This window comes from Rhinoderma darwinii, chromosome 4 (assembly GCF_050947455.1).
Source record: "Rhinoderma darwinii isolate aRhiDar2 chromosome 4, aRhiDar2.hap1, whole genome shotgun sequence".
Classification (NCBI taxonomy): domain Eukaryota; kingdom Metazoa; phylum Chordata; class Amphibia; order Anura; family Rhinodermatidae; genus Rhinoderma; species Rhinoderma darwinii.
The window spans coordinates 33,363,064-33,651,421 of record NC_134690.1 but is presented as its reverse complement, the minus strand read 5'-3'; the positions used below and the strand labels follow the sequence as shown (position 1 = coordinate 33,651,421).

Sequence of the window (288,358 nt, the reverse complement as noted above, 5' to 3'; positions counted from 1 at the left end):
TAGAGATGGTCCGTTAACCACATCCCCAATCCTGGGCACATATTGTGGACGTCTTGACAACATACAGGTGGCGTCTACTGGCAATATAGTACTTCTACAGTTCCACAGTGGGAATCTTATTGAATATAATGGGTTTTATGCAAAGTATAAGTTTGGTAAGTGAGATCAGATATTTGTTGAACCACGTTGAGCAGTTTTCAAATTATTTTACCAGCCACTGTCATATTTCAGACCTTACTGACCACACAAGTATAGCTGTATGGGTATTGTCCTTTCCTTGTACACCAAGGTTGAGGCCATAAAATGTCAATGACGTAAATGGGTTGCCTAATAAAGACAAATCCTGGTCATATACCCTATGAGGACCTCATGGAGTGGGGTCCCCCACTTGGGACTCTTTATGAGCCAGAACAGAACACAGATACAAAATGGAAAAGGGGAACACACTTTACCTGATCAGATACAAATAGATCATGCTTTATCCCACAGTGATATTCATTTGTGGAAAACCTAGATAAATTAATCTTTGACGTGCATATCTCCCTAAGTGATAAAAGTAACCTGTAATTACAAATAGGACAAAAAGTGAAATAGTCAGACATTTTTGAGGCTATGGACAACCGTTTTAGGTTATTGAACTATTTACAAGTCTAAAAACCTTCACTGCTCCCCCCATGTTTGTAAATCGTGTGTATATTAGTATACAAAGATAGGGTACACACCTATTCCTAGGTAGAAATACCTGGGAACAACAGTTCATACCCACCCTGGGAACCAGAAATACCAATGAATTGTGTTAGGGTGTCTACTCTTTTGAACGGACGCCATAGCTCTACACTACAACAAATTTTGTCATTTTGGTTACTGACTGTATAGTTTTATTAAAGGAGATGCCTGGTTCCCCCACAGATCCCAGCTGATTCCCGGGGGGTCCAAACAGCAGGACATCCTATGATCAGCTTATTAATTGTGGACCCTTCTAGCAAAAAGAAATTGTCCAACATGGACAACGCCTTTAAAAATCCATTCTGTGACAATATTGGTTGTTCACTACCAAAGTCGCCGACCTGCCTGCATGGTTCCTAATTATTCTAAAACAATTCATGCTAAAGAATTACTTCAACTGTATTTCACAGGGGACCTGAACTCTGAATACATTCCATTGGCAAACGCATGCATCTCACTTATATGTATATTTTATAGTGATGTGTGTATATATATATATATATATATATATATATATATATACACTTCCGTTCAAAAGTTTGGGGTCACCCATGAAAAGTCACACTTATATTTATCAAATGAGTTGCAAAATGACTAGAAAATATAGTCAAGACATTGACAAGGTTAGAAATAATGATTTATATTTGAAATAATAATTTTCTCCTTCAAACTTTGCTTTCGTCAAAGAATGCTCCATTTGCAGCAATTACAGCATTGCAGACCCTTGGCATTCTAGCTGTTAATTTGCTGAGGTAATCGGCAGAGAAATTTCACCCCATGCTTCCAGAAGCCTCTCCCACAAGTTGGATTGGCTTGATGGGCACTTCTTGCGTACCATACGGTCAAGCTGCTCCCACAACAGCTCTATGGGGTTGAGATCTGGTGACTGCGCTGGCCACTCCATTACAGATAGAATACCAGCTGCCTGCTTCTTCCCTAAATAGTTCTTGCATAATTTGGAGGTGTGCTTTGGGTCATTGTCCTGTTGTAGGATGAAAATGGCTCCAATCAAGCGCTGTCCACAGGGTATGGCATGGCGCTGCAAAATGGAGTGATAGCCTTCCTTATTCAAAATCCCTTTTACCTTGTACAAATCTCCCACTTTACCAGCACCAAAGCAACCCCAAACCATCACATTACCTCCACCATGCTTGACAGATGGTGTCAGGCACTCTTCCAGCATCTTTTCAGTTGTTCTGCGTCACACAAATGTTCTTCTATGTGATCCAAACACCTCAAACTTCGATTCGTCTGTCCATAACACTTTTTTCCAATCTTCCTCTGTCCAATGTCTGTGTGCTTTTGCCCATATTAATCTTTTCCTTTTATTAGCCAGTCTCAGATATGGCTTTTTCTTTGCCACTCTGCCCTGAAGGCCAGCATCCCGGAGCCGCCTCTTCACTGTAGACGTTAACACTGGCGTTTTGCGGGTACTATTTAATGAAGCTGCCAGTTGAGGACCTGTGAGGCGTCTATTTCTCAAACTAGAGACTCTAATGTACTTGTCTTGTTGCTCAGTTGTGCAGCGGGGCCTCCCACTTCTCTTTCTGCTCTGGTTAGAGCCTGTTTGTGCTGTCCTCTGAAGGGAGTAGTACACACCGTTGTAGGAAATCTTCAGTTTCTTGGAAATTTCTCGCATGGAATAGCCTTCATTTCTAAGAACAAGAATAGACTATCGAGTTTCACATGAAAGCTGTCTTTTTCTAGCCATTTTGAGAGTTTAATCGAACCCACAAATGTAATGCTCCAGATTCTCAACTAGCTCAAAGGAAGGTCAGTTTTATAGCTCCTCTAAACAGCAAAACTGTTTACAGCGGTGCTAACATAATTGCACAAGGGTTTTCAAGTGTTTTCTAATCATCCATTAGCCTTCTAACACAGTTAGCAAACACAATGTACCATTACAACACTGGAGTGATGGTTGCTGGAAATGGGCCTCTATACACCTATGTAGATATTGCATTAAAAACCAGACGTTTGCAGCTAGAATAGTCATTTAGCACATTAACAATGTATAGAGTGTATTTTTGATTAATTTAATGTTATCTTCATTGAACAAAACTGTGCTTTTTTTTCAAAAATAAGGAAATATCTAAGTGACCCTAAACTTTTGAACGGTAATTGTATATATATATATATATATATATATATATATATACATATACACACATATTAAGAACCTTGTAGAAAAAGTGTCATTGTACATGACAAATATTTGCAGAATACTGTCTGATTGCGTTACATCTCACCCATCATAGGTTTCTGTATTTTTTGGGCTACGATAAAGCTGAGCATTTCTTTCCTCTCTTGCAGTGCCAATCAGCTAATGTGCAGGATGGCAACAGGACCGTACGATCCTTAGAAGAAAACCAAGATTGGGATATACGAAAAGGAATGTTCATGTTTAACCTTTTTGTTTTTTCTTTATAGACAGTGGTAATAAATTCTTAATATAATAATGTAATGATCTTAGTTTACAATGTATGTAACATTCATATTGTATGTGGTGTTTACATGAATAAAGGGGGTCAAAAAGTTTATAAAACGTGCTTTTTTTGATAACACTGCAGTTCCAGATTGTGCTGTAGTTGGTAAGGACACTCTCAACGGGTCACCTGTAGATGGCATTGAGCACATCATCATGTACATAATTTAAAGGGAACCTGTCACCAGCATTTCACCTATTGAGCATTTCCACCCCTCTCTGGCCGCTCCTATCAAAAGTTCATTGCCGTTATCCCCTCTCCTAAACTCCTCCGGTGTCCCTTTGTGTGCACACCCCAGATGAGGACATCAATGCAGAAGCAAGGATTTTGTGTTCTGGGGAAGGCGAGGAGCTGTCAATCAAAAGTAAGGAGGAGCGGTGAACTCGTAAAGACTTGAGGAATGAAGATATGACTCTTTTCAAACGAAGATTTGACTCTTTTCTGCTCATTAGCATACGGTGTGGGAACACTAAAAAACTGACTACTAAAGCTACAGAGCCGACTAAGACGACAATTATAAGTTATATAGAAATTATTTTTCACCCACTACCACCTGGTATTGCTGGTTTAATAGGTGAAATGCTGGTGACAGGTTCCCTTTAACGCTTTGATATTTTTCATTATTCAAAAAAAAACAACATCATTTGTGATACCACTTACTTAAAGGGTCAGTCTCAGGGCAACAGTCTCTGTCCATATGCAGGGCCGTATTTGGAGTTTGTGCTGCCCTAGGCACTTTTAGGGCTGACGCCCCCGATAATGCAGCTTTTCCGCTGTCTTTACACTAAGTGTGGACATACCCTAAAATAAATGCTCAGTGCTACCTCACTTACATTCTCTCCCCTGCCCCCCACATGAACACTGGGGCTTATTTCCCCTATTAGTAACCCCTTTAGGACCCAGCCTGTTTTGGCCTTGTGGCACAGCTGAATTTTTCAAATAACGTGTCACTTTATGTGGTAATAACTTGGGAATGCTTTTACCTATCAAAGCGATTCTGAGACTGTTTTCTCATGACATATTGTACTTTATGTTAGTGGAAAAATTTGGTTGATAAATTCAATATTTATTAGTGAAAAACACCAAAATTTAGAGAAAATTTTCAAAAATGTGCATTTTTCTAAATGTAAATGCATCTGCTTGTAAAACAGAGAGTAATACCACACAAAATATTTACTAGTTAACATTTCCCATTTGTCTACTTTATGTTTGCATCGTTTTTTGAACGTCCTTTTATTTTTCAAGGACGTTACAAGGCTTAGAACTTTAGCAGCAATTGCTCACATTTTCAAGAAAATTTCAAAAGGCTATTTGTACAGGTACCAGTTTAGATCTGAAGTGGTTTTGAGGGCCTCATATATTAGAATCCCCCAATAAATCACCCCATTTTAAAAACTGCACCCCTCAAAGTATTCAAAACAGCATTCAGAAAGGTTCTTAAACTTTTAGGCGCTTCACAATAAATAAAGCAAAGTAGAGGGGAAATGTACAAATTTCATTTTTTTTTTTTGCCAAAATTCATTTGTAATACATCAATATTTATTGCCCAGATTCTGCAGTTTTTAGAAATATCCCACATGTGGCCCTAGTGCGATAATGGACCGAAACACCGGCCTCACAAGCATAAGAGCATCTACAGGATTTTGCAGCCTGCTTTTTTTTACATTATATTATTTTTATTAGATTATATTTTAGGCACCATGTCAGGTTTGAAGAGGTCTTGTGGTGCCAAACCAGTGGAAACTCCCCAAAAGTGACCACATTTTGGAAACTAGACTCCTCAAGGAAATTATCTAGTGGTATAGTTAGCATTTTGACCCCACAGGTATTTTTCTATAATTATTGGAGTTAATCTGTGAAAATGAAAATCTTTACAAGGAATAAAGAAGAAAATGCACCCCAACATTTGTAAAGCATCTTCTCCCGGAAATACCACATATGTGGTTATAAACTGATGTTTGGACCCACCGCTGGGCTCATTTGGATTTTGGAGCGCAGATTTTGCTGGATTGGTTTTCAGTGCCATGTCGAGTTTGCAATGCCCTGGGGGGACCCCCCAAAATTGACCCCATTTGGGAAACTACACCCTTCAAGGAATTTTTCTAGGGGTATAGTTTGCATTTTGACCCCACAGGTTTTTTGCAGAATTTAGTAGAATTAGGCCGTGAAAATGAATATCAACATTTTTATCCCCTAAAATGTTGAATTTTTTCATTTTCACAAGGGATAAAGGAGAAAAAGCCGCCCAAAATTTGTAACGCAATCTCTCCCCCGAGTATGACAATACCCCACATTTGGTAATAATTGTTTTTTTTGTTAGAAATTAATTAACCTTTGCAGGACTGATCCTTTTTTGCTTTTCCATTTTAGTTTTTCACTCCCCTCATTCCAAACGCCATAACTTTTTTATTTTTCCATCAATAGAGCGGTATGTGGGCTTATTTTTTTCCGGAGGAGTTGTAGTTTCTATTGACACAATTTAAAGTACTATATAATGTACTGGGAAACCGAAAATAAAGTTGGTAGCAGGGTGAAATTGGAAAAAACTGAGATTCCTCCATTGTTTTTTGGGTTTTGTTTTTACCGCTTTCACCGTGCGGTAAAAACGACAACTTAACTTTATTCTGCAGGTCAATACGATTACGGTGATACCAAATGTGTATAGTTTTTTTTAATATTTTACTACTTTTACAAAGAAAAAACTATTTGTTAAAAAAAATAAAATTGTTTTGTATCAACACATTCTGAGAGCCATAACTTTTTTATGTTTTGGTCGATTGAGCGGTGTGAGGGCTTATTTTTGGCTGTAGTTTTTATTGGTATCATTGTTTGGTACATACAACTTTTTGATCACTTTTTATTACATTTTATTTAGAGCTTTGGTGACCAAAAAACAGTGATTTTGGCGTTTTAAATTCTTAAATTCTTTATTTCTTACGGTGCTCGTTATGCGCTATAAATGACAGTTTTACTTTATTCTGCGGGTCGGCACGATTACGGCGATACCATATGTATATCGTTTTTTTATGTTTTGCAGCGTTTGCACAATAAAGTCACTTGTTTATAAAATAATTTATTTTCTGTGTCACCATATTCTAAGAGCCGTAACTTTTTTTATTTTTCAGTCAAAAAAGCTGTGGGAGGTCTTGTTTTTTGCAAGACGGGATGTAGTTTTTATTGGTAATATTTTGGAGTACATGCGACTAATTGCTCACTTTTTATTCTATATTTTGAGAGGGGTGGTGACCAAAAAAATACTGATTCTAACATTGTTTTTAATTTATTTTTTCAGTGTTCACCGCGCGGGAAAAATAACATTATAGTTTGGGTCATTACGAACGCGGTGATACCAAATATGTGTACTGTGTTTTAACGGTTTCATTTTTTTCCTATAATAAAAGACTTTTTTTACCCTTTTGTAAAACATTTTTATTAACTTTTTTTACTTTTTTTTTTTTGTACATTTTTTATTTGTTTACATTTTTGAGACATAATAAGGAGGGAAGAGGGATAAGGGTACAGAAAGGAATGGATGGGGATCAGGGGTAACATAATAAGCAAATACAAAGAAATAAAATAACATTTAACGGTTGTCTCTGCTGTATTATAATCAAAATCAGAAAGCTACATATATACTCTCCACATAAGTTTACATGTACTTCAAGTTATGCATATTTGGTTAACCCCTTCCCTCTTTAGCCACTTTTGACCTTCGTGACCGAGCCTCATTTTTCAAATCTGACATGTGTCACTTTATGTGGCAATAACTCCGGAATGCTTTCACCTATCCAAGCGATTCTGAGATTGTTTTCTCGTGACACATTGGACTTTAAGTTACTGGCAAAATTTGCTCGATATGTTCAGTATTTAATTGTGAAAAACACCAAAATTTAGCGAAAAATTTCAAAAATTAGCATTTTTCTCAATTTAAATGTATCTGCTTGTAAGACAGGCAGTTATACCACACAAAATTGTTGCTAATTAACATCCCCCATATGTCTACTTTAGATTGGCATCATTTTTTGAACATCCTTTTATTTTTCTATGACGTTACAAGACTTAGAACTTTAGCAGCAATTTCTCACATTTTCAAGAAAATTTCAAAAGGCCATTTTTACAGGGGCCAGTTCAGTTGTGAAGTGGGTTTGAGGGCCTTATATATTAGAAACCCCAAAAAAGTCACCCCATTTTAAAAACTTCACCCCTCATTCAAAACAGCATTTAGAAAATGTCTTAACCCTTTACACATGTCACAGGAATTAAAGCAAAGTAGAGGTGAAATTTACAAATTTCATATTTTTTTGCAGAAATACATTTTTAGTACAATTTTTTTTATAACACAGAAGGTTTTACCAGAGAAATGCAACTCAATATTTGTTGCCCAGTTTCTGCAGTTTTAGGAAATATCCCACATGTGGTCGTAGCGTGCTACTGGACTGAAGCACCGGCATCCGAAGCAAAGGAACACCTAGTGGATTTTGGGGCCTTATTTTTGTTAGAATAAATTTTAGGCACCATGTCAGGTTTGAAGGGCTCTTGCGGTGCCAAAACAGTCAAAATCCCCCAAAAGTGACCCCATCTGGGAAACTAGACACCTCAAGGAAATTATCTAGGGGTACAGTGAGCATTTTGACCGAACAGGTTTTTTACAGAAATTATTGGAAGTAGGCCGTGAAAATTAAAATCAACATTTCTTCAAAGAAAATGTAGGTTTAGCGATTTTTTTTCTCATTTCCACAAGGACTAAAGGAGAAAAAGCACCGTAAAATTTGTAAAGCAATTTCTCCCGAGTAAAACAATACCCCACATGTGGTAATAAACGGTTGTTTGGAGACACGGCAGGGCTGAGAAGGGAAAGAGCGCCATTTGGCTTTTGGAGCTCAAGTTTAGCAGGAATGGTTTGCGGAGGCCATGTCACATTTACGAAGTCCCTGAGGGGACAAAACAGTGGAAACCCCCCACAAGTGACCCCATTTTGGAGACTACACCCATTGAGGAAATTATCTAGGGGTATAGTGAGCGATTTGACCCCACAGGTTTTTTGCAGAAATTATTGGAAGTAGGCCCTGAAAATAAAAATCAACATTTTTTCAAAGAAAATGTAGGTTTAGCTTATTTTTACTCATTTCCACAAGGACTGATTGAGAAAAAGCACCACAAAATTTGTAAAGCAATTTCTCCCGAGTAAAACAATGCCCCACATGTGGTAATAAACGGATGTTTGGAGACACGGCTTGGCTTAGAAGGGAAAGAGCGCTATTTGGCTTTTGGAGATCACATTGAGCAGGAATGGTCTGCGGCGGCCATGTCACATTTGCAAAGCCCCTGAGGGGAAAAAACAATGAAAACGCCCAAAAAGTGACACCATTTAGGAAACTACACCTCTTGAGGAATTCATCTAGGGGCGTAGTGAGCATTTTGACACCCACAGATCTTTCATAGAATTTATTAGAATTGGGCAGTGAAAATAAAAACAATGCTTTTTCTTCAATAAGACGTAGCTTTAGCGCAAATTTTTTCATTTTCGCAACAAATAAAGGAAAAAAAGAACCCAACATTTGTAAAGCAATTTCTACCGAGTACGGCAATACCCCATATGTGGTCATAAACTGCTGTTTGGGCACACGGCAGGGCTCAGAAGGGAAGGACCACCATTTGGAGTGCAGATGTTGCTGGATTGGTTTCTGGGCGCCTGTGGGCCCAAAACAGTGGATACCCCCCAGAAGTGACCCAATTTTGGAAACTAAACCCCTCAATGCATTTACCTAGGGGTGTAGTGAGCATGTTAACCCTGCAGGTGTTTTGTAGAAATTAGTGTGAACTCGATGTTGCAGAGTGAAAATGGGATTTTTTCCACAGATATGTGGACAATATGTGGTGCCCGGCTTGTGCCACCATAACAAGACAGCTCTCTAATTATTATGCTGGGTTTCCTGGTTTTAGAAACACCCTACATGTGGCCCTAATCTCTTGCCTGGACAGTCGACCAGGCTCAGGAGTGAAAGGGTACCATGTAAAATTGAGGCCTAATTTGGCGATTTACAAAGTATTGGTTCACAACTGCAGAGGCTCAGATGTGAAATAATAAAAATAAACCCCTGGGAAGTGACCCCATTATGGAAACTGCACCCCTCAAGGCATTTATTAAGGGGTGTAGTGAGCATTTTCACCCCACAGGTCTTTTCCATAAATGAATGCGCTGTGGATGGTGCAAATTAAAAATTTATATTTTTCCCTAGATATGCCATTCAGTGGCAAATATGTCGTGCCCAGCTTATGCCACTGGAGACACACACCCCAAAAATTGCTAAAAGGGTTCTCCCGGGTATGACGGTGCCATATATGTGGAAGGAAACTGCTGTTTGGGCACGCTGTAGGGTTCAGATGGGAGGAAATGCCATTTGGCTTTTGGAGCGTAGATTTTGCTTGGTAGTAGTTTTGTTTGGAGTCTTACTCGTGTTTCCGTTTATAATGTAGGGCATATGTAAGCCGGGCGGAGTATATAAGGGGCATAGTCAGGTGGTATAATAATGGGGTAAAAAAAAACAATAAAATAATCCATAGATGTGTATTACGCTGTGAAGCAATCCTTTCTGCACAGGCCGGTGTCGCACTGATATATGGCGTCCTTTATTATCCCCCTTTTGATCCACACTCCGCGCCTTTGTAGTTTGGGGAATTTTGCTAGGAAGTGTTGTCCTGGTATAATACGGGCACCGTCGCTTCCAGCGGATATGTTTGGGCCCTCCCTTTCCTGGTTCCCTAATTTTAGGTCCTTGATAAATCGCCTCTTCAAACAGAAGAAATGTTCCCCTCGGGCACAACTGCATATTTTTTTATTTCCTGACTTATTGGAGCCATAACTAATTTTATTTTTCATAGACGTAGTGGTATGAGGGATGGTTTGTTGCGGGACGAGCTGTAGTTATTATTGGTACCATTTTGGGGTACATGCAACTTTTTGATCACCTTTTATCCTATTTTTTGGGATGCCAGGTAAACAAAAAAACGCAATTCTGGCACAGCTTTTTTCGTTGTTTTTTTATACAGCGTTCACCATGCGTTATAAATTACATGTTAACTTTATTCTGTGGGTCAGTACGATTCTGGCGATACCTAATTTATAGCACTTTTTTATGTTTTACAACTTTTTGCACAATAAAATTACTTTTGTAAAAAGAATGTATTTTTTCTGTCGCCAAGTTGTGAGAACCATAACTTTTTAATTTTTTTGTCGACGGAGGTGTATGAGGGCTTGTTTTTTGCGGGACGAGCTATAGTTTTTATAGGTACCATTTTTGGATACGTGCGACTTTTTAATCACTTTTTATTCTAACATTTGTAGGGCAAAGTGACTAAAAAACAGAAACTCTGGTAACGTTTTTTACGTTTTTTTTTACGCTGTTCACCGCGTGCAATAAATAATATAATATTTTGATACCTCAGGTCGTTACGGTCGCGGCGATACCAAATACATATGTTTTATTATTATTTTTCAATAATAAAGGACTTGATAAGAGTAAAAGGGGGATTGTGTTTTATTTGATTACTTGAAACTTTTATGGTTTTCAAACTTTTATTATTTGCACTTTTTTTTATACTTTTTTTACACTTTTTCTCAAGTCCCACTAGGGGACTTGAAGGTCCAACGGTCAGATTTTTTTTTTTCTAATACATTGCACTACCTATGTAGTGCAATATATTAGATCTGTCAGTCATTCACTGACAGCAAGCCGATTAGGCTTCGCCTCCCGGCGGGGCCTAAATCGGCTTCCGTAATAGCAGAGCAGGAGACCATTGTGTCTCCTGTTGCCATAACAGCAGTCGCCAGTCCTGATTGCCTGTCAGGGCTGGCGATCTGCTAGTAACCGCTACGATGCAGCAATCGCTTTCGATTGCTGCATCGAAGGGGTTAATGGCAGGGATCGGAGCTAGATCCGGTTCCTGCCGTTACAGGTGGATGTCAGCTGTACAGTACAGCTGACTTCCACCGCTGATGACGCCGGATCAGCTCCTGACCCGGCGCCATCTTGCCGGCAGCTACGGAAGCCGATCAGGCTCCGCCGGGCGGATCTTGACCGGCTTCGGTGCTAGGCAGACCGGGAGGCCAGTATTAGGCCTCCGGTTGCCATTGCAGCCACCGGAACCCCGGCAATTTCATTACTGGGGTTCCGATGAGCTGCAAACACCTTAAGTGCAGCGATCGCGTTTGAGCGCTGCACTTAAGGGGTTAATGGCGGGGATCGAAGCTAATTTCGGTCCCCGCCGTAAGATACAGCTGAGATCCGGTGATGATTGCACCGGCTCAGCTTCTGAGCCGGTCCAAAACATTCGGCGTACATGTACGTATGCTTTCCATGACGTACATATACGGCAAATGTCGGGAAGGGGTTAATGTTACCAATTTAGTTTTGGTTTGAAAGTTTGTAATGTGATCTAACCCATCATGTTAGACAAAGCATCTGTGTTCTGAGTATCTATCCATCTATTCCAAGTCCTGTAATATTTATCTAGATTTTGTTCAATTGACCATTTAGTTTTTTCGAATGACTGTACCGAACAGACCTCGGCAATCCATTTCGAGGTGGATGGCGTATCTATCTCCTTCCAGTGTCTAGCAATTATAAGTTTCGCTGCATTTAGAAGGTGGGGAATTAAGGAATTGTGGTTTATGATCCGGTATGACATGTCCAGATTTAGGATTACTAATTCTAATGTCAAAGTGATATTGAGATCTTCAACAGTATTTATGGTTGTTTCTATTTTCTCCCAGAATGGCTTGATTAGATCACAGTTAAACCAGATGTGTGACAGATTCCCTGTTTCTTTTTTTTTACTTTTTACACTTTCTTTTTTGACCTGCAGCTCTGATTGCTGCTAGAATACATTACACTACGTAGGTAGTGTAATGTATTCCAACTGTCAGTGTGACGTCACAGTCTCTCTGACAGTAAGTCTACGAGGACCAGCCAGTGGTTCCCGATGCACATTGTCATAGACACTGTCACCGACAGTGTGCATCGGGAACGACACAGTGACCTCCTGTCACTCTGATTGGAAGCATATCAGGAGGCTGGTCCTGATAGGCTTCCGTACATGGCAGACACAGAGGCCATTGTTTGGCCTCCGGTCACCATGCTAGCCATCGGCAAACCTCCTGATTTCATTGTGAGGTCTGCCAATTTTGCTAGAAACCCCTAAAATGCGGCGATTGCAATAGATCGCCGCATTTAAGGGGTTAATTGCCGAAATCAGCGGAAATGAGCCGCTGATCGGCAACAGTGGAGTGTCAGCTGTCGGGGACAATTGGCCTCCCAGTTCCCGATGCACTTGTCAGAACTCAGGAGCGGGGCAGTGGCTGTATCAGACAGCTGCAGCCCCGCTCTCATACATTCATGTGTTACAATGCTAAGCTATGCGGCCACACAGCTTAGTATCGAAATACATGAAATAACGGTATCGAACCGTTTGGGGGTCCACGGTATCGAAACAGTATCGAAGTTTCGATGCATCATGCATCCCTATCCAGGACATGTATACTCTTTGTGTATATAGCTCTAAGGCCACTTTCACACCCAGTATTTTGCATTATAAGCCAAAATCAGGAGTTGGTCCAAAACACAGAAGACGTGCAAATATTTCCATTATACTTTTGCTATTCATGTTCCGCTTCTGGTTTTGGCTTATAAATAGTAAAGCAAAATACTGACCAAAATCATGCAGTGTGAAAGTGACCTGTCAATCAATCTGCTGAACTCATTCCCTTTATTTCTAGAACATAATATCAACAGTTTCAGAAACATCAGATTAAATAGTGAGTATATAAGACCCTCCACGAACAGGGATATTCTCTAGTCCAGGACATGTATTCTGTATGTGCTATCAATCTGTTTAACTCATTCCTTCCCTTTTTCCAAGACATTAACCCTTTCAAGACCGAGCTCATTTTGACCTTCATGACCAGCCCCATTTTCTCAAATCTGACATGTGTCTCTTTATGTGATAATAACTCCGGAATGCTTTTGCCTATCCAAGCGATTCTGAGATTGTTTTCTCGTGACATATTGTACTTTATGTTAGTGGAAAAATTTGGTCAATAAATTCATTGCTTATTTGTGAAAAACACCAAAATTTAGAGAAAATTTGCAAAAATTATGATTTTTCTCATTTTAAATGTATCTGCTTGTAAAACAGATAGTAATACCACACAAAATAGTTACTATTTTATATATTCCATATGTCTACTTTATATTTGCATAGTTTTTTGAACATTATTTTATTTTTCTAGGACGTTACAAAGTTTAGAACTTTAGCAGCAATTTCTCACATTTTCAAGAAAATTTCAAAAGGCCATTTTTACAGGGACCAGTTCAGTTCTGAAGTGGCTTTGAGGGCCTTATGTACTAGATAGACCCCATAAATCACCCCATATTAAAAACTGCACCCCTCAAAGTATTCAAAATAGCATTCAGAAAGTTTCTTAACCCATTAGGCGCTTCACAGGAATTAAAGCAAAGTAGAGGTGAAATTTACAAATTTTATTTTTTTTGCTGAAATTCATTTGTAATAAAAAAAATCTGCAACACAGAAGGTTTTACCCGAGAAATGCAACTCAATATTTATTTCCCAGATTCTGCAGTTTTTAGAAATATCCCACATGTGGCTCTAGCGTGATAATGGATGGAAATACCGGCCTCCGAAGCAAAGGAGCACCTAGTGGATTTTGGGGCCTCCTTTTTTTAGAATATATTTTAGGCACCATGTCAGGTTTGAAGAGGTCTTGTGGTGCCAAAACAGTGGAAATCCCCCAAAAGTGAGACGGTTTTGGAAACTACACACCTCAAGGAATTTATCTAGGGGTATAGTTAGCATCTTGACCCCACAGGTATTTTGCTATATTTATTGGAGTTTGTCTGTGAAAGTGAAAATCTACTTTTTTTCTGAAAAAATATAAAAAAAAATAATATTTGCAAGGAATCAAGTTTAAAAAGCACCCCAGAACTTGTAAAGCTACTTCTCCCGATTACTCCAATACCCCATATGTGGTACTAAACTGCTGTTTGGACCCACGGCAGAGCTTAGAAGGGAAGGAGCGCCATTTGGATTTTGAAGCGCAGATTTTGCTGGATTGGTTTTCAGTTCCATGTCGCGTTTGCAACGCCCTGGAGTAAGCAAAACCGTGGAATCCCCCCAAAACTGACCCCATTTTGAAGACTACACCCCTCAAGGAATTGTTCTAGGGGTATAGTTAGCATTTTGACCCCACAGTTTTTTTGCTGAATTTAGTGGAATTAGGCCGTGAAAATGAAAATCTACTTTTTTCTGAAAAAACATAGAAATGTTTAATTTTTACAATGAATAAAGGAGAAAAATTACCCCAAAATTTGTAAACCAATTTGTCCTGATTACAGCAATACGCCATATGTGGTAATAAACTGCTGTTTGGACCCACGGCAGGACTCAGGAGGGAAGGAACAATATTTGGCTTTTGGAGCTCAAATTTAGCTGGAATGGTTTTCGGGTGTCATGTCGCATATGCAAAGCCCCTGAGGTACCAAAACAGTGGAAACCTCCCAAAAGTCCCTTTAGGGGACTGGAACGAGCGATCATTAGGTTGCTGGTACAATACACTGCAATACTAATGTATTGCAGTATAATGTCATTTTACAGGCTCCTGTTTCAGCGCGATCGCTGTTCCTGTCCGTTAGTCCCGGGTTTCAGCTGTAATACACAGCGGACACCTGCAGAATATGGAGCGTGCACAGCGCATGAGCCCGCTCCATAAATAACCCCTCGCACCACGACATGCTATTAAGTCGTGGTGCGCCAAGGCGTTAATGCGCAGCAGATGGTGCAAAGTGAAAATTAACATTTTCCACTGATATGCCATTTTAATGCACAATATATTGTGCCCAGTTTGTGCCACTGAAGACAAATACCTCATACAATGTTGAGCGGGTTCTCCCGGATATAAAATGTCATATATGTGGACGTAAGCTGGTGTTTGGGCACGCTGTGGGGCTCAGAAGGGAGGGAACGCCATTTGTCTTTTGGAGCGCAGATTTTGCTTGGTAACTGTTCTGTTTGGGGTTTTGCTGGTATTTCAGTTATGATGTGGGGGTATATGTAATCTGTGCGGAGTACATCAGGGCATAATAAGAGGGTATAATAATGGGGTACATAAATAATAATTCGCAGATATGTGGCCGGTGTCGCACTGATAAATGGCGCCCGATCTTATCCGCTTTTGGAACACTCTGCACATTTTGCATCGCCATATTCTGAGAGCCAGAACTTTTTTATTTTTTCTCCAACGGAGCTGTGCGATTACTTATTTGTTGCGGGACAATCTGTAGTTTTCATTGGTACCATTTTAGGGTACATGCGATTTTTTTTAATCACTTTTTATTAGATTTTTTTGGAAGCAAAGTGACAAAGAAACATAAATTCTGACAATGTTTTTTGTATTTTTTGACATTATAACATCATTAGTGAGTATTCGAGACCCTCCCCAGACAGGGGCATCCTCAGGTCCAGGACATGTATTTGTATGTATTTTACATGTCTTTGCATATATATTTATCTATAAGTACCGTAAATCAATCTGTTTAAAGCGGTTGTCTGGGAATGGGGCGGTTTTCCATACTGATGACCCATCCACCGGATAGATCATCAGTATATCGGACCCCGCACCGATCAGCTGTTCCGTCTGCCTCCGGGCACCAGATTTTATGCAGTAAATGGTGACGGAAGCAGATGGCTCCGGTCACAGTATAGCGGCCGTGCTGCAGTACTGCAACCCTGTTCCTATTCACTTGAATAGGAGCAGAACTGCTGTCTTGAAGAATGGCCGCTATACTGTGACCGGAGCCATCTGCTTCCGGCACGGACATCCGGTGCCCAAAGTCAGCCGGAGCAGCTAATTGGTGCGGGGGTCCGGGTGTCGAACCTCAACCAATTATATACAGATGACCTATCCTGCATACATAATCAGTATGAAAAACCGCCCTGTGCCCGGACAACCGCTTTAACTTATCTCTTCCCTTTTTTTTTTATAGACACTAACATCAATAATTTTCATGAGACATTGGCAGCATAACATCTTAACATCATTAGTGACTATAAAAGACCCACCCCAGACAGGGGAATTCTCCAGTCCAGGACATGTATTCTGTCTTTGCATATACTGTATATCTATAAGTCAACCAATCTGTATAACTAATTCCTAACATTTTTTACTAGACATTAACATCAATAATTTTCATTAGACTTGGGCAGCATAACATCAGGACATCAGAAGTGAGTATACGAGACCCCCCGCCCCAGACAGGGACTGTCTCCAGTCCAGGACATGTATTCCGTCTTTGTATTATGTATATAGCTATAACTAAATTAATCCGTTTAAAGGGGTTGTATAGGCACAGGGCGTTTTTTTTTTTATACTGATAACATATCCACAGGATAGATCATCAGTATATGATTGGTGGGGGTGCAAAACCAAGACCCTGCACCGATCAACTATTCCAGATTCCTCTGGGCTCTAGATGTTATGCAGTGGCAGGTGTCGGAAGCAGATGGCTCCGTAAATTGTATAGCGGCCATGCTGCAGTACTGCTCCTATTCATTTGAATAGGAGAAGATCTGCAGTACTGCAGCATGGCTGCTATTGTTGACTGGAGCCATCAGTACACAGATAAGCAGCAACAAGTTGTAGCATAAAGCAGAGACATGGTCAGGGATGAATTACATTTCGGTACACAAATAAGCTGCTACAGTTTGTAGAGAAAGGAACTAGACTACAGGCAGGAACATCAATGGTCTGACACTCAGGAAGGGCAAGGGACAGGTTTATATAGTAAGCCAAAAGAGTGAGACCTAAAAGGCATTAAAGGAAAGGAATCCAGAGGCAAAAGTCAATAAGACCGACACAACAGATTCAGCAGTGGAGCTGTCCAACATCCCCTATAGCTCAAAGAGAAGAGCTACTGCCTCGGACACAGGAGTTTTTGGGTTTGAATCCTGATATAGTCTATAGCTATAAGGCCACTTTTACACAGTATCTTTCTTATTATTTTGTATTAGTATTTATAATCCTAAACCAGGAGTAGGTTCAAAACTTGAAAGAGGTGCAAATCTTTCCATTTTACTTTTTCTATTTATTCTGTTTCTACTTTTAGCTTTAAAAAAAAACTGAAGCAAAATACTGACCGAAATACTGCTGTGTGAAACTGACAAATGACCTGTCAATTAATCTGCTTAACTCTGTCCCTTCTTTCTAGACAATAACATCAAGTGTAATGGGAAGAAAAACATCGGAATAAAGGGTGAGTATAGGAGACCCCCACCAGACCAGGCCATTCTTGTCCAGGACTTATATTCTGTATGTGTATTATGTGTATAGTTTGTATAAACCACATGTGTATATACCGTAGCTACAGTCAAACAATTTCCTTAACCCATTCCTTTCCTTTTTTTATAGACAATAACATCAACAATTTCTATCAGCTATGTGCAGCAAAATATTAGAAAAACATCAGAACATCAGTAGTCAGTATACGAGACTCTCCCCAGTCAGGGACATTTCCCAGTCCAGGACATGTATTCTGTTTGTATTTTATGTCCTATAAGGATATAAGGCCACATTCACACAGCAGTTTTTATATATTATTTTGTATCAGTATTTATAAGCAAAAACCAGGAGTTGGTCCAAAACATGAAGTTACAAATCTTTCCATTCTACTTTTTATATTTATGTTTTGCTTCTGGTATTGGCTTATAAATACTGGTGGAAAATAATGACCAAAATACTGCCACGTGAAAGTGACCTGTCAATCAATCTGCTTAATTTATTGCCCTTTTTCTAGATAATAACATCTACAGTTTCAGATATGGGCAGTAAAGAATCAGAATGAACAGTAAGTATCTGAGACCCTCCCCAGTCCGGGACAGTTATTCTGGATGTGTATTATGTATATAACTACAGTCAATGTGTTTAAGTCATTCCTTCCTCTTTTTTCTAGACATTGCCATCGATAATTTTCATCAGATATGGACACCAGAACATCAATACATCAGTGAGTATGTGTCAACCGTGTGACTGGCATCCTTTCAGAAGTATCTGTGTGCAATATTAATACTAAGCAGCCACCCCCTCGTAAATAGTAGGTGTGTGTGGATGTTCTTCTGGTTATAACGTATGTGTTCTTCTACAGGTCACCATGAAGAACCATCATCACATTTTAATACGCGCAATTTGACATCTTATAAAAAGGAAAAACGCAGAATATAACTTTTTTATCAACAAACATTGAAAAGTCAACGAAGACTTACTGGATCCTCGAAAGGGAAAGAAAGGATTTTATTTGAGGCGGCATATAGGACATCAAACACAAAGCCATGAGACAACATGTAGAGCCCGAACATCAATCATCATCAGCGGCAATACCTTTCCTAAATTTGGCACCTGGATTTAGTTAATTCATTATTATTATTGCGGAAATTAAAAAAAAATATTTTAAAAACTCTGTTCTTCTGTTTTCTCTTTCACCTTTCACTTCATGTGTTTTCTGCTTGATGGGTAAATATACAGAGTTATGAGGCTGAGGAGAGGGGAGAGTCCGGGAAAGTCATGGAGGAGTTCTGATGATGACCATAATGGTTGTCACTCGGCTTTATAACCATTCTCTATGGAGGAAATTAATTCCCATCAATGTAAATATCTTTTTTAATATATTCCCCTTTCCTAAGTATCGGTTCACTTGTCGGAATTGTCACGTTGGGTGCGTGGACCCACTAGGCCGTACCGCCTTAACGGTATGGCAGCTGGCCAACAGGACACAGGTCAAAGTCTATAGTTTGTATAGGTGTACCTATGGTAGCTTCAGACAGTAGGAAGATAGGCTCGGATGGGACTTAGGCAGCAGGCAGACACCAGGCGTGGTGTAGCAGGACAGGCATAGTACTCAGCGCAGCATGACTCCAACTCAATACGGAGCTTGAAGCAGGATAACTCGGGATACAGGTAGCAGGAACGGGAACACTTGGAACTGGAAGATACTTAGGAGACCATTTGCAGAGACCAACTAGGGTAACGACAAAAACGCTCAGGCAATGCAGGAAGGGGCAGAGCCCTTCTTATAGTTTAGTGTGCTCATGGGCTAATTTGGTCTTTAATTCAGGCACCCTACGGGACACAGCAGAGTGAAGCGGAAGTGAGCGCTGGGATCTCCTGAGGAGGAGACGGGGACCAGCACTCACTGATCCATGGCTGCGGCCATCAGGAGGTAAGCAAACCTGGCGTCCTGCGGGGTCATGACAGGAATCAAGGCAAAATTATCTTGTGTATTTATCGCTGGAGATTTTCTAATCTGGAGATCTGTGTTGGACTTTCCCCTGCGGTTACCTGATGATCATGTCCGGTCAGCACAGAGGTGCAACAGGAACGCTGGGGAGCACACTAGACGCGAGGGCTGGAGTGGAATCTCTAAGTATATTACACAGCCTGGTATTTTTTCTAGTTTGAGCCCAAATGCAGAATTTTTTAAATTATGCAAAACCCTTTAAGGAGTCATTCTCTCTTACATTCACCCCACATCACATTCTTCCCAGGGATTGTGTTCATTTATATGTATTATAGTCGGATTATATTTTATTAAATCATGAATTGTAAATTTGTATAACATTTCTACTCAAAAGTTTTTTTATTTTATTTTGTACTTTATAGATTGTGATTGTGTATTTTTTGTATAGGCAATTGTAGGTGTCAGAGGTGTACGTAGGAAGCCCACTAGTGCTTTCATAAATACTCCCAGCCACAGTCATTGCCTCAATACCATTGCCAGCTATATTAATACCTACAAAATTCCAGGCAGGAGGAAAAGCTAGCTACTTCCTGCCACATTAATGTCACCATTGAACTACGCTTCATATTATTAGATGTTTTTCAACTTATTTAAAAGCCTTGTAAAACATCAACACCATAACAGAGAGTGAAGGCTCGGGATCATCTGACTCATTCTTGGTGGAGAAAATATTTTGCAGGTAACAGAGATTTACCTGTAAAAACCATTTGGACAACACAGAATATGGGACATGTTTACCTAATACCCCACTGACAGGTTTACTGGGATATGTGGGAGAGATCCCTGCTGATGTTATGTGGTAGCTAGCCATTGCTAAAATACTCTATCACACCTGTAAAGTTATTGCTAGGCATTGGCTGCAACTCGTTTCGCCATTGATGGAGGAATTGGTGGATGCTCTGGGCTCTGTGTTGTGACTGTTGGGACCCTGTCCTATCTGAGGATGGGTATACTATCCATGTCCTAAAAACACCGGGGGTGGGGGGGGTTGGTGCAATATTAAATTTTCCAGGTTTAGCATCTGTGGTCCTGCCAGCTCTTGGCTACTTCTCCTTTAAGCTTAGATAATACTTGTATTTTTTGTGTGCGCTGATTCCCCTATGACACTGAACTGTGTGGTGTCCTTTTTCGACTGTATTAAAAAAATCTATATTCTTTGTCAGCTGGATCAGAACATTAGACAATGATAAAAAGGAATGTTCCAGTTTCATCAAATATCCGTAGAATAAAAAACATACTTTCTGTATCAACTTCATATTTTTTTACATTTCTGCTTGCCGTCATTCAATAGAAACGTTCATTGCTTACCGCTACTGCAATTAAAATCAAACATTGAAGGTTCATATTCAATGATGGCAAGCAGAGGTCTTGAAAACTGTGAGGAATTGATACAGAAATTGGGAAATCATTGCTCAACCTACTAAAAACCGCAACACGCAGCTTGTCCTAACAGCCTCAATATCTGGAGAGAGAGCTTAAAAGGAGAAGTTACAGAACATGCCCCCTATTGGTGGCTCTCTATTCGCGGTGGACGGCCGTATCCGGTTACAAATCATCATCCATGAGTCCATGACTTCAGTATTCTGGTCTAAATAAGATCACTATGAAAAACGACTGCCGGCTTCCGCTTATCTCCAAGGTATTTGCCAGTATCAAGGGGCCTCTATCTTTACTAAGATGGATTAATGAGCTTATAACTTGATCTAAATCAAGGAATGAGATGAGTAGTACGCGGTATTTACCACTCGGGACGGGCATTATGAGGATGTTGTCATGTCTTTGGGCGATGCACTGCCCTCGCCAGATTTCAGCAGTCTGAAAACAACCTCTTCCGGGATGATTTTTAGCAATTTGTTCTGGTCTAACTGGATGACATTCTCATCTATTCTCATATATACTACGGGGATCAGCATATATACTATGAAGAGCAGCATATAATACTATGGAAAGCAGCATATATACCATGGGAGCAGCATATATACTATGAAGAGCAGCATATAAACTACGGAAAGCAGCATATATACCATGGGAGCAGCATATATACTATGAAGAGCAGCATATATACTATGGGAGCAGCATATATACTATGAAGAGCAGCATATATACTATGGGGGGCAGCATATATACTATGAAGAGCAGCATATAATACTATGGAAAGCAGCATATATACCATGGGAGCAGCATATATACTATGAAGAGCAGCATATATACTATGAGGAGATGTATATATACTATGAAGAGCAGCATATATACTATGGGAGCAGCATATAATACTATGAAGAGCAGTATATATACTATGAAGAGCAGCATATATACTATGGGAGCAGCATATATACTATGAAGAGCAGTATATATACTATGAAGAGCAGCATATATACTATGGGAGCAGCATATATACTATGAAGAGCAGCATATAAACTACGGAAAGCAGTATATATACTATGAAGAGCAGTATATACAGTATACTATGAAGAGCAGCATATATACTATGGGGGGCAGCATATATACTATGAAGAGCTGCATATAATACTATAGAAAGCAGCATATATACCGTGGGAGCAGCATATAAACTACAGGAAGCAGTATATACACTATGAAGAGCAGCATATATACTATGAAGAGCAGCATATATACTATGAAGAGCAACATATATACTATAGAAAGCATCATATATACTAGGAAGCTCAGAATATATAATATGGGAAGCAGAATATACACTATGGGGAGCAGTATATAGACTATGCTGCGCAGCATATATACTATAGGAAGCAGCATATAGACTATGGAAAGCAGCATATAGACTATGGGCAGCCACATATATACTATGGGAAGCCGCACATAGACTATGGGCAGCCACATATATACTATGGGAAGCCGCATACATACTATGGGAAGCCGCATACATACTATGGGAAGCAACATATAATACTATGGAGAGCAGCATGTATACTATGGAGAGCAGCATGTATACTATGAAGAGCAGCATATAATACTATGGAGAGCAGCATATATACTATGAAGAGCAGCATATATACTAAAGGAAGCAGCATATAGACTATGAAGAGCACCATATATATACTATAGGAAGCAGCATATAGACTATGGGAAGCAGCATATATACTATGGGAAGCAGCATCTATACTATGGGAAGCAGCATCTATACTTTGGGAAGCAGCATAAAATACTATGGAGAGCAGCATATATACTATGAAGAGCAGCATATATACTAAAGGAAGCAGCATATAGACTATGAAGAGCACCATATATATACTATAGGAAGCAGCATATATACTATAGGAAGCAGCATATAGACTATGGGAAGCAGCATATATACTATGGGAAGCAGCATCTATACTATGGGAAGCAGCATCTATACTATGGGAAGCAGCATAAAATACTATGGAGAGCAGCATATATACTATGAAGAGCAGCATATAATTATAACGGTTCTCACCGGTTTGGTTGTGGATCCTCTGTGTCGTCTGGGAGAGGGTGCTTGGAACCAAGGGCAACGCTTGGCACAGCGGGTTTAGAGGCGGTCAGATGGTGAGGCCAGAAGTCAGGACAGACAGCAGACGTCGTAACGGGTATGGATAGCAATGGGTCAAGGCAGGCGGCAGGCAAGGATAGTCAAGTTCAGGCAGAGGTTACAATGGGAAATCTAGACAAAGGCAGAAGGGATGGAAACAGAGAACCAGGTTACAGGGAAGCTCACGGCAAACTTGGTTTAACAAGCATGGATTAGAGGAAGGAGGATCCTTAAACAGGAAGTCTTTGAATTAAGGCGCGCGCTGGCCCTTTAAGAAAGACCGAGTCAGTGCGCGCGTCCTCTAGTGGCTGCAGCCGCACATCGAGGGTGACGGCCGCGGAGGGAGGTAAGGGATGCACTTACCTGACGCTGCCCAGGGCCAGCAGAGCGTCCGGATCTGGTAAGTGGAGCTCGGGATGAGCACGAGGGAATGGAGGGCGCAGGAACCGGAGCAGAGGCCGTGGGGAAGTTGGGGAACGGCGCGGCAGCCGTTACAATAATACTATGGAGAGCAGAATATAATAATATAGAGAGCAGCATATATACTATGAAGAGCAGCATATAATACTAAGGAAAGCAGCAAATACACCATAGGGCAGCAGCATACAAACTACGGAAAACAGCATTTATAGTAATACTATAGGGAGAAACATAGATACTATGTGAAGCAGCATATACACTACCAAATTATTATGCAAATGTTACTTTTCGCTGATTTTCCTAAATAGTCGATGCAAATGACAGTCAGTATAATCTTCAAGCCATCAACCTTTGGAGTATAATGCAAATTTTATTGAACAAATCTCCTAATGATAACAGATTTTTTTTTAGAAGTAAAAAACTCAAAATTTCAAATTATTATGCACAACAGAGATCAAAACATTTTAAAGGTTGTAAAGAGAACTAAAATAGTAATTTGTTGAATTTGCAGCATCAGGAGGTCATATTTACAGAAATCAAAAGCTCTTTCAATCAAAAAAAACTTAACAGGCCAAGTTACATGTTAACATAGGACCCCTATTTTGATATCACCTTCACAATTCTTGCATCCATTAAATTTGTGAGTATTTGGACAGTTTCTGCTTGAATATCTTGCAGGATGTCAGAATAACATCCCAGAGCTTCTGTTTTGATGTGAATTGCCTCCCACCCTCATAGATATTTTGCTTGAGGATGCTCCAAAGGTTCCCAATAGGGTTGAGGTCAGGGAAACATGGGGACCACACCATGAGTTTCTCTCCTTTTATGCACATAGCAGCCAATGACACAGAGGTATTCTTTGCAGCATGAGATGGTGCATTGTCATGCATGAAGATAATTTAGCTACGGAAGGCACGGTTCTTCTTTTTGTACCACGGAAGAAAGTGGTCAGTCATAAACTCTACTGTACTTTGCAGAGGTCATTTTCACACCGTCAGGGACCCTAAAAGGGCCTACCAGCACTCTCCCCATGATTCCAGCCCAAAACATGACTCCGCCACCTCCTTGCTGACATCGCAGCCTTATTGGGACATGGTGGCCATTCACCAACCATCCACTACTCTATCCATCTGGACCATCCAGGGTTGCACGGCACTCATCAGTAAAAAATACGGTTTGAAAATTAGTCTTCATGTATTTCTGAGCCCACTGCAACCGTTTCTGCTTGTGAGCATTGTTTAGGGGTTACATAGTTACATAGTTACATAGTTAGTACGGCTGAAAAAAGACACATGTCCATCAAGTTCAACCAAGGGAAGGGAAAAGGGAAGGAAAAATTTCTACCCATAGGAGCTAATATTTTTTTGTTCTAGGAAATTATCTAACCCTTTTTTAAAGCCACCTACTGTCCCTGCTGTGACCAGCTCCTGCGGTAGGCTATTCCATACATTCACCGTTCTTACTGTAAAGAAGCTTTGTCGCCTCTGCAGCTTGAACCTTTTTTTCTCCAGACGGAGGGAGTGCCCCCTTGTTTTTTGAGCGGGTTTTACAAGGAACAGGATATCACCATATTTTTTGTATGTGCCATTAATATATTTATATAAGTTAATCATGTCCCCCCTTAGTCGTCTTTTTTCAAGGCTAAATAGGTTTAATTCTTTCAATCTTTCCTCATAACTTAAATTCTCCATGCCCCTTATTAGCTTCGTTGCTCTTCTTTGTATTTTTTCCAACTCCAGGGCATCCTTTCTATGAACTGGAGCCCAGAACTGAACTGCATATTCTAGATGAGGCCTCACTAATGCTTTGTAAAGTGGTAATATTACATCCCTGTCCCGCGAGTCCATGCCTCTTTTAATACACGACAATATCCTGCTGGCCTTTGAAGCAGCTGATTGACACTGCATGCTGTTATTGAGTTTATGATTTACAAGTACACCCAGATCCTTCTCAACAAGTGAATCCGCCAGTGTAGCGCCCCCTAGGACATATGATGCATGCAGGTTGTTGGTACCCAGATGCATAACTTTACATTTATCTACATTAAACTTCATTTGCCAAGTGGACGCCCAAACACTTAGTTTGTTTAAATCTGCCTGTAATTCATGAACATCTTCCATAGTCTGAACTATATTGCATAGCTTGGTGTCATCTGCAAAAATAGAAATAGTGCTATTAATCCCATCCTCTATATCATTAATAAATAAGTTGAATAATAGTGGTCCCAGCACTGAACCCTGGGGTACACCACTTATAACCGGTGACCATTCAGAGAAGGAATCATTGACCACAACTCTCTGGATACGGTCCTTGAGCCAATTCTCAATCCAATTACAAACTATATTTTCTAAACCTATAGTCCTTAATTTACCCATTAGGCGTCTATGGGGGACAGTGTCAAATGCCTTTGCAAAGTCCAAAAACACTAAATCCACAGCGACCCCTCTGTCTAGACTTCTGCTCACCTCTTCATAAAAACAGATCAGGTTAGTTTGACAACTTCTGTCCTTAGTAAAACCGTGCTGGCTGTCACTTATAATGCTATTTATTGTCACATAATCCTGTATATAGTCCCTCAATAGCCCCTCAAACATTTTCCCCACGATGGATGTTAAGCTTACTGGTCTATAATTACCCGGGGAAGACCTAGAGCCCTTTTTGAAAATAGGCACCACATTTGCCCTGCGCCAGTCCCTTGGCACTATACCAGTCACTAGAGATTCTCTGAATATTATGAAAAGGGGGACAGAAATAACTGAACTAAGCTCTTTAAGAATTCTAGGGTGTAACCCATCTGGTCCCGGAGCCTTGTGCACATTTATTTTATTTAATTTAGCTTGGACCATCTCTACATTCATCCAATTCAGTATATCAACTGATATATTAACAGCACTGGCACCGGCTACATCAGCTGCTCTTTCTTCTGTTGTATATACAGAGCTAAAGAACCCATTTAGTAACTCTGCCTTCTCTTGATCCCCTGTGATCAACTCCCCATTACCATTATCTAGGGGTCCTACATGTTCAGACCTGGGCTTTTTTGCATTTATATGCTTGAAGAATTTTTGGGGATTTGTTTTACTATCCTTGGCCACCTGCCTTTCATTTTGTATTTTTGCTAATTTTATTACATTTTTACAGATTTTATTAAGCTCTTTATATTTTACAAAGGCTACAGCTGTACCCTCAGATTTGTATTTTTTAAATGCCCTTTTTTTGTCATGTATTGCCCCTTTCACAGAAGGTGTAAGCCATGTGGGGTTTAATTTGAGTCGTTTATACTTATTACCTGTAGGAATAAATTTTGCACTATAATAACTCAAAGTAGATTTGAAAATCTCCCATTTATCATTTGTTCCATTATTTGACATTAGTTCTACCCAGTCCATATCCTGAATTGCAGCCCTCATCCTGGGGAAATTGGCTTTCTTAAAATTAAATGTTTTTGCCCTCCCAGCCTGCGTTTGTTTTTTACAGTATAGGTAAAATGTAACTATATTGTGATCACTGTTACCGAGGTTTTCACAAACATTGACATTCCCAACAAGATCTGCATTATTAGAAATGACCAGATCCAACAGAGCTTCACCTCTAGTCGGGTCTTCCACAAACTGGCCCATAAAATTTTCCTGCAACAGGTTGAGGAAATGTCTCCCCTTTGCAGTTGAAGCCGAACCATGACACCAATTAATATCCCGGAAATTAAAATCTCCCATTATCACTACAGTACCCGCCTGTGCAGCCCGCTCCATCTGTTTATATAGCTGAACTTCCATCTCCTCAGTTATATTGGGGGGTCTATAGATTACACCAAAAGTAATTTTTTCAGTGTTTACCTCCCTTTCTAGTTCCACCCACAAGGTTTCAACCTCCTCACAGTCTTCACCGACTATTGTCTCTTTCACACTCGCCTTCATATCACTTCTCACATACAGACATACACCACCACCTTTCCTATTTGTCCTGTCTTTACGAAAAAGTGTAAAACCCTGTAGATTTACAGCCCAGTCATGTGAAGAGTCCAGCCATGTTTCAGCAACACCAACTATATCTATATTTTCTTCCAGTATCAAGGCCTCCAGCTCCCCCATTTTGCTTGCTAGACTTCTGGCATTTGTGAACATACACTTTAACTTGCCTGTCAGTTTTTCACTTTTATTATCAGAAATGTGATTTGACATTAATCGGTCCTTTTTATTTACACTGATGTTTTGTAACGAAAGGATCTCCTTATCTTGTTGTCTAGTCCTCTCCCCACATTCTGTTTCTCCCCCCACCAATATAGTCTGACCCCTCTCTAACCTGGCTACCCCTTTTTTTTCTACATTGACCTCCCTCCTCAGCCCTAGTTTAAATACTCCGCCACCCCAGCTAGAATTCTCTCCCCCAGCACAGTGGACCCCCTTCCATTTAGGTGCAAATCATCTGCAGAATACAGTTTGTACCCCAATGAAAAGTCAGCCCAGTGCTCTAGGAACCCAAATCCTTCTCCTCTACACCAAGACTTCAGCCATGCATTTAACTCCCTAAGCTCCCGCTGTCTTTCCTGTGATGCGCATGGCACAGGCAGTATTCCTGAGAATACAACCTTGGAGGTCCTTCCCTTCAGCTTGTAGCCTAGTTCTTTAAAATTATTCTTAAGGCTCCTCCACCTACCATTTATTCTGTCGTTGGTACCGACATGGACCACGACAGCTGGATCATCACCAGCCCCTGACAGCAATTTGTCCACCCGTTCCACCACATGCCGAACCCTGGCACCAGGGAGACAGCAAACCATTCGGTTGAGGTGGTCTTGGCGACAAATAATTCTATCCGTCTTCCTGATTATAGAATCCCCTACGACTATCAATTGTCTTGGCTTACCTGCATTACCATCCCGCCGACTACTAGCTGGGCTGTTCTCCCGGCTGTTAGGGAGATCAGTATCCACTAGGGCTGCCATTTCTGAGACTGACACCCTCGCATCATCACCCAACTTGGCAATTTTGCCTGGAATGTCAGAAACCGGATCGGCCTTCCTTGTCTTTGACCCCTTTCTACTGCCCCTAACTACATTAACCCAGCTACTTACCTGATCCTGCTCACCCATGTCTTCACCCTCCAGTTGTAACCCACTAACTGCATGCTCTGTGAGCAGCAAGCTCCGTTCAAAATTGTCTATCCTCCTCAGTGTTGCATTCTGCTCCTCCAGATTTCTAATACGAGCTTCCAGGTGAACAATATGCTCACATCTGCCACAGAGATATTCACCCTGGAACTCCGGCTCCAGTCGTGCATACATATGGCAAACTGTGCACTGAAGAAAACCTTCAATCTTGCTGTCCATTATCCCAGTTACAAAAAACAGCGAACAGGTGTTAAGCAAAAAGATAAAGAAGTAGAAGAGCACTTACTTGGGCTTTAACTCCTCTTTTGAACTCCGGTTTTTGGAACTCCACTTAATATACAAACCACTTGGCCGAATAATATCTTTATGCACACTTGCAAACCTCTGGAGGATCCTACACCTTGAGGTTCACGGGACTCCAGAGGCACCAGCGGCTTCAAATACATGTTTGCTGCTTTGCAATGGCATTTTAGAAGCTGCTCTCCTAATCCTATTAATTTGTCTGGCAGAAACTTTCCTCAGTATGCCTTTATCTGAACGAACCCGTCTGTGATCTGAATCAGCCACAAATCTTTTCACAGTACAATGATCACGCTTAAGTTTTCTTGAAATATCCAATGTTTTCATACCTTGTACAAGGTATTGCACTATTTCACGCTTTTCGGCAGCAGAGAGATCCTTTTTCTTTCCCATATTGCTGGAAACCAGTGGCCTGCTTAATAATGTGGAACGTCCTTCTTAAAGAGGCTCTGTCACCAGATTTTGCAACCCCTATCTGCTATTGCAGCAGATAGGCACTGCAATGTAGATTACAGTAACGTTTTTATTTTTTAAAAACGAGCATTTTTGGCCAAGTTATGACCATTTTTGTATTTATGCAAATGAGGCTTGCAAAAGTACAACTGGGCGTGTTGAAAAGTAAAAGTACAACTGGGCGTGTATTATGTGCGTACATCGGGCCGTTTTTACTTCTTTTACTAGCTGGGCGTTCTGACGAGAAGTATCATCCACTTCTCTTCAGAACGCCCAGCTTCTGGCAGATCACGCTCCAGGTCCTGCATCGTGTCAGACGAACGAGGACACATCGGCACCAGAGGCTACAGTTGATTCTGCAGCAGCATCGGCGTTTGCAGGTAAGTAGCTACATCGAATTACCTGCAAACGCCGATGCTGCTGCAGAATCATCTGTAGCCTCTGGTGCCGATGTGTCCTCGCTCGTCTGACACGATGCAGGACCTGTGAGTGACGTCACAGCGTGATCTGCCAGAAGCCGGGCGTTCTGAAGAGAAGTGGATGATACTTCTCGTCAGAACGCCCAGCTAGTAAAAGAAGTAAACACGCCCCGATGTACGCACATAATACACACCCAGTTGTACTTTTACTTTTCAACACGCCCAGTTGGACTTTTGCAAGCCTCATTTGCATAAATACAAAAATGGTCATAACTTGGCCAAAAATGCTCGTTTTTTAAAAATAAAAACGTTACTGTAATCTACATAGCAGCGCCGATCTGCTGCAATAGCAGATAGGGGTTGCAAAATCTGGTGACAGAGCCTCTTTAAGTAGTTTTCCTTTGATTTGGCACACCTGGCAAACTAATTATCACAGATGTCTGAGATTGATTACAATGATTCAAAGAGCCCTAAGACACAATACCATCCATGAGTTTAATTGAAAAACGAATAATTAAATGTTTATGACACTTAAGTCCAATGTAAATAATAATTTGGAACACGGTGTATACTATAGGAAGCAGCATATAGACTATGGGAAGCAGCATATAGACTATGGGCAGCCACATATATACTATGGGAAGCCGCATATATACTATGGGAAGCCGCATATATATATATATATATATATACACTATGGGAAGCAGCATATAATACTATGGGGAGCAGCATATATACTATGAAGAGCAGCATATATACTATGGAGTGCAGCATATATACTATGGAGAGCAGCATATATACTATGAAGAGCAGCATATAATACTATGGAGAGCAGCATATAATACTATGGAGAGCAGCATATAATACTATGGAGAGCAGCATATAATACTATGGAGAGCAGCATATAATACTACGGAGAGCAGCATGTATACTATGAAGAGCAGCATATAATACTATGGAGAGTGTCAAGGCGCGTGGTGTGGATCCACTGGGCCGTACCGCGTAGCGGGATAGCAGCTGGCCAAACAGGTACAATACAAAGTCTATAGTCCAGAAAGGGTACCTGAGGCAATGTAGACAGTAGCGGTGATACAGGCTGAAGATAAGGCTCCGCAGTAGACGGACACCCAGCGGGGTGTGACATGGTAGATGCAGCGGAAGACACAATTCGACTTCAACTATAGACAGCACAGAGACACGGTAGCATGGGATACAGGGTACAGGCAGCAGGAACGGGTAACACTGGGAACTGGAAGACACTAAAAGACCATTTGCAAGACGAACTTTAGATAGACAACAACGTTCAGGCAATGATCAAAATGGCAGAGCCCTTTTTATAGTCCAGCAGCATTCTGGGCTGATTGCAGATTTCCTGCAATTGTGCGCGCAAAGGCCCTTTAAGGCCGTGTACGCGCGTCTGCGCGTGCCCTGCAGGAGACAGTCTCTAAACCAGGAAGTGAGGTACTATGCACACCAATATGGAATTATTTATCCAAGTAAATAATTTATTTATTTGTAGCCAGTGACAGTGCGTGCGATGTTTCGGTCAAAACCTTGACCTTCCTCAGGCACTTTAGTGAATGCTGGTCCTGCGTGGCTGGCGCTGTAAGATTGGCGGGTAACCGCTGTGTGAGGCGCCTCACACAGCGGTTACCCACCAATCTTACAGCGCCAGCCACGCAGGACCAGCATTGACTAAAGTGCCTGAGGAAGGTCAAGGTTTTGACCGAAACGTCGCACGCACTGTCACTGGCTACGAATAAATAAATTATTTACTTGGATAAATAATTCCATATTGGTGTGCATAGTACTTCGTTTCTCAACTGGATTGGGTTGGGCCCCTACTCATGCACCCACACCATTACCTAGTGCTATCCGAACCTTGTAACTGAACCAGGAAGTGAGTGCCGGCGTCTCTCAGGAGGGAGATGCCGCCGAGAACTCACACGTCCATGGCCGCGGCCGTCAGAGGGTAAGTCAGAACGACGGGCCGCGGCCATAGACGTTACAGTATCCCCCCTCTTACGCCCCCTCTTCTTGGGACCAGAGCGGGAGAGAAACTTCTTCACGAGGAAAGGGGCATCGATGTTCTGCTCTGGCACCCAACACCTCTCTTCTGGACCAAATCCCCTCCAATCCACCATATAAAACGTCCTTCTTCCCACTTTCTTGGTGGCCAGGATATCCCTTACTTGAAAGTCCCTGACGAGCCTCCAGGAGCCACTGCGGAACTAGGAGTCCTGTAGAAGCGGTTCAGGACCACGGGCTTCAGCAGGGAGACATGGAAGGAGTTAGGGACCTTGAGGGTAGGAGGCAGCCGAAGCTTGTAAGACACAGGGTTAATTTGTAGCAGAATCTCGAAGGGTCCGAGGAACCTGGGAGCAAATTTGCAAGACGGCACCCTCAGCCGGATATTCCTGGAAGATCCACAGCCAGCAGCATAGAAGATCGGGTCTGTTGCCATATCTGCAGAAAGTCTCTGACGGTAGAGTCAGCTGCAGGCACCTGGGACATAGTAGAGTCAGGAAGAGGTATTCGAGGATGTTGGCCGTAGAAGATGAAGAATGGACTGGAGGTGGTGGACTCACTAGTATGGTTAGTATAGGAGCAGCTGCACCCAGTCATCATGCCGCCTGGAGACAAAGTGCCGCAGATAGTTCTCCATAATCTGGTTAACCCTCTCGACTTGACCATTGGACTGGGGATGGTAGGCCGAGGAGAAGTCCAACTTTACACCGAGGAGACCGCAGAGTGCTCTCCAGAACTTCGAGGTGAACTGGACCCCTCGATCCAAGACAATATGCATAGGAAAGCCGTGCAGACGGAAGATGTGTTGAACGAAGAGATCGGCCAGTAGAGCATCAGAAGGCAGGCCAGTCAGGGGAACAAAATTAGCCATTTTGGAAAATCGATCCAACACCACCCAGACCACACTGCATCCAGCAGAGAGAGGCAGATCTTTGACAAGGTCAATTGCAATATGTTGCCAGACGGCATCGGGCACAGGCAGTGGTTGGAGTAGACCAGCTGGTCTGGAGTGGGCAACTTTATTTGCTGCGCATATCGTACAGGAGGAGACAAAGTCCATGACATCTTTGGGCAGCGTGGGCCACCAGAACTGATGGGCAATTAGGTCTCGGGTCTTACAGGCACCCGCGTGACCAGCCAGCTTGGAACTGTGACCCCAGCGAAGGATTCTTCCTCTGTCTGCCAGACGTACAAAAGTCCTACCCGTAGGAATATCTATAAATTGCAGAGGGTTAATAGAGAAGATGCAGGAAGGATCAATAATATTCTGTGGGGACTCCACAGTGTCCTCTGTCTCAAACGACCTAGACAAGGCATCGGCCCTCACATTCTTGTCGGCAGATCAGTAGTGGAGTTCCATCCGGAACCGAGCAAAGAACAGCGAACACTTGGCTTGACTAGGATTCAGCCGTTGAGCTGTCTGAAGATAGGTCAGGTTCTTGTGGTCCATGAAGACCAGGATAGGATGAGCTGCGCCTTCTAGTAGGTGTCACCACACCTGCAGGGCCAGCTTGATGGCCAGTAACTCCCGATCCCCAATCGAGTAGTTGCGCTCTGCGGGAGAAAACAGCTTAGAATAGAAGCCAAATACCACAGTTTCGCCTTTCGAACCTCTCTGGAACAAAAGTGCACCAGCACCAACAGAGGAAGCGTCCACCTCTAACGTAAACTGTAGGGATACATCAGGGTGATGAAGAATAGAGACTGGCGTGAAGGCCTGTTTTAAGGTTTTGAATGTGGTTTCTGCTTCCGGAGTCCAAACCTTGGCATTCATGCCCTTTTTGGTGAGGGTAGAGATGGGAGCTGTCAGTGAAGAGAAGTTGGGAATGAACAGCCGGTAGAAGTTGGCGAATTCCAGGAAGTGTTGTATGGCCCTAAAGCCTTGGGGGCGTAGCCATTCCAGGACAGACTTTACCTTCTCAGGCTCCATTTTGAGGCCCTTGTCGGAGATGATATAGCCCAGGAAGGGTAGAGACTTTTTTTCAAACACGACTTCTCCAGCTTGGCATAAAGATGATTCTCCCTTAATCGAAGCAATAACTGGCGGACATGTCTCTGATGAGTTACAGGATCTGGGGGAAAAATCAAAATGTCATCGAGATACACCACAACACAGACAGAGGAGATCACGAAAAATGTAATTGACAAATTCTTGAAACACCGCGGGGGCGTTAATCAGGCCGACGGGCATGACCAGGTATTTGTAGTGCCCATCACGTGTATTAAATGCAGTCTTCCACTCGTCACCCTGACGAATCCAGATTAGATTGTAGGCCCCCAGCAGGTCCAGTTTAGAAAAAAAAAATGCCCCCCATATGCGATCAAACAGTTCATAAATCAAAGGCAGTGGGTATCTATCTGTTCTTCACCATGATTTGGTTGAGACCCCGGTAGTCAATGCAGGGTCGGAGGGATCCATCTTTTTTCTTGACAAAGAAAAACCCGGCTCCGGCCAGGGATGAGGATTTACGTATGAAGCCCATCTCCAGATTTTCCTTTATGTAGGCCGACATAGACTGGGTTTCAGGTAAGGAGAGAGGGTATACTCTACCGCGAGGAAGAGAAGAATCAGGAATCAAGTCGATAGGACAATCATATGCCCGATGTGGTGGCAACGTCTCTGCTTCCTTCTTGTTGAAGACATCTGAGAACAGGGAGTAGCAAGGAGGCAAACCTGCCAATGACTGATGCGGAGGAGACTGAGGTGGATCGAAATGCCCCAGACAGCGGTTGAGGCACTTGGGACCCCACTGAAGAACTTCTCCGGAGTTCCAATCCAGGACAGGGGCGTGTAGACAGAGCCAAGGCAAACCCAGCAACACGGGGTTGACGGCCTTGGGCAGGACAAACAGGGAGATGAGCTCAGAGTGAAGAGCTCCCACTTGAAGCCTCAACAGCTTGGTCACAGACAAAATTGGGTCAGGCAGCAGAAGTCCATCTACCGAGGCAACGATCAACAGCCTTTCCAGCAGAACAGTGGGCAAGTGAAGAAGATCCACAAGGTCTTGGCAGATGAAATTGGCTGCAGAGCCAGAGATCAGGTAGGCAGAGACCGGGTGGGGCTTCTCGCCAGTGACGATGGTCACAGGCATGAACAGTTTGGAGGAGAGTTCTCTATTAAATGCTGTATCGCCCAGGGTTGTCTCTCCAACCAATCCTAGGCGTTGGGGGTTTTTTGGCTTCTGAGGACACAGACGCACGACATGGCCAGCAAGGCCGCAATAAAGTCCAGAAGTGTGCTGTTTTTCCTGAACTGACAGTTTAAGCCTATCCAACTGCATCGAAACCTCGGGTGGAGCAGTAGAAGAAGGCAAGAGGGGTTGCTGGAAGTTGGGCGCCAGTCTAGGAGGCCGTCTCTCTTGTCGAACTTCTTGAGATCTCTCTCTGAGCCTTATGTCCACTCGAGTAGCAAGTAGAATCAGGTCGTCCAAGATAGATGGTAGATCCCGAACAGCAAGTTCGTCCTTGATCTTGGGCAAAAGGCTATGCCAGAAGGAAGCTACCAACACCTCATTGTTCCAGGACAGTTCTCCTGCCAGGGTCCGGAACTGGATGGTGTATTCGCCCACAGAGGCGTCCTCCTGGCGAAGGTTCAGCATAGCAGTGGCTGCCAACGAGACTCGTCTAGGCTCCTCGAACACCGTACGGAATAACCGCACGAACCCCTCAAAGTCTCGGGTCCCGGGTCCCTGTCGTTCCCAGATTGGGTTCGCCCATGCCAGGGCTTTGCCGGAAAGTAATGAAATAATGAAGGCGATCCTGGCTCTGTCCAAAGGAAATGCTGGTTAATAAATCCCATGCACTTACTTGCGTCTCCATGAAAACGAGGTGGCAACGGCAGCAAGAACCGAGGATCAGAACCGGAGCTGCCAGGAGGTGTACCAGAAGGATCAATTGGAGGAGATTGTACAGGAGCAGAGGAGGAAGCAGCTAGCGCCCCTAGCTGTTGTGCCATGGAGTCTACTGCCACAAGAAGTTGATCCTGCAGCTCTGCCTGCATGGCTTGTGAGGGTGACAGGCCCTTGAATTGACCAGCGGGGTCCATGGCCTGAGCGTACTGTCACGGCGCGGGGTGTGGTCCCACTGGGCCGTACCGCGTAGCGGCATAGCAGCTGGCCAAACAGGTACAATACAAAGTCTATAGTTCAGAAAGAGTACCTGAGGCAATGTAGACAGTAGCGGTAATTCAGGCTGAAGATAAGGCTCCGGCAGTAGACGGACACCCGGCAGGGTGTGACACAGTAGATGCAGCGGAAGACACAACTCGACTTCAACTCTAGACGGCACAGAGGCACGGGATACAGGGTACAGGCAGCAGGAACGGGTAACACTGGGAACTGGAAGACACTAGGAGACCATTTGCAAGACAAACTTTAGGTATACAACAACGCTCAGGCAATGATCAAAAGGGCAGAGCCCTTTTTATAGTCCAGCAGCATTCTGGGCTGATTGCAGATTTCGCTTTAAGGCCGTGCACGCGTGGTCAAGCGCGCCCTGCGGGAGACAGTCTCTGAACCAGGAAGTGAGTGCCAGCGTCTCTCAGGAGGGTGATGCCGCTGAGAACTCACATGTCCATGGCTCACGCCGTCAGAGGGTAAGTCAGAACAACGGGCCGCGGCCATAGACGTTACAGAGAGCAGCATATAATAGCTGCATATATACTATGAAGAGCAGCATATAATACTAAGGAAAGCAGCAAATACACCATAGGGAAACAAAATATAAACTACGGAAAACAGCATTTACAGTAATACTATAGGGTGAAACGTATATACTATGTGAAGCAGCATATACACTATGGGGAGCAGCAATTAAAGTATGTGCAGCAGCATATGATAATATGGGGAGCACCATATATATACTATGGGAAGCAGCATATATACACCGTGTTCCAAATTATTATGCACATTGGATTTAAGTGTCATAGACATTTAATTATTCGTTTTTCAATTAAACTCATGGATGGTAGTGTGTCTTAGAGCTCTTTGGATCATTGTAATCAATCTCAGACACCTGTAATAATTAGTTTGCCAGGTGTGCCCAATCAAAGGAAAACTACTTAAGAAGGACGTTCCACATTATTAAGCAGGCCACAGGTTTAAAGCAATATGGGAAAGAAAAAGGATCTCTCTGCTGCCGAAAAGCGTGAAATAGTGCAATACATTGGACAAGGTATGAAAAAATTGGATATTTCAAGAAAACGTAAGCGTGATCATCGTACTGTGAAAAGATTTGTGGCTGATTCAGAGCACAGACGGGTTCGTTCAGATAAAGGCATAATGAGGAAGGTTTCTGCCAGACAAATTAATAGGATTAGGAGAGCAGCTGCTAAAATGCCATTGCAAAGCAGCAAACAGGTATTTGAAGCCGCTGGTGCCTCTTGAGTCCCGCGAACCTCAAGGTGTAGGATCCTCCAGAGGTTTGCATAAAGCTATTATTCGGCCACCCCTAAACAATGCTCACAAGCAGAAACGGTTGCAGTGGGCTCAGAAATACATGAAGACTAATTTTTAACCCCTTAATGACCAGCCTATTTTAGACCTTAATGACCAAGCTATTTTCTAAGTTTTTCCATCGTCGCATTCCAAGAGCTATAACTTTTTTATTTTTGTGTCGACATAGCTGTATAAGGTCTTGTTTTTTGCGGGACAAGTTGTATTTTTTAATAACACCATTTTGAGGTACATATTATTTGTTGATTAACTTTTATTAACTTTCTTTGGGGGGGGGGTAGAAAAAATCTGAAATTTTGCCACTCCTTTTTGCATCCTAAATCTACGCCGTTTACCGTGTGGTATAAATAACACAAGAAGTTTATTCAGCGGGTTGTTACGATTGCAACAATACCAAATGTGTATAGATTTTGTATGTTTTACTTTTTTTACACAGTAAAAAGGCTTTTTTTTCAAAATTATTTGTTTTTGTGTCTCCATATTTGAAGAGCCGTAACGTTTTTCGCCGATGCAGTTGTATGAGGGCTTTTTTTTGCGGGAAGACTTGTAGTTTTCATTGGTACCATTTTGGAGTAGATGCGACTTTTTGATCACTTTTTAATCACAGAAAACAGCAATTTTTCTGTCGTTTTTTTATTTAATTTTTTACGGCGTTCACAGTGCGGGTTAAGTAATGTAATAGCTTTATAGTCGGGGCCGTTACGGACGCGCCGATACCAAATATGTGTAACTTTTTTACTTTATTTTGTTTTTTTAATAGTAAAGGGGAAAAAGTGTGCTTTTCATTTTTTTTCACATTTTTTTTTTAATTAACTTTATTAAACTTTTTTTTTTTACTTTCTTACTAGTCCCACTAGGGGACTTCACTATGCGATCCTCCGATCGCTATTATAATACACTGCAATACTTTTGTATTGCAGTGTATTACTGTCTGTCTGGCAGGCATTCATTACAGGCAGACCTGGGGGCCTTTCTTAAGGCCCCCGGCTGCCATGGGAGACACAGACACTCGGCGATCTTATCTGACAGCTGGGAGCAGGGAGATTTGACAGCTCCCTGCTCTGTTTACTTATTCCGATGCCGCGACGTAAAAAGTCTATGGCATCGGAATAAGGCCCGTTAGTGACCGACGTAAAAAGACTATGGGCCTGTCACTAACGGGTTAAACCGTGTTGTTTACTGATGAGTGCCGTGCAACCCTGGATGGTCCAGATGGATGGAGTAGTGGGTGGTTGGTGAATGGCCACCATGTCCCAACAAGGCTGCGACGTCAGCAAGGAGGTGGCGGAGTGATGTTTTGGGCTGGAATCATGGGGAGAGAGCTGGTAGGCCCCTTTAGGGTCAGTCACGGTGTGAAAATTACCTCTGCAAAGTACGCAGAGTTTATGACTGACCACTTTCTTCCGTGGTACAAAAAGAAGAACCGTGCCTTCCGTAGCAAAATTATCTTCATGCATGACAATGCACCATCTCATGCTGCAAAGAATACCTCTGTGTCATTGGCTGCTATGGGCAAAAAAGGCGAGAAACTCATGGTGTGGCCCCCATGTTCCCCTGACCTCAACCGTATTGAGAACATTTGGAGCATCCTTAAGCAAAATATCTATGAGGGTGGGAGGCAGTTCACATCAAAACAGAAGCCCTGGGAGGTTATTCTGACATCCTGCAAGATATTCAAGCAGAAACTATCCAAATACTCACAAATTCAATGAATGCAAGAATTGTGAAGGTGATATCAATCCTATGTTAACATGTAACTTGGCTTGTTAAGTTTTTTTTGATTGAAAGAGCTTTTGATTTCTGTAAATATGACCTCCTGATGCTGCAAATTCAACAAATTACCATTTTAGTACTCTTTACAACCTTTAAAATGTTTTGATCTCTGTTGTGCATAATAATTTGAAACAGTGCATTTTGAGTTTTTTATTTCTAAAAAAAAAAATCTGTTATCATTAGGAGATTTGTTCAATAAAATTTGCATTATAATCCAACGGTTGATGGCTTGAAGATTATACTGACTGTCATTTGCATCGACTATTTAGGAAAATCAGCGAAAAATAAAATTTGCATAATAATTTGGAACGCGGTGTAGTGCCACACACAGCCCCCCTCTTGTAGATAGCGCCACACAGCCCACCTCTTGTAGATAGCGACACACACAACCCCACTTATAGATAGCGCCACACACAGCCCCCCCTTGTAGATAGTGTCACACACAGCCTCCCCTTGCAGATAGCACCACACACAGCCCCCCTTGTAGATATTGCACACAGCCCTCCCTTGTAGACAAAGCCACATAGCCTCCCTGCAGATTGTGCCACACAGCCCCCTTGTAGATGATGCCACACAGACTTCCCTTGTAGATGGTGCCACACAGAACCCTTGTAGATGATGCCACACAGCCCTCCCTTGTACATGGTGCCACACAGCCCCCTTGTAGGATGATGCCACATTGCCTTCCCTTGTACATGGTGCCATGTAGCCTCCCTGCAGATGGTGCCACACAGGTCCCTTGTAGATGATTGCACACAGCTCTCCCTTGTAGATGGTGCCACACAGCCCCCTTGTAGATGATACCACACAGCCCTCCCTTGTAGATGGTGCCACGTAGCCTCCCTGCAGATGGTGCCACACAGGCCACCTTGTAGATGATTGTACACAGCCCTCCCTTGTAGATGGTGCCACACAGCTTACCTAGCCTTGTTCCGGCTCCATGCGAATTCCGGACCCTTGCGTAGGCCGGCGTAATCCAGTGACGTCATCACACCAGCCTGCGCTGGGACTCTATCAGGGCCTATCAGCGGTGATCAGATGTTTTGATATTGCTGCTCTGCGGTGGCCCCCTTTGCCTGCATCCTAGTTGCGCCAATGGCACATGTTCCGCCTGCCCCCCTAGCTACGCCCCTGACTATGGGGAGCAGCATATACACTATGAGAAGCAGCATATATACTATGGGAAGCAACATATACACTATGGGAAGCAACATATACACTATGGGAAGCCGCATGTATACTATGGGAAGTAGCATATATACTATGGGTTGCAGTATATGTTGTGGAACCACTAATTGAGCGATTTCCAGATTGATAGTTTATGGAATTGCTAGGTGAGCGATTACCCAAAGGCTGCTGGAAACTGTCTGGAACAAGCCTGCAAGTAAATCCGCAACCGCAAATCCGTCACAACTCTCATCAGCAGAATCTAAGGCTACTCTATGGTTTTTGCCAGTGCCCACCGCAAGGCAGGATATTTTTTTCTGCATAGAAGCCAGGTTGCTTTAACAGATGTCTGTGTTGGATAAGAGGTGCAATGCAGGCAATTCTAGAACAGGTAACAAGACAGCCCGAGGGTAAACAGAAAGTCCAAATCACAAAGCTAGGGGATGTCAGGAATAGAAGAGGTCAGAACCAGCCTAGATCAGAAAGAAAGCAAAGGTTAATCCAGAGACAAGCCGAGGTCCAGTTCCAGGAAGTCAAAAGCCAAAAGGTACAGGGGATAGTCAGTAGCCCGATCAAACACAGGAAAAACAGGAAATTCACAAGCAAAGAAAAAGCGGAGGAAGCCAGGTATAAATACTCCACGCTTAGACCTGACAGGAAGAAAGACAGAGAAGTGGGATAGGCTCAGGAAGTTAAAACAGAACCGCCCAGAAGCTAGACTAGTAGTCATGGCGATCATAAAGGAAAAGACGTTTCCTAACAGTTTACATACTATGGGAAGCAGAAAATATACCATTAGAAGCAGCATATATACTATAGGAAGAAGCAAATATACTATGGGGGTAGCATACATTTTAAGAAAGTAGCATATGATACTATGTGAAGCAAAATATAAACTATGGGAAGCAGCATATATATTGTGGGGAGTAGCATATATACTATGGGAAGGAGCATATATACTATGGGAAGCAGCATATATAGCATGGGAAGGAGAATATATACTATGGGAAGCAGCATATATAGTATGTGGAGAAGCATATAAACTTTAGTAAGCAGCATATATACTTTGGGAAGCAGCATATATACTATGGGAAGCAGCATATATACTACGTTAAACAGCATATATTCTGTGGGGAGTATCATATATACTATGGGAAGCAGCATATATACCATGGGAAGCAGCATATATACTATAGGAAGCAGCATATATACTATGGGAATCAGCATACTATGGGTAGCAAAATATAAACTGTAGGAAGCAGCATATATACCATGTGAAGCAGCATATAGACTGTGGGCAGTAGAATCTATGCTATGGGACGCAACATATATACTATTGGAAGCAGCATAAATACTATGGGAAGCAGCATATATAAGATAGTGCCACATAGCCCCTGTAGATAGTGCCACAAACACCCCCTTGTAGATAGCCCCAAACAGGGCTGTTTGTAGATAGCGCTACACAGCCCCCCTTTAGATAGTGCCACACACCCCCTGTAGATAGTGCCACACATCCCCTGTAGATATTGCCACCACCCTGGAGATAGCACCAGCCCACTTGTAGATAGGGCAACACAGCCCGCTGTAGAAAGCGCCACACAGCCCCCTGTAGGTAGTGCCTCACACAACCCCTTGTAGATAGCGCCAAACAGCCCCCACTGTAGATAGCGTCATACAGCGCCCCTGTAGATAGTGCCACACACCTGTAAATAGCACCACCCCTTTGTAGATAGCACCACACAGCCCCCTGTAGAAATGGCCACACAGACCCCTTTAGAAATCGCCACAGAGCCCCCCTGTAGAAATCACCACACAGCCCCCTTGTAGAAATCGACACACAGCCCCCCTGTAGTTAGTTCCACACTTACCTACTTTTGAAAGTAGGTGAATGACGGCTAATAACTCCTAGCGTAGGGACTCCTCTGTATTTGAAGGAGTCCTTCACTAGGCTTTTTTTTAGTGGTGCACACGCCCGAGATGCGGCGATGCTCTGGCATATCTCGGTTTGATCCTGCGCCCCTTACAAACATCAGTAATCTATGGCCTAATTTACACGAGCGTGTACCATTTTGTGCACGTAAAAAAAAAGCAACGTTTTGCGCGCATTGCAATTCTGTGTGACATCCGTGTATGGTGTGCATCAACGTTTTTTACGCGCATATGTCATCCATACGTCACATGTTTTTTACGTCAGCAAAAAAAACTGAAGGTGTTTTATTTTTTCCTCATCATTTCTTTAGCATCTGGTGCGTGAAAAACACCAAAAAAACGCACAAGAATAGGACATGCAGTGAGTTTCACGCAGCGGACACACGCTGCATGAATCACTGAATGTCTGAATGCCCCCATTGAATTGCATAAGTCCGTGTGACGTCCGTTGTTTTAACGCGCGTAACACGGATGTGAAATACGCTCATGTGAATAAGGCCTAAGCATTGACAGCTCTAAGCTGTCATTGGTTAGTTTATATCAGGTGGTGTACAGTTACCTCAGTTCATTGGCCTACTTTTAAAAGTAGGCCAATGACTTGGGGATAAACTGGGACACATGATGTAAACTAACTAATGACAGCTTAGAGCTGTCACTGCTTCGTTAACTGTAACGAACCCAGGAAAGGTAAGAATAATAATTGTTTTGCTTTTTTGTGTGTCACTAATGGGGTTTTTTGTGTTTGTATTTTTTTACAGGTTCGGTAGTTGGACTACGTCGGATTCCAGGACTACTTTTTTTTTTTTTTTAAATATCCTTTTTATTGTCAGTTTTCACATTTTCTTACAAACATTTCACGTAAGAGTTACATCATGAGTGCACAGCACTCAACTGTCATGGGATTAACTTTTAAATTAAATTCAACATAACATATAAACACACCAACATAGAAAATATGGCATAATTGTCGATCTTCAGATGGACCAAACAAACATGACTCCCCCAACTCCAACACCACCTAGATCATCAATGAGTTTCCACTCATCCTTTCTCCCCCAGCTGGTTCACAGTTGCATCCTCCCTAAAACGCCTGCCAAGAGCTGTGTGCAGTACCACTTTGTGTACTGGAAAGGCCTAACAATTTCCGCTATTTTGGCTGTTGTACATTGCGTTTCTATAAATACTTGCCACTTATCAAATAGCTTCTTGGTTCCCGTTTCCTTCCGCCTTTCCACCTCCACCCTCTCAAGAACCAATAACTATTTCAGCCGTGACACAATCATTTCTAACCCCGGCGTGTCTGCCTCTAACCAGTGACTCAGGAGGCATCTCAAAGCTACCAGTAAAATCGTGTGCACCAACACGGGAGGTGATCTCACTCCTCGAGCACCCTCTTCCTCTGGCGGCCCATATAAATTTAGTGAATGAAGCCATCAATTTCGAGACATCCACATGCTTCAATAAGAGAGGTAGCGTTTGAAAGGGGTATAGCAATCTAGGAAAACTAACCATCTTGATCAGATGACATCTTCCCAAGAGGGACAACGGCAATTGGCCCCATCTAGTGAGTTCCGCTTGTATTTTTTTTAATTAACGGGGGATAATTTAAGCCATACAGAGTATCTGGTACCCTCCCTATTTTGATACCCAGATAGGTAATGCAGTGTTCCACCGGTGATATCCCGCAACCCAAGGATTGCCAAAAGGTCTTTGGCAGTGGCCTGCCCAACTCCAGCAGTTCGCTCTTAGCTATATTGACTTTGTATCCCGAGCATTGCCCAAATTCCTGCAAAAATTGAAAAACCTTCCCTAAATGCTCCTGAGGGTTTGACATAAAAAGTATGACATCATCAGCGAACAGGGCTAATTTCACTGCACAAGATCCCACTTGAATGCCTCTGAACATGTCAGATTCCTCCAAGAATCTGGCCATAGGTTCCAGTGCTAGATTGAATAGCAGGGGCGACAAGGGGCAACCCTGTCGTGTTCCTTTATGTAATTGGAAGGGATCTGATAGGAACCCCGAGGAGTGAACACGTGCTTGCGGGCTATTGTAGACTCGCTTCAGGAAGACCCGGAAATCTCCCTGAATGTTCATTTTGTCTAGCACCATCCCCAGCCATTCCCATTGTATGTTATCAAAGGCTTTCTCTGCGTCTAGCGCTAAAAGTGCCGGCCTGGTACCTGGCTGGGGATCGTGCCTGACTGTTTCTAGCACCGTCAATACCTTGCGTAAATTTGTCACTGCAGCCCTGCCCTTTACAAAGCCTACCTGAGATTTTCCCACCAGTATGGGTAGATACATAGCCAGTCGATTGGCCAAAATTTTTGTGAGGAATTTCTGATCTTGATCTATCAGCGAGATGGGGCGGTACGACCCCGGGTCAAGAGGATTCTTCCCCTTCTTGGGTAACACCTTTATATGCACTACCTTGGCCTCTGCTGGTAAAGCTCCCGTTCCTAGTAAAGTATTATAATATGCCACCAAGGTAGGGCTGATTTCTTCTCTCAGAGATTTGAAAAACTCCCCTGTGAATCCATCCGGACCCGGGGCCTTCCCGTTAGATGTTTTAATGGCGCTCCAAACTTCCTCTAGTGTAATCTCCGCGCTCAAATTACCATTCTGCTCCTGGGTAAGCCCTGGCAACTTCACCTTCTCCAAAAATTCCCTCCCTTTTTGGAGATCTATGGGTGTTACTGAGTAAAGGGCTTGGTAATATTTACTTAATATGGTATTGATTTTTTTTGGGTCCGAGGTAGGAGTTCCGTTTGATTCTTTAAGTGTTGAAATATGTGCCGGTGCATACCTCCCCTTTGCTAACCGCGCTAATAATTTGCCCGCCTTATTGCCGAAACGCATTAAATCAGCATCAAATTGGGACCGGTAAATACTCTCTCTTTTGTCTAACCATTGATCAAACTGTCGCTTGGCTTCCTTCCATTCCTCCCCCAATAGCATTGATGGCGAATGTAGGAATGCTGTGTACGCACGCCGTAATCTGCCGCTCGCTGCCTTGTATCCTTCGGTCATCCTACGTTTAAGATTAGACATATACTGCATGATTTTCCCTCTTATTACCGCCTTGGCTGTACGCCAATACAATGACGGTTCCGAGCGATGCGCTACATTATCCCCATCGAATTCCATCCACCACCCCTTAAGCTTCTGTGTAAAGCCCTCATCCTTTGCCAGAAAGGCGGGAAACCTCCAGATAAAATCCGTTCCTCTAGCTACTGTGTCAGCCAATGTAATGGTAACCGGAGCATGGTCCGAAATAACTAGACCTTCAATTGCCGCTTCACGTAAACGTCGCGCCATTGCGTCACTAACTAACAAATAATCAATACGCGACCATGACTGATGAACATGAGAGAAATGTGTATATTCCCGCGCATCTGGGTGTAAACTCCTCCACGCATCTATTAGGGCCGTGTGTCTTAAAAAGTCGGGCAAGATCCTATCTCTATTTCTCTGCGAACTAGTCCCTGCGCTCCTATCCTCCTTTGAAGACCTTACAGTGTTAAGGTCTCCCCCTAAAATCAAAAACCTAGTGCGATCCTGCTGGAGTTGGGTTTCCAAGTGACCAAAAAAAACTGTGTTAACCGTATTTGGGCCATACACATTATAAATACTGATGGTTTCCCCTTCATGCTCCATCACTAGATGGATCCAACGGCCCTCGTCATCCCGCTCCTGGGACACCAGCGTAAACGCAAAGTTTTTATGTACCAGAATTATAACTCCCGCCTTACCCTCCCTTGCCGACGAGCCAAAAACCTGACCCACCCAGAACTTTTGCAAATACTTAAACTCCGGCTCGGTAAGGTGAGTTTCCTGCAATAGGGCCACATCAGGATGCAATCGTTTCATGTGCCTTAAAAGTTTGGTCCTTTTCTGTGGGGATCTCAGCCCTTTAACGTTCCAAGAAACTATTCTCATGTTATTGGACCGTGTTTAAGATGAGCTAAAGTGCCTAAAAGTCGTGTGGAGTCCAGGGAGTCAGATCCGTCTTTTCCCAAGAGCCATGTACAAACATTAACATTAACATCATAACCAAACCCTGGCTTGTAAGCCAGAACCAACAAGGCCAACCATCCCTTACCTAACAAAATCATAAAATCACCTGCGGCAAGGGTTAGCAGTCCCTTAATACCCACTGGTGTATGTGACTTCACTTTTTTCTGTTATGCCAGAACGCGCCCCTCCCTCCCCCTCCCCCCCAGCCTGCCTATATGGCTCCTTCCATGAGGAAGTAACACCTGCCCTTGCCCCCTCAGTACCTCTTTGTCGCCTGCGCACCCTTATGTACATTCCCTTATCATTACTTTAACAGCCTAGAGTCCGTTAGGATTGCATCCTCACATTTCCCTATGAACCTTGCTTCGCTTTAAGGTTTCCCTACCTCCGTGTCCCCTATCTCCTACCACAATTTCCCTCAGTCTGCCATTGTAACAGATAACACTAATCCCTTGCGTGGGGGAGGCATTGTATCACTCCCGGTCAATCCCGCCCACCAGGGACAATCTCAGATCCTGATCTAACTCCCTCACAAATATCTTGCAGTGAAAAAGCAGGGAAATATCAGAATGCATATACTTCAACCTTGATAACATTGTAACATTGTAACAATAGGTCAACTATTGACCGGTACATAGTGCTGTATAAGACCGCAAAATATCCCCCTCAATAACTTTCAGATTATCTGTAAACTTATCTGTAGCTGGTCGGAATCTGCAATTGGCCTACAGCGTCCACAAAATCATCATCACAACAGCTTAAATAAAATGCGCCAAAAAGGACTTCGTCCGTCAATCAGGAGACGTGGATCGGGTGCGGTCCCGTGTTCGCCTCTGCGGCTTCGGAGAGTCCCCTCTATTTCCGGCTCGACCCCCCCGGGATCTTCCAGGTGTGGGCATTAAGGCTTCTGCCCAGGTACGCTCCATATTTAGCCGGTTCCTTTTGTCTTTCTTGACTTGCGCTGCGGACTATGTACTGGACTGTGACGCTCCTCTTGCTGTGATCTGTTCCCACAAAGCTCCGCAAGTGCGTCCTCCGCTTCCTGTGGAGTGGTGAAAACCTTATTCCGCCCGTTCTCTTGAAACACCCGCAGGATGGCTGGGTACTGCAGGCTAAAGCGTATTCTCGCTTGGAACAGCGCGGTGCAGATCTTGCTGAAAGCCCGCCTTCGTTTTGCAACCTCCGCCGAGAAATCCTCAAATAGTAGCACTTTCATGCCCATTATTTCCAAAGGACGCGATCTGCTGCGGAAAGCTTTCATGAGTGCCACCTTGTCATTGTAATCCAACAGTTTGAAGATCACTTGTCTGGGACGATGTGAATTGTGGTCAGCTGTTGCTGGGAGTTTTCTGGGGTCCGGCCCCACTCTATGCGCCCTCTCCACCCGGCATGGACGAGGGAGACCTAAGGCTTCCGGCAATGTCCTCTCACACACTCGTTGCAAATCAGCAGATATCACCGCTTCTTTCAGCCCCACCAGTCGCAGGTTGCTCCTCCTGGAGCGGTTTTCCAGATCCTCCACCTTGTCCCCCAACTGCGCAGTAACAGACAGCACCCCTCTGAGTTTGGATTGCAGGCATTCATTTTCATCCTCCAGCAGCGTCATACGCTGTTCTAACTCATCAGCTCTGATAGTGACTTGTGCCAGCTCCGCATGCACGCGGTTTAGAGAATCTTGCACCGTTTTTTCCAGCGCCTTTTGCAGGTCTGGCGCTATCTGTTTGGCTACTTCACGGGCCAGGGTTACATAGTCAATGGCTACTGGAAGAGCGGACAGTACATGCTCTGCCGGGCTTGAAAGCTGGGACTGATGGTGCTGCAGCTCATCTTCCTGTGTGTATAGCAGGGTCGCAGTGGCGGGAAGCGCCGCCATCTTACCTCCCTTTACCACGGCCGCGGCTGATTCCTCCATGGCTGGCCTCTGCGCGCTTCTGAGGAGGTACCTGTCCATACAGGCACCACCGATGATGTTGCCGTGTGCAGGGCTGGTGACTTCCCCGCTGATTATCGTCGCCGTAGCGACTATTGCGAGCTTACAGGCTGGACGGGAGCGGGAGCTCAGTCACTCGCGTCCTGCATCCCCAGCGCCGGCACCGGAAGTCGTCTCCAGGACTACTTTGATGTTGGCTTCTTTATTTTCAATAAAATGGTTAACGAGGATTGTGTAGTTTTTCTGTATTTCAATAAAATATTTTTTCAATGTCTTTGCCACTGGCTGATTGACAACGTCCATTACTAAGTCGGGGCTTAGTGTTAGCCGATGCAGAGGCTAACACGAACCCCCTATTATTACCCCGGTATCCACTGCCACCAAGGGTATCGGGAAGAGCCGTGTACGATCCAGTACCCGACCATCTGTAGTGATGGACGGGCACTGGGGCGGTCGCAGGCTGGTATTAGGCAAGGAGAGGACACAAACTCTGGCCCTTTCCACCCTGATAATGCTATCCTGCTGCTGTGTTGTATCTGTCTGGTTAAAAAAAATGTGGGGTACACCCCACATATTTTCTAAAAAAAATAATAATAATAATTGGAAAAAACTATGCGGGGTCCCCCCATTAACCATTTTATTGAGAATAAAACAAACGTCGTCATCGAAGTAGTCCTCGAATACAAAGTAGTCCTTCAACTGAACCTGTAAAAAAACACAAACCAGCACCAAAAAATACATTAGTAACACATAAAAATAAAAACAATTATTATACTTACATTTCCTGGGTCCAGCGCTGCTGGCCGCAACGTCAGCAAGCTGAGCCCTATATTTAATCCTATCATGTGTGATATTGTCTGCTGAGCCGCCGGATCTAATCCTATCATGTGTGATACTGTCTGCTGAGCCACTGTATCTAATCCTATCATGTGTGACAGAAGCTAGGTTCTCCAGCACCCGGGGCAAAGATTCAGTTTGGCGCCCCCCCCCCATCCTCTTTCCCGACACCTCTTTCTCCCTTGCCATGTTTGTTTTCTCTACCAATCAATGACTTGTCATTTCTTTTCCACATTTTTTTTTAATGTAACTCGAGAATAAAAGAATTTGTACATTTTACAAGCAATATAGTTCTATAAACAACACCAGAACCAAGCTCATTACATATATACAGCACCAGAACAAAGCTCATTACATATATACAGCATCAGAACAAAGCTCAGTACATAAATACAACTCCAATAGCAAGCTCTGCACATATATACAATACCAGAAAAAAGCTCAGTACATAAACACAGCACCAGAACCAAGCTCAGTACATATATACAGCACCAGAACAAAGCTCATTACATATGTACAGCACAAGAACACAACTCATTACATATATACAGTACCAGAACAAAGCTCATTACATATACACAGCACGAGAAACAAGCTCAGTACATAAATACAGCATCAGAACCAAGCTCAGTACATAAACACAGCACCATAACAAAGCTCATTACATATATACAGCACCAGAATACAACTCATTACATATATACAGTACCAGAATAAAGCTCATTACATATACACAGCACGAGAAACAAGCTCAGTACATAAATACAGCATCAGAACCAAGCTCAGTACATAAATTCAACTCCAGTACCAAGCTCTGTACATATATGCAATACCAGAACAAAGCTCAGTACATAAACAGCACCAGAACAAAGCTCAATACATATATACAGCACCAGAACCCAGCTCGTTACATATATACAGTACCAGAACCAAACTCAGTATATAAATACAGCTCCAGAACCAAGATCATTACATATATACAGCAACAGAACAAAGCTCAGTACATAAATACAGCTCCAGAACCAAGAATGTACATCGACAATAAAATAATTGTACATTTTACAAGCAATGTAGTTCTACAAACACCAGAACCAAGCTCATTACATATATACAGCACCATTTCAAAGCTCATTACATATATATATAGCACCAGAACCAAGCTCAGTACATAAATACAGCATCAGAACCAAACTCAGTACAAACTGAAGTAATTTAGAGGCAAACAAATAGATGTGCAGGGCACAAAATAATCCCAATTTCCCAGCTGCTATAAAATTGTTGCATTCATTAAAATATAACTTTTATTGTTTAATTTAGAATCAGGATGCAGCAGAGAAAATAGATAGTTATACAATATTGAATTGAATTTAAAAAAAAATCAGAGTCGGTTAGTCTGACATTTGAGATCTGGTGTGTGTTAAGATCTCATGAGTAAAGTGTGGCAGGCATGGTCGGCAGCTGCAGACTGCTTGAAAAGCCTCTAGTGTCACACGGTGGTAAAGTTCAATGGTTAAACCGGCAATGATTATTAAAAAGGCGCTAGCCCCCCCCCCCCCGACATGTTTCACTGCTTCAGCAGCGTCCTCAGGGGATAATTTCAGGGCTATTACTCGCGCGTGCGATTTCCTCTTCCTAATATAGTGGGGGGACACACCTACTGCGGTGTGTCGTCCCCAGTGAGCGGCCAATAGAAATTGTAGAGAGGGTCGAGCCTTCACTGTGTTTGACTGACATGAGGACCGGCCTATACGGTGAGATGGCCGTTGTCCAATCAGATGTCGTTCTTGGCACATGCGTATCATAATCAAGTTGAGTGATAGAGTTTGGAGATTTCAGAGGACCGCTGTCATCGTCGAAAGACGTGACGGGAGCTGAGAGATGCGCTGTGTGTACAGGCGCATTGTGTATTACCAGCTGCGTCTTAATTTTACTCAATAATGGTAGGAGTATTTATTTGAAAATAGCCAGTTGCAAAATATGTGTATCCATATAAAGATGATAATGTGAATGTGGCCATTGTTAGGATCGAATATCAGTTTTGGCGCATGCGTGCCGTAGTCAGATCAGGTAATAGAATTAAGAAGTTTGGGAGGACCGCTGTCATCATCAAGAAACGCTGCAATTAGGTAAAGCGTAGTGTGTACGAACATACTATGAATTGTCAGCTATGTATAGGTTTACCTACGTGTAGTATAACTACCTTATTACGTCTGGATTTTCCTACATATTGTAGGGCTACTTTATTTAATTATAGAAATGTGTGCATAGATTTGGAGACGATGATGTTGGTTGGAGATACCGAGAATAGTATCCCAAACGTGATGACATCTATAAGAGGAAGGGAAAGATGATGTTAGTTTCAAATTATACAGGAACAGTAGATTATAAACCTAATGTTAGGTCTGCTTAGGAAGGTGTGCTGATGTATATATGTGTTAATATGTTTTTTAGAAAATTGTATCACATGATAGTAGGATAGTAAGTAGTAATTAGTGATCAACAGTACCAGTGACTGTGATGGTATTGGATGGATGAATGAATAGTTGGGGGAAACTTATTAATAGATTAGTAGGGAGAACTATAAAAAGAACTATAAAAAGGCAGCAAATGTGAAACCTTCGTTTAGACCAGGGGTCTCAAGCACGCGGCCCGCGGGCCGCATGCGGCCCCTGGGGCTGTCATCTGCGGCCCGTGGGACACAGAGCCGCTTGTATCGGCTCTGCTCCGAGACTCTGGAATTCCCTGACATCGCTGTCCACATATGAACAGCGATGTCTGGGGCTTCCCCAGAGCCGGAGTCCCGAGCAGAGCGCTGGTGTCGGCTCTGCTCCGGCACTCTGTGGAATTCCCTGACATCGCTGCCCATATATGGACAGTGTGTCAGGGTCTTGCCCAGAGCAGAGCAGAGCGAAGGTGTCGGCTCTGCTCCTGGACTCTGTGGCATTGCCTGACATCGCTGTCCACATATGAACAGCGATGTCTGGGGCTTCCCCAGAGCCGGAGTCCCGAGCAGAGCGCTGGTGTCGGCTCTGCTCCGGCACTCTGTGGAATTCCCTGACATCGCTGCCCATATATGGACAGTGTGTCAGGGTCTTGCCCAGAGCGGAGCAGAGCGAAGGTGTCGGCTCTGCTCCTGGACTCTGTGGCATTGCCTGACATCGCTGTCCACATATGAACAGCGATGTCTGGGGCTTCCCCAGAGCCGGAGTCCCGAGCAGAGCGCTGGTGTCGGCTCTGCTCCGGCACTCTGTGGAATTCCCTGACATCGCTGCCCATATATGGACAGTGTGTCAGGGTCTTGCCCAGAGCGGAGCAGAGCGAAGGTGTCGGCTCTGCTCCTGGACTCTGTGGAATTCCCTGACATCGCTGTCCACATATGAACAGCGATGTCTGGGGCTTCCCCAGAGCCGGAGTCCCGAGCAGAGCGCTTGTGTCGGCTCTGCTCCGGGACTCTGTGGAATTCCCTGACATCGCTGCCCATATATGGATAGTGAGTCAGGGTCTTCCCCAGAGCGGAGTCCCGGGCAGAGCGCTATTATCGGCTCTGCTCCGGGACTCTGGGGAAGCCTCTGACATCGCTGTTCATACATCGACAATGATGTCAGGGGCTTCCCCAGAGCAGGAGTCCCAGTGATGTCAGGAGCACAGCTGGAGTCCCAGGAAGAGCCTACTAGCGCTCTGCCTGGGACTCCAGCTCTGGGCAAGCCCCTGACATCACTGGGTCAGCCTCTACAGAGGGCACTGGGGCAGCCTCTACAGAGGGCACTTTGGCAGCCTCTACAGAGGGCACTGTGGCAGCCTCTACAGAGGGCACTGTGGCAGCCTCTACAGAGGGCACTGTGGCGTTATCTACAAGTGGGTGTGTGACAGTATCTGAAGAGGACACTGGCATTATCTAGGGGTGTGTTGCATTATCTACAGAGGGCACTGTGGCCTTATCTACAGAGGGCACTGTGGCCTTATCTACAGAGGTCACTGTGGCCTTATCTACAGAGGGCACTGTGGCCTTATCTACAGAGGGCACTGTGGCCTTATCTACAGAGGGCACTGTGGCCTTATCTACAGAGGGCACTGTGGCCTTATCTACAGAGGGCACTGTGGCCTTATCTAGGGGTGTGTTGCATTATCCACAGAGGGCACTGCTGCACTATCTAAAAAGGGTCTGCCCAATCTTGACATGTGTGCTAACTGAGCCGCCGTACTGCATTTAGCGACACTTAAACTGGAAAGCTGGGTTGTTGAAATAAGCACGTGGAGAAATATCTAAAATTTTAAACCTAGCGCTAGGTGGCGGAAGCCAGATCTTACGAGGAATAGATGTTGTGGTGTAATGACTGTGCGTGAGATGTTCCCGAAGGTTCTTGCCGCGTCGATATGTGATACGGGGACTATCAGAAATGACCTCAGCTAGGTCAGGGTCTGCTTGTAAAATGGACCAATGTTTCCGCAGTATATTAGATATGAGGAGAGCAGGTGTCAAAATTTCCAATGCATCTGATAGTAGAAGGGTGTTTGTCTTTGTTTGTAACTAGATGTTTGTTTCCATATAGGAGTTTGTCTCTCGAGACTGCCCTAGCTCTGGCATATGCCCTATGTAAGGTCTTTTTGGGGTATCCTCGAGCCGTAAATTTTTTAAAGAGGGTATCGCATTCTTGTTGGAAAGTTTGTTCGTCAGAGCAATTTCTCCTGGCTCTAAGGTATTATCCTATTGGTATCCCTTTTTTGAGGGCTGGTGGGTGAAAGCTCCCCCAGTGAAGGAAGCTATTTGTGGCTGTTTCCTTGCGGTAAATGTTAGTGTGGACACTCCCACCAGAGTCCAAAGAGATCTGAAGGTCAAGGAAATTGATTTGATTGGTGTGTATTTGGTGAGTGAAATGCATCCCAATGGTGTTATTATTGAGGATATCCATGAAATTAAGAAAAAGTGTCTTGTCACCATCCCAAAAAACTAGTATATCATCTATATACCTGCCCCAAAACAAAATGTGACTAGTGAAAAAAAGTAGGTTCTCATTAAAAATTAATGTGTCTTCCCACCACCCCAAAAATAAGTTGGCGTATGTGGGTGCACAAACTGTGCCCATAGCTGTGCCTTTGAGTTGGTGGTAAAATTTACCATCAAAAAGAAAATAGTTGTGCGTGAGAAGAAATTGAAGAAGAGAAATTGTGAAATTGTTGTGTGCATGAAACTGTGTACCTTTTGTGTTCAGAAAGTGCTGAACTGCTTTTAAGCCAAGCTTGTGTTTAATATTAGTGTAGAGGGACTCTACATCTATGGTGGCTATTAGTGTAGTAATGGAAACATTGATCTCTTGGATTCTGGTGAGGGTATCTTTAGTATCCTTGAGGAACGATGGTAAAGTTCTGACGAATGGGGACAAAATCTCATCGACATATATGCTTATTCCTTGAGTGAGATTGTCATTGCCCGATACAATGGGACGGGCCTGGTGTTCTTGTGGATCTTGGGTACTGCATAGAAGGTGTAAAGGATCTGCCAGGCACAGCTTCGGGGTTAACTCCCATAATTAATCAGTCAGCACCTGAATCTAAATCCCTGAGACTGACTCCAGCTTCCACCACTCAGGCTGGCAGGCTTAGGAGTGGGAGAGCCTATCGCAACCTGGCCAGACTCAGCTAGCTCCCGCCCTCGGTCTATTTAAGCCTGCCCTTCCTGTCCCTCGGTGCTTGTGATTCTTTTCGTGTGGTTTCCTGGCCCAGCTACAGCTCCTTCTATTTTGATCCTGCTCCATACAGACCCTGGCTTACTGACTACTTTTCTGCTCTTCGTTTGGTACCTCGAACACTCCTGGCTTGACTCGGCTCGTTCACCACTCTGGTTGCTCACGGTGTTGCCGTGGGCAACTGCCCCTTTCCCTTGCTTGTATTCCCTTGTATGTTTGTCGTGTTTGTCGTGCACTTACTGAGCGCAGGGACCGCCGCCCAGTTGTACCCCGTCGCCTAGGGCGGGTCGTTGCAAGTAGGCAGGGACAGAGTGGCGGGTAGACTAGGGCTCACTTGTCCGTTTCCCTACCCCCCGTCATTACATAATCACAAGCCCATACCTAGTCTACCCTGGTCCCTGACACCACTATGGACCCCCGTGAGACCCTGGCTCAGCAAATGCAGGGTCTCTCCCTACAGGTCCAGGCCCTGGCTCAGAGGGTCAACCAGCCTGATGCTACCTTGGTAGTTCCCCTCACCTCACCTCTTGAACCCCACCTCAAGTTGCCCGACCGGTTCTCAGGGGATCGGAGGGCTTTTCTCTCCTTTCGGGAGAGTTGTAGGCTTTACTTTCGTTTAAAGCCCCATTCCTCAGGTTCTGAGAGCCAGCGGGTGGGTATAATTATGTCCCGGCTCCAGGAAGGGCCCCAAGAGTGGGCCTTCTCCTTGGCTCCTGACGCCCCTGAACTTTCCTCCGTAGATTGTTTCTTTTCTGCTCTCGGACTTATTTATGACGAGACTGACAGGACTGCCTTTGCCGAGAGTCAGCTGGTGACCTTACGTCAGGGTAAGAGACCTGTTGAGGAGTATTGTTCTGACTTTAGGAAGTGGTGCGTAGCTTCTCGGTGGAATTACCCTGCCTTAAGGTGCCAGTTTAGGTTGGGTCTGTCGAATGCCCTGAAAGACCTGCTAGTTAGCTATCCCTCTTCTGACTCCCTAGACCAGGTTATGGCTTTAGCGGTACGACTTGACCGTCGTTTTAGGGAACGACAACGTGAAAGTTTATGTGTGTTCTCCTCCGACTCCCCCATGATGCCTCCCGAAGTTCCGTTGCTTCGTTCCTCCCCAAAAGACTCAGCGATACCTATGCAACTCGGGGCCTCCGTGTCCCCCCAACAACGTAGAGAATTCCGCAGGAAGAATGGTCTCTGCTTCTACTGTGGGGATGACAAGCATCAAGTGAACAACTGTCCTAAGCGTAAGAATGCAGCCAGAGAACTTCTGCGCCTAAGTGATCATCGGGGAGGTCACTTGGGCGCACAGGTATTTCCCATAAATAGGAAACGTACTAAGATCTTGCTTCCCTTTCAGGTCTCTTTTGGTGGTAGGTCTGCTACCGGCAGTGCCTTCGTGGATTCAGTGTCCTCTACTAATATCATGTCTGTGGAATTTGCTATGTCTCTTGCTATGCCTCTGATTGATTTGCCTAAACCTGTCCCGGTAGTGGGTATCGACTCCACTCCTCTTGCTAATGGTTATTTTACACAGCATACCCCTGTTTTTGAACTCCTTGTTGGCTCCATGCATTTGGAGCAGTGCTCTGTACTGTTGATGCAGGGATTATCGTACGATTTGGTTCTAGGCCTTCCCTGGTTGCAGTTGCATAATCCCACGTTTGACTGGAATACTGGGGAGCTAACCAAATGGGGTAATGAATGTTTTACGTCATGTTTTCCTGTTAATTCTATTTCTCCCCCTGAGGAGGCGAACACGCTACCCGAGTTTGTTCAGGACTTCGCTGATGTTTTCTCTAAGGAGGCCTCCGAAGTGTTACCTCCTCATAGAGAATACGATTGCACTATCGAATTGGTACCAGGAGCTAAGCTTCCTAAGGGTAGGATATTTAATCTTTCTTGTCCCGAACGTGAAGCCATGAGAGAGTATATCCAGGAATGCCTGGCCAAGGGTTACATTCGTCCCTCTACTTCTCCGGTAGGTGCTGGCTTCTTCTTCGTAGGGAAGAAGGATGGTGGTCTTAGGCCATGCATTGACTACCGTAGCCTGAATAAGGTCACGGTAAGGAACCAGTATCCCCTTCCTTTGATTCCTGATCTCTTCAATCAGGTTCAGGGGGCCCAATGGTTCTCTAAGTTGGATCTACGGGGGGCGTATAACCTTATCCGCATCAAAGAGGGGGATGAGTGGAAGACTGCGTTTAACACGCCCGAAGGCCATTTCGAATACCTCGTCATGCCCTTTGGGTTGTGTAATGCCCCTGCGGTCCTCCAGAATTTCATAAATGAGATTTTGAGAAATTACCTGGGGATATTTCTTGTAGTGTACCTTGATGACATACTGCTGTTTTCCAAGGACTGGTCCTCCCACATTGAGCATGTCAGGAAGGTGCTCCAGGTCCTTTGGGAAAACAAACTGTTTGCCAAAACCGAAAAATGTGTGTTTGGGGTACAGGAAATAAAATTTTTGGGTCAAATCCTCACTCCTCATGAATTCCGCATGGACCCCGCCAAGGTTCAGGCTGTGGCGGAATGGGTCCAACCTGCCTCCCTGAAGGCGTTACAGTGTTTTTTGGGGTTCGCTAATTATTACAGGAGATTTATTGCTAACTTCTCGGTCATCGCTAAGCCTCTTACGGGCCTCACTCGCAAAGGAGCTGATCTACTCCACTGGCCTCCTGAGGCTGTCCAGGCTTTTGAGGTCCTTAAGAGGTGCTTTATCTCGGCCCCGGTGCTGGTTCAGCCCAACCAAATGGAGCCATTTATCGTGGAAGTTGACGCATCTGAGGTGGGAGTGGGGGCTGTCTTGTCCCAGGGTACCAGGTCCCTCACCCATCTCCGCCCCTGTGCCTACTTCTCCAGGAAGTTTTCGCCAACTGAGAGTAACTATGATATTGGCAACCGCGAACTCTTAGCCATTAAATGGGCATTTGAAGAGTGGCGCCACTTTCTGGAGGGGGCTAGGCACCAGGTAACGGTCCTTACCGACCACAAGAATCTGGTTTTCCTAGAATCTGCCCGGAGGCTAAACCCGAGACAAGCTCGATGGGCGTTATTTTTTACCAGATTCAATTTTTTGGTTACCTATAGGGCTGGGTCTAAAAATATTAAGGCTGATGCACTGTCGCGTAGCTTCATGGCCAGCCCTCCTTCGGAGGAAGATCCTGCTTGTATTTTGCCTCCAGGTATAATCATTTCCTCGATCGATTCTGATTTAGTCTCTGAAATTGCTGCTGATCAAGGTTCAACTCCCGGGAACCTTCCTGAGAACAAGCTGTTTGTTCCCCTGCAATTCCGGCTAAGGGTACTTAGGGAATATCATGACTCCGCACTATCTGGTCATCCAGGCATCCTGGGTACCAAACACCTCATTACTAGAAACTATTGGTGGCCTGGGTTGCCTAAAGACGTTAAGGCCTACGTCGCCGCTTGTGAGGTTTGTGCTAGGTCCAAGACTCCCAGGTCCCGACCAGCGAGCTTACTGCGTTTGTTGCCCATTCCCCAGAGACCTTGAACACATATCTCCATGGATTTTATCACCGATTTGCCTCCATCCCAAGGCAAGTCGGTGGTGTGGGTGGTAGTAGACTGCTTCAGTAAGATGTGCCACTTTGTGCCCCTCAAGAAACTACCCAACGCCAAGACGTTGGCTACCTTGTTTGTCAAACACATCCTGCGTCTCCATGGGGTCCCTGTCAATATTGTTTCGGACAGAGGGGTACAATTTGTTTCATTGTTTTGGAGAGCCTTCTGTATGAAGTTGGAGATTGATCTGTCCTTCTCCTCTGCCTTCCATCCTGAAACCAATGGCCAAACTGAGAGGACTAATCAATCTCTAGAACAATATTTAAGGTGTTTTGTCTCTGACTGTCAATATGATTGGGTCTCATTCATTCCCCTCGCCGAATTTTCCCTTAATAACCGGGTCAGTAACTCGTCAGGGGTCTCCCCCTTTTTCTGTAATTTTGGGTTTAATCCACGGTTCTCCTCCGTTTCACCCGGTAGTTCCAACAATCCCGAGGTAGAGGTCGTTCATCGGGAACTGTGCACAGTCTGGGCCCAGGTTCAGAAGAACCTAGAGGCGTCCCAGAGCGTACAAAAAACTCAGGCTGATAGAAAACGTTCTGCTAACCCCTTGTTTATGGTCGGGGATCTGGTGTGGTTGTTGTCTAGGAACTTGTGTCTCAAGTTTCCGTCCAAGAAGTTTGCTCCCCGGTTTATTGGGCCGTATAAGGTCATTGAGGTCCTCAATCCTGTCTCCTTCCGGCTGGAGTTACCCCCGTCTTTTCGTATACACGACGTGTTTCATGCCTCCCTCCTTAAACGCTGCTCCCCGTCCTTGGCTCCCTCGAGGAGACCTCCTGTTCCCGTCCTCACCCCTGAGGGGGTGGAATTCGAGGTGGCCAAGATTGTGGACAGCAAGATGGTCCAAGGCTCCCTCCAGTACCTGGTCCATTGGAGAGGATACGGGCCCGAGGAGAGGACTTGGGTACCCGCCCGGGATATTCACGCTGGGGTATTGGTCAGGAGGTTCCACCTGCGTTTCCCCAGTAAGCCAGGTCCACTTAGAAAGGGTCCGGTGGCCCCTCATAAAAGGGGGGGGTACTGTAAAGGATCTGCCAGGCACAGCTTCGGGGTTAACTCCCATAATTAATCAGTCAGCACCTGAATCTACATCCCTGAGACTGACTCCAGCTTCCACCACTCAGGCTGGCAGGCTTAGGAGTGGGAGAGCCTATCGCAACCTGGCCAGACTCAGCTAGCTCCCGCCCTCGGTCTATTTAAGCCTGCCCTTCCTGTCCCTCGGTGCTTGTGATTCTTTTCGTGTGGCTTCCTGGCCCAGCTACAGCTCCTTCTATTTTGATCCTGCTCCATACAGACCCTGGCTTACTGACTACTCTTCTGCTCTTCGTTTGGTACCTCGCACACTCCTGGCTTGACTCGGCTCGTTCACCACTCTGGTTGCTCACGGTGTTGCCGTGGGCAACTGCCCCTTTCCCTTGCTTGTATTCCCTTGTATGTTTGTCGTGTTTGTCGTGCACTTACTGAGCGCAGGGACCGCCGCCCAGTATTACCCCGTCGCCTAGGGCGGGTCGTTGCAAGTAGGCAGGGACAGAGTGGCGGGTAGACTAGGGCTCACTTGTCCGTTTCCCTACCCCCCGTCATTACAGAAGGTGGATAAGGTAGGTTTGGCATTAAACATAAATTTATATTCATCCTGAGTGATTAGTTCTTTAGATTTGGCCTCGTTGAGAAGGAGGTCAAGTTCTAAAAGAAAGGACTCCGTGGGGTTCTTCTCTAGAATGGTATAGGTTGTTGTGTCGTCCAGTAACCTATAAACCATGGACGTGTAGTCATCTCTGTTTAGGATGACAATATTGCCACCTTTGTCAGATGATTTCAGTACGATCTCGTTATTTTTGCAGAGTGCTTCTAAGGCGATCTGTTCCATTGGACTCAAGTTGTTCCTAATTCCATACTTTTGTGTTTTAAGTTTTTTGAGTTCCGCACTAACCAGTTTGATGAAAATATCGATATGTGCAAACTGCGTGAAGGAGGGAGTCATGTGTGATTTAGTTCGTAGTGATGAGAAGGGGCCTGTGGCTGTGTTAACTCTATATTCATTTTCATTTGCTAGATCCTCTAAAGTTCGGTGTGGTCAAGCTGGTGAGTGTTGGTATTGATCTTGAAGTATTTGTGCAGAGCTAATTTTCTTGCAAAGAGATGGATGTCTTTGGTCCAGGTGAACTCATCAAATGCAAAAGTGGGGGTATAGGATAGACCCTTGCATAGGAGTGTTTTCTGATGTGAGCTCAGCTGGACGGACGACAGATTGCAAATTTGCATATTGTCAGAGGTTTGATTGCCTACTTTGGTTATTTTGTCTGGTTCCAGGGTGTTTGGTGTATTCCTAAAAAAGGAAACGCATTTGGAGGGCCTGTTAGGAAAGAGCCTGTATTCGCTGTAGTAGTAGTAGTGTTTTTCCCTGTGACATCTGCATTGATCCCCATCTGGGATGGAGTTGTTGGTATATTTAGTGTTGATGGCATATTTGTCGTCTTGGATGAGGATGAAGAACGTGTGAAGGAAGACACTGAGAAGGGCATGGAGGTGATCGTTTGTTGTCCACTGTAACCAGAGCATGTTGTATTGGTTTTGTTTGTAATGGTGTATGTTCTCTTAGAGGGGTTATATTTATTCATTTTAATTTTACGTTTGGCTCCTAGTCTATTGTCAGCAGAAGGCGGTTTGGGTTCGTCAGTACCAGAGACGTCTGATTCAGAGATATCTTCAGGTCTATAGGTACGATTCTGGAGAGGAGGATTGCGAATACGGTAGGTGTATGCCTGGCCGGTATCGAAATCTCTACGGTCCCTTTATATACTTGCGGTGTTTTCTTTCTTTGATTTCTTTTTGTAAATGTTCTATGTTTTTTTGTAATCTAATTTCGCAATCCGCAAAGTCTGGCTCGGTATTGAATTTGTATATCACTGATTTATTTTTCTAACTGTGCACTTATCTTGCCGAAGTCTCTTTTTTCGAAATCAAGCAGGTAATGTAGCATACGTAAAGAGCTTTCAGTTAATAGCTGTTCCCAACCCTGAGTGAACGTGTTGTCGTTGCGATATGCGTTGGGAATTATGTTTATACGTAGCCCTCTGTAGATAATCTTCTGCTGAATATACTAGTATATCATATATCATATGAAGCTTTACAACTCCGCCTGTGTCCTCTGAGTGAGGTTAGAGGTGGACTGGGACACGGGAGGAAGCTTTAGGCCGTGCTCACGTGTTTAGGATTTGAGGCATGGATTCCACTCCCGTATTCTGACGTTTATCAGAGATGTATGTTAGGCCTCGTTCACATCTGATTTGGGTTCTCAGGGGCCTCCGTCGCAGATCCAGCAAAGATTACCGGAAACAATAGCGCATTCTACGCTTTTTATAATCACGGGTACCCCAATGGAAAACCGAAGGAACCTGTTAAAGTAAATGGGTTCTGGTGGCCGCCGGCGGTGTCCCTTGTGCAACGGAACCGTTGCTTCCGTTATTTCCTTGCTGTTCCTCTTGTGAAGCAGAACTACGGAACACACTGACGCAGGTGTGAATGTAGCCTAAATTCCGTGTTCTATTCACACTCACAGGAAAATATTCACACTGAATAATGAAGGAATAATGCTGCAGATTTTAAAATCTATTGCCACAGGGTCTGTGCTGAAGATGGAATAGCTCCAATGATTACAATGGGGTAATCTGCGTGCGGATCTGCTTCCTGGTAGAAATCCGAGTTGTGGATTTCTGCCATTGGTTTTCCAAAAAAAATAAATAAATAAATAAATAAATATCCATATACATATCTGTGCAGTGTGAGGCTGGGTTCACACAACCTATTTTCAGGCGTAAACGAGGCACATTATGCCTCCTTTTACGCCTGAAAATAGGGCTACAATATGTCGGAATTTCACTGTCTAGTTTGATAGAAATCTAATTGTGCTCCCACAATATGAGTAAATTATATAGTTCACTGAAGTAACAATAAAGTAAAAAATACCTTTTAATTAGTAACTAGTTAAAAACAGGGGTAACACACCACTGTGACATAAGCCCCACCGTGATTGTTAAAAAACGTATTAAACAAAAAACACTGAGTCATTGTGATACATCTAACTCGGTGTTTATAACAATATTATGTCTGGAAACAGCATATATCCAGGGCACATCAGTAGTACAATCCCAAAATAAAGCACAGGCGTCCGAATAGATCGGGTCTCCTAGTGCTGGGTGTAACACGATATGACTATCCCCAATGCAAACATTCCATAAACAGTACAACGACCCTACGCGTTTCAGGTACTCATCCTCAGGGGTCCGTATAATGGTAACTCTGGCCTTCACACCAGCGATAGAATCCTTTAACAGCAGATATTCTGCTGTGCGTCACGGCAAAGATGCACGTATTGATGTCAACGGCATACTTCATTGCAGGCGCTACGTTACTATAAACGCTAAACTCCACCCCTCGTATTCTAGCGGCAAACATGAACTGACCAATCCCCACACCCTCACGATTAGTGACACCTGCCCATGTGACCCCCCGCCGTCAGCTGACAACCAGGGGTCATCATCGGCCGCATCAAGCCGCACGCGCAGGCGCAGTAGAAGTCAGGGACAATTCGCCCAGACTGCCAAAATAGGAGAAGGTAAGCGCTACACGATAATGGATTGTAAGTAAATCTCGCGGGACAGTTAAACACCGCAAGTAGGCTACCTCACAAAGCAACTAAAAATGTAATTAAACACATGTAGGGTGGAAGGAAATACGATCCCTCATAACATGGGGGACCGAGAGACGATCGCCGTTAAAAAACGGCAGACCAATAGGGCCATCTCAAACCTACATGTGTTAGGCAAAAAATGAACTCACCCACCCCCTGGGCAACCCAAGGGAAATAGGTCGTCCATACGGAGTGTTAAATAAAACATGTATAATTAGTCTGCTCATTTAAACCTGCTGGATGTGTGCATTCCAGTCTGTGGATCCATTGTGCTTCTTTGCGTAAAATCAGGTTATCCCAATCACCTCCTCTTTTTTTTTTTTTTTTTTTTTTTTTTTACAATATGTCGGCAAACATCTGCCCATTCATTTGAATGGGTTTGCCGACGTATTGTGCAGACGACCTGTACATGACAGCTGTCAAACGACGACGCGTAAATGGACTGCAGGGCACTTCTTTGCCACATAATTTGATCTGTTCTTCATTGAACTCAATGAAGAACAGCTCAAGATATACGAGCGTCACAGACGGCTCGCAAAATGCGAGGAGGAGCATTTACGTGTGAAACGAAGCAGCTGTTAACAGTCTGTCTTTCACACGTAAATGCCTCTCATCGTGTGAACATACCCTGAACGTGGTCTTATACTGGTCATACACATTACATAGCTGTCAGCCAAATTTTTGTGTGACCAAAATCAATTCCTCCGACCCCCCCCCCACCATACACATGCATTCTGTGTTCGCCAAGCGTGCATGTATTCTGAGTGCAGAGAGGGGAATGTTCCACTGCCAGACACCTCTGATGCCGCTTATCCACCCTGAGAACAAAAGGATCGGGCATGTTGAAAACCAACGGCAGATGTGGAGGAAGAGCCGGGAGGTCTCCATACGTTGTTATGGGGACTGTGAAGGATGGTACATGGGGTTTAGACGCAGCAGAAGTTTGACAGGTTAAGCTATATCATTGATCAGACAGACATTGGGAATGTGACGATGGCGGAAGGAATAAATTGATGACTGCAAATAAGTCATGAAGATATAATACGTGATGCGAGGTTATATAATCGCCATTCACATACACTTCTGACTTTTAGTTACTTGTGTCAGCGCTGTCTTATATTGTCACTGGCGAGGTGCAGTAGTGTGAAAGTTCCGGCAACCTCCATGACTACTGCAGGGAGGGCGCTGGTCGTTTTTAGGCGATCCTATGGGAGAATAATCTTCGGTCCTGACGTCGTATCCATAGGGGCTGTCTCACTGGATATATAGCTTGTTTCTATGCATGGCGCAACTTTAGTGACTTCCAAACACGTCTGATGCCGCTTATCTCCGAAAAAACAATGTCGTTTTGAAATTCAGCCTGTTTCCCCAAAAGGTGGTAGTGGGGGACAGTTGGACTCTCTCCTCATAGACCAGATATTGTTTGCTGATCCTGTCAGTCCGCGGGATCCAAGTCATGTAGAGTTTTGTCTGCTGTTTGTAATGTACATTTATTAAAAAAAAAAAAAAAAGTGTCTGTTTCTCTGGGACTGTAACATTGATGGCTTATCCTCTGCATAGGCCTTTAATGTTTGATCAGTCGGGATCTGACCTTTGGGGTCGCTGCCAATCCACAATATACCATCAATGAAGTCCCGGAGAACCCCTTTAATCAAAGGTGAAGCATAGAAAGGGGCACTGGCGTAGCTATAGGGGTCGCAGCGGTCGCAATTGCGACCGGGCCCCGAAGCCAGGGGGGCCCACGGTCCCCCGCACCACATCAATAAAAAGTTTCTATAGTAACTCGGGCCGCGGGCCCCTGTTACTATAGTAACATACTTTACTTACCTTCCTGGTTCCGGATCGCAGCGGAGGTCCTGACGTCAGGCGCTGTGCGCAGCGCATGACGTCACAGCGCTATGCCGCCGCGCACAGCATCGAGACTACAGAACTCCCGCCGCGGCCGAAGAGGAAGGTAAGGTTAGCCCTGACTGGCGGGGTCCGACTCCCGGGACCCGCCAATCAGCTGTTTTGAAGGGGCCGCAGCACTCGTACGAGAGCTGCTCCCCTTCATTCCTGTCACTTCATTCCGGTCACACTGTGAATCGGTGTCGGCGATTCACAGTATGGGCGAGTAGTGAAATGAAGGGGAAGCAGCTCTCGTACGAGTGCTGCGGCCCCTTCAAAACAGCTGATTTGCGGGTCCCGGGCGACACATCAGCTATTGATGGCCTATCCTGTGGATAGGCCATCAATGTTTAGGGACTGCACAACCCCTAAGCCTACGATGTATCAGGCTTAGGGGGCCCATGAGACAGGATCACAGATTGTGTGATCCTGTCTGCTGGGCCCTGTATCTAAGCCAATCACATGGTAGGCTTAGATACATGGCCCATGCGTGATCCTGTCTGCTGGGCCCTGTATCTAAGCCTACCACACTGTAGGTTTAGATACAGGGCCCCAGCACACAGTAATCTTATACTGTATAAGATTACTGTCTGCTGGACCCTGTATCTAAGCCTACCTTGTGGTAGGCTTAGATACAGGGTCCCACAGACAGCATCACACATGGGCCCTGTAGCTAAGCCTTAGGGTATGTGCACAGACACTAATTACGTCCGTAATTGACGGACGTATTTCGGCCGCAAGTACCGGACCGAACACAGTGCAGGGAGCCGGACTCCTAGCATTATAGTTATGTACGATGCTAGGAGTCCCTGGCTCGCTGCAGGACAACTGTCACGTACTGAAAACATGTTTTCAGTACGGGACAGTTGTCCGGCAGCGAGGCAGGGACTCCTAGCGTCGTACATAAGTATAATGCTAGGAGCCCGGCTCCCTGCACTGTGTTTGGTCCAGTACTTGCGGCCGAAATACGTCCGTCAATTACGGACGTAATTAGTGTGTGTGCACATACCCTAACACACGTGTTACTAATCATTTTTTGTGTGTTTTCTTACAGGTTCGGTCGTTGGACTACGGCGGATTCCAGGACTACTTCGATGACAGCTTTTTTTTTTATTAATAAAATGGTTAATGAGGGTTGTGTGAGTTTTTTTTTTTATTTCAATAAAATATTTTTTCTATGTCTTTGTGTTTTTTTTTTAAACTATATTACTACCGCCTTAGTAATGGCCGCCGGCTGATTGACAGCATCCATTGCTAAGGCGGGGCTTAGTGTTAGCGGATGCAGAGGCTAACACTAACCCCCTTTATTACCCCGGTACCCACCGCCACCAGGGGTGCTGGGAAGAGCCGGGTACGATCCAGTACCTGACCATCTGTAGTGATGGTCGGCCACTGGGGTGGCCGCAGGCTGGTATTATCAGGAGGGGAAAGGCCAAAAACAGTGGCCCTTCCCATCCTGGTAATGCTGCCTGCTGCTGCTTTATTGTATCTGGCTGGTTATGAAAATGGGGGGGACCCCACGTCATTTAAAAATAAAAAAATAATTGGAAAGAACGATGTCGGGTCCCCCCCAATTTTCATAACCAGCCAGATACAACACAGCAGCAGCAGGCAGCATTACCAGGGTGGTAGGTGCCACTGTTTTTGGCCTTCCCCAGCCTAATACTACCAGCCTGCGGCCACCCCGGTGCCTGCCCCTCACTACAGATGGTCGGGTACTGGTTTGTACCCGGCTCTTCCCAGTACCCCTGGTGGCGGTGGGTACCGGGGTAATAATGGGGGTTAGTGTAGCCTCTGCATCGGCTAACATTAAGCCTCGCCTTAGTAATGGAGGTTGTCAATCAGCCAGCGGCCATTACTAAGGCGGTGATAATAAAGTTTAAAAAGATACAAGCACATAGAAAAAACACAACCCTCATTAACCATTTTATTGAGAATAAAAAAAACGCCGTCATTGAAGTCCTCGAATCCGAAGTCCAACAACCGAACCTGTAAAAAAAACACAAACACAAAAATAATCAGTAACACATAAAGAAGCAAAATTATTATTCTTACCTATCCTGGGTCCAGCGCTGGAGCCGCAATGTCAGCGAGCGGGGCCCTGTATCTAATCCTATCATGTGTGATACAGTCTGCTGAGCTGTGTATCTAATCCAATGATGTATGATACTGTCTGCTGGGCCCTATATCTAATCCGATCATGTGTGATACTGTCTGCTGAGCCACTGTATCTAATCCTATCATGTGTGATACTGTCTGCTGAGCTGTGTATCTAATCCTATCATGTGTGATACTCTCTGCTGAGCCCTGTATCTAATCCTATCATGCGTGATACTGTCTGCTGAGCCACTGTATCTAATCCTATCATGTGTGGTACTGTCTGCTGAGCCACTGTATCTAATCCTATCATGTGTGATACTGTCTGCTGAGCCACTGTATCTAATCCTATCATGTGTGGTACTGTCTGCTGAGCCACTGTATCTAATCCTATCATGTGTGGTACTGTCTGCTGAGCAACTGTATCTAATCCTATCATGTGTGATACTGTCTGCTGGGCCACTGTATCTAATCCTATCATGTGTGATACTGTCTGCTGAGCTGTGTATCTAATCCTATCATGTGTGATACTGCCTTCTGAGCCACTGTATCTAATCCTATCATGTGTGATACTGTCTGCTCAGCCACTGTATCTAATCCTATCCATAGTTTATAGGGTCGTAGTGCTATAGATATTCTATGCTGTCTCATATACACACTTTTTTGGGGGGCGGACACATATGTATTGGGGCTATTTCCCGGACATTTTAAGCCCTGAGGGTATGTTCACACGGCAGCGTCCGTTACGGCTGAAATTACTGTGCTGTCTTCAGGAGAAAACAGCACCGTAATTTCAGCCGTAATGGCATGTGCAGGCGTCTTTTGCTGCGTCCATTACGGAAGTAACTGAAGCTGGTTTTCCATGGAGTCCATGGAAAACGGCTCCATTTACGTCTGAAGAAGTGACAGGCACTTTTTTACGCGCCACCTTTTGACAGCGACGCGTAAAAAAAAATGACCGTCGGCACAGAACATCGTAAGACCCATTCAAATGAATGGGCAGATGTTTGCCGACGCTTTTGAGCCGCATTTTCGGACGTAATTCAATGCTAAAACGCCCGAATTACGTCCGTAAATAGTGTGTGTGAACCCAGCCTTAGTGACGCCCCGGCTGCTAGTGCTGCATTGTTGGGTCACTTAGGAGACCCAGCGATGCAGCTGAAAGCGGACCGTCGGCCATGAGAAGTTTGCGGGGGGGGGGGGGGCCCAGTAAGAATTTTTGCATCGGGGCCCATGAGCCTCTAGCTACGCCCCTGGAAAGGGGGAATGTGCCCACAGGCAGGACTGACCTGGAGCATATTGTATCTCATTCTGTACAACTGCCAGGCCCGCTGCCGTGAGTATTACCTGCAGTTTATATACCAGGCTGGCAATCTGTATAATTATGGGTACATTCAGGCAGTGTTATCTAGGACAGTGTACATGCCATATGCCCGGTTCTCCAGTCTTTGTATATATAGATGTCACTGGATCCTCATGTAATCTTAGTGACTCATGTCCTGTAATTCCGCATTTTCTTGCCGTCTGTCACTTGTATATAATTGTCATGTCGTTTACACAGCCATCGGGTAGCTCTAACTTTCCCAGTACCTGCATATATATATATATTTATTTTTTTAAATAAAATTGTGTATTGGTGTGATTGGTGCAACTTTGTAATTATGTTTTATTTCCAATTATTTTTACTTTGAGATACAGCTGCTTTGTATTCTGTATACAGAGCAGCTGTATAGTGCACGGAGACATCAATGTGTCAGGTCAGCGGCACTGACTGGTTCAAGACCCGCGGCACTGACTGGTACAGCGTCAGCGGGATACACGCAGCATCGAGCTCTAATCGATCACATCCACGTTCATAATTAGATGTGATCAATAACAGGTGGATCCTGTGTGTCGGACACGCACAGGACCCGCTGTCACAGAATCAGTCAGTCCCGCTGAGCTGACTGATATAGGTTTCAGCGATAGATACAGCTGCTCTGTATACAGGATACAAAGCAGCTGTATCTCAAAAAAGTTAAATATTTTTTTTAATAAAATGGAATTACAAAGTTGCACGGATCACACTGATACAAAAAATATTGTTTTCAATTGTGTGCATAAGTAGTGGAGATCAGTGGTGGGGTTATTGGATACAGCTACTTATCTCCGGCTCTAGAGATGACTCATGACCTGAGAAGGAGCTGGGTTAAGATTGCCGCTTGGTGGCAGTGACAGGTAGTTGAGATTTGTAGCTGAGAAATGTACAATTGTAGTGCAATATTTTGAAAGGGTAACTAGACTTTAAAAAAAAAATGTTGACATGTCAGAAGAGTTGATTGGTGGGGGTTTGAGCACGCAGACCGATCGCTAAAACAAAGCAGCAGAAACGCTCGGGTGAATGATGTGCCGCTTCGTTTCTGATCGTCTGTCCTCGGAAAGCTGAGCAAGCGGTGTATGGACTCATAGACTTTCTATTGAGCACGTACACCACTACGAGGAAAGCCGATCGGAAACGAAGCCGCACAGTGCAAACCCAAGAGCCGCTTCACATCAGCGTTCGCTTTACGTTCAGGGCTTCTGTCGGAGGAATCCGTTTTGGAACCACGCAACGGAAAGTTAAACGGAAGCCATAGCTTCCGTTTGCATCACCATTGATATCATTGGTGATGGAAAAATTGCTAATGGTTTCCATTTGTCACCGTTCCAACAGGTTTCCGTTTTTTCGACGGAATCCATAGCGCAGTCGTCAATGTGGTTTCTGCGTGTGACCAGTGTTTCTCCTCTGCCAGCTATTCCTGGTTTCATTTTGTTTATTTTTTTTTCCCCTTCGTTTCTTTCGCAACTAATCGGTGAAAAATAGCCGGCAGACGGGAGTTTGCATGCTGCCCGTTTTTGTTTTTTTCACGCACCCATAGGCTTTAAGGCTAAATGCACAGGTTGTGGAATTTGGTTCAGAAAATCTGCAGGTAATTCCGCAAGTGAAATCACCTAATAGTGCGGTTTTTTTAAATTCGTTTTTAGGTGCGGTTTTTACAATTTGATGCGGACATAGGTGTTTTTATGCTGCTGATTTTGATAGGCTTATTTAAAGCTAGACAGACCCAATTCACAAGGGGAAACGCAAGATAAGGTCATACGGCGGATTTTAAAATACGCACCGCAGGTTTTTTCACGTGCAAAAAAAAAACCGTAACGTGTCAATGAGATTTCTTGAATTCTCATTTACTTTGCTGGTACTGTATTACGCTGCGGCAAATTCGCACCCAATATGCGTCATGTGCATTTGGCCTAAGGCCTTATTTGCACAAATCCGTTTTGCAGCTCAGAATCTCCAGTTATGGTCTATGGGTGCGCAATAAAAACAGACCGCGCACATCCATGTACCGTCTGAATCGCTTGCTAAAGAAATGCAGGGAAAAGGTTAAACCGGGAAGGGCTTACAGAGGAGAGAAAAAATGACACACCGACCGTCATATGCAGGAAAAATGGTCTGTTTTTTTGCAATCGCAATTTGTGCGCGCTTGTGTGAATAAGCCCCAACTGGCAAGTCTGTAAAAATGGCCTAGAATAGGACACGCTGTGAACTTCTCACTATGGACACCAGAACGGATGTGTGTGAATAGCCCCATTGACTTGTGTGCAGCCAGTTCTTAAAACCGCAGTACACGGATGGGAAACTTGTTAGTGTGAATGCAGCCTAAATCCATCCTAGATCACAGCGCTCCATGGTGAACCGAGCAAGACAAACGACAGGGTTTCCAGGAATATCCATTTATGGCCAATATTAGGATCGAGGTGCGACTGGTGGGGGATCTACGTTTTGTCTGTGTGATATTGTATATATTATATGTTTCTCCTGCTGCCTGAATTGCTAGAACCTAGAACCTGTGCGACACGGGGAGGCAGTCTGCAGAAAAATAAAATCTATTTTTTTAGTTGAGTATTCACTTTTACATTATTGTGCACATCAATAAACTTTTCAGCCTCCGCTTTCTCCCCATTTTCTCCTGCTTTCCACAGTAATGGATTAGGGCATGGTGTATTGGGAATGAGCGTGTGAGCGCTGTGTGAACATGGTCTAACTTATTATTCCAATTTTTCTCATGTGCAGAAGGATGAAGCGTTGCAAAGATGAGAGAAGCCGACAAAACTGACGCCATGAAGCCTCAAGACCGGTACGGGGAGTTCCTTCATAGAGTTTCACTTATGTGATGCAGTGATATTCGGTGACTCGTTCTGGCCGTCATACAATCGTGACAATGTTATGGCATGATTCATGTCATTCTCCTGAATGCTCTTATAAATGGATGCCACTTATATAATAACCTGACAATGATTGGATGATGACTACTAGCCGTAATTCACTATTGCGGAAGGAGATTTCCTGGCAGTGGGTAAGATTGCAGTGTAGGTTTGACGTATCGTACGCCAAATGTATCAATAGGACCCCATTGATCGATATGTACCAAAAGAGGCTCCTTTTGGGATTTATGTGTTGGCATACCCCGTTTTTTTGTTTTGTTTTTTCTGTATGGCATACTGTCGTTGACAATCGGAGGCATCCAGTAAAATAAAGTATACCGCGCAGTATAGGAGGACAGCGGTTCTATTTTCTACAGCTGCCGTGTTTTTGGCATCCATAAAAAAATTTCATTTTTAAATAAGAATTGTCATTCCTTGGTGACCACCACAGCCCGGATTAGTGCGCACGTTTTATTCTGCTCTGTTGGTTGACAACTGCGAACATGCTGCGTTTATTGTGCTATCCGTCTAAATCACGGTTCTGTTTTATTTGTATTGTTCCAGAGTTTTCAGGATGAGGGGGAGGAGCAGCGAGAGGAAACGGTGCGACTCCTTTGTGAACAGCTTGTTTGAAGAAGCAGGAGACGCAGGCGTCATTAACGCTTCACCGGAAGATGAGGTATGTTATGTCATTGTAGGGATGTCACGATACCAGAATTTGGACTTCGATACCGATACTTCGTTTAGTATTGCGATATCAATACCAATTCGATACTTTGTCAACAATAATAAAAAAATAAAAATATAAAAAAAAGTTCAATTTTCTGATGTGAGGCGCGAGGTGTGATGATGAATTTAACCTCCACATGCCTCCCATTAATAGTAATTAACCCCATCATGTGTCTCAGTCATAATGGGTTAATATGTAAGGTACATGATGGGGTTAATTACTATTAATCTGAGGCACATGGAGGGTAAATTCATCATTGCACCTCGAGCCCCACAATAAGTGATAGAAAGCAGTTTTTATTTTATTTTTTTACAGCGTACACATCATAAATGATGAGAAAATTGTTGTGCAGGTTATTACGGCCGCGCCAATACTGAATATGTGTATTTTATGTATTGAGACTTATACACACATTTTTTACAATAAACATTAAAATATTTTTATTTAACATTACTTTGTTTTTACTTTATTTTTTAAACTTTAATGTACTGGCATATATCTATATACTGATAGTAATGTACCGGTATATATCTATATTACAGTACATTAGCTGATACTGATAGTACACAGGCAGTTGTTAGGGCGTACTTAGGTATGTCCTAACAGGAAATATGGTAGGACAGCCCAGGGGTCCTTCAATGGACCCTGGGCCGTCTGCCCATATATGGTATGTCCCTCAATCGCGTCACAGGAATTCCCTGTGACGCGATCCAAGGGGCATCCACCCTTCGCATTTTCCCCTGAATACTGCAGTCCGCTGTGATCGCAGCATTCACGGGAATAACGGCGGAGATTAGAGGTTTCTCTGATCTCCGCCAGCGGGACTGTGGCTGTGTAATACAGCCATTGCCCCGCTCCTGACAGGAAGTGCGTGCGCGGTCAGCATGAGGTGATGCGGCCGGCGCTGCACTAATGAGCGGCGGTTCAGGCACTGAGGACAGAACATGGGGTGTTTTGCGGTGGTGCGCCCGCCATGTTCTGTTTCAGTGCCGGCGCTCATTAGTGCAGCGCCGGCCGCATCGCATCATCCTGACCCCGCGCACTTGTTATCAGGACTCAGGAGCGCGGCAATGACTGTATCACACATCCGCAGCCCCGCTCTCATACATTCATGTGTTACTATACTGAGCTGGGCGGCCGCACAGCCAAGTATTGAAATATATGAAATAATGGTATCTACAGTTTGGGGATGCAGAGTATCGAAACCTTATCGAAGTTTGTATGCATCGTGCATCTCTAGGTCATTGTGGGGATATGTCTGCCGCTTATTAGCCGTAATGTATACTGGGATTTTTCTCGCTTTTTCTTGCACAGAGCATTACCTAGAATGGTGACTATTTCTTTAAAAAATACACGTCTTCAAAACGTATTACTGTGGATTGCCCATTAGGTCCGCACATAAATTATAGCCCTATTGTAAATCAATATAGCTAATCCGTGTCAATGACGAGCCTTTTGTAGATTGTAAAATATATAATATACCCCATTCACATGTATTGCTGGCGGAATGTTCGTGGTTTCGGTCAGTGTTTAGACTCCGAATCCATGCCTAAATCTCGACAGAATCCTGAAAGTGTGAACATGGCCTACTGGGGTATTTGTTTGCTTAACTTGGTGGTTTTTCTCTTTTCAGGCAGAGGTTATCATCAAGATGTGGAAGAATGGGTTTACAATCAATGACGGCCAGCTCAGGGACTATACAGATGCTGCAAATCGTCAATTTATGGACTCCATGAGGAAAGGGTAAGTGCAGCCTAATACAGTGCTCAGAGATCAGACCTTGCGTAGTGGTGTCCAGTCGTGCCGCGTAACGCCTAACCGGCTCCTCCGGGCGTATGTAAATAAAGCCTAATCCATATACAGTGACTTTCTTGATCCGGCATCCGATAAAGGATAGTTTGATAATCTGGCACTTGTTTCCAGCACACAACTGCAGTATTAGGTTTGATTTCTTCAGGCCAGAAGCAGAAGACTGAGCAAAAATAACCAATCAGGAAAATTATTAGAAAACAAAGTTCTAGTATGAGTTTTGGAACATTTTCGGAGAAACTCCGCAGTAAGAAGAGAAGGCAGGAGAGATCTTGAACAGTGGGTTATTGATTTGTGGTGACATGAGATCACATCGTCCATACACTGCTGTACATATATCTTTACATTGGGCTCCATGGATTATGTAATATGCTATACACATTTTATGTCTTTGGTTTGTTACCTTGGCGTCACACAAGGTGAATTGATGTCTTATATTCTTCTTTTATCAGGGAGCTCCCACCAGAGTTGCACAAGACCTTCGCAAAGAAAGAATTGTCAGTTAATGTTGAAGACAGAAAAAGTGAACATTACTTTATAAGAAAGAAGCATGTGGACCCGTTCTCCGGAGAGGGTCACCGCCTGGGAAGGTGAGGATTGTACAAGGCCCTGTGTACTTCTGTCTATGGGGATCGTTCATAGTGCACATGACTGCTGTGACTTTATCATCCATGGTGGTTAGACATTAAAGGGGTTGTCACAAGCGTAAATATTATCCTCTAACCACTACATAGGTGATAACCTGCCGCTCGGTGGGGGACCGACCACTCATGAGATTGGGGGTCCCGTTCCTCTGAATCAATGAAGCTGCAGGTTGAGCATATGCACTGCTGTTTTATCCACTAACTGGGACTGTCAGTGATGGAGTACAGTGCTCGACTATTTCCTGAAGTGCCATAGAGAATGGAGCAGCTGGGCGCATGCTCGACCTGCCGCTCCATTCATTCGAAGAAATGGGACCTCCATTCTCATGATCGGTGGAGGTGCCACGGTCGGACCTTCGCCGATCAGCGTGTTATCACCTATTCTGTGGCTAGGATAGAACATATAATCTTGGAACAACCTCTTTAAAGAGGCTCTGTCACCACATTATAAGTGGCCTATCATGTACATGATGTGATCGGCGCTGTAATGTAGATTACATCAGTGTTTTTTATTTAGAAAAACGATCATTTTTGACGGCGTTATGACCGCTTTTAGCTTTATTCTAATGAGTTGCTTAATGGACAACTGGGCGTGTTTTACTTTTTGACCAAGTGGGCATTATGGAGAGAAGTCTATGACGCTGACCAATCAGTGACCAATCCGCGTCATACACTTCTCCCCATTCATTTACACAGCACATAGCTATATCGCTATGTGCAGACACACACATACACACACACACACACACACACACATACACACACACGTTACTGCAGTGTCCTGACAATGAATATACATTACCTCCGGCCAGGACGTCATGTCTAGTCACAATCCTGACACTTCTGTAGCGTCTCTGATATTTACAGCAAGGCAAGCGTAATCTCGTTTTAAATGACAGGTTGCATCGTAAATATCAGACGCTACAGAAGTGACAGGATTCTGAATAGACATGACGTCCTGGCTGGAGGTAATGAATATTCATTGTCAGGACACTGCAGTAACGTTATAGTGTGTTTGTGGCTGCACATAGAGATATAGATATATCGCTATCTGCAGTGTAAATGAATGGAGAGAAGTGTATGACGCTGATTGGTCACTGATTGGTCAGCGTCATACACTTCTCTCCACAACGCCCACTTGGTCAAAAAGTAAAACACGCCCAGTTGTCCATTAAGAAACTCATTAGCATAAATCTAAAATGAGTCATAACTCCGTCAAAAATAATCGTTTTTCTAAATAAAAAACACTGCTGTAATCTACATTACAGCGCCGATCACATCATGTACAATATAGGCCACTTATAATGTGGTGACAGAGCCTCTTTAAGGAGGTCATATGTGTGTTTAGGACATGGGCAGATGTACTTCTAATGATTTAACCACATCCATGGTTTCTTGCACGGTCACATGACCACAATTTATCTCCGGCCGTAATGTTTTGTATTTGGAAGTTTGTTCGCAAGTTTGTGGTTTTTAATTTTCTGGTCATTTTTTATTTATTTTTAAATCCTTTAAAAACGTATTACTTTACTGTAGGGTTGACTTTATCCTATGTTATGTACATCTAGGCAAACATGGACTGGGGAAGCCCTATTAACCTGTTATAACTCCTGACACTACTGTAATTGGCGCAGTCGTGTCACTGTATTAGATCAGCTGGTCAATCAATATTTAATTGTCTTATCGGTGCATAAAGTGATATCATAGAGAAGTCTGGAAAGAAAGTGAATCTATTCTGAGGTCTTTACTTTTCTTCTCTCAGTGCAACCCCAAAAGTCATTACCAAAGCAAATGGTTTGGAGGATGGAGGTGAACAAAGTCTCCCGAGTGTTGAGCTGAAGGCTGGGGAGCCTCTGACCAACGTCAAGATCTGGCTCGCTGATGGCAAGAGGATCGTTCAGAAATTTAACACTACACACAGGTAATCCAGAAATGCCGTTTTATTACGTGTGTGTGTGTGTGTGTGTGTGTGTGTGTGTGTGTGTGTGTGTGTGTGTGTGTGTGTGTGTATATCAAACATCAACTGCCCATGAATAGGCGGCGTTACATACTAAAGGGAATTTTTAATACAAGACCTCACCCTGAAGATGTGTACATGCAATTTAATTAATATTACATTTAAAGTAAAGCTCTAACTTTGGCTGTGTTCCAGAGGTAGGACCTTCACATGTCGGGAGAAAGTGGTTCCTCCTAACCGCCGTTTCACGTGACAAGGTGGCCACATCCAGGTGGAGACTTGGTATATACTTATTTATTGCATACCCCCGCACCTATTCACTTAATTTCCACTCACTCCTACAGGAGTTCAGGAAACAGCGCAGCAAAATGTGCTTGGCTGTTTCTAGGAAAAACCCGACCACCTCATCAGTGGCTGGAGCCCAACGGCAGAAGATAGGACTGGGTCCTATAGAGATAGGTGCGCGTCCCACCTCTAGGACCTGCATATAGCGGTGTCAGTGCGTAAAACTACACAGCGTATACACCCTGGTTGCCACTATGAATTCCATCCGAAAAGCCACGCCAAATTGTGGTGCGGTTTTTCAGGCCCCATGTTAGCTGCGGAAATCCTGCAGCAGTAAAAAAATAAATAAAAAAAAAATGAATAAACTTAAACGTACAAGCCCATAGTCATGGCGACTTAACTCTCTCTATCTTCTGAGCATAGCCCAGCCTCCTGTGATGCTATAGTCCATGTGACTGTTGCAGCAGTCACATGGGATGGAACGTCATGCCAGGATGAATGGCTGCGCTCAGAAGAGGATCGCCCTGCTAGTACTACTGCAGGGGGGTAAGTATGAGCTTTATTTATTAGATTCAAATTAAATACAAATTTATTTTGTTTTCATTTGCGATTTTTGTGGCTGAATCGCAGCGTTTCCACGGGATAAGTCGCACTACATAGGACTTTGTTGCAGGTTTTACCACTCAAATGAATTCTATCGAGAAACCCTTCAACAGATCAGCGATTCCACAGCATAAATTGGCGTGCTGCGGCATCAAACTTTTTTTTTTTTCTTCTTCTGGACTAGTTTTTTTAATTTTATTTTTTTCCCCCTCGTTGTGAGGATGAGATTTTAAATCGCTCCTACTCTGCTACTGTAATGAAATCTGTTGCGGAAAATCTGCAGTGTTTATGCTACGTGTTCCTAGCCTTAGGCCTTATTCACACAAGTGTATTTCACGTCCGTGTTACGCGCGTTAACACAACGAATGTCACGAACCTATGCAATTCAATGGGGCCATTCAGTGTTTTTCATGTGTCTTCTGCGTGAAACTCACTGCATGTCCTGTTGTGTGTTTTTTGCGCATCACTTATCCATTGAAGTCAATGGGTGCGTGAAAAAAATGGACAGCACACGGACGTCATACATGTGCTGTGCGTGATTCACGCAACAGTTGCTGAAGAAATGATGAGAAAAAGCCACCGCCTTCTGTTTATTTTGCTGACGTACGAAACGTGTGACATATGGATGACGTACGTGCGTAAAAAAAATGCGTACACGGATGTCACACGGAACTGCAACGCAAGAAAAACGCTCTGTTTTTTTAAGCACGCAAAACTGACACCTTCGTGTGAATAAGGTGTTAATGAGTCCATCAGACCCACAGAGGTTTGCGTTTTTCCCATTTTTCTACTGCTTTTCTTTTGGGGCAAAAACACAGCGGCCAGATGTTACGTTAAAGTCTAGTAAAATATAGAAAACACTACATACAAAGCATTCATGCTGGACCGGGAGGAGATGACCGTAACGGCCTGTGATCTTTCTTTTTTTTTTTTAAACTCGTTTTATTAAAAGGAACTGTCAGAGTCAAACCATCACATACATCAGGATAACATTATACACTCAATAGTACATATGTCAGAAACATCATTACATACAGAAGGGATACTCGCAGGTACCCATGGTATTAAACCGTGGTTCGCAGACCACATATACATAATACAGATCAATCAAACATTCTATCAAAACTTTTAATCTTGTACATCACTATAGTATTAATATGCCCCCAGTTCGATATTCTACCCTAACGCGCACATCCTCCTCGTATGGCCTAAAGCGAAGCACCTGGAAGTGTCCTCCTCCCGACTCCTTTACCCGCTCCCGCCCCCAGCTTGAATCAGAGCAGCTGATAGCCCTTGGACTGTACAGTGACTGAGGTTCGATGAGCACCACCCATTCCAGATCAAATCAAATTTAGCCGGTTTCCCCCGGTGTTTATACACTATTTTCTCAAATGGAAGTATGTCATTGACTAATTTACGCCATTGCGCTACTGTCGGGGCCCTATCCGCCATCCATCTCATGGCCACCGCCTTTCTTGCCATGAATAGTGTTTCTCTGAGGAAAGTCCTCTCATATATCGACCATTGTTCCTCATTGAGCAGTCCCAGCAGACACACCTCCGGGCTGCAAGGTATCGTCCTCCCCAATACTGCTGTCAATACTGCAACCACCTCCTCCCAAAAGCTAAGAATCCAGTGACAACCCCATATTAGGTGAATAAAATCAGCCCGTGTCTCTCCGCACCTATGACATTGTGAGGACGCCATTCTTCCCATACGATGTAGTCTTATGGGTGTCAAATAACATTGGTGGATAATGAACATTAGTGCACGCCACTTATCCTCCGCCACCAGGGGCTCCACTCGCATTTTAGCCTCCAGTAGAAAATAATAAATTTGAGAAATGGCTCCACGTGTAGACGGCGTGCTCAACCTCACCACCAAATCACAGCTAGAATACCTCACGGAGTTCAGTGGAAATTGTGCTAATAGAGCATGATGGAGTTGTATGCAATATAATTCATCCCCCGGTGGTATATTGAATGCTGCCCGAATCTCACTCACCGTCATGACCGTCCCGTCTTCCGTTAGTAACTGTGACAAAGCAACTACCCCTCTAGAGGACCAGTAACGTTTTCCCACCATCCCGTGCAAATGTGAAAAACTCGGATTGTCCCACAGCGGGTTCTCCACCACCACCCCCACAACCCCCAAGAGCTCTTTAGCCTGTTGCCAAACTCGTCTGGCCAACTTATGCAAGGGTAACAGGGAGCGGTGTCTAAAATCATGCGGCTCCAATATCGGCCAAAGGGTTTTCAAGCCCAACACCCTGGCTAGATGACACTCAGCATTGGTCGTTAGGGGTGGGGGGGGGGGGGGAGACCCAAGAAGTCAAGTATCTGAGCTGACCCGCCAAATAATATAGAAAAACATCCGGTAAGGCAGCTCCGGCCTCATCTTTAGACCTCTGTAGAATCGACAGCTTGAGTTTAGATCTCCCCCCCCCCGCCCATACAAACGGCGCGAATAGCGAGTTTATTATTTTAAAGAACCTTTTAGGCACCAACACATCCACATGCTCCAACACATACAAAAACTTTGGCAGTACTATCATTTTTAATAGATTCACGCGTCCTGCCACTGACAGAGGCAGACCTTTCCACACCTGAATTTTATCCCTTAGGTACGCGACCAAGGGCGCTACATTTAACCCATACGATCTAGAGCTATCCCTAGCAATATTAATCCCCAAATATTTGAACTCTGGTTGTACTGACAGTCCGCAGAACTGGGTGTCCCATCCACAGTTATCCTGCCTCAAAGGCATCAAATACGATTTGGCCCAATTAATTAGTAACCCGGAATACCTTCCAAAAGCGTTAATGAGGGATATGGCCCTGGGAAGGGTGGCATTGGGGTTTGCCATAAACAACACCATGTCATCCGCATATAATCCTATCCGGTCCTCTCTGTCCCCTATTCTAATTCCCATATATGCGTGATCCCTCCTAATGTTCAGAGCCAGTAATTCAATGGCCATTGCGAAAAGAAGTGGCGAAAGTGGGCACCCCTGCCTCGTGCCCCTATGGAGGCCAAAGGAAGGGGACAGGACCCCGTTCACCAACACCAGCGCTCGCGGAGATGTATATAGCAAGGAGACCCAATTAATGAATCTATCCCCAAACCCAAATCTTCGCAGCACTGCCAGCAAATAAGGCCATTCTACCAAGTCAAATGCCTTGGCCGCATCCAAAGATGCCACCGCCCAGTCCTGCTGCTCCTCCCATCCAATCTGCGCCACCACCTGTACCCGTTGAATATTCTCTGAGGTGGACTTGCCGGGTATAAAGCCACACTGGTCTGGGTGAATCATCTCCTTTATCACATTACATAACCTATTAGCTAGCATTTTAGTCAAAATTTTGTAATCCACTGTCAGTAGTGAGATCGGTCTATATGACCCACATTCATCTGGATTTTTGCCTGGTTTCAGCAATACAATAATGGTGACGTCACACATGGATTCCGGAAGAGTAGACCTCCGATAGCTATGCTCAAACAGGGCCAGCAATTGGGGGGCTAGCAGCTCCCCATACTGCAGATATACCTCAAGGGGATACCATCCGGCCCTGAGGCTTTCCCCTTGGCCATAGACGCCATTCCCTCCAAGATCTCGTCTACCGTAAATGGAGCATCAAGCATTGCCACCCGCTCGGCTGACAACGTAGGAAACGATATTCCATCTAAATACTTCTCCATCTCCTCCCTCCTATAATCTATTTTTGAAGCATACAACTGATCATAGAACTGTGTGAATTGTTCGAGAACATCCCTCGAGGAAGTGTAGATTCTATCGCCAGGCCCCACTATACCCATCACCGGGGGGATCTAGAAGTGTTCCGCACCATATGAGCCAGAATTTTACCCGATTGATTGCCCAATTCAAAATGAGATTGTTTACTAAAGAATAGACTACGCAAAGTCTTATCCCTCAGGACTTGTAGATACTGTCTACCCAAGTCCAGCCAAGCATTTCGGTTAGCTGGTGTGGGATACTGAACAAATGCCCCTTCCGCCTGTGAACATTTATATGCTAATTCCTCTTCATGCAGGGCGGAAGCACGTTTTACATAGGATATGGAGGATCGGAGACATCCCCTCAAATAGGCTTTGAGGGTATCCCACACCAGCGACCGATTTTCCATCTGCGCATGTGCTTCTATAAATATTGATAGCTGATCCGGTATACGATCGTTTTGTTGAACTAGCTGAAGCCAAAACGGGTGAATTTTACCCATACCCCTTCTGCCTACCTGTGGCTTTTTCAATGTCAGTAAGACCGGACTGTGATCCGAAATCCCCCTCGGTAAACGATCCACAGAGTCTACCTCCTGGAAAACCGCAATCTAGCCGGATAGGCCATCGAATATGGAATCTGCATGTCCCGGAGTCGGCGCTTGATAGGGACATATGACGCCCTTTGTCGCTGCAAATCAGGAGAAAAGTCCGGATATATGGACACAGATGCATTTTCAAATCTAATCCCTCCGGCCTTCCGAGCTTCCAACAGAACCGTGTCCCGATCTTTGCAATTCAACATCCGGGCAAGCAGTGGTCTTGGGGGAGCACCTGGAACTGGTAACCGTGCTGGAACCCTGTGTGCCCTTTCCACCGCATATGCTAACGAGAAGGAGGCAGCTGGAAACATCTCCTTCAGCCATCTTTCCATAAATTCTCCAGGCCTCTGCCCCTCTGCCCTCTCCGGCAATCCCACAATGCGGAGATTGTTGCGATGCGATCTATTTTCCAAATCGTCGGCTTTCTGGCGCCACAGATCGACTTTACGGGGCAAATCTTGAATAGCCGCCGGCATGGTAGCAGTAAGATCTTCCAAGGTGGATATCCTGCCCTCCGTCTCCGTGACTCTCTGCCGCACATTTTGCAAATCCTGTCTCAATAGGCCCACGTCCACTCTCACCTCATTAATCTTAGCCGTCAGAGTCGTCCGTGTCTCGAGGATGGCTGTCAGCAGCTTATCCGATGCCTCTTGCAGCGTGATTCCTGCATCCTGTTCCGAGGGAGCATGGTTGGATGTCCCAGCCACAGCTGCGGCCTGCACAGAAGAACTCCCGCCAGCGCCATCTTGGATCACCACGCGGGCATATGATTTCAGCTTTTCTGCCGCGTCCATCGCTTTAGACGGGCTCATCTTTTTCCTGGAAGATATCCTTCCCTTCCTACGCAGCTGGTAAGGAATTTTGGCTAATTTCAAGGATTACAGCACCGTCAGGAGGATTTTAGACAGGATGCTGGCCCGGAGCTATCGCCACACACGTCCTCTCACATCAGCAGCTGGCCACGCCCCCCGGCTGTGATCTTTCTTCCGGCCCTCACTTGCAGATTCCCCCTCCCTTACACAACACTGGGAAGTAAAACTTTTATCCCGCTACCTGATTTCCAACGAGCGTAGCACCGCCAATATTGTCCCTGGATTGTGGTGCCGTTTTGAAAGCTACAATTCTGGGCTTTAATATGAAACCATCTAAGTGCTATACCTTATATTCCGCAGTCGTTTAAAGTCATAACCTATTACATACGTCCTTGGCAATGAAAGGGTTCATGCCTTATTAAACCGGTTTTCCCACTAAGCAGATTCATCCCTTATCCACACGATAGGTGATAATTGTGTGAACACCACTAGGACCCCCCACCGATCAGTAGAACAGGGGTCCCGACAGTCATTCCTAATCACTGGACGATCATAGGGAGGAGGGTTTTGAATGGAGCAGCGGTCACCCATATGCGCTGCTGCTCCATTCAATGTCTATGGACCCAATGGAAACAGCCCAGTTCAGCCCTCAGCGGTTTCCATCGGCACTGTAGACATTGACTGGATTGGTGATAAATGTCCGTTGTGGGTAAACCCCTTTAGGGCTTATTCACACGAATGGAGAATACGGCCGTCTCACGGATTCGTGTATTTCAATGGGGCCATTCACACGGTCGCTGTGAAGGGTCCATTGATAAATAGAACGTGTCCTATTCTTCAGTTTTTACGGATCCCTCGATAGACTCAAGTCTATGGGGATCTGTAAAAAACGGGTACAACTCTGATGTGAAAAACAGCAAATTTTTAAGTCAGAGTTTGTGCTACTTCGAGTGAATCTGGACTTAAAGGGGTTTTCCCCACGAGGGACATTTGACCTATCCACAGGATAGGTCATAAATTTAAGATGGATGTGTGTCCCACCTCTGGAACCCGCACCTTTCTCTAGAATAGGGCCCCTTAAGCCCCGTTCTACCAATCTGTGCTCTGGCTGACTCCCGGCCACTTCCTGATTACATGGTCGGGAGTTACGGAAACAGCTCAGCTATGCTTTTTCGTAACTACCATTCAGTTGTATGGGACTTATGGAACTAAGCTACGTGGTTTTCTCCTTCGTGGTCCGAAATCAGCCAGAGCACAAAGTTAGAGCGTGTTTAGGGGGCCCCATTCTAGAGATAGATGTGGGTCCTACCTCTGGGACCTGCAACTATCTGACAGTTATGACATATCCTGTATATATGTCAAAAATGTCCCTCGTGGGAAAACTCCTTTAAAATAACTTTTGGCAGTCAGCCGTGATCGAAGGGATTCTCCATGTATAAGGCATAGAACTTTGTCGCTGCTTTGTCACTTGCAGATAGATACCAAACACTGCACATTTGCTATAATATCAGTGTTCAGGGGGTTAGGATAGATCTGCAGTATTGCCCACGTGGAGGTCTTATTGCAGCCAATGCATAAGTCATACCTCAGGGTATCTATGGCAATCCACACAGCTGGGGACCAGTGTGGCATCTGGCTGTAGCAGTACTAGATCTGTCCAGCAGGGGGCCTAGATAGATAGATAGATATATATATATATATATTTTTTTTACCATGTTATCTACATGATTTATATATAAAACAAAGTAGCAATTTTTGAAACTTGCCCTCCATATTACTTGTTGGGCTTTTAAATATCTTCACTCTGAGCATATGTGTGGACATAAAGCAAGGTTTACAAGGAAACGAACGCCCAATATTGTAACTTGTATTTTCAGTAATAAGTGTCCTTTTATATGCATATGACATGTGAGTTACTGATTTCTTGTACATACCTCTCCATTCTTTCTTCAGGATCAGCGATATCAGGAATTTTGTAGAGCGCATCCCTTGTAAATCAGAGAAGATCCCCTTCACGCTGGCGACCTCCTTCCCGTTGCGGGACCTTTTGGATGAGACGGTCACCATTCAGGAAGCTCGGCTGCAGAATGCCGTCCTGGTGCAGAGACTGCAGAAAACCACACCACTGTTCAGGGACGTCTAGTCCAGACCGCATCAGCAGCGGGGACTACGTAATCCTGAGGATCATGCGATTTAGTGCTTGGGTTTTATTTTGTGATATCTGAGGATCACTGTGAATAGACGGTGTACATATCCACTGACTTACAGGCTAGTATTGGCTGCACGGTCCTATCCATGGCCATATGTGCAGTCACGGCTACTTTGCTGCGCCTTCTGCGCTGCTTTACACGTTGCGGTCCTGTATTGCTGTCTACAGGGTGCACTTACTTATACAACCGCTCATACTCCTCAGGTTTCTTCTGCAGGCCTTTCTGCTATGGATGGCTTTACAATATTCTGTTTGGCAATAAGTCGATTATTAATGGTTGTTTAGAGCACCACTGGCACGTTCCCTGCGAGAGCGTGTAAGATTAATGGTTGTTTATAGAGGCGGTACAACACAGCTCCGAAAATGTCACTTTTACCTCTTAACTACACAGCGGTATTATACGTTATAGGATTTGAGATCACGGTTACCATGTATATTTGTCTGGAATAGAAGATAGTAGATTTAAAAGCCACAAAACCACCGTTTTGTTTCTATAGACACCCTGGTCTTATTTCTGTCTCGTTCTTTATTCGATATATTATCATTCTTTTTCAGACATTTGTTGTTTGCTTTAAGTCAAAAAGTGATCAAATGGGGTTTGACCCTCACCAATAGCGAGAATGAGCATGCCACAGTCCCCATCTTCTGCCGGATAGCTGGCTGCACTTGTGCACCCCCAACTTGATAGAATTGGGTGGAACTATGGGGGGGGGTGTAATTTCATCATTGGGTGGATTTAGAAGCTTCAATTCAATAGTGACCGCCTATGGATCCCAACATCTGATTGACAAGAATTTAAGGATTGGGAGAACCCTTTTTAAATTAGGTTATTGACGCAGGTGTTCTTCTCACGTTCCATTATGATGTATAGTAGTATCATGATAAAGTCATTTCCCTTCCTTTTTCCTTCAGGGCGTTTGATATAAGGTATAAAGAAAACTCTTTTTCTGCTGAGCACAATCGGCATTACTCCAGCTCACCAGCAGGGGGCCTGCACCACTCTACATATGAACAGTAACAGTCCCCTCTGCTGACGGAGCTCATGTCTTTTATTTAGCATGCTGTCTTGGATTGCAGTGCGTTTTTAGCTAATTGTAATATTTTTAAGTTCTGTTTTTATAAATTTAACATTTTAAGCTACTGCTGTCTTGGTCTGTTTTACTTCTGGCGTTAGGTCATAGGTCTGAACCATAGATGTAATTTGGTCCTAAATAGCTTGTGCATGTCTGAAGGATTCACCGGACGCCAAAGGTCATACCACATTATTTAAAATTTGGTTGGCCAATATTAATAAGGACTCGCAGTAAAGATGACCGGTCAGCTCAGACCTAGCGAGTTGCGCTGAATGTATTTTGCCGTGTTCACCATATTCACGGACTCATGAATGTGATAAATCTCTCACACAAGTGTAACATTGGGGATAACTGCAGTGACTCCTGAAAGCATACCATATTGTTCCGGAACAAATCTTACTGACTTCCTGGCGATCATATGATCGTTCACTACTACCGGGGCCAATACAGACCGTGCCTCTCTTTGAAAACACAGAAATGAAAACTACTACAGCCTTCTCTCTAGGGTCCCCATCAGTCCGACTGCCAGGCACCCTACATTCAGCTGCCTGATATTTTGGGCAGCCAGCTTAAACCTGCGGTTCACTAGTTAAGTCTTTGTATATGCAGGGAATTTTGCAAAAAAAGCAAATAAAAGCCCAGCCCAGCTCTGGCCACTATGAAGATATATAAGAAATGAATCATCCAAGGAAGTTTGAACTAAAAAAAGCGCACGAGAGCGAGATGCGTGCGAGCGAGACTGTCCGGATCATGAACTACTGCAATACATTAGTATTGCAGTATATCATGCAAGTGATTCAATGATCGGTGGTTCAAGTCCTCTAGGGGGACTAAAATAAGTTAAATAGCATTAGTTGTTGTATTTTGTTTTTTGTGAAATAAAAAAATATATCTATTATAATATTCTCATGGTATACTGAATGACAGTGATGAGCTCCTCACTGTGCCCTTTTTAAAGAATTAGAATATCATCAAAAAGTTAATTTATTTCAGTAATTCAATTCAAAAATTGAAACTCCATATATTCTATAGATTCATTACACACAGAGGGATCTATTTCCAGCATTGTTTTTCTTTTAATGTTGATGATTATGGGAACAGTTCAGGAAAACCCAAAATTTAGTCTGTCAGAAAATTAGAATATTATATAATCCCAATTTGAAAAATGACTTCATACCAAAATGTTGTCCTACTGAGAACTATGTCCAGTATAAGCACTCAATAGTTGGTCGGGGCTCCTTTTGCATGAATTTCTGCATCAATTCGGCGTGGCATGGGGGCGATCAGCCTGTGGCACTGCTGAGGTGGTATTAATGCAGCGTGGCATGGAGGCGATCAGCCTGTGGCACTGCTGAGCTGTTATCAATGCGGCGTGGCATGGAGGCGATCAGCCGGTGGCTCTGCTGAGGTGTTATCAATGCGGTGTGGCATGGAGGCGATCAGCCTGTGGCACTGCTGAGGTGTTATCAATGCGGCGTGGCATGGGGGCGATCAGCCTGTGGCACTGCTGAGCTATTATGGAAGGCCAGGTTGCTTTGATAGTGATCTTCAGCTCGTCGGCATTGTTGGGTCTGGTGTCTCATCTTCCTCTTGACAATACACGGTAGGTTCTCTATTGGGTTTAGGCCAGGCCAGTTTGCTGGGCAATCAGGCACAGAGATACTGTGGTTATTACACCAGGTATTGGTACTTTTGGCAGTGTGGGCAGGTGCCAAGTCCTGCTGGAAAATGAAATCCGCATCTCCATAAAGCTTGTCAGCAGAGGGCAGCATGAAGTGCTGGGAAATGTCCTGGTAGACGCTGCGCTGACTCTGGACTTGATATAACACAGTGGCCCAGCACCAGCAGATGACGTGGCCCCCAAACCATCACTGACTGTGGAAACTTCACACTGGACCACAAGACACTTGGACTGACTCCTCTCCCCTCTTCCTCCAGACTCTGGGACCGAGATCTCCAAATGAAATGCAAAATTTACTTTCATCTGAAAACAGGACTTTGGACACTGAGCAGCAGTGTTGGTCCAGTGTGTTATAACAATTCAGCGCAGCGTCTACCAGGACATTTTCGAGCGCTACATATTTAATTTTTCCCCCAACACAATGTAGAAAAACAAAAGGAGCGTAACTGGTATTGCTGCGTCCGAATTATTACAATATAACGTTATTTAACCCTTGCAGTGAATGACCTAAGAAAAACAAATGACACCGACAATCGCTGTTTTTTTGGTCACTTCATCTCCCACAAAAAAATGAAGTAAAAAGTGATCATAAAGTCTCATACCTTTTTTTAAAATGGAACCAATAGAAAAAAAAAATAATCTGGCTCTTATAATATGGCGACAAAACAAATTTTATTTTTAGCAATCCTTATTTTCCTTGTAAAAGTAGTAAAACAACAAAAAATTATTTTGGTATCACCGTAATTGTATTGACCCGCAGAATAAGGTTAAACTGACGTTTTTACTGCACAGTAAATGCCATAAAACAAAAACCCCAAATATGGGATCACTTTTTCCCAGTACATTATATGGCACAAAAAATAGTGCCCTGAAAATCTACAACTCGTTCCGCAGAAAACAAGCCTATGTACAGCTATATCGACGGAAAAATAAAAGTTATGGTTTTTGTAATGTGGGGATGAAAAAATGAAATTGAAAAATTGCTATGGCGGGAAGGAGTTAAAAGTAAAGATCATGCGCTGTCCTATTATTTACTAATACAGTAGGATTCCTTTTAGGCTGGGGTCACACAGTTTTTTTGCAGGAGGAAAATCTGCCTCAAAATTCCGTTTGGAGTTTTGAGGCAGATTTTCCTCTGCCTGTACGCCGATTTTCGTGGTGTTTTTCGCCCACGGCCATTGAGCACTGTGGGCATAAAATGCTGCAAAATACGCTTTCTCTGCCTCCCATTGATGTCAATGGGACGTCAGAGGTGTAAACGCACGAAGATAGGGCCTGTCGCTCAAACCCACGAGCCAGTTTTTCCACTCGCGGGAAAAAAAAAGCATTCGCCTCCCATTTAAGTCAATAGGAGGCTTTTTTGGCGTGTTTTGCGGCACAGTTTCCGGGTCAAATAACTCAGTGGGAACTCCCCCTTAATCTGTAATCCAATAGTCCAGAAATTGGCATAATACGTAATCTGAAATCTCACAAGGGCGGGGGCTGAAAACTGGTGAACCAATTATTACATTAAAAATTAGTGATAGTCCCTTGTAACTTTTTTTTGTTCCCTTAGGGACCAATTGCACCGCAGTTCACGTACTACGTCATGTTGTTGTGAAGCCCTAGCCTAAGTGATAACGTTTTATCTTCGGTCGTCTTCCTGCAGATTTTCTGAGTTTAGTTTTTCATTTCTACAGTATACTTTGCTGTTCTCATCCAATAATCGATAATCTGAGACCTCCGGTCGTAATAATGTTGGATTAAAATAATGTAACGGTGTATATACTAGTCATGTATTAATCTTAATATGGGAAAATTCCTTTAATAGGGCATCTAATAATCCAGAAATTCTGATAATCTGGCACTTGTTTACAGTATAGAAATAAACATTTCAGACTCTTAAAAAAAAAAAAAAAAAAATACTGCAATATAAAATTTGCATAAACTGCGAGTTTTTTGTGGCCAAGTTAATGGCATTGTCTCACCAAAATCGGCACTGATGGCGTGTACGTTCACTCCCGGACAGCGCCGTAGACAAACTTGTGACGTCTGCGCCACCATCAGGACGTTGTCTGGGGCGCTGCACAGGGGAGAAGAACTTCATGAACCGGAGATGTGATTATCTGCAGACAGGACATGGCATCCGGAGACTTGGCAGCTCTTTTGGCAGTCCTGGATGTCTCCCCTTTTTCCGGCACATTCTGGGATGATGATACATAAGGTGCTGGGATTCTGTGTTATATTTCGGAATTGTCAGTTGTTTGAAAAGTAGAATGATTAATAAAGTTGTTAAAAACCAGTAAGAACAAAAAGTAAATGAGCACCAGAGCGACCAATCGGAGTCCACGTCTCATGTTCCCAGTGCAGGTTACAGAATTAAAGCTGAGCTGTGATTGGTTGCTATGGACACAACTATTTCTGTTAGACTGCTGTCATGGAGGAGAGGCAGGGACTGCTCATATTCCCCATTATATACAGAGACATCTTTATACTTGTCTGTGTAGTGAATGGTGGACACTATGGAGCTACAGATGATCACAGAGAAACATCTGGAAATGAATGGAACCAATACTGTGATCCCAGTCCCTATAACTGTCTCCTCGGGGGACTTGTCCCTGTCTGGTGCCGTCAGCCATTTTTATATAGACAGTTATGGCTTTAGTTATATATCTTATATCAGGTGAATTTATGTCATATTATGGGAGGAGCTGAGAAGACGCCCCCGACACAATGACACGTCCAGACTTCTCTAGTGGATACATATTTATATGGGAAATAATATAATGTCCCCGCACTTCATCCAGCGAATAGCAACGTGTCCATAAATGACTGAAGTATTATATAGTAGTATTATTTATAATGTACTGTCCTATATACCGGCCATATATCCACCACCAGTCCATCCATTATCAGTCCAACCACCCATCATCCATATATCATCCATCATCCACCCATCATCCACCCATCATTCACACATCATCCCCCCTCCCTTGTACATACAATCCAGTGCTATGTTATTTATGGCTTCTGTATTATTGGGATATATGAGGGATTGTCGGGGATATATCTGTGTTATAATAAGTATATATAACCCCACAATTACATTGTATAGAAATAATGACATTGTCTCCTCATCTACAAGGTTTCGGGAGCCGAGGTGGAGAACATTTCCTCTATATAGAATTGGATTGGCTGCTCGGCCTGGTCCTGTCCCTTTAAATAATATTTGCTGCTGCTTAAGATGTCACGGAATGTTGTGAATGTTGGCTCCGCCCCCGCACATTATGACATCACTCAGATTATATAAGGAGCTGCTGAGCCGACACTCCGTTGAGGGTTGTAGTTGGTGTAAAGTAAGTCCGCTCTGTGTTCAGCTCCTGTTGAGTATTTTATTTTCTTCTACTGTTTCTCTTTCTCTCCTCTATTCTTCCTATATCTCCTCCATGTAATATTCCACTGTCTGCCATGGTAACGCACCGTCACCCTGTGATCGCGTCATGAGGGTGCCGTTGGGCTGGCATTGGTTATACGTCCAAGACCAGAGTTATCTCTGATCTTGGCCATTGCATTGGGATGTTGGCTGTATATTACCATCACTGTGCCGTAATAGTAGAGACATTTGCAGGAATAACCGGCTAAATGTGAAATGCTATTACAATGCGGTAAAGGATTAAAATATGGCATTCTGCCTAATGCCATATGTAGGAAACCCCAGTAGCACAGGGGTCCAGTAGGTAAGGGGCCTACTGTCACCTAAAAAGCAGCTTCCTACTGTTAGATTACATGTAAGGGACGGTGCTGATGAGTTTCATGGCTCAGAGTTACTGGTGGATTGTTAGAGAGACATAAGGGGGTGCGTATAAGGGGCACGTTATTGCACAGCGGCCTCCTGCAGCCCGTGCCTGTCACTATGAAGCCCCTCTGACATGGTATTAGTTACATGACCCCCATGCATCATTTACTCTGAGCATTCAATGGGAATCCATGTTATATGAGATAGTACACGTGCCGGGTCAGTACAACAGGACACAACCATAGGCAAACTTATTAAGACTACTATTAGAATAAGGAATATTGTTGGGGTTGGGTTACACTCTTGTGCTGGACATTATAGCTAGAGATGAGCGAACTTATGAAAAGTTCGGTTCGGCAAGTTCGCCGAATTTCGTGCAAAAGTTCGATTCGGACCGAACTAGTTCTGACCGAACCTGTAATACAAGAAAGCCCCTAAAAATCGTGTATAACACTGTTTTAAAGCCCTAGAAGCCCTGTATAACACTCTTAGGTCACCCATGAGTGTATCCAAGTACTTTTGAGCTGTCTTTAATGCAAAGTTGGTGTCAAAGTTACGCCAACATGTATGGCTCTAGGAAAACGGATGGGACACGGAGATAACTAACAGAAACCACTGCACTTGTGCATGTTGTATGCTTAATGCATTGTTAAAAAAGGTACAAAAATTTACCATTTTAGGCGGCTGATGCCTGCCAGGGTTCATACATATAAGGTGGTAAAAGAAGAAGCAATGGCTTTTGACAAGCCCTCCAAAAATTGACCCTTTTTATTGGCAGATGCCTGCCGGGGTTCATCCATACATGGATGTAAAAGCAACAAGCAATGGCTTTTCACAAGCCCTCCAAAAATTGACCCTTTTTATTGGCAGATGCCTGCCGAGGTTCTTCCATACATGGATGTAAAAGCAACAAGCAATGGCTTTTCACAAGCCCTCCAAAAATTGACCCTTTTTATTGGCAGATGCCTGCCGGGGTTCTTCCATACATTGATGTAAAAGCAACAAGCAATGGCTTTTGACAAGCCCTCCAAAAATTGACCCTTTTTATTGGCAGATGCCTGCCGGGGTTCTTCCATACATGGATGTAAAAGCATTAAAGCAACAAGCAATGGCTTTTCACAAGCCCTCCAAAAATTGACCCTTTTTATTGGCAGATGCCTGCCGGGGTTCTTCCATACATGGATGTAATAGCATTAAAGCAACAAGCAATGGCTTTTCACAAGCCCTCCAAAAATTGACCCTTTTTATTGGCAGATGCCTGCCGGGGTTCTTCCATACATGGATGTAAAAGCATTAAAGCAACAAGCAATGGCTTTTCACAAGCCCTCCAAAAATTGACCCTTTTTATTGGCAGATGCCTGCCGGGGTTCTTCCATACATGGATGTAAAAGCATTAAAGCAACAAGCAATGGCTTTTCACAAGCCCTCCAAAAATTGACCCTTTTTATTGGCAGATGCCTGCCGGGGTTCTTCCATACATTGATGTAAAAGCATTAAAGCAACAAGCAATGGCTTTTCACAAGCCCTCCAAAAATTGACCCTTTTTATTGGCAGATGCCTGCCGGGGTTCTTCCATACATGGATGTAAAAGCATTAAAGCAACAAGCAATGGCTTTTCACAAGCCCTCCAAAAATTGACCCTTTTTATTGGCAGATGCCTGCCGGGGTTCTTCCATACATGGATGTAAAAGCAACAAGCAATGGCTTTTCACAAGCCCTCCAAAAATTGACCCTTTTTATTGGCAAGGGTGAGTAGTAGCAGCACATTAAAAGACACTGGACGACAGTCACAGGACAAAGCCCTGTGGTGGGGCAGGCCTGCTTGTAGCAGACGGGCGGCAGTGGAGGTTTATTGGTGGTAGTAGTCGAGGTAGCCAACACAGACAGCAAGGGTGCAAGCAGTAGTAGCAGTAGTAGCAGCACATTAAAAAAAGAGACTGGACAGTCAGAGGAGGACAAAGCCCTGTGGTGGGGCAGGCCTCAGGCCTGCTTGTAGCAGACGGGCGGCAGTGGAGGTGTATTGGTGGTAGTAGTCGAGGTAGCCAACACAGACAGCAAGGGTGCAAGCAGTAGTAGCAGTAGTAGCAGCACATTAAAAAAAGAGACTGGACAGTCAGAGGAGGGCAAAGCCCTGTGGTGGGGCAGGCCTCAGGCCTGCTTGTAGCAGACGGCAGTGGAGGTGTATTGGTGGTAGTAGAGGTAGACTAGCCAACACAGACAGCAAGGGTGGTAGGACTGGTAGTAGCAGCAGCACATTAAAAAAAGAGACTGGACGACAGTCACAGGACATAGCCCTGTGGTGGGGTAGGCCTGCTTGTAGCAGACGGGCGGCAGTGTAGGTGTATTGGTGGTATTAGAGGTAGCCAACACAGACAGCAAGGGTGCAAGCAGTAGTAGCAGTAGTAGCAGCACATTAAAAAAAAGAGAGACTGGACAGTCACAGGAGGACAAAGCCCTGTGGTGGGGCAGGCCTCAGGCCTGCTTGTAGCAGACGGGCGGCAGTGGAGGTGTATTGGTGGTAGACTGGTAGTAGCCGAGGTAGCCAACACAGACAGCAAGGGTGCAAGCAGTAGTAGCAGTAGTAGCAGCACATTAAAAAAAGAGACTGGACAGTCAGAGGAGGGCAAAGCCCTGTGGTGGGGCAGGCCTCAGGCCTGCTTGTAGCAGACGGGCGGCAGTGGAGGTGTATTGGTGGTAGTAGTCGAGGTAGCCAACACAGACAGCAAGGGTGCAAGCAGTAGTAGCAGTAGTAGCAGCACATTAAAAAAAGAGACTGGACAGTCAGAGGAGGGCAAAGCCCTGTGGTGGGGCAGGCCTCAGGCCTGCTTGTAGCAGACGGGCGGCAGTGGAGGTGTATTGGTGGTAGTAGTCGAGGTAGCCAACACAGACAGCAAGGGTGCAAGCAGTAGTAGCAGTAGTAGCAGCACATTAAAAAAAGAGACTGGACAGTCAGAGGAGGGCAAAGCCCTGTGGTGGGGCAGGCCTCAGGCCTGCTTGTAGCAGACGGCAGTGGAGGTGTATTGGTGGTAGTAGAGGTAGACTAGCCAACACAGACAGCAAGGGTGGTAGGACTGGTAGTAGCAGCAGCACATTAAAAAAAGAGACTGGACGACAGTCACAGGACATAGCCCTGTGGTGGGGTAGGCCTGCTTGTAGCAGACGGGCGGCAGTGTAGGTGTATTGGTGGTATTAGAGGTAGCCAACACAGACAGCAAGGGTGCAAGCAGTAGTAGCAGTAGTAGCAGCACATTAAAAAAAAGAGAGACTGGACAGTCACAGGAGGACAAAGCCCTGTGGTGGGGCAGGCCTCAGGCCTGCTTGTAGCAGACGGGCGGCAGTGGAGGTGTATTGGTGGTAGACTGGTAGTAGCCGAGGTAGCCAACACAGACAGCAAGGGTGCAAGCAGTAGTAGCAGTAGTAGCAGCACATTAAAAAAAGAGACTGGACAGTCAGAGGAGGGCAAAGCCCTGTGGTGGGGCAGGCCTCAGGCCTGCTTGTAGCAGACGGGCGGCAGTGGAGGTGTATTGGTGGTAGTAGTCGAGGTAGCCAACACAGACAGCAAGGGTGCAAGCAGTAGTAGCAGTAGTAGCAGCACATTAAAAAAAGAGACTGGACAGTCAGAGGAGGGCAAAGCCCTGTGGTGGGGCAGGCCTCAGGCCTGCTTGTAGCAGACGGGCGGCAGTGGAGGTGTATTGGTGGTAGTAGTCGAGGTAGCCAACACAGACAGCAAGGGTGCAAGCAGTAGTAGCAGTAGTAGCAGCACATTAAAAAAAGAGACTGGACAGTCAGAGGAGGGCAAAGCCCTGTGGTGGGGCAGGCCTCAGGCCTGCTTGTAGCAGACGGCAGTGGAGGTGTATTGGTGGTAGTAGAGGTAGACTAGCCAACACAGACAGCAAGGGTGGTAGGACTGGTAGTAGCAGCAGCACATTAAAAAAAGAGACTGGACGACAGTCACAGGACATAGCCCTGTGGTGGGGTAGGCCTGCTTGTAGCAGACGGGCGGCAGTGTAGGTGTATTGGTGGTATTAGAGGTAGCCAACACAGACAGCAAGGGTGCAAGCAGTAGTAGCAGTAGTAGCAGCACATTAAAAAAAAGAGAGACTGGACAGTCACAGGAGGACAAAGCCCTGTGGTGGGGCAGGCCTCAGGCCTGCTTGTAGCAGACGGGCGGCAGTGGAGGTGTATTGGTGGTAGACTGGTAGTAGCCGAGGTAGCCAACACAGACAGCAAGGGTGCAAGCAGTAGTAGCAGTAGTAGCAGCACATTAAAAAAAGAGACTGGACAGTCAGAGGAGGGCAAAGCCCTGTGGTGGGGCAGGCCTCAGGCCTGCTTGTAGCAGACGGGCGGCAGTGGAGGTGTATTGGTGGTAGTAGTCGAGGTAGCCAACACAGACAGCAAGGGTGCAAGCAGTAGTAGCAGTAGTAGCAGCACATTAAAAAAAGAGACTGGACAGTCACAGGAGGACAAAGCCCTGTAGTGGGGCAGGCCTCAGGCCTGCTTGTAGCAGATGGCAGTGTAGGTGTATTGGTGGTAGTAGAGGTACTAGCCAACACAGACAGCAAGGGTGCAAGCAGTAGTAGCAGTAGTAGCAGCACATTAAAAAAAGAGACTGGACAGTCAGAGGAGGGCAAAGCCCTGTGGTGGGGCAGGCCTCAGGCCTGCTTGTAGCAGACGGCAGTGGAGGTGTATTGGTGGTAGTAGAGGTAGACTAGCCAACACAGACAGCAAGGGTGGTAGGACTGGTAGTAGCAGCAGCACATTAAAAAAAGAGACTGGACGACAGTCACAGGACATAGCCCTGTGGTGGGGTAGGCCTGCTTGTAGCAGACGGGCGGCAGTGTAGGTGTATTGGTGGTATTAGAGGTAGCCAACACAGACAGCAAGGGTGCAAGCAGTAGTAGCAGTAGTAGCAGCACATTAAAAAAAGAGACTGGAGAGTCACAGGACAAAGCCCTCTGGTGGGGCAGGCCTGCTTGTAGCAGACGGCACTGGGGTGGATTGGTGGTAGAAGTAGTAGCAGCTGCAGCACCAACAGCGGCACATTAAAAAAAGAGTGGACAGGACAGAATCCCATAGTAGCAGGCGGCAGTAGCAGGCGGCAGCAGCAGCAGCAATGTAAGATCTAATCAGTGGCATCAGGCACAGGGGTTTTAAAATCCTCACCGATCCACGCTTGATTCATTTTCAGAAACGTGAGATTTTCCAAGCTGTTGGCGGACAATCTTGTTCGCTTAGGGGTGACGAAGCCCCCTGCTGCGCTGAATACCCTCTCTGACGCTACACTGGAGGGTGGACAAGACAGTACACCCATGGCAAACTGGGCCAGTTCTTGCCAATGATCCAATCTGCTGACCCAGAAGTCCATGGGGTCTGGGATCAGCATTTCTGACGGAGAAAGGGCACAGTCCAAGTACGAGTGAACCTGGTTGTTTAGGTGCTGCACCTGGAGATGGTGAACATCCCTTTGGTGACTAGTGCTACGATGTGTGTCAGGTCGGGGTATTGGATGTAAAAATGTTGTCATCATATTTTCCAAACTGAATTGGCTGCTGCTGCTGCTGCTGCTGCCGCTGCTGCCACGGCTGCCGCCTATTGCAGAGGTAGCTCTGCCAGAGGCGGTGGAACGATGAGACAGTGGGGAGCGGAGAGTGGCCCCCCGGTCAGACATGCTTGCAGCGGGTGTCTGCCGTTTGAAAGCCATGACAAGCTGGCTGCATAGCTTCTCTCTATAATAAGCCAATTTTGCCTCCCTCTCGGAAGGCGCAAAAAACTCCCCCATTCTGGCTTTATACCGAGGGTCTAAAAGTGTGGCTATCCAGTAGTCATCTCTTTGCTTCATGCTAACAATACGACAGTCAGCGCGCAAGTAACGAAGCATACAGCTCGCCATCCTGGCCAGCGTTTCAGAGGGCCCGGTTGGTTCCATCTCCGCCCCATACTGCCATGGTTGTCCATCATCAAGGTCGTCGTCAGACTCGTCATCACCACCATCACTGTCATGTTGTGCGGCTGCCTCGTCCCCTATCCCTTCCTGTGATTCCATCTCCAAATCCAGCTCCTCTTCAGGTCCTGTTTCCTCATCCTCCTCCTCCTCCTCAACATCCATAGCCAGATGTGATCCTTCCTCCATCCTTTGCTGAATCATCGCTGTGAGCGTTTGCTCCATAATGAATATCAGCGGCATAACATCGTTCATTCCGCTAGCGTCACGGCTCACAAATCGTGTGGCCTCTTCAAAGGGCCTCAAAACGCGACATGCGTCTCTAACCAGCTGCCAGTGCCTGAGCTCGAAATTACACTGGCTCCAAACGCTGCCCGTCTGCTGCATCAGGAAATCATTCACGGCTTTCCGCTGTTCGTACAGACGGTCCAACATGTGCAGGGTGGAATTCCATCGTGTTGGAACGTCGCAAATCAGGCTGTGTTCTGGGAGATTGTTTTGACGCTGCAAGTCCAGGAGGGCGTGCTTAAATGCATACGAACGTCTAAAGCGAACGCAAACCCTCCTGGACATGGCCAGCACACCCTTCAAACCAACATATGACTTTAAGAAGCGTGTTATGACCAGATTGATCACATGTGCCATGCAAGGAGCGTGTGTCAGGTGACCTAGACGCAGTGCAGCCACAACGTTCTTGCCGTTATCAGAGACAACATTGCCCAGTGTGAGTTTCAGAGGAGACAGCCAGCGTGCGATTTCCTCCTTGATGCACAGCAGCAGCTCCTGCCCTGTGTGGCTTTTCTCGCCCAGGCTCAGCAGGTGTAAGACAGCGTTGTGGCGCTTCACCTTGCACCTATGAAAAGAGGAGGGAGGAGGAGTGGAAGATACGCTGTGTCCTGTCGGGGACGGGAAGACCTCCAAGGAGGAAGGCAAGGAGGAGGAGGAGGAGTAGGAGGAGAAGGATGGTAGGCGCCTGGTGTCCGGAGTTGAACTAGAAACATACAAGCGTGGAGGTGGTAATGCCTGGCATTGCTGCGGTGGTGCATCGGACTGCAAAATATTGACCCAGTGGGCCGTGAAAGACATGTACTGTCCCTGCCCATAGTTGCTGCTCCACGTGTCGACGGTGGCATGTACCCTGCTGCACACGGATAATTGCAAGGACTTGGACACCTTTTCCTCCACATGCTTGTGCAAGGCAGGGACAGCTGTTTTGGAGAAGTAATGTCGGCTAGGTATTCGCCACCTAGGCTGAGCGCACGCCATCAATTGCTTGAAGCCGGCGGAGTCGACCAGGTGGTATGGCAGCGACTGCACCACCAACAACTTTGCCAGGTGTGAATTAAGCCGCACGACAAGTGGATGACTGGGTATATATTGTTGCTTATTGGACAACGATTCCGTAATGGATAACTGACGGGACATAGGAGGAGCACTAGATGACAGTGATGATGATGATGACAACGACATGGTGGATAAGGCCTGGCTACTACTTAGATGACAGGGACTCGGAGCAGCAGCAGCAGCGGAAGAGGGGTCTTCATTAGATGTACATGATGGTGGGGCATGTTGATTGTCCCACATGGCCTTGTGATGCCGTTCCATGTGTTTACGTAGAGCAGTAGTTCCTACATTGCTGCCCTGCCCACGCCTTACTTTCTGCTTGCAGATACGGCACTGTGCCATGTTTTCCTCCTCTGGGAAGGTACAGAAAAATTGCCACACGGCAGAGTACCGTAAAGAGGTAGTACCACGTCCACCACCACCACCACCACCACAACCACCCGAGCTTGCCCCTTGTCTGGCAGGCTTTTTTCGGGAACCTACACCAGCATCTGTGTCGCCGTCACCGGCTCCTGAGCTGACCCTACCGCTGCAACGTTTTGCAGATTGACTTCTGCCCCTACCTCGGCTTGGCTGTTTATCACATCCAGTGCCGCCACTACTACCCTCCTCCTCTGACGCCGTCATCACCTCGTCACCTGGTTCCCACGTCCTGTCTAAAACAACATCATCATCATAGCCTTCCTCATCATCCCCGCCACTTCTGTCACTGTGTTGTGAATGTGATGTGACATCATGGCGGGCTCCATGCCCCCCCTCATTACTGCGTCTGCCACCACGGCTACCACCACCAACACCCCCACTACCGCAGCTATGCGTCTCGGTCACCGCTTCCACCTCCACCACCGCCGCAACACACTCCGTTGGCTGACTCGCGGAAAACAAATCATCATCATCACTATGTTGTTCAGTATCTTCCTTCGCACCCGAGGAGATGTCTCTTAGGACTCTCAGGAAAGATGGCTTCCCGCTAGGAAGGGGGAGCGAAGACATAGATGATGGAATGGAAACGCTAGAAATACCTATATTACTACTGTCACCGTGCCAAGGAACTGTAGAGGATCTGGAATCCAACGAAACCTGGCTTGAAGCCAGATCGTCAGAGTCTTCCTGCTGAGATGACCGCGAGCCAGCCAACCAGTCCACAATGGCCGTATTGTCTAAAGTAACCCGCCCACCGGAGGAGATGGACAAGTCTGGCTTGCTGATACTACTACTAGCAGGCACATGGCAGCTGCTACTAGTGGAACTGGGCACATGTCTTGTGCCACAAATGCTGCTACTGGGTCTGGCACCAACAGATCCAACATTTGGACTGGAAGAGGAGACGGCATGGGTGTTTCTTCCTCTACCCCGTCCTTTCACAACCTTTTTTTTCCCAGACATTTCAGAGCCCCTTTTAAAAGCGTATTCACACACGGACACTGGCTTGGCAAATGGCAATGAATGAGAATTTCAATCAGCCTCGCTGCAGTGCACTCAGGGAATGCTGGGCCTTGTAGTACTACTAGGCTGCCTGTATGGCAAGTTGGATTGTTATTCCAGGGATGAGCCCCTTTTAAAAGCGTATTCACACACGGACACTGGCTTGGCAAATGGCAATGAATGAGAATTTCAATCAGCCTCGCTGCAGTGCACTCAGGGAATGCTGGGCGTTGTAGTACTTCTAGGCTGCCTGTATGGCAAGTTGGATTGTTATCCTGTTAATAACGGCCAGGGATGAGCCCCTTTTAAAAGCGTATTCACACACGGACACTGGCTTGGCAAATGGCAATGAATGAGAATTTCAATCAGCCTCGCTGCAGTGCACTCAGGGAATGCTGGGCCTTGTAGTACTACTAGGCTGCCTGTATGGCAAGTTGGATTGTTATTCCAGGGATGAGCCCCTTTTAAAAGCGTATTCACACACGGACACTGGCTTGGCAAATGGCAATGAATGAGAATTTCAATCAGCCTCGCTGCAGTGCACTCAGGGAATGCTGGGCCTTGTAGTACTACTACTACCACTACTACAAAGGCTGCCTGTATTGCAAGTTGGATGCAATGGGGATGAGCCCCTTCTAAAAGCGTATTCACACACGGACACTGGCTTGGCAAATGGCAATGAATGAGAATTTCAATCAGCCTCGCTGCAGTGCACTCAGGGAATGCTGGGCCTTGTAGTACTACTAGGCTGCCTGTATGGCAAGTTGGATTGTTATTCCAGGGATGAGCCCCTTTTAAAAGCGTATTCACACACGGACACTGGCTTGGCAAATGGCAATGAATGAGAATTTCAATCAGCCTCGCTGCAGTGCACTCAGGGAATGCTGGGCCTTGTAGTACTACTACTACCACTACTACAAAGGCTGCCTGTATTGCAAGTTGGATGCAATGGGGATGAGCCCCTTCTAAAAGCGTATTCACACACGGACACTGGCTTGGCAAATGGCAATGAATGAGAATTTCAATCAGCCTCGCTGCAGTGCACTCAGGGAATGCTGGGCCTTGTAGTACTACTAGGCTGCCTGTATGGCAAGTTGGATTGTTATTCCAGGGATGAGCCCCTTTTAAAAGCGTATTCACACACGGACACTGGCTTGGCAAATGGCAATGAATGAGAATTTCAATCAGCCTCGCTGCAGTGCACTCAGGGAATGCTGGGCCTTGTAGTACTACTACTACCACTACTACAAAGGCTGCCTGTATTGCAAGTTGGATGCAATGGGGATGAGCCCCTTCTAAAAGCGTATTCACACACGGACACTGGCTTGGCAAATGGCAATGAATGAGAATTTCAATCAGCCTCGCTGCAGTGCACTCAGGGAATGCTGGGCCTTGTAGTACTACTACCACTACTACAAAGGCTGCCTGTATTGCAAGTTGGATGCAATGGGGATGAGCCCCTTCTAAAAGCGTATTCACACACGGACACTGGCTTGGCAAATGGCAATGAATGAGAATTTCAATCAGCCTCGCTGCAGTGCACTCAGGGAATGCTGGGCCTTGTAGTACTACTAGGCTGCCTGTATGGCAAGTTGGATTGTTATTCCAGGGATGAGCCCCTTTTAAAAGCGTATTCACACACGGACACTGGCTTGGCAAATGGCAATGAATGAGAATTTCAATCAGCCTCGCTGCAGTGCACTCAGGGAATGCTGGGCCTTGTAGTACTACTAGGCTGCCTGTATGGCAAGTTGGATTGTTATTCCAGGGATGAGCCCCTTTTAAAAGCGTATTCACACACGGACACTGGCTTGGCAAATGGCAATGAATGAGAATTTCAATCAGCCTCGCTGCAGTGCACTCAGGGAATGCTGGGCGTTGTAGTACTTCTAGGCTGCCTGTATGGCAAGTTGGATTGTTATTCCAGGGATGAGCCCCTTTTAAAAGCGTATTCACACACGGACACTGGCTTGGCAAATGGCAATGAATGAGAATTTCAATCAGCCTCGCTGCAGTGCACTCAGGGAATGCTGGGCGTTGTAGTACTTCTAGGCTGCCTGTATGGCAAGTTGGATTGTTATCCTGTTAATAACGGCCAGGGATGAGCCCCTTTTAAAAGCGTATTCACACACGGACACTGGCTTGGCAAATGGCAATGAATGAGAATTTCAATCAGCCTCGCTGCAGTGCACTCAGGGAATGCTGGGCCTTGTAGTACTACTACTACCACTACTACAAAGGCTGCCTGTATTGCAAGTTGGATGCAATGGGGATGAGCCCCTTCTAAAAGCGTATTCACACACGGACACTGGCTTGGCAAATGGCAATGAATGAGAATTTCAATCAGCCTCGCTGCAGTGCACTCAGGGAATGCTGGGCGTTGTAGTACTTCTAGGCTGCCTGTATGGCAAGTTGGATTGTTATTCCAGGGATGAGCCCCTTTTAAAAGCGTATTCACACACGGACACTGGCTTGGCAAATGGCAATGAATGAGAATTTCAATCAGCCTCGCTGCAGTGCACTCAGGGAATGCTGGGCCTTATAGTACTACTAGGCTGCCTGTATTGCAAGTTGGATGCAACGGGGATGAGCCCCTTATAAAAGCGTATTCACACACTGGCTGAGTAGTGAGTAGTGGATGAGCCCCTTCGATTTCTGAATTCCTGCCTTTTAGATTCCTAAAGCTTTCCCTTACTGCACAGAGATGCTATTCCTACAGCTCCTGTCTGTAAAATGGCCGCTGAGCTCCGTGCATAGACTTTTATTGCAGGCTTGAGCCCGCCCCTATGCTGCCTCCCGATAGGCTGGGAGAGCCGTTTGCAAGGCATTATGGGGTAGCCTGATGTCAGGTGATCTTCTGTAATCCTCCATTTTAGATGTAACATGTGGCAGGCGCCAAAATGTAGCCGGGTTCGGTCAAAACGGGTTCGGCCGAACCCGGTAAAGTTCGGATTCGCTGCGAACCGAACTTTTCCTGAAGTTCGGACCGAAACCGGGTTCGGTTGTCCCGGTTCGCTCATCTCTAATTATAGCACATGACACCATTATAAGGCCATGTTCAGACGTGGCAGAGTTTTTCCGCTGCAAATGTTGGTGAAGATTTGGGGCAATCACGCAACGAATCTGCACCAACATTTGCATATTTGCCAGGTAATTCAGACGTTGCAGATATCACAGCGGACTTGACACAGATTTCAGTTTTTGCATTGCAAAGGCTAAAATCCGCAGTGAAATTCCGCTTCTTCTCCGCAATGTAATGAGCATGCTGCGGAGGGAAAATTCTGCACCGCAGGCTAATTTCCGCACCGTTATTTTCTGCAACGTCTGAACTAAATTTCCTAAAAATGTATAGAAAGAAATGTAAAAAACGGCTGCTGCAGAATTCCACTGCGGACTGTCCACAGCGGAATTCAACAGCAATTCAGCCACGTGTGAATGTGCCCTAACATGGAGCTACTGTATCTGGATTATTATACTGTCATGGGTAACACAATATGAGTGTGAATATTTCTATGTACATCCATGTATCAGGTACAAGATGGGCATGGATGACTGGGTACTGAGGGTTCTGGTACAGGTTGGGTATTGGTAATGTGATGGTTGGTCAATTTGCTTATATTCTCTATATTAAATGACATTATGAATTATCAAGCATGCCAAATTACGAAGATATTTATTCTCCACTTTTCCTCTACATAGTTCTGCTTGAGTCTGCAAAAATATGTTATTATTGTGTATTATTCTTATATCCTTCAAAATGTTCAGATGGCTGTCTGGCTGAACGCCTGGACATAAAGTGCAACTATTTCTCTTCATCTTATGTACTCCCTCTATGGGAAAGAGCAGCTAACACCACTCTATTGTATGCTTGCCTCCAGATGCAATTCTGATGTCAGCATTTTAATGATGAATTATAATAATGCATTTGAAATATTCTCATAGTATGCTATTGGCTGAATAAGAGTTAGGGTACGTTCACACGGCTTATTTTCAGAAGTTTTTTGGGCTGTAAATGCCCCGAAAAATGGCTAAAGATACAATTTCAAATATCTGGCCATTGATTTCAATGGGAAAAACTGTGTTTCGTTCCCACGGGGCGGTTTTTACGCGCCGTTTCTAAAAATGACACGTAAAAAAATGCCTCGTAAAAAAGAAGTACATGTCACTTCTTGAGCCTTATTTGGAGCCGTTTTTTATTGACTCAATAGAAAAACAGCTCCAAAAATGTCCTTAAAAAAACACATAAAAAAACGCATGATGCATAAAAAACTGCTGAAAATCAGAGGCTATTTTCCCTTGATAACAGCTCCATATTTTACAGCCCTTTTTGGTTTGCCGTGTGAACATACCCTTATTGTTACATTGCCTCGGATTGGTTAACCTCAAGCCTACACCCCTTTTGAATGATATTATAATTGAGTTTGGCAATAAACCTCAGAGGAGTATTTTGAGCATATCAGCAGCGTCTGTGTGATTTATTCTTCTTCACTCATATCGAAATGAAATCTCCTGATTAGGATGCTGGATGAAGTGCCTGGCGTGAGCGTCTGTTGGAACTCTCGTCTAAATTTCAGTCTAATATATTTTGAGCCATTGACTTCCACAACAGTAACAATGAATAGGTGTTGTACATTTTGAGGTGCAGGGTGGGGATGGTTCTAGTATAAAATATTGGCAAAAAAAGGTCACAGTAGTTATTAATGATCCTTAATAATAAGTCTATAGAATATGTCCTAGATTCTCACTATCTTTTTTTATTCTCTAATAGGATGGAGAAGGATCAGGAGATGAAGATTGTGAAGGAGGAGGAGGAGATAAAGACTGAGGAGGAGAAGATAAAAATTGAAGAGGAGAATGAGGAGGAGACAAAGATTGAAGAGGAGGAGAATGCAGAGTTGGGAAATAATGAGGAAAAGATAAAGAATAAGGATGAAGAAGAATACTGGGATGAGATGTATGTAATGTAGGATCCCTGGTGATGGGCAGAGTTGTATAAATCAACATTTACATTCCAAATCACAAATAATATTTAAACTCAACGGATGATTTACCATCGTAATTCCCCAAAAACGACCTGAAAATGTTTTGGCCCCATGCACACGACCGTATTTTTGTCCACCCGTAAATACTGGCGTAAATACGGGTCCTTGGTCACACGTATTCGACCCGTATCGCACCAGTATTTACGGACCCGTGCCCGTAAATACGGGTCCGGTGCCACCCGTATTTACGGGCACGTTTTCGCTGCAAAATTACACTGCAGTAATCGGCAGCCCCTTCTCTCTATCAGTGCAGGATAGAGAGAAGGGACAGCCCTTTCCGCAGAAAAAGTAAAAGAAATTCATACTTACCCGGCCATTGTCTTGGTGACGCGTCCCTCTCCTGAAATCCAGTCCGACCTCCCTGGATGATGCGGCAGTCCATGTGACCGCTGCAGCCTGTGATTGGCCTGTGATTGGCTGCAGCGGTCACATGGGCTGAAACGTCATCCCAGGAGGCCGGACTGGAGGAAGAAACAGGGAGTTCTGGGTAAATATGCACGTCTTTTTTTTTTTTTTTTACAGGTTGATCTATATTGTGATCGGAAGTCACTGTCCAGGGTGCTGAAACAGTTGCTGCCGATCGTTTAACTCTTTCAGCACCCTGGACAGTGACTATTTACGGACGTCGCCTAGCAACGCTACCGTAATTACGGGTGCACACACGTAGTCACCCGTAATTACGGGAGCCCCATAGACTTCTATGGGCCTGCCCGTGCCGTAATTACGGCCTGAAATAGGACATGTTCTATATTTTTCAACGGCACGGGCACCTTCCCGTAAGCATACGGGGAGGTACCCGTGGCCAATAGAAGTCCATGGGCCTGTAAAAACGTGCCGTAATTATGGCCCGTAATTACGGGCGTTTTTACGTTGATGTGCATGGGGCCTAAGGATGAAGAAGAATACCCGGATGAGATGTATGTAATGTAGGATCCCTGGTGATGGGCAGAGTTGTATAAAACAACATTTACATTCCAAATCACAAATAATATTTAAACTCAACGGATGATTTACCATCGTAATTCCCCAAAAACTACCTGAAAATGTTTTTCATTTTTTATACCATACTATATAAGCCCAACCTACTTCAACCTCTTCCCGCCGCAGCTCTTTTTCAGATTTTAATTTTCGTTTTTTCCTCCCCACCTTCCAAAAGCCATAACGTCTTTATTTTTCCATCAATATAGTACTATGAGGGCTTGATTTTTGCGGGACGAGTTGTAGTTTTTCGTATCACCATTTATTTTGCCATATAATGTACTAGGAAATGGGAAAACATTATATGTGGGGTAGAAAAAGAAAAAAAACAGCGATTCCTCCATGGTTTTTTTGCGTGCCGTTTTTACGGAATTCACTGTGCAATTAAAACAACACGTTAACTTTATTCTGTGGGTCGATACGATTACGGCGATACCAAATATATATAGTTTTTTCTATATTTTACTACTTTTACAAGTAGAAACCTAAGTGTAAAACAGAAAATTTATTTTGTGTCAGCAAATTCCGAGAGCCATAACTTTTATATTTTTCCGTCGATTAAGTGGTATGAGGGCTTATTTTTTGCGGGATAAGCTGTAGTTTTTAATAATACCATTTATCACTTTTTATTTCATTTTTTGTGGGAGATTAGGTGACCAAAAAATAGAGATTCTGGCGTTTACAATTTGTTTTTTTTACGGCGTTCACTGTGCGGGTTAAATAATGATATATTGTAATAGTTCAGACTTTTACGGACGCGGCAATACCAATTATGGTTATTTATTTATTATTTACTATGCTCTAGGGGGAAAATGGGAAAAGGGTGTTTTTTTGAACTTTTAATATTTTTATTTTTTTTACACAAAAAAAAAAAACTTTATTTAACTCATTTTTACTTTTTTTATTAGTCCCCCTAGCGGACTTCAACCAGCGATCGTTAGATCGCTTGCACGATATACTGCAATACTAATGTATTGCAGTATATCGTGATTGTGACAGGCCACTATTAAGCCCTGCCGGAGGCAGGGCTTAATAGGTGTACAAAGATGGCGGACCTGGCGGCCTTCATTAAGCCCCCAGGCAGCCGTAGCAACCATCACCCCCCCACAATTGCGTTGCGGGGGGCGTGATGAGCTGTTAGAGGGGGTCGCCCCCCTCTTTCTAATGATTTAAATGCTGCGGTCTCTGTTGACCGCAGCATTTAACCAGTTAAACTAGCGGGATCACGCTCGAGCGCGATGGCGCTAGTTACCCTGAGCCCGCTCCATACTTCCCCTACCCGACTTTGGCGTATGGATACGTCAAATGTCGGGAAGCGGTTAATGGGTCAAAACCAGGACTATTAGCATGGCATGAGAAACCCCTTTTACCCTTTCAGGACTGAGCCATTGTTTGCTTTTTCATTTTAGTTTTTCACTCCCCGCCTTCCAAGAGCCATAACTTTTTTATTTTTCCGTCAATAGAGTGGTGTGAGGGCGTATTTATATTTTGTGGGAGGAGTTGTACTTTTTACTGACACTATTTAAAGTACCATATACTAGTCCTTCTCAATGAATTAGAATATCAAAAAGTTAATTTATTTCAGTAATTTAATTCAAAAAGTGAAACTCATATATTATATAGATTCATTACACACAGAGTGATCTATTTCCAGCATTTTATTTTTAATGTTGATGATTATGGCAACAATTAATGAAAACCCAAAATTCAGTGGGTCAGAAAATTAGAATATTATATAAGTTCAATTTAAAAAATGATTTTTAATACCGAAATGTTGGCCTACTGAAAAGTATGTACAGGATATGCCCTCAATACTTGGTCGGGACTCCTTTTGCATGAATTTCTGCATCAATGCAGCGTGGCATGGAGGTGATCAGACTGTGGCACTGCTGAGGTGTTATCAATGCGGCGTGGCATGGAGGTGATCAGACTGTGGCACTGCTGAGGTGTTATCAATGCGGCGTGACATGGAGGTGATCAGACTGTGGCACTGCTGAGGTGTTGTCAATGCGGCGTGACATGGAGGTGATCAGACTGTGGCACTGCTGAGGTGTTATCAATGCGGCGTGGCATGGAGGTGATCAGCCTGTGGCACTGCTGAGGTGTTATCAATGCGGCGTGGCATGGAGGTGATCAGACTGTGGCACTGCTGAGGTGTTGTCAATGCGGCGTGACATGGAGGTGATCAGACTGTGGCACTGCTGAGGTGTTATCAATGCGGCGTGACATGGAGGTGATCAGACTGTGGCACTGCTGAGGTGTTATCAATGCGGCGTGGCATGGAGGTGATCAGCCTGTGGCACTGCTGAGGTGTTATCAATGCGGCGTGGCATGGAGGCGATCAGCCTGTGGCACTGCTGAGGTGTTATCAATGCATGGTGGCATGGAGGTGATCAGCCTGTGGCACTGCTGAGGTGTTGTCAATGCGGCGTGACATGGAGGTGATCAGACTGTGGCACTGCTGAGGTGTTGTCAATGCGGCGTGGCATGGAGGCGATCAGCCTGTGGCACTGCTGAGGTGTTATCAATGCGGCATGGCATGGAGGTGATCAGACTGTGGCACTGCTGAGGTGTTATCAATGCGGCATGGCATGGAGGTGATCAGACTGTGGCACTGCTGAGCTGTTATGGAAGCCCAGGTTGCTTTGATAGTGGCCCTCAGCTCGTCTGCATTGTTGGGTCTGGGGTCTCTCATCTTCCTCTTGACAATACCCGGTAGATTCTCTATGGGGTTTAGGTCAGGCCAGTTTGCCGGCCAATCAAGTGCAGTGATACTGTGGTTATTAAACCAGGTGTTGGTACTTTTGGCAGTGTGGGCAGGTGCCAAGTCCTGCTGGAAAATGAAATCAGCATCTCCATAAAGCTTGTCAGCAGAGGGAAGCATGAAGTGCTCGAAAATGTCCTGGTAGACGCTGCGCTGACTCTGGAATTGATATAACACTGTGGACCAACACTACTGCCCAGTGGTCCAAAGTCCGGTCTTCAGATGAAAGTAAATTTTGCATTTCATTTGGAGATCACGGTCCCAGAGTCTGGAGGAAGAGTGGAGAGGCGTCAATCCAAGTTGCTTGCGGCCCAGTGTGAAGTTTCCATAGTCAGTGTGTCATCTGCTGGTGGAAAATGGTTCGGAATGCACTAGATCCAGGTAGGTGCACGAATAGGGTCCCAACCCAATCGTATTGTGAAAAGTATTCGGCACACTGAGTCGTAGGTAATGGATTCTTGAAATTTTTATTATGTTTGATGCCAAGGGTTAGGTGCAACGTTTCGGTCAAATGACCTTCGTCAGGCACTATAAGTATACAGAATATTTATACATTGGTATATTAGCATCATATACGTACATTGGTCAAAAGTTGAGTAAAACATAACGTAAGTAAGGAAAGTAAATAAATAAAAAACGAAATAAATCAAAGAACAGAATTGTGCATTGAAATATCACAGAATAAATCAAGCAAGAACAGTATGAGTGTACGGACGACATCCTTGTCCCAAGCACAATAACGTAATCAGGTATGCAGCAATATAACGAGTTCTTCATATAGGCAGCATAAACAGTTCCACAGAGGCTGTGTTTAACAAATAGAGATATCCATACATAGCTCATTAAGGAAAAGACAGGGGTAAAGCAGTATCTCCTGTTGTCAAACAGGTACATCGCTAAGGGTAACATAGTAACCTCATAACATGGTAATAAAGTGGTAATAAAGTGTGACAGGCTTCCATGGTCTGCAAAGGCTATCAGTCTAGTGCTAACTAGCATAACATCAGCTCATAGTTGTAATGTATTGAGTGCAGAGTTGTTGTCAAGCCTACCTTGTTACCCTGGTTTCTGGTATGTCCAGACGATCGGCGCTGTGGATACGAATGGCGGAATTTTTGGCACTAAAATGGGGGATCTATGGTAGGTTTAAATATCCCTGAGCGGGGCGGGCAGTGGGCGTGTCCCAGCGCGCGTATGGTTATTGACGTCACGCCATGGGCGTTCTGCTAATCAGAGGACACTCGTGTCCTCTCCTGTCAAACCCTGCCTCTCCTTAATCTGATTGGTCCTTGCTGTCCTTAGTAACGCCTATATGTTATCGAGCGTGAAGGGAATCCCTGCTGTCGGCTCTCGGCTGGTCTTGTACTTAGAATACTACAGCTACGCTATTTAATTATGGAAATGCCTCATCATTAGATAAAGACGCCTGTAACCCCTTGTGCCCATCTGTCAGATCTGTCACACGGCATTAAAATGAAAGGGAAGCGGATGGCACAGGGGGACGATCGCAGCCTGTTTCACCAGGGATTTATTTCACCAGAGATTTGAAAACTTAAGAGATGCCCAATGTTTCCCGGCTAGCTTTTAGGGAGTTGTGAATCCTGATCCTACAGTAAATCCTACCGTAAATATAAGGAAATGGTGCCATCTTTTCTCCTTTTTCTTCAAAAATATCTGTCACAGGTGAACAACAAAACGTATATTTTACCACAAAACGGCACGGTTTTCAAATTAATTGTTAATGGTTGCATAATTTTTAAGCTGCAGTTTGATTGTTATATACTAAGCGGGTCTTTGTTTGCGAAAATTTGCAGCCATTTGTTATAGAATTGCATGGCGGCGGAGATCTTGTACATGTATATTGTATAATAAAAAGTTCTACAACCTCTCAATATCATTTATGCATCAATATCTTACAGTTTTCAATATCTCTGCTTGCTGTCTCCAATAGATGCACTATGTGCCGTGCCAGAGACGTGTTAAAATGTGGGGAAACGTAGATGATATATATGCTTCTATACTTAGGTAATATCTTTGGAGAGCCTGCATTAGGGGGACAGTGTTTCTCAAACATAATATATTACAGGAGGTAACTAGTGATAGTTTGTCATAGTTGTCGTTTTTAAAGACTTATTAATCCCTTAGCGATGTACCTGTTTGACAACAGGAGATACTGCTTTACCCCTGTCTTTTCCTTAATGAGCTATGTATGGATATCTCTATTTGTTAAACACAGCCTCTGTGGAACTGTTTATGCTGCCTATATGAAGAACTCGTTATATTGCTGCATACCTGATTACGTTATTGTGCTTGGGACAAGGATGTCGTCCGTACACTCATACTGTTCTTGCTTGATTTATTCTGTGATATTTCAATGCACAATTCTGTTCTTTGATTTATTTCGTTTTTTATTTATTTACTTTCCTTACTTACGTTATGTTTTACTCAACTTTTGACCAATGTACGTATATGATGCTAATATACCAATGTATAAATATTCTGTATACTTATAGTGCCTGACGAAGGTCATTTGACCGAAACGTTGCACCTAACCCTTGGCATCAAACATAATAAAAATTTCAAGAATCCATTACCTACGATACGACTCAGTGTGCCGAATACTTTTCACAATGTCATCTGCTGGTGTTATATCGAATCTATATAATATATGAGTTTCACTTTTTGAATTGAATAACTGAAATAAATTAACTTTTTTAAGATATTCTAATTCTTTAAGAAGGACTAGTAATGTACTGAAAAACTGAAAAAAATTATTTACGGGCTGAAATTGGAAAAAAATGCGATTCCTCCATTGTTTTTTGGGTTTTGTTTTTACGGCTTTCACCATGCGGTAAAAATGACAACTTAACTTTATTCTGTGGCTCAATAAGATTACGATGATACCAAATTCATATAGGATTTATATATTTTAACACTTTTTTTAAAAACTATTTGTTAAAAAAAAAAATTGCTTTACCACATTCTGAAAGCCAGAACTTTTTAACAACTGAGCGGTGTGAGGACTTATTTTTTTGGAGAGAAGCTGTAGTTTTTATTGGTACCATGTTTTGTACATATACATTTTTGATCACTTTTTATGATTTTTTTTTAGAGAGATTGGCATTTCAAATTTTACATTTTTTACAGCGTTCACGTGCAAGTTCAATAAGCGTATATTGTAATAGTACAGACGCAACAATACCTATTTTGTTTATTTTTTTTATTTTTGACATTACTTCAGAGGGAAAAATGGGAAAAGGGGGCTTTTTTGATCTTTTAAGTTTTTGTTTTTTCACTAATTTCTTTATTTAAATTTTTGTTACACATTTTATTAGTTCCCCTAGGACCATGTATTGCAATGTATTGTCGATTTTACAGGCCTCTCTTAAGCCCTGTCACAGGACGGGCTTAACAGAGGCAGAGTGAAAGCAGACCTGGGGGCCTTCATTAGGGCCCTGGGCTGCCATGACAACCATAAGCACCCTACGATCGCGTTGTGGGAGGAAGACGAGGTGTCGGACGGGGCCGCTCCCTCTCTTTAAACTTTTTTTTTTACCGGAGCATTTGACGGTTTACACGGGCAGGAACATTGCGATCGCTGTTCCTGGCCGTTAGTACTGGGTGTCAACTGTAATACACAGCTGATACCCACAGCATATGGAGTGGGCTCAGCGCGTGAGCCCCCTCGATACATCACCTTCAGCCCCACGACGTGCTATTACGTTGTGCTACGCAAAGGGGTTAATACCCTAGACCACAAAGGAAGTTACCCCTTCACTACCTGGAATTTAACACTTGATGGTATACACAGTTACTATGACTCGATGTGACTACCCTGTTTTTATGTAGGATCCCTTTTGACATCACCACTCACGTTTTCCCATCAGGCAATCAAAGCCCAGGGAAAATATACCATATATAAAAGCTGCAATCTGATTGGTTGCTATGAGAATCTCCTCCTCCTTGTATCGACGGTTTCGTATATTATAACAGAGAACAATAGTATATTTTATATTCCTTTCAAGAACAATTATGTGTAATATTGGTATTTTTTTTATTTCTTAAACAGTTGGAGGAAGAAAGTTGAGGAGACGGAGGTGTATTTCTGGTAATTATCTTATTGAATAATGAGCCTATTTCTCTAGTGTTGGATATAGGAATCTTCCATGTAGATGATATATGAGTAATCCCGGGGTGAGTGCTAATATGTCTACATAAAGGACGATAATACGGTATCATCTATGGGAATATATATATATATAGATTCCACTATTTAAGTGTGTTTATCTAGGAGAGACATATTATACTAGTATAGAAAGCTCGTTACACGGGTTTGCTAGTAAAAGGAATGATAAGTATTTATAATTGTGCTCTTTGAGAACGACGTTCTTCATTACAGGGTCGTCTTACTTCAGGGTTTTGCCTTCTTAACGCCTTGTTTTGGGAAGTGGTTTCTCGTTGTTCCTGGCGTTCCTCTGCACTCATAGTTGCTCTTCTTATTCTCTGAGCCAAATATATATATATATATATGATGATTATCAGCATTGTGCCTTTTATAAGTGAGCATGATCACACGTAGCAGCTGAGGGACAATCCTGATAATCAATATATATTATTGGATAACTCTAATGTAAAGAATTGTGTCCTGGTATTTTTTTTGAGATATGGGAATTGCATGCACAGTAATTCCTTAATTACTCCTAAAAATAAGAAAATCTTGAATCAAATCAAAAATGATTGACAAAAATCTAGATTTTATTTTTTGGGAAAAATCTACCAGCTCTACACCCAGTGATAACTCTGAGTACAGATAATGTAGATGTTACATGCAGTCCTATGTAACACCACAGATAAGACACAGTGATAACTTTCTGAGTACAGATAATGTAGTAGTGTCACCTGCAGTCCTATGTAACACCACAGATAACACACTGTGATAACTCTTAGTACAGATAATGTAGTAGATGTCACCTGCAGTCCTATGTAACACCACAGATAACACACAGTGATAAGTCTTTAAGTACAGATAATGTAGTAGATATAACCTGCAGTCCTATGTAACACCACAGATAACACACAGTCATAACTCTGAACACAGATAATGTAGTAGATGCACACACAGAAATATATACACTTACAGATACAGGGGCGTAGCTAAAGAGCCCTGGAGCAAAAATTCAGCTTGGACCCCCTACTCCTTCCTAACAGCACCAGACCCCTGCGCACACCTTACCCAGCCGCCTTGCACGACAGACCCCATGAATGCCTCCACAGTATAATGCCTCCCATAGCTGACCCCACAGTATAATACCCCCATAGCTGCCCACACAGTGTAATGCCCCATAGATGCCACCACACAGTATAATGCTCCCCATAGCTGCCTCCACAGTATCATGCCCCCCCCCATGGCTGCCCCCACAGTATATTGTGACCCATAGCTGCCCCATACAATATAATGCCCCCCATAGAGTATAATGCACTCCATACAATATAATGCCCTATACAGTATAATGCCCCCTATTGCCGCCACATACAGTATAATGCCCCCATACAGTATAATGACACCCATAGCTGCCCCATGCACTATAATGTCCATTATAGTATAATGCCCCATAGCTGTCCCCTACAGTATCATGCCCCCCATTGCTGCCACATACAGTATAAAGCCCTCAGAGCTGTCCCATACAGTATAATGCCCCCATACAGTATAGTGCCCCCATACAGTATAATGCCCACCATAGCTGCCACATACAGTATATTGCCCCCATACAGTATTTTAAGCCCCCTTATAGCTGCCCCATACAGTATAATGCCCCCAATAGCTATCCCATACAGTATAATGCCCTCCATATAGTAAAATTCCCCCTTAGCTGTCCTATAAGGTATAATGCCCCCATACAGTATAATGCCCTCCATTGCTGCCACATATAGTATAATGCCCCCATACAGTATAATGCCCCCTATAGCTGCTCCGTACAGTATATTGCCCCCATACGGTATAATGCCCACTATAGCTGCCCCATTCAGTAGAATTCCCCCATACACTATAGTGCCCTACATAGCTGCCACATACAGTATAATGCCCTATACAGTATAATGCCCCCTATATCTGCACAGTACAGTATAATGCCCCCCATAGCTGTCCCATACAATATAATGCCCCATACAGTATAATTCCCCCCTTAGCTGTCCTATACAGTATAATGCCCCCATACAGTATTATGTCCTCCATTACTGCCACATACAGTATAATGCCCCCATACAGTATAATGCCCCCCTATAGCTGCCCCATATAGTATAATGCTACCCATACAGTAGATTGCCCTCCATAGCTGCCACATACAGTATAATGCCCCCCTTAGCTGTCCTATACAGTATAATGCCCCCATACAGTATAATGCCCCCTTAGCTGTCCTATACAGTATAATGCCCCACACAGTATAATGCCCTCCTTAGCTGTCCTATACAGTACAATGCCCCAATACAGTATAATGCATCCTATAGCTGCCCACACAGTATAATTCTCCCCATACAGTATAATGCCCTCTATAGCTGCCACATACAAAATAATGCCCACATACAGTAAAATGCCACCTTTAGCTGTCCTATACAGTATAATGCCCCCCATACATTATAATGCCCCCTTAGAGGTCCCATACAGAATAATGCCCCCCATACAGTATAATGCCCTTTCAGCTGTCCTATACAGTATAATGCCCCCATACAGTATAATGCCCCATATAGCTGCCCCATAGATTATAATGCCCCCATAGCTGTTCCATACAGTATAATGCCCCCATATAGTATGATGCCCCCTCAGCAGCTACCATATGAGCCCCCCTCCCATACCCAGTATAATGCCCCCATATGTACATACCTAATAGAAAAATAATAACATAATTACTTACCTATCCCCATTCCCACGATGGGTGGAGAATCCTTCTCCTCCGGTCTGTGCTGTGAGTGACTCACTACATCGCGCCTGCCTGCGCCGAGCCGCTCGCGGCACAGTGAATACTGGAGCAGGACTCCAGCATTGCACTGAACTGTATTTGCGTCCTGAGGACGCAAATACAGTTGGAAGAGCGGTCAGCACTGGGTGGCAACAGGGCCCTGCGGGCTCCACAGGCTTGGGGGCCCGGTCGCAGCTGCGACCGATGCGATCTCTATAGCTACGCCACTATACAGATACATATATAGGCACTTAGACACACACACACACACACACCCACACACACACACAAAGACACACAAAGACACACATACCCTCATACTGGAATTTATACACACACAAACACTCAGACTCACAGACAAATGGAGGCACCAACAACAGACAGACTGAGCACTCACATCTCCTTCCTCACAGGCTTCTTGCAGGTCGGGCTGTGGGCAGAGCTAACTGTGCCTCGGACACCACATCCTTGCCAAATATGATAGATGATTTTTTTGGTAGGTTTCAGTTTTGTTATTCTAACTGGATTTGTATTTTCTCTTCCAGGCCATCAGGATATGGAGATGATCCTTTTTGGATTACCCTTGAGGAAATACCGTAAGTCTGTAGAACAAAAAGGATTATATTTTTCCTGTCAAAATGACGGACACTTCGGCGGAACCCAGCTGACCCATTAAAAGTCAATGGCGTCTGCAGGGCACCACTGGTATTCTTAGTGCAATAGATCCAGCATGGTGGTATTATTCAGTCACTACATGGTGGTATTATTCAGTCACTGCATGGTGGTATTATTAAGTCACTCTATGGTGGTATTATTCAGTCACTGTATGGTGGTATTATTTAGTCACTGTATGGTGGTATTATTCAGTCAGTGAATGGTGGTATTCAGTCACTGTATGGAGGTATTATTCAAATACTGTATGGAGGTATTATTCATTGACTGTATGGAGCTACTATACAGTCACTGTATGGTGGTATTATTCACTTACTGTATGGAGTTATTATTCATTTACTGTTTGGAGCTATTATTCAGTCACTGTATGGTGGTATTATTCAGTCAGTGTATGGTGGTATTATTCAGTCACTACATGGTGGTATTATTCAGTCACTGCATGGTGGTATTATTAAGTCACTCTATGGTGGTATTATTTAGTCACTGTACGGTGGTATTATTCAGTCACTGTATGGAGGTATTATTTAGTCACTGTATGGAGGTATTATTTAGTCACTGTATGGTGGTATTATTCAGTCACTGAATGGTGGTATTATTCAGTCACTCTATGGTGGTATTATTCAGTCACTGTATGGAGGTATTATTCAGTTAGGCGGAATTCACACGACAGGGTTTCCCGGCCGGGTGCCGGCCGTTTATAAATCGGCCGGCACCCGGCTGTATTAGGAACAATAGACCCCTAATGGGGCTATTCACACGACCAATTTTTTGACGGCCGGGACATGCCCTATTTTCGGCCGGGTACCCGGCCGCCCGGCTCCCATAGAAGTCTATGGGGCCGGGTAATACACGGCCATCACCGGAATATGTCCTGAGTGATGGCCGGGTCTACCGTCGCACGCGCACTCTCTCTCCTCCTCCTCACAGTGTAGAGTGCAGAGGAGGAGGTTCTTTTTTTGCTCCCTGTAGGAGTCGAAATCCCCAATCCCCGGTCGGGGATTCTGCTACAGGAGAAGTGCGTCACTACAATGTCCATATATGGACACAACGAAGTCACTCACTTCTGCAGCGGAATCCCCCGACTCTATGGCCGGGGATGCCGCTACAGGAGAAATAAGTGACTACACTGTCCATATATGGACACAGCGATGTCACTCACTTCTGCAGCTGAATCCCCGACTCTATGGCCGGGGATTCCGCTACAGGAGAAGTGAGTGACTACACTGTCCATATATAGACACAGCGATGTCACTCACTTCTGCAGCGGAATCTCCGACTCTATGGCCGGGGATTCCGCTACAGGAGAAGTGAGTGACTACACTGTCCATATATGGACACAGCGATGTCCCTCACTTCTGCAGCGGAATCCCCGACTCTATGGCCGGGGATTCCGCTACAGGAGAAGTGAGTGACTACACTGTCCATATATGGACAGTGACGTCACTCACTTCTGAAGCGGAATTCCCGACCTGTGGCAGGGATTTCCTCTCCAGGAGAAGTCAGTGACTCCACTGTCCATATATGGACATCGAAGTCAGTGACTTCTCCTGGAAGGGGGGGATGGGTGCAACCTACAGGGGGCTGTGTGGCATCACCTACAGGGGACTTGGTGGCATCACCTACAGGGGGCTTGGTGACACCACCTACAGGGGGCTTGGTGGCACCGCCTGCAGGGGGCTGGGTGGCATCGCCTACAGGGGGCTGGGTGGCATCACCTACAGGGGGCTGGGTGGCATCGCCTACAGGGGGCTGGGTGGCATCGCCTACAGGGGGCAGGGTGGCATCGCCTACAGGGGGCAGGGTGGCATCGCCTGCAAGGGGCTGTGTGGCATCGCCTGCAGGGGGCTGTGTGGCATCGCCTACAGGGGGCAGGGTGGCATCGCCTACAGGTGGCTGTGTGGCATCGCCTACAGGTGGCTGTGTGGCATCGCCTACAGGTGGCTGTGTGGCATCCCCTACAGGGGGCTGGGTGGCATCACCTACAGGAGGCTGGGTGGCATAACCTACAGGGGACTTGGTGGCATCACCTACAGGGGACTTGGTGGCATCACCTATAGGGGACTTGGTGGCATTACCTACAGGGGGCTGTGTGGCATCACCTACAGGGGGCTGTGTGGCATCACCTACAGAGGGCTGTGTGGCATCACCAACAGGGGGCTGTGTTTCATCACCAACAGGGGGCTGTGTGGCATTACCTACAGGGGGCTGGGTGGCATTACCTAGCAGGGGGGCTGTGGCATTATCTACAAAGGGCTGTGTGGGGCAAAAAATTGAAATGAAATTCATCCGATTTTAAAACGGACAGGGAAAAAAACGGATGCAAATCGGGTCCAAATCGGCCGGTAAAAACGGCAACTCGGCCCGGAACGGATGCAAACCGGATGCAAACCGGCCGGGAAAATCGGCCAAAAACGGCCGATTTTCCCGGCCGACACTCGGACCCTGTCGTGTGAATGAGGCCTTAGTGTATGGTAATATTATTCTGTCAGTGTCTGCAGCTATTATTCAGTCAGTGTAGGGTGGTATTATTCAGTTACTGTATGGTGGTATTATTTAGTCACTGAATGGTGGTATTATTTAGTCACTGTACGGTGGTATTATTTAGTCACTGTATGGAGGTATTATTTAGTCAGTGAATGGTGGTATTATTCAGTTACTGCATGGTAGTATTATATAGTCACTGTATAGAGGTATTATTTAGTCAGTGAATGGTGGTATTATTCAGTTACTGCATGGTAGTATTATATAGTCACTGTATGGTGGTATTATTCAGTTACTGTATGGTGGTATTATTCAGTCACTGTATGGTGGTATTATTTAGTCACTGTATGGTGGTATTATTCAGTCGGTGTATGGTGGTATTATTCAGTTACTGCATGGTAGTATTATATAGTCACTGTATGGAGGTATTATTCAGTCAGTGTATGGTGGTATTATTCAGTTACTATATGGTGGTATTATTCAATTACTGCATGCACACCTTACCCAGCCGCCTTGCACGACAGACCCCATGAATGCCTCCACAGTATAATGCCTCCCATAGCTGACCCCACAGTATAATGCCCCATAGCTGCCCCTACACGGTATAATGCCCCCATAACTGCCCACACACAGCATAATGCCCCCATAGCTGCCCACACAGTGTAATGCCCCATAGATGCCACCACTCAGTATAATGCCCCCCATAGCTGCCTCCACAGTATCATACCCCCCATGGTTGCCCCCACAGTATATTGCGACCCATAGCTGCCCCATACAATATAATGCCCCCATAAAGTATAATGCACTCCATACAATATAATGCCCCATACAGTATAATGCCCCCTATTGCCGCCACATACAGTATAATGCCCCCATACAGTATAATGACACCCATAGCTGCCCCATGCACTATAATGTCCAATATAGTATAATGCCCCATAGCTGTCCCATACAGTATCATGCCCCCCATTGCTGCCACATACAGTATAAAGCCCCCATAGCTGCCACATACAGTATAATGCCCCCCTTAGCTGTCATATACAGTATAATGCCCCACACAGTATAATGCCCCCCTTAGCTGTCCTATACAGTATAATGCCCCACACAGTATAATGCCCCCCTTAGCTGTCCTATACAGTACAATGCCCCCATACAGTATAATGCATCCTATAGCTGCCCCACACAGTATAATGCTGTGTATGTAAGTGTTTTACTGTGTGTTTACTAGTGTATGTAAACCTACTACACTGTGTGTTAGCTCAAAAAATGGCGACACACAGTGTAGGAGGTTTGACCGTTCAATCCCCTCGTTTCTCCCGGAACTAGCCAGGATAAAGGAGGGGGGATTCTGAGAGCTCACTAGAGCGAGTGAGTTTTCTCAAATTTTGCAGCATAAAGCAATGTGGTTGCTTTACCACATGCAATACTGCAATTTTGGGAATTGCTCCATCTAGTGACCAGCACTGGGAAATATTATAAATTAGAATCTAATTTATAATATTTCCTGACTCGTGAAAAAAATTAAATAATTAGAACAATGTTTAATCACCTATACACTAATTGTTTAACTAAAAAAAAACAACATTTTTTTCTAGCGTCACATTCCCTTTAACAGAGGCAGAGTGAAAGCAGACCTGGGGGCCTTTATTAGGGCCCTGGGCTGCCATGACAACCATGAGCACCCTACGATCGCGTTGTGGGAGGAAGACGAGGTGTCGGACGGGGCCATTGCGATCGCTGTTCCTGGCCGTTAGTACTGGGTGTCAACTTTAATACACAGCTGATACCCACAGCATATGGAGTGGGCTCAGCGCGTGAGCCCCCTCGATACATCACATTCAGCCCCACGACGTGCTATTACGTTGTGCTGCGCAAAGGGGTTAATACCATAGACCACAAAGGAAGATACCCCTTCACTACCTGGAATTTAACATTCGATGGCCTATTCTTAGAATGTTTGATCTGTGTGGGTCTGACCGGGGTCTAATCTGCACAGAAACGGCCCTGTACATATGAGTATGGCTATGCCTTACAGGAAGGAGATGCCTTGAGCTGTAGTACCAGGCACAGTAGATCATATGGACGAGCCCCTGTGCCTGAGTAAATAGTAAACCATATGCAACGTTCCTGATAAGGACGGCTGTACTTGATAGAGCCGATGTCCCTCGATTGGTGGTAGTTTTAAAGTTTGGGGCTCCACGAATCAAACTGTAATGACATAACTGTATGGTGATGTGGGGGTATTATTCAGTTAGTGTATGGTGGTATTCACTGTATAGGGGTATTATTCAGTCACAGAAAGCAGTAGGCATTGATAGTAATGAAAAATGCTTTTGCCTCCTGGGGTGTGGAGGCTTTATGAAAAAATGTTCTAGACACAACCCTGTTTTTATGTAGGATCCCTTTTGACATCACCACTCACGTTTTCCCATCAGGCAATCAAAGCCCAGGGAAAATATACCATATATAAAAGCTGCAATCTGATTGGTTGCTATGAGAAACTCCTCCTCCTTGTATCGACTGTTTCGTATATTATAACAGAGAACAATAGTATATTTTATATTCCTTTCAAGAACAATTATGTGTAATATTGGTATTTTTTTTTATTTCTTAAACAGTTGGAGGAAGAAAGTTGAGGAGACGGAGGTGTATTTCTGGTAATTATCTTATTGAATAATGAGCCTATTTCTCTAGTGTTGGATATAGGAATCTTCCATGTAGATGATATATGAGTAATCCCGGGGTGAGTGCTAATATGTCTACATAAAGGACGATAATACGGTATCATCTATGGGAATATATATATATATAGATTCCATTATTTAAGTGTGTTTATCTAGGAGAGACATATTATACTCGTATAGAAAGCTCGTTACACGGGTTTGCTAGTAAAAGGAATGATAAGTATTTATAATTGTGCTCTTTGAGAACGACGTTCTTCATTACAGGGTCGTCTTACTTCAGGGTTTTGCCTTCTTAACGCCTTGTTTTGGGAAGTGGTTTCTCGTTGTTCCTGGCGTTCCTCTGCACTCATAGTTGCTCTTCTTATTCTCTGAGCCAAATATATATATATATGATGATTATCAGCATTGTGCCTTTTATAAGTGAGCATGATCACACGTAGCAGCTGAGGGACAATCCTGATAATCAATATATATTATTGGATAACTCTAATGTAAAGAATTGTGTCCTGGTATTTTTTTTTGAGATATGGGAATTACATGCACAGTAATTCCTTAATTACTCCTAAAAATAAGAAAATCTTGAATCAAATCAAAAATGATTGACAAAAATCTAGATTTTATTTTTTTGGAAAAATCGACCAGCTCTACACCCAGTGATAACTCTGAGTACAGATAATGTAGATGTTACATGCAGTCCTATGTAACACCACAGATAACACAGTGATAACGTTCTGAGTACAGATAATGTAGTAGTGTCACCTGCAGTCCTATGTAACACCACAGATAACACACAGTGATAACTCTCTGAGTACAGATAATGTAGTAGATATCACCTGCAGTCCTATGTAACACCACAGATAACACACAGTCATAACTCTGAACACAGATAATGTAGTAGATGCACACACAGAAATATATACACTTACAGATACAGGGGCGTAGCTAAAGGGCCCTGGAGCAAAAATTCAGCTTGGACCCCCTACTCCTTCCCAACACCACCAGACCCCTGCGCACTCCTTACCCAGCCGCCTTGCACGACAGACCCCATGAATGCCTCCACAGTATAATGCCTCCCATAGCTGACCCCACAGTATAATGCCCCATAGCTGTCCCCACACGGTATAATGCCCCCATAACTGCCCACACACAGCATAATGCCCCATAGCTGCCCACACAGTGTAATGCCCCATAGATGCCACCACACAGTATAATGTTGCCCATAGCTGCCTCCACAGTATCATGCCCCCCCATGGCTGCCCCCACAGTGTATTGCGACCCATAGCTGCCCCATACAATATAATGCCCCCCATAGAGTATACTGCACTCTATACAATATAATGCCCTATACAGTATAATGTCCCCTATTGCCGCCACATACAGTATAATGCCCCCATACAGTATAATGACACCCATAGCTGCCCCATGCACTATAATGTCCAATATGGTATAATGCCCCATAGCTGTCCCATACAGTATCATGCCCCCCATTGCTGCCACATACAGTATAAAGCCCCCATAGCTGTCCCATACAGTATAATGCCCCCATACAGTATAGTGCCCCCATACAGTATAATGCCCACCATAGCTGCCACATACAGTATATTGCCCCCATACAGTATTTTAAGCCCCCTTATAGCTGCCCCATACAGTATAATGCCCCCAATAGCTATCCCATACAGTATAATGCCCTCCATATAGTAAAATGCCCCCTTAGCTGTCCTATACAGTATAATGCCCCCATACAGTATAATGCCCTCCATTTCTGCCACATACAGTATAATGTCCCCATACAGTATAATGTCCCCTATAGCTGCTCCGTACAGTATATTGCCCCCATACGGTATAATGCCCCCTATAGCTGCCCCATTCAGTATAATTCCCCCATACACTATAGTGCCCTACATAGCTGCCACATACAGCATAATGCCCTATACAGTATAATGCCCCTATATCTGCACAGTACAGTATAATGCCCCCATAGCTATCCCATACAATATAATGCCCCATACAGTATAATTCCCCCCTTACCTGTCCTATACAGTATAATGCCCCCATACAGGTATTATGCCCTCCATTACTGCCACATACAGTATAATGCCCCATACAGTATAATGCCCCCTATAGCTGCCCCATACAGTATAATGCTCCCCATACAGTAGAATGCCCTCCATAGCTGCCACATACAGTATAATGCCCCCTTAGCTGTCCTATACAGTATAATGCCCCCATACAGTATAATGCCCCCCATAGCTGTCCTATACAGTATAATGCCCCACACAGTATAATGCCCCCCTTAGCTGTCCTATACAGTACAATGCCCCCATACAGTATAATGCCCCCCTTAGCTGTCCTATACAGTATAATGCTCCCCATACAGTATAATGCCCCTCTATAGCTGCCACATACAAAATAATGCCCACATACAGTAAAATGCCACCTTTAGCTGTCCTATACAGTATAATGCCCCCCATACATTATAATACCCCCTTAGAAGTCCCATAAAGTCTAATGCCCCCCATGCAGTATAATGCCCCCTCAGCTGTCCTATACAGTATAATGCCCCATATAGCTGCCCCATAGATTATAATGCCCCCATAGCTGTTCCATACGGTATAATGCCCCCCATATAGTATGATGCCCCCTCAGCAGCTACCATATGAGCCCCCCTCCCATACCCAGTATAATGCCCCCATATGTACATACCTAATAGAAAAAAACATAATTATTTACCTATCCCCATTCCCATGATGGGTGGAGAATCCTTCTCCTCCGGTCTGTGCTGTGAGTGACTCACTACATCGCGCCTGCCTGCGCCGAGCCGCTCGCGGCACAGTGAATACTGGAGCAGGACTCCAGCATTGCATTGAACTGTATTTGCGTCCTGAGGACGCAAATACAGTTGGAAGAGCGGTCAGCACTGGGTGCCAACGGGGCCCTACGGGCTCCACAGGCTTTGGGGCCCGGTCGCAGCTGCGACCGATGCGATCTCTATAGCTACGCCTCTATACAGATACATATATAGGCACTTAGACACACACACACACACACACACGCACACGCACACGCACACACACACACACACACACAAAGACATACATACCCACATACTGGAATTTATACACACACAAACACTCAGACTCACAGACAAATGGAGGTACAAACAACAGACAGACTGAGCACTCACATCTCCTTCCTCACAGGCTTCTTGCAGGTCGGGCTGTGGGCAAAGCTAACTGTGCCTCGGACACCACATCCTTGCCAAATATGATAGATGATTTTTTTGGTAGGTTTCAGTTTTGTTATTCTAACTGGATTTGTATTTTCTCTTCCAGGCCATCAGAATATGGAGATGATCCTTTTTGGATTACCATTGAGGAAATACCGTAAGTCTGTAGAACAAAAAGGATTATATTTTTCCTGTCAAAATGACGGACACTTCGGCGGAGCCCAGCTGACCCATTAAAAGTCAATGGCGTCTGCAGGGCACCACTGGTATTCTTAGTGCAATAGATCCAGCATGGTGGTATTATTCAGTCACTACATGGTGGTATTATTCAGTCACTGCATGGTGGTATTATTAAGTCACTCTATGGTGGTATTATTTAGTCACTGTACGGTGGTATTATTCAGTCACTGTATGGTGGTATTATTCAGTCACTGTATGGTGGTATTATTTAGTCACTGTATGGTGGTATTATTCAGTCAGTGAATGGTGGTATTCAGTCACTGTATGGAGGTATTATTGAAATACTGTATGGAGGTATTATTCATTGACTGTATGGAGGTATTATTCATTGACTGTATGGAGCTACTATACAGTCACTGTATGGTGGTATTATTCAGTCAGTGTATGGTGGTATTATTAAGTCACTGTATGGAGGTATTATTTAGTCACTGTATGGAGGTATTATTTAGTCACTGTATGGTTGTATTATTCAGTCACTGTATGGTGGTATTATTCAGTCACTGAATGGTGGTATTATTCAGTCACTCTATGGTGGTATTATTCAGTCACGGTATGGAGGTATTATTCAGTTAGGCGGAATTCACACGACAGGATTTCCCGGCCGGGTGCCGGCCGTTCATAAATCGGCCGGCACCCGGCTGCATTAGGAACAATACACCCCTAATGGGGCTATTCACACGACCAATTTTTTGACGGCCGGGAAAACCAGCCGTCAAAAAATGGGACAAGCCCTATTTTCGGCCGGATACCCGGCCGCCCGGCTCCCATAGAAGTCTATGGGGCCAGGTAATACACGGCCATCACCGGAATATGTCCTGAGTGATGGCCGGGTCTACCGTCGCTCGCGCACTCTCTCTCCTCCTCCTCACAGTGCAGAGTGCATGTGAGGAGGAGGAGGGTCTTTTTTTGCTCCCTGTAGGGCAGGGGATTGGGGATTCCGCTACAGGAGAAGTGCGTGACTACACTGTCCATATATGGACACAGCGAAGTCACTCACTTCTGCAGCGGAATCCCCGACTCTATGGCCGGGGATGCAGCTACAGGAGAAGTAAGTGACTACACTGTCCATATATGGACACAGCGATGTCACTCACTTCTGCAGCGGAATCCACGACTCTATGGCCGGGGATGCCGCTACAGGAGAAGTAAGTGACTACACTGTCCATATATGGACACAGCGATGTCACTCACTTCTGCAGCTGAATCCCCGACTCTATGGCCGGGGATTCCGCTACAGGAGAAGTGAGTGACTACACTGTCCATATATGAACACAGCGATGTCACTCACTTCTGCAGCGGAATCCCCGACTCTATGGCCGGGGATTCCGCTACAGGAGAAGTGAGTGACTACACTGTCCATATATGGACACAGCGATGTCACTCACTTCTGCAGCGGAATCCCCGACTCTATGGCCGGGGATTCCGCTACAGGAGAAGTGAGTGACTACACTGTCCATATATGGACAGTGACGTCACTCACTTCTGAAGCGGAATTCCCGACCGGTGGCAGGGAATTCCTCTCCAGGAGAAGTCAGTGACTCCACTGTCCATATTTGGACATTGAAGTCAGTGACTTCTCCTGGAAGGGGGGAATGGGTGCAACCTACAGGGGGCTGTGTGGCATCACCTACAGGGGACTTGGTGGCATCACCTACAGGGGACTTGGTGGCATCACCTACAGGGGGCTTGGTGGCACCACCTACAGGGGGCTTGGTGGCACCACCTACAGGGGGCTGGGTGGCATCACCTACAGGGGGCTGGGTGGCATCACCTACAGGGGGCTGGGTGGCATCGCCTACAGGGGGCTGGGTGGCATCGCCTACAGGGGGCAGGGTGGCATCGCCTACAGGGGGCAGGGTGGCATCGCCTACAGGATACAGGGTGGCATCGCCTGCAGGGGGCTGGGTGGCATCGCCTACAGGGGGCTGGGTGGCATCACCTACAGGGGGCAGGGTGGCATCGCCTACAGGGGGCAGGGTGGCTTCGCCTGCAAGGGGCTGTGTGGCATCGCCTGCAGGGGGCTGTGTGGCATCGCCTACAGGGGGCAGGGTGGCATCGCCTACAGGTGGCTGTGTGGCATCGCCTACAGGTGGCTGTGTGGCATCACCTACAGGGGGCTGGGTGGCATCACCTACAGGGGGCTGGGTGGCATCACCTACAGGGGGCTGGGTGGCATCACCTACAGGGGACTTGGTAGCATCACCTACATGGGACTTGGTGTCATCACCTACAGGGGACTTGGTGTCATCACCTACAGGGGACTTGGTGGCATCACCTACAGGGGGCTGTGTGGCATCACCTACAGAGGGCTGTGTGGCATCACCAACAGTGGGCTGTGTGGCATCACCAACAGGGGGCTGTGTGGCATCACCAACAGGGGGCTGTGTGGCATCACCAACAGGGGGCTGTGTGGCATTACCTACCAGGGGGGCTGTGGCATTATCTACAAAGGGCTGTGTGTGGCAAAAAATGTAAATGAAATTCATCCGATTTTAAAACGGACAGGGAAAAAAACGGATGCAAATCGGGTCCAAATCGGCCGGTAAAAACGGCAACTCGGCCCGGAACGGATGCAAACCGGATCCAAACCGGCCGGGAAAATCGGCCAAAAACGGCCGATTTTCCCGGCCGACACTCGGACCCTGTCGTGTGAATGAGGCCTTAGTGTATGGTGGTATTATTCTGTCAGTGTCTGCAGCTATTATTCAGTCAGTGTATGGTGGTATTACTCAGTTACTGTATGGTGGTATTATTCAGTCACGGTATGGAGGTATTATTCAGTTAGGCGGAATTCACACGACAGGATTTCCCGGCCGGGTGCCGGCCGTTCATAAATCGGCCGGCACCCGGCTGCATTAGGAACAATACACCCCTAATGGGGCTATTCACACGACCAATTTTTTGACGGCCGGGAAAACCAGCCGTGAAAAAATGGGACAAGCCCTATTTTCGGCCGGATACCCGGCCGCCCGGCTCCTATAGAAGTCTATGGGGCCAGGTAATACACGGCCATCACCGGAATATGTCCTGAGTGATGGCCGGGTCTACCGTCGCTCGCGCACTCTCTCTCCTCCTCCTCACAGTGCAGAGTGCATGTGAGGAGGAGGAGGGTCTTTTTTTGCTCCCTGTAGGGCAGGGGATTGGGGATTCCGCTACAGGAGAAGTGCGTGACTACACTGTCCATATATGGACACAGCGAAGTCACTCACTTCTGCAGCGGAATCCCCGACTCTATGGCCGGGGATGCAGCTACAGGAGAAGTAAGTGACTACACTGTCCATATATGGACACAGCGATGTCACTCACTTCTGCAGCGGAATCCACGACTCTATGGCCGGGGATGCCGCTACAGGAGAAGTAAGTGACTACACTGTCCATATATGGACACAGCGATGTCACTCACTTCTGCAGCTGAATCCCCGACTCTATGGCCGGGGATTCCGCTACAGGAGAAGTGAGTGACTACACTGTCCATATATGAACACAGCGATGTCACTCACTTCTGCAGCGGAATCCCCGACTCTATGGCCGGGGATTCCGCTACAGGAGAAGTGAGTGACTACACTGTCCATATATGGACACAGCGATGTCACTCACTTCTGCAGCGGAATCCCCGACTCTATGGCCGGGGATTCCGCTACAGGAGAAGTGAGTGACTACACTGTCCATATATGGACAGTGACGTCACTCACTTCTGAAGCGGAATTCCCGACCGGTGGCAGGGAATTCCTCTCCAGGAGAAGTCAGTGACTCCACTGTCCATATTTGGACATTGAAGTCAGTGACTTCTCCTGGAAGGGGGGAATGGGTGCAACCTACAGGGGGCTGTGTGGCATCACCTACAGGGGACTTGGTGGCATCACCTACAGGGGACTTGGTGGCATCACCTACAGGGGGCTTGGTGGCACCACCTACAGGGGGCTTGGTGGCACCACCTACAGGGGGCTGGGTGGCATCACCTACAGGGGGCTGGGTGGCATCACCTACAGGGGGCTGGGTGGCATCGCCTACAGGGGGCTGGGTGGCATCGCCTACAGGGGGCAGGGTGGCATCGCCTACAGGGGGCAGGGTGGCATCGCCTACAGGATACAGGGTGGCATCGCCTGCAGGGGGCTGGGTGGCATCGCCTACAGGGGGCTGGGTGGCATCACCTACAGGGGGCAGGGTGGCTTCGCCTGCAAGGGGCTGTGTGGCATCGCCTGCAGGGGGCTGTGTGGCATCGCCTACAGGGGGCAGGGTGGCATCGCCTACAGGTGGCTGTGTGGCATCGCCTACAGGTGGCTGTGTGGCATCACCTACAGGGGGCTGGGTGGCATCACCTACAGGGGGCTGGGTGGCATCACCTACAGGGGGCTGGGTGGCATCACCTACAGGGGACTTGGTAGCATCACCTACATGGGACTTGGTGTCATCACCTACAGGGGACTTGGTGTCATCACCTACAGGGGACTTGGTGGCATCACCTACAGGGGGCTGTGTGGCATCACCTACAGAGGGCTGTGTGGCATCACCAACAGTGGGCTGTGTGGCATCACCAACAGGGGGCTGTGTGGCATCACCAACAGGGGGCTGTGTGGCATCACCAACAGGGGGCTGTGTGGCATTACCTACCAGGGGGGCTGTGGCATTATCTACAAAGGGCTGTGTGTGGCAAAAAATGTAAATGAAATTCATCCGATTTTAAAACGGACAGGGAAAAAAACGGATGCAAATCGGGTCCAAATCGGCCGGTAAAAACGGCAACTCGGCCCGGGACGGATGCAAACCGGATCCAAACCGGCCGGGAAAATCGGCCAAAAACGGCCGATTTTCCCGGCCGACACTCGGACCCTGTCGTGTGAATGAGGCCTTAGTGTATGGTGGTATTATTCTGTCAGTGTCTGCAGCTATTATTCAGTCAGTGTATGGTGGTATTACTCAGTTACTGTATGGTGGTATTATTCAGTCACTGTATGGTGGTATTATTTAGTCACTGTATGGTGGTATTATTTAGTCACTGTATGGAGGTATTATTCAGTCAGTGAATGGTGGTATTATTCAGTTACTGCATGGTAGTATTATATAGTCACTGTATGGAGGTATTATTCAGTCAGTGTATGGTGGTATTATTCAGTTACTGTATGGTGGTATTATTCAGTCACTGTATGGTGGTATTATTTAGTCACTGTATGGTGGTATTATTTAGTCACTGTATGGAGGTATTATTCAGTCACTGTATGGAGATATTATTCAGTTACTGCATGGTAGTATTATATAGTCACTGTATGGAGGTATTATTCAGTCAGTGTATTGTGGTATTATTCAGTTACTATATGGTGGTATTATTCAATTACTGCATGCACACCTTACCCAGCCGCCTTGCACGACAGACCCCATGAATGCCTCCACAGTATAATGCCTCCCATAGCTGACCCCACAGTATAATGCCCCATAGCTGCCCCTACACGGTATAATGCCCCCCTATCTGCCCACACACAGCATAATGCCCCCATAGCTGCCCACACAGTGTAATGCCCCATAGATGCCACCACTCAGTATAATGCCCCCCATAGCTGCCTCCACAGTATCATACCCCCCATGGCTGCCCCCACAGTATATTGCGACCCATAGCTGTCTCATACAATATAATGCCCCCATAGAATATAATGCACTCAATACAATATAATGCCCCATACAGTATAATGCCCCCTATTGCCGCCACATACAGTATAATGCCCCCATACAGTATAATGACACCCATAGCTGCCCCATGCACTATAATGTCCAATATAGTATAATGCCCCATAGCTGTCCCATACAGTATCATGCCCCCCATTGCTGCCACATATAGTATAAAGCCCCCATAGCTGTCCAATACAGTATAATGCCCCCATACAGTATAGTGCCCCCATACAGTATAATGCCCACCATAGCTGCCACATACAGTATATTGCCCCCATACAGTATTTTAAGCCCCCTTTTAGCTGCCCCATACAGTATAATGCCCCCAATAGCTATCCCATACAGTATAATGCCCTCCATATAGTAAAATGCCCCCTTAGCTGTCCTATACAGTATAATGCCCCCATACAGTATAATGCCCTCCATTGCTGCCACATACAGTATAATGCCTCTATACAGTATAATGCCCCCTATAGCTGCTCCGTACAGTATACTGCCCCCATACGGTATAATGCCCCCTATAGCTGCCCCATTCAGTATAATTCCCCCATACACTATAGTGCCCTACATAGCTGCCACATACAGTATAATGCCCTATACAGTATAATGCCCCCTATATCTGCACAGTACAGTATAATGCCCCCCATAGCTGTCCCATACAATATAATGCCCCATACAGTATAATTCCCCCCTTAGCTGTCCTATACAGTATAATGCCCCCATACATTATTATGCCCTCCATTACTGCTACATACAGTATAATGCCCCCATACAGTATAATGCCCCCTATAGCTGCCCCATACAGTATAATGCTCCCTATACAGTAAAATGCCCTCCATAGCTGTCACATACAGTATAATGCCCCCCTTAGCTGTCCTATACAGTATAATGCCCCCATACAGTATAATGCCCCCTTTAGCTGTCCTATACAGTATAATGCCCCACACAGTATAATGCCCCCCTTAGCTGTCCTATACAGTACAATGCCCCCATACAGTATAATGCATCCTATAGCTGCCCCACACAGTATAATGCTCCCCATACAGTATAATGCCCTCTATAGCTGCCACATACAAAATAATGCCCACATACAGTAAAATGCCACCTTTAGCTGTCCTATACAGTATAATGCTCCCTATACATTATAATGCCCCCTTAGAAGTCCCATACAGTATAATGCCCCCCATACAGTATAATGCATCCTCAGCTGTCCTATACAGTATAATGCCCCCATACAGTATAATGCCCCATATAGCTGCCCCATAGATTATAATGCCCCCATAGCTGTTCCATACAGTATAATGCCCCCCATATAGTATGATGCCCCCTCAGCAGCTACCATATGAGCCCCCCTCCCATACCCAGTATAATGCCCCCATATGTACATACCTAATAGAAAAATAATAACATAATTACTTACCTATCCCCATTCCCACGATGGGTGGAGAATCCTTCTCCTCCGGTCTGTGCTGTGAGTGACTCACTACATCGCGCCTGCCTGCGCCGAGCCGCTCGTGGCACAGTGAATACTGGAGCAGGACTCCAGCATTGCACTGAACTGTATTTGCGTCCTGAGGACGCAAATACAGTTGGAAGAGCGGTCAGCACTGGGTGGCAACGGGGCCCTGCGGGCTCCACAGGCTTGGGGGCCCGGTCGCAGCTGCGACCGATGCGATCTCTATAGCTACGCCACTATACAGATACATATATAGGCACTTAGACACACACACACGCACGCACGCACACACGCACGCACGCACACACACACACACACACACACACACACAAAGACACACAAAGAGACACATACCCACATACAGGAATTTATACACACACAAACACTCAGACTCACAAACAAATGGAGGCACAAACAACAGACAGACTGAGCACTCACATCTCCTTCCTCACAGGCTTCTTGCAGGTCGGGCTATGGGCAGAGCTAACTGTGCCTCGGACACCACATCCTTGCCAAATATGATAGATGATTTTTTTGGTAGGTTTCAGTTTTGTTATTCTAACTGGATTTGTATTTTCTCTTCCAGGCCATCAGGATATGGAGATGATCCTTTTTGGATTACCCATGAGGAAATACCGTAAGTCTGTAGAACAAAAAGGATTATATTTTTCCTGTCAAAATGACGGACACTTCGGCGGAGCCCAGCTGACCCATTAAAAGTCAATGGCGTCTGCAGGGCACCACTGGTATTCTTAGTGCAATAGATCCAGCATGGTGGTATTATTCAGTCACTACATGGTGGTATTATTCAGTCACTGTATGGTGGTATTATTAAGTCACTCTATGGTGGTATTATTTAGTCACTGTACGGTAGTATTATATAGTCACTGTATGGTGGTATTATTCAGTCACTGTATGGTGGTATTATTCAGTCACTGCATGGTGGTATTATTAAGTCACTCTATGGTGGTATTATTTAGTCACTGTACGGTGGTATTATTCAGTCACTCTATGGTGGTATTATTAAGTCACTCTATGGTGGTATTATTTAGTCACTGTACGGTGGTATTATTCAGTCACTGTATGGTGGTATTATTCAGTCACTGTATGGTGGTATTATTCAGTCAGTGTATGGTGGTATTATTCAGTAACTGTATGGTGGTATTATTTAGTCACTGTATGGTGGTATTATTTAGTCACTGTATGGAGGTATTATTTAGTCACTGTATTATTCAGTCACTGTATGGTGGTATTATTCAGTCACTGAATGGTGGTATTATTCAGTCACTCTATGGTGGTATTATTCAGTCACTGTATGGAGGTATTATTCAGTTACTGTATGGAGTTATTATTCATTTACTGTTTGGAGCTATTATTCAGTCACTGTATGGTGTTATTATTCAGTCACTGTATGGAGGTATTATTTAGTCACTGTATGGAGGTATTATTCAGTCACTGTATGGAGGTATTATTTAGTCACTGTATGGAGGTATTATTTAGTCACTGTATTATTCAGTCACTGTATGGTGGTATTATTCAGTCACTGAATGGTGGTATTATTCAGTCACTCTATGGTGGTATTATTCAGTCACTGTATGGAGGTATTATTCAGTTAGGCGGAATTCACACGACAGGGTTGCCCACACACAGCATAATGCCCCCATAGCTGCCCACACAGTGTAATGCCCCATAGATGCCACCACACAGTATAATGCTCCCCATAGCTGCCTCCACAGTATCATACCCCCCATGGCTGCCCCCACAGTATATTGCGACCCATAGCTGCCCCATACAATATAATGCCCCCATAGAGTATAATGCACTCCATACAATATAATGCCCCATACAGTATAATGCCCCCTATTGCCGCCACATACAGTATAATGCCACCATACAGTATAATGACACCCATAGCTGCCCCATGCACTATAATGTCCAATATAGTATAATGCCCCATAGCTGTCCCATACAGTATCATGCCCCCCATTGCTGCCACATACAGTATAAAGCCCCCATAGCTGCCACATACAGTATAATGCCCCCCTTAGCTGTCCTATACAGTATAATGCCCCCATACAGTATAATGCCCCCTTAGCTGTCCTATACAGTATAATGCCCCACACAGTATAATGCCCCCCTTAGCTGTCCTATACAGTACAATGCCCCCATACAGTATAATGCATCCTATAGCTGCCCCACACAGTATAATGCTGTGTATGTAAGTGTTTTACTGTGTGTTTACTAGTGTATGTAAACCTACTACACTGTGTGTTAGCTCAAAAAATGGCGACACACAGTGTAGGAGGTTTGACCGTTCAATCCCCTCGTTTCTCCCGGCACTAGCCAGGATAAAGGAGGGGGGATTCTGAGAGCTCACTAGAGCGAGTGAGTTTTCTCAAATTTTGCAGCATAAAGCAATGTGGTTGCTTTACCACATGCAATGCTGCAATTTTGGGAATTGCTCCATCTAGTGACCACCTCTGGGAAATATTATAAATTAGAATCTAATTTATAATATTTCCTGACTCGTGAAAAAAATTAAAAAAAATTAGAACAATGTTTAATCACCTATACACTAATTGTTTAACTAAAAAAAAACAACATTTTTTTCTAGCGTCACATTCCCTTTAACAGAGGCAGAGTGAAAGCAGACCTCGGGGCCTTTATTAGGGCCCTGGGCTGCCATTACAACCATCAGCACCCTACGATCGCGTTGTGGGAGGAAGACGAGGTGTCGGACGGGGCCGCTCCCTCTCTTTAAACTTTTTTTTTTACCACAGCATTTGACGGTTTACACGGCCAGGAACATTGCGATCGCTGTTCCTGGCCGTTAGTACTGGGTGTCAACTGTAATACACAGCTGATACCCACAGCATATGGAGTGGGCTCAGCGCGTGAGCCCCCTCGATACATCACCTTCAGCCCCACGACGTGCTATTACGTTGTGCTGCGGCAAGGGGTTAATACCCTAGACCACAAAGGAAGTTACCCCTTCACTACCTGGAATTTAACATTCGATCCCCTATTCTTAGAATATTTGATCTGTGTGGGTCTGACCGGGGTCTAATCTGCACAGAAACGGCCCTGTACATATGAGTATGGCTATGCCTTACAGGAAGGAGATGCCTTGAGCTGTAGTACCAGGCACAGTAGATCATATGGACGAGCCCCTGTGCCTGAGTAAACAGTAAACCATATGCAACGTTCCTGATAAGGACGGCTGTACTTGATAGAGCCGATGTCCCTCGATTGGTGGTAGTTTTAAAGTTTGGGGCTCCACGAATCAAACTGTAATGACATAACTGTATGGTGATGTGGGGGTATTATTCAGTTAGTGTATGGTGGTATTCACTGTATGGGGGTATTATTCAGTCACAGAAAGCAGTAGGCATTGATAGTAATGAAAAATGCTTTTGCCTCCTGGGGTGTGGAGGCTTTATGAAAAAATGTTCTAGACACAACCCTGTTTTTATGTAGGATCCCTTTTGACATCACCACTCACGTTTTCCCATCAGGCAATCAAAGCCCAGGGAAAATATACCATATATAAAAGCTGCAATCTGATTGGTTGCTATGAGAAACTCCTCCTCCTTGTATCGACTGTTTCGTATATTATAACAGAGAACAATAGTATATTTTATATTCCTTTCAAGAACAATTATGTGTAATATTGTTATTTTTTTTTATTTCTTAAACAGTTGGAGGAAGAAAGTTGAGGAGACGGAGGTGTATTTCTGGTAATTATCTTATTGAATAATGAGCCTATTTCTCTAGTGTTGGATATAGGAATCTTCCATGTAGATGATATATGAGTAATCCCGGGGTGAGTGCTAATATGTCTACATAAAGGACGATAATACGGTATCATCTATGGGAATATATATATATATAGATTCCACTATTTAAGTGTGTTTATCTAGGAGAGACATATTATACTAGTATAGAAAGCTCGTTACACGGGTTTGCTAGTAAAAGGAATGATAAGTATTTATAATTGTGCTCTTTGAGAACGACGTTCTTCATTACAGGGTCGTCTTACTTCAGGGTTTTGCCTTCTTAACGCCTTGTTTTGGGAAGTGGTTTCTCGTTGTTCCTGGCGTTCCTCTGCACTCATAGTTGCTCTTCTTATTCTCTGAGCCAAATATATATATATATGATGATTATCAGCATTGTGCCTTTTATAAGTGAGCATGATCACACGTAGCAGCTGAGGGACAATCCTGATAATCAATATATATTATTGGATAACTCTAATGTAAAGAATTGTGTCCTGGTATTTTTTTGGGGATATGGGAATTGCATGCACAGTAATTCCTTAATTACTCCTAAAAATAAGAAAATCTTGAATCAAATCAAAAATGATTGACAAAAATACAGATAATGTAGATGTTACATGCAGTCCTATGTAACACCACAGATAACACAGTGATAACTTTCTGAGTACAGATAATGTAGTAGTGTCACCTGCAGTCCTATGTAACACCACAGATAACACACTGTGATAACTCTTAGTACAGATAATGTAGTAGATGTCACCTGCAGTCCTATGTAACACCACAGATAACACACAGTGATAACTCTCTGATTACAGATAATGTAGTAGATATCACCTGCAGTCCTATGTAACACCACAGATAACACACAGTCATAACTCTGAACACAGATAATGTAGTAGATGCACACACAGAAATATATACACTTACAGATACAGGGGCGTAGCTAAAGGGCCCTGGAGCAAAAATTCAGCTTGGACCCCCTACTCCTTCCTAACAGCACCAGACCCCTGCGCACACCTTACCCAGCCGCCTTGCACGACAGACCCCATGAATGCCTCCACAGTATAATGCCTCCCATAGCTGACCCCACAGTATAATGCCCCATAGCTGTCCCCACACGGTATAATGCCCCCATAACTGCCCACACACAGCATAATGCCCCCATAGCTGCCCACACAGTGTAATGCCCCATAGCTGCCACATACAGTATAATGCTCCCCATAGCTGCCTCCACAGTATCATGCCCCCCTTAGCTGTCCTATACAGTATTGCGACCCATAGCTGCCCCATACAATGTAATGCCCCCCCATAGAGTATAATGCACTCCATACAATATAATGCCCTATACAGTATAAAGCCCCCTATTGCCGCCACATACAGTATAATGCCCCCATACAGTATAATGACACCCATAGCTGCCCCATGCACTATAATGTCCAATATAGTATAATGCCCCATAGCTGTCCCATACAGTATCATGCCCCCCATTGCTGCCACATACAGTATAAAGCCCCCATAGCTGTCCCATACAGTATAATGCCCCCATACAGTATAGTGCCCCCATACAGTATAATGCCCACCATAGCTGCCACATACAGTATATTGCCCCCATACAGTATTTTAAGCCCCCTTATAGCTGCCCCATACAGTATAATGCCCCCAATAGCTATCCAATACAGTATAATGCCCTCCATATAGTAAAATGCCTACTTAGCTGTCCTATACAGTATAATGCCCCCATACAGTATAATGCCCTCCATTTCTGCCACATACAGTATAATGCCCCCATACAGTATAATGCCCCCTATAGCTGCTCCGTACAGTATATTGCCCTCATACGGTATAATGCCCCCTATAGCTGCCCCATTCAGTATAATTCCCCCATACACTATAGTGCCCTACATAGCTGCCACATACAGTATAATGCCCTATACAGTGTAATGCCCCCTATATATGCACAGTACAGTATAATGCCCCCATAGCTGTCCCATACAATATAATGCCCCATACAGTATAATTCCCCCCTTAGCTGTCCTATACAGTATAATGCCCCCATACAGTATTATGCCCTCCATTACTGCCACATACAGTATAATGCCCCCATACAGTATAATGCCCCCTATAGCTGCCCCATACAGTATAATGCTCCCCATACAGTAGAATGCCCTCCATAGCTGCCACATACAGTATAATGCCCCCCTTAGCTGTCCTATAAGGTATAATGCCCCCATACAGTATAATGCCCCCCTTAGCTGTCCTATACAGTATAATGCCCCACACAGTATAATGCCCCCCTTAGCTGTCCTATACAGTACAATGCCCCCATACAGTATAATGCATCCTATAGCTGCCCCACACAGTATAATGCTCCCCATACAGTATAATGCCCTCTATAGCTGCCGCATACAAAATAATGCCCACATACAGTAAAATGACACCTTTAGCTGTCCTATACAGTATAATGCCCCCCATACATTATAATGCCCCCTTAGAAGTCCCATATAGTATAATGCCCCCCATACAGTATAATGCCCCCTCAGCTGTCCTATACAGTATAATGCCCCATATAGCTGCCCCATATATTATAATGCCCCCATAGCTGTTCCATACAGTATAATGCCCCCCATATAGTATGATGCCCCCTCAGCAGCTACCATATGAGCCCCCCTCCCATACCCAGTATAATGCCCCCATATGTACATACCTAATAGAAAAAAACAAAATTACTTACCTATCCCCATTCCCACGATGGGTGGAGAATCCTTCTCCTCCGGTCTGTGCTGTGAGTGACTCACTACATCGCGCCTGCCTGCGCCGAGCCGCTCGCGGCACAGTGAATACTGGAGCAGGACTCCAGCATTGCACTGAACTGTATTTGCGTCCTGAGTTCGCAAATACAGTTGGAAGAGCGGTCAGAACTGGGTGGCAACGGGGCCCTGCGGGCTCCACAGGCTTGGGGGCCCGGTCGCAGCTGCGACCGATGCGATATCTATAGCTACGCCACTATACAGATACATATATAGGCACTCAGACACACACACACACACACACACACACACTCACACAAACAAAGACACACATACCCACATACTGGAATTTATACACACACAAACACTCAGACTCACAGACAAATGGAGGCACAAACAACAGACAGACTGAGCACTCACATCTCTTTCCTCACAGGCTTCTTGCAGGTCGGGCTGTGGGTAGAGATAACTGTGCCTCGGACACCACATCCTTGCCAAATATGTAGATGATTTTTTTGGTAGGTTTCAGTTTTGTTATTCTAACTGGATTTGTATTTTCTCTTCCAGGCCATCAGAATTTGGAGATGATCCTTTTTGGATTACCATTGAGGGAATACCGTAAGTCTGTAGAACAAAAAGGATTATATTTTTCCTGTCAAAATGACGGACACTTCGGCGGAGCCCAGCTGACCCATTAAAAGTCAATGGCGTCTGCAGGGCACCACTGGTATTCTTAGTGCAATAGATCCAGCATGGTGGTATTATTCAGTCACTACATGGTGGTATTATTCAGTCACTGCATGGTGGTATTATTAAGTCACTCTATGGTGGTATTATTTAGTCACTGTACGGTGGTATTATTCAGTCACTGTATGGTGGTATTATTCAGTCACTGTATGGTGGTATTATTCAGTAACTGTATGGTGGTATTATTCAGTCAGTGAATGGTGGTATTCAGTCACTGTATGGAGGTATTATTCAAATTCTGTATGGAGGTATTATTCATTGGCTGTATGGAGGTATTATTCATTGACTGTATGGAGCTACTATACAGTCACTGTATGGTGGTATTATTCAGTTACTGTATGGAGTTATTATTCATTTACTGTTTGGAGCTATTATTCAGTCACTGTATGGTGGTATTATTCAGTCAGTGTATGGTGGTATTATTCAGTCACTGTATGGAGGTATTATTTAGTCACTGTATGGAGGTATTATTTAGTCACTGTATGGTGGTATTATTCAGTCACTGTATGGTGGTATTATTCAGTCACTCTATGGAGGTATTATTCAGTCACTGTATGGACGTATTATTCAGTTAGGCGGAATTCACACGACAGGGTTTCCCGGCCGGGTGCCGGCCGTTCATAAATCGGCCGGCACCCAGCTGCATTAGGAACAATAGAACCCTAATGGGGCTATTTACACGACCAATTTTTTGACGGCCGGGAAAACCGGCCGTCAAAAAATGGGACATTCCCTATTTTCGGCCGGGTACCCGGCCGCCCGGCTCCCATAGAAGTCTATGGGGCCAGGTAATACACGGCCATCACCGGAATATGTCCTGAGTGATGGCCGAGTCTACCGTCGCTCGCGCACTCTCTCTCCTCCTCCTCACAGTGCAGAGTGCATGTGAGGAGGAGGAGGGTCTTTTTTTGCTCCCTGTAGGAGTCGAAATCCCCAATCCCCGACCGGGGATTGGGGATTCCGCTACAGGAGAAGTGCGTGACTACACTGTCCATATATGGACACAGCGAAGTCACTCACTTCTGCAGCGGAATCCCCCGACTCTATGGCCGGGGATGCCGCTACAGGAGAAGTAAGTGACTACACTGTCCATATATGGACACAGCGATGTCACTCACTTCTGCAGCGGAATCCCCGACTCTATGGCCGGGGATGCCGCTACAGGAGAAGTAAGTGACTACACTGTCCATATATGGACACAGCGATGTCACTCACTTCTGCAGCTGAATCCCCGACTCTATGGCCGGGGATTCCACTACAGGAGAAGTGAGTGACTACACTGTCCATATATGGACACAACAATGTCACTCACTTCTGCAGCTGAATCCCCGACTCTATGGTCGGGGATTCCTCTACAGGAGAAGTGAGTGACTACACTGTCCATATATGGACACAGCGATGTCACTCACTTCTGCAGCGGAATCCCCGACTCTATGGCCGGGGATTCCGCTACAGGAGAAGTGAGTGACTACACTGTCCATATATGGACAGTGACGTCACTCACTTCTGAAGCGGAATTCCCGACCTGTGGCAGGGAATTCCTCTCCAGGAGAAGTCAGTGACTCCACTGTCCATATATGGACATTGAAGTCAGTGACTTCTCCTGGAAGGGGGGGATGGGTGCAACCTACATGGGCTGTGTGGCATCACCTACAGGGGACTTGGTGGCATCACCTACAGGGGGCTTGGTGGCATCACCTACAGGGGGCTGGGTGGCGCCACCTACAGGGGGCTGGGTTGCATCGCCTACAGGGGGCTGGGTGGCATCGCCTACAGGGGGCTGGGTGGCATCGCCTACAGGGGGCAGGGTGGCATCACCTACAGGAGGCAGGGTGGCATCGCCTGCAGGTGGCTGGGTGGCATCACCTACAGGGGACAGGGTGGCATCGCATACAGGGGGCAGGGTGGCATCGCCTGCAAGGGGCTGTGTGGCATCGCCTGCAGGGGGCTGTGTGGCATCGCCTGCAGGGGGCTGTGTGGCATCCCCTACAGGTGGCTGTGTGGCATCCCCTACAGGTGGCTGTGTGGTATCGCCTACAGGTGGCTGGGTGGCATCACCTACAGGGGGCTGTGTGGCATCACCTACAGGGGGCTGTGTGGCATCACCTACAGGGGGCTGGGTGGCATCACCTACAGGGGACTTGGTGGCATCACCTACAGGGGACTTGGTGGCATCACCTACAGGGGACTTGGTGGCATCACCTACAGGGGACTTGGTGGCATTACCTACAGGGGGCTGTGTGGCATCACCTACAGGGGGCTGTGTGGCATGACCTACAGAGGGCTGTGTGGCATCACCAACAGGGGGCTGTGTGGCATCACCAACAGGGGGCTGTGTGGCATTACCTACAAGGGGCTGGGTGGCATTACCTACCAGGGGGGCTGTGGCATTATCTACAAAGGGCTGTGTGTGGCAAAAAATTTAAATTAAATTCATCCGATTTTAAAACGGACAGGGAAAAAAACTGATGCAAATCGGGTCCAAATCGGCCGGTAAAAACGGCAACTCGGCCCGGAACGGATGCAAACCGGATGCAAACCGGCCGGGAAAATCGGCCAAAAACGGCCGATTTTCCCGGCCGACACTCGGACCCTGTCGTGTGAATGAGGCCTTAGTGTATGGTGGTATTATTCTGTCAGTGTCTGCAGCTATTATTCAGTCAGTGTATGGTGTTATTATTCAGTTACTGTATGGTGGTATTATTCAGTCACTGTATGGTGGTATTATTTAGTCACTGTATGGTGGTATTATTTAGTCACTGTATGGAGGTATTATTCAGTCAGTGTATGGTGGTATTATTCAGTTACTGCATGGTAGTATTATATAGTCACTGTATGGAGGTATTATTCAGTCAGTGTATGGTGGTATTATTCAGTTACTATATGGTGGTATTATTCAATTACTGCATGCACACCTTACCCAGCCGCCTTGCACGACAGACCCCATGAATGCCTCCACAGTATAATGCCTCCCATAGCTGACCCCACAGTATAATGCCCCATAACTGCCCCTACATGGTATAATGCCCCCATAACTGCCCACACACAGCATAATTGCCCCATAGCTGCCCACACAGTGTAATGCCCCATAGATGCCACCACTCAGTATAATGCCCCCCATAGCTGCCTCCACAGTATTATACCCCCATGGCTGCCCCACAGTATATTGCGACCCATAGCTGCCCCATAAAATATAATGCCCCCATAGAGTATAATGCACTCCATACAATATAATGCCCCATACAGTATAATGCCCCCTATTGCCGCCACATACAGTATAATGCCACCATACAGTATAATGACACCCATAGCTGCCCCATGCACTATAATGTCCAATATAGTATAATGCCCCATAGCTGTCCCATACAGTATCATGCCCCCCATTGCTGCCACATACAGTATAAAGCCCCCATAGCTGCCACATACAGTATAATGCCCCCCTTAGCTGTCCTATACAGTATAATGCCCCCATACAGTATAATGCCCCCCTTAGCTGTCCTATACAGTATAATGCCCCACACAGTATAATGCCCCCCTTAGCTGTCCTATACAGTACAATGCCCCCATACAGTATAATGCATCTCATAGCTGCCCCACACAGTATAATGCTGTGTATGTAAGTGTTTTACTGTGTGTTTACTAGTGTATGTAAACCTACTACACTGTGTGTTAGCTCAAAAAATGGCGACACACAGTGTAGGAGGTTTGACCGTTCAATCCCCTCGTTTCTCCCGGCACTAGCCAGGATAAAGGAGGGGGGATTCTGAGAGCTCACTAGAGCGAGTGAGTTTTCTCAAATTTTGCAGCATAAAGCAATGTGGTTGCTTTACCACATGCAATGCTGCAATTTTGGGAATTGCTCCATCTAGTGACCAGCACTGGGAAATATTATAAATTAGAATTAAATTTATAATATTTCCTGACTCGTGAAAAAAATTAAAAAAATTAGAACAATGTTTAATCACCTATACACTAATTGTTTAACTTAAAAAAAAACAACATCTTTTTCTAGCGTCACATTCCCTTTAACAGAGGCAGAGTGAAAGCAGACCTCGGGGCCTTTATTAGGGCCCTGGGCTGCCATTACAACCATCAGCACCCTACGATCGCGTTGTGGGAGGAAGACGAGGTCTCGGACGGGGCCGCTCCCTCTCTTTAAACTTTTTTTTTTACCGCAGCATTTGACGGTTTACACGGCCAGGAACATTGCGATCGCTGTTCCTGGCCGTTAGTACTGGGTGTCAACTGTAATACACAGCTGATACCCACAGCATATGGAGTGGGCTCAGCGCGTGAGCCCCCTCGATACATCACCTTCAGCCCCACGACGTGCTATTACGTTGTGCTGCGCAAAGGGGTTAATACCCTAGACCACAAAGGAAGTTACCCCTTCACTACCTGGAATTTAACATTCAATGGTCTATTGTTAGAATGTTTGATCTGTGTGGGTCTGACCGGGGTCTAATCTGCACAGAAACGGCCCTGTACATATGAGTATGGCTATGCCTTACAGGAAGGAGATGCCTTGAGCTGTAGTACCAGGCACAGTAGATCATATGGATGAGCCCCTGTGCCTGAGTAAACAGTAAACCATATGCAACGTTCCTGATAAGGACGGCTGTACTTGATAGAGCCGATGTCCCTCGATGGGTGGTAGTTTTAAAGTTTGGGGCTCCACGAATCAAACTGTAATGACATAACTGTATGGTGATGTGGGGGTATTATTCAGTTAGTGTATGGTGGTATTCACTGTATGGGGGTATTATTCAGTCACAGAAAGCAGTAGGCATTGATAGTAATGAAAAATGCTTTTGCCTCCTGGGGTGTGGAGGCTTTATGAAAAAATGTTCTAGACACAACCCTGTTTTTATGTAGGATCCCTTTTGACATCACCACTCACGTTTTCCCATCAGGCAATCAAAGCCCAGGGAAAATATACCATATATAAAAGCTGCAAGCTGATTGGTTGCTATGAGAAACTCCTCCTCCTTGTATCGACTGTTTCGTATATTATAACAGAGAACAATAGTATATTTTATATTCCTTTCAAGAACAATTATGTGTAATATTGGTATTTTTTTTATTTCTTAAACAGTTGGAGGAAGAAAGTTGAGGAGACGGAGGTGTATTTCTGGTAATTATCTTATTGAATAATGAGCCTATTTCTCTAGTGTTGGATATAGGAATCTTCCATGTAGATGATATATGAGTAATCCCGGGGTGAGTGCTAATATGTCTACATAAAGGACGATAATACGGTATCATCTATGGGAATATATATATATATAGATTCCATTATTTAAGTGTGTTTATCTAGGAGAGACATATTATACTAGTATAGAAAGCTCGTTACACGGGTTTGCTAGTAAAAGGAATGATAAGTATTTATAATTGTGCTCTTTGAGAACGACGTTCTTCATTACAGGGTCGTCTTACTTCAGGGTTTTGCCTTCTTAACGCCTTGTTTTGGGAAGTGGTTTCTCGTTGTTCCTGGCGTTCCTCTGCACTCATAGTTACTCTTCTTATTCTCTGAGCCAAATATATATATATATGATGATTATCAGCATTGTGCCTTTTATAAGTGAGCATGATCACACGTAGCAGCTGAGGGACAATCCTGATAATCAATATATATTATTGGATAACTCTAATGTAAAGAATTGTGTCCTGGTATTTTTTTTGAGATATGGGAATTGCATGCACAGTAATTCCTTAATTACTCCTAAAAATAAGAAAATCTTGAATCAAATCAAAAATGATTGACAAAAATCTAGATTTTCTTTTTTTTGAAAAATCGACCAGCTCTACACCCAGTGATAACTCTGAGTACAGATAATGTAGATGTTACATGCAGTCCTATGTAACACCACAGATAACACAGTGATAACTCTCTGAGTACAGATAATGTAGTAGATGTCACCTGCAGTCCTATGTAACACCACAGATAACACACTGTGATAACTCTTAGTACAGATAATGTAGTAGATGTCACCTGCAGTCCTATGTAACACCACAGATAACACACAGTGATAACTCTCTGAGTACAGATAATGTAGTAGATATCACCTGCAGTCCTATGTAACACCACAGATAACACACAGTCATAACTCTGAACACAGATAATGTAGTAGATGCACACACAGAAATATATACACTTACAGATACAGGGGCGTAGCTAAAGGGCCCTGGAGCAAAAATTCAGCTTGGACCCCCTACTCCTTCCTAACAGCACCAGACCCCTGCACACACCTTACCCAGCCGCCTTGCACGACAGACCCCATGAATGCCTCCACAGTATAATGCCTCCCATAGCTGACCCCACAGTATAATGCCCCATAGCTGTCCCCACACGGTATAATGCCCCCATAACTGCCCACACACAGCATAATGCCCCCATAGCTGCCCACACAGTGTAATGCCCCATAGATGCCACCACACAGTATAATGCTCCCCATAGCTGCCTCCACAGTATCATGCCCCCCCATGGCTGCCCCCACAGTATATTGCGACCCATAGCTGCCCCATACAATATAATGCCCCCCATAGAGTATAATGCACTCCATACAATATAATGCCCTATACAGTATAAAGCCCCCTATTGCCGCCACATACAGTATAATGCCCCCATACAGTATAATGACACCCATAGCTGCCCTATGCACTATAATGTCCAATATAGTATAATGCCCCATAGCTGTCCCATACAGTATCATGCCCCCCATTGCTGCCACATACAGTATAAAGCCCCCATAGCTGTCCCATACAGTATAATGCCCCCATACAGTATAGTGCCCCCATACAGTATAATGCCCACCATAGCTGCCACATACAGTATATTGCCCCCATACAGTATTTTAAGCCCCCTTATAAATGCCCCATACAGTATAATGCCCCCAATAGCTATCCCATACAGTATAATGCCCTCCATATAGTAAAATGCCCCCTTAGCTGTCCTATGCAGTATAATGCCCCCATACAGTATAATGCCCTCCATTGCTGCCACATACAGTATAATGCCCCCATACAGTATAATGCCCCCTATAGCTGCTCCGTACAGTATATTGCCCCCATACGGTATAATGCCCCCTATAGCTGCCCCATTCAGTATAATTCCCCCATACACTATAGTGCCCTACATAGCTGCCACATACAGTATAATGCCCTATACAGTATAATGCCCCCTATATCTGCACAGTACAGTATAATGCCCCCCATAGCTGTCCCATACAATATAATGCCCCATACAGTATAATTCCCCCCTTAGCTGTCCTATACAGTATAATGCCCCCATACAGTATTATGCCCTACATTACTGCCACATACAGTATAATGCCCCCATACAGTATAATGCCCCCTATAGCTGCCCCATTTAGTATAATGCTCCCCATACAGTAGAATGCCCTCCATAGCTGCCACATACAGTATAATGCCCCCTTAGCTGTCCTATACAGTATAATGCCCCCATACAGTATAATGCCCCCCTTAGCTGTCCTATACAGTATAATGCCCCACACAGTATAATGCCCCCCTTAGCTGTCCTATACAGTACAATGCCCCCATACAGTATAATGCATCCTATAGCTGCCCCACACAGTATAATGCTCCCCATACAGTATAATGCCCTCTATAGCTGCCACATACAAAATAATGCCCACATACAGTAAAATGCCACCTTTAGCTGTCCTATACAGTATAATGCCCCCCATACATTATAATTCCCCCTTAGAAGTCCCATACAGTATAATGCCCCCCATACAGTATAATGCCCCCTCAGCTGTCCTATACAGTATAATGCCCCATATAGCTGCCCCATAGATTATAATGCCCCCCATAGCTGTTCCATACAGTATAATGCCCCCCATATAGTATGATGCCCCCTCAGCAGCTACCATATGAGCCCCCCTCCCATACCAAGTATAATGCCCCCATATGTACATACCTAATAGAAAAAAACATAATAACTGACCTATCCCCATTCCCACGATGGGTGGAGAATCCTTCTCCTCCGGTCTGTGCTGTGAGTGACTCACTACATCGCGCCTGCCTGCGCCGAGCCGCTCGCGGCACAGTGAATACTGGAGCAGGACTCCAGCATTGCACTGAACTGTATTTGCGTCCTGAGGACGCAAATACAGTTGGAAGAGCGGTCAGCACTGGGTGGCAACGGGGCCCTGCGGGCTCCACAGGCTTGGAGGCCCGGTCGCAGCTGCGCCCGATGCGATCTCTATAGCTACGCCACTATACAGATACATATATAGGCACTTAGACACACACACACACACACACACATACCCACATACTGGAATTTATACACACACAAACACTCAGACTCACAGACAAATGGAGGCACAAACAACAGACAGACTGAGCACTCACATCTCTTTCCTCACAGGCTTCTTGCAGGTCGGGCTGTGGGCAGAGCTAACTGTGCCTCGGACACCACATCCTTGCCAAATATGATAGATGATTTTTTTGGTAGGTTTCAGTTTTGTTATTCTAACTGGATTTGTATTTTCTCTTCCAGGCCATCAGAATTTGGAGATTATCCTTTTTGGATTACCATTGAGGAAATGTAAGTCTGTACAACAAAAAGGATTATATTTTTCCTGTCAAAATGACAGACACTTCGGCGGAGCCCACCTGACCCATTAAAAGTCAATGGCGTCTGCAGGGCACCAGTGGTATTCTTAGTGCAATAGATCCAGCATGGTGGTATTATTCAGTCACTACATGGTGGTATTATTCAGTCACTGCATGGTGGTATTATTAAGTCACTCTATGGTGGTATTATTTAGTCACTGTACGGTGGTATTATTCAGTCACTGTATGGTGGTATTATTCAGTCACTGTATGGTGGTATTATTCAGTCACTGTATGGTGGTATTATTTAGTCACTGTATGGTGGTATTATTCAGTCACTGTATGGTGGTATTATTCAGTCACTGTATGGTGGTATTATTCAGTCACTGTATGGTGGTATTATTCAGTCACTGTATGGTGGTATTATTCAGTAACTGTATGGTGGTATTATTTAGTCACTGTATGGTGGTATTATTCAGTCAGTGTATGGTGGTATTATTCAGTCACTGTATGGTGGTATTATTCAGTCACTACATGGTGGTATTATTCAGTCACTGTATGGTGGTATTATTCAGTCACTGTATGGTGGTATTATTTAGTCACTGTATGGTGGTATTATTCAGTCAGTGAATGGTGGTATTCAGTCACTGTATGGAGGTATTATTCAAATACTGTATGGAGGTATTATTCATTGGCTGTATGGAGGTATTATTCATTGACTGTATGGAGCTACTATACAGTCACTGTATGGTGGTATTATTCAGTTACTGTATGGAGTTATTATTCATTTACTGTTTGGAGCTATTATTCAGTCACTGTATGGTGGTATTATTCAGTCAGTGTATGGTGGTATTATTCAGTCACTGTATGGAGGTATTATTCAGTCACTGAATGGTGGTATTATTCAGTCACTCTATGGTGGTATTATTCAGTCACTGTATGGAGGTATTATTCAGTTAGGCGGAATTCACACGACAGGGTTTCCCGGCCGGGTATAAATCGGCCGGCACCCGGCTGCATTAGGAACAATAGAACCCTAATGGGGCTATTTACACGACCAATTTTTTGACGGCCGGCAAAACCGGCCGTCAAAAGATGGGGCATGCCCTATTTTCGGCCGGGTACCCGGCCGCCCGGCTCCCATAGAAGTCTATGGGGCCGGGTAATACACGCCCATCACCGGAATATGTCCTGAGTGATGGCCGGGTCTACCGTCGCTCGCGCACTCTCTCTCCTCCTCCTCACAGTGCAGTGTGCATGTGAGGAGGAGGAGGGTCTTTTTTTGCACCCTGTAGGAGTCGAAATCCCCAATCCCCGACCGGGGATTGGGGATTCCGCTACAGGAGAAGTGCGTGACTACACTGTCCATATATGGACACAGCGAAGTCACTCACTTCTGCAGCGGAATCCCCCGACTCTATGGTCGGGGATGCCGCTACAAGAGAAGTAAGTGACTACACTGTCCATATATGGACACAGCGATGTCACTCAATTCTGCAGCGGAATCCCCGACTCTATGGCCGGGGATGCCGCTACAGGAGAAGTAAGTAACTACACTGTCCATATATGGACACAGCGATGTCACTCACTTCTGCAGCTGAATCCCCGACTCTATGGCCGGGGATTCCGCTACAGGAGAAGTGAGTGACTACACTGTCCATATATGGACACAGCGATGTCACTCACTTCTGCAGCGGAATCCCCGACTCTATGGCCAGGGATTCCGCTACAGGAGAAGTGAGTGACTACACTGTCCATATATGGACACAGCGATGTCACTCACTTCTGCAGCGGAATCCCCGACTCTATGGCCGGGGATTCCGCTACAGGAGAAGTGAGTGACTACACTGTCCATATATGGACAGTGACGTCTCTCACTTCTGAAGCAGAATTCCCGACCTGTGGCAGGGAATTCCTCTCCAGGAGAAGTCAGTGACTCCACTGTCCATATATGGACATTGAAGTCAGTGACTTCTCCTGGAAGGGGGGGATGGGTGCAACCTACAGGGGGCTGTGTGGCATCACCTACATGGGACTTGGTGGCATCACCTACAGGAGGCTTGGTGGCACCACCTACAGGGGGCCTGGTGGCACCACCTACAGGGGGCTGGGTGGCATCACCTACAGGGGGCTGGGTGGCATCCCCTACAGGGGGCTGGGTGGCATCGCCTACAGGGGGCTGGGTGTCATCGCCTACAGGGGGCAGGGTGGCATCGCCTACAGGAGGCAGGGTGGCATCGCCTGCAGGGGGCTGGGTGGCATCGCCTAAAGTGGGCTGTGTGGCATCACCTACAGGGGGCAGGGTGGCATCACCTACAGGGGGCAGGGTGACATCGCCTGCAAGGGTCTGTGTGGCATCGCCTGCATAGGGCTGTGTGGCATCGCCTGCAGAGGGCAGGGTGGCATCGCCTACAGGTGGCTGTGTGGCATCGCCTACAGGGGGCTGGGTGGCATCACCTACAGGGGGCTGGGTGGCATCACCTACAGGGGACTTGGTGGCATCACCTACAGGGGACTTGGTGGCATCACCTACAGGGGACTTGGTGTCATCACCTACAGGGGACTTGGTGGCATCACCTACAGGGGACTTGGTGGCAATACCTACAGGGGGCTGTGTGGCATCACCTACAGCGGGCTGTGTGGCATCACCTACAGAGGGCTGTGTGGCATCACCAACAGGGGGCTGTGTGGCATCACCAACCGGGGGCTGTGTGGCATTACCTACAGGGGGCTGTGTGGCATTACCTACAGGGGGCTGTGTGGCATTACCTACAGGGGGCTGGGTGGCATTTATCTATCAGGGGGGCTGTGGCATTATCTACAAAGGGCTGTGTGTGGCAAAAAATGTAAATAAAATTCATCCGATTTTAAAACGGACAGGGAAAAAAACGGATGCAAATCGGGTCCATATCGGCCGGTAAAAACGGCAACTCGGCCCGGAACGGATGCAAACCGGATGCAAACCGGCCGGGAAAATCGGCCAAAAACGGCCGATTTTCCCGGCCGACACTCGGACCCTGTCGTGTGAATGAGGCCTTAGTGTATGGTGGTATTATTCTGTTAGTGTCTGCAGCTATTATTCAGTCAGTGTATGGTGGTATTATTCAGTTACTGTATAGTGGTATTATTCAGTCACTGTATGGTGGTATTATTTAGTCACTGTATGGTGGTATTATTTAGTCACTGTATGGAGGTATTATTCAGTCAGTGAATGGTGGTATTATTCAGTTACTGCATGGTAGTATTATATAGTCACTGTATGGAGGTATTATTCAGTCAGTGTATGGTGGTATTATTCAGTTACTGTATGGTGGTATTATTCAGTCACTGTATGGTGGTATTATTTAGTCACTGTATGGTGGTATTATTTAGTCACTGTATGGAGGTATTATTCAGTCAGTGAATGGTGGTATTATTCAGTTACTGCATGGTAGTATTATATAGTCACTGTATGGAGGTATTATTCAGTCAGTGTATGGTGGTATTATTCAATTACTGTATGGTGGTATTATTCAGTCACTGTATGGTGGTATTATTTAGTCACTGTATGGTGGTATTATTTAGTCACTGTATGGAGGTATTATTCAGTCAGTGTATGGTGGTATTATTCAGTTACTGCATGGTAGTATTATATAGTCACTGTATGGAGGTATTATTCAGTCAGTGTATGGTGGTATTATTCAGCTACTATATGGTGGTATTATTTAATTACTGCATGCACACCTTACCCAGCCGCCTTGCACGACAGACCCCATGAATGCCTCCACAGTATAATGCCTCCCATAGCTGACCCCACAGTATAATGCCCCATAGCTGCCCCTACACGGTATAATGCCCCCATAACTGCCCACACACAGCATAATGCCCCCATAGCCGCCCACACAGTGTAATGCCCCATAGATGCCACCACTCAGTATAATGCCCCCCATAGCTACCTCCACAGTATCATACCCCCCATGGCTGCCCCCACAGTATATTGCGACCCATAGCTGCCCCATACAATATAATGCCCCCATAGAGTATAATGCACTCCATACAATATAATGCCCCATACAGTATAATGCCCCCTATTGCCGCCACATACAGTATAATGCCCCCATACAGTATAATGACACCCATAGCTGCCCCATGCACTATAATGTCCAATATAGTATAATGCCCCATAGCTGTCCCATACAGTATCATGCCCCCCATTGCTGCCACATACAGTATAAAGCCCCCATAGCTGTCCCATACAGTATAATGCCCCCATACAGTATAGTGCCCCCATACAGTATAATGCCCACCATAGCTGCCACATACAGTATATTGCCCCATACAGTATTTTAAGCCCCCTTATAGCTGCCCCATACAGTATAAAGCCCCCAATAGCTATCCCATACAGTATAATGCCCTCCATATAGTAAAATGCCCCTTAGCTGTCCTATACAGTATAATGCCCCCATACAGTATAATGCCCTCCATTGCTGCCACATACAGTATAATGCCCCCATACAGTATAATGCCCCCTATAGCTGCTTCGTACAGTATATTGCCCCTATAGCTGCCCCATTCAGTATAATTCCCCCATACACTATAGTGCCCTACATAGCTGCCACATACAGTATAATGCCCTATACAGTATAATGCCCCTATATCTGCACAGTACAGTATAATGCCCCCCATAGCAGTCCCATACAATATAATGCCCCATACAGTATAATTCCCCCCTTAGCTGTCCTATACAGTATAATGCCCCCATACAGTATTATGCCCTCCATTACTGCCACATACAGTATAATGCCCCCATACAGTATAATGCCCCCTATAGCTGCCCCATACAGTATAATGCTCCCCATACAGTAGAATGCCCTCCATAGCTGCCACATACAGTATAATGCCCCCCTTAGCTGTCCTATACAGTATAATGCCCCACACAGTATAATGCCCCCCTTAGCTGTCTTATACAGTACAATGCCCCCATACAGTATAATGCATCCTATAGCTGCCCCACACAGTATAATGCTCCCCATACAGTATAATGCCCTCTATAGCTGCCACATACAAAATAATGCCCACATACAGTAAAATGCCACCTTTAGCTGTCCTATACAGTATAATGCCCCCCATACATTATAATACCCCCTTAGAAGTCCCATACAGTATAATGCCCCCCATACAGTATAATGCCCCCTCAGCTGTCCTATACAGTATAATGCCCCCATACAGTATAATGCCCCATATAGCTGCCCCATAGATTATAATGCCCCCCATAGCTGTTCCATACAGTATAATGCCCCCCATATAGTATGATGCCCCCTCAGCAGCTACCATATGAGCCCCCCTCCCATACCCAGTATAATGCCCCCATATGTACATACCTAATAGAAAAATAATAACATAATTACTTACCTATCCCCATTCCCACGATGGGTGGAGAATCCTTCTCCTCCGGTCTGTGCTGTGAGTGACTCACTACATCGCGCCTGCCTGCGCCGAGCCGCTCGCGGCACAGTGAATACTGGAGCAGGACTCCAGCATTACACTGAACTGTATTTGCGTCCTGAGGACGCAAATACAGTTGGAAGAGCGGTCAGCACTGGGTGGCAACGGGGCCCTGCGGGCTCCACAGGCTTGGGGGCCCGGTCGCAGCTGCGACCGATGCGATCTCTATAGCTACGCCACTATACAGATACATATATAGGCACTTAGGCACGCACACACACACACACACACACACACACACACACACACACACACACACACACACACACACACACACACACATACCCACATACTGGAATTTATACACACACAAACACTCAGACTCACAGACAAATGGAGGCACAAACAACAGATAGACTGAGCACTCACATCTCCTTCCTCACAGGCTTCTTGCAGGTCGGGCTGTGGGTAAAGCTAACTGTGCCTCGGACACCACATCCTTGCCAAATATGATAGATGATTTTTTTGGTAGGTTTCAGTTTTGTTATTCTAAATGGATTTGTATTTTCTCTTCCAGGCCATCAGGATATGAAGATGATCCTTTTTGGATTACCCATGAGGAAATACCGTAAGTCTGTAGAACAAAAAGGATTATATTTTTCCTGTCAAAATAAGGTACACTTCTGCGGAGCCCAGCTGACCCATTAAAAGTCAATGGCGTCTGCAGGGCACCACTGGTATTCTTAGTGCAATAGATCCAGCATGGTGGTATTATTCAGTCACTACATGGTGGTATTATTCAGTCACTACATGGTGGTATTATTAAGTCACTCTATGGTGGTATTATTTAGTCACTGTACGGTGTAATTATTCAGTCACTGTATGGTGGTATTATTCAGTCACTGTATGGTGGTATTATTCAGTAACTGTATGGTGGTATTATTTAGTCACTGTACGGTGGTATTATTTAGTCACTGTATGGTGGTATTCAGTCACTGTATGGAGGTATTATTCAAATACTGTATGGAGGTATTATTCATTGACTGTATGGAGGTATTATTCAATGACTGTATGGAGCTACTATACAGTCACTGTATGCTGGTATTATTCAGTTACTGTATGGAGTTATTATTCAGTTACTGTTTGGAGCTATTATTCAGTCACTGTATGGTGGTATTATTCAGTCAGTGTATGGTGGTATTATTCAGTCACTGTATGGAGGTATTATTTAGTCACTGTATGGAGGTATTATTTAGTCACTGTATGGTGGTATTATTCAGTCACTGTATGGTGGTATTATTCAGTCACTGAATGGTGGTGTTATTCAGTCACTCTATGGTGGTATTATTCAGTCACTGTATGGAGGTATTATTGAGTTAGGCAGAATTCACACGACAGGGTTTCCCGGCCGGGTGCCGGCCGTTAATAAATCGGCCGGCACCCGGCTGCATTAGGAACAATAGACCCCTAATGGGGCTATTCACACGACCAATTTTTTGATGGCCGGGAGAACCGGCCGTCAAAAAATGGGAAATGCCCTATTTTCGGCTGGGTACCCGGCCGCCCGGCTCCCATAGAAGTCTATGGGGCCGGGTAATACACGGCCATCACCGGAATATGTCCTGAGTGATGGCCGGGTCTACTGTCGCTCGCGCACTCTCTCTCCTCCTCCTCACAGTGCAGAGTGCATGTGAGGAGGAGGAGGAGGGTCTTTTTTTGCTCCCTGTAGGAGTCGAAATCCCCAATCCCCGACCGGGGATTGGGGATTCCGCTACAGGAGAAGTGCGTGACTACACTGTCCATATATGGACACAGCGAAGTCACTCACTTCTGCAGCGGAATCCCCCGACTCTATGGCCGGGGATGCCTCTACAGAAGAAGTAAGTGACTACACTGTCCATATATGGACACAGCGATGTCACTCACTTCTGCAGCTGAATCCCCGACTCTATGGCCGGGGATTCCGCTACAGGAGAAGTGAGTGACTACACTGTCCATATATGGACACAGTGATGTCACTCACTTCTGCAGCGGAATCCCCGACTCTATGGCCGGGGATTCCGCTACAGGAGAAGTGAGTGACTACACTGTCCATATATGGACAGTGACGTCACTCACTTCTGAAGCGGAATTCCCGACCTGTGGCAGGGAATTCCTCTCCAGGGGAAGTCAGTGACTCCACTGTCCATATATGGACTTTGAAGTCAGTGACTTCTCCTGGAAGGGGGGGATGGGTGCAACCTACAGGGGGCTGTGTGGCATCACCTACAGGGGACTTGGTGGCATCACCTACAGGGGGCTTGGTGGCACCACCTACAGGGGGCTTGGTGGCACCACCTACAGGGGGCTGGGTGACATCACCTACAGGAGGCTGGGTGGCATCACCTACAGGGGGCTGGGTGGCATCGCCTACAGGGGGCAGGGTGGCATCACCTACAGGAGGCAGGGTGGCATCGCCTGCAGGGGGCTGGGTGGCATCGCCTACAGGGGGCAGGGTGGCATCGCCTACAGGGTGCAGGGTGGCATCGCCTGCAAGGGGCTGTGTGGCATCGCCTACAGGGGACTGGGTGGCATCACCTACAGGGGACTTGGTGGCATCACCTACAGGGGACTTGGTGGCATCACCTACAGGGGACTTGGTGGCATCACCTACAGGGGGCTGTGTGGCATCACCTACAGGGGGCTGTGTGGCATGACCTACAGGGGGCTGTGTGGCATCACCAACAGGGGGCTGTGTGTCATTACCTACAGGGGGCTGGGTGGCATTACCTACCAGGGGGGCTGTGGCATTATCTACAAAGGGCTGTGTGTGGCAAAAAATTGAAATGAAATTCATCCGATTTTAAAACGGACAGGGAAAAAAACAAATGCAAATCGGGTCCAAATCGGCCGGTAAAAACGGCAACTCGGCCCGGAACGGATGCAAACCGGATGCAAACCGGCCGATTTTCCCGGCCGACACTCGAACCCTGTCGTGTGAATGAGGCCTTAGTGTATTATGGTATTATTCTGTCAGTGTCTGCAGCTATTATTCAGTCAGCGTATGGTGGTATTATTCAGTTACTGTATGGTGGTATTATTCAGTCACTGTATGGTGGTATTATTTAGTCACTGTATGGTGGTATTATTTAGTCACTGTATGGAGGTATTATTCAGTCAGTGAATGGTGGTATTATTCAGTTACTGCATGGTAGTATTTTATAGTCACTGTATGGAGGTATTATTCAGTCAGTGTATGGTGGTATTATTCAGTTACTGTATGGTGGTATTATTCAGTCACTGTATGGTGGTATTATTCAGTCACTGTATGGTGGTATTATTTAGTCACTGTATGGTGGTATTATTTAGTCACTGTATGGAGGTATTATTCAGTCAGTGAATGGTGGTATTATTCAGTTACTGCTTGGTAGTATTATATAGTCACTGTATGGAGGTATTATTCAGTCAGTGTATGGTGTTATTATTCAGTTACTGTATGGTGGTATTATTCAGTCACTGTATGGTGGTATTATTTAGTCACTGTATGGTGGTATTATTTAGTCACTGTATGGAGGTATTATTCAGTCAGTGTATGGTGGTATTATTCAGTTACTGCATGGTAGTATTATATAGTCACTGTATGGAGGTATTAGTCAGTCAGTGTATTGTGGTATTATTCAGTTACTATATGGTGGTATTATTAAATTACTGCATGCACACCTTACCCAGCCGCCTTGCACGACAGACCCCATGAATGCCTCCACAGTATAATGCTTCCCATAGCTGACTCCACAGTATAATGCCCCATAGCTGCCTCTACACGGTATAATGCCCCCATAACTGCCCACACACAGCATAATGCCCCCATAGCTGCCCACACAGTGTAATGCCCCATAGATGCCACCACTCAGTATAATGCCCCCCATAGCTGCCTCCACAGTATCATACCCCCCATGGCTGCCCCCACAGTATATTGCGACCCATAGCTGCCCCATACAATATAATGCCCCATAGAGTATAATGCACTCCATACAATATAATGCCCCATACAGTATAATGCCCCATTATGCCGCCACAGACAGTATAATGCCCCCATACAGTATAATGACACCCATAGCTGCCCCATGCACTATAATGTCCAATATAGTATAATGACCCATAGCTGTCCCATACAGTATCATGCCCCCCATTGCTGCCACATACAGTATAAAGCCCCCATAGTTGCCACATACAGTATAATGCCCCCCTTAGCTGTCCCATACAGTATAATGCCCCCATACAGTATAATGCCCCCCTTAGCTGTCCTATACAGTATAATGCCCCACACAGTATAATGCCCCCCTTAGCTGTCCTATACAGTACAATGCCCCCATACATTATAATGCATCCTATAGCTGCCCCACACAGTATAATGCTGTGTATGTAAGTGTTTTACTGTGTGTTTACTAGTGTATGTAAACCTACTACACTGTGTGTTAGCTCAAAAAATGGCGACACACAGTGTAGGAGGTTTGACCGTTCAATCCCCTCGTTTCTCCCGGCACTAGCCAGGATAAAGGAGGGGGGATTCTGAGAGCTCACTAGAGCGAGTGAGTTTTCTCAAATTTTGCAGCATAAAGCAATGTGGTTGCTTTACCACATGCAATGCTGCAATTTTGGGAATTGCTCCATCTAGTGACCAGCACTGGGAAATATTATAAATTAGAATCTAATTTATAATATTTCCTGACTCGTGAAAAAAATTAAAAAAATTAGAACAATGTTTAATCACCTATACACTAATTGTTTAACTAAAAAAAAACAACATTTTTTTCTAGCGTCACATTCCCTTTAACAGAGGCAGAGTGAAAGCAGACCTCGGGGCCTTTATTAGGGCCCTGGGCTGCCATTACAACCATCAGCACCCTACGATCGCGTTGTGGGAGGAAGACGAGGTGTCGGACGGGGCCGCTCCCTCTCTTTAAACTTTTTTTTTTACCGCAGCATTTGACGGTTTACACAGCCAGGAACATTGCGATCGCTGTTCCTGGCCGTTAGTACTGGGTGTCAACTGTAATACACAGCTGATACCCACAGCATATGGAGTGGGCTCAGCGCGTGAGCCCCCTCGATACATCACCTTCAGCCCCACGACGTGCTATTACGTTGTGCTGCGCAAAGGGGTTAATACCCTAGACCACAAAGGAAGTTTCCGCTTCACTACCTGGAATTTAACATTCGATGGCCTATTCTTAGAATGTTTGATCTGTGTGGGTCTGACCGGGGTCTAATCTGCACAGAAACGGCCCTGTACATATGAGTATGGCTATGCCTTACAGGAAGGAGATGCCTTGAGCTGTAGTACCAGGCACAGTAGATCATATGGACGAGCCCCTGTGCCTGAGTAAACAGTAAACCATATGCAACGTTCCTGATAAGGACGGCTGTACTTGATAGAGCCGATGTCCCTCGATTGGTGGTAGTTTTAAAGTTTGGGGCTCCACGAATCAAACCGTAATGACATAACTGTATGGTGATGTGGGGGTATTATTCAGTTAGTGTATGGTGGTATTCACTGTATGGGGGTATTATTCAGTCACAGAAAGCAGTAGGCATTGATAGTAATGAAAAATGCTTTTGCCTCCTGGGGTGTGGAGGCTTTATGAAAAAATGTTCTAGACACAACCCTGTTTTTATGTAGGATCCCTTTTGACATCACCACTCACGTTTTCCCATCAGGCAATCAAAGCCCAGGGAAAATATACCATATATAAAAGCTGCAATCTGATTGGTTGCTATGAGAAACTCCTCCTCCTTGTATCGACGGTTTCGTATATTATAACAGAGAACAATAGTATATTTTATATTCCTTTCAAGAACAATTATGTGTAATATTGGTATTTTTTTTTATTTCTTAAACAGTTGGAGGAAGAAAGTTGAGGAGACGGAGGTGTATTTCTGGTAATTATCTTATTGAATAATGAGCCTATTTCTCTAGTGTTGGATATAGGAATCTTCCATGTAGATGATATATGAGTAATCCCGGGGTGAGTGCTAATATGTCTACATAAAGGACGATAATACGGTATCATCTATGGGAATATATATATATATAGATTCCACTATTTAAGTGTGTTTATCTAGGAGAGACATATTATACTAGTATAGAAAGCTCGTTACACGGGTTTGCTAGTAAAAGGAATGATAAGTATTTATAATTGTGCTCTTTGAGAACGACGTTCTTCATTACAGGGTCGTCTTACTTCAGGGTTTTGCCTTCTTAACGCCTTGTTTTGGGAAGTGGTTTCTCGTTGTTCCTGGCGTTCCTCTGCACTCATAGTTACTCTTCTTATTCTCTGAGCCAAATATATATATATATGATGATTATCAGCATTGTGCCTTTTATAAGTGAGCATGATCACACGTAGCAGCTGAGGGACAATCCTGATAATCAATATATATTATTGGATAACTCTAATGTAAAGAATTGTGTCCTGGTATTTTTTTTGAGATATGGGAATTGCATGCACAGTAATTCCTTAATTACTCCTAAAAATAAGAAAATCTTGAATCAAATCAAAAATGATTGACAAAAATCTAGATTTTCTTTTTTTTGAAAAATCGACCAGCTCTACACCCAGTGATAACTCTGAGTACAGATAATGTAGATGTTACATGCAGTCCTATGTAACACCACAGATAACACAGTGATAACTCTCTGAGTACAGATAATGTAGTAGATGTCACCTGCAGTCCTATGTAACACCACAGATAACACACTGTGATAACTCTTAGTACAGATAATGTAGTAGATGTCACCTGCAGTCCTATGTAACACCACAGATAACACACAGTGATAACTCTCTGAGTACAGATAATGTAGTAGATATCACCTGCAGTCCTATGTAACACCACAGATAACACACAGTCATAACTCTGAACACAGATAATGTAGTAGATGCACACACAGAAATATATACACTTACAGATACAGGGGCGTAGCTAAAGGGCCCTGGAGCAAAAATTCAGCTTGGACCCCCTACTCCTTCCCAACAGCACCAGACCCCTGAACACACCTTACCCAGCCGCCTTGCACGACAGACCCCATGAATGCCTCCACAGTATAATGCCTCCCATAGCTGACCCCACAGTATAATGCCCCATAGCTGTCCCCACACTGTATAATGCCCCCATAACTGCCCACACACAGCATAATGCCCCCATAGCTGCCCACACAGTGTAATGCCCCATAGATGCCACCACACAGTATAATGCTCCCCATAGCTGCCTCCACAGTATCATGCCCCCCCATGGCTGCCCCCACAGTATATTGCGACCCATAGCTGCCCCATACAATATAATGCCCCCCATAGAGTATAATGCACTCCATACAATATAATGCCCTATACAGTATAATGCCCCCTATTGCCGCCACATACAGTATAATGCCCCCATACGGTATAATGACACCTATAGCTGCCCCATGCACTATAATGTCCAATATAGTATAATGCCCCATAGCTGTCCCATACAGTATCATGCCCCCCATTGCTGCCACATACAGTATAAAGCCCCCATAGCTGTCCCATACAGTATAATGCCCCCATACAGTATAGTGCCCCCATACAGTATAATGCCCACCATAGCTGCCACATACAGTATATTAACCCCATACAGTATTTTAAGCCCCCTTATAGCTGCCCCATACAGTATAATGCCCCCAATAGCTATCCCATACAGTATAATGCCCTCCATATAGTAAAATGACCCCTTAGCTGTCCTATACAGTATAATGCCCCCATACAGTATAATGCCCTCCATTGCCGCCACATACAGTATAATGCCCCCATACAGTATAATGCCCCCTATAGCTGCTCCGTACAGTATATTGCCCCCATACGGTATAATGCCCCCTATAGCTGCCACATTCAGTATAATTCCCCCATACACTATAGTGCACTACATAGCTGCCACATACAGTATAATGCCCTATACAGTATAATGCCCCCTTTATCTGCACAGTACAGTATAATGCCCCCCATAGCTGTCCCATACAATATAATGCCCCATACAGTATAATTCCCCCCTTAGCTGTCCTATACAGTATAATGCCCCATACAGTATTATGCCCTCCATTACTGCCACATACAGTATAATGCCCCCATACAGTATAATGCCCCCTATAGCTGCCCCATACAGTAGAATGCTCCCCATACAGTAGAATGCCCTCCATAGCTGCCACATACAGTATAATGCCCCCCTTAGCTGTCCTATACAGTATAATGCCCCCATACAGTATAATGCCCCCCTTAGCTGTACTATACAGTATAATGCCCCACACAGTATAATGCCCCCCTTAGCTGTCCTTTACAGTACAATGCCCCCATACAGTATAATGCAACCTATATCTGCCCCACACAGTATAATGCTCCCCATACAGTATAATGCCCTCTATAGCTGCCACATACAAAATAATGCCCACATACAGTAAAATGCCACCTTTAGCTGTCCTATACAGTATAATGGCCCCCATACATTATAATGCCCCCTTAGACGTCCCATACAGTATAATGCCCCCCATACAGTATAATGCCCCCTCAGCTGTCCTATACAGTATAATGCCCCCATACAGTATAATGCCCCCTCAGCTGTCCTATACAGTATAATGCCCCCATACAGTATAATGCCCCATATAGCTGCCCCATAGATTATAATGCCCCCCATAGCTGTTCCATACAGTATAATGCCCCCCATATAGTATGATGCCCCCTCAGCAGCTACCATATGAGCCCCCCTCCCATACCCAGTATAATGCTCCCATATGTACATACCTAATAGAAAAATAATAACATAATTACTTACCTATCCCCATTCCCACGATGGGTGGAGAATCCTTCTCCTCCGGTCTGTGCTGTGAGTGACTCACTACATCGCGCCTGCCTGCGCCGAGCCGCTCGCGGCACAGTGAATACTGGAGCAGGACTCCAGCATTGCACTGAACTGTATTTGCGTCCTGAGGACGCAAATACAGTTGGAAGAGCGGTCAGCACTGGGTGCCAACGGGGCCCTACGGGCTCCACAGGCTTGGGAGCCCGGTTGCAGCTGCGACCGATGCGATCTCTATAGCTACGCCACTATACAGATACATATATAGGCACTTAAACACACACACACACACACACACACACACACACACACATACTGGAATTTATACACACACAAACACTCAGACTCACAGACAAATGGAGGCACAAACAACAGACAGACTGAGCACTCACATCTCTTTCCTCACAGGCTTCTTGCAGGTCGGGCTGTGGGTAGAGATAACTGTGCCTCGGGCACCACATCCTTGCCAAATATGATAGATGATTTTTTTGGTAGGTTTCAGTTTTGTTATTCTAGCTGGATTTGTATTTTCTCTTCCAGGCCATCAGGATATGGAGATGATCCTTTTTGGATTACCATTGAGGAAATACCGTAAGTCTGTAGAACAAAAAGGATTATATTTTTCCTGTCAAAATGACGGACACTTCGGCGGAGCCCAGCTGACCCATTAAAAGTCAATGGCGTCTGCAGGGCACCAGTGGTATTCTTAGTGCAATAGATCCAGCATGGTGGTATTATTCAGTCACTACATGGTGGTATTATTCAGTCACTGCATGGTGGTATTATTAAGTCACTCTATGGTGATATTATTTAGTCACTGTACGGTGGTATTATTCAGTCACTGTATGGTGGTATTATTCAGTCACTGTATGGTGGTATTATTCAGTCAGTGTATGGTGGTATTATTCAGTCACTGTACGGTGGTATTATTCAGTCAGTGTATGGTGGTATTATTCAGTCACTGTATGGTGGTATTATTCAGTAACTGTATGGTGGTATTATTTAGTCACTGTATGGTGGTATTATTCAGTCAGTGAATGGTGGTATTCAGTCACTGTATGGAGGTATTATTCAAATACTGTATGGAGGTATTATTCATTGACTGTATGGAGGTATTATTCATTGACTGTATGGAGCTACTATACAGTCACTGTATGGTGGTATTATTCAGTTACTGTATGGAGTTATTATTCAGTTACTGTTTGGAGCTATTATTCAGTCACTGTATGGTGGTATTATTCAGTCAGTGTATGGTGGTATTATTCAGTCACTGTATGGAGGTATTATTTAGTCACTGTATGGAGGTATTATTTAGTCACTGTATGGTGGTATTATTCAGTCACTGTATGGTGGTATTATTCAGTCACTGAATGGTGGTATTATTCAGTCACTCTATGGTGGTATTATTCAGTCACTGTATAGAGGTATTATTCAGTTAGGCGGAATTCACACGACAGGGTTTCCCGGCCGGGTGCCGGCCGTTCATAAATCGGCCGGCACCCGGCTGCATTAGGAACAATAGACCCCTAATAGGGCTATTCACACGACCAATTTTTTGACGGCTGGAAAAACCGGCTGTCAAAAAATGGGACATGCCCTATTTTCGGCGGGGTACCCGGCCGTCCGGCTCCCATAGAAGTCTATGGGTCCGGGTAATACACGGCCATCACCGGAATATGTCCTCAGTGATGGCCGGGTCTACCGTCTCTCGTGCACTCTCTCTCCTCCTCCTCACAGTGCAGAGTGCATGTGAGGAGGAGGAGGAGGGTCTTTTTTGCTCCCTGTAGGAGTCGAAATCCCCAATCCCTGACCGGGGATTGGGGATTCCGCTACAGGAGAAGTGCGTGACTACACTGTCCATATATGGACACAGCGAAGTCACTCATTTCTGCAGCAGAATACCCGACTCTATAGCCGGGGATGCCGCTACAGGAGAAGTAAGTGACTACACTGTCCATATATGGACACAGCGATGTCACTCACTTCTGTAGCGGAATCCCCGACTATATGGCCGGGGATGCCGCTACAGGAGAAGTAAGTGACTACACTGTCCATATATGGACACAGCGATGTCACTCACTTCTGCAGCTGAATCCCCGACTCTATGGCCGGGGATTGCCCTACAGGAGAAGTGAGTGACTACACTGTCCATATATGGACACAGCGATGTCACTCACTTCTGCAGCGGAATCCCCGACTCTATGGCCGGGGATTCCGCTACAGGAGAAGTGAGTGACTACACTGTCCATATATGGACACAGCGATGTCACACACCCCTGCAGCGGAATCCCCCACTCTATGGCCGGGGATTCCGCTACAGGAGAAGTGAGTGACTACACTGTCCATATATGTGGCATCACCAACAGGGGGCTGTGTGGCATTACCTACAGGGGGCTGGGTGGCATTACCTACCAGGGGGGCTGTGGCATCATCTACAAAGGGCTGTGTGTGGCAAAAAATGTAAATGAAATTCATCCGATTTTAAAACGGACAGGGAAAAAAACGGATGCAAATCGGGTCCAAATCGGCCGGTAAAAACGGCAACTCGGTCCGAAACGGATGCAAACCGGATGCAGACCGGCCGGGAAAATCGGCCAAAAACCGCTGATTTTCCCGGCCGACACTCGGACCCTGTCGTGTGAATGAGGCCTTAGTGTATGGTGGTATTATTCTGTCAGTGTCTGCAGCTATTATTCAGTCAGTGTATGGTGGTATTATTCAGTTACTGTATGGTGGTATTATTCAGTCACTGTATGGTGGTATTATTTAGTCACTGTATGGTGGTATTATTTAGTCACTGTATGGAGGTATTATTCAGTCAGTGAATGGTGGTATTATTCAGTTACTGCATGGTAGTATTATATAGTCACTGTATGGAGGTATTATTCAGTCAGTGTATGGTGGTATTATTTAGTCACTGTATGGTGGTATTATTTAGTCACTGTATGGAGGTATTATTCAGTCAGTGTATGGTGGTATTATTCAGTTACTGCATGGTAGTATTATATAGTCACTGTATGGAGGTATTATTCAGTCAGTGTATGGTGGTATTATTCAGTTACTATATGGTGGTATTATTAAATTACTGCATGCACACCTTACCCAGCCGCCTTGCACGACAGACCCCATGAATGCCTCCACAGTATAATGCCTCCCATAGCTGACCCCACAGTATAATGCCCCATAGCTGCCCCTACACGGTATAATGCCCCCATAACTTGCCACACACAGCATAATGCCCCCATAGCTGCCCACACAGTGTAATGCCCCATAGATGCCACCACTCATATAATGCCCCCCATAGCTGCCTCCACAGTATCATACCCCCATGGCTGCCCCCACAGTATATTGCGACCCATAGCTGCCCCATACAATATAATGCCCCCATAGAGTATAATGCACTCCATACAATATAATGCCCCATACAGTATAATGCCCCCTATTGCCGCCACATACAGTATAATGCCCCCATACAGTATAATGGCACCCATAGCTGCCCCATGCACTATAATGTCCAATATAGTATAATGCCCCATAGCTGTCCCATACAGTATCATGCCCCCCATTGCTGCCACATACAGTATAAAGCCCCCATAGCTGTCCCATACAGTATAATGCGCCCATACAGTATAGTGCCCCCATACAGTATAATGCCCACCATAGCTGCCACATACAGTATATTGCCCCCATACAGTATTTTAAGCCCCCTTATAGCTGCCCCATACAGTATAATGCCCACAATAGCTATCCCATACAGTATAATGCCCTCCATATAGTAAAATGCCCCCTTAGCTGTCCTATACAGTATAATGCCCCCATACAGTATAATGCCCTCCATTGCTGACACATACAGTATAATGCCCCCATACAGTATAATGCCCCCTATAGCTGCTCCGTACAGTCTATTGCCCCCATACGGTATAATGCCCCCTATAGCTGCCCCATTCAGTATAATTCCCCCATACACCATAGTGCCCTACATAGCTGCCACATACAGTATAATGCCCTATACAGTATAATGCCCCCTATATCTGCACAGTACAGTATATTGCCCCCCATAGCTGTCCCATACAATATAATGCCCCATACAGTATAATTCCCCCCCTTAGCTGTCCTATACAGTATAATGCCCCCATACAGTATTATGCCCTCCATTTTGCCACATACAGGATAAGATACAGTATAATGCCCCCTATAGCTGCCCCATACAGTATAATGCTCCCCATACAGTAGAATGCCCTCCATAGCTGCCACATACAGTATAATGCCCTCCTTAGCTGTCCTATACAGTATAATGCCCCCATACAGTATAATGCCCCATTAGCTGTCCTATATAGTATAATGCCCCACACAGTATAATGCCCCCCTTAGCTGTCCTATACAGTACAATGCCCCCATACAGTATAATGCATCCTATAGCTGCCCCACACAGTATAATGCTCCCCATACAGTATAATGCACTCTATAGCTGCCACATACAAAATAATGCCCACATACAGTAAAATGCCACCTTTAGGTGTCCTATACAGTATAATGCCCCCCATACATTATAATGCCCCCTTAGAAGTCCCATACAGTATAATGCCCCCCATACAGTATAATGCCCCCTCAGCTGTCCTATACAGTATAATGCCCCTATACAGTATAATGCCTCATATAGCTTCCCCATAGATTATAATGCCCCCCATAGCTGTTCCATACAGTATAATGCCCCCCATATAGTATGATGCCCCCTCAGCAGCTGCCATATGAGCCCCCCTCCCATACCCAGTATAATGCCCCCATATGTACATACCTAATAGAAAAATAATAACATAATTACTTACCTATCCCCATTCCCACGATGGGTGGAGAATCCTTCTCCTCCGGTCTGTGCTGTGAGTGACTCACTACATCGCGCCTGCCTGCGCCGAGCCGCTCGCGGCACAGTGAATACTGGAGCAGGACTCCAGCATTGCACTGAACTGTATTTGCGTCCTGAGGACGCAAATACAGTTGGAAGAGCGGTCAGTAATGGGTGGCAACGGGGCCATGCGGGCTCCACAGGCTTGGGGGCCCGGTCGCAGTAGCGACCGATGCGATCTCTATAGCTACGCCACTATACAGATACATATATAGGCACTTAGGCACACACACACACACACACACACACACACACACACACACACACAAAGACACACATACCCACATACTAGAATTTATACACACACAAACACTCAGTCTCACAGACAAATGGAGGCACAAACAACAGACAGACTGAGCACTCACATCTCCTTCCTCACAGGCTTCTTGCAGGTCAGGCTGTGGGCAGAGCTAACTGTGCCTCGGACACCACATCCTTGCCAAATATGATAGATGATTTTTTTGGTAGGTTTCAGTTTTGTTATTCTAACTGGATTTCTATTTTCTCTTCCAGGCCATCAGGATATGGAGATGATCCTTTTTGGATTACCCTTGAGGAAATACCGTAAGTCTGTAGAACAAAAAGGATTATATTTTTCCTGTCAAAATGACGGACACTTCGGCGGAGCCCAGCTGACCCATTAAAAGTCAATGGCGTCTGCAGGGCACCACTGGTATTCTTAGTGCAATAGATCCAGCATGGTGGTATTATTCAGTCACTACATGGTGGTATTATTCAGTCACTGCATGGTGGTATTATTAAGTCACTCTATGGTGGTATTATTTAGTCACTGTACGGTGGTTTTATTCAGTCACTGTATGGTGGTATTATTCAGTCACTGTATGGTGGTATTATTCAGTAACTGTATGGTGGTATTATTTAGTCACTGTATGGTGGTATTATTCAGTCAGTGAATGGTGGTATTCAGTCACTGTATGGAGTTATTATTCAAATACTGTATGGAGGTATTATTCATTGACTGTATGGAGGTATTATTCATTGACTGTATGGAGCTACTATACAGTCACTGTATGGTGGTATTATTCAGTTACTGTATGGAGTTATTATTCATTTACTGTTTGGAGCTATTATTCAGTCACTGTATGGTGGTATTATTCAGTCAGTGTATGGTGGTATTATTCAGTCACTGTATGGAGGTATTATTTAGTCACTGTATGGAGGTATTATTTAGTCACTGTATGGTGGTATTATTCAGTCACTGTATGGTGGTATTATTCAGTCACTGAATGGTGGTATTATTCAGTCACTCTATGGTGGTATTATTCAGTCACTGTATGGAGGTGTTATTCAGTGAGGCGGAATTCACACGACAGGGTTTCCCGGCCGGGTGCCGGCCCTTCATAAATTGGCCGGCACCCGGCTGCATTAGGAACAATAGACCCCTAATGGGGCTATTCACACGACCAATTTTTTGACGGCCGGTAAAACCGGCCGTCAAAAAATGGGACATGCCCTATTTTCGGCCGGGTACCGAAATCTATGGGGCCGGGTAATACACGGCCATCACCGGAATATGTCCTGAGTGATGGCCGGGTCTACCGTCACTCGCGCACTCTCTCTCCTCCTCCTCACAGTGCAGAGTGCATGTGAGGAGGAGGAGGAGGAGGGTCTTTTTTTGCTCCCTGTAGGAGTCGAAATCCCCAATCCCCGACCGGGGATTGGGGATTCCGCTACAGGAGAAGTGCGTGACTAGACTGTCCATATATGGACACAGCGAAGTCACTCACTTCTGCAGCGGAATCCCCCGACTCTATGGCCGGGGATGCCGCTACAGGAGAAGTAAGTGACTACACTGTCCATATATGGACACAGCGATGTCACTCACTTCTGCAGCGGAATCCTCCACTCTATGGCCGGGGATGCCGCTACAGGAGAAGTAAGTGACTACACTGTCCATATATGGACACAGCGCTGTCACTCACTTCTGCAGCTGAATCCCCGACTCTATGGCCGGGGATTCCGCTACAGGAGAAGTGAGTGACTACACTGTCCATATATGGACACAGCGATGTCACTCACTTCTGCAGCGGAATCCCCGACTCTATGGCCGGGGATTCCTCTACAGGAGAAGTGAGTGACTACACTGTCCATATATGGACACAGCGATGTCACTCACTTCTGCAGCGGAATCCCCGACTCTATGGCCGGGGATTCCGCTACAGGAGAAGTGAGTGACTACACTGTCCATATATGGACAGTGACGTCACTCACTTCTGAAGCGGAATTCCCGACCTGTGGCAGGGAATTCCTCTCCAAGAGAAGTCAGTGACTCCACTGTCCATATATGGACATTGAAGTCAGTGACTTCTCCTGGAAGGGGGGGATGGGTGCAACCTACAGGGGGCTGTGTGGCATCACCTACAGGAGACTTGGTGGCATCACCTACAGGGGGCTTGGTGGCACCACCTACAGGGGGCTGGGTGGCATCACCTACAGGGGGCTGGGTGGCATCGCCTACAGGGGACTGGGTGGCATCGCCTACAGGGGGCTGGGTGGCATCGCCTACAGGGGGCAGGGTGGCATCGCCTACAGGAGGCAGGGTGGCATCGCCTGCAGGGGGCTGGGTGGCATCGCCTGCAGGGGGCTGTGTGGCATCACCTACAGGGGGCAGGGTGGCATCGCCTACAGGGGGCAGGGTGGCATCGCCTACAGGTGGCTGTGTGGCATCGCCTAGAGGTGGCTGGGTGGCATCACCTACAGGTGGCTGGGTGGCATCACCTACAGGGGACTTGGTGGCATCACCTACAGGGGACTTGGTGGCATCACCTACAGGGGACTTGGTGGCATCACCTACAGGGGGCTGTGTGGCATCACCTACAGGGGGCTGTGTGGCATCACCTACAGAGGGCTGTGTGGCATCACCAACAGGGGGCTGTGTGGCATCACCAACAGGGGGCTGTGTGGCATTACCTACAGGGGGCTGGGTGGCATTACCTACCAGGGGGGCTGTGGCATTATCTACAAAGGGCTGTGTGTGGCAAAAAATGTAAATGAAATTTATCCGATTTTAAAACGGACAGGGAAAAAAACGGATGCAAATCGGGTCCAAATCGGCCGGTAAAAACGGCAACTCGGCCCGGAACGGATGCAAACCGGATGCAAACCGGCCGGGAAAATCGGCCAAAAAGGGCCGATTTTCCCGCCCGACACTCGGACCCTGTCGTGTGAATGAGGCCTTAGTGTATGGTGGTATTATTCTGTCAGTGTCTGCAGCTATTATTCAGTCATTGTATGGTGGTATTATTCAGTTACTGTATGGTGGTATTATTCAGTCACTGTATGGTGGTATTATTTAGTCACTGTATGGTGGTATTATTTAGTCACTGTATGGAGGTATTATTCAGTCAGTGAATGGTGGTATCATTCAGTTACTGCATGGTAGTATTATATAGTCACTGTATGGAGGTATTATTCAGTTACTGTATGGTGGTGTTATTCAGTTACTGCATGGCAGTATTTTTTAATCACTATATGGAGGTATTATTATTCAGTCACTGTATGGTGGTATTATTCAGTTACTTTATGGTGGTATTATTCAATTACTGCATGATAGTATTATTTAGTGACTGTATGGAAGTATTATTCAGTTACTGCGTGGTAGTAGTATTATAAAGTCACTGTATGGAGGTATTATTCAGTCAGTGTATGGTGGTATTATTCAGTTACTGTATGGTGGTGTTATTCAGTTACTGTATGGTGGTGTTATTCAGTTACTGCATGGCAGTATTTTTTAGTCACTATATGGAGGTATTATTCAGTCACTGTATGGAGGTATTATTCAGTCACTGTATGGTGGTATTATTCAGTTACTTTATGGTGGTATTATTCAATTACTGCATGATAGTATTATTTAGTGACTGTATGGAGGTATTATTCAGTCACGGTATGGAGGTATTATTCAGTTACTGTATGAGGGTATTATGTAGTCTCTGTATGGTGGTATTATTCAGTCACTGTATGGAGATATTATTTAGTCACTGTATGGAGGTATTATTTAGTCACTGTATGGAAGTATTATTCAGTCACTGTACGGTGATATTATTCAGTCACATTATGCTGGTGTTATCTAGTCACTGTATGGTGGTATTATTCAGTCACTGAATGGTGGTATTATTCAGTTACTGTTTGAGGGTATTATTCAGTCACTGTACGGTGATATTATTCAGTCACATTATGCTGGTATTATCTAGTCACTGTATGGTGGTATTATTCAGTTAATACATGAGGGTATTATTTAGTCACAGTAAGCATTAAAGGGTTATTCTCAATATGATCATTTATCCCCGATCCATGGAATAGGTTATAAATGTCTGATCAGTGGTGGTTCGACCACTGGGGACCCTCACCTATCCCAAGAACAGGTGTCCTGAAGTGCCCTATGTGAATGAAGCGGTACTGTGCATTCTTGGCCACTGCTCCATTCACTTGCTATGGCGCTGCCGGAGATAGTTGATCATGCGCAGCGACACATCCTGTAGACAGCCGATAAATGATCATTATCAGAAAACCGCTTACAAATTAATAAAAATTGTTTATGCCTCCTCGGGTGGGGAGATATGTGGATACATTTTCTAGAAATAACCCTGTTTGTATGTAACTTTTTTATTTGTGGTTCAATAGTGAAGAAGATGAGGATGAAGAAGGAGTGGAAGAAAATTTGACACAAATACAGTTGGAAGAGAGGTCAGCTGTATCGAGCTATTATTCAGTCACTGAATGGAGGTATTATTCAGTCAGTGTATGGTAGTATTATTCAGTCAGTGTATGGTAGTATTATTCAGTCAGTGTATGGTATTATTATTCAGTCATTGTACGGTGGTATTATTCAGTTACTGTATGGAGGTATTATTCAGTTACTGCGTGGTAGTAGTATTATAAAGTCACTGTATGGTGGTATTATTCAGTCAGTGTATGGTGGTATTATTCAGTTACTGTATGGTGGTATTATTCAGTTACTGCATGGTAGTATTATATAGTCACTGTATGGAGGTATTATTCAGTCAGTATATGGTGGTATTATTCAGTTACTATATGGTGGTATTATTCAATTACTGCATGATAGTATTATGTAGTCTCTGTATAGTGGTATTATTCAGTCACTGTATGGTGGTATTATTTAGTCACTGTACGGTGGTATTATTCAGTCACTGTATGGAGATATTATTCAGTCACTGTATGGAGATATTATTCAGTCACTGTATGGAGGTATTATTCAGTCACTGTACGGTGATATTATTTAGTCACATTATGCTGGTATTATCTAGTCACTGTATGGTGGTATTGTTCAGTTACTGTATGAGGGTATTATTTAGTCACAGTAAGCATTAAAGGGGTATTCTCAATATGATCATTTATCCCCGATCCATGGAATAGGTTATAAATGTCTGATCAGTGGTGGTTCGACCACTGGGACCCTCACCTATCCCAAGAACAGGTGTCCTGAAGTGCCCTATGTGAATGGATCGGTACTGTGCATTCTTGGCCACTGCTCCATTCACTTTCTATGGTGCTGCCGGAGATAGTTGATCATTTGCAGCAACACATCCTGTAGACAGCCGATAAATGATCATTATGAGAAAACCGCTTTAAAATTAATAAAAATTGTTTATACCTCCTCGGGTGGGGAGATATGTGGATAAATTTTCTAGAAATAACCCTGTTTGTGTGTAACTTTTTTATTTGTGGTTCAATAGTGAAGAAGATGAGGATGAAGAAGGAGTGGAAGAAAATGTGACGCAAATACAGTTTGAAGAGCGGTCAGCTGTATCGAGCTATTATTCAGTCACTGAATGGAGGTATTATTCAGTCAGTGTATGGTAGTATTATTCAGTCAGTGTATGGTAGTATTATTCAGTCAGTGTATGGTATTATTATTCAGTCATTGTACGGTGGTATTATTCAGTCACTGTATGGTGGTATTATTCAGTTACTGTATGGAGGTATTATTCAGTTACTGTATGGAGGTATTATTCAGTCACTGTATGGTGATATTATTCAGTCAGTGTATGGTGGTATTATTCAGTTACTGTATGGTGGTATTATTCAGTTACTGTATGGAGGTATTATTCAGTTACTGCGTGGTAGTAGTATTATAAAGTCACTGTATGGTGATATTATTCAGTCAGTGTATGGTGGTATTATTCAGTTACTGTATGGTGGTATTATTCAGTTACTGCATGGTAGTATTATATAGTCACTGTATGGAGGTATTATTCAGTCAGTATATGGTGGTATTATTCAGTTACTATATGGTGGTATTATTCAATTATTGCATGATAGTATTATTTAGTGACTGTATGGAGGTATTATTCAGTCACGCTATTGAGGTATTATTCAGTTGCTGTATGAGGGTATTATGTAGTCTCTGTATAGTGGTATTATTCAGTCACTGTATGGTGGTATTATTTAGTCACTGTACGGTGGTATTATTCAGTCACTGTATAGTGGTATTATTCAGTTACTATATGGTGGTATTATTCAGTTACTGTTTGGAGCTATTATTCAGTCACTGTATGGAGGTATTATTCAGTTACTGTATGAGAGTATTATGTAGTCACTGTATGGAGGTATTATTTAGTCACTGTATGGAGGTATAATTCAGTCACTGTATGGTGGTATGATTCAGTCAGTGAATGGTGGTATTATTAATTTAGAGGCAGAGAACAGAAATTGGATCCAGCGCTGATGAGGTTAAAAAGGAAACTTTTTTCCAAGTTTTATTTTGTCATCTAAAAGCAGAATCGGCAGGATAATGTCCTAGTATAGAGGGAGGTTCAATGGTGTATATCTACACTATTGAACCTCCCTCTGTACTAGGACATTATCCTGCCGATTCTGCTTTTAAATGACCAAATAAAACTTGGAAAAAGTTTCCCTTTTACCCTCATCAGCGCTGGATCCAATTTCTGTTCTCTGCCTCTACTTCTTGATCGTGTGCCAACACGAGGACCCGGGCGCTACTAGCAGTGCAAGTCTGCATACAAGGTGAGCTGGAGGCTTCCTCTTTTTTCTATTATTCATTGACTGTATGGTGGTAATATTTAGTTACTGTATGGAGGTATTATTCAGTTACCGTAAGGTGGTATTATTCAGTCACTGTATGGTTGTATTATTCAGTCAGTGTATGGTGTTATTATTCAGTTACCGTAAGGTGGTATTATTCAGTCACTGTATGGTTGTATTATTCAGTTACTGTATGGTGGTATTATTCAGTTACTGTATGGAGGTATTATTCAGTCACTGTATGGTGATATTATTCAGTTACTGTATGGAGGTATTATTTCGTTACTGTATGGAGCTACTATTCAGTCACTGTATGGTGATATTATTCAGTTACTGTATGGAGGTATTATTTCGTTACTGTATGGAGCTATTATTCAATCACGGTATGGAGGTATTGTTTAGTTACTGTATGAGGGTATTATGTAGTCTCTGTATGGAGCTACTATTCAGTCAGTGTATGGTGGTATTATTTAGTTACTGTATGGAGTTATTATTCAGTCACTGTATGGAGATATTATTCAGTCACTGTATGGTAATATTATCTAGTCACTGTATGGTGGTATTATTCAGTTAATATATGAGGGTATTATTTAGTCACAGTAAGCATTAAAGGGTTATTCTCAATATGATCATTTAGCCCCGATCCACGGAATAGGTTATAAATGTCTGATCAGTGGTGGGTCGACCACTGGGACCCTCACCTATCCCGAGAACGGGGGTCCTGAAGTGCCCTATGTGAATGGATCGGTACTGTGCATTCTTGGCCACTGCTCCATTCACTTGCTATGGCGCTGCCGGAGATAGTTGATCATGCGCAGCGACACATCCTGTAGACAGCCGATAAATGATCATTATGAGAAAACCGCTTTAAAATTAATAAAAATTATTTATGCCTCCTCGGGTGGGGAGATATGTGGATAAATTCTCTAGAAATAACCCTGTTTGTATGTAACTTTTTTATGTGTGGTTCAATAGTGAAGAAGATGAGGATGAAGAAGGAGTGGAAGAAATTTATGTAGAGACAGAAAATATTGAACATGTGAAGAGAGAGAGTGAGACAGAGAAAGCATATGAATATGATAACATCATTGGGTATGTAAAGAATCCGGCTACAATGAGCTTATGGTATACAGACACTAAATAACGTACATTATAGATATTGATTTGATAATGAATGACTTGGGTTATCCAGACAGAGTAATACATGGCGATACAAATATGACATAGAACACGTGCCGGATAAGTACACAGGACACGTCCACGGGCTAACAATAGGACTAATGTTAGATGAAGGTATATTATTGGGGTTGGGTTACACTCTTGTGCTGGACATTATAACTCATGATACCATTATAACATTGAGCTACTTTATCTGTATTTTAATACTGTCATGTGTAACACAATATGGGTGTGAATATTTCTATGTGGGCAGGGGTGATGTTCCTTAATTATACATCCGTAGAGCATATAGAGTGCGTCCTATACTCTCACAATCTTTACTTTCTAATAGTATGGAGGAAAATGAGGACGAGACTAAGATAAAACAGGAGAAAAAGAAGATGAACACCGAGAAGGGAGAGATGATGAAGGTGGAGGAGGATGAGGAGGAAGAAGGGATGATGAAAGTGGAGGTGGATGAGACAATGGACAAACATGAGACCACCAGTCGGTAAGTACAGAATCCTGCCACGATGATGTGATTGTAGGCAGACGCTATGTTATCCAGACTTAGAGTGGCATAAAGTATGGTGGCACATATACCGGGTTACAAACATAATTTACACTAGAGGGCGCTAGTCATTTATCATATTAGACATTACAGGGTGACATGAGTGGGTATGTTTCATGTTTCATGGCCCCAGTTACTTTTAAGTTCTTTATACAGGAGAAAGCCTGGTGTGTTTAAAAATATTCTGTATGTAAATAAAGGACAATCGCTCTGTAGAAATATGCTGCATTTATATCAATATATGTGTCATGGGGCCTATAGAGGATGGTGTGGATCCACTATGTTGCCAACGAATTTGGCGTGGGGCTAAACTGAGGAGCGGAGTCTAAGGGATAGCTAGGTTTATATCTTTTAACCTCTGTATGGAGATGTGGACTTGGCTGCTAGTATGCCAAGGTCGCTACCCCCAGAGGAGTTTCTGTTGGCAGCAGCTGACGTGTAGAGGCGAGGTACAATAACAGCAGACAAGATGCAGCATCCGGTCAAGTTCAGGCAGGGTCGATAATAAATAATCTCAGGAGGATACAACTAGCAAACTGGAGTTTTGAACCTAATTGTTCAGGCAAAGAGCAATGGGAAGGCTTGGTGATTTGGCACGTGCTGGCACTATAAGAAATGCGTGCCTTAGTGGCCAACAGAGGAACAACAGGAGAGTATCGTCGAGAAAGGCAATTGCCGAATGTGGATTCATTCAAGAAAATGTATACTTGGCTGAATTTCCACACTGGAGTCTAGGGGGTCACTTATTTTACTCCTATGAGCGCCGCCTCATTCAGTCTCCGCAGGACAATCTTATTGCATAGACTAATCCTACTAGTCCTTCACTCATGACATGGAGCTGATCTTATTTTATTTTTTTACTTTTTTCTTAAAGAAGACACAAATGGTGGCTACCGAAAAGCTTAAGAGGTACCGGGACAAGAAACATGTGAGTAATTCACGGAGAGTTGGTCCTGCTATATCACATAGTAAGAACTACAATTATAAGTATAATTCTAGTATGACGTTTATCCTACCATAGAACATGTGATGGGATTATACAGGTTATACATCCGGGTTATTAGATGTTTTCTGACGTCACTAGGATTATACTTAAAGTGTAACTAAACTTTCAAAAAACTTTTGACATATTACAGTGACATGTCACAAGTTTTGATCAGTGGGGGTTTGAGCGCTGAGTGAGTGCTGTGCTGCTTAATTTCAGATCAGCTTCACGAGGAAAGCCGCACCAGCGGTGTACGGGTTTATAGACTGTCTATTGACTCTGGAATTCGATGGCTCGGCTTTCCGAGACAAGCTGATCAGAAACAAAGTGACACAGCTTTCATCCGAGCGCTTCTGCCACTATGTTTTAGCAATCAGTGGGGGTCTCAGTGGTTGAACCCCGACTGATCAAAACTTCTGACACAACACTATGACATGTCAAAAGTTTTTTAAAAGTTTAGTTACCTTTTCATATTTCTATTACTAACATTTCACAGGCTATTTATTTATCATTAAATCGTATTTTTTCACCAGCAACAGAAACAGCGGCCGTGCAGCAGAAACACGAACATCAAGGTAATAAATGCAGGTTCCATGTGGGCTTTATCACACCTTATTTTTTTTATGAATGTTCTTGCTGGCAGGAAAGACCAGCTTTGTTTCTCCCCTGCATTTCCAGGTAATACTAGTCCAGTGGTTACTAGACATTATTCATCACTGCCACTATATGAGCAGAAAGCAATGCACAGAAAACAGTTTGTGTTCCCCCTGACATCCCTACACCTGCATCAAATACAGAAAGTCCTTCGATGCTATCACTAGCCATGCTTCTCTATCACATAGCGCTCCACTGGACGCCTGTATTGTGCTGATCTAGACATTTACTATATGATTTCCTTCTGATGAAACACTTGTTTTCTTTCGTCAAAGATTCTTCAGAGCAATTTTCTGCTGCGCCACCGTCAAAACATCAGAATAAGCAGTAAGTATGTGAGACCCTCCCCAGACAGGGACTTTCTCCAGTCCAGGACATGTATACTCTTTGTGTATATAGCTCTAAGGCCACTTTCACACTCAGTATTTTGCATCAGTATTTATAAGCCAAAATCAGGAGTTGGTCCAAAACATGGAAGACATGCAAATCTTTCCATTATACTTTTGCTATTCATGTTCCGCTTCTGGGTTTGGCTTATAAATAGTAAAGCAAAAGACTGACCAAAATCATGCAGTGTGAAAGTGACCTGTCAATCAATCTGCTGAACTCATTCCTCTTTTTTTCTAGAAAATAATATCAACAGATTCAGAAACATCAGATTAAACAGTGAGTATATAAGACCCTCCACGGACAGGGATATTCTCTAGTCCAGGACATGTATTCTGTATGTGGTATCAATCTGTTTAACTCATTCCTTCCCTTTTTTCTAGACATTAACATCAAAAATTGTCATCAGTAATTTGGGCAGCATACCATCAAAACATCAATAGGGAGTATACGAGACCCTCCCCAGACAGGGCATTCTCCATTCCAGGCAGTGGCGGATCATCATTAGGGAGGTTCGGGTGAACCGCACAGACCCCCTCATGCCCGGTGGCGTCGCTAGCACAGGAGGGGGCCCCGGTGCCAGGGCTGCACCTGTCATGAGGCAAAGTGAGATTCTGTCCGACTCCCAGCTATTAGCAGCCGTGGTCTGTGCTGCTAGCTTACATCTCCCTGTACTGCTTTAGAAGCTCCCCCTCCAGCCCCCCTTCCCTGCTCTACACACCTCTCCTCCTGCTCCTCCTCCTGCTACTGCTGTTACCAGTCGGGATGTGAGGGAGGGGGAGGGGAGACTGTCTGCGGCACTGTGTCGGGCCATCAAGCTGCTGAACGCCCTTCACAAATATCCTACATAAAAGGTAAGTGCATGTGTGTTTACAATGTGTACTTTATATGTGTATAATGTGCATATTCATGTGTGTCCAATGTATGTATAGTGTTTGTTTGTTTGTATGTATATATAGTGTATGTATGTATAGATAGTGTGTGTGTGTGTGTGTGTGTGTGTGTGTGTGTGTGTGTGTGTGTGTGTGTGTGTGTATGTATGTATATATAGTGTGTGTGTGTGTGTGTGTGTGTGTGTATGTATGTATATATAGTGTGTGTGTCACGGACACAGGGTATGCGAGACAGACTGGGTTAGACTAACAATGCTCAGGCAAGGATCAGAAGGCCTGGGGCCTTCTTATAGACCAGGAAATCATGGCAGTTGATGATGACGATCCTACGGTACACAGCAGGACGGAGCGGAAGTGAGCGCTGGCGTCTCCTAGGAAGTAGACAGAGGCCAGCGCTAACGGATCCATGGCTGCGAGCATCGGGAGGTGTTTCTCTGTTCACAATGCAAATAAATATATATAATTTTGACAATGTGATTTTCTGCTTTTTTTTTAATATAATCTATCTCTCACTGGTAAAATTAACCTAGCCTAAAAATTCTAGACTGTTCATGACTTTGACAGTGGGCAAACTTACAAAATCAGCAAGGGATCAAATACTTATTTCCTTCACTGTATATATATATATATATATATATATATATATATATATATATATATATATATATATATATATATAAAGTGTATGTATGTGTATATAGAGAGTATGTGTGTATATATAGTGAGTGTATGTATGTATATATATAAATAGTGTATGTATGTGTATATATAGCGTATGTGTATATATATATATATATATATGTATGTGTATATATAGTGTATGTATATATTGTAACAACCTGGGGACCACTTAGCTCACAGGATCGCCATCTCCCGGGTGAGATGGTTGGCATACATAGAAAGTTCACTCCAACTCCTTGAGTAAAAGGTTTAAACCAGCCGCAGCTAGCTTTATTGTCTTCACCACAGTAATCAGTGTTACAACAATAAATATACAAAATAAACCCTAGGCCGTCCAGCCTCTAACCAACACATTCAGTGTCCCTCACTACGAGACACTGAGCCTTGTGCCCAGCACCTCAAAACCTTCACAGTTTTACCTCACACGGTGGTGACTCTCACAGGCTAGCATGCCTGTCTTCCCCAGACTGAGAGCTCTGTGTGAACTGCACACCCCTGAATTAAAGAGCCGTCTCAGCTGAAGCCTAACTAAGCTCATCAGACAGCCCTATTCCAGGCTTTACACCCAAGCAACAGCAGAGAAAACCCTCTCTGTTGTACATGCTCCCTGGTTGCTTAACACCTGAGTTTCTGCACCGTCCAGTAGCTGCACTGCTACAATATATATATATGAGACGTCGTCACCTGTGAGTCACTGGAATTGTAGAGAATCTGTCCCCTCTCCTGACATGTTTATTATAGAAAATCCTTGTATTCCACATGAAGTCTTTGTGCAGTCCAGGACTGATAGAAAAATTTGTGTTACCAATCCCCTTGTCAGGAGGATGTGTCCCTAGACAGTGTGATACTGTCAGTATGTAGGGGCACAGCCCTGTGAAAGAGGAATCATAACATCCATTTGTTAATGCTTGTGCAAAAAGGTAGGGTTAGCAATAGATGCGGCGTGGCGGTGGAGAAGGGGTGGGCCTAAGTTTGGCTAACAGCCCAGGGCCTATGGTCTACTTAATTCGCCACTGATTCCAGGATATGTATTCTGTCTTTGTATTATGTATATAGCTATGTCAATAAATCTGTTTAACTCATTCCTTCCCTTTATTTTTAGACATTAATATCAATAATTTTCATCAGACATTGGCAGCATAACATCAGGACATCATAACATCATTAGTAAGTATATGAGACCCTCCCCAGACAGGGACATCCTCCAGTCTATGGCATGTATTCTGTCTTTGTATTATGTATATAACTATGTCAATAAATCTGTTTAACTCATTCCTTCCCTTTATTTTTAGACATTAACATCAATAATTTTCAGCAGACATTGGCAGCATAACATCAAGACATCATAACATCATTAGTGAGTATACGAGACCCTCCCCAGACAGGGGCATCCTCCAGTCTATGATATGTATTCTGTCTTTGTATTATGTATATAGCTATGTCAATGAATCTGTTTAACTCATTCCTTCCCTTTATTTTTAGACATTAACATCAATAATTTTCATCAGGCATTGGCAGAATAACATCAGGACATTATAACATCATTAGTGAGTATACAAGACCCACCCCAGACAGGGGCATCCTCCAGTCCAGGACATGTATTCTTCTCTTTGCATATATATTTATTTATGAAGTCAATCAGTCTGTTTAACCGCTTCCCGACAATTTGTCGTATGAATATGTCATGGAAAGCTAGTGCTTCCCGCATTTTGCCGTATCTATACGACAAATGGTGGACACCTCCTCAGAAGCTGAGTCGGTGCCACCATCCCCGGGTGTTGGCTGTATGTTACAGCTGACACCCTGGGGTTATGGCATTTAAGGGGTTTGCAGCTCATCGGCACCCCAGCAATGAAATTGCTGGAGTGCCGGTGACTGCAAAGGCAACCGGAGGCCTAACATTTTCCTCCCGGAATGCCTAGTACAGAAGTTTTTCTGGGCCCGCCTGGAGGCAGGGCCTAAAAGGCTTCCAGAGCCGCCTGTAAGCGTCATCAGCGGTGGATGTCAGCTGTATGATACAGCTGACATCCACCAGTAACGGCAAGAACCGGAGCTAGCTCCGATACCTGCCACTAACCCCCTAGATGCAGCGATCGAAATTGATCGCTGCATCTTAGAGGTTGGTAGCAGATCGGCAGCCCTGCCATGCAATCAGGGCTGCCGACTGCTGCTATGGCAACAGGAGGCCTAACAATGGCCTCCTTCTCTGCCATTACAGAAGCCAATTAGGCTTTGCCCGGAGGCGAAGCCTAATCGGCTTGCTGTCAGTGAATGACTGACAGATATAATGCATTGCACTACATTGGTAGTGCAATGTATTAGAAAAATCTGACAGTTGGACCTTCAAGTTCTAGTGGGACTAAAGAAAAGTGTAAAAAAAGTGAAAAAAAAAAAGTTGTGAAAAATATAATAAAAGTTTCAAAGTAATAAAATAGTGTAGTACCGTCTTAGTCAGAGACAATATGAAATGTTAAATACTTTTGTGTCAAAAAAGACAAAAGTATAATAGGTATGATACCTTTATTGGCTAACCATAAAAGTTATATATGCAAGCCTGAAGAAGGAGCCTGTGTGCTTTGAAAGCTTGCATATAGAACTTTTATGGTTAGCCAATAAAGGTATCATACCTAATATACTTTTGTTTTTTTTTACACAAAAGTATTTAACATTTCATAAAGTAATAAAATAAAACACAATCACCTTTTTTTCCCTTATCAGGTCCTTTATTATTAAAAAAAATAAAAATAAACCATACATATGAACTTTAAAAATTGCATGTTATTTATTCCATGCGGTGAACGGCGTAAAATAAACCCCATAAAAACAATGCCGGAATTTCTGTTTTTTGGTCACTTTGCCCTACAAAAATTGGAAAAAAAAGTGATCCAAAAGTTGCATGTATCCAAAAATGGTACCTATAAAAACTATAGCTCGTCTCACAAAAACAAGCCCTCATACAGCTCCACTGATGAAAAAATTAAAAAGTATAGGTCATCAGTATATGATTGGTGGAGATCCGACACTCGGACCCCACACCGATCAGCTGTTCCGGCTGCCTCTGGGCATCAGATTTTATGCAGTTAACGGTGTCGGAAGCAGATGGCTCTTTTCACTTGAATAGGAGCAGAGCTGCTGTCTTGCAGCATGGCCACTATACTGTGACTGGAGCCATCTGCTACTGACCCTGACATCTATTGCTCAGAGTCAGCCGAAACAGCTGATCGGTGCAGGGACCAGGTATCCTGTGCATACGTAATCAGTATGAAAACTACTCCATGCCTGGACAACCCCTTTTGTCATTTCTTCCCTTTTTTTATAGACACTAACATCAATAATTTTTATGAGACATTGGCAGCATAACATCTTAACATCATTAGTGAGTATAAAAGACCCACCCCAGACAGGGGAATTCTCCAGTCCAGGACATGTATTCTGTCTTTGCATATACTGTAAGTCAACCAATCTGTATAACTAATTTCTTACCTTTTCTTCTAGACCTTAACATCAATAATTTTTATGAGATACGGGCAGCATAACATCAGGACATCAGAAGTGAGTATATATGTCAAGGTCGGTTGCAGATTTGCAGACCTGTGACCGAAATGATTAGGCAGGAGGGTGATAATATCAAAAGCGCTCAAGTACCAGTCCAGGTTTAGTACGCACTTAAAGGGGTTTCCCACCTTGGACAATTCCCTGGGACCCGAACCTATCTCTAGAACAGGGCCCTCTAAACCCACTGCTAGCTCACTCTGCTCCCGCTGCCTCCTGGCCACATCCTGGTTAGGTGGTCGGGAGTTACGGAAACAGAGTACCACGGCGAGCTACGCTGTTTCCGTAGCTACCGAGTTCCTGAAACAGCGTAGCTCGCCGCGCTACGCTGTTTCAGTAACTCCCATTTACTTCTGTGGGAGTTACGGAAATAGCGTAGCTCAGCGAGCACTTAGAGCACTTAGGAAGTGGTCGGGAGGCAGCGGAGTCGAATAAGCTAGAACAGGGTTTAGGAGGCCCCGTTCTAGAGATAGGCGCGGGGACCCACATGGGACTCTGGGACCCACATCTGTCAGACTTTTAATGCATATCCTGTTGATATGCCATAAATGTCCAAAATGGGAAAACCCCTTTAAGCGGCAACAGATTATAGCGTGAGGCAGAGATGTTAGGAAATAATCTCAGTTTGGTTCACATATAAGAAGCAACAGGTTGCAGTATTAAGCAGATATGTGGTCAGGAAACAATTACATTTCGGTACACAAATAAGCTGCTACAGTTTGTAGCGAAAGGAACTAGACTACAGGCGGGAACCTTAATAGTCTGACAATCAGGAAGTGCAAGGGACAGGTTTATATAGTAAGCCAAAAGAGTGAGACCAATCGGGCAATAACGAAAAGGACTCCAGAGGCAAAAGTCAATAAAACCTACACAACAGATTCAGGAGTGGAGCTGTCCAACATCCCCTATAGCTCAATGAGAAGAGCTACTGCCTCGGACACAGGAGTTTCTGTGTTTGAATGGTGATGATATGAGACCCTCCCCAGACTGGGGCATTCTCCAGTCCAGGACTTATATGATGTCTGTATATACAGCTACAGTCAATCAATCTGCTTAACTCATACTTTCCCCTTTTTTCCCCAGACAATAACATCGTTGATTTCCATCAGATATTGGCAGCAAAACTTCAGAAGACCAGAACATCGGCAGTGAGTATATGAGTCCCTCCACGCACAGGGACATTCATTCTTCAGTCCAGGACATGTATTCTGTTTGTGTATTATATATATATACAGCTATAAGTAACTTGCTCATTATTTTGCATTATTATTTATATGCCAAAAAACAGAAGTGGGCCCAAAACATGGAAGAGGTGAAAATTTTTCCATTTGGGTATGTTTGTAGATTTTCCACAACGGATATCGTTATGTATTACCGTAGCAGCAAAGTGGATGAGATTTGAATAAATTTCATCGACAGAATGCAGAAAAAATCTGCTTAGAAAACAATCATAAATTGACCTGCGGTGCGTTTTTTTAATCCACAGAATGTCAAAGGAATTGTTGCACTTTTGATTTGGGTTTTGCCTATTGAATTCAATGAGGAGTTAAAATCCGCAACAAATAACAAATGTTGATATTTTTGCGCAGAAACGATGCGATTTAAAATCTGAAACAATACAAAACCGTTTTTTGTTTATAATAATAAAAAAGTCTATCTTTGTCATAGCAACGGCTCCTATTCTTCCCAGCTGCTCTTCATGCAGCCCGGCCTTCTGGGATGATGTTTTAACCCAAGTGACAAATGCAGCCAATCACAGGCTGCAGCGGTCACATGGGCAGCAGCATCATCACATTCTGCAGCCCAGGACATGTATTCAGTCTTTGTATTATATATACAATCAATCAATCAATCAATCAATCAATCAATCAATTTGTTTGACTTATTCCCTTTTTTCTAGAAAATAACATCAACAGTTTCAGAAACATCACAATAAACAGTGAGTATATAAGACCCTCCCCAAACAGGGACGTTCTCTAGTCCAGAACATGTATTCTGCCTGTGCAATAAATTATCCAATCTGTTAAACTAATTTCTTCCTATTTTTTCTAGACATTAACATCAAAAATTGACATCAGAGATTTGAGCAGCATAACATCAAAAATTGACATCAGAGATTTGGGCAGCATAACATCAGTACATCATAACATCATTAGTGAGTATACGAGACCCTCCCCAGACAGGGGCAACCTCAGGTCCAGGACATGCATTTGGTTGGTGGATTATGTGTATAAAGCTAAAAGTTAATGGTTCATTCCTTTAATTTTTTTCTAGAAATTAACATCAAAAATTTTCGAGCAGACATGGGCAGCAAAAGATAAGAACATCCGAACATAAGTAGTGAGTATATATGTCAAGGTCGGTGGCAGGTTTGGAGACCGGTGGCTAAAATGATTAGGCAGGAGGTTGATAATAGCAAAAGTAATTAAGAAACAGTCCAGGTTCGGTACACAGATAAGCAGCAACAGGTTGTAGAATGAAGCAGAGACGTGGTGAGGAAACAATACAAGTTCGGTACACAAATAAGGTGCTACAGTTTGTAGAGAAAGGAACTAGTCTACAGGCAGGAACCTCAATAGTCTGACACTCAGGAAGTGCAAGGACAGGTTTATATAGTAAGCCAAAAGAGCGAGACCTAAAAGGCATTAAAGGAAAGGAATCCAGAGAGGCAAAAGTCAAGAAAACCTGGACAACAGATTCAGCAGTGGAGCTGTCCAACATCCCCTATAGCTCAATGAGAAGAGCTGCTGCCTCGGACACAGGAGTTTCTGGGTATGAATCCTTACAAAATGAGACCCTCACCAGGCAAGGACATTCTGCAGCCCAGGACATGTATTCTGTTTGTGTATATAGTTATAAGCCCCCTTTTCCATGGCAGTCATTTGGTCAGTATTTTGTATGGGTATTTATAGGCCAAAACACGGAAGAGGTGCAAAACTTTCAATAATACTTTTTATATTTATGTTCTGTTTCTGGATTTGGATTATAAATACTAATGCAAAATACTGACCAAAATACTGCCGTGTGAAGTGGCCTGTCTATCAATCAACTTAACTCATTCCCTTTTTTCTAGACAATAACATCAACAGTTCCATCTATTGGCAGCAAAACATCAAACTAAACAGTGAGTATATGAGACCCTCCTCAGACAGGAACATTCTCTAGTCCAGGACATGTATTCTGTCGGTATTTTATGTGTATACAGCTATAAGTTAATCGGTCTGTTTAACTCATTCTTGCACTTTTTTTTATAGAAAAATTTCAGCAGATATGGGCAGCAAAATATCAGAGCATCCTAACATCAGTAGTGGGTATATATATAAGGCTCTATGCACATGACCGTGCCCATAATCACAGTCTATGATTACAGGCATATCCGGCCGCAGACGGCTGTGGTCAGTCATACGCATTTGTGGACAGTGTTTCCATTATATAGTATGGGAGCCCGATCCATAAAATAAAAAAATAGGATTTTTTACGGAAGGTTTCTACGGTAAGGACACCTTCCCGTAAATATACGGGAAAGTGTCAGTCGGACATAATAATGAATAGGTCCGTAATTATAGACGAAATCTATGGTCATTTGCATGGGGCCCTAATGTCGGTGGCAGATTTGAAGTACCGAGGCTGGAACAATCTGATAGGAGGTTCATAATAGCAAAAGTAGTTAACTAGCAGTTCAGATTTGGTACACAGATAAGCGACAACAGATTGTAGCGTGACGCGGAGAAGTGGTTAGAGAATAATCTAAGTTTGATACACAGATAAGAAGCAACAGGTTGTAGGTTAAAGCAGATAAGTGGTCTGGGAACAATCCAAGTTTGGTATACATATAAGTGACAACGGGTTGTAGAGTGAGGCAAAGGTGTGGTCAGGAAACAATTTACTTTCGATACACAAATGAGCAGCAAGTTTGTGAAGTGACGCAGAAAGAAACTAGACTACAGACAGGAACCTCAAAAGTCTGACAATCAGGAAGTGCAAGGACAGGTTTATATAGTATACCAAAAGATTGAGACCAATCAGGCAATAAAGCATGGAATCCATAGAGGCAAAAGTCAAGAAAATCTGGACAACATATTCAGCAGTGGAACTCTCCAAAATCCCTTATAGTACAATGAGAAAAGCAGCAGGAGTTTCTCGGTTTCAATCACGACAATATAAGACCCTCTCCAGACAGGGACATTCTCTAGTCCAGGACATGTATTCTGTTTGTGTGTTATGTGTGTGTACTAATAAGACCCCTTTTAAACATCAGTATTTTGTATTAGTATTTATATCCAAGATCGGGAGAGGGTCAAAAACACGGAAGAGATGTAAATTTTTCCATTATACTTTTTCTATATATTTTCTGTTTCAAGTTTTGGCTGCAAAATACTGACCAAAATACTGGCGTGTGAAAGTGGCCTGTCTATGAATCAACTTAACTTATTCCATTTTTTCTAGACAATAACATCAACAGTTTAATCAATGGGCAGCAAAACATCAGACTTAACAGTGAGTATATGAGACCCTCCCCAGACAGGGACCTTCCCCAGTCCAGGACATATATTATGTGTAAATAGTTATAAGTTAAGCGATCTGTTTAACTAATTTCTCCCATTTTTTCTAGACATTAACATCAAAAAGTTTCAGCAGATATGGGTAGCAAAAGATCATAACATTCGAACATCAGTAGTGAGTATATATGTTAATGTCAGTGGCAGATTTGAAGTCCTGTGACTGAAACGATCAGGCAGGAGGTTAAAAATAGCAAAAGTAATTAGGTAACAGTCCAGGTTCGGTACGCAGATAAGCAACAACAGATTGTAGCATAGAGACATGTTGAGGAAATTATCTAAGTTTGATACACAGATAGGCAGCAACAGGTTGTAGCGTAAAGCAGAGATGTGGTCCGGAAACAATCCAAGATTTGTGCTCAAACAAGTGACAACAGGTTGTAGAGTGAGGCAGAGATGTGGTCAGAAAATAATTCAATTTCGGTACACAAATGAGCAGCAACAGTTTGTAGAGTAAGACAGATGGAACTAGACTACAGGCAGGAATCTCAATAGTCTGACAATCAGGAAGGGCAAGGGACAGGATTATATAGTAAACCAAAAGACTGAGACCAATCAGGCAATAAAGGAAAGGAATCCAGAGGCGCAAAAGTCAAGAAAACCTAGACAGCAGATTCAGCAGTGGAGCTCTCTGACATCACCTATAGCTCAATGAGATGAGCTGCTGCCTGGGACAGGAGCTTCTGGGTTTCAATCCAGACAGGGACATTCTCCAGTCAGGACATGTATTCGGAAATGTATATATATATATATATATGTATATATATATAGCTATAAGGCAACTTTCACGCGTCAGTATTTTGCATCAGTATCTGTAAGCAAAAAATAGAAACTGGTCTAAAACACAGAAGAGTTGTGAATATTTATATTATTCTTTTTCTAATTATGTTTTGGTTTTGGCTTATAAATACTGATGAATAATAATGACCAATATACTGCAACGTGACAGTGACCTGTCAATTAATCTGCTTAATTTCTTACCTTTTTTCTAGACAATAACATCAACAGTTTCCGCTATGGGCAGCAAAAAATCAGACTGAACAGTAAGTATATGAGACCCTCCCCAGACAGGGACATTCCCCAGTCCAGGACATGTGTTTTGTATATGATCTGTATACAGCTATAAGTCAATCAATCTGTATAACTCATTCCCTTTTTTCCAGACAAGAACATCTATAATTTCAGAAAATGACATCAGAATATGAGCACATCACCAGTGAGTATATGACCCTCCATAGACAGGGGCAGACTACAGTAAACTCTCTATTCTATGAATTTTCAGTCGCATCCATTTCCCACACCTATTAGTCCTGGTGGGTGGGGTGATGTGGGGCCATATACTGCTCTGGGGCCCTGTGACTGCATGTTACTCCGCTGTGTGTCATGGTCGTATTTTTCTGGTTATAAAATATGTGTTCTTCTACAGGTCACCATGAAGAACCATCATCACTTTTTAATACGCACAATTTGACATCTTATAAAAAAAAAAACGCAGAAAATAACTTTTCTATCAACAAACATTGAAAAGTCAACGAAGACTTACTGGATCCTCGAAAGGGAAAGGGAGTATTTTATTTGAGGCGGCATATAGGACATCAAACACAAAGCTACGAGACAACATGTAGAGCCCGAACATCAATCATCATCAGCGGCAATACCTTTCCCAAATTTGCCACCTGGATTTAGTTAATTCATTATCATTGCGGAAATTAAAAAAATACATTTTAAAAACTCTGTTCTTCTGTTTTCTCTTTCACTTCATGTCTTTCCTGCTTTATGGGTAAATAAACAGAGTTATGTGGCTGTGGAGAGGGGAGAGTCTGGGAAAGTCCTGGAGGAGTTCTGATGATGACCATAATGGTTGTCACTCGGCTTTGTAACCATTCTCCATGGAGGAAATTAATTCCCATCAATGGAAATATCTTTTTTAACCCCTTAGTGACCACCAATACGCCTTTTCACGGCGGTCACTAAGGGGCTTCAGCCCTATAGGACGCTGTCATGTGAACCCAGCCTAAAGTAAACCTAAAAACTACACTAACTATTATTTTTTTGATTTTTTATAACAGACGTAATAAAATAAAGCCCTAATGTAGTCTTACGGCTATTATGGCCCTAAACACTAACGCTAAACTAGCACTAACCCTAAACTAACACTTACGCTAAACTAGCACTAACGCTAAACTAACACTAACCCTAAACTAGCACTAACGCTAAACTAGCACTAACGCTAAACTAACACTAACGCTAAACTAGCACTAACGCTAAACTAGCACTAACGCTAAACTAACACTAACGCTAAACTAGCACTAACGCTAAACTAGCACTAACGCTAAACTAACACTAACCCTAAACTAGCACTAACGCTAAACTAGCACTAACGCTAGTCTAGATTTTATATTATATATATATATATATATATATATATATATATATACTAGAAAGCGGTGATTTGTTTCTTCACTTTTTTTTACAGCACAGGACGCAGACTGATCTCTCTCTCCTCTCAAGGAACAACTACAATGAGAGGAGAGAGAAACACAGCCCATGTCCTGGCTGTGTTATTAAAATAACTGTCTTTGATCTCTGTGATAGGTTTTATCACACAGATCACCTGATCAGGGACCAGTCACAACGGTCCCTGATGGTTTCTGTGCCAGCTGCTGACACAGGCAGGTTATGCACAGTGCATGCGCGCGCCATTTTGGTTTCAACTGTGTTTTTATTGAACATTTTTCAAAAATATACATATAACTTAGAGCAGCATGAAGGGCCATGCAATTCACATAGTAAGACAGTAACTTTCAATAGACAGACAAAACATCTGGGAAAAAACACAGGGGTTTAAGGGGGTGAGGGGGGGGGGATAGTCGGAGCTCCACCTACCACCTAATCTTGAGTTCCCTGTATCCAATACTTGTCCCACGGGTCCCACACCACTTTGAACCTGTCCAGTTCATTGTCAATAGAGGCCGTCATATGCTCCATTGTACGTATTTCCCTAATTCTAGTTACTAAGTCGATGTGGGAGGGAGGGGTTGTCTGTCTCCATTTCCACGCTATCAACGTCTTAGCGGCTGTGAGAAAGTGTCGAAAGAGTCGAGCTGGTGATTTCCCCAAAGACCTAGGGGGAACATTTAGGAGGTAATGAAGAGGGTCTAAGGGAATATCCTGCTGCAACACCGCCAATGCCAAGTTCTTAACTTCCAACCAATACTGTTGTACCAGTGAACAGCTCCAGAAAATATGGAACAGATCACCTCTCTGACCTCTACATCGCCAGCAATCCGACGGAATACCCGGATTGAAGCTATGCAAAAAGGCAGGGGTATGGTACCAAAACATAAGGATTTTATATTGATTTTCCTTATATGCAGTGCAGATGGAGGTTTTAGCTGCTTGCGACCAAATAATCTGCCACAATGAGAGCGGGATGGATTTATTCAGTAAGGCCTCCCACTTCAACATGTATCTATGCCCAGGCGGAGGGGAACCCTCCGGGGATAGCAATAATGCATAAATGGCTGAGATAAGCCCCCTAGTGGTGGTAGCATACCGACATAACCTTTCGAAGCTTGTAGGTGCAGTAACCCGCGTGGATCTAAAAGTTTGCTGCATGTAATGTCTAACCTGAAGATAGTGAAAGAACGCAGCGGAGGGAATATTATGATGTTTTTGAAAGTATGAAAACGGGTGAAGCTCTTGCGTGTGGGGATCAACCATATCAGCCAGGTGAAATACCTCAATTCCCGTCCACAATCGGACTATTCGGGAGGTAGTGCCCCCCGGAATAGTGGGAGTGTAGAGTACCGAAGTCAAGGGCGGGCAACCCGATGCCAAATGGAAGCGGTTTTTACAGGTTTCCCACACCTCCCTTTGAAATCTCATGGGACCCAATAAAGATGCAGTCGGCATTACCAGTGGGTCACCCCATAACAGGGAGTTTGGGTGGACCGGGGCCATCCATAGCTTCTCTATTTCGGTCCATTTATTGTACGCCCTTAAAGACACCCAGCTGGGTATGCGACGGAGGTGTGCCGCCCAGTAGTACTTCACCACATCAGGGACCGATAGCCCACCCGCAGATCGACCCGATAATAAAACTGATTTCGGAATTCGATGTCTGCCGGAATGCCATATGAACCTGAGGATAGAAGACTGCATGGCCCGCAATTCCTTCATAGGTACTGCTACCGGCAAAGTCTCAAAGTAGTACAGTAATTTAGGGAGCAAGGTCATTTTGACCGCTGCTATGCGCCCAAAAAATGACATGGGAAGAGGATCCCACCTGGCCATTAGCTGACGTAGCTCTACAAACAGAGAGGGGAAATTAGCCTTGTAAACCGACGTATAGGAGGGAGTGAGTTGAACTCCTAAATAAGTCAGGGAGGTTTCCTTCCAGTTGTAGGTGTAGTTGTGTTTGAGTAGCTGGAGCTCCTGGTGTGGGACATTAAGAGGGAGCGCTTCCGTTTTAGATGTATTAGTTTTATATCCTGACAGCCTCCCATACCTACGGAGAACTGTAGTAAGGTTAGGGAGGGAGGTATGAGGTTTAGTGATAGTCAAGAGGACGTCATCTGCAAACAGGGAAACCTTAAACTCTTTATCTTGTATCTGGACCCCCGCTATATCCCTGGATTTCCGTATTTGAGCTGCTAAAGGTTCTATGCATAGCACAAATAAAAGTGGGGATAGGGGACACCCCTGACGTGTACCATTCCAGATTTGAAACGGAGGGGAGGTGGAGTGTGGGAGTTTAATTGCCGCTGTCGGTTTGGAGTAGAGACCACGCAGTGCTGTCAAATAAGGGCCCGAAATCCCAAATGAATTTAGAGTTTCGAACATAAATGGCCATCCCAAGCGGTCAAACGCCTTCTCTGCATCTAGACTAAGAAGGATCGCCGATTCCTTTTGCTTTTGGAGGGCATCAATGAGGTCAAGGGCCCTTCGTGTGTTGTCTCCTCCTTGCCTAAGAGGCACAAAGCCCACTTGGTCTTTGTGAATCAAAGAAGGGAGCCAAACATTGAGTCTATTAGCTAGAAGACGGGTGAAAATTTTTAGATCCGAATTCAGAAGGGCTATGGGTCTGTAATTGGAGCACTCTGCGTGGTCTTTACCCGGTTTAGGGATCAGCGTGATATGAGAATGCAGGAATGTTTGAGGGATGGGAGAACCCTGTAGGAATTCATTAAATAACGAAGCCATCCGTGGAACCAAGATCTCTGCAAAGGTCTTATAATACCCATATGTAAAGCCATCTGGTCCAGGGGCCTTACCACTAGGGAGGTCCTTCAATATATCAAACAATTCCTCCGCAGAGATCGGGGCATTCAGGGATGAAAGCTCCTCATCTTTCAGTTTAGGGAGAGCACAGGAAGAGAGATATGCTTGCAGCGTTTCCCTCCGACGAGCCGGATCAGGTGGTAAGGTATTTGGCAGGTGGTATAAGGATTTATAATAGTCATGAAAAAGTGTGGCTATCGTGTCTGGGTGATGCTGGAGTATGCCCGCCTTATCCCGAACCGCCTGTGGAGTACGAACAGTCGCCTGATCCCGCAATAGTCTGGCCAGAAGCGAGTGCGCCTTATTACCTTTGTCGTAATATTTCCTTTTTGTGTATAGTAATGACTTTTCTACCCCCTTCATAGCTAAGTCCTTGAGTTGTGCTCTAGCCTCTATCAATTTCCGTAGTGTCGGGACCGCCGGTTTAATCCCCATTTCTCTCTCCAACTTAGTAATTGTCCGATGGAGAGCCACCCGCTTGGCCCGAGAGTCTCTTTTCAATCTAGATCCCATTACTATGCATTGCCCTCTCATCACCGCCTTATGCGCCTCCCAAAGAGTGGATACTGAAGGAACCGATCCCTCATTAAGTGCATAAAATTCCCGCATATGTCCGGCCAGGCTGTCCCTAAGAGAAGGGGACTTAATCAAAGTTTCGTTTAAGCGCCAATGACATACTCTCGTATTTGGTTTCCCTATCTGTAGGGACACAGAAACTGGTGCGTGATCTGACCAAGAGATGGGGTCTATATTCGCCCCCTGGAGCGCACGGAGGGCAGGGACATTACCAAAAAAGTAATCTAAGCGTGTATGAGTGCTGTGCGTATGGGAGAAGAAGGTATAGGACCTATCACCTGGGTGATCCACTCGCCACAAATCATAGAGCTGGTGCTCTCTAATTAGTTGCCTAAAACGTGTAGAAAGTCCTGTAAGGGTGGGCGTCGGAGTAGCGTGTGTAAGAGAGACCCTATCCATGGACGTGGAGAACGGGACATTAAAATCTCCTCCCACCAGCCATGCCCCCCTAGGAAGCTTCTGGAGTTTAGAAAGGAGTCTACGTAGGAATGGAATCTGTGCGGTATTAGGAGAGTAAACGTTACATAAAACAATGGGCTGTCCAAGCAAAGTCCCCTCTATTATAACATATCTGCCTTTCGGATCTAGATGTGAGGTGTGAACTTGTATGGGGCAGGAAGCTGCCATTTTGTGTGTGAGGGGGGGAATCGGAAGGGGGGAATCAGACGTGGGAGGGGGGGTGATTCATCTGGGGTATACTGGGGAACACTTATTACCCTTTCTCTCTAAGGAGTTATTCCATGAGAGGAGAGAGAAAGGGTAACGATCTGCCGCTTTGCAGTGACCGCCGTGATTTAACGAATCACGGCGATCACGTGACCAGAGACCACTCGTTATGGTCTCTGGTTGTTGCTCTGAACCCTCAACTACCTCCGGTAACTGAGAGAACGGAGCTTTGATCATTTATTTTGGCGCTACATTAGGCTAAAGCGCTGCCGTGTAAAGGCGGCGCCTAAAAAAACAGCCGGTGTGCACAGAACATCGTAAAACCCATTCAAATGAATGGGCAGATGTTTGCCGGCGCTTTGGAGCCTTATTTTTGGACGTAATTCGAGGTGTAAAACACCCGAATTACGTCCGTAAATAAGGTGTGTGAGCCCAGCCTTAGGGTTCTTATAGGACTTATAGGGCATATATATATATATATATATATATATACTGTACATACATACATACATATCTATAAATATAATGTCTCAGAGACTGTACAGCGCGAAGCAAGCCTACGCCTTGCTATGTTCCAACAGTTCTGAAAGTGAAACGAGCTTGCGTTCTTTTGGCCAAAACGACAACTAATACCCCATGTTTTTTCATGGTTACTTACATTGTACATACTTTTTTTCAGGACGCGCCCGGGTCTTATGATGCTGGGATAGCCTGGTGTGCGGATGTTTGGCATTGCATGCAGGGCAGCCCGCTCTCTTACAGTATGGGCGTTATAAATAGGCTGCTATTCGGCGATATATGCTGTGCCTCACTATCCAAACACTATGCCTCCATGTTTTACACACTACACTCACGTTTTGTTTCACTCACAGCCCTGATTTCTACACACTACACTTAGCCATGTCCCCTATACCTCATATGTACACTATACACAGTACTTTATTATTTATTTATTATTATTATACATTTACTTCTATGCCCAACACACCACTCCCCTCAAGGTTAGTGGGAGCGGCTATCATTATTTAAACACACCTGGGCACTTTCCTTCAACAGCATTCTCTGACCTGGTTGCGTCCTGTTTGGAACGGGTTTTTTTTACCCACCACCTAATCTGTGAGTATGGCCTTTTCTGTGTTTTTAATTACATTCTATGTCCCATTTTTTTGCATATCTGAAAGTGAAACTGACACCGCTTCAGAACTTTTTCCCGACAGTGACGATTCCTATTCTACCGCTGAACCCCATAGTCCTATGGTGGTAGATACAGCAGTCGCTATAGATGTGTACCTCGGTAACAGTGATCATAATATAGTTACATTTTACCTATACTGTAAAAAACAAACGCAGGCTGGGAGGGCAAAAACATTTAATTTTAAGAAAGACAATTTCCCCAGGATGAGGGCTGCAATTCAGGATATAGACTGGGAAGAACTAATGTCAAATAATGGAACAAATGATAAATGGGAGATTTTCAAATCTACTTTGAGTTATTATAGTGCAAAATTTATTCCTACAGGTAACAAGTATAAACGACTCAAATTAAACCCCACATGGCTTACACCTTCTGTGAAAGGGGCAATACATGACAAAAAAAGGGCATTTAAAAAATACAAATCTGAGGGTACAGCTGTAGCCTTTGTAAAATATAAAGAGCTTAATAAAATCTGTAAAAATGTAATAAAATTAGCAAAAATACAAAATGAAAGGCAGGTGGCCAAGGATAGTAAAACAAATCCCCAAAAATTCTTCAAGCATATAAATGCAAAAAAGCCCAGGTCTGAACATGTAGGACCCCTAGATAATGGTAATGGGGAGTTGATCACAGGGGATCAAGAGAAGGCAGAGTTACTAAATGGGTTCTTTAGCTCTGTATATACAACTGAAGAAGGAGCAGCTGATGTAGCCGGTGCCAGTGCTGTTAATATATCAGTTGATATACTGAATTGGATGAATGTAGAGATGGTCCAAGCTAAATTAAATAAAATAAATGTGCACAAGGCCCCGGGACCAGATGGGTTACACCCTAGAGTTCTTAAAGAGCTTAGTTCAGTTATTTCTGTCCCCCTTTTCATAATATTCAGAGAATCTCTAGTGACTGGTATAGTGCCAAGGGACTGGCGCAGGGCAAATGTGGTGCCTATTTTCAAAAAGGGCTCTATGTCTTCCCTGGGTAATTATAGACCAGTAAGCTTAACATCCATCGTGGGGAAAATGTTTGAGGGGCTATTGAGGGACTATATACAGGATTATGTGACAATAAATAGCATTATAAGTGACAGCCAGCACGGTTTTACTAAGGACAGAAGTTGTCAAACTAACCTGATCTGTTTTTATGAAGAGGTGAGCAGAAGTCTAGACAGAGGGGCCGCTGTGGATTTAGTGTTTTTGGACTTTGCAAAGGCATTTGACACTGTCCCCCATAGACGCCTAATGGGTAAATTAAGGACTATAGGTTTAGAAAATATAGTTTGTAATTGGATTGAGAATTGGCTCAAGGACCGTATCCAGAGAGTTGTGGTCAATGATTCCTACTCTGAATGGTCACCGGTTATAAGTGGTGTACCCCAGGGTTCAGTGCTGGGACCCCTATTATTCAACTTATTTATTAATGATATAGAGGATGGGATTAATAGCACTATTTCTATTTTTGCAGATGACACCAAGCTATGTAATATAGTTCAGTCTATGGAAGATGTTCATGAATTACAGGCAGATTTAAACAAACTAAGTGTTTGGGCGTCCACTTGACAGATGAAGTTTAATGTAGATAAATGTAAAGTTATGCATCTGGGTACCAACAACCTGCATGCATCATATGTCCTAGGGGGAGCTACACTGGCGGATTCACTTGTTGAGAAGGATCTGGGTGTACTTGTAAATCATAAACTCAATAACAGCATGCAGTGTCAATTAGCTGCTTCAAAGGCCAGCAGGATATTGTCGTGTATTAAAAGAGGCATGGACTCGCGGGACAGGGATGTAATATTACCACTTTACAAAGCATTAGTGAGGCCTCATCTGGAATATGCAGTCCAGTTCTGGGCTCCAGTTCATAGAAAGGATGCCCTGGAGTTGGAAAAAATACAAAGAAGAGCAACGAAGCTAATTAGGGGCATGGAGAATTTAAGTTATGAGGAAAGATTGAAAGAATTAAACCTATTTAGCCTTGAAAAAAGACGACTAAGGGGGGACATGATTAACTTATATAAATATATTAATGGCACATACAAAAAATATGGTGAAATCCTGTTCCTTGTAAAACCCCCTCAAAAAACAAGGGGGCACTCCCTCCGTCTGGAGAAAAAAAGGTTCAAGCTGCAGAGGCGACAAGGCTTCTTTACAGTAAGAACGGTGAATTTATGGAATAGTCACCGCAGGAGCCGCCACAGCAGGGACAGCAGATGGCTTTAAAAAAGGGTTAGATAATTTCCTAGAACAAAAAAATATTAGCTCCTATGTGTAGAAATTTTTCCTTCCCTTTTCCCTTCCCTTGGTTGAACTTGATGGACATGTGTCTTTTTTCAGCCGTACTAACTATGTAACTATGTATATACTCAAGAATGTGGAACCCCACAAGTGTCCCAGAAATGAAAAAAAATTTAGGCATTACCCTCAATATGTGGTTTGGTTAAAAAAAAACATCTGTCCGGTCCTACTGGACTTCTAGTGCTGTCCACGCTACCCCTGTATTTGCAGCAGTGATGTCCAGAAACCGCTATGAGGCCCTAATGCGGTTCATGCATTTTACCGACAATTCCCAAGTCCCCCCAAGAAGTGACCCAGCCTATGATCGGCTTAATAAATTAAGGCCATTAATCACCCTTCTAAATGATTAATTTCTAATTTTGTACACCGCTGACAAAAATTGGTCTGTAGATGAATGGCACATGAGCTTCAAAGGCCGGCTTTCTTTTCGTCAATTCATCCCTTCCAAACGAGCCAGATATGGGGTGAAATTATACAAAGTGTGTGAGAGCACAACGGGTTACACCTGCGGTTTTAAAATATATGAAGGCAGGGACCGCCAAATTCATATCCCAGGCTTCCCAGAAACTATTGGCATCTCTGGCAAAATAGTGTGGATCCTAATGGAGCCATTTCTGCACAAGGGGTACTACGTCTATACAGACAACTTTTATACAGGTGCTGCCCTTTATAAAGCCCTCCATGCTGCAAATACAGGGGCCTGTGGGACAGTACGGAAGAACAGAGTGGGATTCCCACAACAGTTGGTGTCCAGGCATTTGGAAACAGGAATATTCATGGCCCTTGCAAGTGAGGAATTACTTGCAGTGAAGTGGACCGACAGGAAGGATGTCTACATGCTGTCCACCGTACACACGGACACCACTGTGGCAATTAGGGAGAGAGGGCTACCACTGCAAGCAGAAACCTGTCTGTGTAACAGACTACAACAAATTTATGGGGGGTGTAGACCTTTCCGACCAGGTGCTTCAGCCTTACCTGGTGAAGAGCAAAAATAAGGCCTGGTACAAAAAGGTAGCAATCTACCTCATCCGGGTTGCTACCTAAAACAGTTTTGTTATTTTCAAAAAGGAACGCTCACTTTTCTTCAATTTCAGGAGAAAGTCATTGAGCATCTCCTTTTTGAGTCCACTATACCTGCACAATCCTGTGAATCTAAGGATATGCGCAGGCTTTCAGAGCGCCACTTTTTACACCTTCCACTGAGACCCAAAAATATCCCCAAAAAAAGGTGCCGGGTATGTAGCAAGCATGGCAGGATGAGGGATACCCACTTTTATTGCCCCATGTGTCCATCAAAACCAGCCCTTTGTAACTACCCCTGTTTAGAAACCTTTCACACGGTTTCAAATTACTAGCATTTAACACAAAAAAAAATGGGTGGGGGGGTATTTTTAGGGAGTCAATTTCTTTATATTTTCTTTTTAGTTTGTGGGCTTTCCAAGTCGGGATTATTTCTTGTGGGAGAGGTTGTAGAGCACATATTTTTCAGACCCGTGAAACAAATTTTACCCCTTATTATTTTTTTTTATTTATTTGTGGGTGATTAAGTCATAGAATTAATTTTCCAGTACAAAATCCCACATCCACAATTTTTTTATTTTGACTGTTCTCATGACTATGTCCTGAAACAAACAGCTGTTACATTCCTAATTCTGTACCCGGATACGGGAATGATCTTTTTTTATTTGGAGGATCTCTAATAATCGAGCTGTTCCTTATCAATACACCATGGGCTTTGTTACAGTTCTTCTGGAAATACTGACATCATTTTGGGGATTAGTGATCCTTTACTGTTCCTATAGATGGTTTTGGGCACTGCCCCTCTATATATTCTGTAGGTGATTGGTTGTTTTGTGCACATAGCGGTTCCTATCTTGCCGGGCAGGGGCCTGTTATGGTGTACCGCGTCACTTGGCACATTCGTCCCTCATAAGGATTGATGGAGCCAAAGAGACGTTGCACAACCAGTTACAGAAAAGAAAAAAGCTTGTCATGGCAGCCCTGCAGGTGTTCTTCTATCTAGTGAACAGACTCGCGTTTGCAACATAGTTGGATACATTTTCCTCCATTTGTATATATTGCCCTTCACTCCAGTACAGATTATTTTTTCCAATATAATTTGTTACACATCAGACCAGAACGCTGTTCACAACGGCATCAGAATGATACAAATGTCTAAAAACTGCTTTGTTAGCAAGACATTGTCTATATGACTGTCAAATGCATTTCTAGGCACATGCCTCCCTTATTAGAAAATAGCGTCGCTTTTCTTCTGTACGGCCCCCCAAGATAAGAATGCAATATATTTCTAACACATCAGCCGATTTACACAGATATATTTTTCTATCACTTCATTTAAAAAAATGTATTAAACATTTGCATAAAACAATATATATCCTGATTATCTGAGAATTCCCATTAATTCATCCTTTTTACATTTTTGCGTTGTGTATCTCTACACCCCTAGATAAATACCTTAAAGGACCAGTGTCACGAAAAAAAAAAAATATTTAGATCAATTTGATTTTAGTGTTTTATTAAAAATTGTATATTTATTTGTGTGTTTGTGTGTTACTTTTTTTTATTTTTACACTTTTTCTTCCCTATGGGGGCTGCCATTTTTTTTTCCATTTCTGTATGTGTCGATTAACGACACATACAGACATGGAATACGGCACATACAGTCCCATAGTGAATGCGAACGGGGCCCGTTCCATCCACTATGCTGTACGCCGTCTGTGTGGGAACGGCGCATGCGCCGCTCCCACACAGTCCAAGTTGAACTGTGTGACGTCCGACGCCATTTTCTTGTGGACTGGAAGTCGCGGCCGGACAGTAAGATTACTACTTCCGGTCGCGGTTTCCGGACTTGTGCACTTGGAGCGGAGGTAGCAGACGGAGCGGACGGACCGGAGGGAAGGGCGGCGGCAGGAGCAGGTAAGTGATTTCTATGTATGTACGTGTTTTACTGTGTATTTACTACTGTGTGTTAACCTACTACACTGTGTGTTAGCTCAAAAAATGGCGACACACAGTGTAGGAGGTTTCACCGTTCAATCCCCTCGTTTTTCCCGGCACTAGCCAGGATAAAGGAGGGGGGATTCTGAGAGCTCACTAGAGCGAGTGAGTTTTCTCAAATTTTGCAGCATAAAGCAATGTGGTTGCTTTACCACATGCAATGCTGCAATTTTGGGAATTGCTCCATCTAGTGACCAGCACTGGGAAATATTATAAATTAGAATCTAATTTATAATATTTCCTGACTCGTGAAAAAAATAAAAAAAATTAGAACAATGTTTAATCACCTATACACTAATTGTTTAACTAAAAAAACACATTCCCTTTAACCCCTTCCCGCTCCTGGACGTACTATTAGGTCATGGTAACTATAGCGTTCGCGCTCCATGACCTAATAGTACGTCTCGGGAGTAACGGCCGTTTCGGCCGTCCTCCCGACACATACAGGAGCTGTGACAGCTCCTGTCTTGTTCAGCAGCTGTCACAGCTCCTACAGCGGGGACCGATCGCTGTGTCCCCGCTGATTAACCCCTTAAAAGCCGCGTTCTATAGAGATTGCGGCTTTTTAGGGGTTAAGCTGCCATCGCCGGCCTGCTACACAATAGCGGCCGGCGATGGTGACTATGGCAACCGGACAGCAAACAATGGCGTCTGGCTATGCCATAGACGGAAGCCTAGTGGGTCCTGACAACGTCAGGACCCACTATGCTTGCTGTCAGTGAGTAGCTGACAGTTCTAATACACTGCACTACGCATGTAGTGCAGTGTATTAGAATAGCGATCAAGGCCTCCTGCCCTCAAGTCCCCTAGTGGGACAAAGTAATACAGTAAAAAAAAAAAGTTAAAAAAAGATGTGTAAAAATAAGAAAATAAAAGTTTTAAAAGTATTAGGCTGGGTTCACACGACCTATTTTCAGACGTAAACGAGGCGTATTATGCCTCGTTTTACGCCTGAAAATAGGGCTGCAATACGTCGGCAAACATCTGCCCATTCATTTGAATGGGTTTGCCGATGTACTGTGCAGACAACCTGTAATTTACGCGTCGTCGTTTGACAGCTGTCAAACGACGACACGTAAATGGACTGCCTCGACAAAGAACTGCAGGGCACTTATATACATGACCTGCCTAAGTAGAGTCGTGTGTTAGTGAACCTTCACTTATCCCTTCCTATCCCTCCACCCCCACCTTTAGGAAAGACACGTGACACCGAGGTTGGATGTGAAATGGCCACAGCAGCCGTTTATTAATTTCACAGTTTTATAAAAACAATTTAAATCCGAAACCTTCGGATAACTAGTTAGGAATCCACCAGAGAATTCCTCCTAATAATTCACATGACCCAACATGGGTCAGAATCGTAAATAACAATTTTAACGTTAACATTAACCCGAGCAGAGGTAGTCCTTGAAGCCCTTTCAGATATTCCTTTTTTTAAGAACACACCGAGTTAGCCATCTGCAAACCACTAATTACCTCCAGCCGTCAACCAGCTCGGAAGCACCGTTCACCTCTGCAGATGGCTCCAACCACTAGAAGTCCACTTCAAAGGGATAACACCCGATGAAGCCCTCAAGTGATATACCGACCACTAGAAGTCCACTTCAAAGGGATAACACCCGATGAAGCCTTCAAGTGATATACCTTCCACCAGAAGACCACTTCAAAGGGATAACACCCGATGAAGTCTTCAACCATGTACCTTTTTTGGGGTACGCATACCCCCGATGCGACCCCCCCACCATTTTGTACTGACTGGCCTCAAGGACTCCCCCCGCCAGCTGCCATGACAACAGAACCTACTCCGGAAAAAGGAAAAACATGTTAAATAAGCACACAAATAAAACACCACACTCATAGACGGACGTACATAAAGACCCACAGGGGTAACAAACCAAGGGCGGGAGGGTGGGAGCTTGTCTTTCCCTGTGTTACTCCTCCCGCTGCTTCCGGCTCAATGCCGATAACAGCGGGAAGCTCCGCAACGGCCCCCTGACTCCTCCTTGTCCCTCCTCCAACTCCCTCCAACTCTCCCTCCAACTCTCCCTCACCTATTAACCCTTTTCCTACCAGGGCGGTCATGGAGGCTTCCCCTTAAGCCCTGCAGGCTGCGTCCAGCCTCTTCTTTATATGCAGGGCACTTCTTTGCCACGTAATTTGAGCTGTTCTTCATTGAACTCAATGAAGCACAGCTCAAGATTTACGAGCGTCTCAGATGCCTCGCAAAATGCGAGGAGGAGCATTTACGAGTGTAACGAGGCAGCTGTTTTCTCTTGAAAACAGTCTGCCTTTTCACACGTAAATGACAGCTAGCGTGTGAACATACCCTTAAAAGTAAAAATCCCCCTTTTTACCTTATCAGTCATTTATTATTAATAAAAGTATATAAACAAAAAAATAAACTATACATAATTGGTATCGCCGCGTCCGAAACGGCCTGAACTACAAAATTATTTCATTATTTATCTCGCACGGTGAACGCCGTAAAAGAAAATAATAATAAACCGTACCACAATCACAATTGTTTGGTCACTTCACCTCCCAAAAAATGGAATAAAAAGAGATCAAAAAGTCGCATGTACCTAAAAATGGTACTGATCGAAACTACAGTTTGTTACGCAAAAAATAAGTCCTCGCACGGCTTTATTGATTGAAAAATAAAAAAGTTCTGGCTCTTAGAATAAGGTAACACAAAAAGTGAATGATTTTTTATCAAACGTATTTTATTGTGCAAACGCCATAAGACATAAAAAAAAACATCTGGTATCGCCGTAATCGTATCGCCACGCAGAATAAAGTGAATGTGTCATTTATAGTGCACGGTGCACGCTGTAAAAAAAATAGATTAAAAAAACAATAGTAGAATTGCTGTTTTTTAGTCACCACGCCACCTAAAAATAGAATAAAAACTGATCAAAAAGTCGCATGCACCCCAAGAAAACTACAATGGATTCCTCAAGGGGTCTAGTTTCCAAATTGGGGTCACTTTTGGGGGGTTTCCAATGTTTTGGGACCACAAGACCTCTTCAAACCGGACATGGTGCCTAATAAAAAAGAGGTCTCATAATCCACTAGGTGCTCCTTTGCTTCGGAGGCCGGTGCTTCAGTCCATTACCGCACTAGGGCCACATGTGGGATATTTCTCAAAACTGCAGAATCTGGGCAATACGTATTAAGTTGCGTTTCTCTGAAAAATCCAATTGTGTTGTAAAAAAAATGGAATAAAGAGGATTTTCTGACAAAAAAAAAATGTAAACTTCACCTCTACGTTGCTCTAAATTTCTGTGAAACACCTAAAGGGTTCATAAACTTTCTAAATGCTTTTGTGAATACTTTGAGGGGTCTAGTTTCTAAAATGGGGTGTTTGATAGGGGTTTCTAATATATGGGCCCCTCAAAGCAACTTCAGAACTGAACTGTAACCTAAAAAAATAAATGAATGAGGCAATACTTGGCTTCTTACATTATACTGATAATGAGCCGTGCCCACCCCGAGATGACCCCAGTTTTGACCGTTTGTATAAACGGAGACCCCTATTAGACCGTTTCAGTGCCCGGTTTTCCCAAGCATTCACCCCCAAGAAGTGTATTTCTATTGATGAGTCCCTGGTACATTTTAAAGGGAGGGTTCAATTCCGCGAGTACCTGCCGGGTAAGAGGGCAAGGTATGGCGTGAAGATGTCTAAGTTGTGCGAGAGTGCATCAGGGTATACCTACAGGTTTAGGATATATGAAGGAAAGGCCACCCCCAAACCAGACTGCATCCTGGACTACAATAGGTACATGGGAGGGATGGACTTGTCAGATCAAATCCTGAAGCCCTAGAGCGCCATGCGGTGTGGTATAAGAAGCTGGCCGGGCACATCATACAGATGGCTTTGTACAATGCGTACGTGCTACGTCGATGTGCAGGCCAGAGGGGAACTTTCCTGGAATTTCAAGAGGTGATTATAAAGAACCTAATCTTTAGGGACCAAGAAGGAGGGGGGGGGCACCCAGTACTTCTGGAAGCGGGGCCACACGCATCGTACCAGGGCGGCAACACTTTCCAGGAGAAGTTCCCCAAACTGGCAAGAAGGGAAAAAGTCAAAAGAGGTGCAAAGTCTGCTATAAGGGATGACACAATATATCAATGTGACACGTGTACCGAATAAAGAGTGTTTTAAAATTTATCATACATCCCTTGGTTTATAATTTACCCCAATTTTACTTACCCTGATGCACTCCGCACAGCTTATCCCCCCTCGTCTTTCCCCTCTGAGCCCTGCTGTGTGCCCAGGCAGCTGATAACAGCCACATGTAGGGTATTGCCATACCCGGGAGAACCCACATTACAGTTTATGGGGTGTATGTCTCCGGTCAAAATGCTCACTACACCTCTAGATGAATGCCTTAAGGGTGTAGTTTTTAAAACGGGGTCACTTCTTGCGGGTTTCAACTGTACTGGTACCTCAGGTGCTTCTGCATACATGACTTCGCACTAGAAAATCCCCAGTAGGCCAAATGGTGGTCCTTTCCTTCTGAGCCCTCCCATGGGCCCAAACGGCAGTTTATCACCACAAATGGGGTATTGCGGCACTCAGAACAAATTGCGCAACAGAATGGGGTATTTTTTTTCTTGTGAAAATAAGAAATTTTCAGCCAAAACTACATATTATTTGAAAAAAATAATTTTGTTTTCATTCCCAGCCCAATTCAAATAAGTTCTGTGAAAAAACTATGGGGTCAAAATGGTCACAACACCCATAAATGAATTCCTTGAGGGGTGTAGTTTCCAAAATGGGGTTACTTCTGGTGGGTTTCCATTGCTTTAATACCTCTGGGGCTCTGCAAATGCGACATGGCACCAGAAAACCAATCCAGCAAAATCTGGACTCCAAAGAACAAATAGCACTCCTTCGCTTCTGAGCCCTCCCATGGGCCCAAACAGCAGTTTATCACCACAAATCGGGTTTTGCGGCACTCAGGACAAATTGGGAAACAAAATGGAGTATTTTATTTCTTGTGAAAATAAGAAATTTTGAGCTAAAATGACATATTATTGGAAAAAATATATTTTTTTTTCATTCCCAGCCCAATTCAAATAAGTTCTGTGAAGAAACTATGTGGTCTAAATGGTCACATTACCCATAAATGAATTCCTTGAGGGGTGTAGTTTCCAAAATGGGGTCAATTCTGGTGGGTTTCCATTGCTTTGATACCTCTGGGGCTCTGCAAATGTGACATGGCACCCGAAAACCAAACCAGCAAAATCTGCACTCCAAAGAACACACAGCGCTCCTTCCCTTCTGAGGCCTCCCATGAGCCCAAACGGCAGTTTATCACCACAAATGGGGTATTGCTGCACTCAGGAGAAATTGGGCAACAAAATGGAGTATTTTATTCTCTGAGAAAATAAGAAATTTTGATCACAAATGACATTTAATTGGAAAAATGACATTTTTTTTCATTTCACAGCCCAATTCAAATACGTGCTGTGAAAAAACTGTGCGGTCAAAATGGTAACAACAACCATAAATGAATTCCTTGAGGGGTGTAGTTTCCAAAATGGGGTCACTATTGGGGGATTCCTACTGTTTTGGCACCTCAACACCTCTTCAAACCTGGCATGGTGCGTAAAATATATTCTAATAAAAAAGAGGCCTCAGAATGCACTAGGTGCTTCTTTGCTTCTAGGGCTTGTGTTTTAGTCCACGAGCGCAGTAGAGCCACATGTGGGACATTTCTAAAAACTGTAGAATCTGGACAATACATATTTAGTAGTGTTTCTCTGGTAAAACCTTCTGTGTTACAGAAAAAAAATGAATAAAATCGAAAATTCAGCAAGAAAAATGAAATTTGCAAATTTCACCTCCACTTTGCTTTAATTCCTGTGAAATGCCTGAAGGGTTAAAAAAAACTTTCTAAATGCTGTTTTGCATACTTTGAGGGGTCTAGCTTTTAAAATGGGGTGTTTTATCAGGGTTTCTAATACATAGGTCCCTCAACGCCACTTCAGAACTCAAGAGGTACCTTAAAAAAAAAGGCTTTTGAAATTTTCTTAAAAATATGAGAAATTGCTGCTTATGTTCTAAGCCTTGTAACGTCCAAGAAAAATAAAAGAATGTTCAAAAAACGATGCCAATCCAAAGTAGACATATGGGAAATGTGAACTAGTAACTATTTTGGGTGGTATAAGCGTCTGTTTTACAAGCAAATGCATTTAAATTCTGAAAAATGCTATTTTTTCAAAATTTTCTCTAAATTTTGCAATTTTTCACCAATAAACACTGAATATATCGACCAAATTTTACCACGAACATGAAGCCCAATGTGTCACGAGAAATCAATCTCAGAATCGCTTGGGTAGGTTTAAGCATTCCGACATTATTACCACATAAAGTGAAATATCTCAGATTTGAAAAATGGGCTCTGAGTGTAACGACGGGGGTAGGGAAACGAACGAGTGAGCCCTAATCTACCCGCCACTCTGTCCCTGCCTACTTGCAACGACCCACCCTAGGCGATGGGGTATAACTGGGCGGCGGTCCCTACGCTCAGTAAGTGCACGAGACAAACATACAAGGGAATACAAAGCAAAGGGAAAGAGGCAGTTGCCCACGGAAACACCGTGAGCAACCAGAGAGGTGAACGAGCCAAGTCAAACCAGGAGAGCACGAGGTACCAAACGCAGAGCAGGAGAGTAGTCAGTAAGCCAGGGTCAGTATGGAGCAGGATCAAATAGTTAGGAGCTGTAGCTGGGCCAGGAAACCACACGAAAAGAATCACAAGCAAAGGAGGAACAGGAAAGGCAGGTATAAATAGACAGAGGGCGAGAGCTAGCTCCATCTGGCCAGGCTGCGATAGGCTCTCCCACTCCTAAGCCTGCCATCCTGAGTGATGGAAGATGGAGTCAGTCTCAGAGACGTAGATTCAGGTGCAGACTGATTACCTATGGGAGTTAACCCCGAAGCTGTGCCTGGCAGATCCTTTACACTGAGCCTTAAGGCCAAAACTAGGCTGCGTCCTTAAGGGGTTAAGGGGTCTAGTGTATCCAGGCAGCGTATTAGGGCCACACTGGGGGCATTTTTGAACACAGGAGAAATAGGGTGATAGATTTTGGGGTGTGTTTCTTCATTCTCATGTTCGCTTTACAAAGAAATATGTCTTTAAAATGATACATGTGTAGAAAAAGTAATTTTTTTTTATTTTGCACCTGTTTTGCATGAATTCTTACAAAAAAGCTGTGGGGGTCAAAATACTTACTACACACCTTAATAAATACCTTAAGGGGTGTAGTTTTATGGGGTAATTTTTGGTGGTTTCCATCATTCGGACACCTATGAGCCTCTGAAAACATGGCTTGGTGCAGGAAAAAAAAATGTACTTCAAAACGTATTAAATTATTATAACAGTTGTAAGTCTCCTAAATTGCTAAAAAAATTATATATATTTTTTTCAAAACTGCTTCTAAAATAGAAGTACTTGCAAAAAGACAAAAAAAAGAGAAGAGACGGCGCTCCCCTAAGGTGATAACGTACAGATGACAAAATTCAATTGTAGAAGATGAAATGGAGCTCACCTTTTTTAGTTGTGCTATGTCGTTAGCACAACTTAACTTTTGTGCTTCTAAGATGTTTATTCCTTTTTGGACTTGGTCACACTGTGCTTGCCTCTGGAGCTGTAACCGCGTCGAGTGGATACGTGTAGGAAACCTCTTCCTCGTGATTTTCAAGGAAACAAACTTTGGAAAAAAAGAAGCTCCTTGGAATGGGCAAATATGTGTTCACAGGTATTGTTTCTTATTTAATTTGTGTAATTGTGTCTGAATTTATGCTGTCCTCTTGTTCTATATTAGGAATGGATTGCTTTGTTATAGAAAACATTTCTATCATTGTACCTATTGGTTCGCATTCGTTGATTTGTTAATTGTCGGGAAAGAAGCTCTTATATTTTGCTGCATGTCCGCGAGGGATATTCATATTAGATCTTTTGAGGTTTTATCTCTGTCAACTCATCTGATGTTTGTTTTTTATGATGTAGAAGTTATTAAACAATGTCTTTTAAAATATTTTGTTTATGTTTTATTCTATTTTGAGCTATTCGTAAATTCCGATAATTTATCACTTGCTAAGAATATGTGAAATTCTTTTTCTATATATAGTTTCTGATTTAAACTAGATCTATTTTTTCATTGAGTCCATTTGGACTCAACGTTTCAAATTTAAATATCCAGAACGATTCACGTTTGTTCAGGAGGGAAATTCGGTTATGTATTTTGGGGTTTATTTGCTCAATGGGGGAGATTTTTATATTATTAAAATTTGATGCATGATTATATAGCAGACGTCTTGAAAGGCTATGTTTTAAAAACCCATTTTTAGCATTAAAACGGTGACCATTTAGTCTACTTCTCAATGTCTGGGTGGTTCTCCCGACATATTGTAATCCACACTCACATTCGATCATATAGACTACATGATCGGTTTCACAGGTCATAAAGGTGTTTATTTGGAACGTTTCTTTCGTCACGTTTGACATGACCTGTGATTTACCTGCATTTATGCTTAGACAGCATAAGCAATTTCTTTTCCCACATTTATAAATACATGCAGGTTTAAGATGATGGTTAGAGATGGAAAAAGAGGTATTTAACCTCAGTCTGCTGGGTGACAATATATTTTTAATTGTTCTCCCTCGACGGAATGTTATACCAGGTTTTGGGGGAATAATCTTATTCAAAATTGGGTCATTTTGAAGTATGCTCCAATGTTTTTGTAATGAGCCTCTGATGGCGTTGTGCTCATGATTAAAAGTTGTGATAAAGTTGTTAGAATAATTATTCTTCGGGATTTCTTTATTGTGTTTTGCATGTACTTTTTCTAATAAGCATACTTCTTGGGAAGTATCCAGATTTCTTTGGTACGCATGCTTAATCAGGTTTTGAGGGTACCCTTTCTCTTCAAACCTTTCTTTGAGAATTTTGGATTGTTCTTTATATATTTCTATTGAAGAACAGTTCTTTCTTATCCTTCTGAATTGGCTATGTGGGATATTTGTTGTCCATCGCTTATAATGTGCACTTTTAAAATTCAAGAAACTGTTTTTGTCAATATACTTAAAATGTGTTTTCGTTATGAATTTGTTGCCAGAATTACTAATTTCTAGGTCTAAAAATACTATTCTTTCTTTAGATATACTTTGTGTGAATTGAATTCCCCATTAATTTTTATTTACATTTTTTATAAAACTATTAGCTTCTTCATCAGTACCTGACCAGATAAGAAAGAGATCGTCTATATATCTGCGATAATAGACAATTTTTTTTCTATACATGTGTTCATTCTCTATGTTTTCAGATTCTAAGTGACCCTAAAGTTTTGAACGGTAGTGTACATTTTTCCTCAGAGTGGAAAGAATACATGACTATATGTTCTAGGGGTATGATGTAACGTCTTTTTACAAAAAGAACGTCACTATCAGACCATTTTTCTAAACTCCTCAATATTACATGGGTCAAGCTAGAATTATACAAAAAACATCCGGACTTTTAAAAAATTTAGTCATCCGTAAAAATGAGACTAACGAGATTAGAAAGAGATGTAATAGAAAAAAAAGCAGCCAAATTCAAACGAGATCGACAGGATTATGCATGTCAATCTTCAGACACACCAACCATGGGATCTGCTGATCAAAAACATAAAAAACAGCCATTTCAGAACCATCACATTCGGACATATGAAAACCTTAGATCCGACAAAGATAAAAACACAAATACGAGAAAATACAACAAAAATACCTATAGAAGAAGCACCTCTATATCTCATCACGAAAATAAAGTCTCCAGCAATACTCATAACAAATACAATGATAATACTACAAAAGTTTCTGTCCACCACAATACCATCAGACAAATAGACCCAGAACTTAAGAGTGCAGAACCCTGGATCCCACCCAACATAAACCTACCCCCATTATTTCACAAAGCCCCGTCTGAACCATCACACATAGATATGATATATCACACCAATTCCATTGATAATACATTTTTTACCACCTACGACTCACCAGACGGCACCAATACTACCCTCCGTTGGATAGGTACACCCTTTCATAATGACGTGCGCCCGGAGCCGGCTTTCTCATCTCTGTTAGTATTATATCTCAATAATACAGATAGACCTAGTCCAAATTTGTTTGCTCCTGAATTGAAATCACCAAATCCCTCTCCAAGCAGCACATTGACAAATGTTTGTATTTTAGAATTCCCTCCAGTTCCAAACACCAGCCCTCATATACACACCCCAAAGAAGTCAATATCCACAGGGAATCATGTTATCACAAAATACTTTCGAGCCCTACCGAACCAAATACACTCACCCAAGCCTATAAAAAGAAAAGAAAGATCAGAGGATGCAGAGGAGGGAAAAAAAGAAACATACAAAAAAAGCAAGGAGGATTAAAAAATACTCCATCTGAAACAATAGGAATTCCAATCTCCACACACCAGTCACTCACTCCACTCACACCTCTGGCACCCAAACTCGCCCTGGGCGAACATACCTCTTATGGGCACTCGATTTCCAATGACCAATGTTCTTCACACTCTCAACCATTACACCCAAAGGAGACACTTTGGGGGCAGCCCCCACTATGAAAGAATGGGTCCCAAATTCCCCTGCAGCCCCCCTAGCTTAACTATAGCCTTCTGGAGGATAGACAGAAACTGAAAGCGAGACAGAAAGGACCCATCAACATGGACAAAAACCAGCCCCGAACTGCCAGGAATCCTAAACTTCTGGAAGGAGTGAAGGTAGGTAGATAAAAACAATGGGAACCAGGTGGGAACCACTGTAAAAAAAAGAGACACCATCCAGGCGCAATACTTCTACGAGTCCAACACGTTTTTGAGAAAAAATATATATATATTTTATTGTCTTAAACAATAGAATCTACATAAAAAAGAGAGATAGAGGGTCTCTTGAGGTACAACACATTTCGGAGAAACAGAACCCCTTTATCAAGTAATCATGAGACAATCAAAGGAGTGGAAGGCAAAAACTAGACAGATCAGCCTGTCCGTAATGGATGAGAATGCAACCAACACTCCCCTTCCTATCTGATCTGTTCTGGATGCCCGAAGCTAGATCCTCACCGACTCTGGATCCCAAATCACGTCTTCATACAAGACACCCTCAGGACGAACTTTACTCGAACTCAACAGCTCCCCACCCGAAAAGCTCAGAAGAAGGCCCAAGTGAAAACCAGCAAGAACTAACTGGCCTCATAATAGGACGAACAAACCACATCCAGCACCACAATCACCTTTCAAGGCAGCGCCACTGTATCCCTACATACTGACAGTTTCACACTGTGCAGGGACACGACCTCCTGACAAGGGGAATTGTCTATCAGTCCTGGACTGCAGGAAGACTTTTTGTGAAATACAAGGATTTCCTATAATAAAAATGTCAGGACAGGTGACAGATTCTCTATAAATCTAGTGACTCACATGTGACGACGTCTCAGATTCTAGTAGTTTTCTTCCTCTTTTCTTCTCCATCCGGTCCAGAGCACATGACGACTTCTCCCAGCCATGACTGATTTCTGCAGAATTTGCCACTCAGATGTCTTCGACACTTTTCCAACATTTCCACACCTGTAAATGAAAATAAAGTTATCATGGTGCCACATACTGTACCCCTAAATATAATAGCACCAAACACTGCGCGCCTGAATATAATAATACCACACACTTTAAAACACCACATACACACAGCCCCCTGTACATAGTGCCACACATAGCCCCCTGTACATAGTGCGTCATGTCCGTGGCTGCGGGCTGTCAGCTCCGTTCCTCCCCTGACAGCCGCAGCCACGAGTCGGCAAGCGCTGGCCCCAGCCTCCTCCTCAGATCCCATAGGGTGTGCGCGCACGCTTGTGCCCGCTCTTAAAGGGGCAGCACGTGCACCGGACCTCGTTCCTGACCTTTGACCTGTGTGTACTCTGGACTATAAGAGGGGTCCAGCCCCCTAGTTCTATGCCTGAGCTTTGTTGTTGTATCCCTAGTCTGTCTTGCAATGGCCCCCTAGTGTTTCCTGCTCCCAGTGGTTTCCTGTTCCTTTTTCCTGTTCCTGTTTCCTGTTCCTGAATCTAGTGTCGTGCTTGCTGTAGCCGTGCTGTGCTGTATTCCACGCTTGACCTGCCTCTCCACACCTGACGTCCACCTGCTGCCAAGTTCCTGCCTAGCCTGTCGTTGATTTTTGAACCAGTGCCAGATCCATTTCAGCCTGTGTTCCAGGACATTTACATCTGACGGAGCCAGGGTTGCATTCATCATTTCTCTCCTCACCGGAAAGGCTCTTGCATGGGCGAACCATTTCTCCTGACCTGTCGCATGGTATTTGAGGAGCCTGGACGGGCCTCATCTGCAGTGGCTGCCTTGATTAAACTACGCCAAGGAGACACCTCCGTGAGTGAGTACGCCATCCACTTCCACACCGTGGCGGGAGAACTGTTGTGGAACAATGAGGCTCTGGTGGCGGCATTCTGGAATGGACTGTCCCCTAGGATTAAGGACAAACTTGCCGCTCGAGACCTGCCATCTATCCTGTATGACCTCATCCAGATTGACATACGGATCCCAGAACGCCTCCAAGAGGTTAGTCGTGAGGGAGACCCTCCTAGTCTGGGACCTACTTTGCAGCAACCCCTGCTGTCCTCTGATGTCAATTCTCCTAGGGAATCTGTGATGATGGACCGGGGTAAGCTATCCACCCAGGAGAGACAACGCAGACGCACTTCGGTACTTTGTTTCTATTGCGGCCTCGGTGGCCATTTTGTCGCCTGTGTCCCCTAAAGCCCCAAAGCCTAGGGTTGCTAGGAGTGACAACCCTGGGTAAAAAAGGACTTTCATCCAAATTGTCCATACCGGCGACCATAGTGTCTGGCGAGAGAATGCATCAGGTCTCTGCATATCTGGACTCGAGATCCGTGGCTAATTTCATCCGTAGAGACCTTCTTCAGTTGCCTACCACCCCTATGGAGAGCCCGTTAACAATTGCTTCTGTAGATGCTCTACCCCTGCCTAACCCAGTTGTTGCTGTGACCAAACCACTGAGGTTCCAAGTAGGGGCCCTCCACTCAGAACTGCTGCCGTTCTATGTCCTACCCAGAGCCGTTGACCCTGTGTCGCTGGGCCTGCTTTGGTGCAGATTCATTCGGTCCAGCCTCTGCCTCGGTCATTGGCAGGATTGCCTGGTCATTATGCTGCATTTTCGGATGTCTTCAAAAAAAGGGAGGCAGAGACACTGCCCCCACACTAGGCGTATGACTGTCCTATTGAGCTGATCCCTGGTGCATACCTTCCCCGTGGTAGGATATATCCTCTCTCCTTGCCAGAGACTATGTCCATGTCCGCCTATGTTAAGGAGAACTTGGAGAGGGGCTTCATACGGAAGTCTTCCTCCCCGGCAGGAGCCGGGTTCTTCTTCATCACAAAAAAGGATGGCTCCCTGCATCCTTGTATGGCACCAAGGCGGTGCAGCCCAGTGGGTCCACGAACCCAACGTGACAGGAACAGAGCACTAAAGCATGCCAATCAATGACCAAGTATGTCTAGCTGCGTATAACATGTGGGGAGGTAACCCCACAAAAAAGAATTGGATATACCCAAATAGAAATACCTAGTCAAGGATATACAAATGCAGCCTGAAGCCCGAAAGCTTGACATAAAAAATATGTGAAAAAATACTGAGAACTGAAAGGTTGATGCATACCCTTGGTCATGATGGATACAAAGAAATAGGGATCGAAACCGGAAGAGATAGGGACACCTCAAAAGAATGCCTCGACGCGCGTTTTGCCTGCGGCTTCGTCAGGAGGCATGTTTTGCCCTAAACAGCAAGTTCAAACGAAGACATTGCAGCACTAATAGCTTCAGCAACCTGACCACCGGGTCCGACCCAGCTGACAATTTATTGACTGCGTGTACCACGCCCATATCATCTGAAAGAAATACCACCCTCTGGTTCTGAAAAAGGTCCTCCCAAACATGTACGGCCACCACTATGGGGAATAACTCCAAAAACGTCAAGTTCTGCAACAAGGGGAAGCACCCCTCAAAAAGACGGATATCGCGCCACGCACCATCTCCTCCCCAATAGCGCGCCAAAGCCGACACTAGAAGCTGCATCTGTCTGCAGACCCAACTCCCCTGAGGCAACTCTCGAAGCCTAACCTTCCGAAGCCTACCTAGCCGACAAATCCCGTCCCGTAGATTAGCCAACTTGTCCACTGGTAAACGGCAAACCCCACTAATCGAGTCAATTGAGTGACCCAAAGAAGTGAGGCAGGGAGCTGGCCCCACTGTCTTGTTCGCCGCCATAGGAATGCCAAATTCTCAACAACGTACTCAACATGTGGCAACAAACTGGGGACCCAGCCGGGCCTATGCACAAGAAATTTTCTAGGTAATGGATGGCGCTACCAAAACCGGAAGACCACCCACTCCACAAAACTACTAAAGTTCTCAAAATATGAACAGGACAGGGAAAGACGCATGGGTAAATAAATGTGCCCAAAATACCCACCATCGAAAAAGAAGCCAAGAAAGTGATGACTGTCTGGGTGAATAGGAAGTAACCTGAACGCCGACTCGATATCCACTTTTGCCAATAGGGCAGGCCGGACCCGATTCCCGTACCAAATCCACTGCCCTATCAAATGAAGCATGCGACACAGAGCAAAGGTCCCTATCTATGCTGACATTAACAGATGAGCTTTTCGGAAAGGAAAGATGATATATCATCCTAAACTTTCCTGTCTCCTTTTTCGGAACTACTCCCAACGGAGAAACAGACGTTTTTAAATTTACTGGAACCCCCGAACCAATCCCACCTCCAGAGCCCGGAATGCGAAACCCAACCGAAAAAGCGTCCCTTAACAAAATTGCATGTGCCCTATTGCCATACCGCTTGACCCATGGTAGCATCGCGCCTAGGTTCACTTGATTCCTCCCCTTTCCCAGAGTCGTCCCCAGGGTGCTTAACGGTTTGCTTAAAACAACAAGAGTAGGGGTGGAGAGCAGCACATGCTGAGCACTCATGCCTAAATTTGCATGACAGCCCCACTGAAGGGCCAAAACACACTCCCTGTTTGTTAAGGGGCGGTTGGGCAGAACCTTGCCCCCCCCCCCATAAAATGGGGCAGAGCGCTGGGACATTATGAGCTGCATCCATAATGGCAGGTCCAACTGATCCCAATGCATAGAGGGGCATGCCGCCAAGCGTTGACAAAATTGTTAGTCGTACCTCCACCAAGCCAACCCCCCATAAGTCTTGCATGCATCCCAAATGCCGGCCACGTAACAAAAAATCGACTCGCATTTTTCCAGAACCTTCACCCCCCAGATGTTCGCATAAATGCAAAAGGCACGCAGCCAATTGCCAAAAGTCTTAGAAATCTTTCTGTACCTACGTTTGCGCACTTCCTCCTCACATTTCTTCTGTTTTTCACCGATGTCCACCTCCTTCGTCTCTGGAAAGTTATCCAACGGCAAAAGGGAAAATAACTCCACAAACTCCTGTTTTTCGATCCCCAGAGGACCCAAGAGGACCTGAAAAGACCAGATAAGATTCCCTATATGCCATATTTGACACCGGACCCACACCAGCCTGAGTTGAATCCCCTCCGCCAACCTGTGAACCCTCTAACACCGTACTTGATCCTTCATCCGGCCCCAACACACTCCCCGGAGGGGAAGACAAAACCGTACCCTGAACCTGTTTCCAAGCCCTCTCTATCCCGAAATCAATCGCCAAAGTCTGAGGTCCCCCTTTCGCAGCTAACAAGACCTGCCGGTCCACTGCTCTCTGGAAAAACCGGCCGACCAACGCTTGTTGGTCCAACGGTGCCCCTGCATAATAACGAGACATCAGTCGACCCCTCCATCCACGATCAATGTACGGCCCTCCCGACAGGTGATAACGCCTCCGGATGCCTCATGGATGGTGCCCTCCAGTCATCAGAACGACCATGCGATCCATCCTGATCGTAGTGGTGACCTGAGCTGCAATTCTCCCCCGGCCTGGACACTTGTCTTTCAATGAGCCATGCACCCGGTCCCAACTCACAGTCCTTGTCCTGAACCTCCTGAATTTGCCACCAGCCGGTAATCGACGCGACGACACCCTCCATCATGGGATCCTGCGTGAAGACAACACCACATCAGCCAGACATCCTTATTCAGAACCAGGTAACCTCACAATACATTCCTCTACCGCTAGCCCCACACTGGGGGCCCCAGCTTAGCTTCAGGTGGCCCAAAAATTCTCTTACAATGCACCTCTCCGACCGTGATCCAAAGGCACAGCGCCAACCGGGAGACTGCACTTCCCCTCCATCTCCCCTACCAGCCTGAGTTCCTCCCAAAAATCTGCAGGAGGCAGTGTGCCCGCCCCGGCGTAATCCCCACCAACTTGCCTGTTGCGGATCTCCGGAGACAGACCAGAGGGGTACAGGTACCGGATTCCTTCCCCCACATTGGCACCTCGTGTCACCATAAGGACAGGGGATTGCAGATCCCATGCTGTAGGCCTAAATTGCTCGTGCCTTCACCTATACCTGGAAGACGGAGTAGATTCTGAGCCACGGTCTTCAACTTCCCTGCCTGCCTGTTAGTATTGCCACATGCCAGTGTCCCTGCGCTTATCTACGAAGAAGTATGTTGTCTGAAGTTAGACGTTTTTCGAAGATTGTTTTGGACTGTTAACTATATCAAGTGTGTGGAGTTAGGAGCAGACATTAGAACAAGCAGAGTGACAGAAGTCAGTATTGGACTAGCACCAGAACTTTGAACAACTCATATCTGTCACCTGTGGCTGTTCGGTTGCGTCTTAGGCGTGCTGCGTAGCTTGGCCACCGACTGAGGGCGGGAGAGGGTTGCCATGAAAGGTAGTGGATAGCTCCGCAAGTACCCGTGGCGGTGCCTGAAGGCCGGTCGATCTATTGACCCCCACGACGCAACCCATGGCCGAGAGTGTAACTCTTACCTGAGGGTATGCTGACAATAGTGGATAGCTCCCACCGTGACTGTCATAGGCATGCAGATACCAAAGCTTGGTAACGTGGGGGTTAGGCACGACCTCTCTCAGGGGGACTCCAGCGGGCTTGACATCCCCAACCTCAATGTTACTGTAAAGGGAAGTGTTTTATATATTTCTATCTATATACATGTGAGTGTAGAAATATATAGATTTGTCCCTCCAGAAAGGTGTATACCCATCCCCCTATTAGATAATGGTATTCCATGTGGCCCAGGCCCCTCCCTTTCACGTGCATGAGCCTGTGAGGTCACACAGGAGTGCACGGGGAGGTTTAAAAGGACAATCTTTCTCTTGTTCCTGCTCCCCAACTCCACTAAGGGTCTCCTCTTCCCTCCTGGCCTGCTCATGGCCCTTGCTGAGAGACCACACCAACTTGTACCACATGGACTGCTAAGTATCCACGTGTAGCAGCAGCTACACGTTATGTTCTCCCCCTCCTTACTTTAACCCTTTCCTAAGTTAACCCTTTATCCTCCTGCTGTCCCTGGTAACCCTTGCTATTAACCCTTAGAGTATAGGGAAAGCTATATTAGGAGGGAGTGATACAGAAATAGTGAGCGTGTATTGGATTGTAACGTAACTGTATTCATGTGTATGTTTAGGTATGTGGGTGGAGGCATAACATAGGATACCGTGTTTATACTGTACTACGTATAGTGTGAGTATACTCAGTATATATTAACGTGTTATGTGTATTCGGGTATACTGATACTATACTGTGATCAGTTACTGTGTTCTGTGTTTAGTTTGGTGTATTTTATATGTAAGTGTGATTATTGTTAGTAATAAATATTACCCTTTATTTACTATACAATTGTATTTATTGTACGGTCTTATTCCCTTGAGTAGCCGCTAAAGCAATTAGATCAACGTTAGTATAAGGAAAAGGTAGGGGAACTAGGCATAACCCTAGTGACCCTGATTATAAAGGCGGTAGTAATAGTGGGCGACCAAGTAGGTGAAACCCAGCTATTATACCAGCCCTTGTACACACGTGGGTGAGTGTGTAGTAAGAAAGTGAGCGTATATATATATATATATATATATATTATATTTATATGTATATAGAGCCCTTTTACAGTTACTGTCTGTACCTACCAGAAGGAAAAGGTCCTGTTCAATTGATTGCAGTAAACGGTTAAACCAGAAGCTGTGTTGTATTTATTGTTCCATATCGAGAGTCAACCTGCTTACACAATTTGGCGTAGTCGGCAGGATCAACATCCGGATTAGAGGAGGATGGAACCATCAAGCAGCGGTGGCAGAGCCGCGCCTTCCGCGGGCGTAATACCGATGGAAGCCACGCTGATGGCCATCCCTAAATTCAATGGACAGAGTGTACCTATTACAGATTGGGCCGAGAGGGTACGCGCGGCTGTCCGGTTGTTCCTGGTAGCGTTGGCACACCAAGCTGATTTAGCGCTTAATTCCCTAGAGGGGTGTGCAAGGAGAGCTGAACTGGTCTTACCAGCCGACCAGCGTGACATGCTAGAGACTATCATTAATAGACTAGACTCATTGTTTGGGGACGTCACTTCACCCGCCGACCTGCAAAAGTAATTCTACACGCGGGTGCAAAAGAATGGGGAGTCCCTCAAACAATTTTCAATGGGACTTCAAGGCATGTGGAGCAGGTTGGTGAAGAAAGACCCAGCGGGATGTGCGGCACTTCCCGAGCCTGACCAGATTGTGAGGAACCAGTTCATCTCCGGTCTGGAGAGTCGCAACTTGAGGAGGACACTGAGAGGTTTCGTCAGAGCCACGGTGACCATGGGCGAAGTCCTAAGAGAAGAAGCCGGGGAAGCAAATGTGCAATGACAGTGTACAGGCCCTACCGAAGCGACGCCAGGCGGAGGGGAACAACCGGGAGTGGGTTCCAGGATTTCGCCTGGGACGTCCGTGAAGCAATCCGGGAGTTGAAAACGGAGGTTGTGCAGTTGAGAGTTATGGCCGATAGACGAACGCCGCCGCCTTGACTGTCCTGAGCCCCGTCAGGAGGTCCTCGTCGCTGTTGGCGCTGTGATCAACCAGGACACTTTGCCAGAGACTGCAGAACGGAGCAGTTCCCCAGACAAGAACAGCCGCCGTTAAACTAGAAGCTCCCGCCGCTGAGGCCCAAGCCGCGGACAATTCACTGTTAGGTCCACGAGGGAACGTGGAACTTTTGACGGGACGATGTCCAGTTGTGACGGCCATCATTGGGGGACTGGAGGGGTCTGATTGATACGGGATCCGAAGTTACGACCATGACGTACCAGTTATTCCATGACAAGTTCCAGAACCAAGAGAGGTTAGAGGCACCCATGATAGAACTACACCGCGTTCCAAATTATTATGCAAATGTTATTTTTCGCTGATTTTCCTAAATAGTCGATGCAAATGACAGTCAGTATAATCTTCAAGCCATCAACCTTTGGAGTATAATGCGAATTTTGTTGAACAAATCTCCTAATGATAATAGATTTTTTTTTAGAAGTAAAAAACTCAAAATGCACTGTTTCAAATTATTATGCACAACAGAGATCAAAACATTTTAAAGGTTGTAAAGAGAACTAAAATGGTCATTTGTTAAATTTGCAGCATCAGGAGGTCATATTTACAGAAATCAAAAGCTCTTTCAATAAAAAAAAAATTAACAGGCCAAGTTACATGTTAACATAGGACCCCTTCTTTGATATCAACTTCACAATTCTTGCATCCATTGAATTTGTGAGTGTTTGGACAGTTTCTGCTTAAATATCTTTGCAGGATGTCAGAATAGCCTCCCAGAGCTTCTGTTTTGATGTGAACTGCCTCCCACCCTCATAGATATTTTGCTTGAGGATGCTCCAAAGGTTCTCAATAGGGTCCGCATCCCCCTGTGGACTAATCTACAAGACACGTAAATATAATACAGTATTAACTTTTAATTGCTGTTTTTGACTTTTAAATGTTGTATTTTACTCTGTCTTTCTCTTTCCATGTTTTCCATGGCTCATCCGCTCATAACGCCATATTATGTACCCCTGCTATTGTAATGTCCATTTTGCTCATCTTGCATGTATTGGCAGAATAATGCATTGGTAAGGGTATGTGCACACGAGGGCATTACGTCCGTAATTGACGGACGTATTTCGGCCGCAAGTACCGGACCGAACACAGTGCAGGGAGCCGGGCTCCTAGCATCATACTTATGTACGACGCTAGGAGTCTCTGCCTCTCCGTGGAACTACTGTCCCGTACTGAAAACATGATTACAGTACGGGACAGTTGTCCTGCAGCGAGGCAGAGACTCCTAGCGTCGTACATAAGTATGATGCTAGGAGCCCGGCTCCCTGCACTGTGTTCGGTCCGGTACTTGCGGCCAAAATACCTCCATCAATTACGGACGTAATGACCTCGTGTGCACATACCCTAAAGCATTACTAATCAGTTGGTATGTTTATTTTTGGTTTATTCACATACTTTGTATTAATATCTGTTTACTTGATGATGTCACTGACAGCTGCTCTTTCTATGAGCTCTGTTTTCGTGTTTTTTTTGGGGCTGTTCTTGATTTGTGTAACCTTGTTTGGATTTGTATATAAGATGTCATTTTTTACTGTTTGTTCTTCCTTGGCCTGACAAAGACACATGTCATGTGTCGATACATGTTGCCTTATTGCCTTGTAATAAATAATTCAAGGAATTTACCATTGCTAATTAATTCTTACCAGCAGCGCTTTCCTGTATATCCATACATTTACTTCCTTTATATTTATTGCTATTCCTTTGATGGTCGGGACACACCACCAGCTAAAAGGCGCCCTCGTCATGGTGGAAACAGTATCCACTATAGATAATCCGGGCGAGTGGGTGATAGGACGGACGTTGTGTCGAATTGCAAGGGGCATGGTCACGGTCCGTTTGATTAATCCAACACAGAACGCCATTGTCAGATCAGCCGACACGCTACTGGCGGGCATCGAGTTAGTCCGGCCGGAGGACGTGACCATTCCAACCACTACCGAACTCACCGAGGGAAGGTCAAGACAAGAGGATCGGGCTCCTACTCTCGAACAGGGTTCAAGTTATCGGCTGTGGCAACAGTTGAGGCTGGATGGAGTGGCCCCGACGACAGAGGCCAAGGAGCAGTTGAAGCTTTTGGTGTAGCAGTTTGACTGGGTATTCGCACAACACGAGGAAGACTATGGGTGCAACACCACCATAGAGCACAAAATCCATACCGGAATCAACCCACCTATCAGGGAACGATATCGCAATATCCCACTGGCTTTACATCGAGAGGTAAAAGACCTATTGCACAAGATGTTGGAATGTCAAGTAATCTGGGCGAGGCAAAGTCTGTGGGCGGCTCCAATTGTTCTGGTACGCAAGAAGGTTGGCTCCCTTAGATTTTGCATGGGTTAACGAAATCTAAACGCATGTACAAATATAGATGCTCATCCATTACCCGGGTGGAGGAGTCGTTAACTGCCATACAAAAAGCACAATATTATACGACTCTGGACCTAGCCAGTGGGTACTGGCAGGTACCCATGAAGGAAGTGGACAAGGAGAAAACTGCATTTATCATCCCCACCGGTCTGTTTGAATTTAACCGAATGCCGTTTGGGCTCACCAACGCTCCGAGTACATTCCAGCGGTTAATGGAGCATTGCTTAGGAGACTTGGGCAAATATGGTCTCAAACTGAAACCTAGTAAGTGTAAATTGGCCCGTCAGCAGATCAAGTACCTCGGTCATCTCGTGGATGCAAATGGAATCGCCCCAGACTCTGCCAAGGTGAAGGCGGTGCAAGAGTGGCCCGTACTGGAAAACACGATGGAAGTAAGGGCCAATCTGGAATTAGTCGGATACTATCACAGATATATTCAAGACTTTGCCAAGGTCGCGGGCCCTTTGAATCAGCTCCTTTTCGGACAACCCACGCATAAAAAAGGAAGTCACAGTCGGACTGTCGCTAAACAGTGGCAGAAACATCAACAACTGGCGTTCGAGGAGTTAAAGCCCAAGCTAGTGACGGCCCCTATCCTAGCTTTTGCTGACTTCAATCGAACATTTAGGTTATATACCGATGGTAGCTTAAAAGGGCTGGGAACAGTACTTGCACAACAGCAAGGAGAAGTAGAACGGGTCATCGCGCATGGCAGCCGCAGCCTATGGCCCACGGAGCGTAACCCCACAAACTACAGCTGGACATCTACCCTGATAATCCCCTGACCTACCTCAATACCGCAAAGTTGGGAGCAATGGAACAGAGGTGGGTAGCCCGGTTGACTCGGTTCGACTACGTTATCCACTACAAACCTGGCAAGGATCACACAAATGTGGATGCTCTATCCCATCAACCATGTGAAATCCCTAGTGGAGAGGTGGATGAAGAACAGGAGGAAATCGAGATTCCTCCACTGCGGGTGGCCCCTGTAGAGTCAAAGGCCAAGAGGGTCACTAGAGTGGCTAAAGCAACTACCACGATGGCTGAAATTTATGACTAAACTGAATGGGCGACACGCCAACAACTAGACGAAGACATCAAGGTACTTAGAGGAAAAAGACCAACACCAGTCGAGAGGAGCCGACTGACATCGCGAGCACGAATCCTGGGCCGCCAATTAGAGTGGTTGGAGCTGCAAAATGGAGTCTTGTACCGCAGAGTGTGGGTTCCGCGAGAGTATCATGAACTATGGCAGCTGGTGTTGCCAAAGACAGATGTGAAGTCGGTATGCAGATGGATGCATGACAAGGGAGGCCACTTTGCAGCGGACAAAACGGTCCAATTGATCCATAATCACTTCTTTTCCCCAGGATTAGGGGAAGTAACCAGACACATATGCGAAGAATGAGCGAACTGTGTTGTGCACAAAGCTACAGAACAGTGCGAAGAACCGATGGTCATCAAGACGGGAGAACCTTTGGAACTGCTGTCAGTCGACTTCCTGACCATACAGGAAGTCACGTCGGATCACAAATATGCCTTAGTGTGTGTCGACCACTTCTCCAAATTTGCTGTAGTAATTCCCACCCAGGATCAGACGGCATCAACAACAGCCACTGCATTATTGAAACACGTCCTACGCCCTTATGGGTGTCCAAGACGATTGTTATCCGACCAAGTGCCAAATTTCTAATCCGAACTCATCTGGGAGCTATGTAATCTACATATCAAGAAACCGAGGACGACGCCTTACCACCCGCAAGGTAACGGGGCCTGTGAGGGATTTAACCGCACGTTACTTGGTCTGCTGAGAACTCTTGGGGAGGAGAAACACGAACGATGACCAAAGTACGTAGACGACCTGGTGTGGGCTTACACTCAAACAGTACACCGCACGACATGATACGCCCCATATCAGCTGATGTTCGGCCGTCCTAGTCGGTTACTACTAGCGCTCCTGTGGGAGACCCCAGAATATCACATGGACAGGTCCCCCGCTGAGTGGTGTACAAGACCACCAGAGGCGTTTGAACATCGCAAAAGTCAGGGTGGAGAGAGTTGGATTAGGAGAGAAGTCTCCGAACTGAGCTAGACGACACGCAATCTTTCATCCGGGAGATCGAGTACTTGTCTCCGGAACCACCAAGCGACACGTGGGGGTAAGCTGGAACCCCCGATGGAAAAGGAAACCATATGTGGTGATCAAATGCATTGATCCTGAACTCCCGGTGTATGAGGTACAACTAGAAGGAGATCGGGGTCAGAATAGAAACCTACACCGGAACCTGTTGCGACCCTGCACCTTTCCAATGTCCGACGTGATCTCATTGCCAGTACCAGAAGATCAGAGGGACTCATTACGGACTAATGCAGAGGGGAACTGGTGGCTGGTGATCACCTCAAACAACCCCAATTCATCTTGGGAACCGCTGCCAACAGAAGCATTGGAGTTGACCGGGTCCTTGGAGTCATCAACACCCAAAGAGAACTGCGGATTACGTTTTCCTCAGGGATGTAGCCGCAACAGACAACAAGCTTATTTGCAGGACTATGAGGTTTAAGTGCAGAGGGCTGCACTTCAGAACGAAGGGGGAAGTGTAAGGCTGGGTTCACACGAGCACATTAACGTCCGTAATGGACGGACGTATTTCGGCCGGAAGTCCCGTCCCGAACTCAGTGCAGGGAGCCGGGCTCCTAGCATCATAGTTATGTACGATGCTAGCAGTCCCTGCCTCTCTGCAGGACAACTGTCCCGTACTGTAATCATGTTTTCAGTACGGGACAGTAGTTCCACGGAGAGGCAGGGACTCCTAGCGTCGTACATAACTACGATGCTAGGAGCCCGGCTCCCTGCACTGAATTCGGTCCGGGACTTCCGGCCGAAATATGTCCGTCCATTACGGACGTTAATGTGCTCGTGTGAACCCAGCCTAAGGGTGGTGAGGGGAGCAGCGAGTGGCTGTGGTGGAGATGGTTGAGAGAGAGGAAGCGAGGTCGGACAGTTGGCGGCAGAGCGGTGGAGACCAGCGAGATACAAGTGTGGAGATACCGGAGGCAGCAACCAGCCACATATTGGAGCAGCGCCAGACTCAGCAAGCTGGACCAGATGAGGAGACAGACCAGAGGGGTACAGGTACTGGATTCCTTCCCCCCCATTGGCACCTCCTGTCACCATAAGGACAGGGGATTGCAGATACCATGCTGTAGGCCTAAATTGCCCGTGCCTTCACCTATACACAGAACACGGAGTCGATTCTGAGCTACGGTCTCCAACTTTCCAGCCTGCCCGTTAGTATTGCACATGCCAGTGTCCCTGCGCTTATCTATGAGGAAGTATGTTGTCTGAAGTTAGAAGTTTTCCAAAGATTGTTTTGGACTGTTAACTATATCAAGTGTATGGAGTTTGGAGCAGACAGTAAATAAGCAGAGTGACATAAGTCAGTATCGGACTAGCACCAGGACTTTGAACAACTCATATCTGTCACCTGTGGCTGTTCGGTTGTGTCCTAGGCGTGCTGCTTAGCTTGGCCGCCGACTGAGGGCGGAAGAGGGTTGCCATGAAAGGTTGCGGATAGCTCCGCAAGGACCCGTGACAGTGCCCGAAGGCCGGTCGAGCTACTGACCCCCACGATGCAACCCATGGCCGAGAGTGTAATTCTTACCTGAGGGTATGCTGACAATAGTGGATAGCTCCCAACGTGACTGTCAGAGGCATGCAGAAACCAAAGCTTGGTAATGTGGGGGTTAGGCGCGACATCTCTCAGGGGGATTCCAGCGGGCTCGACTTCCCCCAACCTTGGTGGTACTGTCTGCGCCGACCAGAATGAAAAGGACCTGTTCAATTGATTGTAGTAAATGGTTAAACCAGAAGCTGTATCATATCTGTTGTTCCGCACCGAGAGTCAAGCCACCTACACGCAATCTACAGGGGTTTGTGTGTGGCACAATCTACAGGGTTCTGTGTGGCACTATATACAAGGGAGGGGGGCTGTTAGGCACTATATACAAGGGAGGGTTCTATGTGGCACTATATACTAGGGAGGGGGGCTGTGTGGCACTATATACAAGGGAGGGGGGCTGTGTGACACTATATACAGGGGGAGCTGTATGGCGCTATCTACAGGGGGGCTGTATGGCACTATTTACAACGGGGAGGTTGGAGGCGCTATCTACAAGTGGGGTGTGACATTGTCTACAGAGGGGCCATATAGTACTGTCTACAGGGGGGCTGTATGGCACAATCTACAGGGGGCTGTATGGCACAATCTACAGGGGGCTGTATAGCACTGTCTACATGGGGCACTATGTATAAGGGGGCTGCCTATAAGGGGGGCTGTGACACCTAGGGGAGGGGGAGCCCTGTCAAAAGTTTGCTATGGGGCCCAGTCTTTCCTAGTTACGTCCCTGACACAAAGTTTTTGGGTCCGTTTTTTGAGCCAAAGCAAGAAGTGGATCCAAAAGGAAGGAAATGTGTAAAGAAAAGTCTGATGCATCTCCTTTCTTTTGTGTCCACTTCCGTGTTCGGTTCAAAACTCTGAGTCAAAAACTGCCACAAAACCTGCATCAAAACTGTGTATGATCCTGGCCTGATACGTGGTAAAACACACACGGTTTTACCTGGTGGCTTTTATTTGTGCGGCACACTACTGATGAAAGTCAACACATTAGAATACACCTTAAATGTTGCACTCGCTTCCGGAGTAAATTGAGAAATATTTTTGGCATGGACTTCAACCACTGGTGAGGTCCAGGCATCATCATGTTCTGGCTAGTGAGGACCTAGAAGAAAAAAGTTGAGAAACCCTGCCCTAGAACTTATACAAACTGGGATTTCTAGAAGGGTATACCACCCTACGTGTCCAATACATAAATGCAAAAAAGCATTTACAAACCCCTTTAATCCCCGTACAAACCCCTTTAATCTGGCCAGAGGCGTAGCTAGGGGTTTAGCACAGGGGTGGGGGGGCAAAACAGATCTGAGTGCGCCCCCCCAATGCATGTAACACGCAGGATCGAGCTGTTACCATCACATCTAAGGCTTCGTTCACATCTGCGTCGGGGTTCCGATCATGGGTTCCGTCAGACATTTCCATCAGGGGTACCCATGAACGGAAACTGAACGGAAGCGAGATGGTAGCCACAGCTTTCCGTTTTCATTACCATTGAATTCAATGGTAACTCTTCAGTTGCTAACGGTTTCCGTTTGTCTCCTACGGAAGCGTTACCATTGAAATCAATAGTAATGGAAACGGAAAGCTATGGTTTCGTTCAGCGTCTGTGTGTGTGTGTGTGTGTGTGTGTGTGTGTGTGTGTGTGTGTGTGTGTGTGTGTGTGTGTGTGTGTGTATCAGTGTGTTTGGTGCAAATTTCTAATTCGATTTTGCTAAAAATTATTTTTACTTTTGTAAAAAAAAAAATTGTGTACATAGACTTCAATCATTTCTCTGACATCTGACAGCGGAGTTTGAATTATAAAGAGTTGTAGACCTCTGTATATACCAACCATTATCCCTGTTACTGTATATACCAGCCATTATCCCTGTATATACCAACCATCATCCCTGTTAATGTATATACCAGCCATCATCCCTGTATATAACCCCTCCATCATCCCTATATACAGGGATGATGGTTGGTATATACAGGGATGATGGAGATTATATATAGGGATGATGGAGGTTATATACAGGGATGATCGCTGGTATACACAGGGATGGTGGAGGTTATATACAGGGATGATGGTTGGTATATACAGGGATGATTAATGGAGGTTATATACAGGGATGATGGCTGGTATATACAGGAATGATGGGGGTTATACACAGGGATGATGGAGGTTATATACAGGGATGATGGGGGTTATATGCAGGAATAATGGCTGGTATATACAGGGATGATGGGGTTATATACAGGGATGATGCCTGGTCCAGCCATCATCACTATATAACTCCCATCATCCTTGTATATAACCCCATCATCCCTGTGTATACCAGCGATCATCCCTGTATATAACCTCCATCATCCCTATATATAATCTCCATCATCCCTGTATATACCAACCATCATCCCTGTATATAGGGATGATGGAGGGGTTATATACAGGGATGATGGCTGGTATATACATTAACAGGGATGATGGTTGGTATATACAGGGATGATGGAGATTATATATAGGGATGATGGAGGTTATATACAGGGATGATCGCTGGTATACACAGGGATGGTGGAGGTTATATACAGGGATGATGGTTGGTATATACAGGGATGATTAATGGAGGTTATATACAGGGATGATGGCTGGTATATACAGGAATGATGGGGGTTATACACAGGGATGATGGAGGTTATATACAGGGATGATGGGGGTTATATGCAGGAATAATGGCTGGTATATACAGGGATGATGGGGTTATATACAGGGATGATGCCTGGTCCAGCCATCATCACTATATAACTCCCATCATCCTTGTATATAACCCCATCATCCCTGTATATAACCCCCATCATCTCTGTATATACCAGCCTGGCTGGTATATACAGTGATGATGGGGGTTAAATACAGGAATGATAGTTGTTATACACAGGGATGATAGGGGTAATATACAGGGATGATGGGTAGTCCAGCCATCCCTGTATTAATCATGTATTAACCCCCATGTTCGCTATATATACCACCTATTATCCCTGTGTAACCCTAACTAAATAACTGTATCGATCAGGGAGGGGTGCTTACTCACCCTCTCCTCACGCAGGCTTCTTCTGCTCCTAATGGGCAGAGTCAGACGTGTGCTCTAGCAGACGTGCCTAGCATGCGGCACGTCTGCTAATACTGTAGCGTGAAGAGAGAGAGAGAGCAAAAAACACACGGCGCCAACTTGTGCAGGTCAATATGTTAGGTGGGTGAAGTAAGGGGGCAATTACCATGCTCACCTAGGTAGGATGTTTAAAGCGTAAGGGTAGATCCACATATGCTGCTGCCAGCTCCGGATCGGTTCCCAGAAGGGACCGCTTGATTAACGGAGAAAGGAGGAGAAAAAAATGGATCGTCTGGAGGCGCTGCTGCGTGGCGAAATTTGTAGAAATGACGGTAAATTCCAGATATAATAAAATCGTTTATTTCAATATGTGGCTACGCGTTTCAACGCTGAACGAGCGTCTTCCTCAGGCCATGTACACATTGTGCTTCTGACACTTTATATAACATAGTGAGTTCAAATTAACAGGAGTGAAAAACCGCCAAATCTGCCGAGGTCAGAGTGCGACCGTGATGTCACACCCGGTTTTTTCAACAAAAGGGCAGTTAAAACAGAAATGAACCATTATAAAAATAAATACTTTCTTTTGTTTACAAAACATAGACACTTGATGATAGGGATACAGTGGGATAGTGCCTGAATTGTATAAATTACAGAAATAACCTAAAAGTAGTGGTCTTTAAAAGCCGGGAGTGTGTTCTCATCTGCAATGCATTAAAACAGGTGTATTAAAACCAGTAAAACAAGCTCTGAATTGACAATTTTATATTTTTATATAAATGATTAGTGAAACTTTCAATATTGTTGATAAGTTTAGCGTGAAGTAACTTTGTAATGAAAGCAGTTGTGTTGCTAGGTTACACTGAGAACGCTGAGACGCGTCTCCGTGGCCGGGACAACCAAGGAAAGTCAAGACATCAGGGGGAACAAGACGTGATGGGCCAAACGGAACATAGGTAAGTTGATGAAGAAGTAAGAATACTTCTATGTGTATTTATTTGGCATATATAAGATAATGAATGGTAATGGCATAGTGACAAACTTTTTAGTTATCACATCAAATGGTTTACATCGATATTGATATAAGATAGTAGGTATGCCAGAAGGAGTACCCATTAGGGATAATTATATTCTTATTTTCATTTTATTTTAATTTCACTGTTATGAACATGTTAGCAATGGCTTTTGTTGATCACGTTGCCTGAAATGAAGATATATTAATCTAATGTGGACTCAGAGATGTCATTAAGACCCCCTGGGTGTAGTGTTTGTAGTCTGAATATCCAATAATTTTCCCTCTGTTTGAGTTTGTTGAACCTATTGGGGACATCTAGATGGATGTCCTCAATTGGTGTAATGTTGATTTGGTTGAACTGGCAATTGTGTACCTGGGAGAAATGACGGGACACGCTGTGTTTTAGAAAGCCCGTGTTCACATTAAATCGATGTTTGTTCAATCTGGATGGCAGACATTGTGTGGTTCTCCCTATATATTGTAAATGGCAGGTACATTCCATTAGGTAAATTACGTAGGAACTACTGCAATTGAGGAATGACTTAATAGTAAATAATTCTTTTGTGACGGTGGATGTGTATGTATATTTCTTGTGAGTGATGCTGTTACAACATAGACACCGTGAGTGACCACATTTAAAAGAGCCATTTAATGTGGACAAAAAGTTTGTTTGCGCCATTTTCGGTTTCCGAACCCTGCTAGGGGCTAGGATGTTTTTCAAAGTCAGAGACCGTCTGAATGTGATGCTTGGTTGAGCCGATATCACATCCTTCAGATAGGGGTCATGTTTTATAATATGCCAATGTTTGTGCAGGATGGCCCTGACTGCTTTGTTCCCTTGATTGAAAGTAGTGATAAAATTCGTATTGTATTTATTGGATTCTAATTTTTTATGTGTTGGATTTATACAGAAGTTTTGGGACAAATCTGAGGCTTTACGACGTGCACCTTTGATGAGGTTCAAAAGGAAATTCTTCTCCTTGAACCTTTAAGAATTTAAGAATTTCCCTTTGAACCTCATCAAAGGTGCACGTCGTAAAGCCTCAGATTTGTCCCAAAACTTCTGTATAAATCCAACACATAAAAAATTAGAATCCAATAAATACAATACGAATTTTATCACTACTTTCAATCAAGGGAACAAAGCAGTCAGGGCCATCCTGCACAAACATTGGCATATTATAAAACATGACCCCTATCTGAAGGATGTGATACCGGCTCAACCAAGCGTTCTCAGTGTAACCTAGCAACACAACTACTTTCATTACAAAGTTACTTCACGCTAAACTTATCAACAATATTGAAAGTTTCACTAATCATTTATATAAAAATATAAAATTGTCAATTCAGAGCTTGTTTTACTGGTTTTAATACACCTGTTTTAATGCATTGCAGATGAGAACACACTCCCGGCTTTTAAAGACCACTACTTTTAGGTTATTTCTGTAATTTATACAATTCAGGCACTATCCCACTGTATCCCTATCATCAAGCGTCTATGTTTTGTAAACAAAAGAAAGTATTTATTTTTATAATGGTTCATCTGTTTTAACTGCCCTTTAGTTGAAAAAAACCGGGTGTGACGTCACGGTCACACTCTGACCTCGGCAGATTTGGCGGTTTTTCACTCCTGTTAATTTGAACTCACTATGTTATATAAAGTGTCAGAAGCACAATGTGTACATGGCCTGAAGAAGACGCTCGTTCAGCGTTGAAACGCGTAGCCACATATTGAAATAAACGATTTTATTATATCTGGACTTTACCGTCATTTCTACAAATTTTGCCACGCAGCAGCGCCTCCAGACGATCCATTTTTTTCCCCTCCTTTCTCCGTTAATACTGTAGCGTGGCCTTGCCGGTCATGGTGCCCCCACCGCTAGCTACGCCACTGAATCTGGCTAAGGCCCTGTTCACACGGAGTTTTTTGACGCGGAAAACGCGTCGGAAAACGCGCCAAAAACGACCCAAAATGACTCCCATTGATTTCAATGGGAGACGGAGGCGTTTTTTACCGCGAGTAAAAAAAACGCCTCGCGGCAAAAAGAAGGGACATGACCCTTCTTGATGCGGTTTCCGCGTCCAAAACCGCATTGAAAGCAATGGGGACACGTCAAAAAACACCTCGAACTAGTGAGGTGTTTTCTGACGAGTATATTGCCGAGTGTTTTGGAGGAGTCGTCTCCTGCTGCTAGTCCAGCCCAGCAAGGGGCTGTCATTTCCTGTCTGCTCGTGGAGCCTGAAAAACATCGTGGACAGAACTCAGGGATACAGAAAACCGAAGTCCTGCATCCAAATCGAATACAAGTAAGTGCAATTGCTCCTATGCTCCATACATGCTATACATGTATGGAGCTGTGCATTTTTTTTTTTTCGATTTTTTTATTTTTTTTATTTTTTAATTTTGTTATGCAGTTGTTCATGTATGTCATCTCTTTTTTATTTTTTTTTAACATTTCAGGAACAGAAATGACGACAGCAGAGGTGTACCACCGAATGGACATTGATGTTGGGAAATTGATTCAAGAAGTAAGTATACTTTTTTTTTTTTAATGTGGGCCTGTTCACATCAGCGTGGTTTCCGCTGAGGGGTTCCGTCGGTGCTTTCAGTCAGGGGAACCCCTCAACGGAAAGGCAAGTGTGAAGTGGTGACAGATCCGTTGCTAATGGTTTCTGTTTGTCCCCGTTGTGCAAAGGGTTCTGTCGTTTCGACTGAACCAATACCGCAGTGTAGGGAATCCCATTAGCAACGGATCCATCAGCATTGAAGTCAATGATGATGCAAACAGAAAACAATGGTTTTTTTAATGTGGGCCTGTTCACATCAGCGTGGTTTCTGCTGAGGGGTTCCGTCGGTGCTTTCAGTCAGGGGAACCCCTCAACGGAAAGGCAAGTGTGAAGTAAGTTCCGTTTGCATCACCATTCATTTCAATGACAGAAGGATGTCAGGCTGGGTTCACACGACCATGTTACGTCCGTAATGTACGGAACGTATTTCGGCCGGAAGACCCGGACCGAAGACAGTGCAGGGAGCCGGGCTCCTAGCATCATAGTGATGTACGACGCTAGGAGTCCCTGCCTCGCTGCAGGACGACTGTCCCGTACTGTAATCATGTTTTCAGTACAGGACAGAAGTTCCACGCAGAGGCAGGGACTCCTAGCGTCGTACATCACTATGATGCTAGGAGCCCGGCTCCCTGCACTGTCTTCGGTCCGGGTCTTCCGGCCGAAATACGTTCCGTACATTATGTACGTAACATGGTTGTGTGAACCCAGCCTCATGCGTGTGAAAACCTCGGCAAAAACCGCCTGGAAAACCGCCTCAAAAACCACGTCAAAAACCACGTCAAAAACCACGTCAAAAACCACATCAAACATGAAAACCTCCAGGGTCAGTTTTTACAGGAGGAATTTTCCTCCTGCAAAAAACTCTGTGTGAACAGGGCCTAAAGGTGAGAACAGGACAAGGCAAAGTCCAGATCTCAACCTTATTGGTCTTAAGAAAGCTTTGCATAAACTAAGGGTCCTTTTACATGGCCCGACGTGGGCCATGTAAACGAGCACCGATGAACGAGACAGCTCCTTGATTGGCGCTCGTTTGCTCCTTTCACAAGGAGATATGTATGGGGACGAATGCTTGTTACACAGGGCAAAGATCGGGAACCAGCGTTCTATGACCGCTCTTTTTCCCGATAATTGGCCAGTGTAAAAGGGCCTGAATACCCTCAAACAGCAATGAACTGAAGCAATGTTGTAAAGTAGAGTGGGAAAAAAAATCTCTTAAATGATGTGCGAGACTAAAAAATGTATACAGAAGACATTTCCTTCAAGTTATTGTTACTAAAAGTGGTTCTACACGTTACTGAATTATAGGGTTTGGAAAAAATAACGACATTGTATATGTGTGTATGTGTATGTGTGCAGGCGCACAGGATGTGTTTCTTTCTTGCACTAGAAATATGCCCTGCAGGTCACGTTACACCTGCAGGTGGAGAAGGTCAGAAGCCGTTAGAATCGTTACAGTAGCCCTTCAAAAATAATTGTTCTTTGTGTGTCAATGATACAAAAGAATTTAACATCCCATTCACAGCAAGATCTCAAACTATCCCCAGGACAAACATGAACACAACTGACCAGTACTTGTCACCTCTTCCACCACCCAAGACGGTAATTTGACAAAAATAATGAGACCATTTACTGTACTGTTACTTTCTTCATGAAACCGGCTATTCACTATAATCTTCAATTCCGTTTCACTCTAAAGTCCTGTTTACTCAAAGATCTTCATAATAATCACATAGCACTAAACACAAAGCGAAATAAACCTGAATTTTCGGCTGTAACTATTCTGTCAGACCTCCTTAATATCCCTAATGCATAATGCATTGACCATGATAAACAGTAGCCTGCAGGTGACACATACTGCTCCCCACTAAAGGGTCCTAAGATTAAGACTAGGGTTATAGGTAGACATGTGGGACCAAAATTCAACGTATGTAGTGAGTAAAACAACAGTAACAAAACTTAAAGGGGTTATGTGGGGACCAAAAATTATTAGCAGTGTACTCTCTGCAGTATGTGAGTACACTCACTAATATACATCATGGTCCCCCTTTACGCTGATTCTGAGATTTACATATATTTTTAAAGTGCTGCCTGGGGACCGGAAGCTTAGTTGCACAATCTTCTTTGATGACAATACGAATTCGTCATGTGACCGGCCCCGCTGTACTCCATGTAATCGATGTACTACTGCTACTGCTTATACATAGGCAAATCTCCTATGTGTCCTGCGTCCTCACAACATAATCACCTCTTCTCGTTTCTGCTGTCCTCTTATCTACCAGATGCCACTGCACCAGATGACATTCAGATGAAATTCAGATAAATTTTATCCGAACCCGCCAATGTCTGCAGGATTGGCTGACTATCCAATGTGTATAGGGGTCTCCAATATCTGCCGTCGTGGAAAGAAGTATTGCGCATGTTGGATTTCAACATGTCCAGTTTTTTGCTCCCGTGGGAAATAAGCCACTGCAAGAGAGATTTTGGTAGTGGATTATTCCCCTCTATCCATTGAAGAGTCTTATTTGATGACGATAGGACTCTTCGGCTCGCTGTACTCTATGTACTTGATGTACTACTGCTACTGCTTATACATAGAGTACAGTGGGGCCGGTCACATGACAAAGATGACATTCAGATGACATTCAGATGAATTTTATCTGAACCCGCCAAAGTCTGCAGATTTGGCTGACTACCCGATGTGTATGGGGGTCTCCAACATCTGCTGTCGTGGAACGAAGGATTGGGCATGATGGAGATCAACATGTCCAATTTTTTGTTCCAGTGGGAAATAAGCCGCTGCAAGAGGGATTTTGGCAGCGGATTATTCCCCTCTCACCATTGAAGATAGGGAAAGCCAAGCTGAACAAGCAAGCTTATGGTTGAGGCGGGAAACCAGTGATTTAAAGTATGTATGCCCAACTTTACGGTTTCAGTGACTAATACTGCTCTACTATGAGAATTACAGCAATCACAAAATGACTTGCTTCTGAAACACAAGAACTAAAAACGATAAAGAAAAACGTTAAAAAAACACACAAAACAAAGTGGGCAAAACTCCATATATTGTAGTATCAAAGCCAGGTCCAAAATAAGACACGTGACCAGAGACCAGCACTAATGTAAAACATAGATAAACACTAGTCCAACCCAGCAAGAAAATCAATTATGGTAAAGAATACAATGCAACAAATGCTACATAAATATACATATATAAAGTGCCATGTGCAATATACAATACCAACTGTGGCTACTTATGATCACAAGATGGGAAAGCCTGGACAAGGTAAACCAGCTGAATGGGCACTAAGTGTAAAGCTGGCCTCAATCCCTTCCCCACGCGTATAGCCGGAGGGACCCGGCTTCCTCAGGGGTCTGTTAAAAACAGTGGCTGAATCAAGAATTTTTATATAGATAGCTGCGTGTGTAGTCAATATATACGCTGCAATAATTGATAGCTATGTACCATTATGGTGCCATGGGTAAGTCAACATGTGTCCCAAGTACCAGCGTCTGCAGTCCTATATTGCGTCTGTCTATGCACACGTGTGCCACAAGTGCATCGGCATCCACTGATTGGGTCTAGAAGAGATGCGACCAGTGGATTGCTCATGCGGGGCTGGACATGTGTTATATCTAAATTCCTGGACTCCCGTGATCTGCATTAAAATCGAGCTTGAGGAACGCTATTGAGCCAAAACATTGCGCGACCGGATTCAAGATTTTGCATCAAGGCGTGAGTAATGTCTATTACTTTGTTGGTGGATATATCTGTTCTTTGTCTAAAAAATATATGTACGTATACTTTGGAGACAAGATGTTTCAAACTAATTAAGGAAATGTTGGGCATATTTCCATGTATTTTTTTTTGTGTTCAAGAAGGCAACCATTATACTATCATACATAATTGCTGTTTTATTGTCACTTTGCCTTCCAAAAATTTGAATAAAAAGTGATTAAAAATTTGCATGTATCGAAAAACTATATCAATAAAAACAATAGCTCATCTTGCAAAAAACAAGCACTCATACAGATCCCTCGACGAAAAAATTTGAAAGTTAGGTTTCTCCAAACATGGTGACAGAAAAAAGACATCATTTTTAAAAAAAGTAATTTTATTGTGCAAAAAGTTATAAAAAAGCGCTATGAATTTGGTATCGCCGGAATCATACTCACCCGCAGAATAAAGTTAACATGTCATTTATAACGCACGGTGAATGCTGCATAAAAGGAAACCTAGAAAACGATGACAGAATTGCTGTTTCTTGGTCTCCTTGCCTCCCAAATAATAGGACAAAATGTGATCAAAAAGTCGCATGTACCCCAAAATGGTAATAATAAAAACTACAGCTCATCCTACAAAAAAACAGCCCTCATACCACTACGTCTATATATAAAAAAAAAGTTATGGCTCCAATAAGTCAGGAAAGAAGAAATATGCAGTTGTGCAGGCCCGGGGGGGACATTTCTTCTGTTTCAAGAGGCGATTATTAAGACCCTAATATTATGGAACCAGGAAAGGGAGGGCCCAAACATATCTGCTTGAAGCGAGGGTGCCTGTATTATACCAGGACAACACTTTCCCAGCAAAATTCCCCAAACTGCAAATGTGCGGAGTGTGAACCAGGACATTTATCAGTGCGACACCGGCCTGTGCAGAACGGATTGCTCCACAGCATAACACACATCTATGGATTATTTTATTGTTTTTTTTACCCCATTATTCTACCACCTGACTATGCCCCTGATGTACTCTGCCCAGCTTACATGTCCCCTCCACATTATAAACTGAAATGTCAGTAAAACTCCAAATAAAACTACTACCAAGCAAAATCTACGCTCCAAAAGCAAAATGGCGCTCCCTCTATTCTGAGCCCTACAGTGTGCCCAAACAGCAGTTTACATCCACATATATGGCATCACCATATCCGGAGAACCGTTTTAACAATTTTTGTATAGGGAGTCTCTCCAGTGGCACAACAAGTTTGCCACTGAAATATCACATCTGGGGAAAAATTGCAATTTTTACTTTGCACCATCCTCAGGGCAATAATTTATGGAAAAGACCTGTGGGGTGAAAATGCTCACTACACCCCTTAATAAATGCTTTTAGGGGTGTAGTTTCCAAAATTGAGTCACTTTTCAGGGGTTTATTTTCTTATTTCACATCAGTCCTGCAGATGTGAACCAATACTTTGTAAATCGCCAAATTAGGCCTCAATTTCGCATGGTACTCTTTCACTCCTGAACCCTGTTGATCGTCCAGGTAAAAGATTAGGGGCACATGTAGGGTGTTTCTAAAACCAGGAAACTCAGCATATTAATTAGAGAGCTGCGTTTTCATGGTGACACATGCTGGACACAACATATTGGACACTGAAATGGCAAATCCATGGTAAAATTGCCATTTTCACTCTGCAACATCGAGTGCACACTAATTTCTGGAAAACACCTGTGGGGTTAACATGCTCAGTCCACTACCAGGTGAATACCTTGAGGGGTGTAGTTTCCAAAATGAGGTAACTATTGGGGGGTTTCCACTGTTTTGGTCCCACAGGGGCTTTGCAAATGCGACACAGCACCCAAAAACGATTCTAGCAAATGGTGCTCCTTCCCTTCTGAGCCCTGCCGTGTGCTGAAACCGCAGTTTATGACCAAATATAGGGTATTTACGAATTCTGGAGAAGTTTCTTTACAAATGTCGGGGTTGTTTTTCTCCTTTATTTGTGGAGAAAATAAAAAATTTTGAGCTAAAGCTACATCTTATTGATAAAAAATTCATTTTTATTTTCACTGCCCAATTCTAATAACATCTATGAAACACCTGTGGGGCCAAAATGCTCACTACACCCCTAGATGAATTCCTCAAGGGGTGTAGTTTCCCAAGTGGAGTCACTTTTGGGAGTTTCCACTGTACTGGTATCTTATGGGCTTTGCAAAACCGACATGGTACCGAGAAACCAATCCTGCACTCCTATCTTTCTGAGCCCTGCGATGTGCCCAAACAGCAATTTATTACCAAATATGGGGTATTTCCGTACTCTGGAGAAGTTGCTTTACAAATGTTGGAGGGCTTTTTCTCTTTTATTCCTTATGGAAATATTTTTTTATAGCTACTGTACAACAACATCTTATTGGAAAAAAATAAAACTTTTCATTTTCACGTCCAAATTCTAATAAAATCTATGAAACACCTGTGTGGTCAAAATGCTCACTACACCCCTAGATGAATTCCTTGTGGCATCTAGTTGCCAAAATAGGGTATTTTTGGGGGTGTTTCCTTTGTTTTGGCTCCACAAGACCCATTCTAACCTGACATAGTGCCTAAAATTTAATCCAAGGCTATATTCACACGCTTACTAAAAAACGTCTCAAAATACAGAGCTGTTTTCAAGGGAAAAAGCAGTATTTTTAGCACCTCGCGTTTTTTGCATCATTTTTTAGGCCGTTTTTAGAGCTGTTTGTCTATAGAGTCAATGACCGTTTTCCCATTGAAATCAATGGGCAGATGTTTGAAGGCATTCTTCTTCCGATTTTCCAGCCGTTTTTCGGGACGTTTACGGACCAAAAAAATGGTTAAATGGTTAAAATAGCCCGTTTGAACATACCCCAATAAAAAGAATGCCCCAAAATCCACTAGGTACTCCTTTGCTTCTGAGGCCTGTTTTTCGGTCCATTAGGACACTAGGACATGTGAGTTATTTATAAAAACTGCAGAATCTGGGCAATTAATATTAATTCGTGTTTCTCTGATAAAACCTTCTGTGTTAGGGTATGTGCACACACACTAATTACGTCCGTAATTTACGGACGTATTTCGGCCGCAAGTACCGGACCGAACACAGTGCAGGGAGCCGGGCTCCTAGCATCATAGTTATATACGATGCTAGGAGTCCCTGCCTCTCTGCAGGACAACTGTCCCGTACTGTAATCATGTTTTCAGTACGGGACAGTAGTTCCACGGAGAGGCAGGGACTCCTAGCATCGTACATATGTATGATGCTAGGAGCCCGGCTCCCTGCACTGAGTTCGGTCCACTACTTGCGGCCGAAAATATGTCCGTCAATTACGGACGTAATTAGTGTGTGTGCACATACCCTAACAAAAAAAAATGATTAAAATGGAATTTCTGCAAAATAAATGAAATTGGTAAATTTGACCTCCACTTTGCTTTAATTCGTAAAAAGTCTAAAGGGTTAAGAATCTTTCTAAATGCTGTTTTGAATAATTTGAGGGGAGCAGTTTTAAAATGGGGTGATTTATGGGGGCTTTCTAATATATAGTCCCCTCAAAGCCACTTCAGAACTGAACTAGTCCCTAGAAAAATAGGCTTTTGACATTTTCTAAAAAATGTGGGAAATTTCTGTTAAACTTATAAGCCTTGTAACGTCCTAGGAAAATAAAAGGATGTTAAAAAAACGATGCAAACATAAAGTAGACGTATTAAAAATGTTAAGTAGCAACTATTATGTGTGGTATTACTGCATGTCTTACAAGCAGATACATTGAAATTTCGAAAAGTGCTAATATTTGCAAATTTTCTCTTAATATTGGTGTTTTTCCACAAGTTCCAAAGTTATTACCACATAAAGTGAAACATGTCAGATTTGAAAAATGAGGCTCTGTCAGGAAGGTCAAAAGTGGCTGCAGCGGGAAGGGGTTAATAATAAATTTTGTGTTACATTTCACAAAACAGAAAATTTTTCAATTGTAAATTTTTTTTTTTTAAACGTTCCCATGTGCAGATATTTTTGTTACATACATGGTTTGGTGCCCCCTGGTGTTCTTTTGATTTCTTCTCTCCACCTAATGTGTGGACTCAGTAGCACTGCCTGGATCTTCTTGTACACAGGTCACGGATTAATTCCTGCATTTGTGCAGGCCAGTTCATTAGAATCGGCGTGCTGGATTTATTTTTATGGCAAGATTGGAGCAAAATTTTTTGGTTAAGAATTAATTTAATCCTAACAAGATATCTGTGAATATACGGAACCAATTATCCGGATAATTATATTATTCTTCATTGTGTGTATGTAAATCCAGCCTATATGTGGGTGGACCCTATCACATTACAATCCTTCCTTGGGGGTGTCACTCCCTCTTTATGATCACATGCCCGTGTGATGATTGGCTGTTTCATCCCCGATTTTGGGTTTAAATAGAGTCTATGATGCACATGTACTAGCAGAAGAGAGAAACTTGACACACAATATAATGGCGCTTAGTATGATGTTGCTGTGGTTAGTTGGCTGTTTACTCATTCAGGCGACACCAATAAATGTAAGTAAGGATGCTTCAGTCTCTGAACTGTAACTGTATCCCATGCTTCTCTTACAAGGAGAGGTAGAAAGACCTGTATTTAGTGCTTTTCTCATTCTCCCAATATAAACATGTCTCTATTTTCTCATAGAAAACAAAAGATGCTGGAAAAAGTAAGTTAAGATTTTTCTATCTATCTATCTAACCTTATTTCCATTTTTCTTCTCCCAATTAACTCTGCTAATTTTCCTTCTTTCCCTCATGCTTTTTGTTATGGTTTCCATAGTCAGTAATAAAACAGTTACTAGTAATTCAGTTCACCTATCCAATTGCCACTTTAAAGTTTCTCCATCCTCACTTGTACTAACTCTGCCACTACAAATGTATAAAAATGACAAAAATCTTAAGCTTTCTCTGCTTCTTCCTGACTCTAAAAACACATAGAAGAGTACTCACTGTATTATCAAATGGAAAACATACTTTATTTTGTCAGTATTCAACATGTTCAATAGAGGTTAGTCTGCTTTTGGGACAGATTTTTTGTTTCTACAGATGGTTATTATGTATCACGAAAATTGTTGCCTATGTGAATTATAATGATCTTGCATGGTAGATGTTATCCGTACAGAGAGAGAACAATTGCATCTTGAGCATTGTTTTTGCTGAAATTTTGAGGCTAGGATGGGAAATATCATTATTGTGCTGGTGGTTCTTATTTACAATCCAACATTGATGCCCCATTGTTCAAATTATGTTCTTGCAGAGGCGTTACTTGAATCTCCTGAAATTTAAGTAAACAAAATTCTCCCCAAAAATCGTCATAAGTGAACTCTAGTGAACGCAGTGTTTTGCTAAGGGTAAAAATGTTCTAACATTTGTGCTGCTACTTTGGTATTACATTTTAATTTCTTTATTTTTTTTAGCAATTGCCCCTTATCCTTACGCTGACAGCAGAGCAATGTTTGAAATAATTAAGGAAGCAAACAAAGGTGAGATGTGTGTAATATTTGCTAATGAAATTACTGCATTGTATTGATAAACAAAACTTTTTGGGGCAATTTTTGGGTGTTTTTTCATCATTGTGAAAATCTGTCAATATAGATCTAACTATTTGTCCTTTCTCATCGCAGACATCGCTGTCTTCCTTGTGGGTGGTGACATTAACATTAAACACTCACGTAGTGCCAAAGTATGTCCTGGGTGCCAATGGAAAAAATCAGCAAATGGAATGGTAATAGTTCCGTTTGTCGTGTCCCCTGATTATTGTAAGTTATCCCTATTATATATCTGACCTGAGATACTTGTGTCTAGAGATGAAGTTTGTCAATATTTTAAACCTAAAAACATAACTCTGTTCTTCTGTTTCCAGCTAGTTTTGAAATATCAATGTTCGATACGCTCATGAAGGAATTTGAGATTATGACCTGTGTACAGTTTGTCAATAGAAGCAATGAACAAGACTATATCAGTATAGAGACTGGAGGAGGGTATGGAAATCTATCATTTAAGCTTAACTATAACAGTGTCCACAAAAATGAATCCATGAAGAATGAAAATCAGAGGGGTTGTCTCATCACAAACAACCTCTTTAATATTATAGCCATGAGTCCAGCTACCGAGGCACCCAACAGCGCTCTTGGCTTTTTTTGTAACTCCCAGTGTGCAGCCAACTCTCCATTCACTTCTATGGGGAGTGTGGTCGTCCTGAACTGGGGTCATGGATTCACAGATCTCTCGATGGGTGAGGGCCCCAGAGTTGGGACCCTTACCTCTCAAGCATTTATGATGGGAATACCCCTTAAATTATAGTATAAGTACTCTATTAGTTTTGCAAATGTCAAAAAAATTTAGATTTTCCATTCTTCACTATTTTCAAGCTTTTTGCAGTCAGTAAATAGCAAAATTCTTCTTTCTCGCTGGGAATTTGCTACAGTGGTATGTAATCTAGGCTATCCTCTGTAAGCCTAACAGTCAAGGCTACCTACACTGATACATTGGAGCAAGGTAGATCAGAGAGTATTGTCTACACTGGATATAAGTGTAGTAAACTCCCAGTGTGAGAAGGTTCTGGTCTTTACAGGTTTTTAATCTCTAAATGTATGTTTTCATTCACTGACAGCAAAATAAGAGCTTGGAAATGGTGAGGAAATAAAATGCCATGTATGTTCAAAAAGTTGTAGAACTTTTTATTATAAATGGATTTTATGGGAATATACATTGATAGCCTATCCTTAATATAGGCAACCATTGAGTGATCAGTGGGGATTTGACCCAGGGACCCCCCCCCCCCCCCACTGATCATGTGGATGGATGTGCTGCTGTGCCTGTAGAGATGCAGCATCTTCTTCTCCTGATTATTGGGGTTTCCGGGTATGGACCTCCACTCATCACACATTGATATCCTGACCTAAGGATAGGCTATCAATGTAAATTTCCAGAAATCTCTTTAAGCTTTATGTACAAAAAAAACAGAAACCCCCTTTAATGTGGACTGTTCAGTACTAATATGATACTTGATTCTGTTATGTTTTTCAGGTGTTGGTCGTATGTTGGGAAGGTTGGAGGTAGACAGATATTGAGCCTTGATATGCCTTCCTGTATAAAATACACTCTGGTACCACATGAATTCATGCACGCGCTGGGCTTCTTCCATGAGCATACCAGGCCTGACCGGGACCAGTATATCGATGTCTTATGGCAAAATATTTCCCCAAGTGAGCACCTATATTTACATAGCCTAGACATTAGCCCCCTCAATAAAACATAAAACAATGTTGACTTGAAGGATCACGAGACTGATATCTCATTATTTTTTTTTAAATAGGGGATTACAGCAATTTTATCTTGGATGGAGGAGATACTTTTCAGCTACCATATGGCTACAACTCAATCTTACAATTTAACTCGTAAGTATATGACAAAGTTGAAAGTACACGTACATTACTGTAGAGTACCCCATTCTGGATGTATCATGTAAGCTATAGTCACACCAAATAACAAGATTATAATGATCTGTTAACCCCTTCGCACTTTGCCACTTTTGACCTTCCTGACAGAGCCTCATTTTTCAAATCTGACATGTTTCACTTTATGTGGTAATAACTTCGGAATGCTTTTACCTATCCAAGCAATTCTGAGATTGTTTTCTTTTGACACATTGGACTTTACATCAATGGAAAAATTTGCTCTTGAAGTAGGCCGTGAAAATTAAAATCTCATTTTTTATCATTTCCACAAGGACTAAATGAGAAAAAGCACTGCAACATTTGTAAAGCAATTTGTACTGAGTAAAACAATACCCCACATGTGGTCATAAATGGCTGTTTGGACACACGGCAGGACTTAGAAGGGAAAGAGCGCCATTTGGCTCTTGGAGCTCAAATTTAGCAGGAATTTTTTGGGGAGGCCAAGTCGCATTTGCACAGCCCCTGAGGGGACAAAACAGTGAAAACACCCCACAAGTGACCCCATTTTGGAAACTACGCCCCTTAAGGAAATCATCTAGGGGTATAGTGAGCATTTTTACTCAACAGGTTTTTTTCAGAAATTATTGGAAGTAGGCCATGAAAATCTAAAATTTTTTTCAAAGAAAATGTAGGTTTAGCTATTTTTTTCTCATTTCCACAAGGATTAAAGGAGAAAAAGCACTGCAACATTTGTAAAGCAATTTCTCCTGAGTAAAACAGTACCCCACATGTGGTCATAAACCACACAGCACGGCTTAGAACGGAAGGAGCGCCATTTGACTTTTGGAGCTCAAATTTAGCAGGAATGGTTTGCGGAGGCCATGTAGTATTTTCAAAGCCCCTGAGGGACCAAAACCATGCTGCAAAGCCCCTGAGGGACCAAAATCATGAAAATGCCCAAAAAGTGACTCCATTTAGGAAACTACACCCCTTGAGGAATTCATCTAGGGGTGTAGTGAGCATTTGACCCCATAGTTGTTTCATAGGTTTTATTAGAATTTGGATGTGAAAATGAAAAGTTTTATTTTTTCCAATAAGATGTTGTCGTACTGTAGCTATAAAAAAATTATTTCCATAAGGAATAAAGGAGAAAAAGCCCTCCAACATTTGTAAAGCAACTTCTCCAGAGTACGGGCAGTGAAAATAAAATAAAAATCCTTTTTCTTCAATAAGACGTAGCTTTAGCTCAAAATTTTTCATTTTCTCCACAAATAAAGGAACAAAAGAACACCAAAATTTGTAAATCAACTGCTCCCTCGTACGGCAATACCATATTTGTGGTCATAAACTGCTGTTTGGACACACGACAGGGATCAGAAGGGAAGGAGCGCCATTTGGCTTTTGGAGTGCAGATTTTGCTGGATCGGTTTATGGTCGCTATGTCGCATTTGCAAAGCCCCTGTGGGAACAAAGCAGTGGAAACACCCCAGAATTGACCCCATTTTGGAAACTACACCCTCAAGGTATTCATCTAGGGGTGTACTGAGCATGTTAACCAGGCAGGTGTTTTGCAGAAATTAGTGTGTACTCGCTGTTGCAGAGTGAAAATGGGATTTTTTTGCACAGATGTACCAATATGTGGTGCCCAGTTTGTGCCACCATAACAAGACAGCTCCCTAATTATTATGCTGTGTTTCCCGGTTTTAGAACCACCCTACATGGGGCAATAATCTTTTGCATGGATATTCGACCAGGCTCAGGAGTGAAAGAGTACCATGCGAAGTTGAGGCCTCGTTTGGCGACATACACAGTATTGGTTCACAATTGCAGAGGCTCTGATGTGAAATAATAAAAGAAACCCCTGAGAAGTGACCCCATTTTGGAAACGAAACCCTTCAAGGCATTTATTAAGGGGTGCAGAGAGCATTTTCACCCTAGAGGTCTTTTCCATAAATGATTGTGATGTGAATGGTGCAAAGTAAAAATTTAAATTTTTCCCTAGATATGCCATTTCAGTGGCAAATATGCCATGCATAACTTGTGCCACTGGAGACACACACCCCAAAAATTGTTAAAAGGGTGCTCCCGGGTATGGCGATGCCATATATGTGGAAGTAAACAGGTGTTTGGGCACACTGTAGGGTTCAGAAGAGAGGGAGCGCCATTTGGCTTTTGGAGCGTTGATTTTGCTTTGTAGTAGTTTTGTTTGGAGTTTTACTGGTATTTTAGTTTATAATGTGGGGGCATATGTAAGCTGGACAGAGTACATCAGGGGCATAGTCAGGTGGTATAATAATGTTTTAAAAAACAAAATAATCCATAAATATTTGTTACGCTGTGAAGCAATCCTCTCTGCACAGGCCGGTGTCGCACTGATAAATGTCCTTTCTTATCCTCTTTTGGTCCACACTCCGCACCTTTACAGTTTGGGGAATTTTGGTGGGAACTGTCGTCCTGCTATAATACGGGCACCCTCGCTTCCAGCAGATATGTTTGGGCCCTCCCCTTCCTGGTTCCCTAATTTTGGGGCCTTGATAAATTGCCTTTTGAAAGAGAAGAAACGTTCCCCTCGGGCCGGCACAACTGCATATTTTGCTTTCCTGACATATTAGAGCCTTAACAAATTATTTTTTTCATAGACGTAGTGATATTAGGGCTGTTTTTTTTTTCAGGATGAGCTGTAATTATTATTGGTACCATTTTGGGGTATATTCAACTTTTTATCCTATTTTTTGGGAGGCAAGGTGACCAAAAAACAGCAATTCTGGCATTTTTCTTTTTTTTATACAACGTTCACCACGTGTCATAAATTACATGTTAACTTAATCTGCGGGTCAGTACGATTACGGCGATACCAAATTTATAGCACTTTTTTAAGTTTTATAACTTTTTGCACAATAAAATTACTTTTGTAAAAATAAGGTATTTTTTCTGTCGCCATGTTCTGAGAACAATAACTTTTACATTTTTTAGTCGACGGAGCTGTATGAGGGCTTGTTTTTTTTGCAGGACAAGCTGTAGCTAGTATTCGTACTATTTTTGGATACATGCGACTTTTTGATCCCTTTTTATTCCAATTTTTGTAAGGCAAAGTGACCAAAAAACAGAAATTCTGGCATTGTTTTTTAAGGTTTTTTTTACGCCATTCACCGCGTGGAATGAATAACATAATATTTTTATAGTTCAGGACATTATGGAAGCGGCGATACCAAATATGTATGGTTTGTTTATTTTTTTCAATAATAAAGAACTGGATAAGAGAAAAAGGGCGATAGTGTTTTGTTTTATTTTATCACTTGAAACTTTTATTTTATTTTTAACAACTTTTATTTTTACACTTTTTTAAACTTTTCTTTAGTCCAACTATGGGACTTGAAGGTCCAACTGTCAGATTATTTTTCTAATACATTGCACTATCTACGTAGTGCAATGTATTAGATCTGTCAGTCATTCACTGACAGCAAGCCGATTAGGCTTCGCCCCTGGGCAGGGCCTAATTGGCTTCCATAATGGCAAAGCAGGATGCCATTGTTAGGCCTCCTGTTGCCATAGTTGCAGTCGGCAGTCCTGCGATTGCAGTGCAGAGCTGCCGATCTGCTGCCAACCACTAAGATGCAGCGATCGCTTCCGATACCGGGAGGCCAGTGTTAGGCCTCCGGTTGTCTTTGCAGACACCGGCATCCTGGCAATTTCATTGCTGGGGTGCAGATGAGCTGCAAACACCTTGAATTCAGCGATCGCTTTTGACTGCTGCATTTAAGGGGTTAATAGCGGGGATCGGAGCAAACTTCGGACCTCACCATTTCCCCAGGGTGTCAGCTATAACATGCAGCCGACACCCAGGTATGGGGGCACCAACTCAGCTTCTGGGCCGGTGTTCACCATTTGTCGTATGGATACGGCAAAAGGCGGGAAGCAGTAGCTTTCCATGAAGTATCCATACAACAAATGTCGAGAAGGGATTAAGGTAACTAACCAGGAACATAAGAATCCGATCCATTTTTTAAAATATTTTTTTTTACAAAATGATCAGTTGTGATCAGCGAGAGAACCCAGAAGCAAGTGTTCAGTTCCCCTGCAGCGCCACCACAGAGGAAATTAAGCATTACGCAGTGTCCCTTTAAATCGATAGGCTATCTGTGTAATGCATGATCATGCTGGGTGCTCCAGAGCAAAAGATGCTTTTTGTAACCACGTTTTGTAAGGCACTAAAAGGGGAACTCCCCCCACTCCATCATTGTACATGAAAAAATGAAAACCCATGAAGTCTAATCTCATTTTAAATAAATATAACCTACATGCGTTTCTTTAGGCATATGATTAACAATACCCACCTCTCATAGGAATTACTACAGCACAGGAAAGCCATCAATGGTCGTTAAATCTGACCCTACCATAACTCTTGGACAGAATGTAGGACTGGATGATTCGGATGTGAAGAAGGTCAACGCGCTCTATAATTGCAGTAAGTACTTATATTTCACCCTGATGTTATAATAGTGATGACGATACGACTCTGCATCATGTGACCGGCCCTGCTGTACTCTACGTACTCACTGTACTACTTGTGCAGAGTACAACGGGGCAGGTCATATAATGAAGATTCGTATCATCATCAAAAAAGACTGTGCAACTAGACTTCCGGTCCGCCGGCAGCGGTATAAAAATCTATGAAAATCTCAGAATCAGCACGACGGGGGACCGGAATGTATATTAGCGAGTATACCTACATACTGAAATGAGTACACTGTAAATAATTTTTGGTCCACACATAACCCCTTTAACCCCTTAAGGACAAGGACAATTTTGGCCTTGAGGAAGGAACAATTTTTTTTATATTTCCGTCTTAGCATCCCGACGCACATAACTTTTTTTATTTTTTACGACGTAGTTGTATGAGACTTTGTCTCTTGCGTGACGAGTTGTACTTTATGCAGGTACCATTTTTTGGTACAAATATATTATCGTTTAATTTATATACATTTTTATTTTGGTGAAAATGCTGAAAAAAAGCAGTTCCGCTGCAGTTTTATTATTTTATTTTTTTACACCCAACACCGATCATCATAAATAATGTTATACATTTGTTGTACAGGTTGTTATGGTCGTGGCGATACCAAATATGTCTATATTATTTCATGTTTTGGGACTTACTGTATATTTCAAAAAGTTTATTTATTCTAAAAAATTTGTATTCCTGCGTATTTTTTTGACAATTTTTTTTTATTTAACATTAATTTTTTTTACATTTTTTTACTTTTTTTTTATTTAATCCCATAGACGGATTTTTCATTTTGATTTTTTAACTGTAATGTACTGGCATATATTAATATGCCAGTACATTAGCCTGTGTACTGATTGTACACAGGCAGTTGTTAGGCCATATCTCAGCAGAGGCGTAGCTAGGTTCTCCTGCACCCGGGGCAAAGATTCAGATTGGCGCCCCCCCCCCCCCAATTTATTTCCCGACATCTCCTTCCCCCTCGCCATGTTTTCTTTCTTTACCAATCAATGAGGTGTAATTTTTTTTTCACAATTTCTTTAATGTAACTCTAGTATAAAAGCATTTCTACATTTTACAAGCGATGTAGTTCTATAATGTAATTAACATAAAAATAAATGAAAATAAAATAAATTAAAGAGGCCACACACAGCCCCCTGTAGATAGCGCCACACAGCCCCCTGTAGATAGTGCCACACACAGCCCGCTGCCCCTTTGTAAATAGCGCCACACTCCCCCCCTTGTAAATAGTGCCACATTCCCCCCCTTTTAAATAGCGCCACACTCCCTCCTTGTAAATAGCGCCACACTCCCCACCCTCCTTGTACTTAGCGCCACACTGGAACAGACCGGTCAGCGGTAGCCTACCGCTACCACTCTCCGCTCTGCCTGGTGTGACTTACCGGAGAAGCCGAGGAGGTCATTCGGTGCAGGCAGCGGCGGAGTTCCTTCTGACTAGGGTTGGTGACAGCCAGGGCCGACCTTAGCTTGGATGGCGCCCTGTGCGGGACTCTCTATTGCCGCCCCCTACACAAACCAAAAATTAACCACATATATGGACACGCTGGAACATATATACTGTACATACATAAAGACAGATATTTAGACATACAGGCAAATATACATACACACATCTGGAACATACACATACAGGTAAATATATAGACGTACAGACACATATACGCACACACACCGGCAGATAAATACACAGACCGGAACATATACAAATACATAAAAGGCACAAATATACAAGCACAAAGACACATTCACAAACAGACCCATATATACCCACACAGGCACACATGTACACAACACAGATAATGTAGTAGATGTTACCTGCTGTCCTATGTAACAACACAGATAACGCACAGTGATAACTCTCTGAGTACAGATAATGTAGCAGATGTTACCTGCAGTCCTATGTAACACCACAGATAACACAGTGATAACTCTCTGAGTACAGATAATGAAGTAAATGTTACCTGCAGTCCTATGTAACACCACAGATAACACAGTGATAACTCTGAGTACAGATAATGTAGTAGACTACAAGTAATGTAGTAGTAATGTAAGAGACAAACACATGCAGAGACACAGACAGACAGAGACACACACACACACACACACACACACACACTGTAACATATACACATACAAACACAGAGACACACACAATGTATTCACACTACACAGACATATACACACAGACACTCACCATGTCTCCTTGCTGACAGGTCAGGACGGGCTGTGGGCGGAGCTTCCTCTCTGCTTCGGCGTGTGTGTAGAGCACAGAGGCAGATGCTGGAAGGCTGCAGCACGGGAGTGGACCTGTGCCCTGACCTGAGTCTCATCTGACCTCATGTCACTGATGTGAGGTCAGGTGACAAGTCAGGTGACTGGACTGGTCCACTCCCTGGCCGTCACAGACCCCAGTCAGAACGCCGTAATTTCCTGGCTCTTCCTAAAGCTGCTGCAGGTGTCCGACATACGGGGCGCCTGTCAGCAGCGATCAGCTGCTCTTCGGTGCCCCCCCTTTCCCTACCACCGGGTTGCGCCCGGGGCACATGCCCCGCCTGCCCCCCTAGCTACGCCCCTGATCTCAGTATGCCCCAACAACAGACAATATGGTCAGACAGCCCTGGGGTCCCTCAATGGATCCTAGGCTGTCTGGCCATACAAGTTTTGGGCTTAGATCGAGTCACAGGGATTTTCTGTGATGCGATCAAAGGGCAGTCCCCCCTCCTCTTATTTACTTTGAATGCTGCAATCAGCTTTGATTGTGCAAGGAGTTAACCTCTTCTCTCCGCCGTTGGAGTGGGTCTGCGGCTGTCTATTATAGCCGTTGCCCCGCTCTTGATCACTCACGGACATGACTGTAACACAGGACGAGAATGCTCGTCCTACTGCGCAAAGTACCCGCCGCTCAGGACGAGTATTCTCATCCTGAGTCGGCATGTAGTTAATCTCTATATGTTATGTCTATGGCTGGGCTAGATCAAGGTGTGTGTAGGTCCCTGAGTAATATGGGTCCCTAGCAGGGACGTAACTAGGAAACACTGGGCCCTATAGCAAACTCTTAAATGGGGCCCCCTCAGGTGCCACACGCAGCCCCCCTTATAGATAGTGCCACCCATAGATTGTGCCATACAGCCCCCCTGTAGACAGTGCTATACAGCCCCGCCTGTAAACAGTCACATCCCACTTGTAGATAGCGCCCCCTACCACCTCCCCCTTGTAGATAGTGCCATACAGCCCCTTGTGGATATCGGCATGAAACCCCCCTGTATATAACGCCATACAGTTCTCCCTGTATATAGTGCCACACAGCTCCCCTCCCATGTATGTATTGCCACACAGCCCTCCTTAGTAGATAGCGCCACACAGTTACCCCTTAGTAGATAGTGCCACACACAGAACCCTGTAGATTGCGCCACACACAGCCCCCTGTAGATAGAGCCACAGCCCTCTTTCTTGTAAATAGTGCCATACAGCCCCCCTAGTAGATAGTGCCACAAAGCCCCCCTTAGTAGTGCCACACAGTCCCTTGTATATAGCACCACATAGCTCCCCCATGTGTATAGTGCCACAAAGCTCCCCCCTGTGTATAGTGCCACACAGCCCCCCTTGTACATAGTGCCACACAGCCCCCGAAGTAGTACAAGGAAATGGCACATCTGAGAAAGTTGTATCAGCCAGGGGGAATGTCAATCAAACATGGAAAGGTGAGTTTGGAGGCAGGACTATGTGACTCTTCAGGATAGCGGCACCACCCCATGACCCTTTAATGAGTAATTAGCATATGGTGTGCGCCGTCTAAAAGTGGATTTTATAGATTTTTGCTGCGTCTGAAAAAACAACATACATTCGGAAATATTGTCAGGTCATGTATTACCGCATGGTGGCGGTTCAAGGGGTTAAAACTACCAGACAGGTTTCCATTAAATATACAATGAATAAAAAACAATTGTATGTGCCCTGCAATTTTGTTATTATAAATATATCCTATATAATTACAGCACCAGAACCAAGCTCAGTACATAAATACAGCACTAGAACCAAGCTCATACATATATACGGCACGAGAACCAAGCTCATACCTATATATGGCACAAGAGCCAAGCTCATACCTATATACGGCACAAGAGCCAAGCTCATACATATATACAGCACCAGAACCAACCTCAGTACTTAAATACATAACTAGTACCAAGCTCTGACATATATACAGCAACAGAATAAACATCAGTACATACATACAGCACTAGAACCAAGCTCAGTACATATATACAATAACAGAACCAAGGTCAGTACATATATACAATACCAGAACAAAGATCAGTACATAAATGCAGCCCCAGAACCAAGCTCAGTACATAAATACAGCACCAGAACAAAGCTCAGTACATATATACATCCCCAGAACAAAGCTCAGTACATATATACAGCACCAGAACCAAGCTCAGTACATAAATACAGCACCAGAATCAAGCCCAATACATAAATACAGCACCAGAACAAAGCTCATACATATATACAGCAACAGAACAAAGCTCAATACATAAATACAGCCCCAGAACCAAGCTCAATACATAAATACAGCACTAGAACCAAGCTCATACATATATACAGCACGAGAGCCAAACTCATACATATATACAGCACCAGGACAAAGCTCAGTACTTAAATACAGCATCAGAACCAAGATCAGTACATATATACAGCACCAGAGCAAAGCTCAGTACATATATATAGCCCCAGAACCAAGCTCAGTACATATATACAGCACCAGAACAAATACAGCTATATTTAGTGCAACCCCTGCCGTATAGGTTTGTATGGCGTAAAACTGCAGCTCCCAGCATGGCCCAAACAATGGTAAGGATATGCTGGGAGATGCTGTTTCAAAAAAAAAAAATCAAACCACCCATCATCTCGCTGCAGATCATACAATGACTACAGTGCTGATTAGAGGCAGAATAAACATTTTTATTAAGTGACTCACCGGTGCCGTCTCAGATTCTAGTTCTTTTTCTCTTTTCTTCTCCCACCAATCCAGACCTCTATGATGGATTTCTCCCGGCCACAACCCATTTCTGCAGTTTTCAGCTCAGATGTCTTCAGCTTCTCACTTTCAAAACATTTCTGCACCTATAAACGAAGATAAATTCTCAACACCTCTAAATATAAAAGTGCCATACACTGCACCTCTAACTATAAGAGCGCCATACACTGTGTCCCTGATTATTATAGTATCATACACTGTGTACCACATACACATCATGCCCCCTGTAGTTAGTGCCCCCATAGCCCCCCTGTAGATAGTAACCCCCATAGAGCCTCTGTAGATAGTGCCCTACATAAAAGCCCCTGTAGATAGTGCCCCACATACAGCCCTCTGTATATAGTGCCCAAATATGGACTCTAGAGCTGCAATGCAATAGTGCTAACCACTGAGCCACCGTGCTGACCTACATATAGATAGTGCCACACAGCTAACCCACCCCTGTATATAGTGTCCCACATATAGCCCACCCCTATAGATAGTGTCCTACAAATAGCTCCCACGATAGTTCTCCACATATAGCACACCGCTGTATAGTGTCCCACATATAGCCCACCCCTGTAGATAGTGCCCTACATATAGCTCCCCCATATATAGTGATCCACATCCCCACACATAGACCCCCCCTGTAGATAGAGCCCCACTTTAGATAATGCTACTCAGTTTTAGTAGAAAAAAAAATGTTTACATACTCACATGATCCCGTTCCATCCAGTGGCAATGCAGATCTGCTATCTTCTGAGCTGGTCTGCTGGAGCTGAACGACGCAGGCGGCACTTCGTTGAAAGGCGCTGATTGAAAGGGCAGAATGACTTGCCCCGTCAATCAGTGCCCTTCAACCACGGAAGCGGCGTGATTACGTCATCGTGCCGCTAGCGTCATTGAAAGGCGCTGATTGGCGGGGCAAGTCATTAGACGCAGGTACAATTATCGCTATAGACGCAGGTACAATTACTGCAAAAGGGGGTGGCTGTCGCTAGCACCGGGGCCCCCTCCGGTGCTAGCGGCGCCACCGGGCATGAGAGGGTCCGTGCCGCCCAGACCATAAATGTTAGAGGCTCGGCGGCGCGGGCCCTGCAGTAGCGTCGCTACCGCCGTAGCAGCCATAACGGTTGCTAGTGGCGCCACCGGGCATATGGGGAGGGGGCGTGTTGGCGGGCAGCACGGGCCCCCTCATGCCAAGGGCCCCGTAGAAGCCACTATGGCTGCTACAGCGGTAGTTACGCCACTGGTTCCTGGGCTATCCTTTTTATTTGTGGAAGGAATGAATACTATCTTAGAAAAAAATAAAAAGCTACAGTACAGATGAAAAATGAAAATAATATAGCTACACTATATTTAAAGATTACAAATGGTATCACAATCTATCACAACAACCATGCAGCATTAAAATAATACCACCATAAAGTGCTCGGACAATGGCATAACAATGGCCAAACAACAGCATTATATTGTGCCAAAATAATATTGCCATATAATGCCCAAATAATACCTCTATATACGACCTATATAATAAATATCACCGAACCTGCTGATTTGGGCAGTCTGGTGACTTTCAGAAGATAAGTGCTGCCAGAGAGTTCTGCTATTGGCCAATATCTTCCTCCCTATTGAAATAGATATGCACACTTGTTTGATCTGAGCATGCATGCTTATGGGGAAACGGAAGAAATAGATATATCACCTGAACGCGTGTTGTGCCGACTATCTTGTGTGTATAGTTATGGTATCAGAGACTTGTAGCACCCTGCTATGATTTGTCATGGGGAGAGTGGTGAAGGCCCCTGGATGGTGAAGGGCATTTGCCCATTTTGCCTCCCCTATAATCCAGCTGTGGTTTGAGGGTATGTATGTGTTTTAACGTCCTTCTGTTTTCCGTGTCCTTTTCTTTGCTGGGTCTTCAGGATTCTCATGGCTTCTGTGATTGCATCCACCCATCCATTTGTTGTCCTCTTCTTTTCCCTGCTTTTCTTCTGGGCATAATTATGTTTTCCAATGAATTGTTAGTTTTCATATTTTTTATGCATTTATGCTGCAAGGTTAAGTATGATTTCATGATAAATTTTGTATTTTTTTTAAGATGTGTGTTCAAGAAAGTTTGTGAAATTATCAGGAACTTTCATCTATAGCTCAACTCTATCAAGCCAAGGAGGACCCAGCTGCTTTTTTCTTATACAATCTGGCTACAAGGTACATATTAAATATCAAACAAACATCTGTTGTATTAAATACTTTTCCTGAACAAAAGCTTATTGGCTTTGAGCTTACACTGTTACTTCCTTCTCTTCCATCCCAGGTTTCCCTGCAGCTCAACGACATCAATATCTTATCATCTCCTGACTGTGATGATGCCTACATTAAAGTCTATGATGGAGTCAGTAAATCATCGCGTCTTCTGCTGGACAAGACATGTGGAAGCAACGTAGTTCCCCCTCTAATTTCATCCGGATTTTACATGCTGATAGAGATTGTGAACAACCAGCCATCAGTTGAGAGCACATTTAGTGCTTCCTATCAATCAGGTAAGTGTCCTCCACTGTTCAAATCCACCTAAACAAAAACATGCTGGAAAAATAACTACCAAGGTAGCAGGCATGGGAGCTGCTATGTGGCCCAGCAGCTAAGGGTTCCACACAGGGGCTTAGATATAGGGGATGCAGTGGTAGCAGTTGCACCCGGACCCTGGAGACTGAGGAGGCCCAAAATCCCCTCAGCCACATAAGAGGACACCAGTATTATAAATTATATATGGTAGGTGGGGGAGCTGTGAAAGATTTTGTATTGGGGCCCAGAAGTTTCAAGTTACGCCTCTGGGTCCACCTCCACTTATTGGTGAGGTGCAGTAAGTGATCGCTGTGGAAGAGTAGGGGCAGTGCCGGCTCCAGGTTTATGTGGGCCCTTGGGTGACAGACTTAGTAGGCCCTTTTGTGGGGGAACTCATGGTGGCAGTAAAATGTCAAACGTCACTTTGTGCCCCCATATAGACGTTAGGCCCTGTTTATGCCCCAATATAGAAGTTAGGCCCCCTGTTTGTACCCCCATAAATTTAGCGCACTCTGTAGATACTGCCACACAGCCCCGCTATCAGGTAGTTCCACACAGCCCCTTCTCCCTGGTAGTGCCACACAGCCCCCCTCACTGGTAGTGTCACACAGTTCCCTCCCTGGTAGTGCAGCCCCCTCAGGTAGTGCCAATCAGCCCCCCTCCCAGGTAGTGCCACACAGCCCCCCTCCCAGGTAGTGTCACACAGTCCCCTCCTCTAAGGCAGTGCCACACAGCCCCCCTTCCTGGTAGTGCCACACAGCCCCCCTCCCAGGTAGTGCCACACAGCCCCCTCTCCTAGGTAGTGACACACTGTCCCCCACCCTGGTAGTGCTGCACCGCTCCCCTTCCTGATAGTGCCACACAGCCACCCTCCCTGGTAGTGCCACACAGTCCCCCTCCCTGTAGGTAGCGCCTTTGGGGTTCCCTGTAGGAGTGCAATACCCAGCCAGAGAATTGCTGACCCTTTGACTGGGGATTCCTCTCCAGGAGAAGCCCCTGATGTCACTGTCCATATACAGACAGTGTTGTCAGGGGCAACCCCAGAGCTATAGTCCTGGGCAGAGCGCTACTAGTACTCTGCCTAAGGAACCATGCTCTGCTCTTGACGTCACTGTCCATATATGGATAGTGATGTCCGGAACAGAGCTTAAGTCCTGGGCAGAGCGCTAATAAAGGCTCTGCTCCAGTACTCCAGCTCTGGGGAAGCCCCTGATATCACTGTACATATACGGATACTGATGTCAGGGGCAACCCCAGAGCCAAGCGATACTAGCACTCTGCCTGGGACACTGCTCTGCTCCTGACAACACTGTCCATACATGGACAGTGATGTCAGGAGCTTTCCCAGAGACAGAGTCCCGCAGCAGAGCTGCTAGCACTCTGCCTGGGACTCCTTCTCTCCTCCTGAGATCACTGTCCATATATGTACAGTGATGCCGTGACGACGGGGCCCCACAAGGGTAGTGGGCCCTGCAACTTGCCCGGGTTTGCCAGGTGCTGACGCCGGCCATGAGTAGAGGGAACGGCAGTGGAAAATTAAATGCAGAACATTCATCCACCAAAGAAAGGACGAGAAACACCGGAGACCACTGAGGACTTCATGTCGTGAACTCACTTCCTGCTGAAAGTAGTCATGGTAAAGTGGGACCCCATTTAAAGTTTTGATATGAGACCCCATAACTCTGTTTTACACCCCTACTTGTTCTTCTGGATTATTATAGACAAGAAAAAGTGGCTACTATGACTTTTTTTAAACTTACACACTAAAAAGTTATGATTTAAACAAACCGAGAATGAACACTAAGTCAAATTCTTTTCACATAGTGAAATACGGAGAGACCTTCGTGGCGCAAACCGGGATTGTGAAATCTCCAGGATTTCCTAATATATATCCAACCCATCTGGACGTTGTATACAGCATCATAGCCCCTGAAGGATATACGGTAAAAAGTTACATCTCAAAGGCTGATAATCTCTCATGATTTTCATTAGGTTTGAAGTGCGACTGGACATTTACATCACATTCCAAAAAGTACAATCCCACATTTCTGATTGACTCAAGATATTTGTTGTTATCGATGCAGTCTGTTTATCATAATATTAGATATGAAAATAATGTCAATGTTGATTTTACGCAACAAAAATAATTGTTTAAAGCATTGCTTCTCAAACTGTAAGTTGGGCCTATACCCAGTTGCACACAACCGAGTGCCACTCGGACCATATTTCATGGCATCCGAGTGGCACCCGATAATTTTCACTGACCTATTCACTTAGTGGGTGAATGGGGTCCGTGAACACGGACCCGACGTTCCGATCCATGGAAAGAGAGAACATGTCCTATCTTTCCACGGACGGGACTCGGGCGGCACGACGGTCTTGTGCAAGGGCCCTAACTGGTGAGGTGCCATACAGTTCCTTACAGGGCACTGCATGCCTGACGAACACCCCAGATTCCACAGGACAGGAGGGAACTTCTACATTTCTTCTTGTGGCAAAAAAGGCCGGGAGCGACTGGGTACAGTGACTGATAATGGGCACTGTGGCTTACATGTGGGCGCTGTGTGGCCTTTTATCCAGCACACTTTCCACACTACATCCATATGCCCATATTTTGGTATGGATGTCGACCACTAGTGACGCCCACTTTTTGAGAAGCAGTGGTGGCTTAGTCAAAATATTAAATTGACAATCACCCCATTGTACTGTATTGTAATTCCACCAATCCCAGACTCACGCATACATCCTTTACATGTTTGTTTTTTTTACAGGTGGTTCTAAACTTCCTATTTTTTTGGATTCAAAATTCACCAAAATGCATCCCAGAGTATTTGATAATTAGAGATGGTCCGTTAACCACATCCCCAATCCTGGGCACGTATTGTGGACGTCTTGAAAACATACAGGTGGCGTCTACTGGCAATATAGTACTTCTACAGTTCCACAGTGGGAATCTTATTGCATATAATGGGTTTTATGCAAAGTATAATTTTGGTAAGTGAGATCAGATATTTATTGAACCACGTTGAGCAGTTTGCAAATTATTTTACCAGCCACTGTCATATTTCAGACCTTACTGACCACACAAGTATAGCTGTATGGGTATTGTCCTTTCCTTGTACACCAAGGTTGAGGCCATAAAATGTCAATGACGTAAATGGGTTGCCTAATAAAGACAAGTCCTTGTCATATACCCTATGAGGACCTCATGGAGTGGGGTTCCTCACTTGGGACTCTTTATGAGCCAGAACAGAGCACAGATACAAAATGGAAAAGGGGAACACACTTTACCTGATCAGATACAAATAGATCATGCTTTATCCCACAGTGATAGTCATTTGTGGAAAACCTAGATAATAATTCTTTGACGTGCATATGTCCCTAAGTGATAAAGGTAACCTGTAATTACAAATAGGACAGAAAGTGAAATAGTCAGACATTTTTGAGGCTATGGACAACCGTTTTAGGTTATTGAACTATTTCCAAGTCTAAAAACTTTCACTGCTCCCCCCATGTTTGTAAATCGTGTGTATATTAGTATACAAAGATAGGGTACACACCTATTCCTAGGTAGAAATACCTGGGAACAACAGTTCATACCCACCCTGGGAACCAGAAATACCAATGAATTGTGTTAGGGTGTCTACTCTTTTGAACGGACGCCATATCTCTACACTACAACAAATGTTGTCATTTTGGTTACTGACTATAGTTTTATTAAAGAGCATGCCTGGTTCCCCCGCAGATCCCAGCTTATTCCTGGGGGGTCCAAACAGCAGGACATCCTATGATCAGCTCATTAATTGTGGACCCTTCTAGCAAAAAGAGATTGTCCAACGTGGACAACGCCTTTAAAAATCCATTCTGTGCCAATATTGGTTGTTCACTACCAAAGTCGCCGACCTGCCTGCATGGTTCCTAATTATTCTAAAACAATTCATGCTAAAGAATGAGTAAAATTGTATTGCACAGGGGACCTGAACTCTGAATACATTCCATTGGCAAACGCATGCATCTCACTTATATGTATATTTTATAGTGATGTGTATATATATATATATATATATATATATACACACATATACATATACACACATATTAAGAACCTTGTAGAAAAAGTGTCATTGTACATGACAAATATTTGGAGAATACTGTCTGATTGCGTTACATCTCACCCATCATAGGTTTCGGTATTTTTTGCACTGCAATAAAGCCGAGCATTTCTTTCTTCCCCTGCAGTGCCAATCAGCTAATATGCAGGATGGCACCAGGACCGTACGATCCTTAGAAGAAAACCAAGATTAGGATATACGAAAAGGAATGTTCATGTTTAACCTTTTGTTTTTTCTTTATAGACAGTGGTAATAAATTCTTAATATAATAATGTAATGATCTTAGTTTACAATGTATGTAACATTCATATTGTATGTGGTGTTTACATGAATAAAGGGGGTCAAAAAGTTTATAAAATATGCTTTTTTTGATAACACTGCAGTTCCAGATTGTGCTGTAGTTGGTAAGGACACCCTCAACGGGTCACCTGTAGATGGCATTGAGCACATCATCATGTACATACTGAACCTGTCACCAGCATTTCACCTATTGAACTCTCCTCACCCCTCTCTGGCCGCTCCTATCAAAAGTTCATTGCCGTTATCCCCTCTCCTAAACTCCTCCTCCGACTGTAAATAACGGTCTGCAAACATTTTGCACCTTTTATCGTAATAATCCGGTGTCCCTTTGTGCGCACACCCCAGATGAGGACATCAATGCAGAAGCGCAGGATTTTGTGTGCTGGGGAAGGCGAGGAGCTGTCAATCAAAAGTAGGGAGGGGCAGTGAACTCGTAAAGACTTGAGGAATGAAGATATGACTCTTTTCAAACGAAGATTTGACTCTTTTATGCTCATTAGCATACGGTGTGGGAACACTAAAAAACTGAAAGGGGCAGTCTCAGGGCAACAGTCTCTGTCCATATGCAGGGCCGTATTTGGAGTTTGTGCTGCCCTAGGCACTTTTAGGGCTGACGCCCCCGATAATGCAGCTTTTCCGCTGTCTTTACACTAAGTGTGGACATACCCTAAAATAAATGCTCAGTGCTACCCCACTAACATTCTCTCCCCTGCACCCCAAATGAACACTGGGGCTTATTTCCCCTATTATTAACCCCTTTAGGACCCAGCCTGTTTTGGCCTTGTGGCACAGCTGAATTTTTCAAATAATGTGTCTCTTTATGTGGTAATAACTTGGGAATGCTTTTACCTATCAAAGCGATTCTGAGACTGTTTTCTCATGACATATTGTACTTTATGTTAGTGGAAAAATTTGATCGATAAATTCAATATTTATTAGTGAAAAACACCAAAATTTAGAGAAAATTTTAAAAAATTTGCATTTTTCTAAATGTAAATGCATCTGCTTGTAAAACAGATAGTAATACCACACAAAATATTCACTAGTTAACATTTCCCATTTGTCTACTTTATGTTTGCGTCATTTTTTGAACGTCCTTTTATTTTTCAAGGACGTTACAAGGCTTAGAACTTTAGCAGCAATTTCTCACATTTTCAAGAAAATTTCAAAAGGCTATTTGTACAGGGGCCAGTTTAGATCTGAAGTGGTTTTGAGGGCCTCATATATTAGAATCCCCCAATAAATCACCCCATTTTAAAAACTGCACCCCTCAAAGTATTCAAAACAGCATTCAGAAACCTTTAGGCGCTTCACAATAAATAAAGCAAAGTAGAGGGGAAATGTACAACTTTCATTTTTTTTTTTGCCAAAATTCATTTGTAATACATCAATATTTATTGCCCAGATTCCGCAGTTTTTAAAAATATCCCACATGTGGCCCTAGTGCGATAATGGACCGAAACACTGGCCTCACAAGCAAAAGAGCATCTACAGGATTTTGCAGCCTGCTTTTTTTTACAGGGTGGGCCATTTATATGGATACATCTAAATAAAATGGGAATGGTTGGTGATATTAACTTCCTGTTTGTGGCACATTAGTATATGGGAGGGGGGAAACTTTTCAAGCTGGGCTGTTGACCATGGCGGCCATTTTGAAGTCGGCCATTTTGTATCCAACTTTAGTTTTTTCAATGGGAAGAGGGTCATGTGACACATCAAACTTATCGAGAATTTCACAAGAAAAACAATGGTGTGCTTGATTTTAACGTTACTTTATTCTTTCATGAGTTATTTACAAGTTTCTGAACACTTATAAAATGTGTTCAAAGTGCTGCCCATTGTGTTGGATTGTCAATGCAACCCTCTTCTCCCACTCTTCACACACTGATAGCAACACCGCAGAAGAAATGCTAGCACAGGCTTCCAGTATCCGTAGTTTCAATTGCTGCACATCTCGTATCTTCACAGCATAGACAATTGCCTTCAGATGACCCCAAAGATAAAAGTCTAAGGGGGTCAGATCGGGAGGCATTTCTTCTGCGGTGTTGCTATCAGTGTGTGAAGAGCGGGAGAAGAGGGTTACATTGACAATCCAACACAATGGGCAGCACTTTGAACACATTTTATAAGTGGTCAGAAACTTGTAAATAACTCATGAAAGAATAAAGTAACGTTAAAACCAAGCACACCATTGTTTTTCTTGTGAAATTCTCGATAAGTTTGATGTGTCACATGACCCTCTTCCCATTGAAAAAACTAAAGTTGGATACAAAATGGCCGACTTCAAAATGGCCGCCATGGTCAACACCCAGCTTGAAAAGTTTCCCCTTTCCCATATACTAATGTGCCACAAACAGGAAGCTAATATCACCAACCATTCCCATTTTATTTAGGTGTATCCATATAAATGGCCCACCCTGTAGATTATATTTTAGGCACCATGTCAGGTTTGAAGAGGTCTTGTGGTGCCAAACCAGTGGAAACTCCCCAAAAGTGACCTCATTTTGGAAACTAGACCCCTCAAGGAATTTATCTAGTGGTATAGTTAGCATTTTGACCCCACAGGTATTTTTCTATAATTATTGGAGTTAATCTGTGAAAATGAAAATCTTTACAAGGAATAAAGAAGAAAATGCACCCCAACATTTGTAAAGCATCTTCTCCTGGAAATACCACATATGTGGTTATAAACTGATGTTTGGACCCACCGCTGGGCTCATTTGGATTTTGGAGCGCAGATTTTGCTGGATTGGTTTTCAGTGCCATGTCGAGTTTGCAATGCCCTGGGGGGACCCCCCAAAATTGACCCCATTTGGGAAACTACACCCTTCAAGGAATTTTTCTAGGGGTATAGTGAGCATTTTGACTCCACAGGTTTTTGCAGAATTTAGTAGAATTAGGCCGTGAAAATGAATATCAACATTTTTATCCCCTAAAATGTTGAATTTTTTCATTTTCACAAGGGATAAAGGAGAAAAAGCCGCCCAAAATTTGTAACGCAATCTCTCCCGAGTACGGCAATACCCCACATGTGGTAATAACTGTTTTTTTTATTAGAAATTAATTAACCTTTGCAGGACTGATCCTTTTTTGCTTTTCCATTTTAGTTTTTCACTCCCCTCATTCCAAACGCCGTAACTTTTTTATTTTTCCATCAATAGAGCGGTATGTGGGCTTATTTTTATTCCGGAGGAGATGTAGTTTCTATTGACACCATTTAAAGTACTATATAATGTACTGGGAAACCGAAAATAAAGTTTGTAGCAGGTTGAAATTGGAAAAAACTGTGATTCCTCCATTGTTTTTTGGGTTTCGTTTTTACCGCTTTCACCGTGCGGTAAAAACGACAACTTAACTTTATTCTGCAGGTCAATACGATTACGGTGATACCAAATGTGTATAGTTTTTTTTATATTTTACTACTTTTACAAAGAAAAAACTATTTGTTAAAAAAAATAAATTGTTTTGTATCAACACATTCTGAGAGCCATAACTTTTCTATGTTTTGGTCGATTGAGCGGTGTGAGGGCTTATTTTTGGCTGTAGTTTTTATTGGTATCATTGTTTGGTACATACAACTTTTTGATCACTTTTTATTACATTTTATTTAGAGCTTTGGTGACCAAAAAACAGTGATTTTGGCGTTTTAAATTCTTAAATTCTTTATTTCTTACGGTGCTCGTTATGCGCTATAAATGACAGTTTTACTTTATTCTGCGGGTCGATACGATTACGGCGATACCATATGTATATCGTTTTTTTATGTTTTGCAGCGTTTGCACAATAAAGTCACTTGTTTATAAAATAATTTCTTTTCTGTGTCACCATATTCTGAGAGACGTAACTTTTTTATTTTTCAGTCAAAAAAGCTGTGGGAGGTCTTGTTTTTTTGCAAGACGGGATGTAGTTTTTATTGGTACTATTTTGGGGTACATGCGACTTTTTGATCACTATTTATTCTATATTTGGTGGGGGGTGACCAAAAAATACTGATTCTAATATTGTTTTTCATTTATTTTTTTCGGTGTTCACTGTGCGAGAAAAATAACATCATAGTTTGGGTCGTTACGAACGCGGTGATACCAAATATGTGTACTGTGTTTTAACGGTTTCATTTTTTTCCTATAATAAAGGACTTATTATAGGAAATTTTTTTTATTTTTTTTACACTTTTGTAAAACATTTTTATTAACTTTTTTTTTACTTTTTACACTTGCTTTTTTGACCTGCAGCTCTGATTGCTGCTAGAATATATTACACTATGTAGGTAGTGTAATGTATTCCAACTGTCAGTGTGACGTCACAGTCTCTCGGACAGTAAGTCTACGAGGACCAGCCAGTGGTTCCCGATGCACATTGTCATAGACACTGTCACCGACAGTGTGCATCGGGAACGACACAGTGACCTCCTGTCACTCTGATTGGTCCTGATAGGCTTCCATACATGGCAGACACAGAGGCCATTGTTTGGCCTCCGGTCACCATGCTAGCCATCGGCAAACCTCGCGATTTCATTGTGAGGTCTGCCAATGTGCTAGAAACCCCTAAAATGCAGCGATTGCAATAGATCGCCGCATTTAAGGGGTTAATTGCCGAAATCATCGGAAATGAACCGCTGATCGGCAACAGTAGAGTGTCAGCTGTCGGGGACAATTGGCCTCCCAGTTCCCGATGCACTTGTCAGAACTCAGTAGCGGGGCAGTGGCTGTATCAGACAGCTGCAGCCCCGCTCTCATACATTCATGTGTTACAATACTGAGCTGTGCGGCCGCACAGCTTAGTATCGAAATACATGAAATAACGGTATCGAACCGTTTTGGGGTCCACGGTATCGAAACAGTATCGAAGTTTCGATGCATCATGCATCCCTATCCAGGACATGTATACTCTTTGTGTATATAGCTCTAAGGCCACTTTCACACCCAGTATTTTGCATTATAAGCCAAAATCAGGAGTTGGTCCAAAACACAGAAGACGTGCAAATATTTCCATTATACTTTTTCTATTCATGTTCCGCTTCTGGGTTTGGCTTATAAATAGTAATGCAAAATACTGACCAAAATCATGCAGTGTGAAAGTGACCTGTCAATCAATCTGCTGAACTCATTCCCTTTATTTCTAGAAAATAATATCAACAGTTTCAGAAACATCAGATTAAACAGTGAGTATATAAGACCCTCCACGGACAGGGATATTCTCTAGTCCAGGACATGTATTCTGTATGTGCTATCAATCTGTTTAACTCATTCCTTCCCTTTTTCCAAGACATTAAAGAGGCTCTGTCACCAGATTTTGCAACCCCTATCTGCTATTGCAGCAGATAGGCGCTGCAATGTAGATTACAGTAACGTTTTTATTTTTAAAAAACGAGCATTTTTGGCCAAGTTATGACCATTTTTGTAATTATGCAAATGAGGCTTGCAAAAGTCCAAGTGGGTGTGTTTAAAAGTAAAAGTCCAAGTGGGTGTGTATTAGGTGCGTACATCGGGGCGTTTTTAATACTTTTACTAGCTGGGCGCTGTGAAGAGAAGTAACATCCTCTTCTCTTCAGAACGCCCAGCTTGTGACAGTGCAGATCTGTGACGTCACTCACAGGTCCTGCATCGTGACGGCCACATCGGCAGCAGAGGCTACAGTTGATTCTGCAGCAGCATCAGCGTTTGCAGGTAAGATCGACTTACCTGCAAACGCTGATGCTGCTGCAGAATCAACTGTAGCCTCTGGTGCCGATGTGGCCGTCACGATGCAGGACCTGTGAGTGACGTCACAGATCTGCACTGTCACAAGCTGGGCGTTCTGAAGAGAAGAGGATGTTACTTCTCATCAGAGCGCCCAGCTAGTGAAAGTATTAAAAACGCCCCGATGTACGCACATAATACACACCCACTTGGACTTTTACTTTTAAACACACCCACTTGGACTTTTGCAAGCCTCATTTGCATAACTACAAAAATGGTCATAACTTGGCCAAAAATGCTCGTTTTTTTAAAATAAAAACGTTACTGTAATCTACATTGCAGCGCCTATCTGCTGCAATAGCAGATAGGGGTTGCAAAATCTGGTGACAGAGCCTCTTTAACATCAAACATTTTCATTAGATAACATCAAAACATCATTAGTGAGTATACGAGACCCTCCCCCCATTCTTCAGTCTATGATATGTATTCTGTCTTTGTATTATGTATATAGCTATGTCAATGAATCTGTTTAACTCATTCCTTCCCTTTTTTTCTAGACATTATCATCATCAATTTTCATCAGACATTCGCAGCATAACATCAGGACATTATAACATCATTAGTGAGTATACGGGACCCTCCCCAGACAGGGGCATCCTCCAGTCCAGGACATGTATTTGTATGTATTTTACATGTCTTTGCATATATATTTATTTATAAGTACCGTAAATCAATCTGTTTAAAGCGGTTGTCTGGGCATGGGGCGGTTTTCCATACTGATGACCCATCCACAGGATAGATCATCAGTATATGATCGGTGGAGGCCCGACACCCGGACCCCGCACCGATCAGCTGTTCCGTCTGCCTCCGGGCACCAGATTTTATGCAGTAAATGGTGTCGGAAGCAGATGGCTCCGGTCACAGTATAGCGGCCGTGCTGCAGTACTGCAACCCTGTTCCTATTCATTTGAATAGGAGCAGAGCTGCTGTCTTGCAGAATGGCCGCTATACTGTGACCGGAGCCATCTGCTTCCGGCACGGACATCCGGTGCGCAGAGTCAGCCGGAGCAGCTAATTGGTGCGGGGGTCCGGGTGTCGAACCTCAACCAATTATATACAGATGACCTATCCTGCATACATAATCAGTATGAAAAACCGCCCTGTGCCCGGACAACCGCTTTAACTTATCTCTTCCCTTTTTTTTTTATAGACACTAACATCAATAATTTTCATGAGACATTGGCAGCATAACATCTTAACATCATTAGTGAGTATAAAAGACCCACCCCAGACAGGGGAATTCTCCAGTCCAGGACATGTATTCTGTCCTTGCATATACTGTATATCTATAAGTCAACCAATCTGTATAACTAATTTCTAAAAAATTTTACTATATATTAACATCAATAATTTTCATTAGACTTGGCCAGCATAACATCAGAACATCAGAAGTGAGTATACGAGACCCCCCGCCCCAGACAGGGACTTTCTCCAGTCCAGGACATGTATTCCGTCTTTGTATTATGTATATAGCTATAACTAAATTAATCCGTTTAAAGGGGTTGTACAGGCACAGGGCGTTTTTTTTTTTATACTGATAACATATCCACAGGATAGATCATCAGTATATGATTGGTGGGGGTGCAAAACCAAGACCCTGCACCGATCAACTATTCCAGATTCCTCTGGGCTCTAGATGTTATGCAGTGGCAGGTGCCGGAAGCAGATGGCTCCGTAAATTGTACAGCGGCCATGCTGCAGTACTGCTCCTATTCATTTGAATAGGAGAAGATCTGCAGTACTGCAGCATGGCTGCTATTGTTGACTGGAGCCATCAGTACACAGATAAGCAGCAACAAGTTGTAGCATAAAGCAGAGACGTGGTCAGGGATGAATTACATTTCGGTACACAAATAAGCTGCTACAGTTTGTAGAGAAAGGAACTAGACTACAGGCAGGAACATCAATGGTCTGACACTCAGGAAGGGCAAGGGACAGGTTTATATAGTAAGCCAAAAGAGTGAGACCTAAAAGGCATTAACCCCTATCAGCACCAGGACGTAACTGTCCGTCCTCGCGGGAGGTTACTTCCCGCACGAGGACGTACAGTTACTGAGTTGGTCCCGGTGCACACTGTCGGCGACAGTGTGTGTCAGGGATCATTACTATGTATATTGTCTGAAAAATATTATCCTCACATATATGTATATACATTTCAGTTCTTTGTGTAATATACTGATATATATAACAAGTTCTTTGTTCATGTCGGACACACCTATGGAAGACACCGCCCCCTGGAATGCAAAGAGGAGTGTGGAGAAGAATGTATAGGAAAAGTTACAGCTGGGGAGCGAATAGAATTTAAGCAAGTCACACATCTATAGGGAGGGGCATGTGTCTTCTCTGTGTGTGTTTCTTTGTTCTGAATAAAGTTCAGTTCCTCCTGGCTGACATTGAAGCTGTACCTCAGACATTTGTGTGGTGTACTTCTCTCCAGGCATGCCTTCAGCTTTCAATTTACAGAGGTGGTTATTCGGTGTGAAATACGGACCTGACATGTGCACCGGGAACCGGGAGGTTAGCTGTCGCCGACAGCTGACACTCCCCTCTTGCCGGCCAGCGGTCCTTTGCCGCTGATTTAGGCGAATTAACCCCTTAAATTCGGCGATCGGGTGCAATCGCCGAATTTTAGGGGTTTCTAGCATATCGGCAGACCCCCGTCCGAAATCGCGGGGTCTGCCGATAGTTAGTATGGCAAACGGAAGCCAAACAATGGCTTCCGGGTCTGCCATGGACGGAAGCCCATCAGGACCAACCTTCGGCTGGTCCTGATAGGCTTCCTGTCAGAGTGACAGGAAGTCACTGTGTCGTTCCCGATGCACACTGTCGGCGACAGTGTGCATCGGGAACTTGGAAATCAGCTGTCCCCGACAGCTGACACTCTCCAGTGTTGCCGATCAGCGGCTCATCGCCGCTGATTTTGGCAATTAACCCGTTACATGCGGGGCTCGATTGCGATCTCCGCATGTAGCGGGTTTGCAGCGCATCAGCAGCCCCCATGCAATCGTGGGGGCTTCTGATGCTTGTGATGGTACCTGGGGGCCAGACAACGGCCCCCAAGTCTGCCATGTATGTCGGCCTATGAGGATCATCCTCTGCTGATCCTCGTAGACCAACTGTCAGAGTGACTGTGACGTCACACTGACAGTTGGAATACATTACACTACCTAGGTAGTGTAATGTATTCTAGCAGCGATCAGTGCTGCAGTGTAAAAAGTAAAAAAAAAAGATAATTAACAAAAATATAAAGTGTAAAAAAAAGTAAATAAAAATGTTTTATAAAAGTGTAAAAATAAAAGGTTTTGTTTTCCTATAATAAGTCATTTATTATAGGGAAAAAATGAAAACGTTAAAAAAAGTACACATATTTGGTATCGCCGCGTTCGTAACGACCCAAACTATGAAACTATAATGTTAATTTTTCCGCACTGTGAACGCCGCAAACAAAACGGAAAACTGTCAGCATCGCTATTTTTTGGTCACCACCCCTCCCAAGATATAGAATAAAAAGTGATCAAAAAGTCGCATTTACCCCAAAATGGTACCAATATAAACTACAACCCGTCCCGCAAAAAACAAGACCTCCCACAGCTTTTTTGACGAAAAAATTAAAAAGTTACGGCTCAGAATAGCGTGTCTCAGAAAATAAATAATTTTATAGAAACATTATTTTATTGTGCAAACGCGGCAAAACTTAAAAAAAACTATACACATATGGTATCGGCGTAATCGTACCGACCGGCAGAATAAATGAAAACGTAATTTATTGCGCACGGTGAACGCTGTAATAAATAAAGAATTTAAAGCGCCAAAATCGCTGTTTTTTGGTCACCTTAGCTCTAAAAAAGATCCTGAGGGGCCAAAATGCTCACTATACCCCTAGAAAAATTCCTTGAGGGGTGTAGATTCCAAAATGGGGTCACTTTTGGGGGGTTTCCACTGTTTTGGTCCCTCCGGGGCGTTGCAAACCCGACATTGCACTGAAAACTAATCCAGCAAAATCTGCGCTCCAAAATCCAAAAGGCGCTCCCTCCATTCTGAGCCCTGCTGTGGGTCCAAACATCAGTTTACGACCACATATGGGTTATTGCCGTAATCGGGAGAAATTGCTTTACAAATGTTGGGCGGCTTTTTCTCCTTTATTCCTTGTAAAAATGAAAAAATTCTATGTTTCCACAGAAAAATAGGTGATTTTCATCTTCACAGACTAATTCCACTAAATTCTGCAAAAAAACTGTGGGGTCAATATGCTAACTATACTCCTAGAAAAATGCCTTGAGGGGTGTAGTTTCCAAAATGGGGTCACTTTGGGGGGGGGGGTTTCGACTGTTTAGGTACCACAAGACCTCCTCAAACCTGACATGGTGCCTAAAATATATTCCTAAAAAAAGGAGGCCCCAAAATCCACTTGGCGCTCCTTTGCTTCTGAGGCCTGTGTTTCAGTCCATTAGGACACTAGGGCCACATGTTGGATATTTCTAAAATCTGCAGAATCTGGGCAATAAATATTGAGTTGCGTTTCTCTGGTAAAACCTTCTGTGTTACAGATTTTTTTTTATTACAAATGAATTTCGGCAAAAAAAATGAAATTTGTAAATTTCACCTCTACTTTGCCTTAATTCCTGGGAAACGCCTAAAGGGTTAAAATACTTTCTGAATGTGGTTTTGAATACCTTGAGGGGTGCAATTTTCAAAATGGGGTGATTTATGGGGACTTTCTAATATATAAGGCCCTCAAAATCACTTCAGAACTGAACTGGTCCCTGAAAAAATAGCCTTTTGAAATTTTATTGAAAATATGAGAAATTGCTGCTAAAGTTCTAAGCCTCGTAACGTCCTCGAAAAATACAAGGACGTGAAAAAAAATTATGCAAACATAAAGTAGACATATGGGGGATGTTAACTAGTAACTATTTTGTGTGGTATTACGATCTGTTTCACAAGCAAATACATTTAAATATAGAAAAATGCAAATTTTTTAAAATTTTTGCTAAATTTTGAAGTTTTTCACAAATAAATATTGAATTTATCGACCAAATTTTTTCACTAACATAAAGTACAATATGTCACGAGAAAACATTCTCAGAATCGCTTGGATAGGTAAAAGCATTCCGGAGTTATTACCACATAAAGTAACACATGTCAGATTTGAAAAAATCATCTGTGTCCACAAGGCCAAAACAGGCTGTGTCCTAAAGGGGTTAAAGGAAAGGAATCCAGAGAGGCAAAAGTCAATAAAACCGACACAACAGATTCAGCAGTGGAGCTGTCCAACATCCCCTATAGCTCAATGAGAAGAGCTGCTGCCTCGGACACAGGAGTTTTTGGGTTTGAATCCTGATATAGTCTATAGCTATAAGGCCACTTTTACACAGTATCTTTCTTATTATTTTGTATTAGTATTTATAATCCTAAACCAGGAGTAGGTTCAAAACTTGGAAGAGGTGCAAATCTTTCCATTTTACTTTTTCTATTTATTCTGTTTCTAGTTTTAGCTTTAAAAAAACTGAAGCAAAATACTGACCGAAATACTGCTGTGTGAACTGACAAATGACCTGTCAATTAATCTGCTTAACTCTGTCCCTTCTTTCTAGACAATAACATCAAGTGTCATGGAAAAAAAAACATCGGAATAAAGGGTGAGTATAGGAGACCCCCACCAGACCAGGCCATTCTTGTCCAGGACTTATATTCTGTATGTGTATTATGTGTATATTGTGCATATACCACATGTGTATATACCATAGCTACAGTCAAACAATTTGCTTAACCCATTCCTTTCCTTCTAGACAATAACATCAACAATTTCTATCAGCTATGTGCAGCAAAATATTAGAAAAACATCAGAACATCAGTAGTCAGTATACGAGACTCTCCCCAGTCAGGGACATTTCCCAGTCCAGGACATGTATTCTGTTTGTATTTTATGTCCTATAAAGATATAAGGCCACATTCACACAGCAGTTTTTATATATTATTTTGTATCAGTATTTATAAGCAAAAACCAGGAGTTGGTCCAAAACATGAAGTTACAAATCTTTCCATTATACTTTTTATATTTATGTTTTGCTTCTGGTATTGGCTTATAAATACTGGTGGAAAATAATGACCAAAATACTGCCACGTGAAAGTGACCTGTCAATCAATCTGCTTAATTCATTGCCCTTTTTCTAGATAATAACATCTACAGTTTCAGATATGGGCAGCAAAGAATCAGAATGAACAGTAAGTATCTGAGACCCTCCCCAGTCCGGGACAGTTATTCTGGATGTGTATTATGTATATAACTACAGTCAATGTGTTTAAGTCATTCCTTCCTCTTTTTTCTAGACATTACCATCGATAATTTTCATCAGATATGGACACCAGAACATCAATACATCAGTGAGTATGTGTCAACCGTGTGACTGGCATCCTTTCAGAAGTCGTATCTGTGTGCAATAATAATACTAAGCAGCCACCCCCTCGTAAATAGTAGGTGTGAGTGTGGATATTCTTCTGGTTATAACGTATGTGTTCTTCTACAGGTCACCATGAAGAACCATCATCACTTTTTAATACGCGCAATTTGACATCTTATAAAAAGGAAAAACGCAGAATATAACTTTTTTATCAACAAACATTGAAAAGTCAACAAAGACTTACTGGATCCTCGAAAGGGAAAGAAAGGATTTTATTTGAGGCGGCATATAGGACATCAAAGCTATGAGACAACATGTAGAGCCCGAACATCAATCATCATCAGCGGCAATACCTTTCCTAAATTTGGCACCTGGATTTAGTTAATTCATTATTATTATTGCGGAAATTAAAAAAAAATATTTTAAAAACTCTGTTCTTCTGTTTTCTCTTTCACCTTTCACTTCATGTGTTTTCTGCTTGATGGGTAAATATACAGAGTTATGAGGCTGAGGAGAGGGGAGAGTCCGGGAAAGTCCTGGAGGAGTTCTGATGATGACCATAATGGTTGTCACTCGGCTTTATAACCATTCTCTATGGAGGAAATTAATTCCAATCAATGTAAATATCTTTTTTAATATATTCCCCTTTCCTAAGTATCGGTTCACTTGTCGGAATTGTCACGTTGGGTGCGTGGACCCACTAGGCCGTACCGCCTTAACGGTATGGCAGCTGGCCAACAGGACACAGGTCAAAGTCTATAGTTCGTATAGGTGTACCTATGGTAGCTTCAGACAGTAGGAAGATAGGCTCGGATAGGACTTAGGCAGCAGGCAGACACCAGGCGTGGTGTAGCAGGACAGGCATAGTACTCAGCGCAGCATGACTCCAACTCAATACGGCGCTTGAAGCAGGATAACTCGGGATACAGGTAGCAGGAACGGGAACACTTGGAACTGGAAGATACTTAGGAGACCATTTGCAGAGACCAACTAGGGTAACGACAAAAACGCTCAGGCAATGCAGGAAGGGGCAGAGCCCTTCTTATAGTTTAGTGTGCTTATGAGCTAATTTGGTCTTTAATTCAGGCACCCTACGGGACACAGCAGAGCGAAGCGGAAGTGAGCGCTGGCATCTCCTGAGGAGGAGACGGGGACCAGCACTCACTGATCCATGGCTGCGGCCGTCAGGAGGTAAGCAAACCTGGCGTCCTGCGGGGTCATGACAGGAATCAAGCCAAAATTATTATGTATTTATCGCTGGAGATTTTCTAATCTGGAGATCTGTGTTGGACTTTCCCCTGCGGTTACCTGATGATCATGTCTGGTCAGCACAGAGGTGCAACAGGAACGCTGGGGAGCACACTAGACGCGAGGGCTGCAGTGGAATCTCTAAGTATATTACACAGCCTGGTATTTTTTCTAGTTTGAGCCCAAATGCAGAATTTTTTAAATTATGCAAAACCCTTTAAGGAGTCATTCTATCTTACATTCACCCTACATCACATTCTTCCCAGGGATTGTGTTCATTTATATGTATTATTGTAAAGGATCTGCCAGGCACAGCTTCGGGGTTAACTCCCTTAATTAATCAGTCAGCACCTGAATCTTCATCCCTGAGACTGACTCCAGCTTCCACCACTCAGGCTGGCAGGCTTAGGAGTGGGAGAGCCTATCGCAGCCTGGCCAGACTCAGCTAGCTCCCGCCCTCTGTCTATTTATACCTGCATTTCCTGTTCCTCCTTGCTTGTTATTCTTTTTCGCGTGGTTTCCTGGCCCAGCTACAGCTCCTTCTACTTTGTTCCTGCTCCATACAGACCCTGGCTTACTGACTACTCTTCTGCTCTTCGTTTGGTACCTCGCACACTCCTGGCTTGACTCGGCTCGTTCACCACTCTGGTTGCTCACGGTGTTGCCGTGGGCAACTGCCCCTTTCCCTTGCTTGTATTCCCTTGTATGTTTGTCGTGTTTGTCGTGCACTTACTGAGTGCAGGGACCGCCGCCCAGTTGTACCCCGTCGCCTAGGGCTCACTTGTCCATTTCCCTACCCCCCGGTCATTACAATTATAGTCAGATTATATTTTATTAAATCATGAATTGTAAATTTGTATAACATTTCTACTCAAAAGTTTTTTTATTTTATTTTGTACTTTATAGATTGTGATTGTGTATTTTTTGTATAGGCAATTGTAGGTGTCAGAGGTGTACGTAGGAAGCCCACTAGTGCTTTCATAAATACTCCCAGCCACAGTCATTGCCTCAATACCATTGCCAGCTATATTAATACCTACAAAATCCCAGGCAGGAGGAAAAGCTAGCTACTTCCTGCCACATTAATGTCACCATTGAACTACGCTTCATATTATTAGATGTTTTTCAACTTATTTAAAAGCCTTGTAAAACATCAACACCATAACAGAGAGTGAAGGCTCTGGATCATCTGACTCATTCTTGGTGGAGAAAATATTTTGCAGGTAACAGAGATTTACCTGTAAAAACCATTTGGACAACACAGAATATGGGACATGTTTACCTAATACCCCACTGACAGGTTTACTGGGATATGTGGGAGAGATCCCTGCTGATGTTATGTGGTAGCTAGCCATTGCTAAAATACTCTATCACACCTGTAAAGTTATTGCTAGGCATTGGCTGCAACTCGTTTCGCCATTGATGGAGGAATTGGTGGATGCTCTGGGCTCTGTGTTGTGACTGTTGGGACCCTGTCCTATCTGAGGATGGGTACACTATCCATGTCCGAAAAACACCGGGGGTGGGGGGGTTGGTGCAATATTAAATTCTCCAGGTTTAGCATCTGTGGTCCTGCCAGCTCTTGGCTACTTCTCCTTTAAGCTTAGATAATACTTGTATTTTTTGTGTGCGCTGATTCCCCTATGACACTGAACTGTGTGGTGTCCTTTTTGGACTGTATTAAAAAAAATCTATATTCTTTGTCAGCTGGATCAGAACATTAGACAATGATAAAAAGGAATGTTCCAGTTTCATCTAACATCCGTAGAATAAAAAACATACTTTCTGTATCAACTTCATATTTTTTTTAATTTCTGCTTGCCGTCATTCAATAGAAACGTTCATTGCTTACCGCTACTGCAATTAAAATCAAACATTGAAGGTTCATATTCAATGATGGCAAGCAGAGGTCTTGAAAACTGTGAGGAATTGATACAGAAATTGGGAAATCATTGCTCAACCTACTAAAAACCGCAACACGCAGCTTGTCCTAACAGCCTCAATATCTGGAGAGAGAGCTTAGAAGGAGAAGTTACAGAACATGCTCCCTATTGGTGGCTCTCTATTCGCCGTGGACGGCCGTATCCGGTTACAAATCATCATCCATGAGTCCATGACTTCACTATTCTGGTCTAAATAAGATCACTATGAAAAACGACTGCCGGCTTCCGCTTATCTCCAACAGGGCCGCCATCAGGGGGGTATTAGGGGTAGTGGTGTGAGGGGCCCGGCCAAACCTAATTGAAAGGGGGGCCCGGCAACTGCCGCGACATTCTTTTGGTAGGAAAAAACGGGCCCCTGCAATGGGGCCCGTTTTTTTCACTAAAAGAATGTCGTGAGCTGCTGCTGCTGCTGCGGGCCCCCTCCCCTCGTCATGGGGGGCCATCAAACCGTCCGCCCGCGCGCGCGCACCCGATCGCGCGCCCAAGGAAACTCCCGAGCGCGCACCCACGAACGCCTTCACTGGAGACCGCCCGCGCGCGCGCACCCGCGATCGGCCGTGCGCGCACCCGCGATCGGCCGCGCGCGCACCCGCGAACGAAGCGCGCGCAGCCGCGGACACACATGGACAAAACTTACCTGGAGCCTGGCTGGAGGTGAAGGACTGGACGTCTAACCCGAAGACCTCGCCTGGAAGACATCGCCGGAAGAGGACTGGAGTGGGAGCAGCTCTTCTGACACAGTGAGTAAATTATCTCAAAGTGCTGATCATTTATGGCCCTGTTCACACAGTATTTTGCAGGCAAAAAAAAATCTGCCTCAAAATTCCTTAAAGAATTTTGAGGCAGATTTTGACCTGCCCACACTATCTTGCCGCGTTTTTTTGCTGCGTTTTTTGCCCGCGGCGATTGAGGACAGCAGGCAAAAAACGCAGCGAAAAATGCATTTTCTGCCTCCCATTGATTTCGATGGGAGGTTAGAGGCAGAACCACGGCAAGAAAGGACGTGCTGCTTTTTCTTTTTTCTGCGACTTACTCTCATTGATTTCAGATTAAATCAATGGGAGGCGGTTTTGGAAGTTGTTTGGTGCTGATTCTGACGCAGTGTCCGAGTCAATATCAAGGGCCAAAAACTCTGTGAACTGGGCCTTATTGTTAGGGCTTATTCGGACGAATGTGTAATACATCCGTGCAACGCGCGTGATTTTCACGCGCCTCGCACGGACCTATGTTACTCTATGGGGCCGTGCAGACTGTCAGTGATTTTCACGCAGCGTGTGTCCGCTGCGTAAAACTCACGACATGTCCGATATTTGTGCATTGTTCGCGCATCACGCACCCATTGAAGTCAATGGGTGCGTGAAAATCACGCCCAGCACTTCCGCAGCCGTATAAACTATGAATGAAAGCAGAAAAGCACCACGTGCTACAAACATACAAACAGAGTGTCATAATGATGGCGGCTGTGGGAAAATCACGCAGCCGCGCATCATACGCTGCTGACACACGGAGCTGTTATGGACCTTTTGCATGCGCAAAACGCCACGTTTTTTGCGCATGGAAAAAGCACACGCTTGTGTGAATCCGGCCTTAGGGTAGGAACACACTAGGCATGAACACTGCGGATTTTATGCAACACATTTTATTGTGGAAAATCCGCAGTGTATTACAGTCGCAGCCGAGTGGATGAGATTTGAACAAATCTCATCCACACGCTGCAAAAATAATGGACCTGCCGTGTGGCTTTTGGCTTTTTAAGCCGCAGCGATTCAATGTATTCTGTGGAATCGCCGCTGCTCTGTTGCGGAAATGCTGCGGTTCTGCCGCAAAAATCACACATGAGAAAAAAAAAAGGTACTTTTTTAAATTGATAAAGTTTAGACTTGCCCCGGCCGTAGTCCTGGTGACGCGATCCTCTATTCTTAGAGCAGCCCCGCCTCCTGTCATGACGTTTCATACCATGTGACTGCTGCAGCGGTCACATGGTCTACAACGTCATCCCAGGAGGCGGGGCTACGTTCAGAAGAGAGAGATGCGTCACCTAAACTACGGCCGGGGCAAGTCTAAACTTTTTTTTCCCTGCAGGATTCCCGCAGCGGACACGCCTCCCGAAACCTGCGGCACTATTTGGTGCGGTTTTGCTGTCAGAATTTCCTGCGGCTACCGGGGCGGATAAGCTGTGTAGTTTTACTCAGCATATCCGCCTAGTGTGTCCTTTATGATGTCGCTCCTGGAGCTGCTGCCGGTCTCTAAATAGGCAGTTGGTCCATTAGAATTTGGAATTATTTTCTTTTGTGAACCAGCTTAAAAAAATACAAAACTTTTGTGTTAGGGCCTGTTCACATCACCGTTCGCTTCCGTTCCGGGGTTCCGTCTGAGGTTTCCGTCGGGTGAACCCCGCAACGGAAAGTGAAAGTGACAGCACAGCTTCCGTTTCAGTCACCATTGATCTCAATGGTGACGGAAATATCGCTAATGGTTTCCGTTCGTCACCATTCCGGCTGGTTTTCGGACGGAATCAATAGCGCAGTCGACTGCGCTAATGGTGATGGAAACGGAAGCTGTGCTATCACTTTCACTTTCCATTGCGGGGTTCACCCGACAGAAACCTCAGACGGAACCCCGGAGCGGAAGCGAACGGTGATGTGAACAGGCCCTAACACAAAAGTTTTGTATTTTTTTAAGCTGGTTCACAAAAAAAAATAATTCCAAATTCTACTGGACCAACTGCCTATTTAGAGAGCGGCAGCAGCTCCAGGAGCGACATCATAAGGGACACACTAGGCGGATATGCTGAGTAAAACTACACAGCTTATCCGCCCCAGTAGCCGCAGGGAATTCCGCCAGCAAAACCGCACCAAATAGTGGCGCAGGTTTCGTGAGGCGTGTCTGCTGTGGGAATCCTGCAGGGAAAAAAAGTTTAGACTTACCCCGGCTGTAGTTTAGGTGACGCATCTCTCTCTTCTGAACGTAGCCCCGCCTCCTGGGATGACGCTGTAGACCATGTGACTGCTGCAGCGGTCACATGGGATGAAACGTCATGACAGGAGGCGGGGCTGCGCTAAGAATAGAGGATCGCGTCACCAGGACTACGGCCGGGGTAAGTCTAAACTTTTTTATAAATTTAAAAAAGTGCCTTTTTTTTTTTTTCTCATGTGTGATTTTTGCGGCAGAACCGCAGCATTTCTGCAACAGAGGAGCAGCGATTCCACAGAATACATTGACATGCTGCGGCTTAAAAAGCCAAAAAGCCGCAGCATGTAAAAAATTTTTTCAGCGTGCGGATGAGATTTGTTTAAAGCTCATCCACTCTGCTGCGACTGTAATACACTGCGGATTTTCCACAATAAAATGTGTTGCATAAAATCTGCAGTGTTCATGCCTAGTGTGTTCCTACCCTAAGGCCGGATTCACACAAGCGTGTGCTTTTTGCGCGTGCAAAAACGTGGCGTTTTGTGCATGCAAAAGGTCATAACCGCTCCGTGTATCAGCAGCGTATGATGCGCGGCTGCGTGATTTTCGCGCAGCCGCCATCATTATGACACTCTGTTTGTATGTTTGTAGCACGTGGTGCTTTTCTGTTTTCATTCATAGTTTATACGGCTGCGGAAGTGCTGGGCGTGATTTTCACGCACCCATTGACTTCAATGGGTGCGTGCTGCGCGAACAATGCACAAATATCGGACATGTCGTGAGTTTTACGCAGCGGACACATGGACTCACGCTGCATGAAAATCACTGACAGTCTAGAGTAACATAGGTCCGTGCGAGGCGCGTGAAAATCACGCGCGTTGCACGGACGTATTACACGATCGTCTGAATAAGCCCTAACAATAAGGCCCAGTTCACAGAGTTTTTGGGCCTTGATATTGACTCGGACACTGCGTCAGAATCCGCACCAAACAACTTCCAAAACCGCCTCCCATTGATTTAATCTGAAATCAATGGGAGCCAGTCGCGGAAAAAAGAAAAAGCAGCACGTCCTTTCTTGCCGCGGTTCTGCCTCTGACCTGCCATCGAAATCAATGGGAGGCAGAAAATGCATTTTTCGCTGCGTTTTCTGTCTGCTGTCCTCAATCGCCGCAGGCAAAAAACGCGGCAAGATAGTGTGGGCAGGTCAAAATCTGCCTCAAAATTCGGTGCGCGGTTCCAGGCGGTCGCCGGAGCGCATGCGTGGGAGTTTGCGGGTGCGCGCGATCGGTCGCACGGGCGGCGGTGTTTGACGGCCCCCATGCTACCCAGGGCCGCCATCAGGGGGGTATTAGGGGTACTGATGTGAGAGGCCTGGCCAAACCTAATTGAAAGGGGGGCCCGCAGCTCATGACATTCTTTTGGTGAAAAAAACGGGCCCCATTGCAGGGGCCTGTTTTTTTTTCTACCAAAGGCAAGTCGCGGCAGTTTGCCGGGCCCCCCTTTCAATTAGGTTTGGCCGGGCCTCTCACATCAGTACCCCTAATACCCCCCCTGATGGCGGCCCTGGGTACCATGATATAGTGCTGGACGGAGTACATTTAACAGGCGGTGCCACGGTAGGGGGGCCCAGAAAATTTAGCTGTAGGGGGCCCTGAAATTCCTGATGGCGGCCCTGATCTCCAAGGTATTTGCCCGTGTCAAGGGGCCTCTATCTTTACTAAGATGGATTAATGAGCTTATAACTTGATCTAAATCAATGAATGAGATGAGTAGTACGCGGTATTTACCACTCGGGACGGGCATTATGAGGATGTTGTGATGTCTTTGGGCGATGCACTGCCCTCGCCAGATTTCAGCAGTCTGAAAACCTCTTCCGGGATGATTTTTAGCAATTTGTTCTGGTCTAACTGGATGACTTTTCTCATCTATTCTCATATATACTACGGGGATCAGCATATATACTATGAAGAGCAGCATATAATATTATGGAAAGCAGCATATATACCATGGGAGCAGCATATATACTATGAATAGCAGCATATAAACTACGGAAAGCAGTATATATACTATGAAGAGCAGCATATAAACTACGGAAAGCAGTATATATACTATGAAGAGCAGCATATATACTATGAAGAGCAGCATATATACTATGAAGAGCAGCATATATACTATGGGGGGCAGCATATATACTATGAAGAGCAACATATATACTATAGAAAGCATCATATATACTATGAAGCTCAGAATATATAATATGGGAAGCAGGATATACACTATGGGAAGCAGCATATATGCTATGGGAAGCAGCATATATACTATGGGAAGCCGCATATATTCTATGGGAAGCCACATATACAGTGAAGGAAATAAGTATTTGATCCCTTGCTCAGTGGCGTAACTACCGCCATAGCAGCAGTAGTGGCTGCTACGGGGCCCGCGGCATGAGGGGCCCGTGTCGCCCGCCGGCACGGGTCCCCACCATGGCTGAAGGCTCCGCTAGCAGCCGCTATGGCTGCTACAGCGGGACGCCACTGAACACTACGGCAGAGCAGGGAGGTATCTCCCCGCTCTGCCATTAACTGGTTCCCGACCGCTGGCTGTATTTTTACGGCCAGCGGTCAGGGTCCTTAAAACCCGAGCCATAGACTTTCTACGGCCCGGGTTTTAACTTGCTGCCCGCGCGATCAGGCAGCTGAATGTCGGGTCTCCGGCTGTCAGTGACTGCCGGGGACCCTGAGGAGAGGATAGAAGCAGCTTTCGCTGCTTCTGTCTTCTCCGATCACTTGTACACAGCGCTGAATGCGCGCTGTGTACAGGAATAGAGACAGCAGCAGCGGCGCTGTCTCTATTCCTCCCGGTGATCATGTGACTGGTCACATGATCGCCAGGTGCCGTTAGTGGCAGACTGCTGCTGGGTCTTACTAGACCCAGCACAGCCCTATTAGTGACAATCGTCACTATGAGAGGGCTGATTTCCCCTGTAACTGGGGCTGCTGTGCAGCTCCAGTTACAGTGGAAAAACATGGTGTAAAAGAAAGAAAAAAAATATATAAAGTTCCCCAAAGGTCTTCTTTGACCTTTGGGGGACAGACCATAGTAATAAAAAAATAATAAAGTAAAGTGCAAAAAAAATTTAAATAATAAATACACATAAAATACCCACCCCAAAAAAAAAACGTTCCCCCCGCCAAACATTGTTGTAACGCTAGCGCTGACCCAATTACCCTAATATAGATATGTAATATATAAAAATTTACGGTAGACAATGACGATCACAAATAAAAGGTCTATTTTAGGGTAAAACTATGTTATTACCAAAAAAAAAATAGCTGAAATGTAAAAAAGCTTATTTTTTTACTATTATTTTCAAACTTTATGAATAAAAATTCTAAAATAGCAAACACGTGCTAAAAATGGCTAAACGATGTCTGGTCCTGAAGGCGCAAAATAGAGCAAAAGACATGTATCCCCTCTCCACAGGACATGTATCCCCCTCTCCACAGGACATGTATCCCCTCTCCACAGGATCTCCACAGGACATGTATCCCCTCTCCACAGGATCTCCACAGGACATGTATCCCCTCTCCACAGGACATGTATCCCCTCTCCACAGGATCTCCACAGGACATGTATCTCCTCTCCACAGGACATGTATCCCTTCTCCACAGGATCTCCACAGGATATGTATCCCCTCTCCACAGCAGTGGCGTAACTACCGCGGTAGCAGCAGTAGCGGCTGCTACGGGGCCCGGGGCTTGAGGGGGCCCGTGCCGCCAGCCGACACGCCCACCCAAATGCCGGTGGCGCCGCTAGCAGCCGTTATGGCTGCAACAGCGGTAGCGCCGCTACTGTGGGGCCCGCGCCGCCGAGCCTTACACAGGCCCTCTCATCATGCCTGTAGGTGTCGCTAGCACCGGAGGGGGCCCCAGTGCTAGCGGCAGCCAAATACATGTATTAGCACTGAATGGCCGGGCATGTTCCGTGCCTGACCATCCAGTGCCTTACAATGACACTGATTGGCTAGCGGCGCGATGACATCATCGCGCCGCTTCCATGCTTGGAAGGTGCTGATTGGCGGGGCAAGTCATTCTGCCCCGCCAATCAGCGTCATTGGAGGACGCTCGTTCAGCTCCTGCAGACATGCTCAGAAGAGAGCATGTCTGCATCGCCAGTGAACAGCGTGGGAACGGGATCATGTGAGTATGTCAAGTTAATTATTTTTTTCCCTCAAAAATGTGAATGGCATTATCTATAATGGGGGGGTCTATCTACAGGGGGGGTCGTCTTTATGTGGGCTATTATATATAGGGGGTCTATATGTGGGGCAGTAGCTACAGGGGGGTCTATATGTGGGGCAGTAGCTACAGGGGGGTCTATATGTGGGGGTGTGGGCCACTATATACAGGGGGCTCTATATGTGGGCCATTTTATACAGGGGGCTCTATATGTGGGCCATTATATACAGGGGGGGTCTATATGTGGGCCATTATATACAGGGGGCTCTATATGTGGGCCATTATATACAGGGGGCTCTATATGTGGGCCATTATATACAGGGGGGTCTATATGTGGGCCACTATATACAGGGGGGGTCTCTATGTGGGGCACTAGCTACAGGGGAGGTCTGTATGTGGGGATGTGGGCCACTATCTACAGGGGGGTCTATATGTGGGGCAGTATATGTGAGACACTATACAAGGGTGGGCTATATGTAGAGCACTATCTATAGGGGAGCTATTTTTTAGGGTACTTTCTATAGGGGTGGGCTATGTGTGGGACACTATATACAGGGGTGGGTTACCTGTGGGGCACTAGCAACAGGGTGGCTATATGTAGTGCACAGTCTACTGGGGTGGGCTATATGTGGGACACTATATACAGGGGGAGCTATATGTGAGACACTATCTACAGAGGTGGGCTATACGTGGAGCACTAACTATAGGGGAAGCTATATGTAGGGCAGCACGGTGGCTCAGTGGTTAGCACTATTGCCTTGCAGCTCTGGAGTCCATATGTGGGCACTATCTACAGGGGCTTCTATGTAGGTCACTATCTACAGGGGGCACGGTGTGTGTGTGTGTGTGTGTGTGTGTGTGTGTGTGTGTGTGTGTGTGTGTGTGTGTGACAGTTATATTTAGATGTGTTGAGAATTTTAACTTTGTTTATAGGTGCAGAAATGTTTTAAAAGTGAGAACCTGAAGACATCTAAACGGAAAACTGCAGAAATGGGTCATGGCCGGGAGAAATCCATCATAGATGTCTGAACCGGAGGGAGAAGAAAAGAACTAGAATCTGAGACGTCACCGGTGAGTCACTTAATGTAAATGTTTATTCTGCCTCTAATCAGTATTGTAGTCACTGTATGATCTGCAGCGAGATGATGGGTGGTATGATTTTTTTTTGTGAAACCGCATCTCCCAGCATATCCTTACCATTGTTCCGGCCATGCTGGGAGCTGTAGTTTTACACCGTACAAACCTATACGCAGTGGCGTAACTACCGCTATAGCAGCCGTAGCGACTTCTACGGGGCCTGCAGCATGAGGGGGCCCGTGGCACCCGCCGGCACGGCCTCCTCCCATGGCCGCAGGCTCCGCTAGCAGCCGCTATGGCTGCTACAGCGCGACGCCACTGAAGGGGTTGTTCCTACAAAAGACATGCATCCCCTATCCACATTATAGGGGATACATGTGGGATCGCTGGGACGCCCAGCGATGAGGAGAACGGGGGACCGAAAGTCCCCCCTAAGTTCTCCATGACAAACCTCGGACTTCCGGGGTCTGTGTCGGCAGCTCCGTAGAAATGAATGGAGCGCCGGTCGCGCTTGTGCGCATGCGTGACCAGCGCTCCTTTTGAACTGCGCAGACGCCAGAAGTCTGAGGTTAGTCATGGAGAACTTTCGGTCCCCCGTTCTCCTTATCGCTGCCAGCGATCACACATGTATCCCATATCCTGTGGATAGGGGATGCATGTCTTTTGTAGGACAAACTATGGCGTTATCTACAGAGGGGGTCTGTATGGCGTTATCTACAGGGGGCTGTGTATGGTGCTATCTATAGGGGGATGCTGTGTGGTGGAATCTATAGGGAGGCACTATCTACAAGGGGGGGGAGGTTGTGTGATACCCAGCAGAGGGGGGGCCCCAGTCAAAAGTTTGCTATGGGGCCCAGTCTTTCCTAGTTACGCCCCTGCTCCACAGGATATGTATCCCCTCTCCACAGGACATGTATCCCCCCCCCCTCTCCACAGGACATGTATCCCCTCTCCACAGGACATGTATCTCCTCTCCACAGGATCTCCACAGGATATGTATCCCCTCTCCACAGGATATGTATCCCCTCTCCACAGGACATGTATCCCCCCCCCCTCTCCACAGGACATGTATCCCCTCTCCACAGGACATGTATCCCCTCTCCACAGGACATGTATCCCCTCTCCACAGGACATGTATCCCCTCTCCACAGGACATGTATCCCCTCTCCACAGGATATGTATCCCCTCTCCACAGGACATGTATCTCCCCCCTCTCCACAGGACAAGTATCCCCTCTCCACAGGACATGTATCCCCTCTCCACAGGATCTCCACAGGACAGGGGATACATGTGTAATCGCTGGCAGGGATACGGAGAACGGGGGACTGAAAGTCCCCTGAAGTTCTCCATCACAAACCTCGGACTTCCGGGGTCTGTGTCGGCAGCTCCGTAGAAATGAATGGAGCGCCGGTCGTGCTTGTGCGCATGCGTGACCAGCGCTCCTTTCATTTTTATTGAGCTGCGCAGACGACGGAAGTCAGAGGTTTGTCATGGAGAAGTTCAGGGGACTTTCAGTCCTCCGTTCCCCCTATCGCTGCCAGCGATCACTCATGTATCCCCTATCCTGTGGAGATCCTGTGGAGAGGGGATACATGTATTTTGTAGGACACACTGTAGGTCGCAGGGGGGGTGGCTGTATGGCGTTCCCTACAGGGGGGGAGCTGTATGGCGTTCTCTACAGGGGGGGGCTGTATGGCGTTCCCTACAGGGGGGGCTGTATGACGTTCTCTACAGGGGGGTGGCTGTATGGCGTTCTCTGCAGGGGGGCTGTATGGCGTTATCTACAGGGGGGCTGTATGGCGTTATCTACAGGGGGGCTGTATGGTGTTCTCTACATGGGGATGTATGGCGCTATCTACAGAGGGGGGCTGTATGGCGTTATCTAAAGGGGGGGCTGTAAAAAAGGCACTATCTACAAGGGGGGGGGTTGTGTGACACCCAGGGGAGGGGGGGGGCCCAGTCAAAAGTTTGCTATGGGGCCCAGTCTTTCCTAGTTACGCCCCTGCCCTTGCTGATTTTGTACGTTTGCCCACTGTCAAAGTCATGAGCAGTCTAGAATTTTTAGGCTAGGTTAATTTTACTAGTGAGAGATAGATTATATTAAAAAAAAAAACTGAAAATCACATAGTCAAAATTATATATATTTATTTGCATTGTGCACAGAGACATAAGTATTTGATCCCCTACCAACCATTAAGAGTTCAGCCTCCTCCAGACCAGTTACACGCTCCAAATCAACTTGGTGCCTGCATTAAAGACAGCTGTCTTAAATGGTGACCTGTATAAAAGACTCCTGTCCACAGACTAAATTAATCAGTCTGACTCTAACCTCTACAACATGGGAAAGACCAACGAGCTTTCTAAGGATGTCAGGGACAAGATCATAGACCTGCACAAGACTGGAATGGGCTACAAAACCATAAGTAAGACGCTGGGTGAGAAGGAGACAACTGTTGGTGTAATAGTAAGAAAATGGAAGACATACAAAATGACTGTCAATCGACATCGATCTGGGGCTCCATGCAAAATCTCACCTCGTGGGGTATCCTTGATCCTGAGGAAGGTGAGAGCTCAGCCAAAAACTACACGGGGGGAACTTGTTAATGATCTCAAGGCAGCTGGGACCACAGTCACCAAGAAAACCATTGGTAATACATTACGCCGTAATGGATTAAAATCCTGCAGTGCCGGCAAGGTCCCCCTGCTGAAGAAGGCACATGTACAGGCCCGTCTGAAGTTTGCAAATTAACATCTGGATGATTCTGAGAGTGATTGGGAGAAGGTGCTGTGGTCAGATGAGACTAAAATTGAGCTCTTTGGCATTAACTCAACTCGCCGTGTTTGGAGGAAGAGAAATGCTCCCTTTTGACCCAAAGAACACCGTCCCCACTGTCAAGCATGGAGGTGGAAACATTATGTTTTGGGGGTGTTTCTCTGCTAAGGGCACAGGACTACTTCACCGCATCAATGGGAGAATGGATAGAGCCATGTACCGTCAAATCCTGAGTGACAACCTCCTTCTCTCCACCAGGACATTAAAAATGGCTCGTGGCTGGGTATTCCAGCACGACAATGACACGAAGCATACAGCCAAGGCAACAAAGGAGTGGCTAAAAAAGAAGCACATTAAGGTCATGGAGTGGCCTAGCCAATCTCCAGACCTTAATCCCATCGAAAACTTATGGAGGGAACTGAAGATCCGAGTTGCCAAGCGACAGCCTCGAAATCTTAATGATTTACAGATGATCTGCAAAGAGGAGTGGGCCAAAATTCCATCTAACATGTGTGCAAACCTCATCATCAACTACAAAAACCGTCTGACTGCTGTGCTTGCCAACAAGGGTTTTGCCACCAAGTATTAAGTCTTGTTTGCCAAAGGGATCAAATACTTATTTCTCTGTGCATAATGCAAATAAATATATATAATTTTGATAAATGTGATTTTCTGTTTTGTTTTTTTTATATAATCTATCTCTCACTGGTAAAATTAACCTAACCTAAAAATTCTAGACTGTTCATGTCTTTGACAGTGGGCAAACTTACAAAATCAGCAAGGGATCAAATACTTATTTCCTTCACTGTATACTATGGGAAGCCGCATACATACTATGGGAAGCCGCATACATACTATGGGAAGCAACATATAATACTATGGAGAGCAGCATATATACTATGAAGAGCAGCATATATACTATAGGAAGCAGCATATAGACTATGAAGAGCAGCATATATATACTATAGGAAGCAGCATATAGACTATGGAAAGAAGCATATAGACAATGGGAAGCAGCATATAGACTATGGGAAGCTGCATATATACTATGGGAAGCAGCATCTATACTATGGGAAGCAGCATATAATACTATGCAGAGCAGCATATAATTATAACGGTTCTCACCCGTTTGTTTGTGGAGCCTCTGTGTCGTCTGGGAGATGGTGCTTGGAACCAAGGGCAACGCTTGGCACAACGGGTTTAGAGGCGGTCAGATGGTGAGGCCAGAAGTCAGGACAGGCAGCAGACGTCGTAACGGGTATGGATAGCAATGGGTCAAGGCAGGCGGCAGGCAAGGATAGTCAAGTTCAGGCAGAGGTCGCAATGGGAAATCCAGACAAAGGCAGAAAGGATGGAAACAGAGAACCAGGGTACAGGGAAGCTCATGGTAAACTTGGTTTAACAAGCATGGATTAGGGGAAGGAGGATCCTTAAACAGGAAGTCTTTGAATTTAAGAAAGGACGAGTCAGTGCGCGCGCCCTCTAGTGGCTGCAGCCGCACATCGAGGATGATGGCCGCGGAGGGAGGTAAGTGATGCACTTACCTGACGCTGTCCAGGGCCAGCAGAGCATCCGGATCTGGTAAGTGGAGCTCGGGATGAGTACGAGGGAATGGAGGGCGCAGGAACCGGGGCAGAGGCCGTGGGGAAGGCGGGGAACGGCGCGGCAGCTGTTACAGTACCCCCTTTTACGCCCCCTCTTTTTTGGCTTGCTTGGGGACCTTCGTTCAAAGTCCTTGATGAGAGCTGGGGCGTTGACATTCTCCACGGGCTCCCATGATCTCTCCTCAGGACCATAATCTTTCCAGTCCACTAGGTACCATAATCTCCCCCGCGTTCTTTTGACATCTAGGACCTCTTTAATCTCAAACTCGGCTTCAGCCACAGGAGCAGGATGGGCAGGAATTTTTTGGGAAAATCGGTTGAGTATAGTGGGTTTCAGCAGAAAAATGTGGAAGGAATTAGAGATTTTCAGAAACTGAGGAAGGCGAAGTCTGAAGGTTACTGGATTGATTTGTTTTGTTATCTCGTAAGGACCCAGAAACCAAGGAGCTAGCTTGTAACAAGGGGTCTTTAGACGTAGGTACCGGGTGGACAGCCAGACTTTATCCCC

The 288,358-nt window shown here is 44.4% G+C and overlaps 4 protein-coding genes and 4 long non-coding RNA genes across 9 annotated transcripts in view; all 8 read left to right on the top strand.

Moving 5' to 3' along the window:
• Positions 1-3,245, top strand: part of LOC142760660 (uncharacterized) — a 4,259-nt gene extending 1,014 nt beyond the window's left edge. The window contains exons 2-3 of the long non-coding RNA XR_012883340.1: positions 1-155; positions 3,040-3,245. The exon at positions 1-155 is cut by the window's left edge and continues 68 nt beyond it. This is a non-coding gene — a long non-coding RNA (uncharacterized LOC142760660). The remainder of the gene's footprint in view (positions 156-3,039) is intronic.
• A 14,726-nt stretch (positions 3,246-17,971) lies between these two features.
• On the top strand, positions 17,972-18,705 carry LOC142760659 (uncharacterized). Its single transcript, XR_012883339.1, has 3 exons — positions 17,972-18,127; positions 18,233-18,286; positions 18,425-18,705. It is a non-coding gene; the product is annotated as an uncharacterized LOC142760659 (long non-coding RNA).
• A 52,236-nt stretch (positions 18,706-70,941) lies between these two features.
• On the top strand, positions 70,942-85,594 carry LOC142760658 (UBX domain-containing protein 2A-like). Of its 2 annotated transcripts, none has more exons than XM_075863853.1 (6): positions 70,942-71,033; positions 71,665-71,779; positions 73,464-73,573; positions 74,092-74,229; positions 76,046-76,204; positions 84,231-85,594. In XM_075863853.1, exons 1-6 carry the CDS (start codon positions 70,990-70,992, stop codon positions 84,418-84,420), a joined length of 756 nt encoding a protein of 251 aa, XP_075719968.1. In that variant the 5' UTR covers positions 70,942-70,989; the 3' UTR covers positions 84,421-85,594. The 2 variants fall into 2 exon arrangements, with proteins under 2 accessions (XP_075719968.1, XP_075719969.1); XM_075863854.1 differs by having other exon boundaries at positions 70,971-71,252.
• A 4,040-nt stretch (positions 85,595-89,634) lies between these two features.
• On the top strand, positions 89,635-112,618 carry LOC142760657 (uncharacterized). Its single transcript, XR_012883338.1, has 4 exons — positions 89,635-89,902; positions 90,365-90,575; positions 104,494-104,679; positions 112,579-112,618. It is a non-coding gene; the product is annotated as an uncharacterized LOC142760657 (long non-coding RNA).
• Positions 112,619-135,040: 22,422 nt separating this feature from the next.
• LOC142760384 (uncharacterized) lies at positions 135,041-184,746 on the top strand. The gene is made up of 18 exons (XM_075863568.1): positions 135,041-135,069; positions 135,581-135,619; positions 138,973-139,023; positions 147,677-147,724; positions 171,545-171,607; positions 172,618-172,680; positions 174,902-175,018; positions 175,437-175,595; positions 176,530-176,583; positions 177,174-177,215; positions 177,570-177,621; positions 177,922-178,535; positions 180,358-180,422; positions 180,548-180,612; positions 180,738-180,802; positions 182,751-182,807; positions 183,891-183,955; positions 184,708-184,746. The coding sequence occupies exons 1-11, from the start codon at positions 135,041-135,043 to the stop codon at positions 177,616-177,618; spliced, it is 714 nt and encodes a 237-aa protein (XP_075719683.1). The 3' UTR covers positions 177,619-177,621; positions 177,922-178,535; positions 180,358-180,422; positions 180,548-180,612; positions 180,738-180,802; positions 182,751-182,807; positions 183,891-183,955; positions 184,708-184,746.
• A 407-nt stretch (positions 184,747-185,153) lies between these two features.
• Positions 185,154-189,071, top strand: LOC142759119 (uncharacterized). The gene is made up of 6 exons (XR_012883065.1): positions 185,154-185,931; positions 187,254-187,304; positions 187,420-187,484; positions 188,359-188,409; positions 188,530-188,582; positions 188,793-189,071. It is a non-coding gene; the product is annotated as an uncharacterized LOC142759119 (long non-coding RNA).
• A 51,360-nt stretch (positions 189,072-240,431) lies between these two features.
• Positions 240,432-241,784, top strand: LOC142760383 (astacin-like metalloendopeptidase). Its single transcript, XM_075863567.1, has 4 exons — positions 240,432-240,514; positions 240,645-240,666; positions 241,417-241,482; positions 241,624-241,784. Exons 1-4 carry the CDS (start codon positions 240,449-240,451, stop codon positions 241,782-241,784), a joined length of 315 nt encoding a protein of 104 aa, XP_075719682.1. The 5' UTR covers positions 240,432-240,448.
• Positions 241,785-255,264: 13,480 nt separating this feature from the next.
• Positions 255,265-272,193, top strand: LOC142760382 (bone morphogenetic protein 1 homolog). The gene is made up of 6 exons (XM_075863565.1): positions 255,265-255,484; positions 257,331-257,449; positions 258,278-258,500; positions 271,831-271,881; positions 271,987-272,044; positions 272,184-272,193. The coding sequence occupies exons 1-6, from the start codon at positions 255,418-255,420 to the stop codon at positions 272,191-272,193; spliced, it is 528 nt and encodes a 175-aa protein (XP_075719680.1). The 5' UTR covers positions 255,265-255,417.
• The last annotated feature ends 16,165 nt before the right edge of the window (positions 272,194-288,358 follow it).

What these genes read in the sequence shown, in the direction of transcription:
- LOC142760658 (XM_075863853.1), top strand. Translation starts at nt 70,990, where the DNA reads ATGAGAGAAGCCGACAAAACTGACGCCATGAAGCCTCAAGACCG. An exon ending in GCCATGAAGCCTCAAGACCG is followed by an intron (nt 71,034 to 71,664) that starts GTACGGGGAGTT and finishes GTATTGTTCCAG; the next exon opens with AGTTTTCAGGATGAGGGGGA. An exon ending in AAATTTAACACTACACACAG is followed by an intron (nt 76,205 to 84,230) that starts GTAATCCAGAAA and finishes TTCTTTCTTCAG; the next exon opens with GATCAGCGATATCAGGAATT.
- LOC142760384 (XM_075863568.1), top strand. Translation starts at nt 135,041, where the DNA reads ATGGACGAGCCCCTGTGCCTGAGTAAACA. An exon ending in CCCCTGTGCCTGAGTAAACA is followed by an intron (nt 135,070 to 135,580) that starts GTAAACCATATG and finishes TTTCTTAAACAG; the next exon opens with TTGGAGGAAGAAAGTTGAGG. An exon ending in AAACATGAGACCACCAGTCG is followed by an intron (nt 175,596 to 176,529) that starts GTAAGTACAGAA and finishes TTTTTCTTAAAG; the next exon opens with AAGACACAAATGGTGGCTAC.
- LOC142760383 (XM_075863567.1), top strand. Translation starts at nt 240,449, where the DNA reads ATGGCGCTTAGTATGATGTTGCTGTGGTTAGTTGGCTGTTTACTCATT. An exon ending in TTCAGGCGACACCAATAAAT is followed by an intron (nt 240,515 to 240,644) that starts GTAAGTAAGGAT and finishes ATTTTCTCATAG; the next exon opens with AAAACAAAAGATGCTGGAAA. An exon ending in AATTAAGGAAGCAAACAAAG is followed by an intron (nt 241,483 to 241,623) that starts GTGAGATGTGTG and finishes TTCTCATCGCAG; the next exon opens with ACATCGCTGTCTTCCTTGTG.
- LOC142760382 (XM_075863565.1), top strand. Translation starts at nt 255,418, where the DNA reads ATGCTGATAGAGATTGTGAACAACCAGCCATCAGTTGAGAGCACATTT. An exon ending in TAGCCCCTGAAGGATATACG is followed by an intron (nt 257,450 to 258,277) that starts GTAAAAAGTTAC and finishes TTTTTTTTACAG; the next exon opens with GTGGTTCTAAACTTCCTATT. An exon ending in GCAAAGAATCAGAATGAACA is followed by an intron (nt 271,882 to 271,986) that starts GTAAGTATCTGA and finishes TCTTTTTTCTAG; the next exon opens with ACATTACCATCGATAATTTT.